Source organism: Cricetulus griseus, chromosome 2, assembly GCF_003668045.3.
Source record: "Cricetulus griseus strain 17A/GY chromosome 2, alternate assembly CriGri-PICRH-1.0, whole genome shotgun sequence".
Lineage (NCBI taxonomy): Eukaryota > Metazoa > Chordata > Mammalia > Rodentia > Cricetidae > Cricetulus > Cricetulus griseus.
Window position 1 is genome coordinate 256,642,136 of NC_048595.1, and position 288,358 is coordinate 256,930,493.

At 41.1% G+C, this 288,358-nt stretch overlaps 2 protein-coding genes and 1 pseudogene across 3 annotated transcripts; 1 reads left to right on the forward strand and 2 right to left on the reverse strand.

Annotated features, from left to right (window-relative positions):
* Window positions 1–12,698: 12,698 nt before the first annotated feature.
* Window positions 12,699–139,746, forward strand: Ros1 (ROS proto-oncogene 1, receptor tyrosine kinase). The gene is made up of 44 exons (XM_027402106.2): window positions 12,699–12,821; window positions 22,819–22,863; window positions 29,396–29,455; window positions 30,870–30,896; window positions 36,116–36,176; window positions 41,286–41,434; window positions 42,606–42,744; window positions 48,020–48,221; window positions 48,855–48,931; window positions 49,881–50,003; window positions 51,309–51,493; window positions 52,324–52,421; window positions 55,070–55,566; window positions 56,787–56,999; window positions 58,097–58,207; window positions 59,992–60,170; window positions 60,963–61,154; window positions 65,307–65,407; window positions 66,433–66,647; window positions 67,364–67,524; window positions 67,886–68,030; window positions 70,654–70,916; window positions 73,799–73,862; window positions 74,354–74,556; window positions 77,394–77,599; window positions 78,628–78,911; window positions 80,935–81,111; window positions 86,170–86,369; window positions 87,795–87,939; window positions 88,677–88,909; window positions 89,002–89,178; window positions 94,063–94,231; window positions 95,529–95,646; window positions 100,711–100,901; window positions 104,144–104,227; window positions 114,583–114,718; window positions 116,042–116,204; window positions 118,035–118,099; window positions 119,017–119,146; window positions 125,667–125,764; window positions 126,356–126,556; window positions 127,536–127,670; window positions 134,402–134,565; window positions 139,436–139,746. The coding sequence occupies exons 1-44, from the start codon at window positions 12,699–12,701 to the stop codon at window positions 139,744–139,746; spliced, it is 7,020 nt and encodes a 2,339-aa protein (XP_027257907.1).
* LOC103162858 lies at window positions 97,857–98,618 on the reverse strand (annotated as a pseudogene).
* Window positions 139,747–156,188: 16,442 nt separating the features above from the next.
* On the reverse strand, window positions 156,189–161,390 carry Vgll2 (vestigial like family member 2). Of its 2 annotated transcripts, none has more exons than XM_027402074.2 (3): window positions 161,310–161,390; window positions 158,708–159,017; window positions 156,189–156,778 (listed from the first exon to the last, which is right to left on the reverse strand). In XM_027402074.2, exons 1-3 carry the CDS (start codon window positions 161,388–161,390, stop codon window positions 156,189–156,191), a joined length of 981 nt encoding a protein of 326 aa, XP_027257875.1. The 2 variants fall into 2 exon arrangements, with proteins under 2 accessions (XP_027257875.1, XP_027257874.1); XM_027402073.2 differs by having other exon boundaries at window positions 156,189–156,781.
* Between the last annotated feature and the right edge of the window lie 126,968 nt (window positions 161,391–288,358).

Consider the following 288,358-nt stretch of genomic DNA (forward strand, 5'->3'; position numbering starts at 1 on the left):
GGTAAAGGTGCTTGCCACCAACCCTGAGGATATGAGGATCTGAGCTTGATCCTAGGAACCATCTTGGAAAGAGAGAATCTACTGAGTTTAACCTGAAAATCGTTTGGGGAAAGATCACTTCCACAATTACCCAATTGCACACGTTAATCCTAGCACCTGGTAGGCAGAGACCAAGGGGGTGGTGTAGGGGTATCTCTACACCAGTTCCAGAACAGCCAAAGCTACACAGAGAAACCCTATCTTGGAAAAAAGAAAGCTATTTTTGTTAGATATGGGGGCTCAACATAAGGAGCTTCTTAATTTGCAAGGTATGCTGCTCCTGTTTTGGTCTCACATTCCTGCGAGCTGTGTCTGACCTCCATTTGAAAAGCCCACTCAGTGTAGCACCTTCACGAACCCCGAATTATATAAGTAAATGTAATGCAAATTATTAAAAACCCAAGCCACGGGGGCAGGAGAGATGGCTCAGGTTACTCACTTGCAGAAGATCTGAGTTCAGTTCCTAGCACCCACTTCAGGCTACTCCCTCTAACTCCAGGGGATTCATCACCCTCTCTGGCCTCTGTGGGTACACACACACACACACACACACACACACACACACACACACACACACACAAACACACACACACACACACACACACACACACAGGACATGGATCCACAAGACAAAGACACACACACATAAATAAAAATAATAAAAGTGAATCTTAAAAACAAAACAAAAAGCACCTGTACATTGACACACAATGACACACACAAAGAATAAACTAGACTTCTTTCTACCTCCCTCCCCCTTCTGAGACTGAGTAGCTCAAGCTGGGATCACAGTGTGACCTACCAAACCATGACATATCTTTCTAATTCCTTTCCCTCAGGTAACTATATGGAGTGAGTTCTTCTAGTGATTCCAAAACATAGCATTGATTTTTGCTTTAGCAATGTTGCTAGCTAAGTGTAATTATTATATCATGAATGTGCTGACCATCATACAAATAAAAGTTTAAATACAGATGCACTTTGGTTTAAAATCTGTGAAGGGTATGATATGCACTTTAGGAACTATATTGTGATTAGACTTCTCAGTTCAATTCTTTTGCACAGGAAAAGCTGGTTGGGCCAGTTTTTCTTGGTTTACATAGCATTCCTGGAACAGTTTATCTTTCCCAAAATTCATTCTTTCTTTTTATTTACTTTCATTTTATATGAATTGGTGTTTTGCCTGAAGGCATGTCTGTGTTAGATATCAGACTTTGGAGTTACAGAGTTAGAGTTGCATGTGGTCTCTGGATTTGAACCCAGGTCCTCTGGAAGAGCAGTTAATGCCTTTAACCACCGAGCCATCTCTCCAGTCACCCCTCCCCCAAATTCTTATCTACCTAGTGAAAAACGTTGTTTGTACTAACTGTATATTTTTGCCCAGCAATTCTAGGGCAAATGACTTTATTATTATTTTTTTCTTTGTAGGAAAAAAGTCAACCCATGTTGGCCTCTAGTACCTCTGATGGGATGGAAACAAAGGCTGCCTCTGCCAGGCCTAGAAATACTTGACATTTTAAATGTAATTTTAGCTGTATGCCTTTAATTCCAGCACTCGGGAGGCAGAGGCAGGCAGGTCTTTGTGAGTCTGAGGCCAGCCTGGTCTACAGAGCTAGTTCTAGGACTGTTAGGGCTGTTACACAGAGAAGCCCTGTCTGGAAAAACCAGAGGGTGGGGGTGAGGGCTGTGTTTGGGAAGGCAGCGAATTAATGAAAGCTGGAGGAAGTAGTTAGGAACAGGCCTTGAGTTCTCATAGCCCAGTCTCACTTCTTGGTCCCTCAGCTCTCTGAGTGTGGTTGCGTCTTTAGCCGTCTTTTCTGCTATGATGAGATACAGCCACATTCCTGCCCCACACAAACGTAAACCCGAACAAGACCCTTTCACTTAAATTGTCCTTTATCAGGTATTTAGTAACAGCAACAAGAAAGGGATATAATGAAGTGAACTTTAGAGGAGACGCAAACTCTCCTGGCAAATAAAAAACTCCAAGCATATTTCTTCACAATAATAAAAGAAAAGAACTTGAATTTGTAAGCCAAATGGGGTGACGCACATCTTTAATCCTAGCCCTGAAGAGGCTGTGGAGAGAAGATCACAAGTTCAAGGCCTGCATTGGGCACAGAGGGAGTTCTAGGTTGTTGGTCTGGCAGAAAGTGAGACCTGCCTCACAAAACAAAATCAAATCAAACCACATCAGAAGAGCAAACCTGACAAACAAAGTGAGTATGCTCTCCTGCTTTGCTAGGTTAGGGCTTCATTGTCTTTGTGCTGGGTTTTCAGCAACATTTTCAGAATGTCTGAGCCCCTGTGGCAAACACAAGCTTCTAAGATGAATTGCAGACTTGGAGAGGAAACCATCGCCATCCACAGGGAAAAGGAAAACAGCACAAGCCTTTGATGCTTGATTCAAACCGGGTCTGCGCAGAAGGCAGGGCTGAACTGATGCTCTGTACAGAATCTACCCCAGAGTGGCAGAGCATTGACCTCAAAGGTCACCCTCCTCTCCTTTACTAATATGGACAAACTAAATCGTTCTAACTCCTAACTCTAAAGTTCGGCGAGGTGCCACAACCATCTAATAATCCCAGTATTTGGGTGGCAGAGGCTGGCAGATCTCTGTGTTTGAGGGCAGCTTGGTCTACATAGTGAGTTCCAGGATAGTCAGTGTTACGTAGAAACACCCTGTCTCCAAACAACAAACCCAAGGCAGGCAGTGGAGGCATATGCCTTTAATCATAGCACTCGGGAGGCAGAGGCAGGTGGATCTCTGTGAGTTTGAGGCCAGCCTGGTCTACAGAGTGAGTTCCAGACAGCGCTGTTACACAGAGAAACCCTCTCATAAACACACACACACACACACACACACACACACACACACACACCAAACAAAACCAAACAAGCAAAAACAAAAGTAGATTCCAATTCCAACTTTTAGCTGGAAAAAAAATCATACATTGTTTGTGGATTGTAGACTTTTTTTTTTTTTTTTTTTTTTTTTTGAGATAGTGTTTCTCTGTGTAGCTTTGGAGCCTGGAGCCTGTCCTAGAATTCGCTCTGTAGACCAGGCTGCCCTTGAACTCAGAGATCCTCCTGCCTGTGCCTTCTGAATGCTAAGATTAAAGGCATGCACCATCACTGCTCAGCACCTATTTATTTATTTATTTATTTATTTATTTATTTAATTTATTTATTTTTGAAGTCAGGGTCATGTGCTGGGACCTATAGGCATTCAGCATCTAAACATCCTATTTTGGAATGTATAGGTATGCACAACTTAAATATCCAATCTGGGAACGCACAGGCATGCATATCCATACCTGTCTTAAATGAAGGGAGAGGTAAGGTATTTACATTCCATAAAATATCATGCTCATGCCAAATATGTGAGTATTTGTGTGACAAAAGGCTGACAACATTTGATTTTGTGCTTTTTAAGATGTCTAAGATTCTATAATTCTGTCAGATAAATTTTTAACATATTTTGTGAAAGGCCTGAATCAATTGCAGTCATTGAACTGTTTGTTCAAACTTCTGTTTTTTGTTGTGAATCGAGAGTTTGGAGACATGGCAGTCAGTAGTTCCTGGTGGCTGTTACTGGAGTAAGAAGAGGTCATTGCTCTCGCTCATTGAGAATTGGCTGGTGTTGTGTCGCTTCACATAGCTGAGCAGATGGGTTTTTATTAGCTGTGCTTCACCTGCTCTTGAGTCTGTGGGATGCTACACTGCCACCCTGTGGAGCTGAGGTCTTCAGTGGCAGCAAGGCCTGCTACTGCATAGCTAGTAGAGGTAATATGGGAAATTATGTAAGAAAACATACTCTAAATCGAGTACATGTGGAAATCCCATGCATTGCTGATTACGTAAGAATTAAGATAATGATTGCTTTCTGTTAAATGAAGGTATTGTAAAGTATCACTACCGTGTTAGTAGGTTTCTTAGAAAATTTGTTTGAACAGAAACCACAAAACTCATGAAAGAAAGAAGTGGATTTTCTATGTTCTTCTGGGCTAAGTCTCAATATAAGATGACCCTGTATCTCATTTTGTCTGGAATTAATGTTTTTCCCAGGACTCCACATGTGCAAAGCAGGAAAGCTCCCAGCAAATTGAGTCCTGTCAATTTGGAGAAAAAGAAAGGAAAAAAAAAATTCAACAGTAAAATGGAATGAGGTACAGGTGTGGGCCCTCTATGAAAGAACCTTGAAGATTTTATACTAGTGGCTGGAGAGATGGTTCAGTGCCTATGAGTACTCACTGGCTGCTCTACCAGAGGACCTGGGTTTGACTCCCAGTATCCTCAGGGTGGTTCACAAACATCCATACCTCCAGTTCCAGGATCTGACACCCTCTTCTGGTCTCCTTGGGCACAGGGATACAAGTGGTACACAAACATACATGTGGTCAAAAATACCCAAACACACAGAATAAATTGAAATGAAAAATTAAAAAGACGTTATACTTAGTCAAAGAAGTCAGGCACACAAAAAGCACACATTATATAACTTATTTATGTGGAATGTCTACAGTAGATACATCCATACTGTTCACCCAGGACTGGAAGGAGAGGGAATGAAATGTTATTTGTGATGGGAATCCATTTCTGTTTGGATGATGGAAATATTCCAGAACTTGATAGTAGTGTTTGGTGAAAAACTCTGTAAATACACTAAAAGCCATAGAAAGCACACAATAATTGGAGAACTGTATGACCTGTGAATTACATCTCAATAAAACTTTCTGAAAGTGAATAGATACTGGGTGTCATGCTCTCCCTATAGACAACTGTGAGTGAGAAGGAAACAGAATATATGAATGTAACTTACATGTCAAAGCTTCCATGACTGACTTTCAGATCCGTAAACAGTAGAACCAATTAACTTGAAGATAACTGGAGAGAGAAGAGCCGTCAGCACTTGGCTTTGTGTGCCCAGATCACCGGTCTTTCTTTCTTTCTTTCTTTCTTTCTTTCTTTCTTTCTTTCTTTCTTTCTTTCTTTCTTTCTTTCTGCCTGCCTTCCTTCCTGATTTATTTATTTTGTATACATTGTTCTGCCTACATATGCACCTGCATGCCAGAAGAGGGCACCAGATCTCATTACAGATGGTTGTGAGCCACCACGAGGTTGCTGGGAATTGAACTCAGGGCCTCTGGGAGAGCAGCTAGTGCTCTTAACCACTGAGCCATCTATCCAGCTCTTACAGTTGTTTCTAAGGTCAGACTATAAACAAGATGTAATGGCCTCAAGAAGCTTTTTTTGTCTTGTTCCTTTCTTTTTATTTTTTAATTAAAAAATTGTATCTATTGAGTCTAGAGAGGCATCTCAGTGGTCAAGAGCACTCACTGGCTGCTCTTTCAGAGGAATTGGGTTCATATTCCAGCACCCATGCGGTGGCTTACAACTGTCTGTAACTCCAGTACCTCCTTTGGCCTCTGCAGGCACTGTGTGCATGGTGGTGCACAGACCATGAGTGGATTCAGGAAAACACTTATACACATAAAATAATAATACATAAAATCTCTAAAAATACATTTATTAATTTACCCAAGGTGTTCACAAGGCATGTGTTTGGAGGTTGAGGAGAACAACTTCCGGGTGGTCCTTCTCCTTCCACCACGTTCTGGGTGTTGAACTTGGGTTGACATGTTTGGCAGCAAGCACCTCTACCCACGGAGCCACCTTGCAGTCCTTTTTCTTTCTTACGCTGTTGGCTGTGTAGTCATTTTTTTTTCTCTTCTGGCCATCCACTGGGCATGATTATTGTTACCATTTTTGACTCACAGTGTTAGATTATACTCTGTATTTAAAACACAGTCATTTTTCTAATGCTCCACAGCTTGTGCCACTAGCAGGGGCTTTACGTTTCAGTGCTGTTTCCTATGGCCTGCTTCCCTGTTCCATCAAATCACCTTTTGCTTTCATGAGCTTCCTAGAGCAGGCGAGCATCACTTGGGGTTATTGCAGGGTGGCACGTGGGGCTTGTGTGCTGAACACTTGCTTCAAGTGAGCAAACTAATTCATAGCAAAGACAACATTATATTCAGTATTTGTCATGTTCCCTGACATTGCCTTTCCTCACAGTATTCGCCACACCTAAAGGCGCCACGGCAGAGAATCTATGGGGGAATAATATGGAATGCTTTCAACATGCCTCAGCAGGTCCCTAGACTTGGTGTCTCTGTACTTGAATCTGAGAGATTCAGAGGGATACATGCTAGGGGGGTTTGCTCGTTTCCAGTTACGTGCTCTTTCGGGAGAGAACCAGCCACAGTCCTAAGTGGTTAAGTCGGTTTCAGAAGGGGAAAATGAGGAGCTTCTGCTGCTACCATTCAGTCTGATGCTAAAGTCAGTTGAGGTCATGTAGGATATAATCTAGCCCTGGTCAGAAGGAAATCATGCAGAACCCACTCACAAGGCATTCTGGGAACTCAAGAGGAGGCTGAACTGGCTCACAGAAGAATGAGGAAAGAAAGCAGCACAGAGAACCTGCTGGACTTGAATTTCCCAGTAGATGCACTTAGGGAATTTGCTATTGTATTGAGCTTGGAAAACATCTATTAAACCCCATGAGTAAGAAGTAGACTGTATCCCGGGCGTGGTTGTGAACACCTGCAACTCTGGTATTTGGGACAAACAGGAGGATAAGGAGTTCAAGGTCATTCTCAGCTACACAGAGTTCAAGGTTTGCCTTCACTACATGAAACCTTGTCTCAGAAACAAACCAAACAATAGCATGTAAAGATATATATATATATATATATATATATATATATATATATAGAGAGAGAGAGAGAGAGAGAGAGAGAGAGAGGGTTTCTCTGTGTAGCTCTGGCTGTCCAGGAATTCACTCTGTAGCCCAGGCTGGCCTGGAAGTCACAGAGGTTCACCTGCCTCTGTCTTGAGTGCAAAGATTAAAGGTTTGGACTGCCACATCCGTCTGAATGTGTAAGTGCTTGCCTGTGCACATGTTTGTATGTGTTATACGGTCTCATGTAGCCCAGGCTGGTCTTAAATTTGACATGTAGCGGAGGATGACCTTTATCTCTATCCTTCTGCCTTCAGTTCCCGAAGGCTGGGATTATACTCAAATGCCTCCACATCTGGCTTATTTGTTTATTTACATATTTTAAAAGACTTACAAAAGTAAGATTTTATTATATTGTGGAATATCTGGAAAATCCACAGTAAAGCATAGAAACTTCAGCTTAATCCCTGACAAAAAGACTGACAGTTATAGGTTTATAACACGTGTTTGTTGAATGAGCCACATTTCTCTTCATTTTGATTCCAGAGACCAGCAAATCCTCACACCAAACTCTCTGGTGGTCTGTGACTTCAGTTAGATCACAAACTTGGCTCAACCAACCTACACTTTCATTTCTCAGCAGTTCTGCCTAGGGAACTGCTCTGTTCAGGCAAGGATAGAGTTTTAAAAATTACCATCTCTCAAAAGTATAAAATACGTACAGTAGAAAAAATATCTCTTTTGGGTTCATTAGGTAGAGGGCTCATGTCGCACGCACAAAGCCCCAATACAGCATAAACTGGGTGTGATGGTGCACACCCCTAATCCCCCAAGTCAGGAGGTGGGGGCAGGAGGGTCAGAAGTGCAAGGTCATCTTTAGCTACAAAGAGAACTGAGGTCAGCATGGGCTATGTGAGGTTCTATCAGAGAGAGGGGAGAGAGAGAGAGATTCTTTTCTGAATGTAAACTCAAAGCAATTTTTAATTATCTATATCACATATATTTTAAATTATTTATATTACATATATAAAGAAGTATAAAGTTGTGTGTGTGTGTGTGTGTATGTGTGTGTGTGTACACTATCACACCTAGTTTATGTGGTCTTGTATGTATAGAACTCAGGGCCCCAACGAAAACCAGACATTCTCATAACCAAGCTATATCTCTATATACATCCAAAGTTAAATTTTTACTTATACTATTTATAATAAAAGTTAGGCTATGGTAGTCTTGACTGGCTTGGAACTTGCTATGTAAACCTTGTTCGCCTGGGCTACATGAGACCCTGACTCAAAAGCAACAATCAAAGCTCTGCACCAACCCAGAACTCACAGAAGCTCTTAGAACCATGAGTTACATGGAGATTTCAAAAGAAGGGAATTAATTGTCGATATATAAAAGTTAAGAAGTTGTCTCTTTGTTTGTTTGTTTGTTTTGGGGTTTTTTAACCAGGGTTTCTCTGTGTAGCTTTGGAGCCTATCCTGGCGCTCGCTCTGGAGACCAGGCTGGCCTCGAACTCACAGAGATCCTCCTGCCTCTGCCTCCCGAGTGCTGGGATTGAAGGCATGCGCCACCAACACCCAGCAAGAAGTTGTCTCTTTAGGAAAGTTCTATTGCAGACTCCCCTCTCCCCATAACTTTAAAATTAGGAACCTTGATAGATGCCCCGAGGCAGTTTCCTTCTGGCCTCAGGGTAGGTAACAGGCTGGCTAGCCAGCTTTCTTATTTTTTGTTTTTTCAAGACAGGGTTTCTCTGTATAGCTTTGGAGCCTGTCCTGGCACTCACTTTGTAGCCTAGTTTGGCCTTGAACCCACAGAGATTTGCCTGCCTCTGCCTCCCAAGTGCCTAGTTTAGCTTTCTTTCTTTTTTTTTTTTAAAAAAAAACATTTTATTTATTATGTATACAATATTCTGCCTGCATGTATGCCTGCTAGCCTGCTTTCTTAACAACACTGACCTGAGCCCTTGCTTTGCTGTCTCTCCTGTCCTGTTGCTTGGAACTAACCTAATCTACTAGAAGAGTCTTGGACTGGAAAGTAAACAATACATTGTTCTATGCGGGAAAGGTTTTGCAACTATTTTGCCTTGTGAAATTTACTCATTCCTATGAGGACTGGAAGCTTCCTCTCAAATTACCATGGGAATGGTTGCAACTTCAGATAGAAGGACTGAAGAAAGACAGGGATTTTCAAAATTTGGTTGGATGCCTAGCTCTTCTATGAACAAACTGGACGTGTATCATCACAAAGGCATTAGGACTCTGAAATAAAGTTCTCTGCTTTCATCTGCTGGCTCAATCATATCTAAGTGGTCCAAGGGCTCTCATGAAAGCATGTGAGTACTGAGATCCTTTCATTAAATATACATGGCTAAAGAAAACAATGTCAAGTCTTTATTCAAGCAATAGAAAACGTGGAGGACCAGCATCAGGGGACAAGAGGAATAAAGTACACGACACCGCCCAACTTGATCTTCTACTGCCTGCATTTGAAGGTCAAGAATCATCTCTGGATTTATCAAGAATTGAATTTTGCTACTACAGTAATTTTTTTCAGAAACAAGAAATATAATAGGAGCACTTCTTCCTCAATTTTAACAAATGTGTTAACACATTTATATAAACATCGCATGGGTGAGCCTCACAAAAAGATGAATAGATGAATTAAGAATATTCATGACCAGGCCCATGGCACACTCCTATAACCCCAGCACTCAGTAGGCAGGGACAGTTTAGACCTCTGTCTAAAATTAAAGAATATTCTCTACAATATCTAACACTATGGTAGGTGGGCATACAAGATATTGTGTATTATGGGTTTTACAGGGATATATGTTCAAAGCATATTAGAAAAATAAACAAATAAATGTTTACACAGACAGACTGTGAACTCTTAGCATACATGGTTTCAGGTGCAACATTTTTTTGAGACAGTTTGTTAGTTTGTTTTTTCCTGAGTGCCAAAATTATAGGTGGTGCCACCAAGCATGGCTGATTTTTCTTGATGTTATTACGTGCATTAAGTGTCTATAAACATACTTTTACACTCGTGTGAATTCATGTGCTCATCAGAACCCAGAGCAAGCATACAATCTTTAAGTTACAGCCATTCTTCTCCATCCCTTATCAATAGCCAAATAAATGAACGTCCTAAGTTTTCAGGCCAGATTTGGAAGTCTGTTTTGTTAGCAAAGTAAAAGTTATAAGTGTTGCTTATACTAATAGGACAAAAGGCACTGGCAATTCAACTGAAGAAAACTGAAGATTTATGTATTTTAATTTCATGTGTAGGAATATTTTGCCCAAATATATGTATGTGTGCCACATGCATGCAGTGCCCATGGTAGCCAGAAGAAGCCATCAAAATCCCATGGAGCTAGAGTTACAGATGGTTTTGAACTGTCGTATGAGAGCTCTGAACAGAACCTAGGTCCTCTGCAAGAGCCTCAGCTACAAATGTGTTGAGAGGAGAAAAATTATTTTCTGCAGACAAACATTCAAATTCCTAGGATCAAGGCACAGAGTAGCTGTATATTCTTTAATCTTCATTTCTGAAAATGCAACAGACTAACAAAGGACCGGTGAGTGGCAGGAACGTTTATCAAGTGGTTAAGTAAGGGGGCAGGCCACTATCCATTCATGTTTTATTGTTCTCAGTGTTACCATTTACCAAAAGGATGCTGAACTGCAGGCAAAACCTCATGTCTGTGTAGCTTGAGAAGCTGGGTACCTGTAAAATGCTAAATGATATTTGCTCTTGTTGACTGAAGACAAGGTAGTTTATTTGATATTTTAGATTGTTATTAAAGGGACTGGTAAGATGGCTCAATGGCTAAAAGCACTTGCTGTCAAGTCTGATGCCCTGAGTCCAATCCCTGGAACCCACATGGTTGAAGGAGAGAATCAACTCCCACAAGTTGTCCCCTGATCACTACCTACTCATTGCAGCACATATGTACTTAACAGACAGACAGACACACATACACAAGCATAGTAAATACACTAATAATAATAATGTTGATGATAGAAAAATGACTACACACTTGGAATATGGAGGCAGGAGAAATAGCAATTCAAGGTTGGACTGGGCATGGTGGTACATGACTCTAATCCCAACATTTGAGAGGAAGAGGCAGGTGAATCTCTTTGAATCTGACTGAGGCCGGCTTGCTCTACGTGGTGAGTTCCAGATCAGTCAGGACTATGTAGTAAGACCCTGTCTTAAACAGACAAATAAACAGTAACAAGACTGTCTTGAGCCCTTACCAGGTTTTGACCTGGGAGGAATGACAAACTCAGCTAGTTGGTTTTGAGTATATAAATTTTACTTCACACTTATGTCAAAGCAACACACAAGCATAAGCAAACAATCCCAAGAAACACAGACAATAGGCTCACAGCAGGAGATACCTTTCCTGCAGTGGCCAGCAGGTTCGGGCTCAGGACTTCTATTCAGGCTGCCCAGTCTCCTGAGGGCCCGGTGTCAATGGGTTCAGAACGGGCTGCACTCAGCTTGATGGACTGGTTGTCTCAGGTTAGCTGAGGCGAGCTCCAGGGCATAGAGTCGTGGTACACTCTAAAATTCCCAGGTTTGAGCTGTCCTTAAATAGTTTGCTAAATCATGCTAATCACACTTTGCCACACTCCCCACATTCTCATTCTTATCTACAACTACTGCATAGTGGGCCTATGCTCCCTTTCCTTTAATCTCTCTCCAGCCAGGCCTTTGCCTGCCTGGTTACAAGGCTCCTTACAAAGACAAAATAATTCAAGGTTGGAACTGGGATATAAATTGGAAGAGTGTTTGCCTAGCATGTTGGAGGCCTAGAGTTTTATCCTGAGCACACCAGGAACTGGATGGGGTGTACAGAATACCTGTAATCAGAAGTTCAAAGTCATCTTCAACGGCGTAGTGAGTTGAAGGCTAACCTGGCCTACAGAAATTCTGTCTGGAGAGAGGGAGAGAGAGAGGTGGGGGGAAGTGAGGAAGGAGGGAGAAAGAGAGGAGGGAGGGAGAGGAGTGGAAGGGAGAGGAGAGAGATATGGTCTAGAGAAACCCATGGTAATCTATCCAGAAGGACTGAATTCTATAGTTTGCAGATATCATATTCTTTTTTGTAGCTTCACATGAACTTTGTCTGGATGATAGGTTCACCGAGACTGTATTGGGTATTTCCTTCCCAAAGTGCTACACTGTAAGTATCTTTGGTCTCTATAGTGGTTGCTTTCTGTCTCAATAGACCTGATAAGGCATTATTTTAGTTAATATGTAGTAAAATCCTCAGAGTTCTTGAACAAACTTCCTTGTCTTGACCTCGCCCTCAGAGAACTTGTCTATTAGTTTCAGCTTTGTTTGCTATTTCATTTAGAAAAAAAAACTACGTGTTTGGTTTCAAAGCATTCCTGTTTTCTTCTCCATGTCATCCCTCATTATCGAGGCTTCCAATTTTAAAAACATTTGTTACAAGCTATGGTTTGCCAAGCATGCACAGTCAAACCCCGGTTTCCTGTATAGCTCAGCCAACCTCAAAGAAGGACGGTGGCTGACCGACCCAGGCATTCTGCGTCAGGTTTGTGTGGCCAGCTCGCTGAAGCGCAATCTGCAGTCCCGCTGTTTACTGTGCATGTGGAGAGCTCTCCTGAGATCTGACCTTTAGCCACTCAAAGCCATTCACGATGGGCATTACACAAAACTATAAAATAGCCACGCTGTGATGTCGCGAGCCATCTGAGATCCAAAGGTCTAAGTTAACTGTTCTCACTATTCTTTTAAGAGGGAAAGATATTCCAACATTGCAAAAGAAAACAGATAACCCACTTGTCCCTCTTGCAACTGAAGTGATGAAGCCTAAAGACTTCCTATAGCGAGATGGAGACATGAGGACACCAGCCGTGTAGGAAGCCAGCCTGGATGAGGGATGAAGAGCAAAGGCTGGCTCGCCCTGAAACCTCTCAACACTGTGATCCTTGGCTGCGTATGGGTTTCTGCGGTGCAGTGCACAGTTTTGAGCAGCTGCCTAGCGTCCTGTGTAACTAACCTGGTAAGTTTCACGGACCCGATGTTTGCCTTTGCAGGATCTAGAACACAAATCCCCTTGCAACTGAGGTTCATTTTCTCCTCAACACCTTTTTTCATGAGAAGGTAGCAAGGGATTCCGCTTATGGTTTTTATTTTCCCCTGAAGGTAGGAGAATATATAATTTCCAAATAGATACAGGATATTTTATTTACTTGTTATCATGCTCTTGATTTTTTGCGGGGGGCGGGTATGAGCAGGATTCGAGGATTGGGTAAAAAGTCTTTAAATAGAATCAGGTTTTGCAAACTGTAAAATATTCCACTTAGTAATTAGTATTTGTTTGAAATATAAAATAGGCTTTTGACACACAGTAAACCTCTCAGTTCCTGATTAGCAGTGGTGGTCCTCTGCATGGGTTCCTGATTAGGAAGCAGGTGCAGAGGCTTGGTACAACATTTGTATCAAGAGACCAGATTATGTTGTCTGTTTATTTCGACCTATGCATTTGTCAGGTTTGACTAATCAGGCTGGTTGTGAAAAAAATTTTCTTTCTTATTATTGTTCCTTTTGCATGTATTATATGGTATTGTTTCAACAGTGACATAGTCGTACTTAAAATAGCCATTGACTTTCTTTTAAGTTAACTTTTATACTTATAAATTAATTTGAAACACCAAATGATGTAGCTGGGAAGAGATGCATTCTTCCTCTCTAAAGATTAAATAACACAGCCTGATGGTGGTGGTGCACAACCATAATCACAGCACTTGGGAGGCAGAGCCAGGCAGATCTCTGTGAGTTTGAGGCCAGCTTGGTCTACAGAGTAAGCACTAGGACATCCAGAGCTATACAGAGAAACCCTGTCTGCAAAACAAAACAAACAAACAAACGAAAATATTAAATAGCATGACAGCTTAGGTATGGCATTTTGTAGCTTTATTATAGAGTAGCTAAATGCCAAACACCGTACACATTCTTATGCTAAGATATTGGAGGTAGAGTTCTCTGGTAGATCAGAAAAGGGTCTGTTACACACTTACGTTTGAGTTTAAGTAAAGCAGTAAATCATTGCTTAGGCAAACTGTAGATAAAGTAGCATTTCAAAAATCGTTTACAGAAACCTTTGCCCAGGTCTTACTGCCTTTGCTGCAGAAATGTGTGCTCTGGCTTTTTGTAGTTATAATACAAACTTAAAAATGGCATGGAAGTTGGGTTTTATGAGGTAGACTGAGGAGTGAATGCCAGCCTAGGCTACAGGATATGTACAAGACTACTGTTTTCTGCCCCGAAAGAGACCTCTTTTATTCTTTCTGATAAGTCTATGGATATGTTGCAGTAAATATGCAATATTGTTTATATGATAAAGGGAAAAAAAGAATGAAGACTAGTAATACCACTGTTAACCATGGGCATTTTTTGTTTGGTATTTTTTCAAATATATTTTGGTGTGTGTGTGTGTGTGTGTGTGTGTGTGTGTGTGTGTGTGTATGTGTACATGCACACACATGTATATATAATTGAGTTGATGCTAACCTCAAACTCATGGCAATTCTCATGCCTCAGCTTGCCTAAGGTTAGAATTACAAGAGCAAGCCACTGTGGCTGGCTTAAACAAATACATAATTTTTACATACAATCATTTCACTTCCTGTTATGTTATGAATTTCTCTCTACATTATATCATGAATTTCCCTTTATATCCTGAAATTCTTTGGAAACAAGTTCTTTAACATATTTCGAGTGTTCTGTCATAAGTAAACCACTGCAAGTTGTTAATTTCCTTACTTTTTGAGACTGATTTTCATTCTTTTCAAAACTACAGTCTTCATTTTGTTTCTGGCTCTCTTTATTGTTCTCTGTGTGTGGGCTCCATGCCCTCAGGGTTTGGCAGCTCAAACAGACATTCAGTTCCTTGTTGAGCTGCCTTCCGTTCACCACCTACAGAGGAGGGCAGGGCACAGCCCCTGAGGTGGCAATTGCAAGAGACACAGTCTGCTGGTTTGACCAGTAAATGTAATAAAAGTGTTCTGAGCTGGGCCTCCCACACAGGTTTGGGACGGGCAGCAGCAGGTGGGTGGACAACTGGAGGTAGCCACTGTGAGGCATGACATACACGCCTTTTTATACCCTGCTGTCCTTTTTAATGCGGGCATTTGCTGTGATGAACATTTTTGATTTCAAGATTTTGATGGGTGGTTGACATGAAGGTATTTTCTTTTCCACCTAAACATGAAAACACATTCTTGAATAAAAGAATATTAGGAGTAAGTCAGCCCATGGTGACTCATACCTATAACTTCAGCAGATACAGAATCAGTGCAGGTTTGAAGCCAGCTTGGTCTACAGAGTGAGTTCCAGGACAGCCAAGGCTACACAGAGAAACCTTGTCTTGAAAAACAAAAGCAAAACAAAAACAAACAAACAAAAAGAATTGCTGAGGAGAGCTCAAGCTTGCGCTTGAGCAGGGGTGTTTCATGTTGACTGAGGGAGTCTGTGTGTGAGTTCAGTATGCTGATGGCCTTGTATTTGAATTCTAGATGCCATGTGCTGTAGAAAAAAAGATAGTCAATGCTCTCAATACCACTAGTATTGTGAGATGGTTTATATAACAGAAACAAGCAAACAAAACCTCCAAAGATAAGTAGCAAATAATTTGTGGAAGTGTATTTCTCTGTAGATCCTGAGGGCATAGCAGTAGATTAAAGACAGTTTCATCACACTTTTCTCAGCTTTAGCAATGTTGTGACAACTGAGTGCTAAATCCTGAAGTGCTCACTTAGCGGTGTCAGTTCTATTCGGTAGAGCCCCTGGGAACCTGTAGATCTGAAAATCTGCAGTGACTGAAGCGGGAAACTCAAGAAAATCTATTATGGGCCAGGCTTTGGTGGCGCTCGGGAGGCAAAGGCAGGTGGATCTCTGTGAGTTCGAGGCCAGCCTGGTCTCCAGAGTGAGTGTCAGGATAGGCTCCAAAGCTACACAGAGAAACCCTGTCTCGGAAAACAAAAAACAAAAACAAAAACAAAAAATAAAAAATAAAATAAAAAAAACTATTATGTGACCAGTGTCCTCATGGAAGTTGCAGTTTGCTGAAGTGTCAAAGTTTTGATCATTAGACAACAGTTTGGCCACTCAAGTATTGTATCATAGTTTCATCATTTTGACAAATTTGAGAATAATGACAATGCGATTTAAAATTTACTTATAAAGTTCTTAAGGAACCAAATAAAAGACTGTTAGAAAACCCAGGGCTCAGGAGGCTGCCCTGTTTAAAAAGTCATGTGCAAATATCAGTATCTCTTTTGTATGTCAACACATAATAACATTAACAACAACAAAAAGATAACTGGGTCAGGTAGATTCTAGAGAGCCCTTAATGGTTAAGAGTGTGTACTGCTCTTGCAGAAGTTTCAAGCTTTTTCCCTGACCCCCATACTGGATGGCTCACAACCACCTGTAACTCCAGCTTCAGGGATCTGATGTCTCTAGCCTCTGAGGCACGGTACTCAAGTGCATACTTGAATTCCCCCACCTCATAATTTAAAATAATAAAAACAAATCCTAATAAGACCATGGAGTAGAACTCCAACCCTCCAATTCTGTGCAACATCTAGAAATTTGCATAGTGTGTTTTCAGGTAGAAACAGGCTGGGCAGAGAGTGGAAAATATTCCAGATTTAAAACTATGTGCGTAGGAAGTAAGGATAAAGACAGACGTTCATTCTGTGTTGTTTTGAGACAGGGCCTTTAAGCATTTTTAAAAGACAATTGATTGGGGCTAGAGAGACAGCTCAGAGTTTAAGAGTGCTTGCTGCTCTTCCAGCGGTCCTGAGTTCAATTCCCAGAACCCACTTGGTGGCTCACAGCATCTACAATGAGATCTGATGCCCTCTTCTGGTGTATAGGCATGCATACAGATAGAACACTCATACATTAAAAAAAAAAAAGACTATTTATTTATTATTGAGACAGGGTTTCTCTGTATAGCTCTGGTTGTCCTAGAACTTGCTTTGTATATCAGGCTGGCCTTGAACTCAGAGATCTACCTGCCTCTGCTTCCCAAGTGTTGGGATTAAAGATGTGTGCCACAACCACCTGGTTATAGTTTTTAATTTTTATTTTATGTATACGAATGCTTTCATGTATGTATGTGCACAATCTATGGAGCTTAGAAGAGGGTGTTGATCCCCTGGAACTGGTGATAAGGCTGATGGTGAGCCACCATGTGGGTACTGAGATCCAAACCCAATTCATCTTCAAGGACAGCAAATGCTCTTAACTGCTGAGCCCCCTTTCCAACCCCTGAGACAGGGTCTTGTGTAGTCCTGATTGGCCTGGGACTCATATAGACCAGGTTGTCCTCAAAGTTGCAACACTCTTTCTTCCCCTTCTCCTTAGTGCTGGGATTCTGGATGGTCCAGCTTTATAGACAAAGTTTCAAACCACAAAAGCCCCAACCCCTTTTTTGAGTTGGGGACGTATAGTCTGGCTTTTGAACTCCCTATGTATCTGGATGACCTTGAATGCCCAAAGTTTTATTTCACAAGTGTTGAAATTATAGATGTACGTCATAATGCCCCATGAGGTACCATGCACTTAAAAAAATCCCCCCATTACCACCAGGTTCAAATAACTTCTACGAGCTATAAACAAAGGGTGTGATTGACATATAAGCAGCCAAATAACAAAAACCAAAGCACATTAAAAAACAAAACAAAACAAACAACAAAATCAAACAACCCATGACTTTGTCTCATTAAAATAGTAGCCAAATTTATAGGGGAATATGCCAAAAGCTTAGGAGTGGGAATGCCTTGAAAAGCCAAAAATGGGCTGGAGAGGTGGCTTGAGGTTAAGAGCACTTGTTTTAGCAGAGGACCGGGGCTTACTTCCTATACAGCTGTATGGTGGCTCACAACCATAGATCTAGGGGATCCAACAGGTGTGCACATGGTACACATACATGTATATTGGCAAAACATCCATATGCACATATAAAATAAATAAATCTTAAAAAAGAAAAGCATAGGCCAGGTAGTGGTGGCACATTTTTAATTCCAACATTCAGGAGGCAGAGACAGATGGATCACTGAGTTCAAGGCCAGCCTGGACTACAGAGTGAGTTCCAGGACATCCAGGGCTACACAGAGAAACCCAGTCTGAAAAAAAAAAACCCTATAACAAATCCAGACTCCCTAAATATTTAACTATTTAATGCTTGGATTATTGTTTATTGTAAAAATTAAGCAGAAATGGTTCAAAGAAAGTTTCAGTGTGGAAAAAGATATTACAGGCAATATATTAAATTAACCAACTTGGATATAAATAAAAGCACTTAAAATAAGAATATGAACAACCACAAAAAAGAGCTTTAGGGCTGGTGAGATGGCTAAGTAGGTAAAGATGCTTCAGCCGAGGCTAGTGACATGGGTTCAATCCCTAGGACCCATATGGTAGGAGAGGACCTACTCTGGAAATCTGTTCTTTGACCTTCACATGTGTCCCGTGACATGCCCAACCCCCTCCAATAAGTGTAATAAAATTAAAGAAAAAAAAAAACCCTACAAACTGCTAAAAAGCATGTGATAATAGTCAGCCTCAGGCTGCATGTAGCAAGCTTGCACATGTCAAGGAGAGATTCCTAAGAGCTTGCACTGAATTGAAAGTTTTTCATCCATCCCCCACCCCCCCCAGACAGGGTTTCTCTGTGTTGTCTTGGCTGTCCTGGAACTCACTCTGTAGACCAGACTGGCCTCAAACTCACAGAGATCTGCTGCCACTGCCTCTCAAGTGTTGGAATGAAGGGCATGCCCCACCACAACCAGCTTAGATATTTTATGTTTATATCTGTGTATTACAAGTGTGCTTGGTGCTCTGGGACAGCAGAAGAGGGCATCAGATCCCCTGGAACTGGAGTTACAGATGGTTGGTTGTGAGCCACCATGTGGGTGCTGGGTATTAAACCCAGGTCCTCTGCAGGAACAATAAGTGTGCTAAATCACTGACACATCTTTCCAGTCCTTTAAAATTTTTAAAAGTTTAAATTTATGTGCTTATATTTGGCAGTACTGTGAAACTAGATACTAGATACTAGAACCCTGCACATGGCAGGTTAGTGTTGAATCTCTGAGCCATGCTCTGTGTTTATCTTTTATTGATATGTAAAAACATTAAAAAACACTATACAAGTGCATTGAATCTTCTCAGAATGTTGTGAGTTGAATCTTTTTTGGTTGTTGTTTTTTTATTTTTCCTTCTTTTTTTTGTGGAGGGGTTAGTTTATTTATTTATTTTTGAGTCATGGTCTCATACTCTAGCCTGGGCTTTGAAGCAATTCCCCTGTCTTAGATACCTGAATGCTGGGATTACAGGTATGAAGCAGCATAACTGACTTCTGAATTAAGTATTATTCTTCTTATATGTGAAATACTAAGTCAAGCATTTCTCTTAAGGAGCAAATAAATGTTAAAATGAGCTAAAGTGCGGGTCATTCTTCTTGGTTCCATTTGTGAGGGAGGAAGTTAAGAATTTGATTAGTTCCAGCTCAGGTGCCAGGATAGACAAGGCTTGGGCCAAGGGGTGGGTGTTGGGTTCAGAGAGCCTGTGATGTGGGACCAGGTTTGCATGTTGGAGGTAGATAACTCACTGGAGCTTTGCAGGGACTGCTGAAAGCCCAAAGTGCAGAGAACACTTCTGTGTGTCCCAAAGATCACAACTTGCCTGCTCCTTGAAACCAGAACCCAAGCAGTTACTAAACATCTTAGGTCCTTGGCTATGAAACAGGGTTAGTGCTAGTACCTGTTTTGTAGTGTTGTTGAGACAACTTACTGAGGTATAACATAAAACGGTCATAAAAGTGCCTGGGATATAGGGATGGCTCTAGAAATGTGAGGTGTGGTGATTGTGAGGGGGCTGGCGAGTGAACGGACATAGGGAAAGTGCTAACATAGTTCACTCCATCAGAAAACCACAGACCTGACAAAGGCTGCCTTGCCCAAGGCCACTTGGCAGGCAGTCCTCGCAGCCGGTTCAACTTCATCTCTAGACATGCCAGGGATTCATGCCTGCTTCAGTATGGCTTTGTAGCTATCAAGAATCTTCTCTTGTTTCAGTGTCTAACATGGACACAAACTCAGCATCTTCTTCTTTGCCTGTGTGAGCTAACATAACCTAGAAGGGAAAATAATCAATTATGAAACAGCTTTCTTTCACTTGATTCTTTATGATTAGGATATGATCATCCTATAGCAACCAAAACTTCATTTTGAACAAGTTCATGGAAGCCAATGCCTATTAAACATTTGGAAGCTTGGTATGGTGGCCGATACCTATAGTCCCAGCTCTTTGGAGGTGGAGGCAAGAGATCAGGAGAACAAGGTTTGACTACCTAGTGAGTTCAGGACCAGCCTGACACTTTACCACAAAACAAACAAAGCAAAACAAAAAAACAAAGACAAGACAGGGCTGCTGAGTGGTTAAGAGACACTTGTTGCCAAGCCTGATAAAAGAGTTCGACCCCCAGGACCCACGAGGGGGAAGGAGAGCTCTGACTCCTTATCTTCTGAAGTCCATTCATGCCATGGCATGAACACCTCACTACTCCACCAAATAACAGACAAACATAACAGAAGAAACCAAAATGCCAGGTAGTGGTGGCATTCATAAATATAGAGTTATGACCTGATCAATTCATATGTTGCTTGTATTCATATGTTTTCAGGGTTGACCATTTGGTATTGGATAACCAATGGTGTATTCTTCCCTGGGGAAGACTATTTCTTTCCACTCTCAGCATTGCTTGTTTGCCTATAGTCATTGGTTTTGGATTGAGGCCTTGCAAGCTTTCTCCTTCAGCAAACTCTTGGGGGGGGGGGGTTCTGGGTAGATATCATGATGTAAATCTTTTTTTTTTTTTCCCGAGACAGGGTTTCTCTGTGTAGCTTTGAAGCCTATCTCGAACTCACAGAGATCCACCTGCCTCTGCCTCCTGAGTGCTAGGATTAAAGGCATGTGCCACCAACACCCGGCCTATGTTGTAAATCTTATCTCTGGACTCAGGAGATGAGGCAGTCTGATTAAAGGGTTTATCTAGGCCAGCCTAGGATACTTGGAGAAATACTGTTTCACTAGACCAGACCAAAGCAAGTCAAACCAAATCATGGAGTTTCTGATCAGGACCAGCCAGTACTAGAAACGCACATGTAGGTTGTCTTTGTCGATGGTTTTAATCAGTTAGTAGAGCAGCACATAAATGAAAAGTAACTCACATTCACGTGATACCATGACCTGAGCATTATGGGTCCAGTATTTCCATTTTTAATTATCCTTTTGTAGATGGACTTCTTTCAAACAATGACCAGAAAGATGAGCAATTTCTTTTATTTTTCTTAAAACACCACCACCATCAACAATAAAACAAACAAATAAAAAAAAACCCAATCCCTCACTTCAACCAACTAACCACAGAAAACTTTCTTAAGTGCTTGCCTAGCATACAGGAGATTCTGGATCTGATTCCCAGCACTGGAAAACAAAACAGAACAAAAGAAAAACAAAACAACTAAACCCAATCATGTTTGACCTACTATACTCTTGTGTCATTCTAGGTTACATAGCAAGTTGGAAGGTCATAGTGTGGTGCATGAGACCCTGTTTCCAAAACAGGAAGATTAAACAAAATGAAACAAAAACATTAAGAAAGTATTTGTAGCCCTGCAGTTGGATGAGCCTTTAATCTCCACATTCAGGAGGCAGAAGCAAGCAGATCGATGTGAGTTAGAGGCCAGCCTGGTGGAGTCAAGGCTACACAGAGAAAACCTGTCTTGAAAAACAAAAACAAAAAACAAAAAACAAAAAACAAAAAACAAAAAAAAAGGAAAAAGAAAAAGAAAGTATTTATTTAAAGTTATTTGTATGTGTGTGAATGTCTCTGTGTAGGTATCTGTATGTGGATGTAGGCATTTGTGGAGGCCAGATGAAGGAACGTGTTAGATCTCCCAAGGATGGAGTTTCGGGTGGTAGCGAGAAGCCTGATACGGGTGCTGGGAACTAAAATCAAGTCCCCTGCATAGGTGGCACACCTAGCCAAAAAAGTTGCCTCTCTAGCCACAGCAAAGGCCTATTTTTTTTTCAATTTTTCTTTACTTTTTAGTCTTATTTTTATGCTTGTAAGTGTTCTGCCTTCATATCTTTGCAGCATGTTTACACCCAGTGCCTGCAGAGGCCAGAAGAGGGTGTCAGATTCCCAGGAACTGGAGTCACATGGTTGTGAGTTCCCACGTGGATACTCAGAATCGAACCCCATGTTTTCTGGAAAAGCCAATGTTCTTAAATGTGGAGCCATCTCTCTAGCCTCGTGGTTCTCAATTTTCCTAATGTAGCGATCCTTTAATACAGTACCTCATGTTGCAGTGAACCCCAACTATAAAATTATTTTTGTTCCTACTTTATAACTGCAATTTTGCTACTATTATGAATTATAATGTAGATATCTGATATGCAGGATAGTCTTGTTCAATCCATGAAAGAGGTCGTAATCCACAGGTTGAGAAACCCCACTAGCTCCATAAATGCCATCTTAAAAATTTCAAATATGTGAGAACTAAACAGAGAATATATATTTTATTAAATATGGCATTCCAAATTTGTATGTTTCCCTATAGTTACTGAGTAATTGGGAAGAAAAGGAAAAAAACTGGAAATAATTCTTTTCTAATTTAGGAGACCTTTGTTTGAATTACCTGCCTAATCCATAGGTTCATTTAATCAGCCCTGAGGTTCTGTCATTCTTCCACAGGCACACTCTCACTCTGACCCTTGCAGATGCTGCAGAATTAGGCATGACATAATAATTTTCATTAGCCTTTTGTCCAGCTTCATGACAGATTAAATGACTTGGAAACACTTGGCAAGTTACTCTACAATTAACAAAGAGAAGAACTCAGTTCCAGGAACCTTAAATAAAAAGGTGTAGTGGTACACTGGTGGTATTGATGGTGTTTATTGTTCTTTCTTCATTTCAGGGCAGACCGCTTGACATTGGCACACCATACAATCTGAGTGAGGCGGTGAGTAATTACTTCCATTGTCAAGAACTTTACAGTTTGTGTTGATTTAAATAAAATGTTGGTCTGTTTTATTACAATAAGACTCATTCCGAAATAAAATTTTACTCATCTCTGGTGAAAGAAAGTCTTTTGAAGATAGTGAGAAGTCTGAATTATAGAATTCATTAAAAATGAACTTGTTAAAGTAGAAAAAGCAAAGGACTAATATAAACCCATGATTTTGTCTACACAGCTGGGTGGCTTGGGATTATGACTTAATATTTTATTGTGTGTTGTTTGAGAAGGTTGGGCTATATATGTTCGTTGTTTCATCAATTATGTTTTGTGGTTTTATTACTTTTCTGCATGTGTGTTTATTCAACACATGCTTACTGACTCAACATACATATGTGGCAGACACTGGTCAAGGCAGATGTCTTGGGGTTTCTATTGCTGTGAAGAGACCATGACCATGTCAACTCTTATAAAGGAAAATATTTAATTGAGTCTAGCTTGTATTTTCAGAGGTTTAGTCCATTATCATCATGGTGGGTGGCATGTATGCAAACATGATGCTGGAGAAGGAGCTGAGGGTTCTACATCTTGACCCACAGGCAATAGAAGCAACTTTACGTCACACTGAGCGTAGCTTGAGCAAAGGAGACCTCAAAACCTGCCCCCACAGTGACACACTTCCTCCTTCAAGGCCACCCCTCCTCCAACAAAGCCACACCTCGTAATAGTGCCACACTCCCTATGGGGGCTAGTTTGTTTCCAACCACTACAGCTGAAGAGGTTTACAGCTGGGGCCTGTGTTTGAAGGAACCACAACTTTTGAGACACATACCTAAAACTATGGACAGAAAACACAGTAGTGTTGTTATGGTGGGACATTTAAGAGGACAGACACAGGCTCAAGGATCACCTCATTTGCCTGCAAGGTCTTCAGACTGATAGAGGAAGAGTTTTCTAGAACATAGATTCTTAAACTTTTCTCCACTTGAGGCCCTTTATCCTCTGAGGAGCTTTCACACAGTCTCAGGTGTATACGAGATGATGGCATAAGTCTGATTTGGAGATGGCCAGTGGGAAAAGGTGCTAGCCACTAACTTGACCACCTGAGTTAAATTCCCAAGACTCTTATGGTAGAAGAAAAAAACTAACTCCTGTAAATGGGTGCTGGGAACTGAACCTGTGTCTTCAGCAAGAGCAACAAATGCTCTCAACCACTGAACCATTTCTCTAGCCCTTTAGCTAAATATTTGGTACTACATCCTTAACATTTTCCAGAGTTGGCAGATATTATTTTGTAATTGTTTATGCTAAAACTGTCCTTTGCATAAATATGCAATATAAAACAGTGGAAATATATTTATGAACATTTCAGAAATGGTTAGAAATTCTCTCCCAACCCCAAGTCAAAATTCAAAGACCAAATTTAGAAAAATGAGTTTGTTTTTTGACGAGTGTATGCGTGTATATGATGCATCTGATTGTTCCCGTTTCCATGTCCCTCTCATTTCTATTAAACCCCACTTCATGCTAAAAACCGCTTTTCTAGATTCATGAGTTTTCGTTTGGTTTTGTGGCCCATTTAGTGTAAATAAAACCATCTACATGACTGTTGGATTGGAACTATCCACGAGAGACTGTTGTAGTCTTGGGTGTGGAAAAAACTGAAGGCAATGACTCCCCTCCACAAATCTCATTAGCAAACGATTCAGCAGTGGGAGATAGGACCTCCTCAGCTCTCCTCCATGTCTGTTAATGGACCCATTCTTGTGTAAACTTTGTATAGGGATCTTTCAGCTTTTTTGAGTTCATGATTCCAATGGCTTTGTGTGTTACTCAGACACAGGGTGTTTTGAAGAAGTCTTCCTTATCCTCCAGCTCTTACATTCCTTCCACCAGTGTTCTACAATGTTGCCTGAGCCTTAGAGGAGATGGTATAAATGTCTTGTTCAGGGCTGAGCACTCATCTGTCAAGTCTGAGCACTCATCTGTCAAGTGTTCTTAGCCTATTACGCAGACATGAATCTCTGTATTCACTGTTCACTGGAAAAAGAGGCTTCTGTGGTTAAGGCTGAGAGTCACTTTTGCCTGCGGATATAAACACAAATATTTATAAGGCAGTTTGAAATTATGTTAATTTAGCTAACCAATATTCAGTTCCCTTGTAAGGCCTGTCATCTCTCCCACCATGGGTTTTTGACCAGGTGTACAATTGTAGACTCCTCTGGAGTGAGCCTTAAGTCCAATTAGAAAGCTGTTGGTTATCTCCACAACAGTAGTACTTACTGCACAAGTGGTTAAACATCAACTTTTAAAATCAAGAATTTTAACATAATATAATTCAAAGATATACCAATTTGCTACTTCTATGTTGGAATATTATTTTAGTTATTTTCTATTGCTGTGATAAGATACCACAACCAAAGCAACTTATAGAAGAAAGAGTTTATTTTGGTCTTAGAATTTTAGAGGGCTAGAATCTATGACCATCACACTGGGGAGCATGGCAGCAGGCAGGTATGGCACTGTATCAATAGCTGAGAGTTCACATCTGGAGGCACAATCACAAGGCAGAGAGAGCTAACCTTCTCCGGAAAGGTCACACTTTCTAATCCTTCCCAAACAGTTCCATCAACTGGGGACCAAGTATTTAAGTGTATGCACTTATAAGGGCCCTTCTCCTTTCCTTCCTTCCTTCCTTCCTTCCTTCCTTCCTTCCTTCCTTCCTTCCTTCCTTCCTTCCTTCCTTCCTTCTTTCTTTCTTTCTTTCTTTCTTTCCTCCCTCCCTCCCTCTCTTCCTCTTTCTTTCTTCTTTCCTTCTTCCTATTTTATATCCCAAAACAGTTTCCTCCTCCCCTCCTATTGTCTCCCCTCTCTTCTGCCCCCACTGCCCCCATCCACTCCTCTGTTTCTGTTCAGAGAGGGGCAGGCCTCCCATGTTTATCAACAATGCATGGCATAGCAAGTTGCAGTAAGACTAAACACCTCCCCTTGTATTAGGCCATCCAAGTTGAGGAATAGGTTTCCAAGAGTCAGCCAAAGCATTAGGGACAGCTGCTGCTCCTATTGTTAGGAGTCCCACAAGTAGATCAGGCTACACCACTGTCACATATATGTAGAGGACCTAGGTCAGTCCATGCAGGCTCCCTGGTTGTTGGTTCATATTCTGTGAGTTCTTATGAGCCAGGTTAGTTGTTTCTATAGGTTTTCTTGTGATGTCTTTGACCCCTCTGGCTCCTACAATACTTCCCCCCCTCTTTAGCAGGATTTCTTGAGCTTCTCCTAATATTTGGCTGTGGGTCACTGCATCAGTTACTGGGTGAAGGCTCTCTGATGACAATTGGGGTAGTCACCAGTCTGATCACAGGAGATGGCCAGTTCAGGCTATGTGTCTACTATTATTAGGAGTCTTAATTGGGGTCATGTTGTAGAGTTCTGGGAGTTCCCCTTGCACCAGGTTTCTACCTGATCCTGAAATGCAGAGGGGGTGCCCCCTTCATCTTTTTCAGTATCCAACTCCTCCATCCATCCTCATTCAATCCTTCATGGTCCCATTCCCACCCACATCTAGTCCACCCAGAAGATTGATTCTATTTCCCCTTCCTGGAGAGACTTTTTTTTGGCTTGTCAAGACATGATTTCTCTGTGTAATTCTTGCTATCATGGAACTCAGTCTGTAGATCAAACTGGTCTCAAACTCACAGAAATCTGCTTGCTTTTTTCTGCCTTCTGAGTTGCTGCAATTAAAGGCATGTACCACCACCACCTGACTAGCCAGCCCTTTTCTTTCAAACAGGAATGATGATAGAAAATAATAAAAGCTACTTTAAGGGGGCTGGAGAGATGGCTCAGATGTTAAGAGCATTGGTTGCTCTTCCAGAGGTCTTGAGTTCAATTCCCAGCAACCACATGGTGGTTTACAACCATTTGTAATGAGATCTGTTGTGCAGGGATATATATATATATATATATATATATATATATATATATATATAAATACTGCATATATATATATGCAGAACACTGTATACATAATAAATAAATCTTTAATAAAATTAATTACTATTTTTCTATGAGAACAGACAACGTTGCATATATAACTAAAAAAAGAACACTGCGATTCATACTATAATAGCTTCATATGTGAGGTGAATTGTGCCAGAGGCCATTCAAGATGTCATGTAATATGTCCACACACATATTATAAAGTGGACATGTACTTAGAACTAAGGCTACAATGAAATCATGTAGTGCCACATAGGTAGAAGCTTCTAGAATCACCTCAGATTCATTACACGTATGATTCTGAATTAATTTTTGAGCATTTAGAAGTCTTTTACTGGTGCCATTTTTTTTTTCATGACCATCCCACTGCCCATTTAGGGAAGATTATGGCCCACAGTTTAAGAAGCTATGCTCAATCTGAAAGGTGGTAGCACATCTCTTTAGTCCCAGTACTCGGAAGGAGAGGCAGGCAGTTCTCTGACTTTGAGGCCAGCGTGGTCTACAGAGTGAGTTTCAGGACAGCCAGAGCTACACAGAGAAATCCCATCTCGAAAAACCAACAAAACAAAACCTAAAAGGCAAAAAAATAAAAAAATAAAAAAATAAAAAAATAAATAAAAAAAATAAAAGAAGCAGCAGCAGCAGCAGCAGCAGCAGCAATGATCAGGTAGGAGAGATAGATAGATCCACAGATAAAGGCACTTGCCACTAAGCCTGATGACCTGAGTTTGGTACCCAGGACTCACAGGGAAGAAAGAAAGAATTGACTCTCACAAGCAGTCCTCTGGCTTCCACATCTGTGACACACACACACACACACACACACACACACATTAAAAATGTAATGAAAATGAAGCTGTGGTTAGAGAGATGGCTCAGTGATTAAGAGTACTGGTTGCTCTTCCAGAGGTCCTGAGTTCAATTCCCAGCAACCACGTGGTGGCTCACAACCATCTACAGTGAGATCTGGTGCCCTCTTCTGGCCTGCAGGCATAACATTGTATAATAAATAAATAAATAAATAAATAAATCTTTTTAAAAAGTTAAAAAAATGAAGCTCTATTATAGAAGAAATGGATGGTAAAAGCATAAATCAGATAGGAATGAGCTGTGTGTCAATTGTTAGAATAACTTGCCCAGGAAATGAGAGTGCTGAATGCCATACTTGGCAATTTGGTGTCAATGTACAAGACAATGGAGTGATGAGTTGAAAGTAAAAGAATGATGTAGCCAGGCAGTGATGGCATATACCTTTAATCCCAGCACCTGGGAGGCAGAGAGAGGTGAATCTTTATGAGTTTGAGGCCATCCTGGTCTACAAAGTGAGTTCCAGGATAGTCAAGGCTACACAGAGAAACCATGTCTCAAAAAATCAAAAACATAAACAAGCAAACAAGGAAAAGAATGATGTGATCAAGTGTTCTGTTTTTAAGATAGGGTCTAACTGTGTAGCCCTGGCTGGCTTGGAACTTGTTAGGTGGCCTCCAGGTCATAATGGTCTACCTGCCTCTGCCTCCTGACTGCTGGGATTAAAGACCTATGCCATCATGCCACATCTGGAAAAACTCTCCAAAGAGGCAATTGAGAGGGGTCTTCCATGAGTATTTGGCAAGTTGTGAAGGGTATATCAGAATGCTGAGACTGTGAATAGGGAGCCAGAGAGAACTTGGCTAATGACCAGGGTTTGAGGCTGCCTTGTTCATGGGATGAGGGTGAGGAGTTAGAGAAAGAAAATGTATTTGGGCTCTCAGTTTGGGCCACTCAAGTGTACAAATGGGAGAATGTGCAGGTATGAGGATTTCAGTGTGTCACATGCTCAATCTATAGTTACTCAGGTGTGGATGTCTGATTCGGTAGTGCACGTCTGGGTGGAGCTTGTTAGGCAGTCAGGTACAGTCATGGGTTTATCAGTGTGTGGTCTGGGAAGTAATGGTCAAGATAGTTACAGACAAAGATGAAGCAGAAGCTACGGACCATCAGTTCAGCAGGAGACCAGAACAGCTGTGGGAGGACATTTGAGGGCAGCTTTAGCGTAAAAGCAGCCAGAAGTTAACAGATTCAAAAACGCCATACTTGGCAATTTGGTGTCAATGTACAAGGCAATGGAAAGAGATGAGTTGAACCTACTACATTTGACATTTTGCCTGGTTATAATCCCCTGGTTGTGAGTCTTTCTGGTTGTATGAGGACAGCTGGAGACCAATGATAAGCTTGATGTCTTGCTGTCCTGGACTTTACTGGCTGACATCTACCAAGCAGAAAGGGTATCGGGTGTTCTTGGGGTGTCATCTTGCCCAGGGGTTAACTCCACTTTGCAGTCCTGCCAGCTTGCAGCGAGCCACACACAATGCCTTGGCCTGTCTGTTGATATGCAGCTCTGATTAGAAGCCCCACTCAGATCTTCCAGGGGTCTTATCTTTGTCAATAGATTTATATTTCTAAAATACAAGGTGGTACTTTTTGTTGCTATGCCTGTTCCAGTGACAAAGGAAGTCACATTTCTTTATTTACACCCATGTCTTATTATCTCTTGTAGTGCATTCAAGGATGCCAGTTTTGGAACTCCCAAGATCAAGAAAAGTGTGCTTTAAAGTGTGTAAGTACTAAATATGATTACATATTTTTTGAGACAGGGCCTACCATAGTCTACCCTGGCCTCAAACTCATATGTAGCTAAGGATGATCTTAAATTTCTCATCTTCCTGCTCTACTTGGAGTGTTGGGATTACGGTCATGTACCATCACATCAGTTTATGTGGTCTGGGGTTTGAACCCAGGATAGCAATCTGTCAACTGAACCACGGCCCACCTCCCTGATATCTTTTTCTGTTAATGAGCTAAATCATGACAATGAAATTTATTTGAGGATGTTAAAGTTGGGTTTGGCAACCTGTAACTGTGATCCAGCCACTCCAGAGCAGATGCAGGAGTGACTTAGTGTTTGAACCCAGCTTGGGATACAAAATCATTAGTCTCTATAAAAAACTAATTCTTCATATATGTACTCTCATAATTTTTCTTGTCTTGTAGACCTCAGTTATAAAAGTTATTTATGCCCATTACCATTTGTGGCTGTGTGAATTAAAGACTCAGATTTTACAAAAGGAGGAGTGTTTGTCATCCGGACTGAGTTATTCTTGCATACCATTACAATTGCAACTTAATTGTTTGTCTCGTTAAGTATTTTTTATCATTAATGCCACTATGTAAGTTCTTACAGGGCATGAAGCACTCTGGCTTTTCTAGACCATGTCTCCTCCATTGACCAGGGTGGAGCACAAAGCAGGTACTAATTCTTGCTGAGTGCATGAGTGGGAATACCATTTGTTGCCAGGCAACCATACAGGAAGGCACCAATGTGGGCAGAGGAAATTGCTGGCCTTTTCTAGCTAGAACTCCTAGTTGTTTTCATTTCAGTTTGTCTCCCTTTAGCTTCGGTGAAATTCCCTAGCCTGGTTCATTACAGGCTGCCTCCCAGTTCATTCAGATTTTCTAGTGGATAACCCGACTAACTGTTTTCCTGGTGATGCACATATCATAATTTTTTAAAAAGATTTTACTTATTTATTATGTATACAACATTCTGTTTCCGTGTATATCTGCACACCAGAAGAGGGCATCAGATCTCATAATGGATGGTTGTGAGCCACCATGTGGTTGCTGGGAATTGAACTCAGGACCTCTGGAAGAGCAGTCAGCGCTCTTAACCTCTCCAGACCCAGTTTTTAAAAGCTATTTGCACAATGCCTTACCAGGACTCAACTTTTTATTTATTTAGTTTGAGGCAGGGTCTCCATATTCTCTTGAATTTGAGACCCACCTGTATCAGCTTTTGAGGGCTGGGATTACAGGCGTGTGCTACCATGCCCACATGAACCCCTACTTGTTTGTCTTACTGTTGATTATCAGTAGTGGAAACAATTTCAGTTGGAGGAAATGCACAGTTGAATCACTGGAGTTATCTGCCATGTTCAGGATGTTAAATAACTTTCCTTTTGCTTTCTATGCAGAATGACACTTATGCCACCATTTGTGAGGTGAGTTCCTAATCACTTATAGAAAAGAGATAATCAAACCAAAGTGCGTATTCTCAGACTTCAAAAGGCTAACAAAGGAAGATGAAAAAATTCTCAGTCATAAAACAGAGTCTAATTCCATTTTGGCACAGACATTGGCTGTTTGATGTATCTATGCGTATATGTAAGTCTTTATTACAATGTATGTACATACACATAGCATCACATATATATGTAAACAATCATCTTTCAGTGTCCTAGGGGTACCAGTTTCAGGAATAACCAAAATTAACAAATTCTTGTATATTCAAATCCCTCATTGAAAATGCAGTAGTATATAATATGACCTGTGCACATCTTTACATCCTCCATACTTCATCCATATTTCACTTTTAATAGTTAATACAATGTACATGTTGTGGGACTAGCTCACTCCCCCTCCTCCCTCTCATCCTCCTTTTTGAGACAGTATCTCATGTATACTGGACTGAACTCGAACATACTCTGTAGCTAAGGATAACTTTGAACTTGTAGTCTTCCTGCCTCTACTGCCAAGTGCTGTTACAGTCCCATGCCACCATGCTCAGCTTAAATAGCCTTTAAGATACCTTGTTTATGAAAAAAAAGACAAAACAAGTATATGTACACATTCAGTTAAGAGGCAATTACAAACATTCTTGCTTCTTGGTTGTCTGAATGTGCAAAATCTACAAAAATGTATAGCCTGAATACAAGGGCAAACTGTAACTTTATTCTAGTCTAGAAGATTCTAATTTCTGTCCCAGAACAAGGGGAGGCTGAGTCTGGCAGGGAGGAAAGAAGAGAAGGGTGCATCATTCTGGGTTATCTAGAGCGTTTTCTTTCTTTCTTTCTTTCTTTCTTTCTTTCTTTCTTTCTTTCTTTCTTTCTTTCTTTCTTTCTTCCTTCCTTCCTTCCTTCCTCTCTCTCTCCCTCTTCCTCTCCCTCTCCCTCTCCCTCTCCCTCTCCTCTCTGTCTCCCCCTCCTCCCTCCCTCCCTCCCTCCCTCTCTCTTTTCCTTTCTGTTTACTTTTTTATTTTGTATTTGTGTTGAGTAGGTGAATGTCTTCATGCATATACACCTACCAAGTGGGTTTTGGGAATGGAACTCAGCTTGCCAGATTGGCCACAATCTCCATAAGTCAGTAATCTTGCTGGCCTGTGATTGTATTTTCTTTCTCCAAACACAGAGTTCTCTACCATACATATTTACATCATATTACATGAGACCTCTTAGGCCAGGTGTGGTGCAGTCCATCTGTATTGCAAACATGCAGGAGGCAGAGGCGGGGGGAATCACACGTTTGAGGCCAGCCTGGTCTACAGAGATCCAAAAATAAAATTGGAACAGAACAAAATCAAACCCCCAAAAGAAACCCTTTTATTCACCAAAATCCTTTGCCAACACTCTGAATCGCATTCCCTGATGCTTATTTGTGAACAAATGTTATTATCTTTCAGTTTTAAAGCCTGGTTATGGGATAGCAGGATGGCTCAGTGAGTAAAGGAGCTTGCTGCCAAACCTGATGACTTGAGTTTGATACCAGGCAGCCATCTGGTAAAAGGAGAGACATGACTCCTGAAGCTGTTTTCTGGTCTTCATCCTTGGGCCATGGGGTGAGCTTCCTCGCCCAGCAAACAAACAAACAAACAAACAAACAATAAAGCTTAGTTTTGCTCTATTTAGATGCCTAGAAACCAGAGCTGAAAGTATGTACTTGGCCTGGTCATCCATGAATAAAGCATAAAGATTCCCTTTAACAGGAAGCAAAACTATGAATTGAGGCATCAAATACTTAATAGTCTGTGGCTATGCTGCATTGCAGGGATCTTCCCTGCCAGTGGGTGGAAGTGGGGTTTGATGAAACAGAGTGAGATATTTGCCCTAAAGGTGAACAATTGAAGATCTCCCCTGATGATATGGAAAAACAAAATTTCCTCAGAACCATATTATATGATTAAAGCAAAAATTATTCTTAAATATAGCCTTTATGAGGACTGTGCCCATGGGGGGGGGAGAGGAGGAAGGAGTCTTGAGTGTCAATCATCATGCTGCCCGGTGGTCTGTGCTTATATATGTGATTCTTTCTCTCCATGGGAGTTTTAACTTGGTTATCCATATCTTTTTGGAATCAAGAAACTTCATCATGGATGTTTCTATCCATGGGTGCCTGGGAGCTCTGTACTATGTTGTCTTTGGAAGAAGAGCTTAGGAATGATAGCTCGTCCAATCAGAACCTAGAAAATGATGATTCCAAATGAGCTGCAACATTCCCAATCATTTCAGACATGAACCGATCTATGACAGCACCTTAGAGCTTTGATGGAGGGCAAATGCAGACTCTCTTATTTCCGGAAGCCTTTTTGTGGATTTTTACCACCGTTTGAAAACAATGCCTGCTGTATGATAATGACAGACTCATTGCTGTCTGACCTGACCCCTTTCCCCATGCTCTCTGTGCCAGACACAGTGGCTTCAACTCTTCTACAACTGCGGGTGGCCCTTCCTGCGTCTAGGTGTATATCTTCCTCATGAACATTCTCACAAGCCCTGCTCCTTCTAATTGCTCAAGTTCAGAGTCACCTCTGTACTGTTCCAGCTGATGACACTAAAGGATCTCTCCTCATCATGACTCACACTGAAGGATGTCTCCTAGTCATGACCCACAACTTTTATCCTCTTGACACCACACTCAGCCACATGCTTTTCATTATCTGGGGTGTTTGTTTGAAATTCATCACTCATTTATTTTATATCCTCTTCTAAGACAATGCCAGTTCTACCAAGGTAGGGAACTTACCTATCTTGTTTGCTGCCATGTTCTTTAAAAAATTTTAATTTAAATTAAAAAAATCTTATTTGACATGCCAATCCCAGTTCCCCTTCCCTTCTGTCCTCCTACTCCCTCCATCTTCTCCCTATTCCACCCCACCCACTCCTCAGAGAGGGTGAGGCCTCCCATGGGGGATTATAAAAGTCTGTCACATCATTTGGGGCAGGACCTAGGCCCTCCCCTGTGTGTTTAGGCTGAGAGAGTATCCCTCCATAGGGAATGGGCCCCCAAAGTCCATTTGTGCACTAGGGATAAATACTGGTTCCACTACCAGAAGCCCCATAGACTCTCCAGGCCTCCTAACTGTTACTCACATTCAGGGGGCCTGGTTCGGTCCTATGCTGGTTCCCCAGCTGTCTGTCTGGAGTCGGCAAGCTCCTACTTGCTCAGGTCAGCTGTTTCTGTGGGTTTCCCGAGCATGGTCTTGACCCCTTTCCTCATCACTCCTCCCTCTCTACAATGGTGCCTTTTTCTTATATCCCAGAACAATACTTGGGGCAGAAAAGAGATTCAATAAATATTCTTGAGTGAATGAATGGTCTTTAGGAAAGAATGTTGCAATTCATATGGATGTTTGAGGGTGTTTCTTTCTTGTGAGAAGAAAGTTAGGGAAGACACAGGTAGCCTATTCATTCGGGGAAGCCAAGAGACAATAAAGATGGTACCAGTACTGTGGGAAAATGGTAGTGAGGATAGACAGACTCAAAGGTGGCAGACAGATAAAGCCCCTGGGCAGAGAAGTGCTGGCAGCCAGGTATCTTGGAATAACTAGTATAAATGTTCCATCTAGAAGTGTTGGGTTCAGTTTGTGTGAACTGCTTTGATACAGCACCTCCATGTTCTCTCCAGGCTTGGGAAATGCAGCATGCCCCCATTTAAAGTCTGGCGTTGCCTTGCCTTCTTGAGTGGGGCAGCATAACCGATAGCGCTGTCTCTACTTGAGATAGTGTTTAAACTCTCAAAATGATAGAAAATTTATTCTGTGTTTCCCCTGGAAAAAAAAAAGAACCCAGGAAAAACAAGGCCACAATTTCCTTGTTTTCAGAATAGCCTCTATCTCCAAGTAATATACATTTCTAAACAAAGTCTTTTGCTTCTTGGAAGAAAAACCTTCATTTTATGTAATGCTTTTGTTGCCTCTTGGTTGGTATCTTCTCTGTAGTGGGTAGACAGGTTAAATGAGCTTTACTGAAACTTGCAAAGAGGATGTGACAAGTACCTGAACCTTTAAATTAAACAAACCCAAACCATGTTATTTGAATTAATCCTTAACTAAGCAAACCCCAGCTTATCGGGCTCTACTTCCTCTCTGTGCACAGCTCAAACATTTCAAAGTTAATATTTGCATGTTACAGCTCCACCCCCCTCCCCGAAGATTCTTTGTGCCATGGTTCCTACTGTCATCCTGAGATTGACCGCAGGCTGTTCTTGGTACTGCAAGAATAAACTCAAGGATAGCTTGGCTGGAGTTTTACGATGTGTACTTTCCTTCCTTGCTTTTCTTTTCTCTGTAGCTAAGGGAGATGCACCTGTTAAGAGCTGCAGGCAGTCTGGGTTTCAGTCCTCAAATATGTACTCTATTTTTTGCTTTAAAGAGATAAGGTGTCTATCACGATTAGGCTGTTATAGATCTAAGAAGTCGGCATTGGTATGAAGATATCCATTAGAATGTTTGGCTATTGTAGATGTTGTAGTCAATTTTTAATTCTAAGGAAAGTGGGGAAAACACAACAAATAGACAATCAAATGCATTTATCTTGGGCTGGAATTTTAGGTTTTCAGCTCATCAAAATTTTGATCATGATGGTTAAAATAAAATTGAACTGTTAAGCTCAGTGTTTTTTAAAATTGTGGAATGACAGGGCCATGGAATGAATTCAGTAAATCCAGAGTCACCTTCAGCAAAATGAAAGAGAAGAAGTTGGAATACGTAAGGACACCTTGTAAGGTTTCTTCATGGCATGAAGAAAATGTTCTAAAATCACATTGTGTTTTGGAAATCACTGAAACCCACCAGAACTACTATGGGCTTTAAATGCTGCACTCTTTCTTGACTTCTGGTTTTTGAGGCAGGTTCTTTACCCTCCCCCTCCTGCTCCCCTGTTTTTTCTTTTTTTGAGACACAGTTTCTCTGTGTATAGCCCTGACAGCACTGGAACTCATTCTGTAGGCTGGGCTGGGGGAGACAGGTTCAGGCTGCCCCAAACTTTTTGAGAAGCTAAGGATGGCCTTGAATTCCTGCCCAAGGAAGAATTCTGCCCATGGAGAGGGCTAGGAAGACAGGCATGTGCCACCACGCCCCACTTATGAAGATAGATAAGACTTGCAGGTTCCAGAGTGTAGTTGAAGCTTATTGGCAAAAACAGCTCATGCCACTTCTCTTCCACAGAGGGAGTCCTGTGAGATTGGCTGCAGCACTGCCGAGGGTACCTATGAAGAGGAAGTGCTGGGTAAGAGAACACTGATGATGTCATGAAGTAAGCTCTGTTACCTGGAACAAATGAAAAAAGAAGGGAGCACCTTTCACAACACCTACACTCCTGTATCTCAATAGCATTGAAAATATTTGTAAATGAGACTAGTGTGGCTCCCACTTGTAGTCCCAGGATCCTGGAGGCTGAGGTAGGAGGATTGCAGTCAGTTCAAGGTCAGCCTGAACTAGAGAGTGACATCCTGTCTCAAAAAAACACCAAAAATCTACCTCTGCAAACATTTGTATATTAAAAAACAAAAACAAAAAACCCTCTGTAATTTCAAACACTAAGGCCATGCTGATGAGGCTCTTGTAGATAAAATTCAGGAAATGTGAAACATGATTGACATTTCATCTTAGACAGGTGGATCTCTATGAGTTTGAGGCCAGTCTGGTCTACAAAGTTCCAGAATAGGTTACAAAGCTACAGAGAAATCCTGTCTGGAAAAAACAAAATAAAACAAAAAAGGCAGGCTTTCATAAGCTCAAAAGGCCTTGAATTTGATGTATAGTCAAGGAAGACCTTGAACTCTTGATCCTTGGGCTTTTTGGGAATATTGGTGTGCACAATTACTTTGAGTTTTATGTGATTCTAGGGATCAAATCCCAGGGTCTCTTTGTGCATGCTAGGCAAGCACTCTACTGAGGCTCTACACACCTGGTCCAATCCTTGTTAACCCAATGAGGGGGCATTCCACCCTGAACAGACTTGATATTGAGGAGGGCTGCTGTTTTGCTGACCTAAAGGTGTCAGAATAATTTGTTTAATGTGGAGTTTATTGTTTAACTAATAGTTATTCAATAAAGAACTCCATGTGTGAATGGCTACTCAGAAAAGACAGTAGAGATTTGTGAGGGTTTAGAAGCTATGCCTCCCAGGGATGGATGGGAATGAGTGTGAAACTCCCGAGTGTGGCAGCTCAATTTGGCCCAATTTGAAACCAGGCTGGGTGTGTTTAAGTAAGTGCTTTATCCTAGTGCACTGATTCCCAGTGATGTCTGAAGGGCAAGTCAGCCTGGATGTTAGTGGCCGTCTCCAGCAGATACCCCAGAGTCTCCTCCCACTGAGGCATTGTGGCAGAGTGTTTCCTGGCTCTTCTATAAGCTGTCATTCTTGTCTCAGAGACTGGCTCCTTAATCCCAGTGGCTGTTGGAAATCGAGAGCCAAGTGTTGTTTGCTGTCTCAATATGCTCTGCACTTTAGTGTCTCATAAACAAAAGAAAGGGAAAACAATACTCTGCATTTCTGTAAAGGGTTAGAACTGTAACTTTTTTTCAACTACATTATGAAAGCTATCTATAGATAAAAATCTGTATTTGTGGTTTCCAAGTGGTGCCCTGCAGCACCCTAAAATACCACTGAAGTACCCTAGGGCATCATTGCACCCTCAGGGGGAGTACAGGACAGTTTTAGTCCTCAGGCATATTGGGATAGCGAACAGCTATTGGATGTTGTTGGATCCGCTGCTCAGGTGTGCTTTATAGCATAACAGTAGACCCTACTACACTTTTCCCCATGACTTCATTGTTAATAAGCCTGACATTTTTGGTGATTTCTAGTGTAACAAAAAACTTTCATAAAAAACTCAATGGGAGATGGGAAGTAACTATAGCAATACTTAATCAGATACACACCTGGAAAGTTGTGAAGTGTTCAAAGGGCACATGATTGCAATTAGCATACATTAATTTTGATGTAAGATTGAAATAAATATATAATTTGGTCCTTTATGGTCTATTAAAAATTTAAAATTACATTTATTTATTTTAATTTTAAAAGATCTATTTTTCTGGGAACCCCCCCCAAAAAAAAGAAAAAGAAAAAAGGAAGATAAAAGGTTTTACTTTAGCTGAGCTGTGGTGGCACACACCTTTAATCTCAGCACATATGGGACGTGCATGATGGAGGATTGCTTACATGAACATTGTCAGAGGCTATTTATAAGGAATGTGGGCTCCTCCCTCCCTCCCTCCCTCCCTCCCTCCCTTCCCTCCCTCCTACTTTCTTCCTCCCTTTCTTCCTCCCTTTCTTCCTCCCTTTCTTTCTTTCTTTCTTTCTTTCTTTCTTTCTTTCTTTCTTTCTTTCTTTCTTTCTTTCTTTCTTTCTTGGTTTTTTGAGACAGGGTTTCTCTGTGTAACAGCTCAGGCTGTCTTGGAACTAGATCTGGCCTGGAACTCACAGAAATCTACCTGCCTCTGCCTACCAAGTGCTAGGATTAAAAGCATGCAACACCAGACCTGGTGAGTTTTGTTATTTTAATTATGTGTATATGTTGTGTCTCTGTGTGTGGGTTTGTGTATGTGAGTGAAGGTGTCCATGGAGGCCAGAGAGTCAGCTCCCCTGGAGGTGGAGTTACACCCATTGTGAGCCACTAGACATGGGTGCTGGGGACTGAACTCAGGTCCTCTGCAAGATTATCAAGTCCTCTTGATCACTAAGCCATCTCTTCAGTCTCTACATAGCGTGTGTACGTGCGTGCATGTCACACTACAGCATGCTTGTGGCGATTAGAGAAGAGCTTGTTCGTGGGAGTTGGTTCTCCCCTTTCATCGTGCGGGTCCTGTGGATTGAACTAGGGTCATCAGGCTCAATAGCAAGCTAGCTTTTCCTCTCCGCCATGTTGGCAGCTCTTTTGAGCACTTAGTTATTGTTTGTTTTGAGAGAAGGCTCAGTTCATAGCTTAGGCTGGCCTGAAGCTCACTGTGTAGCTGGGCCTCAGACTTGCAATCATTAGCCTGCCTGAGCCTCCTGAGTACTGAGATGACCATCATTAGCCACCAGGGCCTGGAAAATGGGCCATCGTCTCAAGCATCAGCTAAGTGGTCAGGTCACACACACTTCTGAAGTCACAGTGTCTAATAGAGCAAATGGTCAGATGATTCCCCTCTTCCACAGAGCCTTGGAAAATTTACTGAAACCAGGAATGTCAGAACTGAAAAAAATGCAAACTAGATTCACATCTTTTTCCTCTATTCTGTAATTATATTACCAGCTTAGGTATTTATAGTTATATAATCTGCTAGATTATGAGATAATTAATTTTTTACTTAAATTTCTCATCAGCTTTGGATCTACGCTATATGGCTTAAACAAAAGACCAGACAAGACTAGGTAAAGGCATTTTTATTGCCCACACACCTAGGTTTGTCTCTAATGCCTTACCACACTCATCTATTTCTGGCTGTGTTTTCTTATTTGAATTTAAGATGAGTCATATTCATTTCTACACGGTAGGAAGTGATCATTGCTAACAATGCATCCAAATAGCAATCTACTGACTTGTGTATGCTTGTGACGTATATATGACGCATGTATGCATGATGTGATATGAGGCTGCTCATGTGTCATAGCACATGCGTAGAGGTCAGAGGATAACCTTAGGAGTCAGTTCTCACCTTTCACCTAATTTGAGGTAGGCTTTCTTTCATTATTTTCCCCACTGTGGTACGTACTCCAGGTGGCCGGTGAACTCCTGGGGGAGTCTCCTGCTTCCACCTTCCATCTGGCTGCAAGAGTGCTAGGATTAAGACACATGGCATTTCATCCAGCATTCTTTCTTGGGTTCTGAGCTCAGGTTGCCAGACTTGCATGGAAAGTGCTCTGCCCACTGAACCATCTCCCCAATAATAGCGATTTTTATTAAGCATCTCCAGTCAGGCCCTGCTCTCCTTGACTTACTAGCTGCCTTTGTCTTCAGAGGCAGTAAAGGCGATAATGAACCCCATTTGGCAGATGGGAAAATCAGGGTACAGTGTGTAAACAGTTGCTTGGGGTCATCTAGAGAGTAGAGACACAGCTGGAGTTACTTCCCTGATGTGACTGACCAGACTTTCCTTATTCACGCTGCCACTAAAGTTTAATGGCCGTTGACTCATTCTTGCTGTGAAGTTTTAGAATGACCCTACTTCACCTATGTTGTTCCATATGCATCACTATGGCTTTGAAACTCATGTCTGTATTTAGCTATGAAATTTTCTTTTACCTGTGCTTGCACAACCCTGGTTCCTATGCCACCTTGGCCATCCTCTTCACTGTCAGCACCATTGCTGGACACCTCTTCCAGGTGTCCACAACCTACACCAACGCTGGATCCTTAAGGTTTTACCATAAAAGGAGGAAGGTGGAGCTGGGCTTTGTTTGTGCAGTTATATAAAATAGCCCCAAATGAACCATAAATAGAACAATCAACAGAGAAGGGTTGTGATTGAGTTCTGTGGCTGGAACCACAGATGACTCTAGCTTTAAGATTTCTGTATTTTGGAAAGGGATTTTAACTAGTCCATATTCATTATTTGTAGTGATAAAAATTGTTTCACTATTCACCTCCAGGAGAGAATGAGGTTCTTAGGCTTTGCATTTGATAATTTTAAACTCCTTACCAATTTATCAATCATTCTTTATCAATCAGAATGGTGCTTTTTCAATATACAAAATTTGAAGTCTTAATTCATCATTATTTTAGGAAAATAAAAAGACTAAAGTAACAATGTTATTTTAGTAGCATATATCTTGCAGAAATCTATGACTGACTTGAGGGTTTGTCAAGAAGTCCCCATGAAATGTATGCCACAGTGACTCCTATTTTGAGAAGGCATGACATGTGTTGCAATGCAGAACAGGGGAGCATGTAGTCTCTGGGGTAAAAGCCACAATGTTGTGCATGTGAGAATGGTTTTCTGGGACCGAGGATGTAGTTTGCATGAAGACTTAGGTTTGATCCCCAGCATCACATAAAGATGGCTTTATTCTGTAACCCACCCTGCCTTCTACACTAAGAAATGCATATTGTCAGGATCTGCAGTAATAGTAGAATTTGAAAAATGCTTTGGGGTTCCATGCCCTGGATGCTTCTACTGTACCACAGACATGGTTTTTGCATCTTCTCCCTTTGCCTGGAAGGAAATGGGGTCCTAAAAGAAGACTGGTTAGTCTCAGAACACCTTGTTGCCTGCCTGTGATACAAAGAGAAGACTACTTTGTATATAATTCATTGCTCATGTGTGCTATTTACCAGGCAGGGTCTAGACAAAACAGCCACACCCATCATCAGATCGAATAGTGACAGAAATGTGGTTTCCTCTCCAGAAAGCACAGAGTTTCCTACAGCACCCTTTGCGTCTTCCATTGGAAGTCACAGCGTGACATTACGATGGAACCCTGCCAACATCTCTGGGGTAAAATACATCATCCAGTGGAAATATGACCAGCTTCCAGGAAGCTGGACCTACACGGAGGTATGCAAAGCTATTTTCTTATCGAAGCAAAGATATTTTGTCCCCCAAATTATTCAAATCTCCAAGATATCCTGCCTCTCTTACCTGCAGTTTCAGTTTCCAAAGTTTCAGTCACCCATGCTCAAATATTGTTTACAATTTTCAGATAGAAAAGGATTTAAAAAATAAAAGTTTGAAGCTAGCTGTGATGGCACAGGGCTATAATCTCATTACTTGATGGGCTGAGGCAGGAGGATTCTGAGTTTGAAGCCAGTGTGGGCTATATAGAAAGTTCCAGGCTAACATGAACTACAAAATGAACCCTGCCTGAAAACCAAACCAAACCAAACCAAACCAAAGCCAACAATGCTACCACCACCGCTGAAATGGAGGTTTTAAGTCACATGATATTGAGGAGCATGATGAAACATCAGCTGATCTTGCTCTAGCTAGATGGAAAGCCATCCTTTGGTTCAGAGTATGCACACCATGTACACTAATCATCTACCAGACAGCCTCTATTAAGGTTATTGTATTGACTGTCACAGGATGGCATCATTGTGCTTATATGTAGGGTATGGTACTATCTGGAGTTTCAAGCTTCTGCTGGGGGTTTGGGGAATATCTCCTGTGGATATTGAAAATGACCTGTTGACATTAATGCATTTTATCGATGATTGAGCACAGTGGTTGAATTCAGTGAACGCAATGTAATCTCTGCTACTCTGGAAACCCTTTATGAAGAAATAGTATACATGGTACATATACAATTCTGTCAGCACAGCATCATAGAACCATTTATGCTCTTTATCTTCGTCATCCTCTAAAGTGATTCCAACTAGGGTGAAGGGCAGGAGGGAGGTTCTTAAAGGGATTTGCTCTAATTTAGAAGAATAGGTTATATAGTAGCCTTTCAGGATGATCCCTTCCAGGAAAGCATGAGCAAGTTCAGAAAAAAATAGCCTAATACACCAAGTACAGTAACACGGGAAAATTCAAGGAAATCCTTGAAGTAAGTGCAGAAGGGGAGAATGGTGTGACTGCTGCAGACCAGTTTCTGGAGACTGTGGCACATGCAGCAGGACCTGGGCTGCCCCATGTGCAAAGGTACACCCGAATTAATCTGAACTCTTCATCTCAGTGGGTCATGGTGATTGGACAAATGCTGATTCTTGCTCTCTCCTGGTTCTAGACTGTACCCAAGCTCTCATATGTGGTGGAGCCCCTGCATCCGTTCACTGAATATATTTTTCGAGTGGTATGGATCTTCACAGCCCAGCTGCATCTTTATTCCCCTCCAAGTCCAAGTTATAGGACTCATCCTTATGGAGGTAGGCGTACATTTGTCATCTGTAAAGTCAGGACGTTATTTCGAAGTTTTGGTTTAATTTGGTTTTGTTTTAAGCCATGGAAGAAATTGACTTCTTTGGTATTCCATTTAGTCTTTGAGCCCTTAACTGTGTGTCAGGTAATGTTCACAATTCCTCAGTGATGAAAACTATGACCCCCTACTCTTGTTAAACCTACATGTGGAAGAGGGGAAACATAGTCACTAGTGAACACATAAATAAGAGGTGCTGGGGAGTTATTGTTAACTTGACACAAATTAGAGTCACCAGTAACCTCAACTGAAGAACTGGTTACATTAGATTGGCCTATGGGAGCATTTTCTTGATTAACGATTGATGTGGGAGGGCCCAGCCTACCATTGGCGATGGCATTCCTTTGTGGGCTGTTCTGCGTGTGCAAGAAAGCAGTGTGAGCAAGCCAAAAGGAGCAAGCCAAAGGGAACAAGCCAGTATGCAGCACTCCTTCATGGTCCATGTTTTACTTTAATTCACACCTCAGATTTCTGCCTTGAGTCCCTGCCCTGACTCTTTTGTGATGGACTGCAATTGTAAGCCAGAATAACCTTTCTTTACCCAAATATTTTTGGTCATGGTGTCTTTTATCACTGCCATAAAAACAGCAATTAACAGTAACTAGAGAGTTGACAATTGCTTTGACAGATCTGGCCATGTTGTTGTTTTCAGAAAGATTATGGAAGGAGCTGGAACTTGGGGCTAGAGGAGCTATTGAATGTTCAGAGCCCAGTGGGCTGTTCCGTGGGAGCTTGGAACTCTGTGGGAGCTTGGAGGACAAGAATGTTGAGAATGATACAGACAAAAGAGGTCTAGCTTGGGAAATTTCAGAGGGAAGCAAAGACTCGATCACAACTATTTATGTGATATTCTGAGTTAAGAATTTGTGCCTCTGGTCAGCTGGAGCCAAAGAATTGGTTGTGATGAACAGGAGACAAAAGTGAAACTTTTGCTCCTGGCACTATTGATTCTGGTCCTCTGTAGTTGAGACGTTAGTAGTGATGAAGAAGAGATCATCATTGCTGAGGCAAAATCTTCTGGGGAATGTTTCTTCAGGGTCAACACAAAGAAGCAGCGGTACAGAGGCAGCCAAGGCTGTACCTCATCCTTGCAGCCAAATTTGGAAATGTGTAAGAGTATCCTAGGTGAGGACATGAATGAAGGTCACGGAGAGCAACCGAGGCTTGGCACTTTGTAAGGCCAGGAGATGCCGTTGGTGAAAGTCAAACCTTAGTTTTAGTAGAAGCCCTAGGTTGGAAGGGGCCAAGGAAAGAAGCTGAGGCTTGGTTTCATGTGGCACGAGCAGAGTCCCTGAAGAGAGCCCTGGATGTTAGTGAAAGTTCATCCTAGTTGCAGCAGAGCCTCTAATGTTTTGAGGACGTCAGTACCATGGAAAGACCATTGAGGACAGCAGCATCTGTGGAGTAGAGGAGGCCTGACACTAGCTGTGTGTATTGTAGAAGGCAGAGATGGGGAAGTGATACAGTATTTTTTTTTTTTTTTTTGAGCCCAGAAGATTGTGAGTGAGACCCAGACACCAAGAATTTGATGTTTTGCGGTGTTGAACTTTGGTTTTGCTTTGATTTGATTGTGACTATGTCCTGATTCTTACTTCTTGGTGTAAGAAAATATTGAATCCCCCCTCCAGGAACTCACAGTTCTGAGACACGGGGTATTTTTAGAAAGACTTTGAACTACCCCACCTCCCCTTCCCAGACAGGGTTTCTCTGTGTAGCTTTTTTTGGAGACTGTCCTGGAACTCTGTAGGCCAGACTTTGAATTTTGAAAGAGACTTTTGTTTTGTTGTTTTTATGAGTCAGAGTCTCTCTATGTATCACTTTCTTAGACCTTTCTAAGTAGATGTGGCTGGCCTTGATCTCATAGAGATCCACCTGCCTCTTCTTACCATGTTCTGGAATTGAACAATCAACTCACTTAAGGGAAAGCTTGAATTTGCAGAGCAGACATTTGTAGCTGGTCTTTGTCTTGCAAGCTCCCAAATGATAACACAGAGACTTCTTATTAATTATGAAAGCTTGGCCTTACCTTAGGCTTGTTTCTAACTAGCTCTTATAACTTAAATTAACGTATTTCTATTAATCTACATGCTGCCATGTGGCTTGTGGCTTTTACCTCTTCTCCTGCACAGCCTGCTTCCTCTGAGTCTAGCTAGTGATTCTCTTTTCTTTCTCTCCTCTGAGACCTCTCTATCCCCAGAAGTCCTCCTAACAGTTCTTCCTGCGCAGCTATTTATTAAACCAATAAACCATTCAGCTCTTTATTAAACCAATCACAGTGATACATTCTCACACAGTGTAAAGGACTACTCTGCAACAGACATTGCTGCCTCTTGTTAAGTTTGTTAGCCATGGAAAGATAGAGAGACCACACTGCTTCTTTCAGGGTCAGGATTATTACCTCTGTCTAAATGAGCACCACTGTGAAATGGCTACTGCTGAGAAACAGGCCCACATTTTTTTTTTATAGAGGAAGGAAGGGTTTGAGATAGGGTTATTTACTAATGATACGTGGGTAGTAGATATGACACCAGAAAACAGGGCAGTTGTACATAGTTGTGAATGCAAAGAAGAAAAGGTAGCATAGGCCACAAGGAATGCCTGAGGGTGGGACCCATTTGGATGGCTGGGTGGTCAGGAAAGGACTCTCTGAGAAGGCTTTGAATGACTTGAGAATCTGTGTAAATATTCAGGAGTGAGTTTTTCAGGCAGAAGGGAGAGTGGAGACAAAGGATCGATAGCAGCAGTGGGCTGAGTGTGTCTGAGAAGTGGCTGGTGTGACTGGAAGACACTGAGCATGATGAAGAGAAAGAGATTAGATATGGCAGGTATGCAGAGTCCTAGCCACACAGGAATGTACACTCTGCACTTGATTAAAAACATTGTAATCAGAGGTACTGACAAACACTTAAGGGAGGTCAGAGCAGGGAGACGCTATTTCTAGAATGAAATTCCAAATAATTTTCCCTGGAGGATCTCTCTCTCTCTCTCTCTCTCTCTCTCTCTCTCTCTCTCTCTCTCTCTCTTCCTCCGTCCCTCCTCCCTCCCTCCCCCCCTCTCAATTTGGACAAGAGATGAGGAGAGGAAAGACAGGTCCAGTATCTGCATGAACAGAGTCAGAGACAAAGCTCTAGGGCAAGGAAGGGGATGTGACTATTTTGTCTTCAGGAGGCATGTGGTACAGGAAGAGAAAGAGTGAGGACAAAAATGGCCCCAGAGTGCCAGGGATTTTGAATGACAGGCTACAGCGCTCAGACTTTTTGAAAAAGCAGTTAGGGTGATGGAAGCTTCTGAAGCAGAGGAATAATTGCTTCACATGTTCTTTAAGAAGAGAAATAGAGTATATGGACGGATTGGAAGCCTAGAGATACAGATCAGCAAGAGACTCTTCAGATACTTCAACATTTCGTCAGAAATGGGTTTTAAAAAATGGCATACTCAGCCGGGCGGTGGTGGCACATGCCTTTAATCCCAGCACTTGGGAGGCAGAAGCAGGCCTATCTCTGTGAGTTCGAGACCAGTCTGGTCTACAAGAGCTAGTTCCAGGACAGCCTCCAAAGCCACAGAGAAACCCTGTCTCGAAAAACCAAAAAAAAAAAAAAAAAAAAAAAAAAAGGCATACTCAGGGAGGGTGTCAGATGTGGGGCACACACCTGGGGAGAGTGGCAAATGTGGGGCACACTCTCAGGGAAAGTGTCAGATGATGAGCACACTCAGGGAGGGTTTCAGATGCTGGGCACACCTGGGGAGTGTCAGATGCGGGGCACACAGGAAGAGTTCATAAGGCAGATTATTACTTTCTAAAGAGGAGTGTGTGTGTGTGTGTGTGTGTGTGTGTGTGTGTGTGTGTGTGTGTGTGCATGTGCACTCATGCACTCATGCTCACATGTGTGTGTGTGTGTGTTTGTGTATGAGACATTTGGATAATGATCATGTCTTGCTTGAAGTGGAGCAGATCATATCTGGGTGTTGACTCTCATGAGTTGCTGTTGAGATCCTGATTCTAGTTCTGTGGGAGGCACTTTCTTTTTTTCCCTCTTCACACAGGTCACTGAGTACACGGAGACAAGGAGAAACACAAAGATGTTTGTGCTCATCAATGATTAGTCTGAAAGTTTGGGAGGGATTGTATCAGAGGAAGGCCAGTAGACCCATGAAAATGCCTTCTATATTCAACCCAGTCTGAGGGCTGAACTTTCTCATTTCTGTTACCTCTAGCCCACCAGTGTGAGCAGAACATTTGCCAAAATTGTACAGAAGGAGAGCAAAAATGTCAAAACACATTGTTCTTGTGGGAAGAGTAGATACAAGAGTATTTCATGTGGATAAGGTATGATAAGTAGGTGGAGACGTGTATGGAAGCTGGGCTGGCAATTCATTTGTTGGTCTTTCTGCTAATAGCATGTAGAGGCTGTGAGTAAATAATTAGTCATTGAATTCATGCTCCCCTCATCCACGGCAAGGGTGGGGTGCTGCTGAGCTTGTCAGCTGGGGCTTCTGGGGACTTTGGAGGGCTGTGAAGGAGGCATCATCTGGATTGTCAGGGCAGATAGTGGTGCAAGTGAAGTAGATCATTCTAATTCCTATTTACCCAAAGTCATGTCTTCATCCAGAACCAGTTAGGCCACAGCTCAGAGAGTAAAGAGCCCCAGGACCTGCGAGGGTGAGCTCACGTTAATCATTGACTCTCATGCAGACTCTCATCTCTTGTGCACTCTCGGCTTCTAATGTGCCTCCTCCCCACTGTTCACTTAGGTCTCCAGAGTTTTTGACAGCTCTTTGTCTATAATACACATCCGATTGACTCTTCAGTAATCAGTGTTATTTTATAAGTTAAGAAGGAGGAAGATGCAAGAGTCTTGCTAGGGCTCAGGACTTAGCTGGGATGATTTTGAGATGAAGAATTACAGCTCAAAATTTCTTCCATCCATCTCTCAGGTTTTCAGTATTAATCAGAAGATTTTATGCCTGTCAACCTTTGGAACATTTCCCCCCTATTATCCTATTCTCCCCCCCCCCAGACAAGGTTTCTCTGTATTGCTTTGGAGCCTCTTCTGGAACTCACTCTGTAGACCAGGCTGGCTTTGAACTCACAGAGATCCACCTGCCTCTGCCTCCTGAGGGCTGGGATTAGAGGCATGTGCCACCAATGTTCAGCTTATTACCCTATTTTAAGTGCACAGAAATGTGTACTTTTTATGCTCATGGTGTCATCTTTATCCCTCCAGTTCCCGAAACTGCACCTTTCATTATGAAAATTGAGAGTTCAAGCCCCGACACTGTGGAAGTCAGCTGGGCCCCACCCCACTTCCCAGGTGGACCTGTTTTGGGTTATAATTTAAGGCTGATCAGTAAAAATCAAAAGTTAGATTCGGGGACACAGAGAACAAGTTTCCAGTTTTATTCCACTCTTCCTAACACCACCTACAGGTAAGAGCTAAACGGTACAGGTAGAAATGACACCAACATTAATCCAGGCATGACAATTATTCAGCAAATCTGTCTAAAAACCAGTTAAGTGTATTTAGAGGCGTGCCACTGACTCCATTCCATTGTGTTGAAGCTGTACTTTTTCTCAAATCTGCATGTGTATTATATCACACCATCTTTAAGCAAAAATATTTTCAATGTATTAAAGGATCCTTATAGGTGTGAGGCAATAATAACATAAATATCATGGCTGTACTTTGTTTATTTAATCAAACATGAAAAATATTAAGCTGGTAAAATTCTGTTAGCAGCATTTTTTATTAACCCCAGATGATTATTTTTTTATTATGTTTAGCTTCTCTGGCATTTACTAAGTGTTCTTTAATTAAGGGGAGAAATGGTCATGTAGATAGCAGAGTTCAGCTTTTGACCTTAGTGACCCTGGACTGTTCTGTGGGGAATGCAAACAAGGATGTGATTGATGGTTGCCTTAGTGCTGAGCGGTGACACTAAGTAACTAGATCCATGCACTGCCACACCATCCTTTAAATAGAATCTCTGTTGCCCCTATATTTATCTCATGTTCACAACATGCCATATGAAACACATCTCTCCAAATTGTTTTTGGAATAGGTTTTCTATTGCAGCAGTAAATGAAGTTGGTGAAGGGCCAGAAGCAGAATCTATAATTACCACTCCATCTCCAGCAGGTATGGTCAAAGCCTTCTCCTTTTTGTTATACAGGGATAAAGGTTGACTGGAGTAAAGGTCAGAGTCCAATGGTCATCTGGTAGACCTCAAGATCACTCCTCTTTATGCATTTTTGTACCTGATAATTTTTAATTTTAAGTTATTCTACATATTTGACAAGTAGAAGGTTAGACAGACATTTGATAATAGAGTTTTTGAGGCTTAAAAATAAAATGAAAATCTTAAGCATTTTAAGAAAGATGGCTTTAGCAAATTCTTGGTTTTAGTTCAAAGCACTAGATATGGTTATTTGCATTCACAAATTTAGGAGTTATATATACATTTTCCTATCCTAGACTTTAGGAAAAAAGAGGTATTATTATCAGGCATGAAACATGCCTAAAGGGAAAGTTAAATATAGAGCAAGGTTTAGGTTGTTATGTGATTATTGCATACCATCTATTAATTGTCTTGAAAGTGTCCATCCCTCATGGACTTTACAACACTCTCAAATGAACAGGATATCAATCAGAGTTTTGTAGCCATCAGATTTTTTTTAAAAGAATTGTTCTCCTGCTTGAAAGAGAGAGAAGTCAAAGGCAACACCATCAAGCTGTCTTGTGGCATGTAATGCCCCACTTTGGTTGAGGCTGGATTACATCTGTTAAGGAAATTATTATAACCGGGGATAATGATTTAATTTCTATTGGAACAACAATGTTCCAGTGGTATAATACATCACATGACATGTTCACATAGCCCTACTTGACTGCCGTCATATTTTCTACCCCCAACCACGGATTTATGGAGATTATGCCACAGATGCAATACCTCTAAGTAACTTCGGAAAATGTAATCAGTCTTTTTTTTTTTTTAAAGTGTTATCTCTCTTGTGCTGAAGAACTAAAACTTTTTGTGTTGCTATGTGTATGGTTAGTCAGTCTGCCTATAAATTATGTTTTTTTTCAGTTCAAGAAGAAGAACAATGGCTGTTTTTATCCAGAAAAACTTCTCTAAGAAAGAGGTCCTTAAAGTACTTAGTGGATGAGGCACACTGTCTTTGGTCAGATACCATACATCATAATATTACAGGTCAGTCTAACAGAGGTGTGTCTCTTCACTCTAAAAAGAAATATTTGCAATTGCTGGATGGAAACTTCTAGAAGAGAGGAATATTAAAAATTGTTCTTGCATACTGGTGCTAGCTATGGGGATCCCATAAATCCCCCAACCATTACAGGATATTGCTAATGCTCTTGGTTACACTCCAGGACTTCATGGGAGATGCTGTTTCTGAAGGTACCTATCCATTAGTCAGAACATGGAGAAATCACTGGGTAATGATCTGGAAGCTTTATCCTTTTTGATAGCTTTCCTAGTGCTGAAATGTGCTTTGCACACTACAGGGTGACTGTAGTGAAACTATTTTCTTGATATGACTTAGCAGTTGTACATCTGAACTCACAGTGGCTTTGACCAAATGCACAAGACCTGTGCAAGATCAAACCTGACAAAGTCAGCATGGATAGGGGAGGGTACGTGAACTCTCTGAATGAGGAGCTATTGGCAACTGACAGCTGCTGGGAGATGGAGAGGCAGTTTTTTCTTTCAAAAATAATTTATTAATTTTTGTTTTATGTGCATTGGTGTTTTGCCTGATGTATGTCTATGTGAGGCTATCGGATCTTAGAGTTACAGACAGTTGTGAGCTGCCATGTGGGTACTGGGAATCAAATTTAGTCCCCTGGAAGAGCAGTCAGTGCTCTTCATCTCTGAGCCATCTCTCCAACCCCAAGATCAGTTGTTTTCAGTGACCCCTGAGAGGTTACCCATATTCTTAAAAGGCCCCATACCCATGCCTGTACTGGTATCACCATGTGGACTCAGAGGGCTTGAAAACAGAGAATACATGAAATTAGTGGTTGGAAGTGGAATTGGAGGGGAGGGAATGGGGTATGGATTTGATCAAAAACATTTATGAAACTTTCCAACAATAAAAATATTCAAAAAATGCTTTTGTGTTTGGGGATGTAGCCCAGGGCTAGGGCACATGCTTAAACATGTCTGAGGCTCTGGAGTCTTTCAGTGCTAAACAAACAACCCCACACCAAACCCACTTTATCCTAAATTTTTCCAATGTTTCTAGAATTTAGTATCTTGAATACTTGTATACTATACTATTCTAAAATCCTTCTAGTTTTTTTTGTATGTTATGAAAATACCCAACATATTTGCACATATAAGCTATGTGTACTAGAAGAATTCAGAAGAATATTTTTAAATTATAAGAACTTCTATTTGACATTAGCAAGCATTAAAGACAAAGTCACTTTAGTCAGAGTTTTTCTGTCTCTGTGGACATCTAACCACAAGTATGCCTTTGCTTGGCTCTTCTAGGGATAGCTGTCGACGTCCAGCAGCAAGTGGTTTATTTCTCAGAAGGAACTGTCATATGGATGAAGAAGGCAGCCAACATGTCTGATATGTCTGACCTGAGAGCTTTTTACGGAGGCTCAGGTGTCATCTCCTCCATCTCCATAGATTGGCTTTACCGGAGGATGTATTTCATCATAGATAAACTGGTTTGTCTGAGTGAATTTAACTAGCTACCAATATTAACATGCATGTTTGGTGGTAAACACAAATTTGTCTCACTGACTACTTACTTCGGATACTAGATTGGTAATGAAACATGGACCTAGTTTACAAGAAGGTCTAGCTTTGACCTAGTGTGTGCTAGTTCTGATCTATCATTAAGCCTCCATTATTTTTAGTTTTGTTAATGATATTTTATTTGCTTTAAGAAAGTTCTCGTGTTTGTGGCATCACTGTGTTAGACTGTCCACTGTAAGCAAAGTCCTCTGCCAGCATTTTTAATTATATAGTAACCTGGGGTTATTTTAATAGGTCTCTGGAATCCTTGAGAAGATACAGTCTTCCTGTGTTTCAAGTTTTCATTTTATAAGTGCTTTTTTTATTGCAATGAACAAAGGCTACCACCCCACCTGAAGCTTAGAAGCTTGTATATAGCACAAGTTTTAAAAATAATTAGGTACCTCCATAAACCAACCTACCAAAACGAAACAAAAAAACATACTTACATATTAATCATACTAATAGAAATATAAACATATTAGGACATAAAATATAAAGTTCCTGTTTTTCCATACTGCGTATTCCTGTATAGCTCAGGATGGCCTATAATTCATGATCTTCTTGCCTTAGTCTCCTCAGCTCTGTGGCTATAGCTATGCACCAATTAAATTGCCCATTAAGTGCTTTTCTTCTTGTGTATTTTGTAAAGTCCATAGTGGTTGTGACAATTCCAAGTCCTGAATTGTTTATCAAATACTTGGTGCCAAGACTAACGAAGACAGACATTAATCCTATTGTTATATTTTTGGTTTTCTAGGTCTATGTTTGTGACTTAGAAAACTGCTCAAATTTTGAGGAAATTACTCCATTATCTATTGTTGCACCTCAAAAAGTTGTGGTTGATTCCTACAATGGGTAAGTGTTAGCCTTGTAAATATGGGTTCTCTTCCATTGGCAAAAATCTCTGTAAAGCTTGATTGTCAGTGCAGCACTACAACACCCAATGAGTCTAACTGATCGTCTCATTTCAGGTCAATTTAATTAAAATTGCTTTAAGTTTGATTGTTTCCTTTTCTACAGTAAACTATAGTTACAAGGAAATTGCCTTTTGTTAGAGACATTGGGATCATGATTTGACACTGTTTTACAATGGGAATCAGTATGTCATTGCTCCTCCCTTATGTGGCCACTGTGAGAAGCTATTTTATCATCTGCCTCTGGCTGGACCATTCATCTCCATTTCATCTTCTGGCCTGGCTCTTATGCTATCAAGAGGCAAATTAAACAAGTAGGCTGCCACCATCCACCCTTCTGGGATAGGATTTGGTGATTAAGAAGAAGTTCACATTTCAATTGCAAGATTCCTTTTCCTGATGGGAAAAATAAAAACACACACACACAAATAAAAAGAACTGCATTTGGGCTCAGCTGGGCTATGCAGTTGCAGTGAAATCTCTAGCAAGCAAGCCTGGGTCATTGCTTACAGATGGAGAATGAAATGAATTCTGAGAATGAAATGATATTTTTGTGTATGTCAAGTGTTCATGAATGTGTTTCGGCAAAAGCATAGAAAGTTATTTTTGAGATCATTTGGTCTTAAATATGACCAAAACCCAACAAAATCTTTACTAATAAGCATGTTCAATGCGGGTAAGATGAAACATTTTTCTTTGTTGTAGGGATAAATTTGCTTTCATTTTTAATTTTATTTATTTAGTATGTATAAAGAGGTCTGCCTGCATGCCAGAAGAGGGCACCAGATCTCATTATAGATAGTTATGAGCCACCATGTGGTTGCTGGGAATTGAACTGAAGACCTCTGGAAGAGCAGCAAGTGCTTTTAACTGCTGAGCCATCTCCCGAGCCCAAATTTGCTTTAATTTTGAATGAAATAAAAAGTACAGAACATATTTTTCTCACACTGACATTCTTAGAAAAAAGATCGCTCACTATTATTTAAATTCAAACTTTCTTTTTCATATTCTTCAAAATTTTAGAATTTTTTTTGTGTGCGTGTGCACTTGTGTGTGTGTGTGTGTGTGTGAGTGCATGTGATGAATGCACATCACAACAAGCATGTAGAAGTTACAGGGAACTTGTGAGGAGGTCAGAGACAACCTCCAGTGTTAGTCTGTGCTCTCTACGGTGTGTTTAAGACATGTATCCTTTTTACTATTCCCCAGCTTAGCAGGCCCATGAGCCTCTGGCGGCCTCAAGACTCCCCCTCTCATCTTGTCTTAGAAGAACTGTTGTGCTCTTGCACCTGGTTTTACAAGGGTCCTGGTTACTCAAACAAAAGCCCTGTACAGAAGGCAGTTCACTCACTCAGTGATCTCTCTAGCCCCAGAAATTAATTTCATTTTAGGTTTGAATTCCTGAACTGTAGAATTTTTTTGAGCTTAGGCTGGTCTTAAACTCACTAAGTAGGTGAGAATGACTTTGGAACTCCTGATTCTTCTGCCTCCATCCTTCAAGTTCTAGGATTGCATATGTGTGTGATGATGCCTAGTTTTATGAGGTACTGGGAAGCCTAGGCCTTTGTGCATGCTAGGCAAGCAATTTACTAACCGAGCCACATCTCTAACCCAAATTATAGGTTTATGAGATGAAACGAAACAAAACAAACAAACAAAACTCACAAACCCTGGGATACAGGAGAAGTCCCATGGACTTTCTAGATATTTTTAAATACATTTGTTTTTGAGACAGGTTCTCTATGTAGCCCTGGCTGGGGATGGTATTCACTTGTGTAGACCAGGTTGATCTTGAACTCACCAAGTTCCACCTGTCTCGGCCTCCCAAGTGCTGGGATTAAAGGTGTGTGCCACCACCACATTCTTCTTTTGAATTATTTCTCTTGATAGTTGGGTGGTACTGCTAAGCAGCTTTGGTCACTTGTTGGGTATTCTCCATTGTTTGCTAAAAGAGACATATATAATTATAATTGCCTGACTTACTTATAGGCAGATATTGTTAAAAGTTTAGATGACTAGAGGTCAAAGATGGGTACATTTCTCTATCATACTCCATGGTTTTTGAGATAGGGCTTCTCACTGAACCCACAGTTGAGCATTTTCTAACAGCCTCGTTGCCAATGAGCCTCCAGGATTTGCTTCCCCAGTTACACAGGAGTGAATAGTGTGCACGTCTGTACTTGGCTTTTACATGGCTTCTGGGATCCACGCTCAGGTTCTCATGCTAATCTGGCAAGTACTTTCTTCACGTGGCCATCTTCCAGCCATAACTATGTGATTTGTGTACAATATGCTGACCTGTGAAATCTTTAAAGATACTTCTTAGTCTTAACTCCGATACCTCAAAAAGCCCCTTATAAGCATTAAAAGATCATGCCTCACAAAACAGGGTGGAGTTTCCAACCTTCTAGCTTCTAACTGTAATCAGCTGGGCATAGTTCCAGCGTTCACCTCTATCGTCTCTCACTTCTGGAAGTCCTGGGATACATGGTACTGATGGGTAGCAGGCTAAAGCAATTAGCCCAAAAGGTCACAAAACCACCTTCAATTGCGCTGAATTACACCAGCCTTCTTTTGTCCCCCTGCCAGGTATGTCTTTTATCTCCTGAGAGATGGCATTTACAGAGTCAGTCTCCCTTTGCCATCTGGCAGGCACACTGAAGCTGTGCACATTGTGGAGAGCAGCACGTTAAAGGACTTTGCAGTAAAGCCACAGTCCAAGCGAATCATTTACTTCAACGACACCGTGCAAGTCTTCATGTCCACATTTCTCGATGGCTCAGCTTTCCATCAAGTGCTGCCTTGGGTACCCCTTAAGGATGTGAAGAGCTTTGCTTGTGAAAACAATGACTTCCTCATCACAGACGGCAAGGCCATTTTCCAGCAGGACTCTCTGTCTTTCAATGAGTTCATTGTGGGATGTGACCTGAGTCACATAGAAGAATTTGGGTTTGGTAACTTGGTCATCTTTGGCTCATCCATCCAGTCGTACCCTCTGCCAGGCCACCCACAGGAGCTCTCAGTGCTGTTTGGTTCTCAAGAGGCCCTTGTGCAATGGAAGCCTCCTGCTCTTGCCATAGGAGCCAGTGAGTGTGCTGGGCTCAGGGTGACTACTGACCAGCTGGAAGGGAGAGAGGCTTCTACTGCTCAGCATAGAGATTCAGTTTTGGGAGCCTGCATCTAGTCTTTAGCCAGGGGCAACTACTTAGCTCAAAGAGTGTTTTTACATTTGTCTTGTATTTGTTGTTAGCTTTGCAGTAGGAGGATCCTCATATTCCATGGCAGATCCCAACGGAATACCCCAGCCAGTTTTGGACATCTGTTATGAGATATACTGACTTTCTAGTCTGAATGGCAACTAGCCAGGAGGATAACACACTTGGGCTGGGGGGCTTGAACGAATGTCAGCAATTCCTTCAGCTTTCTGGGCTTGGCTCTTCATCTCCAGACAGACAGAACACATGTGGTAGGAAGCAAGTGGACTCCAGAGCTTTTTAGTAAAAGAAGGGCAAACAATTTCAATCTCTGGGCAGATGGTCTCTGTCACAGCAGCCTAACTCTGTGTTGCTGTGGAAGCAGCCCTAAACCAGGTATAAATGGATAGTTGAAGCTGTACAGCTTTCCTAACAGAAGCAGTGGGCAGCTTCTCCCTATGGATCACTTTTTTTGCTAGTCTCCAACCCATCAGTAGGCAGTAATATTTAACAAACTTGGACAATTTTTACTTTATGACAAAATGATCATGCTTATTTGCTATATATCTAAAAAAAAAAAAACAGCTGAGAATGAGGGCCGGGGATGTAGCTTAGTTGACTGAGTGCTTGCCTAGCATACTCCAAACCCTGAGTTGGAGTCCCAGCCAGGCATACATTGGACATGGTGGTAGACACCTGTAATCTCAGTACTCAAGAGGCAGAGGTAGGAGGATTAGCAGTTCAAGGTCATCCTCATTATATAAGAAGTTGAGGCTACCCAAGGATACATGAGGACAAATCCCCCCCCCCCCACAAATTGAGAATGAATTGGCAGCCCCCCTAAGTTGATTTGGCTTCTGGTAATTATGTTGGAGAGTAATTTTTTTTTATTAAGAGCCTGGTTATACCTGGTCTACCATATAGAAAGAGTGACCGTTTACCTGACATAGTGGCACAGACTTCTGTTCATCTCAGCACTTGAGAGACCCTGTTAGTAGAGTAAGCAAGACTGCTAATTACTCATTTGAGATAGGTTACTGATGAATTTTTGAGAATTCCTTGGTCTTTCCTTGCAGTGTCACCCAGGTCAATGACATTATTTAACTCTTTAGGTCCTTCAGCCTGGCAGAACTGGACTTACGAGGTGAAAGTTTCCACTCAAGACCTTCCTCAAGTCACTCAAGTTTTCTCTAACCTAAGTGGGACCATGCTTAATGTGCCCGAGCTGCAGAGTGCTACAAAATACATGGTTTCCGTGAGAGCGAGTTCTCCTAAAGGCCCAGGGCCCTGGTCAGACCCCTCAGTGGGTACCACCCTGGTACCAGGTAAGACTATGATCTGGGTGGGGGAGTGAGTCTAACAAGGAGAGCCTTAGCCTGAGTGTCACATACAAGTTCTTGCTCCAAATGTTATAAAGAGATAAGAACAAGCTGTGTTGACCTCTTGAGGACGAATTTTAAATCTGCAATTAGGGAATTAAATAAATCACCATGGATATTTGTATTTCTTACCTTATACACTTCAAGACATGTTTGAAGAAATATAATTTTCTTCTTCACTGATTTCTTCTCAGTTTATTACGACACAATATTCCTCACCTCTGACGGTCTTGGAGAGAGAAGTTGAGGGGTCTATGAGTTATAGCGAATTTCATCATTTTGACTCAAAGAAATTGAAGGACAACAGCATCATTTATATAGTCATTATCACAACGACTTCTGAGTTTTTGGAATGGGATCATAACAAACAGTAACCGTGGGGAGTGAAAGTAGCTGTGGCGATAAATCAGCCATTTTAAACCTGTGGGTCTCAACCATTTCATGGTTGAATAACCCTTTCATAGAGGGTCAGATGTCAGGTAGCCTTCATATCAGGTATTTACATTATGATTCGTAACAGTAGCAAAATTACAGGTATGAAGTAGCAACAAAAATAGTTTTCTGGTTGGGGTTGGCACAACACAAGGAACTGTATTAAAGGGTCACAGCATTAGGAAGGTTGAGAAGCACTGTGATAGACTATGGCATGGCCGTGAGTGTCTGGCAGGGCACTATTAGACACTGTTACAGTGGCAGCATCCTTCTTCACGTTGGATTTCAAATATTTACGTAAAATTCAGAGGGACCATTAACAGGATAGATGATTCTACTACACAGACGCAATTGCTTATCTTATTCTATGATAGTTTTCAAAATGTTGATGTTTTAATTTTTAAAGAGTATGCATTAGTTGGGCATGTAGGCACTCAGTCTTTAATCCCAGCACTTGGGAAGCAGAGACAAGCAGATCTCTATGAGTTTGATGCTAGCCTGGTCTCCATAGAGAGTTCTAGGCCATTGAGTACGACATAGTGAGACATTGCCTTAAAAAAGTATGCTTTGTGTGACATTTCCTACTAATTTATTTTTCTTTTACCACATAGCTACTGAGCCACCATTCATCATGGCTGTGAAGGAAGATGGGCTTTGGAGCAAACCACTCAGTAGCTTTGGCCCAGGAGAGTTCCTGTCATCTGATGTAGGAAATGTGTCAGGTAGACACTCTCACTCACCTAGGTTTAGGTTCCTATTCAGTGTCTTGCCAGGTGACTCAGGCAAAGGAAAACACTGAGTTCTAGCTGCCAGGACTCCCAGGAAGGGAGCCAGTGCTGTTGTTAAGAAAGTGTCTGCTCATGGAGACACGACCAGGCTGGTGAAACCCACAGAAACAGCTGACCTGAACAAGGGGGAGCTCAGGGACCCCAGACTGATGGCTGAGAGGCCAGCATGGGACTGATTCAGACCCCTTGAACGTGGGTGTCAATGAGGAGGCCTCGACAATCTATGGGGCCTTGGGTAGTAGACCAGTATTTATCCCTGGCGTACAAATGGACTTTGGGAGCCCATTCCATATGGAGGGATACTCTCTCAGTCTGGCCACATGGGGAAGGGACTAGGCCCTGCCTGGGATGATATGACAGACTTTGAAGATCCCCCATGGAGGGCCTCACCCTCCCTGGGGAGCACAGGGGGGATCGGGTGAGGGTTTGGGGGGGTTGGTTGGGGTAGGAGAGGAGGGGAGGGAGAGGGAGCTGGGATTGACATGTGAATTAATTTTTATTAAAAGAGAAAAAAAGAGAAAGTGTCTGCTCTTAGGTAGGGATGTTATTTATTACACAAAATGTGTGGTTATTTATTGTGTCCACTTCAGAAGGGCTTTGATCGATGCTCATGAGCTTTAATTTATCATTTTGTCCTTCAATAGCATCCTGTCTTGTTCTGCTAAGACAGCTTTTCTATAACGATTACTGTGACTTTGATGTAAAACTGAAGCAGGGGGGCTGGAGAGATGGCTCAGTGGTTAAGAGCACTGACTGCTCTTCCAGAGGACCTGAGTTCAATTCCCAGCAACCACATGGTGGTTCACAACCATCTGTAATGAGATCTGGTGCCCTCCTCTGTACTGCAGGGATACATGCAGACAGAACACTGTACACATAATAAATAAAATCTTTAAAAAAACTGAAGCAGGAAGATTGCTGTCTATCATTTTAAACAGGGTATCAGGAAGAACTGCTGACAAGGACGACTGTGAGGTTGTGACAGGGCACTATTGCTAGAAGTGCTCTTTCTAAAGTGGTGTGACAGTCACCTTGCCTGAAGATGATCTCTTCTATATTACCTACTTATTTTATATTTCAACTTGTCTTTAAGCCTACGGCAGCATTTCCACCCAACAAGGGAGCTGGCCTGAGAAGGCCAGTGTGGCACCACACCACTTTACTCCACCACACCACTCCAGGGTGTGACCTGGTGTTGGTGGGGAACTTGGCTCCCTCTCTTTGATCTTTGAGGCCTCAGACAGAATAGACAATCTTATGGAATCTAAGAAAATGATAATTCTATTTGCTGTCACTGTTTTAGGAGTTCAGTTAGGTAGCAAAACACCTGGGACAATGTCAGACGGATGCTTTGTGGGCAGATGCTCTATGAGGATCTGTTCATCTTCCTGGTTCCAGGGCTTCAGCTTTGGGGCTTGCTTTACTGAAATATTCTTTTTGTGTGAGTGTGAATCAGAGTCTCACTATGAAGCCCTGGTTGACCTGATCTTACTATATAGATTGGGCTGGCCTCAAATGTGCAGACTGCCTCTGTCTCCTAAGTACCAGTATTAAAGGCCTGTACCACCAAGACCAGCTCTTAAATATTTTTGACAGACCCTTAACTTCTCACGAATAGCTATGTCAACACTATACAGGCATCAGTGTGATTGACTCATCCTGCTTCTTTCTATTAGCACACATGAAGATAAGTGCTGTTTGTTTGTCTTTGTTTTGAGATATGGATTGGTATAACAACAGCCTCTACTACAGTGACACAAAAGGCAATGTTTATGTGCGGCCACTGAATGGGATGGATGCCTCAGAGAATTATCACATACCCAGCATTGCCGGGGCTGGTGCTTTGGCCTTTGAATGGCTGGGTCACTTTCTCTACTGGGCTGGGAAGACATATGTGGTAAGTCAGAGCCTGGTATCTTGGGTGTTCTAAAGCAATTCCTGCCTACTTCAGTGACTTGCATGGCATAGAGCCATTTCTCCAACTATGGGAAGTAATATTTTAAGAATAAAAAAGTACAGTGTCTGGCGTGTAACAGGTATTCAATAATTATAAGAATTAAAATTCAGGAGATACGTAGTAAAGAGGAGAACAAGGGGAAGGCTCCTCTTCCGTGAAGACATGCATATCCCTTTCAGCCCGAGAAAATTCTCTCTTTTTTAGAAATCATGGGGATGAAGACAGTCTTGTGCATGCTGGACAATGCTCTCCCATTGAGCTGCATTCCTAGCTCCCAATCAAATACCAAGAATGTCACTGAGCATGGTGGTGTATGCCTTTAATCCCAGCCCAGACAAAATCCTAGAGCCAGATGGATCTCTGAGTTCAAGTGCAGTCTGGTCTGAGATCTAGGCCAGCCATGACTATCTAGAGAGGCCCTGAAAAAAAAAAAGGCATCCGTGGGTATTTTGACTGAATACATAATTAGGAATACTGAATGTTTTAACTCAGTTTACTTCTCTAGACATGAAAAGACTATGGAGATTCTATTGAGGCAGGTGCTGTATCTGTTTGCTATTTTTCAAGGTTTAGCCCATTACTCAGCAACCACAGAGTGCTGATAAATATTTGTGTTTGAATGAATAAATGAACATATAAATGAGTGCAAGAACTTGCTAATGAACTTACACCATCCAGAAATAATTATATGATTTGAAAATAATTATCTGGCAATACTGTCATGTTTTCTAGATCCAAAGGCAGTCTGTGTTGACAGGACACACTGACATTGTTGCTCATGTGAAGTTGTTGGTGAATGACATGGCTGTGGATTCAGTTGGTGGCTATCTGTACTGGACTACGCTCTACTCAGTCGAAAGCACCAGACTGAATGGAGAAAGTTCTCTCATACTGCAGGCTCAACCCTGGCTGTCTGGAAAGAAGGTAACAAAGTAAAAGTTAGGATGTCATTATTTATTGGTGCTAAATGTGCCATTCCACAGTAGTGACAATACTGCCTCTACTTACTTTTGTTAAGGTAGATTTCTAAAGGAAATGCTGTTGGAGTAAGATCACTGTATGGCCAATGTTTCTCTAATCCTTATTTGGTGATCAGAACTGATTAATTTCTTAGTTCAAACATAATAATTTCTGTAGTTTACCTTATCCTAAGTGGGCTCACATCTGGCAGGTTTTTAGTGTTAATATATGTATATAATGCATTCTGATTTCTCCCTCACTCTCATTTCCCTCCCATTCCTATTAGTCCTACTGTCCCCACCAGGCTCTTAGATTTACGACACTGGCTTTTGCTCTGTGACTGATTTAGTTTAACCAGGACCATCTGTATGATCACTGGATTGGAACTCTGCACTGGAGCCAAGTGGGGTCGCCAGTGGATGCACAACTGAAGGCAATGTTCCTCATCTTCCTGACTCTATATTTGCAAATAGTTCAGCAGTGAGGGGGGCAGGACCCCCTGAGCTTCTGCTCCATCCATACCTGACTTGATGGGACCATTCTTGTGTGGACTGAGTGTAGGCATTATTAACTGTAGGGGTTCATGAATCCAATGACTGACATCACCCAGAGGATGGCATCTGCAGCCCTTCACTCTTCTGGCTCTTGCATTCTTTCCACCTATATTCCCCAGTGTTACCTGTGGCTTAGAGGAGACCTCATATATGTCTTGTAGAAGACAGAGCACTCATCTATAACTTATTCTTAGCCCCTTGGCATCCAGGAGTCTCTCTACATTTGCCATTGCTAACCAGAAAGAGGGTTCTGTGGTTAAGGTTGAAAGCTGCCTTTGCTTATAGATAAGAACATAAATATTTAGAAGGCAATTTGATACTATCTCAATTAAGCTAAACAACAGAATTCATTTCCTCCTCTAGAGCCTATTAACTCTCCTGACGTGAGTTTTAACTAGGTTTTCAGTATTGGGCATGAATTCCCTCCTGTGGATTAGGCCTCAAATGTAGTCATAGAGTTGGTTACCCCATACCCTATAATTGTAGTGTCACTATTACACAAGTGGCTTGTCTTGTAGTTCCTAGGGTTCAAATGAGGAAAGACTGTCAATGCCCTTCCCCTAAGCAGCTTGCAAAACCCCTTCCTGGACTATGAAGCTAGTTATTAAGGAGAAAGCTTCTAGCTTACTTCCAGCAGCTTGATGTTCCTGCTCATGCAGCCACCATGTGTGTAACCTTCAGAGCAGGTTTACCCTTACCCTTGAGGTTTCTTCACCTTATGTTTTGAGACTAAGTTTCTTCAGTGAATCTAGAGTTCATTGATTCAGCTAGGCCTGCTGGCCAATGAATTCAAGGGACTGACCTGTTTCTGTTTCCCCAGCACTGATGTTATAAATGCACACTGGCACACCCTAGCTTTTGCATGGAGGCTCAGGTCATTATGAACTCAGGTCATTATGCTCATCAGCAGGCACACCATCATCTGAGTCATCTTCTTTTGCACTGGACAGATGTCTAGCTTACCATCTTTCCTTCATGCCACTTGTTCATTTATCACAGACACAAGCTGCTTCCAATCAGCAGACATAAGAAAACACCATCACCTAACTATCTTCAGAAAGACACAATTACTATATGATGAAGAAAAGAGATCCATCTAACATTAATTTTGTTTTGTATTTGACAAGTTCAACTTAGAACATTAAACTTCAGTTATAAAGGTTTCAGTTTAGGTCAGACTACATTAGATGCGATGACTGTTACAGAGATCCAGGTGACACCTTTTAGCTCCATTTAGACACAGGACTGTGGACAGACATAGAGGAATGCAATTGGCCCAATACCTGGGATTTACTTATGGTTGGATACTTTGTTGTATTTGAGCAAAAAGACTTGTGGAATGTCTTGGTAAAACAGAGATAGTTAATTTATGGTTTAGAAAGCTCTATTGTATTTTATTGTAAATAACCAAATGAAGCTGTATCAGCTTCATGCCAGGACCTGAGGAAAAGCCAGGCACGGAGGTGTGCAGCTGTAACCCAGCACTGGTGTGGGGCACAGACACGAGGACACTGGGGCTTGTTGGCCAGCCAGTGTAGACAGAGGGTGAACTCCAAGTGCAGTGAGAGGCCCAGTTTCAAAAAATAAGGTGAAGAAAGCTGGGTGGTGGTGGCACACACCTTTAATCCTAGCACTCAGAAGGCAGAAGCAGGCAGATCTCTGGGAGTTAGAGGCTAGCGTGGTCTACAGAGTGAGTTCCAGGACAGCCAGGGCTACACAGAGAAACCCTGTCTCAAAAGCCAAACCAAGCCAAACCAAACCAAACCAAACAAAAAAAGGAAAAGAGAGACTGAAGTAGGCACCAAACATTGACATCTGACCAACATACACACACACGCACAAAACATGTACCACACATACACACACTAAATAAATAGCCAAATAAAATTGACTCGATTTCATATTAACTGAAAAAAAATCAGTACAGCTTGAAGCATCAGGAAGTAAAAACAGGATTAAAATTTTCAAACCTGGAAAGGACTTTTCACCTAGAAAAGGAACCAATAGAATCTCTGGAGGATTCCATCTGTGATTACAGAACAAGTGCAAGGTCTTACAGTAAAGTACGTTATGGCGATTCTTTTGTAGTAGGGCAAACTGCCAGGAAGGATTTTGTAGTTCTTGGACTTCTTCATGAACTCTTTTACCTTTTTCAGTGACTCATGATTTCTCTTTTTCTTTTCCAGTTCTCCCTCCTCTTTCCCTCCCTCCTGTCCTTGCTACTTTCCATGCTTCCTCCCTCCTTTTTATTCCCTTTCTGAGAAGGAGGGTCTTCTCTCCTGGCCATCCCACTTCCACTTCCTGAGGCCTGGGATCCCGATGTCCCTCCACACTGGGTTCTCATCATTCTTTAGTGCTCCTATCACCTGTTAAGGATGCTGTTTAGCCCTGTTTAGCCCTGGATGCCCCTGAGCACCCAGGTGTGCTGCAGGCAACTCCATTATTCTCAGCTATTTGAGAATATATAACATCTGGAAAGCCAAAGAAAGCAACAAATAACAGAAAGGTCCCATCAACAGTTCCTTAGATTTCTTACGGTCCAGTTCCTACAACAAACAATCTTTCTTCAGGACTCACCTAGACAAACAGATATGAGGCTAAGAAATGGGCTTCAATAAGAAGACAAGGAAAGAGTCGTAATTGGTGGTTTTTACATTTTACCTAAAAATGAGATTTTATATACACTTGAATATCCAATTATAACAAATGAACACTCTGCGAATCTATCTTTATAAACTGTGCCAGAATGCTTTTGGATTCAGTCAACAGAAAATACATTATTTATTCTTTTGGGGTTGAGTAGAGTCTCACATAGCCAAGGCTAGCCTTCAGTTCCCTATGTAGCTGAGGGTGGCCTTGAACTCCTGCTCTTCTGACGAAGACCTCCACTTCCTAAATGCTGGAATTACAGTCTTGTGTAACCAGGTGGCACACTAGAATTATATGGGGAGTTTTATAGCATCCTAGAGATTCATTTTTACCCCCAGGGATCATAATAGGAGAGGATACAGCCTATCTGATCATGACAAAAACTCTATTGGCCAGTATTCTTAGAGAACAAGTGGTTTAAGCAACAGCAGAACTCATTCTCCTATGTGGATAAAGAGTTTGAAGTTACAGCTAGCAATAGACAAGGCTTGATACAAATTCCATTTTAAACTGAGCAGCTCTGGAGTAGGTCGGGAATTGTATTCTTCGAAAGTTTCGGGGTGCTGCCCAGCTGAGAATCCCACTTTGGCTATCATCAGAACTAAGTGTGTAAAACTGAATAACTGGTATTCCTGCCTTTTGAAGAATTTAAGGAAATCTATGTACATTTCCACAAATTATAATTATGTGATATTGATATTTCGTGAAGGTAAAAATCCTTGAAGAGAAATATGTAGTTGTAGTCTGACCTACTCACCAAGCTGTGTTTCAGATCTGTGGGTGATTCACTTTCTTTTTATTTTTTTTGCAGCATGGGGGAATTGAACGAGTGTTTCCAAGCTTGCTAAGCAAGGACTCCAGCTGAGCTGTTTCCTCAGGCCTGGTTCATTTTCTTTACTTCTTTTCTGTTTAGGTTATTGCCCTGACATTAGACCTCAGTGACGGGCTGCTGTATTGGCTGGTGCAGGACAATCAGTGTATTCATCTGTACACAGCTGTTCTTCGAGGACGGGGGTGAGATGATCCCTGGAAGGCTTGAAGAGAATGCTTTGCCTTTCCTAATATGTCTTTTTATTTCTTGAGAAAGCCCTGATGAAAGGGGATAGACTTCAGCTAGACACAGAATTTTTGGTATTGTTATGCTCATATTTTATAAATGGTTAAATGAGAAGTTAACTTATTTGCATGCAGACCTACCTACTGCTGAAGTATCAACCTATAGTGATAGCAAATTCATTCATCTACAGAGGGGTACGGGTATGATCAAATAGGCATGTAGGCTCTTCTTGTTGGTTTTATGTGAACTGATTTCAGTGAAGAAGGTTGAGTGAAGCTACTAGGTAGACCGGAAGGATGCCCTCCCTGGTACCTATGTTAATAACATAGCTATTGTGTGTCTCTGTGGTTTGGGGTTCTTGTGGCTGTTTTTCACATCTCCTCAAATAGGTTTTCTTTTTTAAAAAGTTACAATTGTGCTAGAACCCTAACTCATGTCTCCAGTGTTGTGTTATGGTATGTCCTTGGTGGCTCCAAGCCCGCCTGCCTCCATCTGTATGTCATCTTTGAAACTTTTGCACAGATGACAAATCGATGCCATTTTTGTGGCTTTCTTTCTGGATGGCAACTTTATTTCTAAGGCCTGGAAGAACCCGGTACTAGGTCTTACTTCTGCACTTGCAAGTGCTGTGGAAGAACCACAAGGCAAAACCAGATGTGAACTCTGTAGTGAAGTAGCAAGAATTCAGGTTGTGACATTAGTGTTACCCAAAGCACAAGGATTTGTTAAAACCTGAAACGTGTATATTCTTGCAATTGCTGTATTGCATTAATAAGAAAATTTGGTTTAAGTTTGGTAACTTAAGGAAATTTTAAAAAATCAATTTAATATGAAAGTAAAAACATTGAAAGTTGTTGATGCAAATATTTTTTCTTGTTTGTGTGTTCATATTTATTTAGGAGCACATAATTTTGTGAGTGCTTGCACCTACCAGACCTCCCTAAACTCCAGATGTGCACTCACTGGCTTTATGTTTTAGCAGGGCTGGGGATGCTACCATCACAGAATTTGCAGCCTGGAGTACTTCTGAAATTTCCCAGAATGCACTGATGTACTACAGTGGTCGACTCTTCTGGATCAATGGCTTTAGGATTATTACAGCACAGGAAATAGGTCAGAGAACCAGTGTGTCTGTTTCAGAGTCAGCGAAATTTAATCAGTTCACGATTATACAGACATCCCTCAAGCCTCTGCCAGGTACAGCATTTTATCTATACCAATTCACTTTTATGCTTCATATGTAAACATATACATGTATATAGGTATATATAGTATATATATACATACATACACAAGCGTGCGCGCACGCGCGCGCACGCACGCACACACACACACACACACACACACACACACACACACACACACACACTGGTTTTTCAAGACAGGGTTTCTCTATGTAGCACAGCTATCCTGGAACTCACTCTGTAAACCAGGCTGGTCTTGAACTCAGAGTTTCACCTGCCTCTGTCTCCTGAGTGCTGGGATTAAAGGCAAGCACCACCACTGCCCGGCCTTCAATAGATATTTTGACAGATACTCTCCCTCTTTTAACATACTTCTTAAGAAAAATATTAGTGGTTCGTTTGATTTGTTTATAGCAAATTTAATCTTAACAAATATATATCCTGCAATAGTTAAAGATAATTTTCAAGGTATTTTAAAAGGAAATGAAAAATAATTGGCATTTGTATGTTTAGAGTCAAGGTCTCATGTAGTCAAGATGGACCCAGGAATCATTTTATCGCTGAAACGGCCCTTGAACTTCTGGTCCCTCTGCCTGCAACTTCTGGTGGGATTGCAAGAATGCACCACCACATCTGGTTTTAATTCTAATTATTTGCAGTTCCTGTTGGGTTTCCATGAATCTATCCTTAGATTTCTTGCTGCTTCTTTCTTTCTTTTTCATTCCATAGGGAACTTTTCCTCTACTCCCAAGGTGATCCCAGATTCTGTTCAGGAGTCTTCATTTCGGATTGAAGGAGACACTTCAAATTTCCAAATCCTGTGGACTGAGCCCCCTGCAGTGGACTGGGGCATAGTTTTCTACAGTGTGGAATTTAGTGCTCAGTCTAAGGTATGTTGCTGGTTCAATACCATTTCCCAAAGGCTCCTCCTCACTGTGCCAGCAGGGTGTGTGCCTGTGATTTGTACACTTAGCCAAACGCATCTCTTTGGTTGTTTTTTCATAGCATTTGGTTACTAAGCAGATGCCTGAGAACACTTATGCAGATGTCTTTGCTTTGTGCTAACTGTGGTGTGGGCTACAGTTTAGCTGGTTTATCGAAAAGCCATATCAAAAACAATTATCAAAATTTGCATCTCTAAGATTTCAAGTCTTGATTTTAGAAGTAAACCATAACTCAGAAGTTTTAGTTAGTTGTGAGTGCAAAAGTCAATACTTTTTCCTCTAAAAATGTTTTGTGCTTATATTTTAGTTCCTGGCTATTGAACAACAGTCTTTACCCATGTTTACTGTGGAAGGGCTGGAGCCCTATGCCTTATTTAATCTTTCTGTCACTCCATATACTTACTGGGGAAAGGGCCAAAAAACATCTCTATCACTTCGTACACCTGAATCAGGTAAAAGAAAATCTCTTTGTAAACAATAATAAGCTGCAAATTCTTACTTTACTTGATCTGGAATGGATAGTCATTAATAGTTAAAATAACTTTCAGTTTGATTGAGGTGTATAGGTTCAACCACCTTTCAATGACTTCTTGGAGATTAGAATAGTATCACCAAAATGAGCCAGTAAATATATTCCCAAAGATTAATATTTGAAAGGCTAAGAATTATTTTTGCTCTACTGTAGTGATATTTAAGAGGCAAAAACATGTTTCAGGGGGCTGGAGAGATGGCTCAGTGGTTAAGAGCAATGGTTGCTCTTCCAGAAGTTCTGAGTTTAATTCCCAGCAACCACGTAGTGGCTCACAACCATCTGTGATGAAATCTGGTGCCCTCTTCTGGCCTGCAGGGGTACATGCAGACAGAACACTATACATAATAAATAAATAAATCTTAAAAACACACACACACACACACACACACAAAAAAAACCAAACCCATGTTTCAGGAAGCCCGTGAAACATCTCATTGGGTAAATGGGCTCTACAGAGCAGTAGGTATTAACAATATTGGTTACTCAGTGTTCTGGGTGTCTAGATTTTATGCTTCTTGGAAATATATTTGAAAAAGAACACCAGGCTTATCCTCACAGGTGTATAAAGCATCTTTGCAGACATCACACTTGTATTAAACATTTATTACCTACCTATGCTGGATCCCTACACAGATCTGAGGTACAAGACAGGTATTGTAGTCTTAGTTACAGAAGTGAGGAAGGAAGCCCAGAGTGGCTCGTGTGAAATAGTTGCTAAGTGACAAGAGCATAATCCAGTTTTTACTGGAGTTGCTGAGATCTCATTGAGTTACTGTTGCAAATATTGGTAAATGACAGCATCATATTAATTTCACTTCTATGAACTTCCAATAGAGCAGGCGGTAATAGCTCAGTAAAGACAGATCCACTCAGCAGTGCACTTTTTATGGTATGACTTAGTCAATAATATTTATACACAAGCCTCATGGCGGGAACATAGTGGAACTTGAGCATGTTCTGCTGCAGGTAGCATTTGGATCCAGGTGTACTCTAAGATTGTCTTAGGCTTCCAGCTTTGGTGGTACAGTTCTGTGGAAATGAATTTGAACTGCATCCCTCAGGGCATCCCACTGGAGCCTGTGAGATATCTGATAGACATTCAGGGCCATGGAAGAATAAGGGGATTTGGCTCATACCCCAGAATATTTGCAACATAGCAAACAGTATCCAAGCTCACCAATTTTTATTAAGCGCTTATTATATGCCACTTCAATACTAGATTTGGGGAGGTCTTAAATAAGGAATAAGAATAGTTTTTTTTTTTTAAAATGGAGTCCATAAACCATTTTGGAAATGAAACACATCTGCTTCTAATATAATAGAAACGAAGCCATGATAACTGAGTTGGGTAGCATGACCTATAGCAGTCCGATAATGCAATAAAATCTTCAGCTTTGTCAAGATACTGCAAGTATTCCTAGAAGAGGGAGATGCACATGAATTGATATGGTACAGAAGACCTTTTGGTGCAGAAACTTTGACTGGATTGTGAGAGATTGAGTAAGAACAGATAGATAGGTCTTAGTCACTGTTGGGTGATTGTTATCAGAGCAGGGAGCATGGTGGCACAGAGGAGGTATGGCCCTGAAGCTGAGAGCTTTATATCCTGATCCACAGGCAGCAGGGGGAGAGAAAGACACTGAGCCTGGCTTTTGAAGCCTCAAAGCCCACCCCCAGTGACATGCTTCCTCCCACAAGGCCACACCTTCTCCAACAAGGCCACACCTTCTCCAACAAGGCCACACCTTCTCCAACAAGGCCACACCTCCTAATTCTACTAAGTATTCAAACATATGAGCCTATGGGGGCTATTCCTATTCAAATCACCACAGGATTTTATACCATAGGAGAAGTACAGTGTAAGAAGGACTGGAAGGAGTGCATGTGTAAGGGAGGAACATTAGGAAGCAATAGTACCGGAAATGGGGAAGGTGTGAGCCCTGAGACCTTGCAGAGGACTTTCAAGACAGAAGAGACATATATGGAATAGTGACCTGATAGTGCACGGCTTGGTCCAGCTCTATCATAGCTGGAGATGCCCCTGCCATCCAGGGGATATTCGTCAGCCATCTCCACCACTTTCTGACTCCTTGAGGGTTAGCCTTAAGAGAGCCAAAGTGCCTACATGCTGTATTTTACCTCTTGAACTGAGTGAAGGCCAGTTATAGTCATTGTCCCCCTCCCCTTAGTAACTGACATCAGCTAAACCACTCTATCAGGATGAGAGTGAATGGGACACTTCCTTAGGGATAACCAGTTACCTTTCCTCTGTCTGGGGCACAGAGATGAGAAAGATGAACTTAAGTGGTGGTAAGAGGACATTGGGTGGGCTGAAAGGACATCGTGGAGACTTGCTGAAATATCAAGATGAGCTTCGGAAGAAACTGTGGATTATTCTTCTACACAGACTTAAGAATGAGAGTAATGTACTTTGACTATCTGGAATGAGAAATACTTTTTGGCAAGACGTCCACACCATGATCATGGGCAGTAAAAGTCAGCCTTCCATTATATCCCATCCTGTCTATGCATCTAATTTTCAGTGCCATCAGCTCCAGAGAACCCCAGAATATTTATATTGTCATGTGGAAGATACGTCAACAAGAATGAAGTTGTGGTAGAGTTTAGGTGGAGCAAACCTAAGCATGCAAATGGAGTGCTAACCAAGTTTGAAATCATCTATCGTATATCTGAACAAAGTGGCACAAACAAGACAACTGAAGACTGGATTTCTGTCAACGTCATACCCCCAGTGATGTCTTTTCAGCTGGAGGCCATGAGTCCTGGGTATATTGTTGCCTTCCAGGTATGAGAGAGAAACAGAGATACATATTTTTGCTTTCAGAGTTTATTTTTGTTATTCTTAAATCCTGTTCTTGCATATCTGCATGTGAATATGTACATGTATATACAGGTGCCCATGGAGGCCAGAGGTAATGGATCCCTGGAGCAGAAGTTACAGACAGTTGTGAGCCCCCCTTTTGGGCCCTGGGAACTGAATTTGGGCTCCTTAAAAGAGGAGTAAGCGCTCTTGACTGCTAAGCTGTCTGCAGTTCCTCGGTGATGAATATTGATATTTTGGTTGTGAGCCTAGAATTTAATGGCTGAGCCATCTTCCAGCCCTGGGATATGAATTTTAATAGTGTAATGGATGGTTAATTAAAAGACTGAGTTAAGATATTCCTACTCTGCTAATAATTTAATTCCACTGTGCCCAGAGGCATCAAGTGGCCAGCAGAAGCACACAGGCCAGACAGCACAGCTTGGGTAGAGGATGTTTTGAAAATAGTCTTGCATTCAGAGTATTGCTCACATTTAGAGTAACTCGTTATGAATTCATGTACTCATAAGCTACCTATCACGAGCAATTATTTTGCACTCATTTTCACAGCTGATCCCTGAATCTGCCAGCTCACTCCTGAGGCTGCATGACTAGGCAGCAATATTCCACACGCAGCTTCTGTGGTTCTTGGCAGCATGTGGCAACATCCCTGTGAATTACCCGAATGTCCAGACCAGAACTGCATGTGGGAATAGAAGTTTAGGACCTACATAGCTGATATTGCATAGTCATAGTTTGTCCACCAATAGAGGAGAAAGAGATGGGGAGTCAGGAAAATAATCAACTGCCATGCCACTCGAATGTTTTAAATTTGTGAAATAATTTTTTTACTTAAAATGGACAGCTTGATAATTTTCATTTCCCCACCAATTACTGTATACATGACAATAGCATATATTTACATTTATTTTCCACATCTTCTGGGGAGAAATGTTTTGGAGATTACTTTGGAGGTTTTAGTTTCCTATGGATCCTTTTTAAATTTTAAATTTAATAATTATATTGATAACTTATTAGATCTCTCTCAATGTATATACACATAAAAATTAAAATAAAAAATAATGCTATTTTCTAATTGTTAAGATCAATAAATATGCCAGGTAGATACATATTCTAACTGTGTCTGTAGATATTTATATGTAGCTTCAAATTTCAGTCCATATAGAATCACACAAAGTGACATGTCTGGGTACATTTAGCACAGTTTCATTCAGAAGTGAACATTGCTTGAATTGATAAATGCACACACAGACATTAATGTTTAATACAGTAAAATACGTTTAATGCTAGAAATACACAAAAAAACAATCTGTTGCACGTTTGGAGAGATGGTCCAGCAGTTAAAAGCACTTGTTGCTCTTTCAGAGGATCCAAGTTCAATTCCTACCACCTACCCACAAGGTGATTTCATAGGATCCAATGCCCTCTTCTGATCTCCAAGGGTACCATATACAGATATGGCATGTATACATACACACAACTAAAATATGTACAAAATGAAATAAATACATTAAAAAATTCTGGGCAGTGATGGCACATGTCTTTAATCCCAGCACTTGGAAGGCAGAGGTATGTAGATTTCTGAGTTTAAGGCCAGCCTGGTCTACAGATTGAGTTCCAGTACAGCCAGAAACACCACCACCACCACCACCAATAAGAACAACAAAACACAACAATATTAAAAACAAACAAACAAACCCCAAACAAAAAAAGCAAAACAAACAACAACAAAAAATGAACCAAATAAAACAAAAACCAATCTGAGCCGGGCGTTGGTGGCACACACCTTTAATCCCAGCACTCGGGAGGCAGAGGCAGGTGGATCTCTGTGAGTTTGAGACCAGCCTGCTCTACAAGAGCTAGTTCCAGGACAGCCTCCAAAGCCACAGAGAAACCCTGTCTCAAAAAACCAAAAAAGCAAAACAAAAAAACAAAAACAAAACAAAAACAAAACAAAAGCAAAAACAAAACAAAAAAAAACCCCAGAATGACACTTTCTTGATAGAGCACTTTGGGTCTTGTACTTTGAGGACATCATCATACGTGCCAGTTTTCCTTGTAGTCGATTTTACATATACAAGGTTTGGGAATGGAAATGATTTTTTACAAAATAAAATATGTTTAAAACTTAAAATAAGGAACTTTCCTGTTAGGATGTAGCATGACACAGTGAAAGAGAAAATATACAAGTCTCAGAAGGTGTGGTCTTCTGCAGTCTCCAATTGTGTGCCATAGATGAACTTATACATAACACTGATCCAGTTTCTACTCCTAAGCAGCTGTGAAGATCCAAGGAGGGTGTGTGTGAAGTGCATATTTACTTTTAAATACAAGTAGTCTTAGTTATTTTCTCCTCCCAAACCTCCTTTCAGAAAGAAGAGTAAATTTAGCTTACCACAATTTGTACAGTTTTATATCTCTTAACTATTTTATGTAACCTAATCTTTTATTTAAAAATATTTAAATGAGTAAAGATCACTTGTGTTCCAGGTGTGATGATTAGTGATTAGTTGTACACATATTGGCTAATGATTGACAAAATAAAAATAATCCGCACATCCATCGTTACCTGTGTTACACAGTAAGTCTCCAGAACTTTCCTATGTAATAGAGATATTATTTAATATTCTTCACACTTTTCTAGGTCAGAAAACCAGTTTTTGGGTACAGGTCAATATTCCCCCCTTAGTTATTACAATGTACTTAGATGTAAACAACGATTATAAATTATTTATAATTTGTATTAGGTGTATACAATGAATATTGCATAATTTATCAGTCTCTGAATTTACTGCTAACGAGGACACCTATGCATACATTTAAAAACTTTTCTTCCTATTCTTTAGGTTCGTGTCTTCACATCCAAAGGGCCAGGACCATTTTCTGATATGGTGGTGTCTAAAACATCAGGTATTTTGTTACCTAAAATTTTTTTAAAAAGATTTTATTTATTTATTATGTATACAACATTCTGCTTCCATGTATATCTGCACACCAGAAGAGGGCACCAGATCTCATAAGGGATGGTTATGAGCCACCATGTGGTTGCTAGGAATTAAACTCAGGACCTCTGGAAGAACAGCCAGTGCTCTTAACCTCTGAGCCATCTCTCCAGCCCGTTACCTAAAAATTTATAAATAATTATTTAAAGGTATACATTTGTGTTGGTATGTTTAGGAAATGAATGACAGCTCTGGATTAAAAGTTAGGGTCAGAATATATATATATGTAATCCACATCAAAGTAGTTTGAAGAAACTCAGTCTCAGAGGGCCTGAGAGTCTTCGTGGAGCCTGATGTGTTAGACACATCTGAAGTGGCCCATGGATTTCTCCATGACTGGTGATGTCTGACCAGAAGCTTGTTTCTCATGTGCATTCTCTATTTATTTTTCATTTGCAGAAATCAAACCATTTCCATATCTTATATCTCTTCTTGGCAATAAGATTGTGTTTCTAGATATGGATCAAAAAAAAGTTCTGTGGACATTTTCCACAGAGGGAGACATCAGCACAGTGGGGTACACGGCCGATGATGAAATGGGGTATTTTGTGCAAGGAGACTCACTCTTCCTTCTGAATTTGCACAATCGTTCCAGCTCCAAGGTATTTCCCTTTGAGATTCTTTTCACGTGAAGGATGTAATTAAGATGACTGGCCAGTGGGTGAGCCTTTAAGATTAGAATGACTGAAATAGTAAGTAAACGTATAGTCATTTAACCACACATAAATACAGAATGGATTTATGCATGTGTCAGTCAAGACTGGTTGCTGGGTTAAGGTACTGTATTTACTCCTGGGGCCATTGAGAGATGGTAGTGTCTCGTAGAACAAGGATCTGAGAGAATCAACCTGAAGAGAAGAGAGAAAAGGTTTGTTTTGACTCACAGTTCTGGAGGCTTTGGCTGTAGTTCTTTGGACTTGTTGCTTTTGAGTCCTTGGTGAGGATGCACCCCATGGTGGGTAGCACACTGATTAGTCAGCTGCTCAACTCTTACTCAAGAGTGGACAGACAGAAAGAGATGTGGGTTCACAGACCCACACCCCATGACCCAGACATTCCTCACACGGTACTACCTCTTGCCTCTTCGCACAGTCACAAGGTTTGGGCCATGTCTTTAACTCATGGGCTTTGGAGGAACCTTCTAGAACTGCACTCCACCAGGAGGCAAAACATTGCAGGCCTTGCTCTTCACAAAGCTGGTCTACAGTTACTCTGACACTAGGAGGTCGGTACTACACAATGAGCAAGGTGGTGAATGAACTTTAGTGTCTGATTTCAGGGGACTTACTTATGCTTCTACTGCTTGCTGGAGCCGAGACCAGAAGCCAGACACTGACTATCTAAATGGTGTCTGATCTTCGGATTCTTGTGAAGAGCAAAGGAGGTGATCGATTAACACACACAGCCCAACACCTGGTCTGTGGTAGCCATTCACTAGATAGGAATCAACATCAAGGATAGAGCAGTGTAATTGCTATTCAGGGAGCAGGGCATGTGGAATCCCAGCCCAGGCTAAGGTGGTGCTCTACAGAAAGCACAAGCAGTTCATCTTTTGCATAAAGATGAACCCAGTAAAGGTGGGGGAAGAGCAGCAGGAGAGCTCCAGGACAAAGGCAGGGAAACAAGGAAGACACAGCATGTTTGGGAGAGTAAAGAGAGTGAGTGTGGAGTAAGGGTGTAGGTGAGGGTACTGAAGCTGAGGAGGGAGGCGGGACAGTCAGGTGTCAATCTGGGAAGCTTATTAAAGAAATGTAAGTCACTTATTGGTCAAATGGTGGTGATCTTTTAATTTTAAGTCTTGTAAAATTTTATTATTATTATTTTTTCCTTTTTCAGTTTTTCTTTCTTTTTTAATTTAAATTAAACACAATCTTATTTTACATACCAGTCCCAGTTCCCTCTCCCGCTCATCTTCCCATGCCCCTCACTGACCCCCCATCCCATCCCTCTTCTGCTCCATAGAAAGGGTGAGGATCCTTAATGTCTGTCACATCATTTGGCGCAGGGCCTAGGGCCTCCCCCATGTATCTAGGCTGAGAGAGTAGCCCTCTGTGGGGAATGGGCTCCCCAAATCCGTGCACTAGGGAGAAATACTGATCCACTGCCAGAGGCCCCATAGACTGCTCAGGCCTCCTGACTGACACCCACATTTCAGGGGGCCTGGTTTGGTCCTGTGCTGGTTCCCCAGCTGTCAGACTGGGGTCTGTGAGCTCCCACTTGCTCAGGTCAGCTGTTTCTGTGGGTTTCCCGAGCATGGTCTTGACCCCTTTCCTCATCACTCCTCCCTCTCTACAACTAGATTCCCGGAGTTCAGCTCAGTGTTTCGCTGTGTATCTCTGCTTCTGCTTCCATCAGCTACTGGGTGAAGGCTCTAGGGTGGCATTTAAGGTAGTCATCAACCCCATTATAGAGGAAGGGCATTTAAGGTAGCCTCTCCACTATTGCTTAGATTCTCAGTTGGGGTTGTCTGGTGTTTTGTCTGTGTGAGGGTGTTGGGTCCCCCAGAAGTGGAATTACGACAGTCATGAGCTGCCATGTTGGGTGATGTGAATTGGACCAGGGTCCTCTGGAAGAGCAGCCAGTCGGTGCTCTTAACTGCTGAGCCATCCATCACTCCAGCCTCTTAAATTTTTATTTTATTATATTTTCTTCTTCTCTTCTTCTTCTTCTTTTCCTTCCTTCCTTCCTTCCTTCCTTCTTTCCCTCCATCCCTTCCTCCCTCCCTCCCCCACCTCTTTTTTTTTGAGATAAAGTCTTGCATGGCACAGGCTGACCTCATATTAACTATGCAGCTGAGGCTGACATTGGACTCCTGATTCCCTTCCTTCCTCCTGCTCAGTGCTGGCCTTGCAGATGTACACCATGACTTCCAGCTTTAGATTACGTTTTAGAATGCTCTCTTTTAGCGTTGGAAATCATAGAGGTGACAGTCAGTGACGTGAGAATGGAGATGCCAAGCTGCTGAGGGATTCTCACAGAGGCTAGTTTCGAATGTAGTGATAGGAGAAGAAAATGAAGGGGAGCCATATACGTGCAGAATGACTCATTGGGTTAATATCAGACATCTTTAACAATATGAAGTACAAGAGAAAAAGAGGTTTGGGAATGGGGTGATCAGTTCTTATTTTTGGAGTAACTCATATGGAAATGTTCATAAGGTGGTTTGATATTTGAGTCCCTAACTGAATGAAACATCTCCTCTGAAGACGGGGAGTTTTAGTCCTGGTTTGCAGATCGGAGCTGAAGCCAAGTGGCCAAAATAATCTAGGACGGATGTACAGTGTGATAAGAAGGCTTGAGTTACAGTTGTCATGGTACAGAAGGAGCGAGGCTGGAGGTTACAGAAGAGTTCAATGCATAGTGTCTCGAACAGTCACAGCAGTCTCCAAGTGGAAAAGAATCAACACTGTTCCTAGCTGTGCTCTCTCCCCATGTTAAGCTCCTCCAGGGTGCACTGGTTTCTGATGTTGCAGTTACTGCAGTGGACTGGATTGCAAGGCGCCTCTACTTTGCACTGAAAACATCACAAGATGGAACACAGATGTTTGATGTTGACCTTGAACACAAGGTGAAATCTCCTAGGGAGTTGAAGATTTGCAAAAGGCATTCAGCAATCATTTCTTTCTCTGTGTATCCCCTTTTAAGGTATGAGTATCTTTGACCTGAACTCCTTCCCATTATTCTTATCTCAGCTTCCAGGTGCTGGGACTACATAGTTGGGAGTTATATTAAATTACAATAAATAGTTCTGAGTCAAGTTTGGTGGTCTGTATGTATCATCCTGATTACTCAAAAGTCAGATATAGGAACATTGTGGGTTCTAAGCCAACCACAGTGATTTAGTAAGACCCTCCAACTCAACATCTAGAAAGTAAGAGTAAGAAGTAGGGCTTAGAGATAGAATTTTCATTTAGTTTCTAGGTTCATTCTACCATATAAACTTTTTTCCCACAACTAACCAACAATCAAGATTATAATCTTAATGCGTATTGAAACTTTGACTAACCTACAGATAGGCTAATTACCGGAAGGAAAGCCATAGGAAATTTTTATATCAGTGAATTTTATAACGCCTCAGGTGGTAAAAACAAGAAGTGGATGGAGACAAAGATGGGATGACAAAGCAGCACAGATGGGCAGCAGCTGTGGCCCAGAAAAACTCTTGTGGGTTCGTCCATCTTCATACAGTTCATATCTGTATAATGGAGTCTTAGGACCTCCATTCAGCAACTGAGCACCAACTTCCCAGCTTGGAAAGGATGTTTTTATTTGTACCACAAGCATGGATATAGACCATTTTGAAACTAGGTTGTTTATTGGCCTTAAGAAACAGAAAAAGGAAGAGAGTAGAGAAGGGCATACTGAAAAATATGAAAATATATTTAGAATTTATAGCTGTTGAGGGCCACTGAAGATACTCAGACTATGAGTCAAGGGTCATTAGAGTCCAGGGCTTTGGCTGCAACACATTATAAAAAAAACCAACAAAACAAAACATTGGGCAACAGTGAGTTGGACTTTTTGTAATCTCCTCCATCTCAGAAGGAAGTCATTTGATATTTGGACAAGCTTACTCTCAAGGCTATATTTGCCCTCTCATGATTATTATACAGATATTTGAAGTGACATATTTGCCTCGTTAAACTAAAGGGATTTTTCCTCCTTCCTTCTAGTCGCTTGTACTGGACAGAAGTTTCAGATCTGGGCCATCAGATGTTCTACTGCAGTATTAGCAATCACACCTTGCACCACATTGTACAACCCAAGGCCTCAAGCCCGCATGGAAGGAGGCAATGTTTTTGTAATGTGACAGAATCTGAGTTAGGTGGCGCAATGACTGCTGATACCTCTGAGCCAAAGAGACCACGGATATACTTTACAAAAGGGCAAGAGATCTGGGCCATGGATCTGGAAGGATGTCAGTGTTGGAAAGTCACCATGGCGCCTGCCATCCTTGGTAATGTGCTGATGTGTGCATATAGCTTTTCTTCTTCTTCTTCTTTTTTTATAGGTCTCATGTAACCCAGCGTGGCCACAAATTCCCTCTATAGCTGAGGATGCTGTTGAACTTCTGATATTCCTTCTTCTACCTCCCAAGTGCTTGGATTACAGATGTGCAAAGTCACCAGGTTTAGTTTTAGGAAGTACTGGCCGTCAAAGCCAGTGGTGTGTGCTAGGCAATCTTAACTGAGCTATATCCCAGCATGCACATCCTCATTTATGACACTAGTTTGTCCCGTCCATTGGAAAGAACTTGCAGGGGAAGGGGAGATGGCTCAGTTTCTAAAGAGCTTGCTGTACAAAAGTGAGGACCGGAGTTTAAGTCACTAGCATCAACATAAAAAGCAGGTGTTGATACACACCTGTAATCCAAGCAGTGGGGAGGTGGAGACAGGAAGATCCCTGGGAGTTGCTGCCAGCAAGTCTAGCAGAACTGATAAACTCTGGGTTTATAAAATTTGATTGCACAACTAGCAATTAAAATTGTACTCTTAGCTTGGCATGGTGGCACATGCTTTTAATCCCCAGTACTTGGGAGGAAAAGGCAGGTAGATCTCTGTGAGTTCAAGATCAGCCTGGTCTATACTGTGAGTTCCAGAATATCCAGGACTACATAGAAGGACCCTGTCTAAAAAATACCACCACCAACACTAAACCAAACCAAACCAAACTAAAAGAAAGAAACAATATAATTTTAATCCTCATTGAAAATTTGACTGACTTAAATATTGGCTGTTACTAGAAGGAAACCCATAGTGAATTGAGCTTGGGCCTCCACACACACACACATAAGTTCATGCATGTGTATATACAGACATATACACCATGAGACACATAGACAAAGCAAAACAAAAAAAAAAGGATTATTGAAGGTTTAGATAGATTGATCAATCAGTAAAATACTTTCTTTGAAATTGTGAGGACCTGAGTTAGGGTCGTTAGCACATGGTGACACACATCTGTAATCCATGACAGGAGGCATGGCATGACAGGATGCAGATGCTGGTGAATCACTGGAAGTTCTGTCACTAGTCAGCTGGTATAACCTATTCGGTCAGGTTACAGAGCAATGAACTCTATCTCAAAGTTGGAAGGCACTAAATACATAGGTATTTATTTAGAAGCAGTTTGGCAACATGTCTGTTTAGCAAGACCACAGAAGTAGTTTCCTCACAGAGGCCTGAGATTTCTGGACCATGGGCTTTTGACCAAGTTTACTGTACCAGGCATGAATCCCTTCCTCTGGAGCTGCCTCAGATCCAATCAGAAGGCAGGTGATTACCCCATAGACTTCGTGCCACTTGTACCAGTGGGCACACCTAGAAGTAGGTCAGTAGGTGCCCTCCTGGGCAATACCATGGAAAGATTCCCCCTACCCTCCTGCCTGCAGTGGCCTGCAAAGCACCTTCTAGTACTACGAAAGCTAACTAGCCAGCAAGGGGTGGGGAGGGAAGTTTTTAGGCCAGTTTCAGCTTGATTTCTCAGTCTTCTAACCCAAGTGTGTGATATTGTCAACAATAGGGTCTTGTTGTTTGGTTCTGGTGTACAATCAAGATCAATGGCAATCACCTGTGTTATTTTTGGGGTGTCTAGGACACCCCAGTAACTGGTAGGAAGGCATCCCATGTCATAGGCAAGTTTTTTGACTGGCTCTGCTCTTAATGAACCTCGTGACTGTGAGCAGTGCATTTAATCACCCCATCTCGCCCCCCGTACCTAGGCTTTTTATAGAATGGAGCCAGTAATGACAGTAATTACCTTGACTTCCCTGGGTCCAGAAACAAAATGAGGAAACACTATTGGACCTAATGGCATAAAATAAGGTTTTAAAAAATATTGTAATGTTTAAAATTTGGCAGCTTTCTTGCAGAAAAATAACTTTGTATACTATTTAGAGCAGAAAACTTAAGATGTCTAATTTTATGTTATTTTATTTATTTCTTTATCCTTTAGTTATTTTCTTTGTTTTGATTCAGCAGGAAAAAGAATTGCTAGCTTAACAGTAGACAGAGAGTTTGTGTATTGGATCATCACAACAAAGGACAACACACAGATTTATCAAGCAGAGAAGGGAAGCGGGGCCGTGGTCTCCCAGGTGAAGGCCCCTGGGAGTAAGCATATCTTGGCTTACAGTTCAGCTCTGCAGCCTCTTCCAGGTAACAGAGTCATCCTCACAACATGCTCACTTCCTTCTCCATGGCTGTCTGTCTGCCCCTTTAGTCTCTGGGTTAATCCCTTGCTTCTGTTCCACCCTGTCAGGCATGCCTACTGTTTCCCTGGGCTCACAAATGCACACAGCTTGGACCTCAGTAGGCAACGTTAGATGTGGGAGCCTGTGTCTTGTTCCCTCCTTTTGTCCTCCATCTCTTCCATCTGTTTGAGGCCTTTCAGTGGTGTCAAAAGCATTGCATAAAGCCTCCGCTGTCTTTCAAGGTCAAGTGCTGTGTTTGTGAAATATCCTGTATTATGTCTTCAATATGTTAAGTAGACCTGCCTTGTAAGATATAGTATCAGAAAGTATAGTATAGTATTAGAAAGAAGGCAAATGGCTTGGGTCAGAAACTCAGATCTATGTAATGAAGGAGGAGTGTCACAGGCAAGTAGTGGATAGAAAACAAGAGGGAATATTTTTCTTAGTTCACAATAATAACAACAGTGAATTTCATTATTCATGCTTTTGTGTGTGATTGTACACATGTGTATATGTTTTTGTATCTTGTCTTTGATCGTCTATAGAAAATAAACAGCACATTGATTGAGGAGGGAGTAGTAACAATGCATTCACCTACAGGCAACATGACCTCTGATACAGAGAATCTGGAAGACATGGCCAAACATCTCCCAAACCTAGCAAGTAATTTGGCAAGTCTTAAGAATGCTGCAAAATCATTTTTTTTCAGTAAGAAATAAACAAAAATTGCAATACAAATATGACTATACGTAATATCATCTCCCCAATGAAATACTGTGTATAAGTTTAACAAAATATGTACAAGACCTGTATGATAAATTCTACAAAATTCTGTTAGGAGTACTTTAAGGAAAGTGAAATAAGTGTCCAGTTAGTCCACATTCGTGGATATGAAGTTGGGATGCTACTTGCCCCCAATTTGATCCATAGATTCAGTGCAGTCTCTTCAGAATCCAGGAAACAATCTTGTGGACATTGACAAACAAACTGTAATGTTTATATGGAGATCAAAAGAGAAGGTAACATAATATCAAAGGGAAAGAATAAAATTAGTATGAGTTGACCTGAAGACTTTCCACAAAGTTACTGTAATCTAGGCTGTTTGGCATTGAAAGACAGATAAGCAGTAACACTGCTGAAGACCCTGGAAATAGACCCGCAGAAATACAGCCAAGTGTTTGACAGAGGGACAAAAGTAATACAATGGTGAAACCAGAATATTTCTAACAAATAATGTTGGGGGAAAAAACCTTATAATCATCACAAAAAATAGCTAACAATTGATTACAAACATTTGGATCAGAGAGAGAGAGAGAGAGAGAGAGAGAGAGAGAGAGAGAGAGAGGCTGTGAAGTTGTGAAAAGATGTGGAGAAAACACACATGCACAGAAGGCAAAGAAACCAAGCTGAAAAAGTCACCTGTTACACAATTCCACTTGCGTGGCATTCTGCAAATGTAGAAACCACAACCACAGTCATGTGGTTTGTTTTTGTCAACTTGACACCAACTGGAGTCACCTGGGAAGAGAGGGCCTCTACCGAGGAATTATTTCCACCAGACTGGTCATTTCTTTTTTTCTCCTTTTATTGAAAATAGTGCCACCTGCCATATACTATATCCTGGTTATGATTTCCCCTCTGTGTTCTCCTCCCACTCCTCCCCACATCATCTCCCATCTGGACCCCCTCTGTTCTGTCTGTCAGCCTTTTAACTGCTTCTTGATACTGTAGGGGGCCCAGCCCCCTGTAGAGGAGTCATCCCTAGGCAGGTGGGTTCCTGGAGAATAAAGTAAGCAGGACAGCAAGCCAGAGGAAGGAAAGCAGCAAGTAGTGTTCCTTGTCAATCATTTGCTTCAGTTCCTGCCTTGGCTTCCCCAAATAATGGACTGTAACCTTGAAGCTGAATAAACTTTTTTTTTTTTTCCCCAAGTTGGTTTTGGTTAGGGTTTTTCACCACACTTGAGAAACCATCTAGGACAGACAGTAATGAAATCAGTGGCTAGGGATGGAGGGTGGAAGGGATAAGGAGGTAGAGCACAGAGTGTGTTGAAGGTAGGGAAATGCCTCTGCAGGATAGCATAAGAGTGGACTCACACCATAAAACATTTTCTAACTCATCAAATATACAATACAGCAGAAAAGCCTGATGTAAACTATGGCCTTGAGGTAATAATATGTTCCAGTAGGCTCACTGACTGTAAAGCACACTTTGATGAGCTATTGGTAATGGGGGACTCTATGCATGTATTGGGACATATATGAAAGGTCTTTCTGATTTCATATCAGTTCTACTGTGAAACCCAAACTGCACTAGAAAATAATATTGATTAGGGGAACAAAATGAAATCTCTGTTTGATGATAAACAACAGCCCAACATGTATCTAACAGCAGAGGTACTAAGGGTACTATGAGTTTTTATTTCCAAGCTATCATCAGCTTGGAAAGAAGCATTCTCTTTACCATGCTGTAGGCCTTTTTGGGAAAGGGTACTTGACCACCATCTGCTGGAGATATTAGGAAATTACCAGCTCTTTGCTCCTGAGGTATTTAGCAGCTTCCATATGGATGGGATTTGAAAAATGAAAGAATAGAAGGGAGGAAGGGGAAGCAGGGCAGGAAAGAGGAAGAGAATCTTTCCTTCTGTACCAAATGACATTTCCAACATTTCAATATGCCTAACATATTAGTTGAGTAAAAATAAATAGTGTAAATCATTGAGTCAGTTTTTGCTCAAGTTTTCCTAATATGGGTATTCCATTTTTTGCATTTAGATCAGAGGTCAGTACAAATGAATAGCATCATGTAACTGAAGAGTGGCCCATTCTGTAGCATTGGTGAAATTTCCCTTCTCCAAATCATTCCCAGGACCCTCAAAGTTAGTTTGACAGGTTCTCTGAGGACTCCCTCTTCCCAGGAATCAAGGGTATAAGTCTAACTGAGCTTTCCTTTCTATGCTCTGGAATTCATATCTGAAATCAACACACCAGTGTTATTTTCCATAAGCATTCCCGACAGCTTACGGTAGATGATATGTAACATTTATTTGAAATGTGGAGCATGAGGAGATAAAACGGTATGTGAGTATTTGTGAACTAGATAATTGTCTCTGTAGAAGAACTGGGCTCACCTTCCCAAGGAAGTGCAGGACTTGGCTTGATCAAATATTTGGTGCTTAGACATTTCTCTCCTAAGTTTCTTAGATGCAAAGGATGCATTTATAGTTTGAAAATACCAATTAAAGAAGATCACAGCTAAAACGTGTCACTCTCCCTTCTGAAACACCGCGACAAGACCAGTTTGAATCAGAAGACACACATTCTATTGTGGATAAGAAATAAAGCATTCAACCAAAACCGAATATGTCTAATGCTATGGTGAAATAAAACAGGTGTATGGTGGGGAAACCAGATGCTCTCACTTGCATTAGGTCATAAGCAGAGCTTCCCAGGAGAAATGATGCACGAGGAAGGTCATTCAAGACTCTGGAGGGAGCCTGCACCAGGGAACAGAGAGGGGAAACCTAGCATAGCTTGCAGACAGTGCAATGTGACCAGAGTGAAGTATAGCTTTGCAGAGTCAAGAGACAAGACAGAATGGTAGATGGGAGATGTGTTGCAAACTCCAGTAGACATGACACTGGTGTAAGGTTTCAAATAAAATCACATTTGTAGTGCTTGGTGCAGCACAATGATGCTGTATTTTAGAAGACAATTTACATGCTACCTGTCAGGTGAATAGATCAGAAATTATAGTCAACTGTATCTTTTTTTTTTTTGACACATGGTAGCTTAAGTGTGTCTTGAACTCTATTAGTCCAAGCTTACCTCAAGCTCTTTTTAAATGTTTTTGTTAGCATATGTTAATTATACATAACAATGGGTTGAATCATGGCATTTTCATACATGTTCATAACATATTTTGGTCACACCCAACCATTTCCTTCTTTCAGTCTTCCACTTTTGCCTTCTTCTTCTACCTAGCCCACTTCTGCTAGTTAATATAATTTTTAAAAGCTTATTGATTTACTACTATTGTGTGTGTGTGTGTGTGTGTGTGTGTGTGTGTGTGTGTGTGTGTGCAGATGCATGCTTGCCATGGTGTGTATGTGAAGGTCAGGGGACAATTTTCAGGAGTCTTTTCTCTTCTTCTACTGTGGGTTCTGGGGATCCAACTCAGATTGTCAGGTTTGTAGCAAATGCCCTTACCCTACCATCTTGCCAGACCTTATCCCCTACTTTCTATTTTGATGTCCTTTTGGTGTTTTATTTTTTGTAACCTAATGAATTTCATTGGCATTATTTACAGTTGTGTGGGTCACAGTTTATTTACAGGAGCATTCTTATCCACCATTATTTGCATATAAACCCTTAAAGAGACCGAGACTCTCCCACTTTAGTGACAGGGTACCAACATGTCAAATTTTGTGGCAATCTTGTGCATGTGGTCACAGCTACCGTGAGGTTAAAAGTGCCGTAGCCTGTCATACACAGAAATTAGCATCAAACCCTTGACCCTCTGTGCCTCTGTCTCCTGAGTGATAACAATGCAAGCATGTGCCACCATGCCAGCCAGCCTCAAACTAACATGCTAACATGTTTTCTAATAAGTTCTTACTAGATTGCTCCTGCTCCCAATGCTGTGGTGGCTGTATCTTATGCAGGGAGAAGGTGAGGAGCAGGGATGTCTTACAGCAAATTATCAGTGAGCAAACACCACTTTGGAAGGTTCACAGAGCAGACACAATTGTGTTTCCTGATTGTCCCAGCTGTAACTGGGCTTCAGAGTTTTCCTCTGTGTGTGCTATCCTAAAGAGCATCAGATGAGTGGAAGACCCAGGATAGTTTGCCACAGCGAGGGCCAGGAGACAAGCTATTTTTTGCTTTCTCAAAAGCATTTCTTATTCATCAGTTCAAGTCAAAGTTCTGTATACTCTACCAACTTGTTTCTAATGCTTGCTATTCCCATTGTTAGATAAACCTACCATTCTATATGTACATATGTCTTCTTTTCTTATTATTTTAGATAAAGCATATCTATCTCTAGCTTCAGATATGGTAGAGGCAACTATATTGAATGCCACGAACACCAGCCTCACACTCAAATTACCTCCAGCCAAGACAAACCTCACGTGGCATGGCATTACCAGCCCCACACCAACATACCTGGTCTACTATACAGAAGCTAATAATACAAACAGCCACAACAGGAAACATAGAATTCTGGTAAGCCTGGAGCTGTCTCCTTTTGCTTTTAACAAATGTGCTTCCTTGATGTAAACCTTTCAACCACATGTTCTAATAAAGAAGCCTATTTCAAAACTTCTTCCACTCAACAACTGATCAAAGTATATTGGTATCTAGCCTTCTTGCCTGGCAGTAAGTTAAACATAGGGAAGTTTACTAACACTAGCTGTGGTTTGTCACTGTAACTGTTTGTTGCATGTCCTGAGAGATCAAAGTTTGTTCCCCTCCCTGATTGTTCCCAAGAGTGATAAAGCCTTGTTCCTATGACCTAGCTAGAAGAGCAAGGAGTGAATCAGGCAGAGAGAACAGGACTATTATGTGTCCTTTCATATCATTTATCTATCGTAAAGTATATATAATATTTTTGTCTGTTCTCTGTGTTGTGACATGTACTCCAGGGATTCTGTTTGTCATTTGTCATTGTTTTCCTAGTTGTGGAGTAGTAGGCATACACTAGATCTCTCTCACTATCCTTGTTTCTCTCTATCTCTCTGAGACATCATTTTACTGTATAGTCCCAGCTGGTGGGAAACTAGACCTATAACCCCAAGCCCAAGGTTGGCCTTGAATTTGCTGCAGAATTTCTTGCCTATGGAGTCATGGCATCACAGGCATATATCACTGTGAGTGGATCTAACTAGTTCCTGGATGAATGAATTATCACTATTCATTTAAATACTGATGTTGGTGTTTGGTTATCAGAGTAATGGACTAATCTGTGTGCAATAGTTTTCATTGTACTTGCTTCAAAGAGGGGGGAGTGATCATCAGCTTTAGACGTTAGATACTGTGTGTTGCCATAAAGCATACATTATTCTTTGGGTCATTTGGTTGGCCAGACTATGCTGTTTCTGTTATTAGACTGGACATTTCCATTATTAGACCTACTCTAGTTTCCTAAGTGTAAACTGATTAGGATGGGTGTAAGTCAGTGACTCACCACATTGGCTTTATCCAAGACAACTCAGTCAGAATTGCTATGGGTGGCATCAAAGCACAATGCATTCAGAAACCTTCTTGGATGGTTCTAAAGCACAGCCAGTGTTGAAAACCAGCACCCAGGGATGCCGTTTACTCCATTAGACTTTATTTCTGAGAGTGTTTAACTCCCTTTGTTTGATTGTTAGCTGTGTTCATGTAAGTTTACAAACTTCTGTTCCCTTATTCTGATGCAATGAGAATGAGATACTTTCCCCTTCTGGATCTCACTGCCTATGTGAAATGAATCACTTCATGTTTGCTGAGAGTGGCCTGCTAATTATTTGTCACTTATTCACGAAGATAGTAAACAAGTCAAACCTGTTATATTAAGACAGTAGCATCATGAGTGATCCAGAACAGCTGTTTTCAGTTATTTTTATGAAATATAGGAGTTAAATGCTTACTTTAGAAAACTGATTGCAGGAATCACAGGAGACTGTAGCCCATATTGAAGACCTGCGGCCCTTTTCAGCATATGTGATTCAGGTAGCGGTGAAGAATTACTATTCGGATCCTTTAGGACATTTACCTCTGGGAAAAGAGATTCAGGGGAAAACTACAAGTGGAGGTGAGTTATGGGCTGGTGTGGGTTTCTAGTTCGGCATTTCATGATATGTGTGACGTGCACATCTGTATTTTTATCTGAATACTAAGTAATAATCGTTATGGGGGTGTTTAAAGTTTAATAAGAGCAGCGAACAGGGGTGGTGGTGGTGGGGCACTTTAGTCACTTGACCCTGCCTCTAACCCTTGACAGGGCTGAGTCATATCTAAGAAAAGCAAAAAGAGACCAGGAGGTGAACCATCAAACTGCAGTTTGACCAAGAAACACATTCTTTAGTCTGGCCACACAGTGTCACTCTCTTCCCAGGCATCCATTGGTCTCTGCACATGTGGTGAGACAGGAAAAGCCAGCTGTAACGTGAAATGCACTCAGCGTCCTGAGGGCCTTAGGAACTAAAACTTCATAGTCTTAACAATAGTAGATCGAAACTCTGAAGGGGGAGATCTGTGCTTTCAGCCATTTCCGATGATTGTCACAAAGCTCTCCCGAATTTCTTTGTTCATCACTGGCTGTAGACTGGAGCTGGGGTCAGAGAATGATTTGGTCATTAGGCAAAAATAGACAACATCTTTTCAGGCAGCCTGCTTGATTCCCGTTATGTAAGAGGCCAACTTTCCTCTGGAACTCTGCAGGGCGTTCAGCTCACATGACGGCACCGTTCCTCAACTGACTCTCTCACTTCTTTTCCACCACTTGGTGCTGTTGCAATGTCCCTTATCCTTTGCTGCTGTTTACTTCAGTGCCTGGGGCAGTCTGTCATATCAACGCAACTGTGCTGTCAGACACCAGTCTCCACGTGATCTGGACAGAATCAGACAGACCAAACGGACCCCAAGAGTCAGTCCGCTATCAGCTGGTTATGTCACACCTGGCTCCAATTCCTGAGACTCCTCTAAGACAGGGTGAATTTCCAAGTGCCAGGCTTGCTCTCCTCGTCACTAAACTGTCTGGAGGACAACTCTATGTGTTGAAGGTATTGGGTGATTGAGTGTTCTGAGCACTTCTAATTGCCATATTCAAGCACATGTTCTGAGAATACTAAGGTACTTTTTTTCCCCCAAAAAGGTACTGGCCTGCCACTCAGAGGAAATGTGGTGTACTGAGAGCCATCCTGTCACTGTTAACATGTTTGACACACCAGAGAAACCTTCTGCCTTGGTTCCAGACAACTCTAGCCTGCGGTTAAATTGGAAAGCTCCGTCTAATGTTAACCTCACCAGATTTTGGTTTGAACTCCAGAAGGTAGACTTTGGATGCAAATCCTTGTTTTATGATGTGCAATAAGCTGGAAAGATTGCTTTTTTCATGCCTAGAATGTTCTCTGATGTAACTCAACAATGCTTGCCATCATTCCTTGGCTCAGACCGGCATGAGAAGCTTTACGTTATCCAGGTAGAGTTCAGTTTGCTCTTAAGGGGTGGCCAAGTGGCTCAAGGGTCAAGGCACTTATTTTCAAGTTTGAGGACTTGAGTTTGATCCATGGGACCCACAAAGTAGAAAGAGAGAACCTGTTCCCACAAATTATCCTCCGATCTTCACACCCAAGTCTTGGCACACTTGTACCTCCCCCCCCTTTCCCACATTAAATAAATGTAATAGTAAATGTCTTTAAGAAGACTCATGTATTCCAGGACAGCCAAGGCTACACAGAGAAACTCTGACTCAAAACAAAACAAAACAAAACAAAAAACATAAAAAAAACAAAAAATTAAAGACTCATCTACGGGCTGGAGAGATGGCTCATCAGTTAAGAGCACTGGTTGCTAATTTGGAGGACCCAGGTTCAATTCCCAGGGCCCACATAGCTATTTATGACTGTCCCAGGGGATCCAACTCCCTGTTCTGACCTCCAAAGAGCATCAGGCACACACATGGCACACAGACATAAATACAGGCAAAGAACTCGTACACATAAAACTATAAGAACCTATGTAAAACTATGTAAGTTCTCTTACTAATTTCATATTAAACATCAGGTAAAATGTTAATAAAGTAAACTGATTTATACATTTTCAGGCTTAATATCCACAACAATTTAGTGTTTCTCTAACGAATGAATGAACAAAGATCCAAAGCCTTGTTGAGAAATGTTCTTTCAACTTCTAAGTAGAGTGCAAAGACAGAATACTGTATAAAGCTGCTTTATTCCTAAACTCGTTTGCTGCTAATTCATAAAGTTTAAATTCTTCTTTACTCAAAATTCTTCATTCTTTGCTAAATCCACATCCAAGCTGACTTTTAAGATGTCAGTTAATTGGTCACTATTAATGAGAGCCATGCTGACTGTCACACTGTTGCACCAAGCGTATATCATTCAGATTTTTGTGATTGCCATTTGTCACTCTTAACTGTTATCTAGTGGTATGCATGCCTGCATATACATAGGCTTATGTGGACACATTTATAAAGACTGGTTTAAAATATCTTCTTTTGGAGTTACTCAAAGCAAATTAGTACTGTCACAATCTCACTATTTCTTCACAAGTGAAACTATTCCCTGGTAGTTTCTTCACATTTATGATTCTTTGACAATTTCATAATGAATGCTGTGTATTTTGATCACATTCCCCTACTGTTCTTCTCTCTTAGCCCCCGTCCCCTTCCTGACATATCCCCCCTTCTTTCATGTTCATTTTAGTAACTCACTGAGTTTAATCAGAGTTGCTTGCATGTGCAGTGTGTGAAATTATTTACTGGATCATGGTCAACTTACCGGCGCCTCTATTCTTGGAGAAAAGGGACTTCTTTCCCCCAGCAACCATTGATTAGCAATAGCTTGTCAGCCAGGGGAAGGACCTCATGTGGCCCTTTCCATTCTGTGCTGAAATGCTGACAGTAGGAACTTGCTCTTATTCATCCCCTCTACTGCCCTTCTCCTGTGACCTTCTTTTGTCCCTCTTCTGTCCCCAACAGGAACCCCTTCTACTTATGTCACATGCATTCTACTGTTTCTTTAAAGCCCCTCCCTCCCATCTTGTGGTCCCCTATCTCTTTGTAGGTTTTTGAATTTTACCATATAAAATATATTTTTGTATACGACTGAGAAAATGGAACATCGAGTATTGAGTTGGCCGAATGAAAGACTATATTTCAAAGCTTTTTTTTTTTTTAAAAAAAAAGAACATTGAAGTTGTGTTAATGATTTGTTACCTATTTAAAATGGTGACCTTATAACAACCAGGCTAAATTGGAGACACTGGAGGATGGTTTGCTTTTAGCCTTCCTTAAGGAAGGTTAATGCAGTTCACATAGAGTCAAGGGGAAGGATGTTTGTGTTGCACCCCAAATTGGGGAAGACGGGAGGGCTAATGACGTGCTGGTACCTCACTTTCCTGACAGGAGACAGAGACCGAGACAGACACTATAATCAGTCAGGTGTCGCCAGTTGGGCACAGAAGAGCCCCAGGGCTCTTCCTAGAACATCCCTAGAACTTGGGTGTTGTCTATAGAAAGGAGCATGAGTCATTAAATCAGCTGTCCCATTCTTAAAAGTCTGAGAAGGACAGCAGACAGGGCCCTCCTGGTCCAGTCCTCATGACTTCCAGGAGGAGCTTTCCCTGTCTGTAGAGTCCCTCTGTTCCCCCACTTTTTCAATACAGGTTCCTTATAGGCCACTTAGAAAACCAGGAAGCTCCTGGGTGTGTGGAAATACATACTTTTGGTTCCAGCATGTAGAAGGAGGAGGTAGGAGGTAGGAGGGTCTCTAAGATTTCAGACAATGACCCCCTAAACCCGAATTGAGACACTTGGAGGGTGAGCAGTGAGGGGAGATAGATATCCCTTCTAATTAATATTTTCCTTTATAAAGGAAAGAACAACGTGGTAAAATTTGTCTGGCACACTTTCTTTGCCTAAAAATAAAGACACCAGAGCATAAACTAAAGTTTGTATTTATTTTCTTGTTTTAAGACAAGGTCTTTCTTATATAGCTCAGGCTGGTCTTGAATTCTTCATGTAGCTGAAGGTAGCCCATGACCTTCAACTTCTAATTCTTCTGTCTCACCTTCTGCATGCTAATATTAAGGTGTGTACCACCACATCTGGGATTATGATATCTAAGGCTTTGAGTATAATAGGTAGGCACTTTACCAATTTAGCTACATTCCAGCCCTCAAGCTAACGTTTAAATTTACATCCTGAATTATGTAGATTTTTAAAATGTCTCCAAAGTGTATAGAAACAGAACATACTCAATTTAAAACAAGGGGAAAATAATTTTACTTTGGTTTGTTTTCATAGAAGACCATTGAACTGCATTTCCCCTTCATTATTTCCTCTGTTGAACTATGTATTTCTGAAATTTTGATCCAAGATTACCATAGTTTTGACATTCTCCAAAACTGCTCAAATAGCTGGACAATCTCTCTGGGGTAGCCTGCACCCCTGTGCTTGTTAAATTCTGACAAGTGAAGGTTCCAACTCTGTGTGATTTTTCTGGGATAGCCCACAATAGCTGCCAAGTTGGTGGTTTGCCCAGAACATTCAATACTGCAGTGAAGCCAGTCTGCTGCCAGTTTTCCAGCAAGTACTCTTGGTAAACATCTCCCATGCATTTTAGGAGTTCTGCTGATTTCTAGATGCTGTAGAATGTGGAGTCCCCTAATCCAGTCACTAAAGGTTAATTATATACCATATCATTAAGAAGGAAGGACCTGACAGGCTTAAGTTTATAGTTGGGAATAATCTCTCCCTTTTCCTCTCTCATCCTCTCTCCTCTCTCTTTCCCCTCCCTTTCCCTTCATTTCTCTTACACACACACACACACACACACACACACACACACACACACACACACACACCACACACACACACACGTTCAGTTTGAGTACACAATGCACATTGAATCACCGGTTTCATTAAGCCATTTCATTATGTCTCAGTGGGACTGACATATTCACGAGTTTAGCGCAAGCATCGCCTTGAATAGCAATTCTAATTCTTACTGTTTTATTTCCTCTGTCCTTCCCATCTCCCGCCCCCTCTTTTTGTAACATGGTGGTCTGCTTCCTGAAATTGCAGTAGAAGATATTCCTAACTTAATAGGAACTAATGTAAAGTACTGTCTGATGACATGATTCGACCTCATGAGGACTGAATGAAAAAGGAGATGCAGAGGAAAGTTTATTTATGGAAACTGACCTTAGGAAATGATACCAAGGAAAAGACACTATGAACTCTTGACAGAATGCTACATCCTTTGTCTTTCTTTTTGTATAAAAAACACTTGCCATTTCCAAGTAATGATTTTCAAGGACCCAAATAGAAAGATTTTTTTTAAAAAGTAACTCAACAGAGTGAAAAACTTCGCATAGCTGAATTTAAAGGCTATCAGATGCCTAAAGTAGGATGGAAACAAGATCTCCTGTGTTTAACATGCACCTCGCTGCAGAGGATATGTGCAATGGTGGGTGAGAGTTGCCCTCCTTGGAGGACTCAGGGTTCCCAGGAACGCATGTAAAGCATGGCTGGCACACATCTGAAGATGGCATTAGAAGAAAATTCCAAAATGTTTTTGGTTTGTGTGTGGAATCCAACTAAGAATTAAAACACATAACATTATGATTTTAAAATGAACAGGTCCCTGGAATTGAGGGTGTCCTCATTTTATTCCATCCTTGTTCCTCCACTGTGACTTCCATTCCTAGCCATCCTTAGTGTCTGAATTTCAGGGGAGCAGCATGTCTCGGCTCTGAATCTTCCTTGTATGCAGTCAGGGGTGCTCCACTTTGCACTTATGTTAAAGGGGGTCAGTCATCTAATTATAACCTGACATAAACAGCAGTGGTAGTATGTGTTTTGAGAGTAGTGTTTGGAACTAAACACCATAAAGAAGTTCTTACTTTTTTAAAAAAAGATTTATTTATTTATTATGTATATAGTGCATGTATTCCTGCAGGTCAGAAGAGGGCACTAGATCTCATGATAGATGGTTGTGAGCCACCATGTGGTTCCTGGGAATTGAACTCAGGTCCTCTGGAAGAGCAGCCGGTGCTCTTAACCTCTGAGCTATCTTTCCAGCTCCCCAGCTCCCTTACCTTTAACATACGTAAATTTAAGTTTTAGTCAAGTTCTGTGTCCACCATTTTCTGAAAAGAATAAAAATCTTAGTTATACTTCTTTTTCTAGTGGAAATATAATGAGTTTTACCACGTTGAAGCTTCCTGCAGCCAAGGGCCAGTCTATGTCTGTAACATTGCAGACCTACAACCTTATACTCCCTATAACGTCCGAGTGGTGGTGGTCTATACAACAGGAGAAAATAGTTCCTCGAGCCCAGAGAGCTTCAAGACAAAAGGTGGGTATTAGCATCCTCCTCAAGCAACACAGACTGCTCTGCTCCTTACTCATCTCCTAGTTTCACCAGTCCAATCCTAGAGGCACACATGGTTTCTTAAAAATATTATATCTCCCTTTAGTTTATGCATGTTAGTGTTTTTGTCTGAGTGTATATATGTACACTGCCTGTTTACCTGGTGCAGTTACCAAGTGCCAAAGTTAGACAAGGATAGTGTTGGATCTCCTGGATCTGTAACTGGAGTTACAGGTGACAATGGGTCATTATGTGGGTCCTGGGACCAGAACCTGGGGCCTTTGCATGACTAGCAAGTGTTACTAACCTCTGGGTCATCCCAGATGTTTTTCTGAAAGAGTCATTACTATGTCTAGCATATGTGAATGAACTAAAGAGTCAGGAGTTGTCACAGGAAGGACCAAGAACACATTGGTTTGGATTTGTAGGATCCTGAGATGGGCAAAACAATTTCTTATTTCATTTTTTCTGATATCCTTTCCAGATATATTGTGTTTTGCAGCAGGGACTATATAAAATGGGGTAGCCAACTGTTCCAGGAACACTGACAAATTAACTTTTATAGCCCAAATGCTAAAATGAAAAAACAAAACAAACCAAGTTCTACATATCTCTTCAGTTGGCATTCGGAATACCATAACTCCAGGTTGATTCCTAAAAGGATAGAGGACTCTAAAACTGTGATGGTTTCTAAATTTCTGCTTGTCACTTATTTGTATCAAGATGGGATCCATGATTAATCTTCCCAGTAACTAGCCAATCTATCACCAACAAAAGCTTCAGATACTTAAAAAAAATATGTGCTTCAGGGCTGGGGAGACAGCACTAGCAGCAAAGTGCTTGCCATGTAAGCACACGGACCTGAGTTCAGTTCCCAGAACCCACACCAAAAATCTGGATATGGCAGATCATTTGTGATCCCAGTGCCATGCAGGTGGAGACAGGTGAGTCTCTAGGTTCCTTGGTCAGCCAGCCTTGACCAATGAGTGAGTACCAGATCAATGAAAGACCCTCTTAAAAAAGCAATGTGGGTGGTGCCTGAAGACCAAAACTTGAGGTTGATCTATGGCATCCATATACATAAGCATACACACACACACACACACACACACACACACACACACACACACACACACACATACACACACACACACACAGACTTTGCATCAGAATATTTCTTTAAAACATTTCTCTTTCTTCAGCATATCCCAAAGAAAGATAACCAATGCCAAAAATTTATACTTCTAACACGTCAATCAATTCTCTTTTTATCCCCATGAAGCTGGAGTCCCAAGCAAACCAGGCATTCCTAAATTACTAGAAGGGAGTAAAAATTCAATCCAGTGGGAAAAAGCTGAAGATAATGGAAGTAGACTGATGTACTATATCCTTGAGATCAGGTACGTATCAAACAACGCTTAATGTACCATAAAGAGATAAGCAGTTGACTACAAAGTGGTCAGAAGTAATAATTTCGTCAAAGTACATTTAAATAGAAAATGAATCTTTAAGGACTTTTACATGTGTCACTCTGTTGTTTGCTCATTTCCTAATGTCAGCTTTGACCTTCTAGTGATAAAACACCACATCATTCTCAGAAATCTGCCACAGCTCATTCAAATTTCACAAATACCACTTCATCAAAGTTCATGCCACTGACATTTTCTTACTATCTATCTGCTTAAGAAGCTGAGCGAGCTGTAGTGATAACCACCTTCACACCTAAATCAGGATGCTTGATTAGTAAGAGGAAGTGGAGTTTATTAGGAGAAAATAACTTACACAGGGAATGAGTGACAGTCAAGGGCTCCTTCTCCAAGCATGCAGACCTTGCCACCAGAATGCTCTCCTAGAACGGAGCAGAAGAGAGTGCTCTGAGCACCAAACCTAATCCTTATCATGCCCAAAAGGGCATAGTCAGTGCTACAGATGTGGAGGTGGATATCACTACACTGAGTCAATGTTTGGTGTCAGATGACAAATAAATGTAAACTTCTGACAAACACACACATGCACACGTGCTCTCTCTCTCTCTCTCTCTCTCTCTCTCTCTCTCTCTCTCTCTCACACACACACACACACACACAGGCTCATGCACACACGCATATTAACAAACTTAAATGCTCTCAGGTGAGACTGGAAAAAAGCTATGTACTTTTTCAGAATCTGAATCTAGGGATAGGGATGACCTAATGAGAAGTATGTGGACTTCTCTATCTCTCTGAGGTTAACAGTTTGAGTGTGTTTCCTGGGGCGGAGGATGTGCTGTCCACTAAAACCAGCAGCTGAGAAGCACGTGTACACTCAGACCCAGCCAGTTTGAGGAGCTCAGTGAGGGAGCTGGCCCCAAAGGCCAGACTTTGTGCCAGTTTGAGGGGAGAATTCCAAAGTCCAAAAACACTCCCCTCACGGGACTATGAAGCCATCTTTTAACAGGCTCCAAGGACAAAAGTCACTTCCATAATTATAGTCCTGGCAACTTGAGCTGTAGATCTATTTTTGCTCCGTCTCACTCTGGCATCCCCAGAACCTCGGAAAACTTCCTGCTCACATTAGAAAATCCTCTTGGCTATATTTTCAGCTGAAACCTTCAGGAAATATTTTGTCATTGTGTTTCATGCACAGTAAAGTATGTTCTTAGTAGAACTGTCTTGGTGGCCTCTGACTATTATGGTGTGTGCCACTCAGGCCACAGTATTATTCTTACTAGGAACCTTTAGTGTGTTCCTCCGAGGAAGACCTTAATTGTGTAATTGCATCTAAATAGCTTGCATCCTCTTGCCCTGGTCTCCACTATTGGTCCTGAAATATCAACACTTTAGGACAGGAGGACGTATTGTCACTAAGTCAACTCTTGGGAAAGTTGGACTAGTTTTTCTAGTCAGTTAGTCTAATTCTAGTTAAATGCTATTCTTTTTTTTTTTTTTTTTACCTCCCACCTAGTCCTGGAGACTAAACCTAGAGCATGCTAATTAAGAACTCTACCACTGAGTCACATGTCAAGTTACCCTTTAACTTCTTGAGATCAGGGCCTTACTAGGATGTACAGACTGGCCTTGAACTTGTTTTATAGCCTTGTTATGATGTGAACTTGTCTTCTTCTTGCCTTGGCTTTAGAGTAGTGGGAAAAGTACACCAACTTGGCAACTTAAAGCCTCAGAAATTTCCTCTTATGGTTCAGCTAGCTAGATATCTGACATCAGGCAGGTCAGTGGTGGTGCACACCTTTAATCCCAGCGCTGGGAAGTCAGAGGCAGGCAGATCTCTGAGTTTGAGGCCAACCTGCTCTATAGAGTGAGTTCTAGGACAGCAGAGCTACACAGAGAAACCCTGTGTCAAAAGAAATCCAAAACACACACACACACACACACACACACACACACACACACACACACACACTTGACAGAAGGGTGTAAAAACCCTTCTAGGGAAGACTCTTTTTCTATCTTGCCTTAGCTACTTTTTTTTTCCAGGCAACCATATATTTATTGTGTTTTGGAGGCAGAGTAAGGGAAAAATCCAAGCAGGAAGAAGATTGGGTACAGTCTATAGTTCCTGGTAAAGAGCAGGAAGGTCTCTGTTGTACCTGTTACAGAACAAGAGAGAGGGCTCAATAAATCATTCCCTTTGTTTCTCCATGGGGCTTCTTGAGCTTCTCGAAATTCTTTAGGATGATGTCATATAACACAGCATAAGCATTACGGATCTCCATGACCATCAGCCAGATGTACTGGTACTCTTCCTCATCCAGCTCGTGCACCAGCTGCTGATAATCACCCGCTTGGGGCTGCTTGGCTGCTTTGGTCACCACATCATCTTTAGAGATTTGAGTGTGGAAGCCCTCCAGCTTGGTATGAAGGCTGGTCATCAGCTCAAACACCTTCTCCTGGACAGCCACTCCAAAATTATTTCTATTCTCTATCTGAGATATCTGTAGTTGCAACCAAGTAGTGACCAGATTGAATTGCTCAATGACACCCTAGATCTCAGGCTTTAAGCGCTGCAGGAGGGCCACAATCTTTTCATTGCAGTTCACTGGGCCGCAGGGAGGACCTTTGTCTTCATCTTCCCCTTTCTTCTTCTTATCCTTCTCTTCTTTCTCCTGTGGTTTCTTCCACTCCTGCTTCTCTTTCTCCTTGACTGGATCAGGTATTGGGATGTCCAATGGAGCCTTCAGATTGCTCAGGTTGGCTTCATTGAGAGCTGGCTCCTTTAGGAATGCATCCAGCTCTGAGATCTTCTTGGGAAAATAGCTCCCAAGCAGGTTCTCTGTCTTGCTACCCAGGTCTTCCCGAAACACATCCAGCTTGGCTTGGGCTTCAGGATGGACCCTCAGTGTGCCATGGTCTGAGCCAGGGGCTGAGCGCTGCATGAGGAGCCTGGAGTGGGCAGCGGGAAGGGAAAGCGAAAGCAGAGCTTGGACTGTTTTTTTTTTTTCTGGTAACCATATATTTATTGTGTTTGGGTACCTTAGCCTCTTGTACTGGGCCTGATCCCCTTGGTGTTGTTTGACTTGTATATGTATCTAAGCGACAGTACCACACACTCTCTTTTATGTATCTGGGCTCACCTTTCTCTTTTTAAAAAGGGCACTAGGCATTGGACTATGACACACCTGCATTTAGTATGTTTTCATCTTAAAGTGACATATTTCTAGTGACCTTATTTCTAATCACGGTCACATGCATAGGTTGAGTGGTATAGATTTCAAGGTAGGGGGGTGTTATTCAGTTACTGAACATATTTAGATAAACACTGGTTTGCTTTTCCTGAAACTTAAGGTGTTTTTTTTGTTTTGGTTTGTTTTGGTTCTTTTTTCCCCCTGTAAAATGGGAATAATGATGTCTCTCTTTGGGTTGTTGTGAAGACTCAGTAAAACAAAAGACATGGTAAGCTCTGCTATGTTCCATTGTAATTGGAAGCTGCTCAACTAATGTCAGGTGTTTCCATTGCCTTTGTCCTCCAGTGGCTGTGGAGAGCCACTTCACTCATCCCTAGGGGCCTTTCTGATTCAACAATCAAAGTTATTTGATTAAACAATGAAATTGCCAACACTTACCCTTAGGCTTCACAAAATATAAAATCAGAATGACATAATGATTTGAGCAGGGTGACCCTGAAGATACCTTGCTCTTGGAACAGCTGTGACTAATACTGAAGCCGCAAGGCTCTTATTGTTGTTTCCCATTTCCTGTCTTTCTGGGACTCAGCCTTGTTCCCTAGTTGTTTTTCAGTTAGTGGGAGCATAGCTAGTGTGCTCCCAAAACTGCTGTGACCTGAGAAGTTTCAGATCCACAATGTTTTTCCTTGCCAAAGAAGACACAACTGGAAGACACTGAATTTGCTTTTTGTAATGATGCTATTAAAAGCCATTCCAGTTTTATGCTTTGAACACAGCTATTGTTCTACCTTCGTGTTCCATATGAAGATCAACATGGACTGGCTTTGAGGAGAGAATAGGCCAACATAAAAGGACATGTTGAATCTCAGAATCTCATATACACTGATAATTTTGGTGGCTGAACTAACTGTCTATAATCAACTTATTGAAGTATTATAATATCATCCTTTCAAGTTTAAATTCTATATTTTATTCACATGTGGCATAAATCAATTATAAGTGACACAGGAGGCTGAAAAATTAATATGGATATAAACCAAGGATGGTATTTCTGTCTGTAAACCAAGAATTTAGGAGCAAAAGAACTGGAAGATCATATGTTCTAGGCCACCCTGACTTCATCAATAGCTCTGTTTCAGAAACCCAGCCAACCACCCAAACAAATAGAAAGGCTAGGGAGATGGATCAGTGGGAAAGAGTACTTACTGTGCAATCATGAGGACCTGAGTTTGAATCCCCAGAACCTGTATAAAAAGCCAGATGTGGCTGTGTACATGCTGGTGACAGCAGCACTGTGACAGGTGGAGACAGGAAGATCTCCGGGGCTTGCTGGCTGCCAGTGTGCCTTCAGGTTTAGCGAGAGATCCTGTTGTAAGGGAGAAGGCTGAGAGTGATAAAGCAGGATGCCCAATATTTTCTTCTTGCCTTTTCTATCCATGCAGGGCTGTGTACATCCATGTACATATATACATATATACCACACATACACGCAGGAAAGAAAAAAGATCAAAAAAAAGGGAAAGGAAAAAAAAAACCAAACTTTCTAGCTAAAAAAGTGAAGTAATTATGTGCTTGAAGCTCAGCAATTTCCTGCATCTTAAATCATAGGAAGAGGGTCATCAGCTTTCTCTTTGTCATTGTTTATTCCGTACTTTTTTGATGGATTTAGTTGGTCTGCTCATGAATCACTAAGACTTTGATAAATATACTCTGTTCTGCTCCAAATCATACAACAGAAATAAGATCAAGGAGCAAGTGTGTGATAGGCAATGAGAGACTAGAAATAACACCACGTTGTCTTGTGTACTACAGGTGTCTATTAATCTACTGTTTTCTTTTGCAGAAAGGGCATTTCAAATGATTCACAGAACCAGAGTTTAAGGTGGAAGATGGTGTTTAATGGTTCCTGCAATAGCCTTTGCACATGGAAGTCCAAAAACCTGAGAGGAACATTTCAGTTCAGAGCAGTAGCTGCAAATAATATTGGGTTTGGAGAATATAGTGGAATCAGTGAGGATATTACATTAGTGGAAGGTATGTTAACATACACATCAGATTATTACATAAACATCTAGTGCCAAAGATAGATACATTGTTTGTATGTTTGTTTTTTTTTGTTTTTTTTTTTTTGAGACAGGATTTCTCTGTGTAGCTTTGGAGGCTGTCCTGGAGCTAGCTTTGTAGACCAGGCTGGTCTCAAACTCACAAAGATCCCCCTGCCTCTGCCTCCCTAGCTGGGATTAAAGGCATGATGCACCAAGCCTGGCTATAGATACATTCTTAATATTACCTCCAGATATGGTGACTGAATAGCTTATCATACTAACTATTGAATGGTTCAGTTTATCTGATGTGTTTTTAAAGCAAAATCCTCATCTTGTTACTTTGTTTCTCAGTATTAAGCAGCCACCCCGAATGTCTACAACCCCAACTCCATGCTCTTTCATAGACCTTCAGCCATAGTAGCTACTTTCTAGTGCTCCCTCTTACATAAGAGGCTTAGAACTACTCTGGGTCTTCCATCTTATCTAGCTGGTACACTATGTATCCTATTTTAGGGTATTCATTATCTTGCCAAACACCCAGGTGTTACAATTTGCGTCTTATTGCCATGACAAAACACTGCTCAGAACCAACTTGAGGATGAAAGGGTTTATTTGACTTACAGGTTATAGCCCACTGTCACCCAAGATGAGAACCCAGAGGTAGGAACTGAAGCAGAAATCACAGAGAAAAGCAGCTTGCTGCCTTGCTTTTTGCTCACATCCATATGGTATTTCTTATGCATCCTGGGCCAACCTACCTGGGGTTGGTACCACAGTGGGCTGGGTCATTCTATCTTAATGAGAAATCAAAAGATGTCCCCACAGACATATCCATACGCATTCAGTAGAGGCAATTATCCAACTGTAGGTCCCTTTTCCCAGGGGTGTCAAGTAGACAACAAAACTAATCAGTATTCATAGGCCCAAAAACTTCAACGACACATTTGATTTGTCCCTTTATATAGTCAACAACTTCAATTGATTTTGAAGAGAAACATCAATTTCTCTTTTAAAAAATTACATTGATTTCTTTGTATATGTGTGTGCATGGGCATTTGCCTGCCATAGTAATGTGTACAGGTAGAGAATAACTTTTACAAGTTAGTTCTCTCCTACTACATGGGTCACAGGGATCAAACTTAAATTGCTAGGCTTGGTGGCAAACACCTTTACCCAGTGAGCCATCTTGCTGGCCCACCATCTTCATTTCTCACTCTTGAGTTCCCACATTTCTATTTCCACATTGGCTTTCTTGGTTTGAGGTATCTTTTCTTGTCTGTGCTCTCAGCTTAACAGCACTGCCGACAATTTAGCTAAAGACAAACTTGATCCTTCGCCCACCATTGAACCATGTGAAATGACTCCATTTACTGATTTCAGTGTGGCATGTAAGACCTCCTGGAACCTGCCCCCTGGGTTTCATTTTCCTAGCATTTGTCCCTGCATATAGCTTTTGTAATTAGGTCTTTGGCCTGTAGTTCCTTGAGCCTAAAAGACCAGCCAGCACCATTCCACATGCATCCTTTACCTGGGGGTTTCCTTTTTGCCATCGGTATTATTTAAATGATTGCTTTTTTTTTCTGAGTAGATTGCATCTTGGTCTTTATTCCTGTACAGTATCACAAGAACTTTTATGTCTTTGCTTTCTTATTGCATTTGTTCTAAGTATTACTTTTCATACATGAACTGTAGTAATTAATAGTGGGTCTGACTCTTAATTTACATCATGTATGTAGGAAGTTGAGGCTTGATTTACATTCTTCAACAAAAGCAGATTCTAATTATGTGGTCTATTCTCACCTGGATGCTGGAAGTTTTCGTTTTGTTTTTCTGATTTTCTGTCACCGAGTCACATCTTCAGCAGTGACAGGGAATTTAACTTCACTCATTTCTTTTATTTCTAGATTCTTACTAGCATATGCTAATTATAAATACTAATGGGTTCCATTGTGACATTTTCACACAAATATATAATATATTTTGATTACAATCACTCCATTACCCTCTCTCATCCCCTTCTTACTCACTAGCCTTTCATTTGAAGGCCTAAGTTAAATGAACCCATTGTCATGCATAATTGCTATACCTTAGGCAAAACTGAATTATATGAACTTTATACATACATTTCACATAAAACATCTTGATGGCACTTGCTGCCAAGTCTGATGACCTGAGTTTGTTCCCTGGAATCCCAATAAAAGAAGAAGAAAAACATTTCCCACAAGGTGTTGTTGACCTCCAAATTTGTGCCCAGGCAGGCAAGTACATGCACATACGGGCAACACACAAAACAAATACACAAATAAAAAAATGCAATAAAAAGTGTCCAGGAGAGCTTGCTCAGCAATTTAGAGCATTCACTCTTGCAGAGGACCTGGATTTGATTCCTAGCACTCATGTGGTGGCTCACAGCTGTCTGGAACTCCAGATTCCCCAGCGATTTGATGGCTTCTTCCAGCCTCTGCAGAAACTTCATGTGTATGGTGCACAGATATATATGAGGACAAACCACTCATACACATAAAATTAAAAGACAAAACTACCATCGTTCTTACTTATGTTATATTCAGTCAGCTAGCCTAGGTATTTTCTAAGAAGAGCCAAGTAGTAAATGGTTTAGGTTTTGCAAGTTACGTCTGCTCTCTGTAGCTGTGTGTTTTTCTTTGTTCCCCTCTTCCTCTTCCTTTTCACTCCCTCCTTTTTCTTCTTTCTAAAAATAACTTAGAAATGTAAAATTATTCTTAGCTCATGGGAAGTTTTAAGAAGCTGCGTCCAGGTTTGTCCCACAGGCTGGGATATGCCAAGCTGTGGCCTGAACACTTGTTTCCTCTGTAAACAACGTGCCGAAGACATTCTGTCACACTTTCATGTTGGCAGCCCTTAGATTAATGTAGTGGAATTAAATGTGTATGGAGATATAATGGGAAGTAATCTCAGTTATTTTTTTTTTAATATATGAAGCTAAAGACTCCTTTATCCTGAATTCCTTAAAAAGTTTTCTTAGTCATCTTACAACAAAGTGTGTGGGTTGCTTCAGTGAGACAAAGGTGAAATAACAAAAGGAAAGCAACTTAGTTGTTTTCCATTTGCCAACTGCCAAACAATGGGCTTGTGGTAGCCTCAGAAAAGCAGGCTCCTGCTAACAAGTGTGTTCATGCTTGGGAAGAAATGGGGCAATTTAGCTTTTTTGCGTGTGTGAGAATTAATTTCTTTTCCCATTTATATCCTTAGACGGTTTTTGGATAACAGAAACAAGTTTTGTACTTGCTGTCATAGTTGGGATATTTCTGGTTGCGACAGTCTCACTGACCTTTGGTAAGTATTATAGATTTTTTATAAGGAGGTAATAAACTGTTTATTAGATCATGCTGACTGGTGTATCTTTCTGTTTATCTCATTTCCTACATGAAACATAACCTGATTAAATAAATTGATAAAGTTCACAGCATTGCCCTTGGCTGTCTTTTCATAGCTACTAATGTCTGTGATTTTTTTAATATCAAAGATACATTAGTTTTCCTTCAAGTAAAGGTTTATTTTGGTTCATAGTTTTGAAGGTGTTGGTTCCTGTTGTTGGGTATGTGGCAGTCCTTCATGGCAGGGGTATTATGTAGTAATGTCTCATCTCACAGCTAGGGACAGAAGAGAATGACGAAGGAACTGGGTACCACTATCATATTCAAGAACATGTTCCCGAGACAGGTAGCCCTGGCTAGCCTGGAACTCACTGTACAGACCAAGCTAGCCTCCAATTCACAGAACCTGCCTCCTTTGCCTCCTGGGTGCTGGGATTAAAGGCATGTATCACACATACATTTCATGAATTTGAGGTTTTTATGACATTAATTTAATGCTTTAGTTTACTTTTCCCCACATGAAATTTGATGACTATGCAAATGCTATTGCAAATGTTTAGGAAGGCCCTTTTACTTCACAAATCTTTCTGGGTCAAAAATATAAATTCCTTTTTATGAAAAATCTTTTCATGTAATATGTTTTGAGTATATTCCCCTTATAAATTGTTTTTAAATTTTTTAAAGACGAAATTGTAATTAAATTTATTTTACAAAAAAAGAACATGTCCCTGGTGATAAGAAGACTTCCCATTAGTCCTTAATCTCTGTATTCCAAAGATTTCAAGCTGGAGGCTAAGGCTTTAACACATGCACCTTTGAAGAATAGACTAGACACAAACCATGGAATGGGGCAACTATCTCAAGGCAAATACATCAGTACATATACATTTGATAGTATACCTGAGATGCACCTATTTGTGAAGACACTATTTTATCTTTCCGTAAAATAGCACTTGTTTCTGATTGGCCATTGCAAGTGTTCTGTGACTTGTAGGCTAGAATATAAATAAAAGAGAAGTAACCAAAAATATAAAAACAGTGTAGGATTAATGGGAGGTCAGTGGCAGTCACTAGTTGGGATCCGTTTGGTCACCAGGCAGACAGCTCAGTTTGGATGAATGGGGCCTCTCATAGGAGACTCATTTCTGACCTGTGGAACTCTTTCTGTCTGACAACAGACAGGCTCATTCAAAATCCCTGTTCATTTATAAAGGATCAGAAAGCAGCAGAATTACACCAGATAGCCATTTCCCATTATTTATTTTATGTTAGTATGATATTCCTTAAAGCTCTACCTCTTTTTAATGCTTATTTTAATTATGGTTAAAAACACAGAAAACCCAAAATATATGGTAAGAAGTTGGGCCCTGAGGGTTATCACCATGATCATACATTCTAGCTCGTTCCTGTTTCATAATACATGTCAACATCACATTTGTTCAGTTTCCCACGTCTTGGTTTGGGCTATAAGATGTATGAGATTTCCATCTCCTGCTGATATCAAGACCCCCCTCCCCATAGTAAGAAGGGCAAGGTACCAGAAAAAAATTCCAGCACACATTCAGGAAGATGTTACTTATAAGTAAGAGAAAGTTCCCTGGTAAAGGCAAAGGAAGTGCTATACATAGAATACACTGCTGACTTCTCTCTGGAAAAATAAAGCTATTATTTAATTACGTTTGCCCAACATTATTCTTTTTCCATAGTGGCTGGAAGTAAAAAGTCTCAGTCAACATTATGAACTGGGGTTTCACTTTAAAAAAATTCTACTCAGATAATACATGTGACTCCTCTAGCTGACTGGGGAAGCTAAATATTTCGGTGGAGCCTACTAGGGACTTAACCTGTGATTCCAGGGAGTCTGTGTGTTGCACAGCTGATGTTTACGCCATGAAGTCAGTCTTTCCAGAGTTCCTTGTCTGCCTGTGATGTATCTGGTGGTTGGCAAATAGGCTTGACTGCTTGTCTGCTTCCTGATGGGAGGCGAGTTACACAAGGGACCCTTCTCAGGTTTACTTGCCTTCTCTCTCCATCACCACTACTTGAACCCATGGCTCTCGAGGAAGAAAATGAGAATATTTAAATGTTCTGTGTGCTTTCGAGACATCCTGTGGACATCTGCCTTTTTCCGGACTTAAAGGTCTTTATTGTGTTTGGAATTTGTGCATTTGGAGGAGTAACTAAGCTAATTTAGTTTTTGCTTCTGTTAATAGCACATGTGGTTTTACCAGTAGGAATGTTTGAGTGCGTGAGAAAAGACTAAGCTATTAAATAATGGAAAGTAGCAATTCTTTAGAAACTGCATTCTTCTGAAGGCTCTGTAAAATGGAAACAAAGGCTTAAAAATAAGTACCAACAGCCTCTTGGTTGGTGAGAGGCTATAGCTGATATGCAACATGAGCCCTGTGCCAGGGAAAGAGGGGAGAAGTTGTAAACTATCATCAGTGACTTCAGGAGACTGTCCTTTAACGATGGAGGTAAGACATGTCAATATGAGAAGCTGCAGTCGGATGTTATACGTGACATGAAATGTAGGTGACTGTAGGGGAAGCTGTAGCCACGCCTTCTTAGGGGCTGGCTACAAGAGTACCTGAGGGCTTGTGAGGGCGTGGTCAGAGTGAGTAGGGGGACTGCGTTTTCGGTTTCGGTTTCTCTTTGCTGCTTGCTGTACAGACTACCACCGGCTGGCTGGTTCGCTCTGTAAGTAAGGCTTTTCCCTATTAAATACCCTTATATTTCTACCTGACTCCGTATTGGTAATTTCTTACTATAGGTGACAGTGCCATGGAAAGAGCACTGACAGCCACACTTGGTCTTTTAGGGTCATTGGTGAAAGACAAGCAGAGTGTGCAGAAGAATGAGGTAGTGTCTGTCACTGAGAATGTCAGGATGATAGCAAGTGAGGCTTAGAATAAAGTGCTTTGGTAAAAGCGCTGGCAATGCTCCTGTATGCTTCCTTGGATGGGATGCCATTTGAAGGAAATGCTCATGACTTTGATAAGCAAGGAACTAAGAAATAAGGTACTTTTTTGTTGATTGTTTTTGTTTTGTTTTGAGACAAACCTGACTAATTGTACACCCTGATCTAGCTCCTGTTGCCTCAGCCTCCAAAGTACTCAGAGTATAGGTGTGCACCACCATGCAAGTGTTCAAATCTTTTTTTTTTTTTTTTAGCAAAGTGTTTTTTTATTTTTTTTCTCAGATTTTTTAAAATTTGAATTAGAAACAAGATTGTTTTACATAACAATCCCAGTTCACTTCTCCCTCCCCTCCTCCCCTACTCCCCCCCTAACTAAAACCCTACCTATCACATGTCCTTTCTGCTCCCCCTGGATGGTGAGGCCTTCCATAGAGTGCCATCAGAGTCTATCATATCCTTTCGGGCAGGGCCTAGGCCCACACCCATGTGTCTTGGCTCAGGGAGTATTCCTCTATGTGGAATGTGCTCCCAAAGTCCACACCTATGCTAGGGATAAGTACTGAACTACTACAGGAGGTCCTGTAGATTTCCGAGGTTGCCTCACTGAAACCCATGTTCCTGGGTCTGGTTCAGTCCCATGCTGGTATCCCAGCTATCAGTCTGGGGAGCAAGAGTTCCCCGATGTTCAGGTCAGCTGTTTCTGTGGGTTTCACCAGCCTGTACCCCTTTGCTCTTCACTCGTTCTTCTCTGCATCTGGATTCCAGTTCAGTTCCCTGATGGCTAAGGATGTTGAACACTTTAAGTGTCTTTCAGCCATTTTAGATTCCTCTGTTTAGTTCTGTACCCCACTTTTTAATTGGATTATTTAGTGTTTTGAGACTAGCTTATTGAGTTCTTTGTATATTTTGGAGATCAGCCCTCTGTCAGATGTGGGGTTGGTGAATATCTTTTCCCATTCTGTGGGCTGTTATTTTGTCATGTTGACTGTGTCCTTTGCCTTACAGAAGCTTCTCAGTTTCAGGAGTTCCCATTTATCAATTGTTGACCTCAATGTCTGTGTAACTGGTGTAATGTTCAGGAAGCGGTCTCCTATACCAATTAATTCAAGGGTATTTTCCACTTTGTCTTCTAATAGGTTCAGTGTGGCTGGGTTTAGATTGAGGTCTTTGATCCATTTTGACTTAAGTTTTGTGCATGGCGATAGGCTTGGGTCTATCTGCAGTCTTCTACATGTCTGCATCCAGTTATGCCAGCACCACTTGTTGAAGATGTTCTCTTTGTTCCATCATATAAACTTGGATTGTTTGTCAAAACTCAGGTGTTTGTAGGTGTGTGGGGTAATATCAGGGTTTTCAATTCAATTCCATTGGTCTACCTGTCTATTTTTGTGCCAATACCAGGCTGTTTTCAGGACTATAGCTCTGTAATAGAGCTTGAAATCAGGGATGGTGATGCCTCCAGAAGTTCCTTTGTTTTACAGGGTTGTTTTGGCTATCCTGGGTCTTTTGTTTCTCCATATAAAGTTGAGAATTGTTCTTTCACAGTCTGTGAAGAATTGTGTTGGAATTTTGATGAGGATTGCATTGAATCTGTAGATTGCTTTTCGAAAGATTGCCATTTTTTCTATGTTGATCCTACCTATCCAAGGGCATGGGAGATCTTTCCATTTTCTGGTATCTTCTTTAATTTCTTTCTTTAGAGAATCAAAGTTCTTACCTTACAGGTCTTTCACTTTTTTGGTTAGCATTACCCCAAGGTATTTTATGTTGTTTGTGGCAATAGCGAAGGGTGATGTTTCTCTGATTTCTTTTTCCACCAGTGTGTCATTGGTATATAATAGGGCTACAGATTTTTTTTGAGTTAATAATCTTGTATCCTGCCTTTTTGATGAAGGTGTTTATCAGCTCTAGGAGTTCCATGATAGAGTTTTTCAGGTCACTTATGTAGACTATCATATCATCTGCAAATAGTGAGAGTTTGACTTCTTCCTTTCCAATTTGTATCCCCTTGATCTCCTTTTGTTGTCTTATTGCTCTAACTAGAACTTCAAGGACAATATTGAAGAAGTATGGAGAGAGTGGACAGCCTTGTCTTGTACCTGATTTTAGAGGAATTGCATTGAGTTTCTCTCTATTTAATTTGATGTTGCCTGTTGACTTGCTGTATATTGCTTTTATTATGTTGAGATGTGTTCCTGTTATCCCTGATTTCTCCAAGACCTTTATCACAAAGAGGTGTTGGATTTTGTCAAAGGCTTTTTCATCATCTAGTGAGATGATCATGTGTTTTTTTCCCTCAGTTTGTTTATATGGTGGATTACATTGATGGATTTTCATATGTTGAATTATCCTTGCATCCCTGGATGAAGCCTACTGGATCATGGTGGATGATTTCTCTGATGTGTTCTTGGATTTGATTTGCCAGTAATTTATTGAGAATTTTTGCATCAATGTTCATGAGGGATATTGGTCTGTAGTTCTCTTTCTTAGTTGTGTGTTTGTGTGGCTTGGGTATTAAGGTTATTGAAGCCTCATAAAAAGAATTTGGTAATGATCCTTCTGCTTCTATTGTGTGGAATACTTTGAGGAGAATATGTAGAAACTCTACCTTGAATTTCTGGTAGAATTCTGCACTGAAGCCATTTGGCCCTGGGCATTTTTGATTGGGAGACTTCTGATGACTGCTTCTATTTCATTAGGGGATATAGGTCTACTTAAGTTGCTTATTTGTTCTTGATTTAATTTTGGTAAGTGAAATCTGTCTAGAAAATTGTCCATTTCATTTAGATTTTCGAATTTTGAGGAATATAGGTTTTTAAAGTATAACCTGACGATTCTCTGGATTTCCTCTGTGTCTGTTGTTATATCCCCCTTTTCACTCCTGATTTTATTAATTTTCACGTTCACTCTCTGTTGTTTGGTAAGTTTGGATAAAGGTTTGTCTATCTTGTTGATTTTCTCGAAGAAACAACTCTTCCTTATATTGATTCTTTGTATTGTTCTCCTAGTTGCCATTTTATTGATTTCAGCCCTCAATTTGATTATTTTCTGGTGTCTGCTCCTCCATGTTGTATTGGCTTCTTTGTGTTCTAAAGCTTTCAGTTGTGCTGTTAATTCTCTAGTGTGATTATTCTCCTGTTTCTTCATGTGGGTACTTAGGACTATGAACTTTCCTCTTAGCACTGCTTTCAAAGTGTCCCATAGGTTTGGGTATGTTGTGTTTTCATTTTCATTGAATTGTGGGAAATCTTTAATTTCTTTTTTATTTCTTCCTCGACCCAGGAATTGTGCAATTGGGTGTTACTTAATTTCCATAATTTTGAATGTTTCCTGTAATTTGTGTTGTTGTTGAATTCTAACTTTAAAGCATGGTGGTCTGATAAGATATAGGGGGTTGTTTCAATTTTTTTGTACCTGTTGAGGTTTGCTATGTTGCTAATTATATGGTCGATTTTAGAGACGTTTCCATGTGGCACTTAGAAGAAGGTAAATTGTTTTGTATTTGGATGGAATGTTCTATAGATATCTGTTAAGTCCAATTGCGCCATAACTTCAATTAGTTCTTTTGTTTCTTTGTTAAGTTTCTGTCTGGTGTTCCTGTCCGGTGGTGAGAGTGGGGTGATGAAGTCTCCCACTATAATTGTGTGTGGTTTTATTTGTGATTTGAGTTTTAGTAATGTTTCTTTATAATCGTGGATGCCTTTGTATTTGGGGCATAAATGTTCAGAATTGAGACTTCGTCCTGATGGATTTCTCCTGTGTTGAGTAGGAAGTGACCTCCTTCATCTCTTTTGGTTTCATTGATTTTAGTTTAAAGTCCAATTTGTAGGATATTAGGATTGCTACTCCTGCTTGTTTCTTAGGTCCATTTGATAGTAAATCTTTCCCCAACCTTTAATTCTTAGGTACCACCTGTCTTTGAAGTTGAGGTGTGTTTCTTGTATGCAGCAGAAGGAAGGATTCTGTCTTCTTATCCATTCTGTTAATCCGTGTTTTTTTTTTTATAGTTGAGCTAAGACCATTAATGTTGATGGGTATTAATGACCATTGATTGTTCATTCTTGTTAGTTTTTGATTTGGTGACGGTGGCGGGATTATGTGTGGGATTCTATCCCTTTTTCCTTTTGGCTGTTGGTAAAGTGGGGTTACTTATTGCCTATATTTTTCTAGTTGTAGTTAACTTCCTTGGTTTGCAGTTTTCCTTCCAGAACTTTCTATAGGGATGGAATGATGGATATGTATTGTTGAATCTGGTTTTGTCATGGAATATCTTGTTTTCTCCATCTATAATGCCAGTCTGGGCTGGCATCTGTGGTTTCTTAGCGTAGGTAGAATATCTATCCATGACCTTCTGGCTTTCAGAGTTTCTATGGAAAAGTCAGGTGTGATTTTGATAGGTTTGCCTTTATGTGTTACTTGGCCTTTTCCTGAGTTGCTCTTAATATTTTCTCTTTGTTCTGTATGTTTGGTGTTTTGATTATTATGTGGTGAGGAGACCTATTTTTTGGTTCAGTCTATTTGGTGTTCTGTAGCCTTCTTGTATTTTCATTGGCATGGCTTTCTTTAGGTTGGGAAAGTTTTCTTCTATGATTTTGTTGAATATGTTTTCTGGCCTTTGAGTTAGATTTCTTCACCTTCTTCTATACCTATTATTCTTAGGTTTGGTTTTTCATGGTATCCCATATTTCCTGGATATTTTGTGTTAGGGATTTATTGGACTTAAGATTTTCTTTGGTTGATGAGTCTATTTCTCCTAGTGTATCTTCAACTCCTGAGATTCTCTCTTCCATTTCCTGTATTCTGTTGGTTATGCTTACATCTGTAGTTCCTGAACATTTACCCAGCTTTTCTATTTCCAGCATTCCCTCAGATTGTGCTTTTTTTATTGTCTCTATTTCAGTTTTTAGGTCTTGAACTGTTTCCTAGAGAGATTTGTTGATACCTTGTATTTTTTGGTTTGTTCTTTTCTTCCGTTTCTTTAAGAGATGTTCTCATGTCCTCTTTGAGGTCCTCTATCATTTTCATGTAGATGTTTTTAAGGTCATTCTCTTCTGCTTCATCTGCATTGTGATGTTCAGTTCTTGCTGTTGTATGGTTCCTAGTCTCTGGTGGTGTCATATTGGGGTTTCTGTTGTTGAATGTGCTTTTAATTGACCTTTTCTCATTCTTTCTTCTGGTGGGTGTAGCAGGAGTCTCTTTCTCTCCTGGTGGGTATGGGACCAAGGTTCCTTCTGTTACTATAAATCTTTCCGCCAAAAGCCGTCGAGCCCCACCGCCACATGTGTGTTTTACCCCAGCCGCCCGCCTGAGTTAGGGCCCAAATGAATACTCAGAAACTTGTATTAGGTTCAAATGCTGCTTGGCCAATGACTAGGATTCTCATCTGCTAGCTCAGTCTTAATTATCATAAATCCATATATTTTATAAGACTTATCTTCTTATCGGAAGCCTTATTGGCGTCCCTCCTTGCTGGTGGATCACATTGCGCTGCTGGAGGAAGAGCGGAGGGGAAAAGGGACCCTTCCTGTTTCTTCTTGCTTCAATCTGAGTCTCCTTGCTATGTTACTTCCTGCTTGGAACATCACTTCTCTACTACATTTCCAAGAATCCTCTTTGATTCCTAGGCCAGTCTAAATTACTATTTAATTGGCCAAACAGAACTTTATTCAACAATCAATAAGATAAACATACACAGAAGTACTTACCCCATCAAGTTCCCTTCTGGTAGATGCAAACAGATCCCATAGTCTGATGTCTGTCCTTCTCTCATGGATGGAGGTGGCACTGTCGCCAGGGCCTTGGCAGTGGCTGGGTGTGTTGGATCCCACTGCCAATTTCGGATCCAGCGAGCAAACCCCTGGCATCAGATGCCTCCAAGCAGGGTCACTGAACCAAACAAGTGTTCAAATCTTATTCATCATTTCCACAACATCTTCTGCTAATTATGACCCCTGTATCAGTGCACAAAGAAATAGGTGATTTTACTGACGTGATTGTATTTTAATCTTTATGAAAGAATGTTTTTTAAAAGATCTATCTGTCTGTCTATCTATCTATCTATCTATCTATCTATCTATCTATCTATCATGTATACAGTGTTCTGTCTGCATGCATGCATGCCAGCTAGAAGAGGGCACCAGATCTCATTTCAGATGGTTGTGAGCCACCATGTGGTTGCTGGGGCTTGAATTTAGGACCTCTGGAAGAGCAGTCAGTGCTCTTAACCTCTGATCTATCTCGATAGACCCTAAGAATGTTTTCTTAACATTATAAAATCTGAGCATAATGTGAAAAGGGAGAATACAAATCACTCATAATTTTGCAAGTAGACAGGACCAATGATATTGTTTGTTACAGCAAATTTTCTGTTTATAAACAACAGATATCTGCTATTTTGTATATATTTGTCCCTCTGTTGCAGTGCAAAAGTATCAGAGAACACTTTGAACAGAGTTGAACTTTCATTTCAAGGAGTCCACCAGGTGGCATGTGGGACTCCTTCAACTCTGGGGAAGCTAAACATTTCAGAGGAGTTCTAAGATTTTAACCAGTGGTTCCAGAATCTAAGAATTGCACAGTTGTGTTCTCTCTCTCTCTCTCTCTCTCTCTCTCTCTCTCTCTCTCTCTCTGTGTGTGTGTGTGTGTGTGTGTGTGTGTGTGCATGAGCATGTGTATATGTGGAAGCCAGGGGTCAATGTCCCAAGTCTTTTAATATCCCTATACATATACACTTTAATTTTTTGAGACAGTCTGTTACTGAACTTGGAGCCCACTGATAGGCTAGGTTGGCTGGCTAACAGGTTCCTAAGATCTGCCTGTCATGGACCCCTACCTGCAATACTGGATTTACATGTATGTGCTACTTGCCCAACTCTTATATGGGTGCTGGGGACCTGAACCCAGATCTTCATGCTTGTGCAACAAGCACTTTGTCCACTGAGTCATCGCCCCAGCACAGACACACACATTGTGCCATATACATCACATTGAAAACATTTTTACACTTGATCTCAGAAGGTCTACTGGAGTGCGATGGGAATGTCTGGATGCAGAAGTCAGTTTGCCTCATTAATAATTATTTTGTAAGTTCTTAAACTTAGTTTGGTTCTAGCTTACAGTTAATTTTGAGAAGTGCATTTTAATAAGATACTTCAAAATTTATTTGTAGTAGTGAGAAATATAGTGAACTTTACAATTAAAAGAGTATGATTTATGTGGGTTTTATATGGAATTTTACCAAGATTTAACTTAAGAAATTTGTTATAGCAGTACTTTAAAATCAGTCTCTGTTATGCTGTCAACAGTGTCACACACATATGTATGTTTAAAACGCACCAACATTTTTAAGGGGAAAAAAGCAATAATTTACTTAGTAAATTGTCTGTTTTCTTTAGTCTGGTATAGAAGCATGAAAAATCGCAAAATCTCCAAGGAAGGGCTCTCAGTTCTCAATGAAGACGACAAGGAGTTGGCGGAGCTCCGAGGTCTGGAGGCTGGAGTGGGCCTGGCCAATGCCTGCTACGCAGTACAGTATGTGACCCCTGCCATCTTCTTGGATCACACAGGCTGAGTGTGGGCCCAGTAACAAGGGTGTCTACACACCTTACATTTCCCAGGGGTCTTAGGGTGTCACTGTCAGTAACGCTTGCTTCCAGTCTCATATGTGACTTGGGACAAATGGTGATGTATTGTAGTTATCCTATAAGCGAAGTACAAATGCCTTCCATTGTTTAATCATGTGGTTAAAAAACCAATTTAAGAAGGAGAAATGCTTCACTTTGGAAAGAATGAATGATGGAGAAGGGAGAATGCTGTAGATGTCTTGCATGTATCCTCTTCCTCTATTATGGAAGCTGCATGATGCTTGCCCATTATCATTACGGACAATTAGCATTTCTTGGCATGAGACACTATGTCATGCTCTTTGTAAAAAGAATTCTATGGTCATAGGCTTTGCTTGCTGAAATCTACAAAAAAGGATTTAAAATAGATTAAGAAATGAACCAAACCAGCTCTTCAGAGGGGAGGGTTTTTTTTTTTTTTTTTTAAGAAAACACTAGGCATCTGATATTTAACATTCTTGCTATAGCTGGAGAGATGGCTCAGTGGTTAAGAACATTGGCTGATCTTCCAGAGAACCCAGGCTCAATTCCCAGCACTCACATGGCAGCTTAGAACTGTTTGTAACTCCAGTTCCAGGAGATCTGACACCCTCGCACACAGAGAGACAGACATGCAGGCAAAACATCAATCAATACACATAAAATAAAAATAAGTAAATCATTACAAAGAAGATTCTTGTTAAAAAGCAACAAAAAACAAACAAACAAAAAACCCCCCAAACCTCAAGGTGTGCTTAATTTAGATTAAGTACCAATGCTGTAACATTCCAAGGTGAAGACTGGCTTTTTGAAGGCTAATGTGGTGATGGAGAAGTCCGATTTCTGATCTTAGTAAATGCTGTCATGAAAGTCATTCAAGCAGGCACGTGAGACAGGCGAAGTCAAAGCTCCGGGGCCCAGCTGCTTCTGTTGCTGTTTTTCTCATCTGCTGTAGTTTTCACATGGGTCTGCAACCCTAGAATTTCATAACCACTCATTTTGAAATAAGCAGCTGTACCACGAGCCTCGGGGAAGCCTCCGCCTTCATGTTCCTGTAGAAACCATGGTGTTCAGAAATAAAGTGACATACTTTGTGTAAAAACTGATAGAACAGGAGAGTGTAGGAACACAAAATTGCTCATTGCCACATTGGGATGTACAGTGATGCCCAGCTCTGAGATTGCTCAATGTCTTTCAAATGCAAATATACACACCTAAGGTGCTTAGGGAGAACCATATTGTTATTTTACAGTACTCTTCCAACCCAAGAAGAGATTGAAAATCTTCCTGCCTTCCCTCGGGAAAAACTGAGCCTGCGTCTTTTGTTGGGGAGCGGGGCTTTTGGAGAAGTGTATGAAGGCACAGCTGTGGACATTCTAGGAGTGGGAAGTGGAGAGATCAAAGTGGCAGTGAAGGTAACGTGCCTCTCTGAATTCTACCATGCCTGAGACCTCATGAAAATCCAGCACGGGTGGCCTAAAAGAGGCCTTCTAGTACAGTTAACAAAATGCGTTCCATGTCTCAAAACCGAACTTCAGTCGACTTTCTAATAAAGAAATGGTGAAAACTTAAGGTGATGAATATACTAGTATCCTGGGCTGATCACTATCCAATGGATATGTAAGTCAAACCATCACATTGTATAGGAAAATTATGTACAAATAGTATGTCAACTAAAATCAAGATAAATTTGGGGCAGAGTTGGTTCAGTGATTAAGAGTGTTTGTTGCTCTTGCAGCGGACTTGGTTTGGTTCCTAGCACCCACACGGTGGTTCATAAGCATCTATTCATAACTCCAGTACCAAGGAATCCCAGTGACCTCTTCTGACCTCCAATGGCACCAGGCATACATGCCATACACATACATACATGCATGCAAAAACTCACACACAATAAAATAAGTAAACATTTTAAAAGTAACTTAAAATTTAAGAATGGCAGAATGTAGAAGTCTGTCATAAGCTACAAAAGCCATCCATTATTTTTCCTGTTTCTACTGGGCTTTTAAAAGGTGAATGTATCCAGGGCTTATGTTACTGCTAGAGCTATTAATTACTGAGACCTGGCAGAGTTTTATTTCCCATTGAAAATATTGTAGGAGGGGGCTAGAGATAATAGCTCAATTTGTAGAGTCCTTGCTTAGTGCCTCAAAAAGCTCTGAGTTTGGTCCCCAGCACCACATAAAACAAGGTGTGATGTGCATGCCTGTATTCCCAATCCTGTGTAGGAAGAAGTAGGAAAATCAAGGTCAAGGTCATGCTTGACTACATACAGATTCAGAGGCCAGCCTGAGCTACAAGATATTTTTGTCTCAAAACAACAACACACTTTACATGAACTAGAATTGTCCAATAAATCCACCAGAAACCAGACTAGGACTCAGTGTACTTTCTCAAACCTACTGCCTCTGTGCTCTCTGTTTTAACTGTGGATTTCTACTCCTGCAGTTCACACAGCTTTAGCAAACATTTGAACAAACAAGTATTTCCACTTTACTTACAGACATTGAAGTCTGAATTTTCTATGTCATGAAATACTATTCTCTTTCTGATTTCCCCACCACTTAGGAGCAGTTTTTCTCTTATGTTGTTTTACTGGAGCTGAGAGGCATGACTTATGGCTAAGAGATTGGAGAGTTTTAGGATAGAGTTTTGTGATTAATTTACATCTATTGACTAGTAAAGGGCAGCACCCACCTCCCCAAATGAACCAGGGAGTGACTGAAAGTAAAGTGGAAGAAGAAAATCTGAAAAGATGATGACCAGGTGAATGCCCAAATTAGTGTGTCTTTAAATTTTTGTGTATTTCTATATATGGAAAGAGGGCTCAACCATTAAGAGCACTGGCTGTTCTTCTGGCTTCTACAGGCACTGTACACATGTGATGTACCAACACACATACAAAAAACCATACACATAAAATAAACAATAAATTAATTAAAAACACAAAATAAAAACATTCCATATTTCATAGGGACCTTACATATTTGTTCCTCAGTCCCTTATCTAGCAGAATGAGATATTCTTGATTGAACAGTATCAGTTATGGAAGTTTTAGACCAAACACAGCACCAACAGGGCATTTACAGATTATATGCCATGCCATATCTGTGATTTAGTTCCAGATATCAGAGTGGATATTGTAACAAAACAAACAAAATAACAAGACAAAAAAAACAACATTGTCCCCACTAATCCACCTGACTCCCAGTGTCTGATTTCTGACTTGCCTCCATTTCTCACAGACCTTGAAGAAGGGTTCCACAGACCAGGAGAAGATTGAGTTCTTGAAGGAGGCACACCTGATGAGGTATTAGCATAGTTCATACAGTAATTTTCTTTGACTAGCGTGGATAGAAAGTTTCTATTTCTCTGTGTTGGATTTTTAATACTCCAAACGACCAAGCCATTCTGAAAATAAAGGTGAACAAGACTTTAAAAGGAAATAAATCTGTCGCATTAAGTAGTCTATAGAAGCCAGTCTTCAGAGTCTGGGTAGGTAGTTCCCAGGCAAAAGATCCTCCCATCTCTTATCTTTAATTAGGAGTGTATTCTGCAAGCAAATTCTGAGACGCTTCTGCTTTTAAAATGTACCTGTTCTTAACGAGGGTTAATGGGTCAAGCAGACCCACAAGATGTCCTCTTATGAGATCTGATGTTAGCAAGAACATCTTTTAGAAAACTTGTCAGCAAGGTTTCAGTCTGCAATCATCCTGAGAACTGCTCAAGGACATCTTAAGGAGAAGTGGGAGGTAGAGGCTCATGGGAAGTCAAGCTGGGTCCTCTAACTAGTCTGGGACTTACACACTCTAATGTCTTCATGAACCAATGAGGCGCAAACCTGAAGATCTGAGTTGTTCCCCTAAAAGGGAGAGGTCATATGTCATAATTGTGATGACACAGACATGCTTCCAAACAGCTTTTGAAGAAGGCTATTCATCAAAATTGCTTTCTTTGCTAATCATAAAACCCCCATAATGAGAAACATTATTTCTTCTAAAACCCTGTCTGTTCTGCTCAGATGCTCTGGCCACTAGGGGTTGCCATGTTCCCTCCTTAAGGCAAGGACACAGATGGGGACTTAGGCCAGGGAAGCTCTCCCATGTTAGAGGCAGTCAGTGAGGGCTTCCAAAGGACACTTTGGGGTAAAATGCTTGCTCCATAAAGACCCCAGCTGGGATTGCTGTCACTGTCATGTCATTCAGCTTGTATCTTTTCACCTTTCAGCAAGTTTAATCACCCCAACATTCTGAAGCAGTTGGGAGTCTGTCTGCTGAGTGAGCCCCAGTACATTATTCTGGAATTGATGGAAGGAGGAGACCTTCTAAGCTATTTGCGGAAAGCCCGGGGGACGACGGTAGGTGGGTAGGGGTGGCATCTGCTGTACTGGCATTCTAAAGCATTGTGCTAGGCTTTCCTGTTGATTTTCTTTAAATTCAAAGTGCAGTAGCTTTGACTGGTGGGAGAAACTTTGAAGGTAGCCATGGAAAGAAAGTGTATCTTTTGTCATGTTTGATTATGGTAATTGGAACACTGAGCTAATAGTTGAGCCTGGTTTTAATACTGAATGAGAAAACAAACCTCTTGTTAAAAAAAAAAGAATAAAAAGCATACTCCCCCAGACCCCATGAACGTGGGAGTCAGTGAGGAGACCTCAGAAATCCATGGGGCCTCTTGTAGTAGATCAGTACTTATCCCTAGCACAGGAATGGACTTTGGGAGCCCATCCCACATGGAGGGATACTCCCTGAGCCTAGACACATGGGGGTGGGCTCAGGCCCTATCCCAAAGGATATGACAGACTTTGAAGACCCCCCTATAGAAGGCCTCACCCTCCCTGGGGAGCAGAAAGTGTATGGGATAGATAGGGTGGTGTTAGTTGGGGGGGGGGTTAGGGGAGAAGGGGTGGGAGAGGGAACTGAAATTAGAAACAAATAATCTTGTTTCTAATTCAAATAAAAAAATTGAGAAAAAAGCACACTCCCCAAAAGGATTGTGTGGAATTATGTATCTCTTAATTTCATCTACTCTGTCTATCCCAAATTTTATTTCCAGTCTTGACGTATACTACATTTTGCAGCTGGATGGTTCTGCTAACCTTGATTTTGGTAGGCTGAGATATTCTTCAGGATGATAGAGCTATTTGGACTTTTAAAAATTTGTTCATTTTTCTCTTTTACTGGAAGTAGATTTTTTTGTCATATAATATGTCCTGATTATGGTTTCCCTTACCTCTGTTCCTTCCAGTTTCTCCTCACCTCCCTCCCATCCAGATCCACCCTTTATCTGTCTCTCATTAGAGAACAAACAGACTTCTAAGGGATAATAATAATACAACAAAATATAATAAGATAAAACAAAAACTGACAGGTCAGAACTGGACAAAACAAACAGAAGGAAGAGTCCTCCCAGCATGCAGTCAACTCTTTGAGTAGTTTGTTTCCCTGGTGAGATGAGACTCCCTTTAAGAACAGCAAACTTTCATTTTCAAGTGGTTGTCAATTGGCAACAGCATCTCATTTAGGGGTAGGATCTTGTATCTTCTTCCCCTTGCAGCTCTTGCACCTTCATCTGGAGCAGATCCCTTGCAGGTCCCCTGACTGCTGTCTCAGTCTCTGTGAGTTCCTATGTGATGGATCTGTTAATTTAGAGGCCCTATTTTCTTGGTGTCCTCCATTGGCATCACAAACTTATTTTGGCTGAAACAAAACTCTTGACTTATGTATCCTTTCTTGTTCCACCTACTCAGTATCCTGTTTGCTGCCCCCACCCAGATATCCACCCCTAGAACCTCTGCTCTAGAGTTCAGCCTTCCCAGTGAGGTTCCAGTTTACCCATCCTTCAGTTCCCAGTGCCTGGCACAGTGCAGATCCTGGAAATGCTCTGGCCTCTTGGACAGAGCCAGGAAGTGACCTTCCTGCAGGATCATACTTCATGCCTCAGATGAGAAGACAAGAGACAAAGCACTCAGTTTAAAAACCATAGATTTAAGACCCACCCACAATCTAACTGAACACTGTATGGCTAAACAAAGCATAAAGCAAGGTGAATAGTGTAAAAACCAGGAGGTCATGCACTGTCTCAGTGCACTTCCATGTTTGTACATGTCTTTTGGTATTTACCTGTTTTTCCAAATACTCTGCTTATATACTGAGGCATCTTGAAAGGAAATCTATTCACTTCCTAAAGTGGAAGGGACTTTAACACGGACTTCCTCACATCCCTGCCCCACGGCTCCCGGCATCACACACAGGGTACCAGCATCCAGGTTTGCATTTGTGTGAATTTTCATCATTACATGCAGCTGAGTCAGCTATGTCTTGTGATCGTGATGTTCATTTTATTTTTCTGATCTTGGACTAGTTCATAAGGACTGTCTTTTGCTTTCATCTTCATCTGCTTTTTCTATTAACTCTCTGACAGAATTGTGTCACTATTCTCAGAATGGCAACTGAGCACTTCAGTTTATTTCTTGGACACTTCCTCCCAGGAGCCAATGCAGGTGCTGGTTCCAGGCTAAGCTATTCTCAGGCTTCCTTCCTGTTCATCTTGCTGTCTCCCTTTACTCTTGCCTATACTGAACCCTTTTACCATCCATTACATGACTGCCTTTTCCCTTCTTCCTTCCTTCCTTCCTTCCTTCTTCCTTCCTTCCTTCCTTCCTTCTTCCTTCCTTCCTTCCTTCCTTCCAAAAGTTTTTATTTATTAAGTGTACAGTCTTCTGCCTGCATGTGCCCTGCAGGCCAGAAGAGGGCACCAGATCTCATTCAAGGTGGCTGTGAGCCATCATGTGGTTGCCGGGAATTGAACTCAGGACCTCTGGAAGAGCAGTCAGTGCTCTTAACCTCTGAGCCATCTCTCCAGCCCCCATGACTACTCTTTTCTGATTCAGGAAAGCATGCACTTGTGGCAAAGGTTTGCTTTTTTTGTGTCTTTAACTTTTTGAGACAACATTCTGATCCCTGAATTTGTTATCTATTAATCTGCTTTTTTGCCCCTTAATTATTTATTTTTAAATGTTTCTTTTCATTTTTGAGATTATAATATAGTCCTATAATTTCCCCCTACCCATCTCTCCATGTAAACTTTCCCATATATCTTTTCTTTCTCTCCTCCAAATTCATGGCGTCTTTTTTCATTGTTGTTGTTACATACATACATGCATACATACACACATACATACACGTAAATATATATACATACATGTATATTTGTGTGTGTAATATATATTCCTAAGTACATAGGTACAACCTGCTTAATCTGTGTAAGGTTACTTACATGTTTCCAGGGTCTCCTGAAGGCTGGGATTAGGGGGGTGTGCCACCATGGTCAGCTGTAATGACTGGTTTTCAGGGGGCACTGCCATTCTTCCACTGTTTTCTTTCTGATGGATCAGAACATTTCCCAGGGCCTTATCTTATTTCCCCATTGAAGACAAGACATTGTTGGGTGCTTAGTCCACACACGGCAGACAATACTACTATTGTCATTCTCTCACTTGTGCCAGTTCCCTTGTGACCAGTCACCTCCACACAGGAGTACTAGAAAGCATTATGCTAGAAGCAACAGTCTTGAGTTAAACATGTCCTCAAATTAAGGCAAATGTGCTGCTTTCTAAATGCTATTGAATTTGTCAACTTTTCATTGGGTAGCAATGGTAGGTCAGTGGAGACTGTGGCTTTTCTCTAAAGGAACTTGCTGCATGGCATTTTACTAATAATATATGGAAAAGGACCAAGCTCCTCCCCCTGCATCAAGTCTGGGTGGGACATCCCAGCATAGGGAAAAAGTTCCAAGGAGCCAGCTCATACAACAGGCACAAGTCCTGATTCTATTGCTAGGGGGACCCAAAACAGAACAAGCTACACAGCTGTCACCCACATGCAGAGGGCCATAGGTTGGTCCTATGAAGGCTCTCAAGCTGTTGGTCTAGAGTCCATAAGGTCCCACTAGCTCAGGTCAGCTATCTCTGTGGGTTCCCTCATGTCATGGTCTTGACCCCTCCTGCTTGCTCATACAATCCATCACTCTCTTCACAACTGGACTCCAGGAGCTCAGCCCAGTACTTGGCTGTGGATCTCTTCATCTGCTTCTATCAATTACTTGATGAATGCTCTCTGATAACAATTAGGGTAGTCACCAATCTGATTACAGGAGAAGGAAAGTATAGACACTCTCTCCACTATTGCTGAGGTCATCCTTGTGGATTCCTAGGAGTTTCTCTGGCATCAGGCTTCTCCCTAATCCCAAAATGGCCCTCTCCCTCTTTCATTACTCTCTCCACCCCCAACTGGACCAACTTGATCCTTCATGTTCCCATGCTTCCATCCCCTCCTCTCCACCCCCACCCCAGGTTACCCAGTAGATCTCATCTATTTCCCCTTCCCAGAGAAACCCATGTGTCCCTCTTAGGGTCCTCCTTGTTACCTAGCTTCTCTGAGGCTGTGGATTATAGCTTGGCTATCCTTTGCTTTACACCTAATATCCACTTATGAGTATGTACATTCCATGTTTGTCTTTCTCAGTCTGGGTTACCTCATTTAGGATGATCCTTTTTATAGTTTCATCCATTTGCCTGCAGATTTCATGATGTCATTGTTTTTTCTACTGTGTAATACTCCATTGTGTAGATGTACCACATTTTATTTATCCATTCTTTGGTTGACGGGCATCTAGGTTGTTTCCAGGTTCTGGCTATTACAAATAAAGCTGCTATGAATATCGTTGAGCAAGGGTCCTTGTGATATGATTGAGCATCCTTTGGTTATATGCCCAAGAGTGGTATTACTGGGTCTTGAAGTAGATTGATTCCCAATTTTCTGAGAAACCATCATACTGATTTCCAGAGTGGTTGTAGAAGTTTGCAATCTCACCAACAGTGGAGGAGTGTTACCTTTACTCCACATCCTTTCCAACATAGGCTGTCATCAGTGTTTTTGATCTTAGCTATTCTGACAGGTGTAAGATGGTATCTTTGAGTCCTTTTCATTAGCATTTCCCTGACAGCTAAGGATGCACAACTATTTTTTTTTATTGAGTGATTAACATTTGCAGGATAGACCTTGATCAAGATTTAATATGACAAGAATTTAGCTAGATATGACAAGTGGCAGGTGATGGAAGCATCTAATGTTAAGGAGGCCAAACATGGGGTAATGGGGGTGCCCCAACTTGTTACAAGGGATAAGAGACGTGGGTGGAGATTCATGAAGGCAGGTAGGCAGACAGCATCCATGGAAATCTTATCAGAAGGGAACAGGGTGCTAGTCACCAACATGAAGTTTAAGAGTCATAAACTGCTTATGAGTAAAGTGAGGTTTGCCTATAGTAAAGTATGATTCTATTAGCACAGCAGCTAGCTAGCCAGTCAGGATGCCTGGTAAGATTCAGGTACAGGCCATGACATAGGTGAACCTGATCCAGATTTGGAAGGGATGCGATTGAGTGCTTGTTATATATAAACAATGTTATATATCTTATTTCTAACCTTGAAAGGTCAGTTGTACTATGTTCCATTTTATATATGAGAAAATTGCCTACTTGATTTAAGAAAATTCAAAGAATTAGCAGCAGAACTGTATTTCTACATATATACTATATCACTATGCATATTTGTATATTTTCTTCATGAGTTCTTGTAATCCTGATAAAGATTCCTTTAGAACAGCAGGCCAGAGCTTGGTGAATCAGCCATGTATAGTGTCACATGGTGCCCTGGTGGTATTCTGTCCCAGAGTATGAAGAGGACCTCACTTTTGTGGTATGAGCAAAGCAGAGGGGGCAGCACCTTTACATGAGTAATTGTCAGATTGTAAGGTGGTTGTATAGTTTCAGGAGTCATTTGAGCTGCTTAGTGAAGGATGTGAGAGAGATCAAGAATTAGGGTCTATTCTAATGAAGAAACATCAGGAAAAAAAGAGGAGGGCTGGAAAACAGAGTAGATCCAAGGAAGGACGGATAGTTCAGAAAAACTGAAGTGCGACTTCTGAGAGGAGAAGTGAAGGGGAAATTAATGGGCCTATACAGAGCCTGATGCAGCCTGGGGCTGCCATGACGCTGGGCCCAACATCTGATAATAGGTTCTACAGGAAGTTAGGTGCAACAAGGGAGCTAATGAAAAGACAAGAGGCTGGACACACGGCATGTCTTTGAATGCATCAGATTAGGGATGATAAAGACCTGGACCAAGGTAATTGCAGGGATATGGAAAGGCTCAGTGTATGACTGTGGCCTCCAGGCAGGAACTTTGAATTTTCTCCATATGCTACTAATAAAAATGTTGACTAGCTTTTTTCCCCCACTAGAATTCCTTTCAATGAGTATAAGCTTATCTATATTTCTGCTGGCACTTACAGATGAAAAAAATAATCTGGAAAGATATTTTGTTTGCAGTTTACAGAGTGGGGGGTCCAATGTGGGGCAAGCCCATTGTTCTGACTGATGTCATCAAAGGCCATTGAACCAATCTTTAATCTAGCTAGCATGGGTTATTTTTAGATTATTACTACTATTACGTGATCAGATGCCATTTATGTATTAAGTGCTTATTGTATGTTGGCAATACTGTATATCTTATTTTGAATCTTAAGAAGTCTGTCACAATATGCCCATTACTTGCAAGAAAATTGCTTAATTAATGAGCAAATTCACATAATGGGTAGCAGAACTAGATTTCAAATTTACAAATATAATTTGCTACCATGTATAATTGTATGTTTTCCTCTTGAGTTCTCATGGCTATAAAAATTTCTTTAGAACATCATATACAAGAGTATATACTCATAAATACATTATGTATTCATATATATTCATGCATATATGTATGTATTTTCTGCCAGGTGCGAAAATACTTATAGTAATTCCTTCATCTCTTACAGTTTCATGGCCCTTTACTCACCTTGGTTGACCTTGTAGAGGTGTGTGTGGATATTTCAAAAGGCTGTGTCTACTTAGAGCAGATGCACTTCATTCACAGGTACTATAATAATCTGGATACCAGGTTGTTGGATGGTCATATGACCACTGTGTGTAGTTTGGGTAACCCACACTAGAGAGTTACACATTTTCATTTCTTCAAAGGACCAGTATTACTCTATAGAGCCTCCATATTAGTCATTTTCTTGTTGTTATGACAAAATGCCCAACAAATGTAACTTAATGAAGATGGGAAGGGTTTATTTGCTTATAGTTTGAGGTGACAGTCCATCATGGTAGGGGGATGTCATGGCAACAGGATGTGAGGCGGCTGACCACATTGCATTCATACTCGGGAATCAAAGGGAGATGAGCATGGGTGTTAAATTGTGTTTCTCCTTTTTATTTAATCTGGGACCCTACCCCATAGATGTCCACAATTAGGGTAGATTTCTCCCACCTCAACTGACCAAATATGGAAATTCCCTTACAGACATGCCCAGAGATCTGTTTCCTAAGTGATTCTGGATCTTGCCAAATTGTCAGTCAATGTTAATCAAACAGATGCCTCATTTCTTTCCAGACCTACTAGTATTACTTGTATGATCTCTGGACTGCTGTTCAACTTTATCAAATGTAACTTTTGCTATAGGGATCTGGCAGCCCGGAATTGCCTTGTGTCTGTGAAAGACTATACCAGTCCTCGGGTAGTCAAGATTGGCGACTTTGGACTGGCAAGGGAAATCTATAAAAATGATTATTATAGAAAAAGAGGGGAAGGCTTGCTTCCAGTCCGGTGGATGGCTCCAGAAAACTTGATGGATGGAATCTTCACTTCTCAATCTGATGTATGGTGAGCTAAACAGGACACAGAAAAATGGGGGCAAAACTGTCTAATATCAGGATATATAATTTTGCTCCTTTAAAAAATTATTTATTTTCTCCCTCCCCCCTCGTGTGTGTATGATATGTGTGTACAGGTAGGTTAGTGAGTCACCTGTGGCTGGTAGTCGAGGAGAACTACTATGTGTCTCAAGTCCTTTACACCTCTCTCTCAATAACTTTTTTATCATTTATCTTAAATTTTTTCATGAAATAGACTCTTTTGTTTCAAGCATTTTGCTATACACCAAAGGTGTATATATTTGCAACTAGTAGAACTAGTACTTATCAGTAATGTTCATGAAAGTGCCCTAATTCTATGGGGGATGTTTCATCACTAATTTATAGATAGACTTGAAATCATGAAAAAATGTAGACATTGGGGAAGTTTGGTCTTTTGATTATTTGAGCTTTGCTCATTTTCCCTCAACTTTTGATTAGAGCTGCTAAAAGTTTATAGATTTGTCCAGTGAATTTTAAGTTGTTTAAGCCATAGAAAACTTGTATAGGAGATAAAACTTTGCCCTCAGCAATCCATTTTTATTTATGACTTTGTTCTCCATGTTTATTATCATTTTATCCTCTTCAAATTTGGGGTAGGGGAGGACATGGTGACAAGCCCTCCATGTGTGTCTGTATGTGCTCTTGTGTGAATATGTCTCTGTGTACATGTGTGGTTGTGCATGCTCCTGTGTCTGGGTCTTTGTATGTGTGCCCCCCCCCCCCACTAAGCCTTTCTATCATCTTTGAAATGTGGCTCATCCACAGTGTCTTGTTCTACTTTTTCTTAATATCAACCTCCTTTTAAGTCTCCTATTTGCTTTTTATAAGGCCAATAATGCCAATCACAAAGTAGGCCCTGTAGCCCCAGGAATAACGATGCCGGAGAAGCTACTGTAACCCTGATGTTTGTAATAAATATAATTAAAGAGAACCCTTTAACGTCCTAGGTCCTTTGGAATTCTGGTTTGGGAGATTTTAACTCTTGGTCATCAACCTTATCCAGCACATTCCAACCTTGATGTTTTAAACTATGTGCAAGAAGGAGGGAGGCTGGAGCCACCAAGAAATTGTCCTGATGATCTGTAAGTTAATTATGTTAACATAAGCACCCCCAAAGCAGAAACATGTGCACATGCAGTCTTAGGGCTCACTGGTATGGCCTGTTAAAAGAAAACCTGGGATTTATATATTTGTACATCCCACATAAAATATAAACTGAAGATGGGATTTGTTCTTACATATGCATATAGTATTTTGTTTCAATACAAAATTTGGGGGAGTATAATATATTTGCAGTCATAGTAAGTAAACTCAAGTAAATAAGTATAAGATTTGTGTGTGTATTTGTGTGTACTTCATTTTACTTTGAGAGTCTTTATTTGGATATGATCTGTGCCTTAAAATATTATATTAAATAGGACTATATTAGTTAAAACTTGGATTGTCTTTTTGATATAGCTTATACTGACTGATGGGATATACGATTACTAAAAATTGTACAGATTGATTTGTTTATACACTTAACACAAAATTACTGTGAGTGACTTGGTCAAATTGATTCTGGCTACTATTGAGTTCTAATAGTTACCCCAAGTGTGAGTGATTTGACCTCAATTATAATTCAAAGAAAAAATTAAGCTATGGTGAACACAAATTCACTTCCCGTGGACATTGTCAACAGAAATATTGTCACAGAACTTTTTCCAAGGGATGTTTCACTTAAAAAGGTTGTAAAACAAACAAACAAATAACAAGCAAGTATAAACATTGCCTACACTGCCAAGACAAACATCGTGTGTACAGATGCTTTTACTCCAGGCCACAGCTCTTGTACATCTTGGAATGTGCTCTGAATGAGACAGTAGAGGTGGCAGTCAGATGGCCAGCCAGCACGTAATAAAGTGCTAAACTGTGTGGTACAGACAAATGCAGAAGGAATTAGCAGTATGCGGATGCACACCATGGTTGCACTGCCTTGACGATGCCGTGTTATTTCGAGGACTATTTAGACTTGAGCCAAAGAATGATTAAGAACTGGGCACCTTGGTTGGATGTTGTACTAGTGAATGGTTCTGCATTATTTCCATCTTCTTGCTAGAAGATAGAAATTACCACACGTTTCTAATTCAGCCTTTAAAACATTCAGGTGTGTGCACACTTGGCGACATTTGACAGCAGGATCCTAAACTGATTCTTGAGTCTCTTGAGGAGAGACAGGGAAAGTCTTTAACTTAAGAAATTATATGAACCATCGAATTTAGTGCTAGAAGGGAAAACTAGTATGCACAAACAGGAAATAAAGTTTGCTCCCATAGTTGGAAAACTCATCACTATTTTCTACCTCCTACTTATTCTTCTAGAATCTTCAGTACACCAAAATTTCCCTCTGCTCTTATAACTGTGTCTTTCATGTTATTCCCTCCCACCAGGGGTAGGCAACACATACCAGCAGAATCATGCAATATTTTTGGATAGGCTTTTAAGGAATAGATGAATTATACAGTTTTACTGTGTTCAGGTATTTTGTTTTGGGATGATGGAGATAAATATAAACCAGTAAGTTGTGAAATAGAAAACGTAAGTATCTAAGATTTTGCTCTATTCAAAGGCATTAAAAACTCAAGGAGGAAGAAGTACTAGACATTCTAATTAGGAGTGTGGGGGAAAAGGATAATATTTTGTGTACTTTTAAATTAACTTCTCAGTTGAATACATTTTTGACCTAGTTGATTTCCTTTTTGTAATTGAAAGTAGATTTTTTTGTATGATATATTCTGGTTATGGTTCCTCCTCCCCCAACTCCTAGGTCATCCCCACCTCCTCACCCACTCAGATTCATTTCCTTTCTCAGTTTCTCTCATTAGAAACAAACAGCTGTCTAAAAAATGCTAATAATAAAATAAGACAAAACCAAACAAACCCCAATAGGACAAAACAAGCAAATGAACAGAAAAACAAAGATCCAGAGAAAGGCACAAGAAACACATTTAGATGCAAACACACATACACTGTAAACACAGAGTTCCCATCAAATACAAAGTCAGAAACCATAATATATAAGCAAAACAAACGAACAAAACAAATTAACAACATTAACTAATTAAAAATCCCTCCAAAAATATCATTGAGTATTGACCTACTTTTTATACAAATATACTTCCTTGAAACCAAGACTGCCCATTGATGATTTTGAAATTCATTTGAACGTCGTAAAAAAAGCAAGCAATACTTCTGGCTGCATGACTCTTCAGAACCCTGGGTAAAGTTAAGAGCCACCATGGAAACGACGTGTACCAGGAAGTGGAGCTTTCATGCCATTCAATCTGGCCATGGCCTTAAGTTGTCATGATAAAGATTAACTACTCTTCCTTGGAGTCTACAGGGAACTAAGTTTTATTTGAAGCGCTCCTCTGAGATCACAGGCCCAGCTTAGAGGCTGAAAGTCTGCACTGAGCCGGGTTGCACCTCCACCCACCAGCTAAACACTGGGCACCTGCGTGCCCTCTGGGTCAGGAGAGCTCAGGGTGCCCTGCTTTCCTTAGCTATTGCTGGAATGTGGAGTTCAGAGCATTCCTGGATTCTGTTCGAAGGCTCAGGTGTGCGGGGTGGGGGAGGGAGAGGGGGTGGGAGGGTGGGAAGAGCAGTCAATGTGTTCTCCCTAGCTTTTGCTGTGAACGACCAGCACACCACTCCTGTGAAGAAACAGGATCAAAGGGAAACCTGCTGCACACAGAGCTTTCTGGGGTCCTGTGATGGACTCATCACAGTGACAGACTTCCTGGAGAGACTCTCAGATGTAGGAGGCAACAATGGCAGGCCGAGGAGTCATACCATATCATTCTGACTTTGAAAATTGTTCGGCTCGATTCTAAGCAAGTCTCTCTGGAACTGGACATAATGAAAAGAGGGATTCTTGAAGTTTTTATTTTATGTGTCTTATTTAAATAGTTACAGACACTTGCCCCCTTAAAAGTAAAAGATGCTATGACATACATTTTCCTTTGTCGAACTTCAATGGTTTCATGAATCCAAGGACTTTAATATGCATGAAGAGGAATACTGAACACAGCTAATGAGTCTCATGCTATTTTGGAAGAAAAAAAAAACAAAGATGTAAAGAAGATCAAAGGGTCACACAGTGAGTGGAGGATTTGAAGCCCAGTTCTTAGCCGAGTGAATCACTCCAAGCAGAGTGAACACTTTTCTAGAATTAAAACAAGCATCCCCACAAATTTAAATGAACCCAAGAAATAGAAAATGCATCTAGACTTGGGTATCTGTTACTGTGACTTTAGAGGTGTGTGAAGTACAGTCCTGAACACTGACCTGTGTTGGTAAGAAGCCACCCCCTGAGCCGCAGCTGTAATCGTTAATTTACTTGAAAGACCCAACTAAAGCTTTCTTAGGATTATTAAATTCTTAAAAGCCTCTTCACTTCATCCCATTGCCAGTTTATTGCTATTTGAGGCTCTAGTCTTTACTTTTAGCTGCTGCAGCTTCTCTCGTCAGTCCGATGCTGTCTCTGCAAACAGGCTTTGAGCAGTGTTTGGCTGTCTAGAAGGTCAAGAGTGATGGCTGGATTCATTGTAAAGTTAAAGCCCTACTAGATAAAACTATTAAGCATATCTGAGTAAACAAATTACACAGATAAAACATGAGGTTGAACTTTCCGAGGAGAGCAGAGCAGGTGTGTGGGTGCTGGGCTAAGTGTCAGCTGTAGGGGTGACCTCTCTGCCTGCCTTCAATTACTCCTCTCCTCTTCCTTCTGTTCCCCCAGATAGTGTCTATTAAGTAGGTTACAGGCAAGTTAGCACTTTGCATCTGAAATGCGATGTCTTAGCATATTTTTGTCAGTATCAAGGCAATTATCTCTATTTTCAGAAATGCTGTCTTGAAGAATTATTTTATTTTCTCCTTTTAATTATTAAGAAAAACCTCTACATCAGCCATCCACATTATGTTTTAATTATTGCCTCAAGAGTCACAATGTGATGTCAATTATAATCTTATCTTTAATGATTCCATCAGTGAAATATGTGGGCCAGCTTTGTTCCTACAAGGCACACATTATAAGAAAAGGTTATAGATTAGTTATCATTCAATTCTTTCTCAGATATGACTGGAACACAATAAAAACAAAGCTGTCTGACATTCTGTAAGCACACTGTACATCCCTTGAAGGTATCAGAACAACCCATAGAAAACATCCAGTGTTGCTTCTCACAATACCTTGGTATTCAGCACTCAAAATGGACTTGAGTTACAAGTTACACATCTAGAAATGAAACAAATACAAGCGGAGTTTTTATTATAATGAATCCAAGACTTCATTATATCTTCTAAAATAGACACTTAAATACTTATGATGACGTCTAGGTAATTGTCACCTAGTAATTGAATACACTCTTGTTCTAGTTCCATTGTCCTCACCTTAGTTCAAGCCATAATGTCTCTTAATCTTTAGTCTATAGCTTTTACTTGGCTCCTATACAACCCAATGTCCATCTATCAGCTAGAATGTTCCTTTACAAATTCAAGTGTGCGTACTAAGCTTAGGCAGTTAGGTACCACTGGAGGTCCTTAGACCTCCAATAGCTCCTTACCTGGTTTGTGAGACCTGAGTGATCCTGCTTCCCCTTCTGATGCCATTTCATCCTTTCCCCTCCGTGACTGTGCTTCAGCCATTCTGGCCTTCTTTCAGATTTTAAAGTGTGCCAAGCTCTTTCCAAATTTAGGACTTTGCACATGCTTTCCCCTCTTCTAGTGCACTCCTACATGTTCATGGGCTTAAGTGGCATCACAGATAATTCTTTTTAAAATACTTCCCAGTTTATGTTTATTTATCCATTCCTTTGTTAATCCCTAATCTGCTTCATTAGCTCTGGGGAAACAAAAGCAGGTGGTTGATCATAGATAGTGTCTTCTAGACATGGCAGGGACGTTGTGCCCATGGAATCTTAACAGGATGGTTGCCTAAGCAGGACATGCATAATTTGTGAACATGGACTGGAAAATGTCTGAGGTCCTATCCCTAGATGAAGAGCTACAGGCAATCAGTGGCTACTGAGAGTCAGAGAATCTTTGTTTGGTTGGTTTAATTTTCTTGAGTCAGAGTTTCTCTGTGTAGCTTTGAAGCCTGTCCTGGAACTAGCTATTGTAGACCAGGCTGGTCTCGAACTCACAGGGATCCACTTGCCTCTGCCTCCCGAGTGGAGTGCTGGGATTAAGGTATGTGCCACCACTGCCTGGCTAGGGGAGAATTTTTTTTTTTTTTTTTGCCAGAGATGAGTTCTCCAGTCTCAAGTGGTCAGCCTTAAACACATGTACATATGAGCAATGCTAAATTAACTCAGTAGGGGCGTGTGTGTGTGTGTGTGTGTGTGTGTGTGTGTGTGTGTGTGTGTGTGTGTGTGTGTGTGTGTGTGTAATAATTTTTGTTTTGTTTTTTTCATGACAGGATATCTATGTAGCCCCTTCTGTCCTGGAACTCACAGAGATCTGCCTGCCTCTGCCTCCCAAGTGCTGGGATGCACAACTACACCTGTCTCAATAATAATTTTAAAAAGGAAAGGCTATAAAGGTGTTGACAGGGAGTGTGAAGCATGGAAGGCATTGGGGGAAGGGATGGAAATAGTGTATATATGGTACTCATATATGAAAGTCTCAAAAACATCAGAAACTTTGTAGCTTAGAAAACCAATGATGGAAGTAATAGAGCTATCTAGAGTCTTTGGCTCCTTATTAGTTGCCAGTGTATACAGGGTGAATGGGACCTGTTACTCTGGATTGAATTCATATCAGCCCTGAAGATTATCCAGGACCCCTCATGGTGCCACCACACAGCAGTGTGCCTCTTTCTTTTCTGGCAGATATGCGGATACTGTTAGGAAAAAAGAACAAAGGAGTAGAAATAGCCCAGAAATAAGACAAACTGAATTCATTATAGAGAAATGTGACCATTACCTAAGGACATGGTTTAAGATGGTGGATTGAACCAGACCTTATACTACAATTACTTAAATAAAGTAATTGTCTTCTTTTAGGTGGGAAAAGGATCTGAAAAAGATCTAATTATTGACAGTATTTATAGAGTTACCTTTTTCCTCCCTGTTCATTTGAGTTGCAGTGTGATAAAATGTCACTCTTTTTTATTTTTATACATGTCACCTATGAAGAAGGAAGTCACACTGCTGGAAACCTTAGCTCCTACCCTAAACACATGTACATATGAGCAATGTTGGTGTCTAATAGATCTGTGATGAATATACATATATTGTTATGAGTGCTGTATAGACATTTCTTGGGCAGTCATCCAGAGAAAGTCAGTCAACCTGTGCTGAATATCTGGGGAGCTGAGAGTATCTGAATTAATCCTGGCAGTGTATGAGGAACAGCTCCAGACTCAAATCTGGTTTCCGCCTGTCATTCTGCCTCTGAACATCTCTGTACACTGGAGTAAACCTTAGATTTTTTATGTCTGTCTATGAAGTTTAAAATATAATCTCTTCTTCTTCAATAGTTTTTAAAGGTGTTAGTTCCTTGATGTGCTAAATAGACTTTCCAAGCATCCATTTACTCATCTGTCAACTGGGATCGATCACTACTGAGATAATGTCAAATTTTCAAAAGGAATATCCTGTGTATTATAGGCACTAATATTGTAGCTGCTCTTAAAAACAAATCTTCACTCTGTTCATTTGTGTTAAACATGGGGAAATGGGAACAACTTGGGCTTGTTACCATGCCCTTCTCTGGATTGTTAGTCATGACACCCTGGCATCATGTACTTTCCCATCTTCACCCACATGTCCAGGTGGAATTTAATGTCCCAATGCTGGGCTCAAGAACCTGACCAAAGACCCACTTTCCGTAACATCCAAGACAAGCTTCAGTTATTCAGACATGTTTCCTTAAATAATGTTTCTCAGTGTGGAGAAGAAGCATATGCCAGTGGAGTCATCAATAAAGGCTTTGAAGGTAAGCTTGATTCTTCAGAATTTCCTCCTCAGTGGGAAAGCACAAAGTTACAATGGAATGTACACAGAAGGTGCATTAGGGTAGGCAAGGATAGTAATACACTGGTACCATAATTATCCTGTTTGTTGTATACCTCTTTGAAAATTGCCTTGTATTGTATATCAAAATTTTAAAAAGATCATGCTTATCTAAGGTAGTAAAAGGAGTCCACATGAGAGGCTGCTTCCCTACAGTCTGTTCATGGCCTCCTACCTTTCATCAGTTGTATCCCAAGTGCAGAGTGTAGCTTAGATAATTAGAGACTCTCTGTTTATGGCACATTATCATCATTGGCCTCTGCAGGGCTTCTCCGTTATTTTGTTTATTTGTTTAGTCCGTTTGTCTCCACATGCCTCTCTGGTTCTACTTCCTCTCCCTCCTGCCAATTACTAAGCATTCTAATTACTTTGATGAATATCTTTCTATTTGTATGTTTTCCTGAAAATATGTAGTTTGGTATGCATGAATATGAGAGACTGGCACAACAAGTTCGTGGACATGAATAGGAGAAGACAGAAAAGGAAGAAGAAAACCTCAAAGGAGCGTTGTCATGGAAACCCAAAGTACAGTGAGCCTCTAGTGAAGGAAGGAGTGGGTGAATGCTACAGAATTAGCCAGACTTCCGGGGGATACGTGCATCTTATGGTTAACCTGCATTTTATTAGCTATTTAGTTATTCTTTTTTATTTTTTATTCGAGACAGGGTCTTGTGTAGCCCAAGATGGACTCACATTCACTGTGTAGCTGAGGATGACTTTGAATTACCCATGATCCTCTTGCCTTATCTTGAGAGTGCTAAGATTACAAGAGTAATTTAGTCACAATCTTATTCATGGTTTTGCTCATGGAGTCTTTCCTTTCCAGTGTATTAAGAGTATTTTATAAAAGTCATAGAGGCTGTCCCGATCGACCAGAGAGGTTAGCTCTTCCTGAGGTTCTACCTGAGGTTTCTATAGACCTGTGAATGGTTGGTTCACTGTGAGACTAAGAGAGGTTGTCATCAAGGCATCTTCACATGCTCTTTTGGATTGTTGCTACAATAATGGGCTGTACAATCAGACAGGACAAAAGAACTTAGCCTTGACTGCTTGCCAGAAATGATGCAACATTTTGGTCTGGTCATACCAAACAGATTTGGATGCTAAGTGTTGACAGAGAGAATTGAAGTTCTAAATATTAGCAATAGAGTCCAATGTAGTTACGTATGTCTACCATCCCAGCACTTAGTAGGCAGAGGCAGAGATTATCACAAATTCAAGGCCAGCTGGGTCTACTTACATAGGGAGTTCCAGGAAAGTCAAGGATACACAGTGAGACATTGTCTCAAACAACAAAAAGAAACAAATATCATTGACAAAATTAGGGAAGTAGACATAACCATTCAGAATACTTTAATGGAAAAGAATTAAACTATATGATTTAGAGATTAATCTGGGATAATAAAAGTCTAACTGCTGTAAAAGAGAAATCATTATTCTGCTTTTTGAATAAATAGAAAGAAACCACTAAAGCTTTGGCATCCAATATTATAGTTGAAGAAGAAAGGCAGGGAAGAGAGAAGAAACAAAGTAGGAGTGAGGTTTGCATGTTTGCAAAAATGTAAACCTTGGAGCAGTTTCTGTAAGGCAAACCTGAATGCAATTTTTTAACACAAGAGGATTGTATTAAATGATAGTATTCCGCTTTGCAGACTGATGAGCATATTTAAAACAACATTGATGTGGCCATTTTTGTTGTCAGTGTGGGAGATATAAGAAGCCAAGAAAGTCATTGGAAGGACTTCTTCCATTTTTAAATGAAGCAATGCAGGAGTACAGCAACAATAGCAATAACACTATGCCTATCCTCTGGTCATACTGATCTAATGGGGGAGGAGTCAGGAGGGGAGGAAAAGAGGGAGGGAGGGTGGGGAAGAGAGACAGAGAGAGAGAGAGAGAGAGAGAGAGAGAGAGAGAGAGAGAGAGAGAGAGAGAGAGGGAGGGAGATTAGTAACATATCTGGGCACCTAGTAAAAATATCCCAGTGACTTCATCCCAACATTTGTGTAAACATCACCTCACCAGCCCAGAGAGTTCTACAGGAAAGAAATCTCAATGCTCTTGTGCTGTTCTAAACATAGCCAGTCAGCAGTTATGTCTCGCCTCTAAATGCCCTGTCTTACTCGGAAGTCTTCCTTTTAATGTTTCCCCTTTAAAGAGGTTGCTGAGTGCCTGCCACCTTGGCTCTGATCTGTAGGATTTATAGAGAGTACTTTTTAAACAAAAGTATCAAAACAAACTCTCCCATCACCACATTTCTCCTGAGCTCTCTTTATGCAACACGGTGTATTAATTGCTAAAAGCTTGCCAGGGTCAAGTTACTAAATATTGCTGCCAGCACTCTGAACCAATTAAGTTAGTTGGTTAATGGTTTTTCTTAGGCACACAGAAGTATAATTTGCAAAGGGAAATGTATCTCTTTCATATAAATGATCATTTTCCCCTCACATCCAACAAAGCAAAAATAATTAAACTTATACTTGGTGGGAGTGTTCCAATACACTATTGAATAAATTAAATGGATGGACGTCAGTGAAGCAGTAACAGGGATGGGAAGGTGTGAACTGTAGATGTAGCTCTGTGATTTCGCCAAGCCTCCTAAAACCATCTTAGTGAAGAGCAGTTGCTCTTCATTCTGTGGGAGCTGCTGAACGACTTCATGTTAAATACATTATTTCTTTTATTTGTTGATATTTCCTATTGCTATTATTATAGACAGTGAGTTTTCATTGTCTGTAGTACATATTGGTAAGAGCCAGAGTCACTAGAAATTGGGTTGTCTCTCAGTATTCAGCATGTAGGTACTAGCCAAACTTGACATCCCACAAAGGGCACACACTATCCTCACTACTTCTCATACAGCATGGGAATTTAACCCACCTCTTAGAGAGACATCAGGATGCAAACTCATTCTCGTTGTGTGGCCTTGAGCACATTACTAAGCTCCTCCATGCCTCATCTTCCTGGCCTGTTTAGTGCAAACAATAGCAGTACCTATTAATTGGAAAAAATGAGTTAATGCATGACTATCGATTAGTGCATTGCTCAGTGCACAATAAGGGCTCTATAAGGGTTAACTTGAACAATAATCATAATCATTAATATACTTCATGTCATCCTCCTTCAACCTTGTCACCCAGCTTGCACCCAGGTGTGCATCCTTCCCCTTGTGTGCACTACTGAACATGGCCAGCTGCTTTGGCTTCCTGCTGTTACTTCATCTAGCATATTCCTGTCAGGAAGCCTTGTTCTCTCTCCTTTCACTGCTCTTAGTGTAGCCACACAGCCGAGCCTACAGAGGGCTAAAAGAGGAGGCAGGCCTAGTGGCAAGTTCTGTTACCCCCACACTTGGGGAGCCAAGGCAGAAGGGCTGTGAGTTCAAGTCTTGCCTGGAAAACTCAGGGTAACCTTGTCCCAAAAGCTTACAGAAGGCCAGGCATGTAGTTCAGTGGAAGATGACTTGGGTACCATAATTGAGGCCCTAGGTTCAACCTCCTGTACTGTATTGAACAGGAACTAAAAATGAAAGAGCTACATGGAAAGTTCATTATTTAATCTGTATTTCTACTAGCATTTTACCTCTTTCCTGGATACTTTGTGACTGCTGTTTAAACTCCCAATTCCTTTGCATACTGTTATTCTCTAGGCCAACTGTTCTCAACCTGTGGGTTGTGACTCCTTTGTGGGTCTAACATCCTTTCACAGGGATCACCTAAGACCATCTGCATACCATATTTACATTGTAATTTATAACAGTAGCAAAATTACAGTTATGAAGTAGCAATAAAAATAATTTTATGGTTGGGGCTCACCACAGCATGAGGAACTGTGTTAAAGGTCGCAGCATTAGGAAGGTTGAGAACCACTGCTCTTGGTCTTTACTCTGCGCATTGCTTTCCACAGTAACTAGTGTCACCTGATGTAGGATCTGTCAGTTTACTGCCATCTCTTTCCATCAGAATGTAAACTCTGAAGAGCAATGATTCTGCATTATAGATAAGCAGTACGTGCCTCACTTCCAGTAGACTGTATATCTTTTATCTCCACAAGCAAACCAGTAACCTGGCATGGCAGTATATACCTGGGAATCCCAGAACCTGTGAGGCTGATGCAGGAGGATCACTTCCAGTTCATGGCTGTTGTGGTCTACATAGCAGGACCACGTCTTTAAAAAAGAGAAAAGAAAAATATATTTTGAAACCAAGTAGTTAAATTACCAAATACAAGACCCCCTACGGAAGGCCTCACCCTCCCTGGGGAGCAGAAAGGGTATGGGATAAGTAGGGTATTGGTGGGGGTGGGGCAGGGAAGGAGGGGTAAGAGGGACCTGGGATTAACATGTAAAATAATCTTCTTTCTAATTAAAATTTTAAAAAGAAATAAACTTTTAAAGGCAGGTAGCTAATTGTATGATAAAGTATGATGGACAGTCAAAAGCTATTCTAGACAAGGAGAGCTTCCTGGGGTTCATAACCTTTATCATAAAGGCAATGACCTGTTCTACATGTTTAAGTGAGAACTTCTGGGGTATCATGGTATTTTATACAGTCCTTTCTTTAAGTAATTGCACATTACCACCTATGGTGACATCCACTTTTCTAGAGTGTCATAGACTAAAGGACAGGAAGCAAGCCCCATTTACTTTTGTCTTCCTAGCATTTAGCTGTCCTCATCAAAGTCTGCTGAGCAACAACAGAAAGTGGAAGTTGTCCAAGTTCTTATACAGCCTGTGCATTAATTACCAGCAAAAGATGTGAGATGGATATTGAGGTAACTTCCATATTCATTCACAGGTGAAGAAGATAAAACGGTTGTTTTGAATTCAGACGATGTGGTGCCGGTTGCATTGATGGAAACCAAGAACCAAGAAGGATTAAGCTATATGGTACTTGCCACAAAATGTAGCCAAGGTGAGGAAAATCCTGAGGGTCCTCTAGGCCCTAAAGAATCTTTGTCCCATGGTCTGAAGAAAGATGAGAAGCAATCGCATGCAGACAAAGATTTCTGCCAAGAACCACAGGTGGCCTTCTGCTCTCCTAGCAGGTCTGAAGGCTTGAATTATGTCTGTCTCACTCACAGTGGACATGGAGATGTATCTGATTGACAGCGTCTCATAGGAAATACAGCCCTGAGATAAACACCGTGTTACGTTACTTGCAGAAAAGAACAAAAGGTGTGGTGTGGTGGTGGTCTACGGCTCTGAACAGTGAAGTTCCCGAGTTCTGATCTTGGTTCCAAGAGCCATTTGGGTTCAGTCATAGCATTCTCTTTACCAGTGGCCCAACCTTCAGTGGATTATGAGAGAAACCTTCCTGAGTTTGGAAATCCCACGACAGTTCCCAAGTCTTGGAAGGAAACAACCGTTTACTTTAGAGCACTGCCTGGCTTGCTGTCTGGGATGCAGCAAAAACATCTTTGCCAAATGGTTATCGACAGGAATAGGTCCATTCAAGGACCTGGATGGGGTGGGGATGGGTGGGGTGGGTGGGAGTCTGCTAATGACTACCTGTCCTGCAGATTACCTTTAAGGGGATGCAGGAAACAATTAGAAGCACATACAGGAGGGGGCCGCCCTGTGCCATGAGAAATCTCATTGGGCACGCTATTATCCCACTAAAATATTCTCTTTAATCAACACTGTAAAATAGTCTGTATTTTTGGAAACTCAGATGAACACCTTTAGGCATAGTGAAAACAGGACTGTGGAAACCTCCGAATCTGAAATCTGAACGTTGTGTGGGCCTTGGGTGACATTATTTCATATATAGTTTTATTTTGTGTGTATGAGTGTTTTCCTGAGTGTATGTATGTGAACCACATGTGTGCTTGGTGCCCACAGAGGCCATAAGGGAGTGTTAGATCTCCTGGAACTGGAGTCACAGAAGGCTGTGAGCTGCCATGGTGGGTGAGGGGAATGAACGAGCAGTCAGCTCTCCTAATTGCTGACCCTACTTTATTTAGCCCCTGTCTTGTGATTTTTATGCTACAATGAAAACTAATGTAAATGTAAAGATTGTTTGGGGAAAGTAACAGATATAGCTCAGCAGAGGGCATTTAACTAGCATGAATGATGCTCTTGGTTCTATTCCCAGCATCACATACACACACACACACACACACACACACACACACAGACACACACACACAACACAGACACAATCACACACACACACACAAACCCACACAGCACACAGCACACAACCAGGAACTACAGTAAGGCACAGACATCCATCAACGACATACCCACATACACCCGACAACACGCAGACCACACAACACCACACACCAGCACACACACAGGTACAGTTGCACAGACATAAACAGAACACATACACACACATACACCCAGCACAGCACACACACACACACACACACACACACACACAGACACACACATACACACCCACACACACACAAAACACACACACACACAACAAACACAGGTACAACACATACATATACAGACACAGCACACACATACACCAGACATATCCACACAGAGAGAGAGAGAGAGAGAGAGAGAGAGAGAGACACAGAGAGACACACACACATACACACACAGAGAGACACACACACAGAAACACACATACATACACACACACACACACACACACACACACACACACACACACACACACACTCACTATTATTGTTTGTCAGGCGTGGTTTATATGCAAAATTTAGAATAAATTATTCTAAATAAATGTGATTATACCCTTTTAGTTCCATCATTGTAATTTGTATCAGCTACATGTAACGATAAACATCTACATGAGAACAGTGGAAACGATGTTCAGAAAGACACTTTGCTTTTGAAGTTATACATTTACATCTTATGCCTTGAACGCTCCCATAGCTACATCCATGTTGCTGGTCTGTATGTTTAGGGACTATTAATTGTAACATTTGCTAAAACCCACTGTGGAAGTTCATAAATCTACCTCTGTGTTTGACAATATTTGATTTTCCTGGTGCCTGAGAACCTTCATAGGTGACTGGCAGAAGGTGAACACAGAGAAGTGAATGGCCTAGTTTGGGGGTGGACAGCCTTGGAGTTCAGGTACAGAATTCATGGTCATTTTGCTACACACCCAATTCTCCTGTGACCAAGGCAGAATGTTTCCTCTGTGTACATGGAAACGTCTAGTGTGCAACTGCCATTCCTTTGATTAGTCCGGGACATGAGACCCTTCCTTCTCTATACTGAAGAATTCTACACTACTCTCAAAGTAGGGCTGGCTCATACTCGTTCCCTTGGGGTCTTCTGCAGCAAGAAAGGCAAACACGCAACCTCCTTTCTTCTTACCAACCCATGCACCCAGGCTGCTCACTCAGAGTTCATGGTCCCAGAGGACGCAGCAGAGGGAGTCTGCCTTGGCAGTCAGGATAGCCAGACTGGACCGGTCCTGCAGGCTTCCCCTCAATGCTCTATGGCCTCCCTTTCTTCCTGTCTGCCACCTCCAAACACTGTCAGTAAATGCTTCTAAATCAGAGTTATTTCTGTTACCTGTAATTTGGGCTTCATTCTGCCAGCTCCACAGACCTCTATGCAAATGGATCTGAGATGCTAAAAAGAAGTAGATTTGCAGTATATTTTTTTTGCTACAATGTAGACATTGGTGAACCCACAGAGATCTGTGGGAACAGGCAGTATAACTTCTCATGTTCCAGTTAAGGTGTATGTTAGCATTCTTAAAACAATTCATAGTGGACAATACTGGCAGGAACATTTAATAAAACATAAAATAGTGGTTGAAAATCTTGTATGTAAACTGTGCTATAGAGAAAAATAATTGTTGAAATATAACTGATTTGTTTATTACATAATTGTAATTCTACAAGTGAAAATCAATTCTGGAAAATTTACAAAGATAGGCAATGGATAAAAATTGCATGTGTTAAAATGTATTATTTACTAATGTTTAACAGAAAAATAAAACCTTTGTAAGAATTTTCATTTTCAAGGTATGACTTGGGAATGTTAGAGATGGGGAAAACAATGCCTGCAAATGCAAAAGCTGTGAGTGGTGAAGTTTTATATGAAATAGCTGGCTTGGTAAATTCAATTTTCACTTAAAATTGTTTAAGGGAGCTGGGCGGTAGTGGCACATGCCTTTAATCCCAGAACTAGGGAAACAAAGGCAGGTGAATCTCTGTGAGTTCGAGGCCAGCCTGGTCTACACTGATAGTTACAGGACAACTAGGGCTGTTACACAGAGAAATCCTATCTCATTTAACAAAACGGAACAAAAAAACCCAATAAATTGTTTAAGGGAAAGAAATAATCTTTAAGAAAAACCTAAGTATGTTGAAAATGAGAAGTATAATTTATAGGGCTGGAGCGATGACTCCCTAGAAGAAAGGCTTGCTAAGCAATCATGAGGATTTGTGTGGATCCCAGCACCCATGTAAAAAGCTTAGCATGGCACTGTGCCCCTATGACCCTGGCACTGTGCCCCTGTGACCCCGGCACTAGAGTGAAGACAGGAGGACACTCAGAGCTTTGTAGCTAGCCAGACAAACTGATACAGTGAATTACAGGTTCAGTGGGACACTGTGTTTCAAAACAAAGAAATGGGAAACTAAAAACAACCAAAAGAGATCAGGGAGTAATTGAAGAAGACATTGGGGTGGCTCGTTACATACCTGTGTGTGTGAGCATGTGCACATTGAATACACACACCCCACAGTGTAGTTTAGCCTTGTCAACTGAACAAAAGTTTACCTAAACAAAGCATATATATATATATATATATATATATATATATATATATATATATATATTTCAGTAAATGGCTTCAACAAAGCCAAAAAGACTCCTTAGTTGCCTTTCAAGCTTTATCTTTGGAGACTGAAATCGATGGGTTAAGTTAGTTGGCATAGACTGCTTTGATAGTCACATTAGATGTACATGAGGCACTCTAGAAACCCTTGAAATGATGGTAAACATATAAAGCAGGATGGCTCATATTTTCATTCTCAACTTTCCCACAGTCTCAAGTCCTCAGAACGACCCTTTTGGTCTAGGATAAGGCCCTGGCTTCTCTCTGACACTCCCCGTGTTAGCTTTCTTTTTGAAGTTGGTCAGGAACACACGGTGCCTGAATCCAGTGATCTGTGCCACTCTTCCCAGGTGTTACTGTATTGAATGAGAAGAATTAAGAAGCTAAAACATACACTCTAAGCCTTATTATAAATATGTATTTTGGGGTATGTCTGTTAAGGTTATTTTTAGCACATATAATATTTAATATTAATTAGGTACTCTGTAATGTTTCAATACATGTGCACATGTACACTGTCCCATAGATTTGTTCTCTCCAGTGAACTTATTTTTATATCTAGAGTAATTGTGGTGCAATAAGTAAAGAAAAACACAAACAGCTGAGGAGCAAACACAGCATTCCACAGTGTTACAGGCTCCAGATGTCAGAAACTCAGGGAAGGGAGGACTGCTGGGTAAAATCCTAAAACAAAGGACAGGGATGTTTGGAGGACACCCCCTCCGAATTTAGCTTATCAGACCTTTCAGGTCCCTAGAATGTGTAAGAGTGTCCCACCTCTCCCTAAAGTAATAGCACAGTCCTTTTAGGGGAAGATATGAAAAGAGGCCAGTTCTTTCCCAGCTACCCGCTCACCAGATTACCAGGTGAAACACTGTTCCCTACGTCCAGTCTCCAGGAAGTGCTGGTAAGACAGGTACCTCCACAAGATCACCAAGTAGCTCCGGTAGTCAGCCACATCTGCAGACCGCAACTGATGGCAGGAGACAAGGTCCTAGAGTTGGGGTTGCTAATACCCATGGGTGTGATGTAGGCTTGTAGTGAGAGCAACTTGACCATCAGGAGCCACGGGACCCCTATGAGCATGATTTTGGAGAAACAACGTGATTTGCTCATAAAAGACTATTAAGTGATTTAAAAAGTACATTGGCCCTATGGCAGTATTTAACATCTCTAATTTGTGAAAGTCTGTTGAACAGGGTTCTTCAGAGAAATACGTTTTTTAAAAAAGATTTATTTTTATTTTATGTACGTGAGTATTTGCTCACATGTATGCATGTGTGCATGTATGTGTGACTGTTGCACTTGGAAGTCTGAAAAGGGCATTGTATCTCCTGGAACTAGAGTTACAGGTGGTTGTGAATTACCACGTAGGTGCTGGGAATTGAACTCTGGTCCTCTGGAAGAGCAGTCAAGGACTCTTAACCATGAAGCCATCTCTCCAGCCTGAGATATACAACTTAACAGGATATACAGATTGATAAATGTGAGAGGATTTATTTCTAAAATGCTTTTTATTATTTGACAATTTCATGTGTAGTGTTCTTATTAAATTATCTCTATCATCTATCTATCTATTTATCTATCTATCTATCTATCTATCTATCTATCTATCTATCTATCTATCTATCTATCTTCTATCTGCATGTGTACATGTGTGGGCAGGCAAATGCCACATAGCCATGTGTGGAGGTCAGAGGCCAACTTGTGGGAGTTGGTTCTCTACTTCTCTCTTACCATGTGGGTTCAGGAATCAGTCTCAGCTTATCAGGCTCATCGTCAAGTGCTTTTACCTGCTAAGCCATGTCACCTGCCCTATAGTGTGTTTTGGTCACAGCCACCCCACCCCCCAACATACTCCCTCCCACTCTCTGTGGACTCCTCCTTCTTTCAAGCATAATCCCAAATCTATACTGTGATAATTTCTTGTCTCCTCACCTATTTCCCCTTAGACACCATGATGGTTAATCTTGGTTGACAACTTCACTGGATTGGAGTTCAACTAGGAGACATGCCTGTGGGCAGACCTAGTATGACAGTCTTACTGTCAGTATGACAGTATTACTTGGAGGGATTAACCTTAGAGGGAAGATTAGTGAGCACCTTCTGGTGGCGGCACAGATAAAAAGTGTGAGGGAAAAGCCTGCTGGCCTTTGTTCCCTTCTGGTGAGTGCATCTAGCCCTCTGCTCCTGCTATCTTTCAATGGCACCAGAATCCAGCTTCTTTGGCTTTCCAATGTGGTCTTAAAATTAGCAGGTCTCCAGGAATCCCCAGGCCTGCAATACCAGCATGAGGCTGCTGAGGTATCTGTCCTTGCAGAATGGGCACCATAGAGGTTCTCAACCCTTCCAGCATGCAGACAGCCACTGCTGGACTACCCAGTGAATCCTGTGTCAACCCTATGCAGATGTTTCCTTCTGCCTTGTAGTTCCATCTATCTATACTTTGATTTCTCTCTCTCTAGAAATGAGAGGATTTATTTGATTTTATTATTTGACAATTCCATATCTGTAATATTTTTATTACATATTATTTATTTATTGAGAGGGGAAGCCTATATATGAGGGGAAAGAGAATATGTCTTTCTGTATCTTTCATTTAACATGATGATTTCCATCCAGCTCCATTCTCTTTCCTGTAAATGGCATTATTTCATATCCTTACAGCCTAATGAAACTCTAATGAGTATACATACCATATTTTCTTTTCTTGCTAGTGAGCATTGAGGCTGACTCCATATGTTGGCCATCTTGAGTAATGTGGTATGAATGTGTCTCTGGGGCGTTGTGCTCAGCTTTATTCATATATTATATATATATATATATATATTATATTATATATATATATATATGAATATATATATCCTGAAAGTTGCAACTGTAGCATTTGCTTGTTCTACTTGTAAGTTTAGGTAGGCCCTCCATTCTGATTTCCATACTGGCTACATAAGTTTGTAAGTTTACTTTCTCAGTGTGTAATGGTTTCTTTTTCTGCATATCCCAACTACCATTTGTTGTTTGCGTTCTTGAAGACAGTCATTCTGCCTGTGGCGAGATGGAGCAGCTATATAGTTGGTTTTTTGTTTGTTTGTTTGTTGTTGTTAAGGTGGGAGTTTGGGTCTGGCAAGAAGGCTGGTCTTAACTCAGAGGTTAAGAGCACTTGTTGCTCCTGTAGAGGACCTGGATCGGTTCCTCACGACCATCTGTAACTTTGGCTCCTGGAGATCTGATGCTCTCTTCTGACCTCCCTGCAAAACAGGCATGCAGGCAGAATGCACACACAAAATAAAATAACCTTTTAAAAAATGGAAGGTCTCACAGAGCTGCAGACAGGCCTTGAATTCCTGGCCCTCTTTCCTCCACCTCTCAACTTCTGGGGATATAGGTGTGTATTTCCATGCCTATCTTGAAGCTGCTTTAATGTACATTTCCCTGATGGATAAAGATGAATATTTTTTCAATTATTTATTAGACATTTCTTCTTCTGAGGACTCAATGTCCAATTTGTTTGCCTATTTATTGATTAGGTAATTTGGGTTTTATTGCTCAATGTTTGGCAGTCTATATAAATTCTAGATATTCGTCCCTGTCAGATGGTAGATGGGAAGATTTTCTCTCATTTTGCAGCCTCTCTTCTCCCTCCGGTGATGGTTTCTCTAGCTGGGCAGGAGCCTTTTAATCTCCTGCACTCTCCTCTGTCAATCCTCCGTATTATTTCCGGAACCATTAGAGTCCTTTTCAGAAGTGGTTTCCCTATGTTTCCTCTGGCAGTTTCGAGTCTTCTATTAGGGGGCTTTGATCCATTTGGAAATGATTTTGGTACAGGGTGAGAGATAATAAAGTTTTCTTGTGTGTGTTATTTTGGCTTTTTAAAGACAGGAAATATTGTAGCCTGTGTTATATAAACGGGAGTGGTCCCCGAGAGAAGGAAGAACAAAGATGCAAGAAGGGGAGGTACTGCTGAAGCGACATCTTTGAGTAGGAGACACAGACTGAGGGTCTGCGTACATGTGTGACAAAATGACATTTGACACTGTTTGGCTCCTCCTGAGTATGACAGGCTCTCCCAGCTCCTTTTAATAAGAGCGTTCTCTTTCCTGAAGCATACTTCCAGACAAACTTGTCCTCCAAATTTCAGGTCAATTGAGATTTTAAAATTTGCTCATACATAATTAAATGAAATGCTTTAATTGCAATGATTTTTCTGCAATACTTGGTGGTAACTGCACAAGGTGGTAACATCAACTTTAGGGTTTAAAAAAAAAGTCAGGAGTGAATGAGAAGATTGTAGCCTGTGGCAGCCTCCTCAATCCTGAATTAGAGATGATGTCATTATTTAAGTGCCAAATAGACAGACAGATGATTGACAGGAATTCCCACAAAGGGAATTCCTGCAAAGGTGTGGTTGCTCACTGTGGTCTAGGATGGAGACAAGCTTTGTGGGGGAGGAAAAACATTAAACCTTTGGAACAGGCTTTGGATAAGTGAGCAATGAGGCTCCTTAATACGGTGGCAAGTAGGAGCCTACAGAACCCTTCTGAGGAATTTTAGGAAAGGCTCCTCTCATCCAGGGCAGCCGACAGCCATAACAGCTATGTTCTGGTAGTGTGGCTGTTGCTGGACTATGGATTATGACCTGTGATAACATCTGATGGTGAATTAATTTTCTGCCAAATACAAGAAGATGGTAGCATCTCAGAGCTTCTGCAGCATTACTATAGACCCAAGGGACCAGACAGCACCAGAAAAACAGAAGATCATGTGTAAAGCATTTTCTGTCTTCATGTGCTCACTTTGAATCCTCTTGTCTCCATCTTCCAAGTGTGCGCCACCATGCCCTTACATAGTGCTGAGAATGGAACCCAGAGCTTTGTGTATGTCAGGCAGCAAACACTCTACCAACTGAGTCACATCTTCAGCCCTATGGGGGTTTTCCACTGTTACCTTTAGAGTTTATTCTAGTTAGAATAGGAATAATTTGTATGTAATTGAGTTAAAGTTAGAAATTCTTTTGATTATGGGGGTGACAAAAGTTACATGGTCATCCAAAAATGTTTTTGGAGGTATCAAATGACCTGAAAAATGTAAATACCATGAAGTTGATTATTAAAAAGCATGTTCTGAGTTGGCCTGAACAAGGGAGAGCACATCGAGCCCAGATGCTGTCGGGGAGGCCAGTACAAGACTGATCCAGACCCCTGAACATGGATGTCAATAAGGAGTCCTCTGTACTCCAGGGAGCCTCTGGTGGTGGATTAGTATTTTTCCCTGGTGCAAGAAGGGACTTTGAGAGCCCATCCCACGTGAAGGGTTACACTCTGGCCCTGGACACATGGGGAAGGGCCCAGGACCAGCACAGGAAGATTTGGTGGACTTTGCAGAGCCCCCGTTGAGGGCCCTACCCTGCCTGGGGAGTGGTGGGTGGATGGGGTGGGAGGTAGGCTGGGGGTGGGGGAGGAGAGATGGGGGTGGAGGGATGGAGAGGGAGAAGGGACTTACATGTGAAACAAGCTTGTTCCCTAACTGGAACTAATAAATAAATAAAAAAAAGAAGTTAAATATGTAATCCAAAAAAAAAAAGCATGTTCTGTCCTCCTTGTGCTGCAGTCCTTCAGAACAGCAGGGTTGGTAGTGCTTGTGTGTTCTGCGTCACTCTCCTAAGACCGAACATCTACCGTAATTGGTGGCACAGGGGTATGTCACCACTGTGGAATGTTGTTCCTTTTTTTCCTTTTTGTTACATTTCGTATCTCATGAAAAACAAGAGAGATGTCAATATTCACTAGTGAATTTTACAATTTTTCGTGATTCTTTAAATATTCAATGATCAACCTCACATTTTCAATACATTGCAAAAAAGGGTTACCACTTTTGCTTAACTGCTAAATAAATTAATATTGTTAAGTATAAAATTGTGAATGATTTTTCTGAATAGTTCAAATTTCAATTATTAGATGGTGAGTTTATACCCTTCTGAAAACTAGAAGATAGCTTATAGCTACTCCCGCCCCCACCCCAGGGTGTGGACTCATTTTCCTGATCTTGTCAACATTAAAAAGGTCTGAGTGAAGAATAAAAGATACCCTTGAACAAATCATATGCTCTGTCCCCTATTTCTTACCCAAATTTGTCTATCAATATCATTCTGAGTGCAGGGAAGAAAATGCCTGAGGTAAAACAGGATTTCAACAAGAAAACCAGGAAGACTCACCCTAACAACAGAGAACCTCTTAGGCAGTGCTTACAAAGACACCAAGGAATTCCACAAAATAGCTGGCACTGTAGGGGAAATAGGTCATGTGATCCTGGAGTAAAAATATTTGAGTTAGTTTTTCCTAAGTGAAAAATTTCAAATGCATAGTAATATGCTTTACCAAAGTAATTGATAGTCTAGTCAATTATGCATGTGTGCACATATGCGTATGTAACTCTAAGGATTAAATACAAGTTTATCAGAAAAAAAATGACTATTTTCCCAAACGGGAAGTGTGTCTATGGGAAAATGAAATTGGCTGAAGAGTCGTCTTTGCTGTCAGTGTGCTCTGCCTGAATGTAGGGCTGGAAACAACTGAGAGTCCTTTTGGGAGTCTGCCTTGCCTTTTTAGGCTGTGAGGGTCTCTCTGTGTTTAGGGTAAGATGATTGACAGCTCCGCTCCAGCTCCAATTAGCACTCTATAATTTATTAGCTTCTGCTTTCAGATTATGTGCTAACTTCACAAATATTTCAACCATGGAAACAGCAGCTATCAAGTGTCTGTTTCCCGATCCAGCCCTTTGGGCTGGAGTGAAATACAAGGAAATAACCGTACAGTTGGTCTGTCAAGTGGGAATAATCATTTGTATCTGTGCCTGTCTGAGGGCATGATGTCTCTGGTTTCTCTTGAGGCATGTGTGTGTGTGTGTGTGTGTGTGTGTGTGTGTGTGTGTGTGTGTGTGTGTCCCCATGTGCATGTGATTTGTGGATAAATAGGTTCTTCTGTGAAGATCCAGGGATACAGTTTTTTTGTATTACCAGACTTTATTCATGTATGATGAGGAAGAGCCAGTTTCAGAACATATGAAAATAGTTTTTTTCAACCCTTTTGCTCTTGTAACATAACTTCTATTACACACAAATGGCAACTGTGATAATGAAACTCATTATAATTCCAGATTTTAGGAATATATTATTGTAAAAGAAAAAGCAGCACTTGAGAGAAAGATGCCATGTGACAGGGTTCAAGCAGAGGGTATTTTGTTTTAATTAGGGAAAGAGATCATAAAAAAGAGGAAAGGGGAGGGGAGATACTAGCTTCTGGGGACAGGAGTAGCAAGAGAGAGAAATGAGGGGCAGAGAGAGAGAGAGAGAGAGAGAGAGAGAGAGAGAGAGAGAGAGAGATAGACACACACAGAGAGACAGAGAGGAACAGAGAGAGGGAGAGAATGAGAGAGAGAAGGATGAGAGATGGGCAGGGCCCTTTTGAAAGGGAACACAGTGAATATGCACAGGTGGTGCTCTTAGTGGCAGGAGCTTAGGGCATATTCTGTCAGAACCCCAAGGACAGGCCAGTACAGTTGCCTGAATACTAACATATATAATATTTTATAAAACTCTAGTTCGGAGAAATGGAATATGGGGGCAAAGAGTATGAGAATCAAATATGAACTACTTTTATGTAATAGCAAACTTACTAAAATGATTTTATAAATTAATCTCATTTCCAGTTTTGTTTAAAGTCTTTCAAATATCTTTCCACTTTTCTCTCATGCTGTGACCTCATTCTATGAATTGTATTGAAAATGGATTCTATGGAAATGGCATTGGTATTGAAAGCCATTTTTCTTCTTCCTCTAAAACACTGAGTGTTTAATAAAAACAGCTTGTTTGTTTACTATGATCGAATTTACATAAACACCACTTCCAACTCTAAGCAAAATGGAAATTAAAATAACATTGAGTCCCTTCCTCCAATGCAAAATGGCACAGAAATTACAGCATCCACCACCCAGAGTGAGCGGCTAGAGCAGCCTTTAGTCTGGGAGCCTGTAAGTCCTTTCACCCACCAATTCTAGCCTACCTCCCATCCAAGCAGGGAATCAATCATGTTCAGAGTTTGCCACACATTGAAATAGAACTTCAAAGGGGAAATGAGATAGGATAGCAACCCCTTTTCAACTGAAGGAACAGAGCAGATAGAGTTCCTCTTGATGGCTGAATCCGTTCTCAGCCAGAGGGCAATGGGCAGGAGGATTACTTGGTGGTGGACAGGAGTCTCTCCCCTTTTCATCACCTCTTCCTCTGCCCAGGCCAAGTGCAGACGGGAGGCTGTGGGTGAGCGGGACATAGTGCCAAAGATGTGACTGCGGCGAATCTAAATTTTCCCAGACCCTCAGCCAGGTGTGACAAGACATAAAAATACCATACTTGCCTTTTACCGTGTCATTCTTCATTTTCTTGTACTTCTTCCTCCAACTACTAGGACTTTGGGGGCCTTTATGAATATTAATGAGTCAAGCATGGATGTTACTTCACATTGAGACATGGTGACCTTACAGCATGCCTGCTAGGCTTATCAATTCCAAAGTTCTTGTCAATGCTCTCATTACACAGTAGTTCTAGTTCACCTCACACTTCTACTTTGGGAAGGTATAAAGCAGAATGAAACACTGTCCCTGCCAGGTCGCTGGAGCCTGGGCTGGCTCAGCAGTCTGGACGGGCTGTTCAAGACTGTCTCAAAGGCCAGTTCCAGTGAATGAGTCTCTCCACAAGGAACCTAATATTCAGGTCAGATGCAGCCTAGGCAGTTTCAGCGATCAGAACCTCGTGGCTGGGGGAATGCTCCTGTAGGTTGTGGTCACAGCCCTTAGGAGTGCCAGTGCAGGTGGAACACAGGTAAAGAGCCTGTTGCAGTGAGGCATAAACAGAGAAGAGGTGCCTTGCCAGGGACAGACTGTGACACCTTCCTCTTCTATGGCATAGTTAATGGCAGATACTGAGAAACACACTGGGACTTCATGCATCAATCATATTTATGCTTGCATATACCAGTGATTTGTGCCAGTGGAACATGGATTAAAAAATCCACAGAGAAGTCCAAAGTTAATTTTAGTTATTGCTTCAGTGTCCAACCCTCAGTCTCTTGCATGTCTTAGTTAGGTTGGGTGTGAAGAACTTGAGCGCAACGAAGGCTGTTAAATACTGAAATGAATTAAAAAGCAGCTGCTCTTTCCTGGAGAAGAATAGACCCGCACCCGTCTGGATAATCTACAGGCAGTGTCTTTTGATGGAGCCCTGGGAGCCTGTGTGCTCTTCAAAGTCTCCACCTTTACTTCTCTATTTCCTTCCCTTCCTTCACCATCTGCGGTCTAGGATAAAGTGGCTTGCCGCTGAACAGCAAAGAGAGTAAGAGTTTGAGAATAAGTTTCAAGACACAGTGACCACAGCATGCGACAGTTCAGCTTCCATGCTTGCCCGTTTTATTCAGATTTTATCCTGAATCTGCTACTTAGACACTTTATGATTGAGTAACGAGCCACAGCCTCCTCACAGTGAGAAGGAGATCATTATAAGAGATGGTATATAAGATGCTGGGCTCTTAACTGAGCTAATCCATCCACAAGCCTCTAGATCAGTCCCTGGTATCCAATAATGAACATTACTCATGTGTTATCACAACTGAACGAACACACAGTACTTTCCACTTGCAGAAAAACAAAGGTATCATTTTTGTGCTGATCCAGTCTACTTCACAGTTTTCCAAGAGGAAGTAGGTGGGTAGCTGGCAGGCTTGCACTATGAGTAGGGTCCTTTCACTGTTCCTCAGACTGCTATCCAAGATGCATCGTATTTGCCTCTCACATTACAATGAAGGCCAAGATACATGCTAAAATAGTTATGATTTATTCATGTACAAAGGACAATTTGAGCATAATACAGAATTATGTCCTAGGCACCTTAATGCAAGAGTGCAAATAGTTCTGGCACCAACAATAGTAAAAAAAGTTCTATCAATTAAGAAATCTCCTTCTATCTTTTCATTTGGTTCCATAGCCTATCTTTTTAAGATATAAAATAACCAATATCTCAAAAACCACCGTAAGGCCGGGCAGTGGTGGTGCATGCCTTTAATCCCAGCAGAGGCAGGCAGATCTCTGAGTTTGAGGTCAGCCTGGTCTACAGAGTAAGTTCCAGGGCCACACAGCTAAACCCTGTCTCACAAAACAAAAAACAAATAAAAAAAACACAAAACACCACCTTCAACCAAAGGCTGTGTTGTCTAGAGTCTAGGATTTAAGAACTAACAGTCAGTCTTTCCTGCAAAGGGATGGATCTGTAGCTGACTAAATGGTCTACAGTGTGGCATCTCTGCTCCTAGTTTCCTGAATGTCAACAGGTGAACTCTTAGCTTCTACCAGGCATGGTTTCCTCACCCATAAAACAGGGATGTGTGGGGTGATGGTGGAGTCATACCTAACTTCTCATCCCTAGGTGATCTGAGAGATGGAAAGGTATTAACAAGAGTTCATAACTCAGTAGTCATTCAGAAAAACAACAACAACAACACACACACACACACACACCCTGCACAAGATTTCAGACATCAGATCATAATACTATCAATTACAGTATTCTATTAAAACAGAGACATTTATTTTTTATAGAACAATTCAGTAATCTCATAATACATAGACATCAATAATGTTCATTTCTTCTTCAGCATCTCCAGCTCTGCCCCATGTAGAGAACCTTTCTTTATCCCAACACAAACATTAGCAACCACAACCATAGAGATTAAGACAAAAATTGTTTGTTTTGCTGATTCAGTGGACACCTCTTCCCCTTGTGATTCCTAGTTCCTTCCTATAGAGACAGGTGTGTGTGTGTGTGTGTGTGTGTGTGTGTGTGTGTGTGTGTGTGTGTCCTGTTTGCATTTTCACAGAGAGGGGTTTGTGGGAGAGAAGGTGGAACAAAGTTTTATTTTTTTTTTTGTGACAAAACATGTCCTGTAAAAGTGATGCTATATATACATGTTTATATATAATCTATCCAGTGCAATTATAACTGTCTTGCCAGACACTATGAAGTTCCACCTTGGTCAATGTATTTCTGGAGTTTTAAACAGCTGTCTTATAACAGCTGCATTTCAGTGAGACTTGAGCAGGTGGCTCCAGATCAGCCTCTTGCCACTCATATGCAGGCTGAGGCGTCTGTGTTCACAGTTCATGGGAAAGAGTGTGTCTTCAGGCTGCGGTGGGTGTTGTGGTGAGATGATGGCTGAGGCTGGGTCCTGAGGAGGAAGTCTGGCTTCTTTGTACCTCTCTAACACGGATTTTTTGTTGTTGTTGTTGTTGCAAATCCATGTCAGTGTAAAAAATGTTCACTCCAAAAGATCTCATTTTCTTCCTTTCATTCCAAGAGTGCTTATAGTACATCAGCCAGCTAAGCAGTCTCACCACAGACATTTCCAGTGCCTTAGCCAAGTCATTAAATGTAACTTAGAAGAGATTAATTGGAGACAATATTTCTGTAAATGCGGTTTTTGGTTTTCCCACCAGACAGTGACATCTGAAGACTGCCTTCCTGCACTCTCACTAAGTGGGAGGCAGTAGCAGAGTCCCCACTGCTGGTCTAAAGACAGAAGGGGGAGGGGAAACTGTGGCCCAGCAGGTCAGCCCAGAAGATGCTCACTGAGAATAGCAAGGACCTGCAAACCAATACCACAAGCCATTACAAACCTACTCCATGTTAGCTCTGGCTGTCACCAATGGAACTACGCAGAGACCTACAGGAAAGTTGGTGGTCTGTCTAAACCCATACAGATCCTTGTCTTGGTCCTGAGTCTGCAAACCTGAAAATAAATAAATAAAAGATGGGGTGGCAGGAGGGGGCAGGATGCTTGAAGGAAAAAAAAAAAGAGAAATGCACCATTTTCTTGTGAAAGCTACACACTTCATCTACAGGCGGTGAATGGTGAGTGTGAAAGTTACACACTTCATCTCCAGGAGGTGAAACACAAGAAGTAGACCTTTCATCAGATGAAAGGGGGGAAGGTCAAAGGACTAGTCAATAATTGGACTTATTTTAAACGTTTGTCATTTGCTCTAAAAATCAAAAAGAAGGCAAATCCCTCAGATCTCTTCAATTCTCATCTGAATGAATTTGCGCAGTTGAAGTTAAACTCTAAGCCAGCCATCCAGGTTTTTAGCAGTACCATCAAAACCAGTCGGAATTCTGCATGTGTAGAAGTCCTACTTAATTTAGCAGTTAAGCTGATGCAAGAGACCCCAGGAGTCACAGGTACTCTGGATCAAAGCTCTCGCGCCACAGGCATCACCGGAAGAAGAAACAATGGAGCCTTTTAATGGTATATTTTATTTAATCCAATATCACCAATAGGCAACTGCTGGACATATTAGAACATGCAAACTCAGTATAAAATGTTAACGAGGTGAGGTTTTACATCATTTTTCTTTTGCAGTTTTGGAAATCCAGTGTTTTATGTCTGACAGCACATCATGGTTCATCCTAGCCACAGGGCAAAGGCTTAGTAGTCACGTGTGGTTAGTGGCTACAGTTCTGACCAGCGCAGGCTAGAATCTTTCCACTGAACTTTATTCAAAGAACAAACCGAGTCCTCTGTACCACCGAGCAGCCAGGCCGAGGGCAGGGTGCTACTTTCTAGAGACATCTACCCTAGAAACAAATGATGGCATGCAATCTCTCAGCCACATGGTCCTGGAGGGGGTGGGGGGGTCTCCCAAGGGAAGTCGGGGCGCCTGGGGCTCAGCCCAGAGTCGGGTACAGTGCTGGAGGGGCTGCGGGGAGACTGCATTCCCTCCTCCGCTTACCTGAGTCCACGCTGAGGCCCAGGCTCTGGGCCACGTCCCCCGTGGGGCTCACGAAGGGTCCCCCTGGCGCGGCCCACGCGCCGCCCGCCGGCTCGCCCTTGGCTGCGAGCTCGCAGGGCGGGCTGCCGGGAGCGGGCGCCGAGGCAGGAGCCAGGCGGCTGGGGCGGCCCGAGGCTGCGGGCATGAGCAGCGGCCCATAGCGCGGATCGAAGTGGGGCGCGTAAACCTCATGCACGGCTGGCCGCGGGTAGGCTGAGGCTTGCGCTCCCAAGGCGCCGCCCAGCGCGTAGGGATGGTGCGGATGCGGGTGCGGGTGTGCGTGGTGTGGGTGTGCGTGGTGCCAGTCGGCCGCGCCCTGGTGCAGGTGGCCGTGAAGCGTTCCTGGAGAGTAGGGGTCTGCGGCGAAGGGCAGCTCCGAGTGCGCTGCGGCCAGAGGACTGCCCAGCGGTGCGGGCACCGGCGCCTGGTACGCGCTGTTCCAGAAGGAGGCGGGGAAGCTGCGCTGGCTCATCGGGAAGGTGCCTTCTGCTGGCCCGGGGTGGGAGGAAAGCGAAAAAGGAGTGTGTCACCTAGGCCGCGCCAGCCAACCCGACCGGGGGCCTAGGGATCTAGGGCTGGAAGGCCGCGGAGGGGCAGAACCCGCGGCCTTCACCTCTGGGCTGTCTTCTAAGAGGCCTGCTGTGGATCACAATGAAGCCAGAGCACTGAGGCGGGGTCCCGGAAAGCCCCCCCAGAGGACATCTGAATCACCCAGCTGTCTAGATGGGCTAGCAACAGAATTTCTGATGGAGGAGGAAGTTGGAGATTTTGGGAGAAGAGAGCTTGCCCTCTTCCTTCTGGTCCAGGGCAGACTCGACCTCTCTTTTCCAGGTGCAGCTGAAGACCCCTGTCCCTCTTTCTGAGATCTAGCTACCCCACTACCCTCTCCCCGTCTCAGTCTCAACCCTCCCCGCTCCAGAAACTGTTCTGCTTCAAGGTTAAGTGTCTGTTAGACTGAGAGACCACGGATAGACTTCCAAGGCTTATTATTAGTGGTGTTTTCTAGAGGTCTCCTTTCAAATATTCCTCCTCTTAGGAGAATTCAAGGAGATGAGCGAAGTAGGTATATTAAAAGAGCAGCCGTGTTATTTGCATAGACAACTATAAAAAAAATCCCAAGTTTTCATGAACAAACTTTCTGATCAAATCGAAGATGCCAGGAATAATGTATGGTAATAATAATAATGATAATAATACAGTCATCAGTATCGCTGTCGACTCCCTAGAGTGTGGTAGCATAAGAGAAGAGCTTCTAGGTCACGTTTGTTGCCTTTGGTAGAGAAGGAGAGAAAGACATCTGACTCAAAGCCCTTTTGTGGCACATCTCTTCTGGGGAAAGCATGGGTACCACACACTAGAAAATCTAAAACAATTTGGAAATCACCTTCTGAATGAAGAACAAACATCCTGTTGAAAACGAATTTAGGCAGCAAGAGAAAAAAAAAAAAGAGACGAAGTTTTGTATCTAAACCGAATGCTTTGAAATCTTGTCTAAGGGCAAGGTTTGTGCAAAATTCCAGATAATGCTATGGAAACTATGAGGAGGTAATAATGGTTGTGATTCCTGCATAAATAACAAATGAAAATTCTTTTTCTTTCTTTTTTTTATTAACAAAGTCTTCACTTCTCAACTTAGTTACACATCAAAGACTAAGATGCCTGAGAGTGTTTATGAATGATTTTCTAAACTTTCTTATTGTCGGTAATAGAGGGGAATTGCAGTTAAGGTTGATTCAGGTGACGGGTTGTCAGTGGGGAGTATAGAAAAAGATTTCTGTTTCGCGAAACTTTTAAAGGTGTTTTGTTTCTTTGCTTCATCACTGCCTTGAATTATAAAGAATTTCTGCTTTAAGGTTTCTCAAGTATTTGAAACCTGGCAAGTTTTAGGAACTTTGCTTGCAGGGAGGTCAGTGGTCATATTTGCAGAAATTGGGAAGGGGCCTTGTAGATTGTTGGTGAAGGTTCTGCTCGGTTGTGTGTGGAAACCTCAGGTTTCCACAGGACATCAACAGACATTTCAAGTTTTGACTCTTTTAGACTTCTCTGGGGATGGTTAGGAGGGCAAGTGTTATTCTAATTTTAGAGACCAGTAAATACTGACCTCCAAGAGGTTAAAAGACATGCCCAAGGTCATATTGCTAGGAATTGGTAGAGCCAATGCACACATCTAAGGCCTCCACTTCCAAGGCCGGTCTCCCCTTCACTGCCTCCAGGCCACCACCTTCCTCTGTAGAGAAGAGCTCACATCCATGCCCTTTCCCTCCTAAATGCACATACCTCCCCCCAATCAAATGCCCTTCACCCCCTTCTTAAGCTTACTGCTCTTTTGGCTGTACTTTGGGACCCTGGAGGTAGGCTGCAGGCAGATAAACTTCCCCCTACCCTTCTCAAGGGTAGAGGTGAGGTCCTACTCACCTCTCCAGGGCCCGGAGCTCCTGTGGGCTTTGCTGTTGGTACAGCTGGGGGTATAGCTGCTAGGCTGGCTCAGGGCCCTACTGAAATGTTCATCCACCACAGAGCTGATGTCACCCTGGAAGTAGGTGAAGAGTACACATCTGGAATTGATGTACTCAGCTTCGGGTGGGCGCTCTTTCTCAGGGCTGCCATCCTCTTCTTTTACACTGGCTGGGGTTTGGTTGGAAAACGAGGAGCTCCCACTGGCGCTGCTGCTGGGGCTGGCGTTGCACTCTTGGGCTTCCTGCATTTTTGAGTAGTAGGCTAGTTTCTGTCCAGAGAGAGAAAGAGTTAAAAATCAATCTCTGAAGAGATGGTTAATGTGGGTTCATCGCTAAGGTATCCATTGAGTAACAGCCATCTCTGCCTAAGCCTTGTGCCTGCTGCAAAAACCCAGCAATAGATGACAACACAGTTGCCTGTCTGCCTGCAACAGTTCATAAAGAAAAACTCTCTCCCTAGAATTGCAGCTAGACTGCAGGAAAACACTCTTAAAATGTTGGGGTGAAAATCTCAGAAGACAGTAAATCGACCAATCAATCAAAGAGAACAAAATGAAACAAAGTAAGAAAAACCAAACCGGAGTGTGAGGACTGTAAGCTGAGTTCGTTTTTTCAGAGCTGCGCTCAGGGCAAACAGAATTTTTAAAGTCAGACGGTAAGGATAACGGGCACCCAAGTTAATTAACTTGGCGGCTCTTCTCTACATGAGAACTCAGGGCAGATGCACAAGCCACAAAATTAGGCATCCTCATGGTGAAAAACAACACTGAAAAAAGGATTCCACATGACACAATCAGGAATGAATTGCCACAGAAAATAAGAAAGAGTTCCAGAATCATGACTTGGGAAAATTGTGCATCTTTTTAAAAATAAATTGAAGTTGATTTTTGTATGCGCACCTACAAAAATCTCCAAAGTCGGTGTCAGTTGTTTGCATTCGTTTGATTGGTTTTGCTACAAGGTTTCATACAGGCTGGGCTATCCTGAAACTTGCCTTGTAGCTGAGAGTGGCCTTGAACTAAGATTTTCCTGTCTCAGCCTCCCGAGTGCTGGGGCCGCAGGCGTATTCTCTGTATTTGTTTTAAAACAGATCATTTAAGTAAGGAAAAGTCGGCAGACATCAGCACACTAGCATTCCCAAACAGAAAAGTCATCAGCCGATTAGCATCTCCAAACAGAAGTTATAAAAAGGACCACGAAGAAGGTTGGGTCCTGAGCTAATCACTGTATCAGTGCAACTTTAAGACCAGATACAGCTACTGAGAACATTGTCTTAGAAATGAGCCATCGATTGGATATAGAGCTAAATAATTCTGAAGGCAGAGGTGGCCTTGAAGGGAAGGGCAGAGTCATACAAAGTAGATTTTATGTAGTAGACAGGTCTGGGGTCCAGGAGAGAGGGCCAGCTAGATCTAACTATAGCCTTTGCAGTCCGTAGTCCCACACTGGGAATGGGCCCCTGATCTCTGAAGCCGGGATTCCAGTTTTTAACAACATCACCACACCCTGAATGCCACGTTTCCACTTCGGTTACAATGAGAAGCTGTGATGATTCCTAAATGTAACACAAATTAGGACTACAAACTCTAGGTTGGAAAGTTTTCCCGGGCGTGTGTGATTGTGTGTGTGTGTGGGGGGGGGAGGCTAAAGCAAAATATACTCATTTCATTATAAAACTGTTTGAAGTATTGACTCAAAAACTACAATTGGTTTCACTGTTCCCCAAAGAGATGACCAGGTCTTGTTTTCCAGCCTGGTCCAGAATTCTGCTGCCCCAGGTGTGTGTGTTTTTGCTCTTTCCCTGGAATACTGTGTTGCTACCTTCTCTGTGGACACGGAAAGCAACAGTACTTGTCTATACACACAGCCCGAGGTAAAGAGAAATCAGAAATCGGCAGAATCAAACGAAACTTGAACAGTTTGCAGGAGCGGGGTTAAATGATCTTAAAAGAGACTTTAGGTTGTCTCATTCTGTCACTTGGGTGACAGAAAGGCGAGCTCCCGGCGGGTCTATCACACCGGAATAATGCTTCCTAGAACTCGGCAAAGCACAGATCACAAGGCCCGTGCCTTCTGCGCGTTTCTCCTGAAGAACAAATCCACCAGTTCCAGAGCTAGTTGACCCAGCCGCCCGAGAACTGAAATGGAGATTATTCCCGGGATGATCTCGGGGCTCTCCATCTTAGAACGACACAGGCAGGCTTTTGATGTTCTTTTTTTGGTTTTATTCCTATGGTCAATACCAAAGTTCGGATTTCCCCATGTGAGCTTTGCAGGCAGCCCTGTCCACTCGCACCAGACTAGGAAGAAAATTCAGTGGGACCATTTCATTTAACTCTTCTGGGGAAGGCCTGGCTGCACATTAGCACGGCTTACGTGCCCTCTCAAGAGAGTTGGACCAGCTAAAGAGAATTAGCTGCGGTCCCGGCATCCCGGCGTCTTGGGCTGCCTGCCTGCCTGTCGCCCCTGGCGGGAGGAGGCTCAGGCGACCTTTGGTGTAAAGGTTCTTTCATAGTCTGGGGTGTTCCACGGGTCCCCGCCCCACCCGAACAGACTCATACCTGGTGGTAGGGAGTGTAGGCGGCTGCGAAATAAGGTTGCGGAGGACCGTAGACCTGGTACATAACATCCAGACAGCTCATGGCTCCCCGCCGCGGAGGCAGCTGAGTGGTTTCTCATCAACGCTGTTTTGGGGGAGCTCAAGGATGCTGCAGCGGCGACAGTGGCGCCGGAGCCCCAGAGTCATGGGCCGCGGGGCAGTGCTGGGCTGGGGATGCGGCAAGCTCGCTCCCCTCCCACTCCGCGGTTCCAGCCGGGCGGCGCTCCTGGGCAGAGGCACCCAGACTCCCGCTTGTGCGCATTTAAACCCCGCAGCCCCTGGCTCGCTGACGCTGCTAGGGGGCGGGGACCAAAGACAGCTACGCTGTCGGAGAGTTTCCCGGGACTCCCTCGCGGGAAGCTTGTGGCCTGGGTGTCAGAGATTGTGGATCCTGAAAGTGGGGCCCCAAGCTTCCCTCCCAGAGCAGCGATTTCCCCTCCCCTTGTTTCCACGAGGGACAAAGAGGCAGAAACAGGAACAGTGACAAAGCTAGGGTGCGGGTCCGGGCAGAGTGCGGGGAAGTCGCGGGCAGGTTTTGAGTCAGAACCTCTCCCCGCAGTTCCCAGAAGATGTTTGGGGAGGCGCAGAGCTATCTTTTGGAATCTTCGCTGGATCTAGGTTGTTACAGATGGGCTAAGAAAGGAGTCGTAGGACTCCGCGGGGAAGTGATCGGCAGTGGATAAGACTTGCAACCTCTCCCCAGTTCCATCTCCTGTGCGCTTTCACCAACTGTCATTTCGGTCCCCAGCAGCCCCCCCCACCCCCTTCAAATTTAATTCTTTTTTCTTGGGTCGTTCCGTTCTGGCCTTCTAAAGTTCGATCCCATCCTATTCTCATTGATTCCCTTAATGAACTAACTCGATCAGGGCGTCGGTTTTGTGTGAACTAATTTCCAAGATTCCAAAAACTCCTACCCAGCCCCCTTTTCCCTGGTCTCGACCTGGTCCTTTAAAGTCCCTTAACATTTGGGACTCCTTAGTTCTAAGTCGCACGTAGGCATTGCAGTCAGAGTATTTAGGTTGTCTCCTTTGTTGGTTATAAAAGCTGTGAAGGTCCGTTTCGTTTAAGACGAGACAGTGTGAAACAAGCCCCTTGGTGGTTCCTTTTCTTGACCAGCTATGCCAGCGGGTGAGCTCTTATTGCGGGGTGGAGGGCAGGTTTCCCGGTGTCTGCTTCAAGCTCCATCAGAAACCCTTGGGGGAGGGGATGTGGTGTAGAGTGAATTGACCCAAGGTTCCCTCGTGGAAAGGTCAAGCAGACGTCCTTTAGATGGGAAGAGCCTGAAGGAAACGTTGAGAACTAGTTTTGGAGGCTGGGGCCCAGGTGTGGCTTTTGAGAACCCAGATCGGAGGAATGGGCATCATGGATGGATGAAAGTGAACAGAAGCCTGCTATCTGCCGGTTTAAGCCCCAGAATTTTTCACAATTCTCATTCAATTGTGAAAAATTAACTTTTGAAGTGGAGCATTTGAAATGAAATTGCTTCTGTACTGGATTTTCAGTTTGTGGTTTTCAACAAAGGGGCTCTAATTCAGCTTATAAATGTGAAGCCATCCTGGGGGAATCCTCAACTGACTATTACAAGTTAGAATGTTTGGACCATGTACAAACTATAATCTAACACTTCACAGGCTGAGGAAGGAGGGTCACCAGTTTACCAGCCAGTCTAGTCTACACAACAAGTCACCATCTCAGAAAACCAAAATAAATACGAACACATACAAATAACCTCCCAGCACAGGTTTTAGGGGCTAGGCCAAGGGTGGCTTAAACGGGGGCGGGGCGGGGCGGCGGGGCGGGGCAGGGCGGACACTGTAGTTTTCCACTGTGGATGTGCACAGGTGAAAGAACATTCCTGCTCAGCTATGTGCTACTCTTGAGTTTCGGAAGACGTGCATTGTGCCTTACCCCTACCTCCATCCCCGTACCTGGACCACAATCCACTGGATGCAGGAGGCCTTGCTCCTAGATGCCACACACACTTGCTTCCAGTGGCCACTGGCCCAGTAAGGCAGGCGGAAAGCTAGAGTTGGCTCAGGCCACAGGTCTAAGGACACCTTAGTAGGCCAGGTACCAAACAGTAGCATCTGTGAAACCCACCCAGCCTTTACTGTTTTAAGACCAGCTTCATATGTTCAAGTCTCCAAATTCATCCTTGAACAGAGAGGCTCAACTTTCAAAGAGTGCTTCTTCAGGAGGCTGTACTGCACAGAGTTGAGAAGAGTGCTTCTTCAGGAGGCTGTACTGCACAGAGTTGAGTGTGTGTGTGTGTGTGTGTGTGTGTGTGTGTGTGTGTGTGTATGGGGGGAGCATGTTGGGTAGGAAACAGAGGAAACAAAGACAGGAAAAAAAGACAGCAAAGATGGGGTTCTCCGGTTTTGTCCTCCCTATCTACCCCCTTTAGAGTAAGGGCTTAGCCACAGGATGTTTTAGCTGGATCTCTCTCTCTCTCTCTCTCTCTCTCTCTCTCTCTCTCTCTCTCTCTCTCTCTGTGTGTGTGTCTCTCGCTCTGTTTCTCTCTGTCTGTCTCTCTGTGTGTGTCTTTCTCTGTGTGTGTCTCTCTGTCTCTCTGTCTCTGTCTCTGTCTCTGTCTCTGTGTGTGTGTGTGTGTGTGTGTGTGTGTGCTGTGTGTGGTGTGTGTTGTGTGTGTGTGTGTGTGTGTGTGTGTTGCATGTATCCTGTCCCTGTAGAAGTCAGAAAAGGGCACAAGACCCCCTAAACTTTATGGGTGCTGGGATCTGAAACTGAGTTCTCCGGAAGAACACTGAAAAAAACTTTCTAGACACCCAGATGTTCTTTCAATTCACTAGTTCATTAAGGTATGGTGAATCATGCTTGGAATTCCACTTCTCTGGTAAGCTGATGCAGAAGAATTGCCATGAATTCAAAGACAGCCTGGACTGCAGAATGAGAGCTTATGCCAAAGACAAACTAAACAAAGAAAATGCTCCCCACTTATAGTATGCAATTTTAACACCATCTAAAACTGTAAAAATAAGTTACCACCAATGCCAAAGTGAGTAAACTAAGTCTTTTTGAGCCCACAGAGGTCAGAAGAGGAAGTCAGATGTCCTGGAACTAGAGTTATCAATGGTTTTGAGCCATGGTGTGTGTACTTTGAGTCAAATGCAGACTCTCTACAAGAGCAATAAGTCTTCTAACTGCTGAGCTAACTCTCCAGCCCAAAAAAATGCCTTTTTTTTTTAAAGGACATATGAATAAAACTAGACGAGCAAACCACGTCAAGCCAGGCCCTCAATTGCCTGTGGTTTGTTGGGAATCACAAGAGCTGGCATCGCTTGCTGCCTTATTCTGCCAAGCAGACGGTTGAACACAATGGTAATCTCAGAGATTTCCCTCCCTAAAGCCGTCTTGCCACTTTAACTGAAGAGAGATATGTTTGGACTTAGGAGAGCAGCTGACAAGATTTTGTGGATTCAAGCTGTTAATAATATTAAGTGGAAACATTTCTGCAGAGCTGGGTTTTCAGGTGTGGCATGCTACCTACAAATGATAGCCTACTAGTGGGACGTCTGGGTGGTGATTTTATTTTAGAGAAATAAAATGAAGGAAAAAAGAGACTTACAAAGTTTGAAGCCTTATTAAAAATCTTTAGTGCAAAAACAAGAAAAATTGTTTTCATTAAAATTTGGAATGCATCCTAACAATGTTCAGAAAAAGTTACGCATGGTTCAGATCAAATGAATGATTGAGACTGCTTGATAAATAAGTGAAAATTTGGGAATGGACACACACACACACACACACACACACACACACACACACACACTTATTATAAGAGTGTCAAATTTACATGCCTCATATTTTTGAGATTATTTTTCATATAATTTACAAATCAATGTTATCTTTGGTGGAAGAGTTACAGTTTTTTTTTTTGTTTGTTTTGTTTTTCGAGACAGGGTTTCTCTGTGTAGCTTTGGAGCCTATCCTGGCACTCACTCGGGAGACCAGGCTGGCCTCGAACTCACAGAGATCCCGAGTGCTGGCATTAAAGTCGTGCGCCACCAACGCCTGGCTTAGTTACAGTTTTCTGAAATTCATTTTCCCTTGAGTTTGTGTATCCATTAAGAATGGTTAAAAGTATATTTATCTTTTATGAATGAATTTTTATTAAATCTTCATGAAATGTTTCATAAAAGGTATGATTATGTAAATTTACCACATACGACTCAAGGCTTCAAAATCATGAGTTACAGGTACTAAAATGTACAATTGAGGTAGATGTATATTAAATATTTTGGATTTTCATATTTTTAAGAGAGGAAAAACTGAAAGGAATTTACACTCTGTAATATTTATTTGGATGCAAATAGTTAAATCAGAGAACATGCGCCAATCATTTGCTGATAGGAAGAAGTTGTTATTATATTTGGTTTTGCTTACAGTCTAATCACCTTTGATTTCTAACTATTCATTTCACTCCTCATCTAAAGATGTAGGGTCTAGAGATCATCTAGAAACTACCGTATTGTGAAAGTTTTCACACTATATAGGGGTGCAGCATGATTTTCAGATTGGGAAGTGGAAGCTGGCTGAAGGATTCAGACTGGTGGCTTATATGCTTGACGGTATTGTTGATCTGTTTCCAAACTTGTGTTTATAAACTTCACTTCAGCAAGATGCTGAAGGGATTAAAAGGAAACCACAGGACCAACAGACAGAAGGTGAGGATATCCTGGAGTACGATGTCCTGTCGCACATTCCAAGAGGTCTCGAAACAGCTTCTTAGGAGCTCATAGGAACTTTTTCTTGGCGTGCATGGAAGAATTTTCAAGCAACAAATGGCATACTTGTCTGTTTTTAGTTACTTGTTATTATGACTGGTTTTAAAATAAATTTAATTGTGGCATCAATACAACAAGTTTGCCTGTGTCTGAAATATATAAATATGAATTTTTTCCAGGACTCTTGGCATACAGTCTAGGCCCAGCAAAGCAGATTACACTTACATTTTTGTTCTTAACTCATTACTAATGCTCAGCATCCTGTCTTAAAACGAAAGTGTAGTTGTTGACTATGAAATCCAGACTTCACCCAGTGGCTCTGTGTTTTTATTTTTCTTCAAGAGCACCATGAGCCAAACAAGTATAGAGTAAATAATCCCACCACAACTTTATCTGAATTTAACCAAATTAAACGTAAATTTTAGAGGCTAGAATACCATTTTAAAAGCCTCATGTAAGTCTTTCCAGAACAAGAATCAAAATGGACACTAGTTATGCAAAAGGATGGCAAGCTAGGTGGTTTTCTAGTTCTAATTCTGTCATACAGTTTTTGTTTTGGTGGTGGAAAATGCATAAAATATATTTTATACCAAAAGTATAAAACTTAACGTGAGGCTTCACAGCTTCCATTTTGATGCCAATTCGGTTTAGACATTTATTAAGTTGAATATATTTTGAGTCTGTTTATTTTGGTGTGTGATTTTTTTCTTAAGGCAGCGTTTCTCTGTGTAACAGCCCTAGTTGTCCTGGAGTTGATTTTGTAGACCAAGCTGGCCTCGAACTCACAGAGATCCACCTTCCTCTGCCTCCAGAGTTTTGGGATAAATGGTGTGCACCACCACTGCCTGGCTAGTGTGTGATGTTTTTGTTATTTTACAAGTTTCTTTAAATAATGAAGTGTATAAAAACCACAAAAAACCCCGGGAAATTGCTAGTTGTCCATATAATTAGGAATGAAACTCAGCTAACCAAGACTGTGTTAAAGTATCAAACTAAAAGTACAGGTCTCAAATTAGGCTTTCACTAAGGATCCTCTTTCCTTCTGAGATAGCTACTGTCTATCTTCTAGACATAGCTAATTCTTTTTCCAAGCATGTGCACTCTGAATATGGCCATGACCTTGGTAATGTCTGTGAGCACTTGGAAGTATTTAAAGGCAGAGATTCTGCAGGGCTTCAGAGTAACCACATGTCCTTAACCTTTACTTACCCCATGGGTACTTAGTGGCAAAATGAATCTGAAGCCCTGCTCTACATTCATGTATCTGGCTTTGCCCTTGGGTGAGAGCTGTTGCAAGGCAGTGTCCTTTGTTATTTTTGGTAATGGAGGTAGCAAAACATCCCCACAGTAACATAATATAATAATCCCATTCTTAAACAACCACTGTTGGGCAAATAGGTTGTTTATGTGCACTCCAATGATTAGCTACAGGATTGGGAGATTAGTGAGATGTGGGCCAATGGATACAACGGTTCAGCTGAGCAGGAGGAACAACTTGCAGAGATCATTGTGGAGTGTTTACAGTTAACAATGAGGAATCAATACTTAAAAAAGTTCCAAGGGAAACTAGGATGTGGCAGAGTGTTCTTGTGTAGTATGCACAAGGTTCTGGGTTTGCACCCCAGCTCCTTCAAAATTTGCAAAGTGGATTTTAAGATTTTTTTTATCAGAAAATCCCAAGTGTATGAAGTAATTTTTTAAACTAGGTGTATTTAGCTACTTAAACATATGTATGTTACATATACTTTACAAATCACTATGTTTGAATTTATGCCAAAACACTTATTTGCCAATTGAAAGTAATAATGAAGTACTAAATTGAGGCACCAAACAGAACAGGTTAAGGAGAAGTAGAGGTTGATTTTCCTTGGTGGCAGACACGAAGACTAGAGAGTTAACCTCAGCAAAAAGAAAATCCCAATAGTAGGTGACAGAAAGAAGACATGTCGAAGTACTTGTTGTCAACTAGCTATGTAGGCGAGTAGCCAGACACTGAACAGAACCCCCAGGGCATGGAAGGGAGGGGGAGAGGAGAACTTGCTGCTGGTTGCCACCTTAAAACACATGAAGTGTCAGATCTGATCCCTGGGTGTCCATAGCTCTAAAGGTCACATATTTTTGAAACACAGCCCACTAGTTTCATTTCAAGGGATATTGTTCTGCCTCCTCTGAGAAAGCAAGACAGACTCAACCCTATGAAATGAGCGTAGCACCTCTTAGAGGAGGCTGAGAGTATTGTGGAGTGAGTGATCAAACCAGGACCCAGACCCCAACCTTGGTATGGAATGGGGCTCCTTCAGTCTTCATTTATTTTTATGTATAATGAAGACCTTGGCATGGAATGGGGAATCCTTCAGTCCTCTGTTTATTTTTATGTACAATGAAGAAACTGCACTAGCTGCTGTCTAAAGACATTTATTGGCACCAGTGTCTGAAATTGTAGTAAGTTCGCATTTCATTTGAAAGTAGTGTTTACGAACATTTCCAATGTGAATAAGAATAGTACATTGTAAACTTGACTTTCAAATGAATGATTCAGTGTTGTTCAAGGAATTGCATATTGTTTCAAAGGTTTGGCTATATTAGCCAGAAAGCATGTAGAGTTCCAAGGAAGAACAATTTTAGAAAGGCTTTCATCTTCTGAGCATGTGATAGGTGAAGCTGCCATAGCGGGTACCCAGTGATTGGAAGCTAAATTGCTTACTGAATTTCCTTTCTGCAAGCATCAGATAACATGTTGTCAGTGGTCTGTTTTGAAAGAAAGCACCAAGATTTCTGAACTCTCACAAACCAAACAGATTTCCAGTTGCTTAGGGCCTTAGTGTTTATCTCAGCTCCTTCTTCTGTCATGAAATCTTAGGTTTGGTTTTCTTGATTGTGTAACATAGTATCTGGACATTGTAGTAAGTATCATTTTTCATTCCTTAGTTACAGTTGAAGTATTTGCTCAACCTTGTTCTCCATCCTTGATATTCTTCCTTCTGTTAGGTTGAGACTATTGCTGATACACTGCATTGCATATTTTATCTTGTTCATTGATGTTTTTATTTCTAACATTTAAATTTTTAATCTCAATTTCCTTGCATATATCTTTTCCATCCATGTTGCTACTTTTTATTCAATTATAATGTTGATTTCCTCATCCATTTTGACAATCTGTTCCTCCATATTGCCAACCTTTTTCTTCAGGGTCTGAAATGAGTTGGTCTGTTTGCTTGTATTCTCTTTCAGGTCACTGACAACTTTTACTGGAAAACTTTTGAAAACTTCATCTGATAATTTACCTATTTCAGTGTCTTTCAGTTAAGTAGTTAAGGAGTTATGATCTTTTGGAGGAGTCCTGTTTGTCTGGCATTTTCCTTTGCTATGTTTCTAGTCTTGTGATTTGTGCATCTGTTAGTGTGGATGTCTCTTCTGAATTTGGGGGTGCATTTTCTTATGGAGCAGGCTATTCCAGAAGTCCCAGTTCTGAGTACCCTTTGTTGAGGAGCAAACTCTATAGCAGCAGTAAGATCAAACTTTACAAGATCAGTACTCTACAAACTTAAATAAATCATAGCCCATGAATATATTACCAGTCACCAGACTGCAAAACTGAAAATGGCAAAACTCTTGTAGAATATGTTGCAGAGTTAAAATGATTTATAGTAAATGTGTTTAGTAGACAAATATAATAAAGGAAAGAGACGAAGACAGGGAAAGTGGAATAAAGAAGCGGGGTTAAATAAACTAAAGGACAAAAAAGAGAGAAGAGAAGAAAGCAATTAAGGGAAGGAGAAAAGAGCAAGTGAAAAAACAAATACACTTCCTCAAAGAATTCCCAATAGAACAAACAAACAAACAAAACACCCCACAAAATTCAATAAAGATAAGAAGGGGATACTACTGCTGATGAGACTGGAATCTCACTATGGAGGTTTCTCAAGAAACTGAGAATAGAAGTAACATATAACCCAGTTACATTACTCTTGAACACATCCCTGAAGGCGTCCAGTAAAGCATGCCACAGAGATATTTGCACATCCATGCCTACTTCTGTACTATTAGCAATGAACTAGGAGATGAACAAGTCTAGATGCCCATCCACAAATGAACAGATTAAGAAACCTTAGTACATACACACAGTAGTATTTATGCAGCCACAAGGAGAAATCAGGACATTTGCAGGAAAATGGGTACAACTGTGACTCAATACACGAAATAATCGAGACCCAGAGAGATGAATGACTTAGGTTTCCCCTATATGTGGAAACCTAGGTGTTTATTATTTTTTATCATTTTTTATTTGAATTAGAAACAAGATTGGTTTACATGACAATCCCAGTTCCCTTCTCCTTCCCGTCCTCCCCTACCACCTTGCAACTAAAACCCTACCTATCACATACCCTTTTCTTCTATTCTTCACCTGACTCAACCTTTCTGCTCCCTCATGACCTAGGTGTTTATTTTTTTAAGTATAACAGGTTTACTTGAATAAACCAACTCCTAGGCGAGTTCTCCAGTCCCAGAGATGGAGACCGGAGAAGCCACATACCTGAACTACAGCAGGGAGACTATAGGTTGTAGGTGAGAGGTGATGATGTGTCCTCCACAAGCTGGGTTTGTGCCCAAGGATAGTCAAAAGCTGAGCACTTGGGCTGCTGGGGGCAACAGGGAAGGAAGTTGCTGTAGTTGCCAGGAACATGGAACAGGGTTTTTTGGTACCTTTTCTTTGTTTGGAGACTCTCTGAGCAAGCGGGGTTTGGAGAGATTAGATAGATAGATAGAAAGATAGATAGATCGATCGATCGATCGATAGATAGATAGATATAATGAGAGAGACAGAGACACAGAGGCAGACAGAGAGAGAAAAGAGACAGAGAGACAGAGAGGGGAGAGAGAATGAGAGAGACACAGAGACACAGAGAAAAGAGAGAAAGGGAGAGGGAGAGGAAGAGAAAGAGAGGGAGAGGAGAGGGAGAGAGAGAGAGAGAGAGAGAGAAGAGAGAGAGAGAGAGAGAGAGAGAGAGAGAGGCCTTTCCAGGTCATGCAGGGACAAGTTGGAAGATCCAACTGACCAGCAATCACCCTGAAAAGCTCAGTGTAGTCCAGACACAGTGGTGTTCTGGCTCTCCCATTGGACATGTGGTTCAAACCCTGCAACTTTTACATAGGAGACAGCTGTGGGCCTTTCTGCCTGCTGTTACCTCGGGGGATGGCTAGTTTTGATTGCCAACTTGACATGACTTGGAATCACCTAGGAAGCACTGCTCTGGGTGTGACTGTGAGGGCATTTCTAGAGGATCAACTGAGCAGATGAAGCCTGTCTTCAACATGAGCAAACTCATTGAGCCACTTTCGACGAGCAGTGTAGATGGAAAGAGGAAAAGGCAGTGTGGGGTGCCTGCCTATGCTTCCTCTTGCTGAGCCAGCACATCTATGGTTGCTGTTGCTGTGAAATATAGATTTAAAAATCTCTCTCTCTCTCTCTCTCTCTCTCTCTCTCTCTCTCTTTCTGTTACACACATGTGTATTTGCAGGTTATGAAACTACCAAGGAATTGTGAGAGGGGAGGAAGAGATCCTGCAGGAGGTGAGAGGTAGAGGGTGATGGAGTACAGGTAACAGGAAGTCAGCAGGGGAGACTAACTGAGTGGAGAAGGGGAACTAGATACAGGTGGTTAAAGAGGCACAGGGGGAGGGCAGCTGGGGAGGGGAATGAACGAGAAAGTGTAAAAACAGATATGCATGAGGATGCCAGGATGAAGTCTTTGTATGATAACCTACAAAATTAATTAAAAATAATGAAAACAAAGAGGAATAAAAAGACATAAAAGCATTTTTTAAAAAGCCAATATGTTCATGAGGTGGAACCCATGCCAGACACTGCTTGGGTGGCCAAGACCCTGAGACTAGACAGGCTATGGACCTAGAGGAAACCCAGATATTATTGTTCTGTTAAAGGGACATAGTAATAAAATGACTCCTAATGCCATTCTGCCAAACCCACAAATCAGTGTCTTGTTCAGCCACCATTAAAGAAGTTTCCTCTTGCAGGAGATGAGACCCACACCGGGCAATGTGTAGAGAATGAGAGACCTTGTAATACTCAGTTCTAAATGGGATTTCTCCATCAAATACTTCACTTTAGGATCCAGGGAGCTCTGTAGAAGAGGAGGCAGAAAGATTGTAAGAGCCATTGGGGTTTGGAGGACACCAAGGAAACAAGGCCTTCCAGACACAACGGGACTGACATGTATATGAACTCAAAGAAATTGTGACAGCATGCATGGAGCCCGCACAGTTCCATGACAGGTGGGGTCTCAGCATTGAGAGGGAACATTAACATGTTCCCATCTCTAACCCAGAAGCTAGTTCCAGTTAACAACCTCTCACAAATATTAGTTTTCTCCTGTAGATGGAGTTTCTGTTCCACCTGGTCCCATAGCCAGTTAGTCCCAAACAAATACACTGAGGCATATATTAATCGTAAACTATTTGGCTGATGGCTCAGGCTTCTTACTGGCTACCTCTCTCCTAATTGTTAACCCATAACTATGTGTCTATATATTTCTACATGACCTTATCTTACCCAAGAATGCCTGGAGTCCTATCTTCCGGTAGCCTCATGGCATCTGCCTGGAGACTCACTCACTGCCTTCCTCTTCCCAGAATTCTCCTAGTCTGGTAGCCCGCCTATACTTCCTGCCTGACTACTGGCCAGTCATGGTTCTATTAAACCAATAAAAGAGAAACATAGGACATTCCCCCATCATTCTCCAATGGAGCTTTACTGGGTATAGAAACCACACTTTAAGGACAGACCCCATGCCCAGCACTAGGTGGCCAACACAAAATGACATTTTTGGAGATGTTTTGTCTCACAATGCTTTTTTTAGACTTTTTTTTCCCATTTTGTTTTATTCATATGTTATAGATTCCAATTATATGTTTTTATGGGTTTTGGGTGCATGTGTATCTGTTTTTCTTTTTCTTTTTCTTTTTCTTTTTTTTCGAGACAGGGTTTCTCTGTGTAGCTTTGGAGCCTATCTGGAGACCAGGCTGGCCTTGAACTCACAGAGATCCGCCTGCCTCTGCCTCCCGAGTGCTGGGATTAAAGGTGTGCACCACCTGGCTTTTTCTTTGTTTTTTTTTCTTTTTTCTTCTCGTTTTCTTCTTTTACTATTATTTTTAATTGACCTCTTTATTTTATAATGAAAGAGAGAAAGAAGGCGTGGGATTGGATGGATGGGGAGGATCTGGGAAGACACCAGGAAGATGTGATTAGGATATACCATTTGGGGCCAGGCTGTGTGACATGGGATGTTCTGTGCTCTCAAGTAGGTGTGATGTGGCATGTTATGTTCTTACAGGCCACAGGGTAGCTCAGTTTTTATCAATAGCTTCTTTTTCAAGGTGGTACACAGTCGCTGTCCTCTGAGTCATATAGCATGAGAAATTGGGAAGTCACTCTGCTGACCTATCTGCTGGAGGTAGCACTGCCTCACCAAACCTGTGACTGCCTGAGGGACTTGTAAGGGCTGTAAGATGTTTCCCTTTCGGAAATGAGTTCTGAGTTCTGATTTTCTGTCAGGGATCTGTAACGACTGAGACTATTCCTCTATGTTTGGCTCACTTCTTTGTTTCTGAACTTTTCCAGTATTCTTTCATTTCCTTGGTGGGTATCTGAAAATTTTATTGTTTCTTTTGTTAAGATAACATTTACTTTTAAAATATATGTCTAAATTTAATTACATTTCTTCATTGACAGTTATTCTCTCTCTCTCTCTCTCTCTCTCTCTCTCTCTCTCACACACACACACACACACACACACACACACAGTGTTCTGATTTCTCCTAGACTGAACCCCCTCTTATCTCCCTTCCCCACTAATCCCCACTTTTTAACAAATCTCTTTCCCACCATCAAGGCTTTTTGTTTGCTTGGTTTCGATTTTCTTTTGTGACCAACTGAGTTTAGCCAGCACTATCTGTGTGTCTCTGGGTTTGGAGCTGTCCACTGGAGCCTGATGGGCTCACCAGTGGACACACAACTGAAGACAATGATTCTCCTCTCCTCTCTGTCAGCAGCCAGGAGTTCAGTACTCATGGGGCAGGGCCCAGTGTGCTTCTCCTTCATCCATGACTGACTTCCTCCTCCTCCTTCATCCATGACAGGACTAGACCCAGAGAGGGTGACAGCAGTTGTTAGGAGTTTGTGATTGCAATGGCTGTGTTATGCCTAGAAGATGGCATTTTGCAGCCCTCGAGCTCATTCTGAAAGGTTCCTCTAACCTTAGGTTGGGCAGTATACATGCCTTGTTCAAGGCTGACCCTCCAATTGTCACTCATTCTCAGCACCTTGAGAAGAGATGAGCTTCTCGTGCACTACAAAGGGAGACTCCCTGGGTGTAGACATTCAGAGGGCAGTTTGATCCTGTTAATTTAAGTAAAGGATAGCAGTAGTGAGTCCTTCCCCCACCCTGCTTGTAGGACCTACAACTTCCACAGACATCGCATTTTGACTGGGTTACAGTACCAGGCATGGTGTTTTGGCTTTCTGCTTTCTGAATCACGTAAGAGACATCGTCTAGTCCACCATCGGTTCTGGAGATACTTTTGCTTCTTAAAGTTTTGGTTGGTTTTGTTATCAAGACTATGATAGACTCAAAAAAAGAACTGGTGATTTTTTTTATTTCCTAAAAATACTTGTTTGTGGTCAATATTCTACCTCTACTGCTTTCAGAGGTTGACACAAAAGTTGCTGAACCCATTCTTGAAGTCTTTTGAAAATGCGTCGCATCCATCTCTTCAAATGAAATTTAAATCTTTCTATCTTGAAAGATTAGCATTTTAGTAAACTATAGCAGTGGAGTACATGGAGTTGATTCAATGTTCTTTCCTGGTTCTGCCATTAGTCTTGTCTTTGGGAGGGAAATGATGTTCTTTTTTATCACAAGTGCTTATATTTGTGAATGAAATTCCATAAAAATTAGAGTTGGAGAAAAAGTAAATTGCTAATTTACTATCTCTTAATTGGTTTACAGTTCTAGAATTCAGCATCTTGTGGGGGAAAGTCTTGTTTAAATTTCTGTATTTTTTTTACAAGGTATTGGAGAAGTGGTTTGGTAAGCAACAGTAATTATACCTTGATCCTCAGCTGATGGAAAATCAAGGAAATCTAATTTAGAGTAGGCAATAAAATATAGCCTAATAAGAAATTCCAGGGACACAGAGCATATCCCATTCAAGAACATGATCCTTTTAAAGGTCTTCTATGGCTGAAAATTAGAGTTGTTAAACTGGATCACCATACCAACTTGATCCAGTGGATTATCATGCCAACTAATTCACGGAATTTTCCCATAAAACCTTTGTTGTAAAAGTTCAGTCCCCATTCACCTGCCAGAGGATTAGGTTTCCGCTTGTAGTAACTGCTCATTTATTTTCTTCATCATCTAATGAGGACTCTAAAACATTTTACTCCATACATTCCACTCCTGCATAAACAAGACAGACTTCAAGTGAGACGCTTTTCTTGTCAGGGTTAAATATGAGACACAAGTGCTCTTCAGAATTTAAATGCAGTAGAATATGTATTTGAACATTGCAAGAGTAACCTAACTCACATCTTTAATTCTAGCCTACCTGCTAAGTTTTCCAGGAGAGCTTGAAGATTTATCACTTACTCACACCTCCTCATTTCTAACTTGCAGTTGGTACCCAACTAAGTATCACAGCGTATGAGTGGGGTGTCAAGAATTGAAGATGCTGAAACTCAGAGAAAACTTTCCCACCAAACTACAGCACTGCAAAATTTCTTTGTATGCTTTTCTCTTCCTTCCTTTTAAAAATTAAGACAACTTTTATTAAGGTATAATCTGCATACAGAGATGCTTACTTTTTGCTGTGTATAGTCATACATTTTGACAAATACATACAGGATACAGGACTCCAGTACTCATCACAGTCAAGATGCAGAGCAGCTTGATCACACTCAGACCCCAACCAAAAATAAACCAAACCCCAAACTCTTCTCTTCAAACTCATTTACCGCCAACCCTTGCACTCTATTATCATCAGCAGCTCTTCCTAATAGCAGCTGGTGAGACCAGTTCTGTCCTTCCCTGTTGGTTTGATCTTTCTATCAAGAGAATGCCTCTCTAGCAGAACCATAACTACACAGCTTTACTTATGTGGCTTCTCGCATTTAGCGGTATATGTTTGAGAATCAGCCAACTTCCAAGATTACACTTGTTCCTTTTCAATGCGGAGGCATATTCCATTGTAACAAATGTTTCACTGTTTGCTTGTCCACTCACTAGCTGAAGAGTATTTGGATTCATGCCTGTGTTTTTAATTTCCCTTACAAAAAATCTCCACTAGACTCTGGTGTTGTCATATTAGTCTTTATGTTGTTCAATGTATTCTTACACTGTTGTCTTCCCATCCCTTCTTCTGGTGGGTGCAGGTGGGGTCTCTCCCTCCCCTTGTAGGTGCCAAGGCTCTGATGGCAGCAGATTCTAGATGGTTTGGTCTGCCCCCAGTCTCCTTCCCAGTGGGTGCAGGTGTGTCCCAAACTCCAATGGCAGCAGATGCTGGATGGTTTAATCTGCCTCCAGGTCTCTGGGGGATTTGGTGGGCAGGACAGGACTATATGCCTGGGTCAGGGGACTCCAATAAGGTGTGTCAGAGGAGGTGGACAGGAGAAGGCCCGCATTCACGTCTCCCGGTGGGTGTGGGTCCAATTTGTGTTCTCTTCTTGGAGGATTGCTATTTCTTCTACTCTCAGCATTCCTTAGTGGCCCATAGTTAACTCTGAGGCCTCGTTAACTTTCCCAACTTCCCCATCAGCAAGCCCATTGGTGTCATCCTTGTTCAGGTCATGTTTAAGCCTGAAGGTTGGTGAGACTTTATGGATATAGTTTCTGATATTTCTAGGAGACATAATATCATAGCAAATTACCTGTACCTCTGGCTTTTATGCCTGGATCCAGCCTCAGCTGGAGAATGGGCATAGGCACAAGGAAAATTCCTGACCACCAGGTGTGTTGCACTAAAGTGACCCAAATAGCTTAAGCGATCTTTATTTATACTTTAATAGGCTTCCAAGAAATACATCATATTTTAAGAAATACATCATAATCATTATAAAAGCCCCCATTGTCCTCTCTATGCTTCCCCAAATACACTTTCCCACCCACTACATAATCTTTTCTAGACATAGAATTCAGCATTTTTGCAGGCTTAACTAAATATTGAGTCAGACACACCCTGCTCTCTCACTTATGTCAGCTGGCAGCTATTGGTGGTTACAAAGTTAAAAGTTATAGACATGGATACAATGCTTTAAGGACAACAATATCCAAACCCAGACAATTCTTTCACGTCTGCAAGATAGGGTTTTATACAGTTCCCTTTTCTATGAGAGGGTCCCATGTCTCTGTAGAAGGTGACTTTGATAAGGCACTCTTTTCCCATCCCACTGTACCGTGTTTCTTCCACCAATATAAGCTCCTATGCATGGTAAAGATGGATCTATCCAGCCCATATTTTACATTGTATTTCCCCCATTGGATCATACTAGATCCCATCATTGATTCTATATACTTGGTGTTCAGGGAACTTACACTAAATAGCTGGTACTATGTGTATTCGTGAGGCTTTCTCCCTATTCTGTATACGCATGCCTTACTCTCCTTTCCATAACTGTGAGACATGGTTATTTTTCCAAGTGTTGTATTCTTGTATGTACCTGTTTCTATTGAGTCAGAAAAGTTCCCAGGCTTAGGTGTTATACTTAGTAATTCCAGATAAGAGATCTGAGAAACATTAGCTCCCTGCTGAATTTTAGGGGAAAATATTCAGGAAAGAACAGAATTTCCAGGGTGAATTACAGTTGTTGCATGTGTGACTGACAAAGTAATACTAAAAACACCCAAATAATCAACAGTATAAAGAGAGAGATAAAAATTTTGCAAATTCATACACTGTCCTGTGGTCTTCTGGTCCTTGCCAAGTGAGAATCTGTTTCCATGGGTGCCTTGCCCAGAGGAAACCTATTGGACAGGTAGTCATATGCTGATCTGAGACTAGGTTGCATGGCTCCCGCAACACTTTTGTAACCTTTCTATCACCTATTCTGAAATGATCTCCAAGCTTTAGGTAGGAGTTGTGTCATACATGTATTGATTGGTACTGGGCTCCACAAATCTCCATTTTGATCAGTGTGGTTTTCTGAAATGATCTTTGTCCATGCATTTCCTGAATGTTAGGTGAGAACCTAACTTATTTGTGGGTATAAGGATAGATATTTAGAGTGTTAAAGATTGTGCTGGTTTAGGAAAGTGGTGGTTGCAGGCTCTCCTTCAAGATTCAGGACTTCACTTGCCCTGAGTGCTTGACCAGGTTTCTATCACTACGCATGATTCCCTCTTGTCAAGTGTGCCTTAAGTTCAATTAGAGAGTGGTTGGTTACTGCTAGGGTATGTGTGACACTCTTAGGGTTAAGGTGCTATGCTGGTTATTGTTGTGGTTCATAAGGATCATAGCTGGGTAGGGACTCCTGGTTACTTCCCTTCTTTGGAAGTGTGCATGGTACCTTCTGTTATTGTGAAAGTTAATCCTTTATACAACATCTTTAAAACTTGTGTGTGTGTGTATGTGTGAAAATGTGTGTGTATATGTGAGTGTGTATATGAGTGTGTATGTGTGTAAATGTGTGTGCATGTGTGAGTATGTGTGAGTATGTGTATGAGTGTGTGTATGTGTATATGTGAGTGTGTTTATGTGTGTAAATGTGTGCATGTGTGAGTGTGTATATGGGTGTGTGTGCATGTGTGTGTATGCATGTGTGAGTGTGTGAATGTGTGTATGTGTGTATGTGTGAGTGTGTGCATGTGGGTATGTGTGAATGTGTGTGTGTGAGTGTGTGAGTGTGTGTGTGTGTGTGTGTGTGTGTGTGTGTGTGTGTGTGCTTGTGCAAGCCAGAAGAGTGTGTTGGATATCCTGGTGCTGGAATTACTGGTGGTTGTGAGCTGCAGGATAAAAATCCTGGCAACTGAAGTTCCTTTGCAAGGACCCTTAGCCATTGAGCAAACATTCTTGTCCTTATAGTTTTTATTTTAAAAATTATCTCTACATCTAAAACATTTAAAAAATATTTTTGGTTATGTGTATTAAACCCAGGACCTTGTGGATGCTAGGCAATTTTTCCACCAATGAGCCCCACCCTTGGCTTTCAATCTTTATAAAATGAAACTGAAGTTATATCTTTTCTGAAAAATTTTGCCAGTAGTATTTGTAGTAAGCTACAACCCATACCAATAAACTGTCTAGCAGAAGTTCAGTATTATTTTGTATTCTGGTAATGTACATGCTTTTTCTTCAGGGACTTCTGTGGTCTGCCTTGAGTTTTCTTACATCAGATCTTGCCTGAATTAAATTTAATTGCTTTAACCACTTCATCCAGAGTTCCTGTTACTTGTTTGAGAATTCTTTAAACTCGCATTTGGCATATTTCATCAGATGTCCTACCTTTGAACAAATCCAGAAAATGTTTTATGCAATTGTTAGCTGGCTCTCTATAGCCATTACTCTCTGTATGGTTGAGGCCGTGTCTCCTAGTAACACATTCAAAGCATACATTGTATTAGGGAGAAAGACAGCTTCTATTTCCCAGCTAAATTCTGCCTTGTTCACTCTTTTCTTCAACATTATTTTTATTGTCTCAATTCTAAAACCTTTTTTTAAAAAGAAAAATGTCTAAGTTAAGAATTACCTTTCCATGCTACACATAAGTCAAAATTATAGAAATTATATCTGTGATATTCTGGCTTCCTCCCCAAGCAGTTTTTTCTTTCTCTATTAATCTTTTTATTTTTCCCCTTTGTGACAGGGTCTCATTTATCTTGTCCTTGTAGCCAAGGATGAACTTGAACTTCTAATCCTCATGTCTCTAACACCAGAGTACAAGGATTACAGGCATACACCACCATGCCAGGCTTATTCAGTGCTGAGGATTGAGACCAGAATCTCATGCATGCTAGGCAAGCACTTAACTGGGCCACATACTCAGCTCTTCTCTAGGAGTTTAATTCACAAAATCAATGCAAAATTTTCAACATACTTTTTGTCACTGGTGTAGTCAAGTTGAACTAACTTATTGGCATTTTTGTTTTGTTTTTTGAGACAGGTTTCTCTTCTGTATTGCTTTGGAGCCTATTCTGGAACTCACTCTATAGACCAGGCTGACCTTGAACTTACAGCGATCCACCTGCCTCTGCCTCCCGAGTGCTGGGATTAAAAGCATGAGCCACCAACACCAAGCTCTTATTGGCAATTTAAAAAAATTCTTTTTTCTTTTTGTGGTTCTACTGGGCATTGAGCCCAGGGACTGACAAGCATTAACAAAGTTCTTTACTACTGAGTGACACCTCTCACCTCAATTCTTGCTACTAAAAGTCATATCTATAATAAGCTTCCCATTAAATACCCATTAAATTGATAATCACTGCCAGTCATTAGCCTTGGCATTATTTCCCATTTATTTAAATGTCGGTATTCTGGGATTGTACTTTGAAGGCCTTGCTTTTAAATCCAGATCCATCTTTGGGTTGTCCTTTGTGTGCAGAATGCCACTGCTATAACATTTGCTTAAATAATGCTCACATATTTTAAATTACATTATATTATACCATATCAGTCATCTAATTTCTTTGTTATCTCCATTGTTTGGCTGTTTATTTTATTCCACTATTTTTTTTTTTTTTTTAGTAAACATCAGCAACATTCTGGACTCTCAGTTGAGTATCTGTTTTCCAGTCAAAGACTAGTTGCACTGGAAAATTCCAAGCTTGTAGGCTGATGGGAAACACAACGGTAATAGCAACACTTCGAGTGTTGTTTTTGTTCAGGCTGGAGGGCTTCTTCAGTCTCCTTCAGCACAACTCATGTCCTCATGGTGATCCAGGCCTCTGTCCAAATGTCTCCTCACAGAGGAGCTGACTAAATGCCATCTCTACCAGCTCCTCACTGTTATTTCTAGTCTTTTATTCTACTTTCTTCATAGCACACAGCTTGTGTCTCTCCCAACCCAACAGAAGCTGCAGAAGGACAGAGATCTGCCCGTTTCCCCCTACCTCAATCCCCACACACAAATCCAGGAATTACTCAAACAGGACAGCATCTTGTGTTTATGCATCCAAGAACCAATTAGATTTCAGCCTCCTACTTGAAGGAGTAGATAAGCAATGGTTCAATGCATATTGCAGTTTGTGCTCATAGCAGTTGATTGCCTTTCAGGACTAGTTTGTATCCTCCCACTGCCCTTTCTTCTTTCTTTCCTTCTGATTCTATTTCTGCAACTTGAGAAGAAAACAGACCTGAAGTAGGGGGAACATTGTGTGCTGGGATCAAGTTAGAAGAAGAGTCAAAGTCTGTTGCTCGTCTCCTAAACAGAATAATTAATATGTTAAGGAAAATTTCATTTTCATGCTTTTTTGTGAGATAGGGTTTCTCTGTACAACAGCTCTGGCTGTCCTGAACTTGCTTTGTAGACCAGGCTGACCTCAGACTCATGGAGATGCACCTGCCTCTGTCTCCTGAGTGATGGGATTAAAGGCGTGCGCCACCATCACCTGGATCATTTTCATGCATTCTTAACGGCCTCCTAGTCAAAATCTTTCAGATTGTTAACTAAAGAAAAGATCAATAATCATTAGTCTGTTTTCTTAACTGAAGTGGTTTGTGGTTGTTTCTTTAGTGCATCACATATCCTGGGGTTTATGAATCAGTTTGGTGGAAGTACTTAGTGAAAGTCTGTTCCATCTTTGTTTCAAGTCTCTTAATTCAAGTTGAAAGTCAAAACAGAAAATGTCCTCAAAATAGTGCAATATTGGTTGGTCAAGCTGCTTGACTATATCTGATTCATGTCAACAGTGGGCTCATTTCTTACATATTTTTGAGGGTGTGGAGAAATGTTTTATTCTCATATTTCATATTTTGTGAAAAGAAAAGGGTAAGATGAATATTTAGAAGTATAGATCCCAGGTGAATGAGACACTAACTGTGGTGTTCATTGGAAGTTGGCAGTGACTTTAGGACACCTAACTTCTCTGCACAAATGTCAAGAATATTTTATGCTCTAGCCAAGTAAGTCACACTGCTGCCTAAACCTCTCAGCACCAGTGCACTGAGTTGCCTATTTTCAGGCTGAAGGGTTTGCAAAATTGATACAGATTCTTAACTAAGAAGAGAGATTCTCCTTGGAGAGATAGTTATGGTTAGTGGAAAGATTTCAATTTTATTCTGCAGGTGGCATGGATGTGGCTTCTGTCATGGAAGTGACACCATGATGGGGAGCACCCCAGACAAACTTCCCAGGCACTATGTGTTTCACCTTGTCCCTACTTCTGCATCACGCTGGCTAGCGGCGTGTGAGCTGTGGACAGAGCTATAAGGCGTGAATCATGTGTATGGAAAGGCTCCTGGACATGGACACATGACATCTTAGGTCAAGGGCATGTTGACTGCTTTGCTTATATACCTGAGATGACATGTTTTCTCACTTCTCAGATTTTCCTCTCTGAAAAAAGAGACAGTGTTTTTTTAAAATTCTTATTTCCCAAGACTTTTCAGACGCAGCTGTGAATGTTGAAAACCTCTAGATGTATAAAGTGCTTTACATGGTTCTCAAGGGAGATGTCCATTAGTAGTATATAAGCTTTAAAAATAAAAAAGGGTTTTGAAATGGATATGGATAATGGACATGGATAATGGTGAAGCACAGTACTGAACGATCACGCAGTTTAAGCAAAGGAAAAAATGAGCTCATGTTGACAGTGTCTGAAGAAGCATGCAATGACTGCTTGTCTGATCACTTGTAAGTTTCCCTATGTGACATTTCATGGCTCTCATGGACCCATCACTACCCCAAGAATTTCAAATTAACCCCAAGACGGTGAATGAGCTTCAGATCTTTTCATGGGCTGCCACATCACCTCTTTGTTACTTTCCCAAAAACTGTGTTGTGTAAGAATGCTGAAACCCTGAACTCCGCCAGTGAAGGGATAGGGGAAGTGGCTGCACATGGAAAAATGCAAGGCATTTGGAAACAGTGCCCAGAGGATGTAATGTGCCTCGGTGACCAACTGGTTGACTGTATCCTATTCTCTCATTCTTTTATTCCCTCCAGACACCAATGGTGGTTTTTTTTCAGCCCAAGTAGTAATGACTTCTTCATCTGGCACCACCACTGGAGGAAGAGTGAGGGCCTTCCCGGGCCACATTGGTCATGGCCCATTTCTATTGGTTGGGTGGGATGATGGACGAGCAGCAGATGCTGTTGTCAGCCTGGCTCCATGGTTCAGTCCCCAGAGATTATTGATACTCATTAGTGGCAGTCAGCTGCTCAGCAGAGGGACCCCGAGATCAATATAGTGGTTCTCAGAAGGCTGTAGCCCCTAAGTTCTGCACCATAATATGAGTATCCGCTTAGCTATTACATTGAAACTTGAAGTCAAATATACCCTCTAAAACCTGCCCTCTCAGAAACGCAGATATGTAAAACTCTCTGTATCTCCCTATTGTGGAGTTTCTGATTGGGTCAATTCCTCCTTTCTAGTCACTTTCTCCCCATCAACTGACCTCTGTCTCATGGATTTAACCATTGCATGCCTGGCAAGTGTTGTAAGGGCCAGCTTGGGCAACACTGCTCACAGAGGTCCCAGGGCTGCAGGATGTCTAGTTAAACAAAACCTTTTGATTTTGTTTAATTTATCCAGTCCAGAAAGGTTCAGTAACTAAGGCTGTTCTACTAACTGCCAGTTTGCTTAGAGATCTGTGAAGATATGGTCCTGCAAGCACCCTGGGTTCAGGTAGTGATGAGTATGAACCCAGGCTCAGTTTCTTCCACGAATCAGATACCATTAGATCCAGTTCGTGTGTAAATGCACAAGCCAGAGCCGGATGTGGTTCTTTACTGAACAGCTGAGTAGTGTCTGGTGCATTTCAGTGAAAATCTTATTAGGCAGAAGGTAGAGTTTGGGACTGACTAAAGGCAGCAGCTGTTGTCATCCATCATTCTTTCCCTGACCAATGAGAAGAGCATTAGACCTGCCTGTGGGGGAGATGGGCTGACTGCTAACTAAAAATGAGGAAATCATTACTCAGGCGCGCAAGTAAAACCTCTGCAATGTCATGATGGAACACATGAACAAGTCAGTCTTTTGTTAGATTGGATGCTTTTCAGATTCAGAAATACTTTGCTTGCTTACAGCACGGCGCTGCACAGTAATGTCTTAATTTATTATATGATGGCACAGTTTACAGTTAATGTGTTATTTTGGATGAGCTGACACAGATCACAGGGCTGACTAAATGTATCTTTACATTTAGTCTGAACTAAACCTGATTGCTACCAGTTGGAATGAATGAATTTATCCATTATTAGAGTATAAGGAGGCTGAGCAAATGTTTTAAAATAGCATGATAAGAAAACATTTTCTTTTTAGCAGTGACTTCTCTGAAATGCAAAGGTGACTAGAACGAATTGCACAGGTTTCTGTGGAGAAAAATGTCAGATGCTCAATCCTGATGACCCTAGTTCAATCCCTGGAAAGCTATTAAAAAAAGAAAGACACAGTAGAGTGCATCTGTAGCACAATCCTGTCGTTCCTACATCAAGATGAGAGACAAGAGGAGACTCTCTTGGACGTTCATGTACCAGCTAGCACAAAGTATACAATGGCAGATACAACAGAGTCCCTGGGACCCATATAGTTGGAGGAGAGATCCAACCTCTGTAGCTGTCATCCGACTTCCTTACCCATGCCATGTCATGTTGAAGCCCACAAAATACTTCCCCCAACAAATAAGTATAATAAAAATGTCAGTTTGTAAGTAGATGAGCTAGACATTTTATGCAAAATAAATCGCAATGTAGCATTTTTACTCACCAAACCAGCAAAAATTAATTTCTATTTAAACATCTTCACACAATATATTTGATCATATTCTATCCCCTCCCCCAACTTTTTCCTCTCTCTCTCTCTCTCTCTCTCTCAAAACAAAACCAAAATGAAAACCAAAGTCAAGACAAACAAGCAAACAAACAAAAACCCCATGGATTCCATTTTGTGTTAGTTAAATACTTCTGGGCATGAGGACTGCCTTGGAGTGTGGCTGATAGACCTAGTGATACTCCAAAGGGAAAACTGTGTGGCAACTGTGTCTTCTTTCTGGCAACATGGGCCATAGACATCAAGATAGACTCCAGCTGTGGTTGTACCACGAACCCAGACATGGTCCTAGGCAGCATCCCGGGTCTGAATGTCACCATGGTCCCAGGTGGCAGTGCAGGCCATCTGGATTGGCATGTCCCCTGTGACAGCATGTCCCGCAGACACCAACATGGCCCCTTTGCACAGCCCACAGTGGTGACAGGAACCACAGACTTTAACACAGGCTGCTTCAGGGTCTCAGACCTAGAACTGGCCTTTGGCAATAGCCCAAGCTTGGAGATCACCTTAGACTTGGGTAGTGTCATAGTTAGGGTTTTTATGTCTGTGAAGAGACACCATGACCCCAGCAACTCTTGTAAAGGAAAACATTTAAGTGTCACAAAATGAAGTTTTCAAAATTGGGAATGAGTTACATCTAACCAAGCTGTCCAACAACAACCAAGTTGTTGGGGTCCTCATTGGAACCCCAAACAACCCTGATATCTAAAATCTGACGGTAAGGGCCTAGTGCTAAAGACAACACCTACATAACTCATTGAACATGGAGAGGTCAAACTGGTGCCTACCTAGAATTTCACCCCCCCTACTGTCTAGTGCTCCTAGCCAGTGGCCTGGAAGTGTACACTACCAGTGGAGAAAAGTGATTACCAGCCAAGCTACAAACATTAGGGTTTCTATGGCAGTGAAGAGATGCCATGACTACAGCAAACTCTTACAAAGGAAAACATTTAATTGGGATGGCTCGCTTATAGTACTGAGGTTCAGTCCATTATCATCATAGTGGGACATGCCAATGTGCAGGTGATATGGTGCTGGAGAAGTAGCTGAGAGTCTTATATCTTATGTAAGCAACAGGAAGTAGACTCAGACACAGGGTGGTATCGAGCATCTATGAGACCTCAGAATCTGCCTCTACAGTGATACACTTGCTCCAACAAGAATAAATCTACTCCAACAAGGGCACACATCCTAACAGTGCCACTCCCTTTCAGGGTTATTTTCTTTTAAACAACCACTTTCCACTCTCTGGCCCCCCAAAGCTGGTAGCCATATCATAAGGCAAAAATGCATTCAGTCCAACTTCAAAAGTCCCCGTAGTCTATTACAGTCCCAAACATATTTAGAAGTCTCTTCTGAGATTCATGTACTCTCTTAACTATAATTACTTGACAAACAAAAATAGAAAAATCAGATAACGCATTGCCAACATATAATGGCACAGGAAATACATTACCATTCCCAAGCAAGGGAAGGGAGCATAGTGAAGAAATACAGGACCAAAGCGAGACTGAAAACCTGCTGGACAAACTCTAAACTTTGCATCTCCATGTCTGATGTCAAAGTGCCCCTCAGATCTCCAGGTCCATTCAGTTTTGTTGACTGCAGCATACTTCCTTCTCTTGGGCTGGTTCCACCTCGTTAGCAGCTTTTCTGGGCAGCTGTCCTACAATTCTGACGTCTCTAAAATCTTGGGATCTCTGAGGTGATCCAGTTTCATGAAATGTTCTCTTTAGGCCTCCATTCAGGTACACCCCTGACACATGCCTGGCCTTAGTGACTTTCCTTCTGTGGGGAGGCAAATTCTATAGCCTATTTCTTCTATCCGTAACTCTAAAGCCAGAACCACATGGCTGAAGTTGCCAAGTTCTTGCTGGGGCTGGAACATGGCCCCCTAGTTCAATTACATTTCACCAGCTTTCTGTTTTTGATTGTTACCTTTAATGCCTAAGTTTGGCCGTCCTTGAGCTTGTTCTGTAGACCAGGCTGCCTTCAAACTCAGAGATCCACCTGTCTCAGCCTTCCAAGTGCTGGGATTAAAGGCGTGCACCACCACACCAGGCTTTAAGCTTTTCTTTAATTACTTTTTACAAGTTGGAAATTTAGTTGTGTGGAATCTTGCCCAGAGGTCACCACTCCATTTATTCAATTTCTTAATCTATTTATCTTCTTAAATATGGTATTTAGCTATATTCCACTTCCTGGAGCCCCTTTCCTCAATCTGTACATTTTGCATTTTTATTTGTTCAGCTTGCTCCTTGTCATTATAAATCTCCATTAGACTTACCACTAATAACCATGCAACAGAATCTGTACTAGGCTGTTTTGAGATTTCCTCTGCCAACAGAATTAGTCCAAAATTCTTCATTTTAGCCTCAATCAGATTCTTTTGACAAGGGCAAAAAGCGGCCATATACTTCACCAAAATATCACAAGAGCTATCTCTAGGCACAAACTAAAATTGTCCTCAGAAATCATTTGAGCCAGCCTCCACAGTTCAAATAACTCTTAGCACCACTATCTTCTATGCTTCTACTAACTAGTATGGCTTATTAAGCAGAGTTTAAAGCATTACATTGCTTTCCCCCAAAGTACCAAAGTCCAAATTTCTCCAAACCCAAACATGGTGAGGCCTATCACAGCAACACCCGACTCTTGGTACTAACTTCTTTCTTAGTTAGTGTTTCTACTGTGTGAAGAGACACCATGACATGGCAACTTTTCTTTTGGGGGGGTCTATTTATTTCTTTTTCATTTTTTAATTTGAATTAGAAACAAGATTGTTTTACATGACAATCCCAGTTCCCTTCTCCCTCCTGTCCTCCCTACCACCCCCCAACTAAAACCCTACCTATCACATATCCTTTCTTCTATTCTTCCCCTGACTCAACCTTTCTGCTCCCTCATGACCTCTGTATCCTTCCTCTTCTTCCCTTCTCATTCTTGTAGCTCCCTCCCCCCTCTTCCTCTCAATTTCCAAGGCAACTTTTATAAAGAAAAGCATTTAGTTGGGGTGGCTCACTTAAAGTTCAGAGGTGTTGTAGAATATTAGTTGCAGACATGTTATATTCATTTATGCTGTGGAATATTTGTTTAATGATGTAAGCATGCATTGCTTTCTTTTATGTTACAGCTGTTTAACTCTGTAAATCTGTGTTATTTTGCCTGCCTCAAATACCTGATTGGTCTAATAAAGAGCTGAATGGCAAATAGTGAGGCAGGAGAGGGATAGGTGGGGGCTGCCAGGCAGAGAGAATAAATAAAATGAGAAAAATGAGAAAAGGAGAAGGAGAGGAGTAGGCCAGGGACTTGCCACCCAGTCATATAGCCAGCTATGGAGTAAGAGGGAAAGAAAGGTATATCAAATAGAGAAAGGTAAAAGCCCAGAATCAAAAGGTAGATGGGATAATTTAAGTTAAGAAAAAGTTGACTAGAAACAAGCCAAGGTAAGACTGGACATTTATAAGTAAGACTAAGTCTCTATATATTTATTTGGGACCTGGGTGGCAGACCCCCAAAGAGCAAAGAGAAAAAAACAACTGCACAGAGGTTCAACCCAGTATCATCATGATGGAACATGGCAGCATGCAGGCAGACATGGTGCAGGAGAAGGAGCTAAAATGCAGGCAACAGGAAGTGGACTCAGACAATGGCTGGTATCTGGAGCATATATGAGACCTCAAAACCTGACTCCACAGTGACGCACTTCCTCCAACAAGACCACATCTACTCCAACAAGGCCACACCTCTTCATAGTGTCACTCTCTTTGGGATCATTTTCTTTCAAACCACCACAGGTGGCCAGCAAGATATTCACACCAGCCCATTCCTTCCTACCCTCGCCTCTCCAGAACTGCCTCTCCTCCCAGCCCACAAACCATTCCTTCTCTCTCACTTCCATTTCCCCACCCTGTACTCATTCACTACCATAGTGCCTGATCACAAGGCGCCAGGTTGAGTCCTGCCCACCCCAGCTGCAGGCATGGTACAGATCACCACTCTTCTTTGTTTGCATGCCCTGGTTCAGAAACAATGGTCTGCACTTGGTAAGATATTGCCTGGCTTCCTGGAGCTGGGAAAGTTCGTGGTTGGTTGTGCCTGGCTCCCTATTGCCCCCCCCCCATAACTTGTGGGGCGGAGCCATTTGTGTCCTCCACTTAGGCCTGGCTCTATATATCTTTCAAACTGTTGTTTAGGCTTACCTTTGAGATTTTTGTTTGTTTGACATCCTGAATGTTTTAACTTACAGTTTTATTATAGTTTGGATTTTCTTTAGTAATTATATTTATTTGCCAAATTTTACTTTCATGTTTTGAGTTGTTTTCATTGTTTTACTCAACTGTGCATATGTTTTCACAGTCTTCATTAAGGCATTTATTCAGATAGTTTTTAGAGTCCCTGAACAGATTCATAATTACTATTTGAAGTTCTTGTCTTTGCTTCTGCTAAGTTGTTTTTCTTAGAGCCCATTTTAATGGATTTGCTGTCTTCAGATGGAGGCATATTGTCTTGGTTGTTCATGTTTGTGTTTTATGCTGGGATCTAGGCATTTGAAGTTATGATTTTTTTGTTTGTTTTTTGAGACAGGGTTTCTCTGTAGCTTTGGAAGCTGTCCTGGAACTCACTCTGTAGACCAGGCTGACCTTGAACTCACAGAGATATGCCTGCCCCTGCCTCCTGAGTGTTGGAATTAAAGGCGTGTACCACCAATGCCTAGCCCTGGAGTTATGATGTTTGAAGCATTTCTTCTTGTCTGTATCTTGTCTTGTCTTTGTTGGGTGGGTTTTCTGTTCCTCAGTTGCTGTTGCCCACTCTAGGTCCTACCCAACATGGTGGCTATGGGGTCTGTGGTACACCTTGTAGAGAGTGGTTCTGTAGGTTGGTACAAGTCACAAAGTGACAAATATGGGCTAGTAGAGAAGGTAAAAGGGGTAGTGGAAAGAAACGAGGGAGACTCCAGGTCTACAGCAAGTAGCCACTTGCTAGAGGATGGAGATATGTTGGGCTTTTACAGGCAGGCTGTAGCAGGACTAAGAGTAAGTCTGGAAAGACCATTATGGAGGACAGGGAGGAACAAAAGGTTGGCTACCTGAGTCCCAGCCTAGTGCAGCAGCTGTGGGGCCCTGGTAGAGATTGTCTGTGTGGGTTTTTTGTCACAAGGGAGTGGAGATGAGTTGGAAGGACAGGTGCAGTGGTTGGAAATCCCAGGAAACAGTGTCAAGCAATAATAATTTGTTCTTTCAAGAGTGTGATAAAATAGTGGGAAAAGTTCACAAAGCAGCAAGTATCAAACTCTTAAAAATATTCATTATTCCCCAACACTTGCCTATTTCCCCACACTTTTCTTTAAAGAAAACTTCATGAAAATAGTGTTTTCAGTAGAAATTAGTGGTTCAGAGTAAACTGACCCTTGTTTTGATGTTTAGAATGACGTGGGTAGACCATTTGCATGGACACACACATTAGCTCACTGTGATATCTGCCATGTTGTTTGAGGTTGAATACTTCCATTGATGGAGCAGAATTCTGGGGAAACAACCTATGGAATAGCAACAGACTTCCACACTAATCAACACACTTTTTGTCTTAACCAAGGAGTTTGGTGTTCAAGAAAGCCAGAAATATAACTCCTGAATCACAAATACATATGGTGTTATACGCACTGACTTTAAAGAGACCAATTTAAGGAACAACAACATGTATACATACATACATACATACATACATACATACATACATGTATTCATGTGTGTATATTTATACACATATGTTCATCAATAACCTATGAGAAGTCAGCATATCTATAAAACTAGAATAACTATTATGGAGGAAGAATAATCAGAGAATAACAGATCATACTGGTGTACTGCATGGATTCCTACTTCTAGGAATGAAGCAGTAATTGATTTAGCTTTTGTGAACATTTGCAGCTTGTAGCTATCAGATGAGATATGATGGGGACGCCCTTCTGTATATGTTTATCTTATTGATTGTTGAATAAAGCACTGTTTGGCCAATGAGGCAGCAAATTAGGCGGGGCTAGGAGTCAAGAAGGATTCTGGGAAATGTAGTAAAAAGAAGTCTTGTGATAAAGGCAGGAAATGACATGGCAGGCAGACTCATATATAAACAAGGACAAGAAGGAAGTCGCCCCTTTTTCTCTTCCTCTTGCTCTCTGCTCTGGAGCTGCCATGTGATCCCGGCAAGAGAAGATAAGTCTTTATGGTTGATACTTAAGACTGAGCTAGCAAGTAAAAAATCCTAGTCAGTTGGCCAAGCAGCATTTGTACCTAATATAAATCTCTGTGTGTTACTTGGGACCTTAATGTGGCAGTGGGCAGAACTCAGGCAGCTGATGGAAAGCACCCACTTGGCAGGGCTCTGGTGGCTTTGGAGTAAAGACTTATTGTAGCAGAGATCTTCTTCAAGCCTTGTCTAATCATAAAAGAATTGGATAATGATGGAGTCATCTTTGCTGTTCAGTCACTTAGGAACCCAGCTCCAATATTTGTTTTTTCCAGTTACTAGGAAGATTCCTCCGCCTTGAATTCAGGATGTTGCTAGGGTGTGGTTTGGAGGCTCAGTGCCTTCAGAGGAGTGGAGAAAGCAGGAGTACAGTGAAGGGACAGGTATGGAGGGATGATGCAGTTGTCATGAAGACCTCACTGAACCCAAGAGGAGATCTGGAACAAAGATATCCCTTCACAGTTACAGAAGGTTTGGACAATGAGCTGCATCTTATATTTTCCTTTATCAATCATCTTTAGTGGCAGGATGCTCCTAAAACTGCCTGGCACACAGCTGTTGTGAGGTTTGCCAGCCAATGATGGCTGCCCTTTGTAGGTAAAGTCGATGGTGTAAGGTGCTGCATTAGATTTATACTCACCAACAGAGATAGGGATGATGGGATACTGTTATGGTATAAAACTGGAAGGACCTTCTCAGGCTCATGTTTTGAACATCTGATCCCCAGGTAGTGGCACTATTTTGTGGAGTCATTGGCAGTTAGGACCTAGATGCCAGAGGCCAGTTGCTGGGGTGTGATGTGATGGTTCAATCCCAGTTCTAGTTTAACTGTCTCTGTGTCTTGATTCCACACAATGTGAGCAGGAGGTACCATTGCACACTTAAAATATTTTTAGATTTACTTATTTATCAGAATCCCAGTTCTGAAGTGATGGTTCAATCCCAGCTCTAGTTTAACTGTCTCTGTGTCTTGATCCAACACAATGTGAGCAGGAGGTAACATTGCACACTTAAAATATTTTTAGATTTACTTATTTTATGTACATCAATGTTTTGCTTTCATGCATGTACGTACGCCACAGGTATGTCTGGTGCTCACAGAGGTCAGAAGAGGGTGTCAGATCACCTGGCACTGGGGTTCCAGATGGTTGTGAGCTGCCAAATGGAGTGCTGGGAACTGAACCCAGATCCTCTGGGAGATCAACCAGTGCCCTTGACTGCGATCCATCTCTTCAGCCTCCCCCAAGACCAGTAAATAGAAAGCCACTCTAGCTGCTTGCCTCCCTACCACAATGGACTGTACCCTCTACTTCTGAACCTGCTATTTTCACAAGCCAATATAAGTCTATGCTCTCAAGATGGTTCCATCAGATATTTTGTCCTGGCAATGAGAAAAGTAATTATCACAGATATTAAAATAATAAAAGCCCAGGTGGGAGTCCTTAGCCACGAGAAACAAGGAGGGTTCATTCATTTCAATGAAAAGATTGAGATTGACCTCTGGTGGGGCTGCCTGGCAGAAAGGTATGAAGATAATTAATAAAACACAATGTTCCTAAGAACAAGATATTTGGGCAGCCACCAAAGATAGCACTCAATTTATGCAAAGAAAACAAATCAACAGAAGGTAGATGAACTGCTGTAATAAAAAACCAAAACAATGTATTTTGCTCATTATCTGGCTATGAGTCAGTTTTCAGACTGGGATTCAGTAGATTAAAAGAAAGGTCAGTTCTCCAAGAGGAAAAGACTACAGCATTGGAACAAGCAATTTCTCAGTCTGTTTTCAAAGAGACCTATGTCTGTTTACATATGTAACCACACACCAAAGAAGGAGAGCTATGCAGTGTGGACAGAGGGTCCAAGGTGAACCTGATACAAGTAGAGCAAAACCATGAAGATGAACCACCCACCCCCATCGTAGTGGAGGACAAGCAACAACCTCAGTTCCATAATATGTAACTGGACTGTATGAAAAATTGTGAAACTTCTGGCTATCATGGTTCATTAAAACCAGTATTTGTGTGGTATTGTAAAAACAATAGATTATTTCCACTTTTAAATATCCAAGCAATCAAGGAGTAGCTCTGCAACATCATCATTTAATTAATTAGTTGTTATTGGTGGTTAGGTTACAGGTGGTTTTTCCAGTCTTATTCACTGGGCTCTTTCCCAAGTATGGGAGGGGGTCATTTTTCAGGCTCCCGATGAATGAAATCAGGCACTGATGAAAAGCATCACACCCGGCCACTCACAAGCACCTCTATGCCTTCCAGAGTTATACTGGGCAACAGAGGGAAACAGATGAGAGATGGGGAGAAAGGAGTAAGGACGGAGGGCTCATGGCTGGTGTTCTTCAAGGTGTAGTGCATCAGCAGCAATGATTGTGGCACAATAAGATGTAGGATACAGAATGCCAGAACACCATCTCTGCAGAGGTTTCACCGGGTTTGCTGAGAAAAGAGAAGCTACAAAAGGGGAATAAAAAGCATGCATGTAGCGACATAGTCTAGAAGACTGAATATCTTCTACAACTTCTAGTTGTCCTTCCAAATATCAGCCAGGTACCCTTGGCCTCCTCTTTGTCCTTCAGGGTCCTCCATGTGGCCCAGCTTTCTTCCCTTCACAGGCCCATAAACATCTTTCAGTGCTATTGAGCCTGTCCAGCACATGCTTGCCAGCCCTCCTTTAATCCCTGCCTCCCTCCCAGAGCTCTGCACACCCAGCACTCCACACATTCCACGGGGTCAGTACCCAGCTCCCAGTGCTCTTTCATCATTAGGACAGCAGACAGTTGTTGCTAAGCAGAGTATACAGGGCACAACTGTAGCCAACTGTCTAACTCAAGATCATGCCTGGTATTTCTCAGTTTGCATGGATTATGAGTGGGGAAAGCAATGATTTCCCTGTTTGTCGCAGAAGGTGATACATCTTCATGACTTGTTAAGAACATGGTAGCCATGTTCTATGACTTTAATTCTACTCAAATCTGAAGAGGCAAACCTTTATTCTGTCTTTTATTTATTTGTTTGTTTTGCAGAAGAGGCATTCAGTTTTCTGGGTTAGAGAAGTCACAATAGACATAGCATTGACACAATCTTCATATGGCCACGTGTTTGGATTGGGGCAGGGGTGTCCTTATGTATCAAGTTTTGTTCTATTTAATTAAATGACCCCCAATCAAATGTGTATGCCTATAGAAGCTCTGAATTTTGAATTACAGAGGTTATTTGAAATGGAATAGAGAAATGTCAGATTCTGGCTTTGCCTTGCACTGGTGTCGGGCATGGCTTCATTTGCTTTACCCCTGAGTTTGAAAGTCTGCCTCTGTGGGATGAAGGTGAGGCAGTTATTGTGAATGTAATGAGAACACACATGTAAAGGGGCTTCTGGGTGCGTGGACAAAACTCATCCATTGCTCAGTAAGTGCAGTGGCTCTCTCCTTACAATTTCCATGACATAGGATTGAATTGCTGGACTATTTAAAATCTGAAAATGGCTGTTGTTAATGTTTCTGAAAGAGTATCTTAAGGATCTGTGTCGTGGGAAACACACAGCAGTAGCTTGGAACTTTCCTCAAATAGTTTTTGACTTTCTCAAACTGATCGCAACTAAATGTTGCTGGCTTTGGAGAGCTTGTCTAAGACCTAATAGAAGAATTCAAAAAGTCTCATTCTTCTAAATTTTTGTATGTATGATCAAATATAAGAGTCAGTTTCCAAAATCTCAATGGTAAAATGAAAGAAAGAGCCAAGTTTTAAAATGCCAAGCACAATGTTCGCCAGAGTGGGTGGTGTTGTAGACATTCAATATATTCGGTTGAATGATGAATGCATAGTGAGTTTTAGAAGGGACACTGAAACTCTGCAGCAGGAGGATGTGCACCCTAGAAATATTCTCAGCTTCCCGTGGAAGGTAACAGAAGAGCCCTCTGACTCCATCTCTTGCGGTTGATGGCCTGCTGACATTTTTTGGATGCTGCCTGAGTGCTAATCACCTCACTCATTTGCATCCTTCTCTTTCATTTCTCTCAATCTTGCCTCCCAAACAGGCTATTTCTGAACTGAATGAGGGCAATGTCTCTACAGCCTGAAAACATACAGTCCTCCCATGGACTTTTGGGAAATTTTACACAATTGCAATTGGTGGTGATAAGTAGATAGGGAGCTCTGGAGGCAACAAAGAAAAGAAAACTGAATAAAATCATTTTGAACACTGTGAGACCAGGACTTGATCCCTACCTTGTCCGTGTGACATGCAAGAATCTCTGCAGTGCTCTCCCAGAGTCTGGCCTTCTTTGAGTCACACTGAATCTTTACCCCAAGCTTTACTGAGCTATAAGTGGAGAACTGCTTATATTTAACATGTATAATTCATTTTGATATTAATATTATTGTGAAAATATTAAAAGCAATAACATATTTATCACCTTACCCAGGTTGCCATTTCTCTCTTTCCTCTCTCCTTCCATCCTTTCTTCTCTCCCCCCAAGCTCCTTTTCTCCCCCTTAAAGCTTTTCATAGGTCACTCATCATGTTCTGTTTCCTGTGAATTGGGAAGGAATGGTATGCATTGTAAGGAGGGTGACCCAGCTCTAGTTATACCTCCTGTATATATCCCAAGGCTTCCAGCTGCTTCCATTGTAAAATAAATGTATTATACTCACCTTAGAGTGTTGTTTTGAATTTATGGTTTTGAAACTATTACATCATTGCAAATCAAACCTCTATAATACTTCTGTTCTCAAAAGGGATCCTAGATTTGGGGTAATGCTCTGCCATGGTTTCTTAAAATTCCTAATGATGTTCTTTTTGAAGTTGTGTTTCATAGATGCTGGTGCGTACCAACATGAGTGGCCAAGGCAAGCCAGGTAGTCAATTTCATATGTACAGACTCAGGTCTAAGCTGGCTCCAGGTCTGCTGGGCTGGATATCTGACCTCCTAGCATATGTACACCTAGTGTTGTCTGGGGTTCATGGGTCCTCAACAATGTGGCAAGGACTGGACCCCAGGCAAATAGCCAAAATGTCAGCTGTGGCTATTTGAGTGAGAAATGTTCTCATAGTTTTGGGTGTTTGAACACTTGATCACTGGTGGGTGGTGCTGTTTGGGAAGGCTTAGGGGGTGTGGCCTTGCTTGAGGAAGTATGTCTCTGGAGGGCAAGCTTTCAGAGCTAAAAGCATCCCACCACTTCTCGTTTGTTTGTTGTCTTTCATGCTTGTGGCTGAGATGTGGGTTCCTAGTTCTCTCTGTCCAGCTCTAGCCACCATGCTATGCCTCCCTACCATGATGTCTTCTTACCCTTCTGGAATCATAAGCCCAAATCAGCTATACATTTTTAAATAAGTTTCCTTGTCATGGTGTTTTATCACAGCATTAGAAAGCAAAGTAAGACATCAGAGATGCATGAATGTGTCATTGTATAAATTTGCATTTAAGGATAAATTTAGAATTACATGAGATTCTTTTGTATGCATAGTCAAATACTAAATATATATTCTGTAAGAATCATCAGCTCTACATGTCCTAAAATCTATGTATTATAGTTTGTTGGAAATGAGCCCAAATGTTATAACCCTCTAGAAACACCCTCAACAATGCTTGCAAGTTTGTATTGTAGGAGAGATTATTCTGAAAATTATGATAAAAATTATTTGTGATTTTGAATTTACTAAGGATAGCTGATGTTTCTTTTAATTATGTTGTTGAAAAAATTAATTCCAGGGCCGAGAGATGGTTCAGTAGATAAGAATGCGTGCTATTCTTGTAAAGGATGCCATGGAGGGAGACCCACAGGCTCCTGTGAACTCCAGCTCCGGAGAACCAATGCCCTCTTTTAGACCCCTCTGCTACCTGCACTCACATGTGTACTAAATATAGTGTAAGTTTTAAAAAAAGTCTTTAAAAAGTCTTTAAAGATGAAATTCCTAAATGAGTCACTTATTTATTTATTTATTTATTTATTTATTTATTTATTTGTTCTAGTTAGGGAACAAGCTTGTTTCAAATGTAAGTCCCTTCTCCCTCTCCCTCCCCTCACCCATCCTTCCCCACCCCCAGCCTACCCCCCCACCCCATTCACCCACTCCCCAGGCAGGGGAGGGCCCTCAACGGGGGCTCTGCAAAGTCTACTAAATCTTCCTGTGCTGGTCCTGGGCCCTTCCCCATGTGTCCAGGGCCAGAGTGTAACCCTTCTGGTGGGATGGGCTCTCAAAGTCCCTTCTTGTGCCAGGGAAAAATACTAATCCACCAGAGGCTCCCTGGAGTGCAGAGGCCTCCTTATTGACATCCATGTTCAGGGGTCTGGATCAGTCTTGTACTGGCCTCCCAGACAGCATCTGGGGTCGATGTGCTCTCCCTTGTTCAGGCCAACTGTTCCTGTTGGTTTCTCCAACCTGGTACAGACCCCTTCGCTCTTCATTCCTCCCTCTCTTCAACTAAATTCCAGATTTCAGCTCAGTGTTTATCTGTTGATGTCTGTCTCTGCTTCCATCAGCCACTGGATGAGGGCTCTAGGATGGCATAAAGAGAAGTCATCAATCTCATTTTAGGGGAAAGGCTTTTAGGTTATCCTCTCCACTATTGCCTGGATTGTCAGATTGTGTCATCCTTGTAGGTCTCTGGAGATCTCCCTGGTTTCAGATCTCTTCTCGGACCTATAGTGGCTCCTTCTGATATGGTATCTCTCATCCTGCTCTCTCTCCTCTATTCTTCCCCCAACTCAATATTTCTGCTCCTCCATTTCCTCTTCTCTACTCCTCTTCTCTTGCTCTTATTGTAGCAGCTCCCTCCCCCCTACCCTCATGCTCCCAATTAGTTCAGGAGTTCATGCCACTTCCCATACCTGGGGACCATTTATCCCTTAGAGTCCTTCATGTTTCCTAGTTCCTTTGGTGAAGAGGAATCTAGGCTGGTATGCTTTGCTCTATGTCTAAAATTCATATATAAGTGAGTACATACCATGTTTTTCTTTTTGTGACTGGGTTACCTCACTCAGGATGGTTTCTTCTAGTTCCATCCATTTGCCTGAGAATTTCAAGATTCCATTGCTTTTTTCTGCTGAGTAGTACTCCATTGTATACATGTACCACATTTTCTCAATCCATTCTTCAGTTGAGGGGCATCTAGGTTGCTTCCAGGTTCTGGCTATTACAAACAATGCTGCTATGAACATGGTTGAACATATGTCCTTGTTGTATGAACATGCACTATTTGGGTATATACCCAAGAGAGGAATGGCTGGATCTTGAGGTAGACTGATTCCCATTTTTCTGAGCAACCGCCATACTGATTTCCAGAGTGGTCTTACAAGTTCGCACTCCCACCAGCAATGGAGGAGTGTTCCTTTTTCTCCGCATCCTCTCCAGCATAGATTGTTATTGGTATTTTTGATTTTAGCCATTCTGACAGGTGTGAGATGGTATCTCAGAATTGTTTTGAGTTGCCTTTCTCTGATGGCCAAGGATTTTGAGCACTTTCTTAAGTGTCTTTCAGCCATTTCAGATTTCTCTGTTGAGAATTCTCTATTTAGTTCTGCACCTCACTTTTTAATTTCATTGTTTGGTGTTTTGGTAGCTAGCTTCTTGAGCTCCTTATATGTTTTGGAAATCAGTCCTCTATCAGAATTGGAATCGGTGAAGATCTTTTCCCATTCTGTGGGTGGTTGTTTTGTCCTACTGACTGTTTCCTTTGCCTTGCAGAAGCTTCTCAGTTTCAGGAGGTCCCATTAATTGCAGACCTCAGTGGCTGTGCTACTGGCATAATGTTCAGGAAGCGGTCTCCTGTGCCAATTTGTTCAAGGTTATCTTCCACTTTCTGTTCTAGAAGATTGAGTGTGTCTGGGTTTATGGTGAGATCTTTGATCCATTTGCACTTAAGTTTTGTGCATGGTGACAGGTATGGATCTATTTGCAATTTTCTGCATGTCCGAATCCAATTGTACCAGCACCATTTGTTGAAGATGCTATCTTTTTTTTTCCATTGTATAGATTTAGCACCTTTGTCAAAAATAAGGTGCGTGGGTTAAATGAGTCACTTTTTAACCATTTAAATGAATTTGCAGAAAAATGATCTAGGTAAATTTTATAATCAATCAAGAGATCACATTTATAAAACGTTATTCAATGTTACCAAATTATGATAACCAAACTATGTATGTGAGATTTTATTTATTTAGTTGCTTTGTGTGCATGTGCACATGCATGTATGTACTCATATGAGTGTGCGTGTGTGTGTGTGTGTGTGTGTGTGTGTGTGTGTGTGTGTGTGTATGTGTACCACAAGCCACAGCATATATGGGTTCTCTCCTCTTACAGTTTGGGTCGAAGGGATTGAACTATGGTTGTCAGCCTTGCTGGCAAATGCCTTACTCACTGAGCCATCTCACTGGCCCTCTCAAAATATATTTTTTCCAGCTTAGTAGTTCATATTTGTAGTCATATATAACTATAAGAACTTTTAAAGAAAGTGCTTAATATATCAGTATCCTTAACTGTCTATTGTGCTTTAAAAATGCCTCAAATTTCCCTTTTCTATTGGATCCATCAAGCAATAGCATACTTGTGTTTCTTGTTTACAATCTCGCATCTTACCAAGAGTCTCTCTCTCTCTCTCTCTCTCTCTCTCTCTCTCTCTCTCTCACACACACACACACACACAGGTACACACATGTGCACACACACGTGCACACTCACACACATGGACACATTTCTAGCACCAATGGTGTACGTGTCCACTTTCTGCTGGTTGCTCTTGTTTTCTACTTAGGTCATCCTTCCTATAAAGATCCTCTGTTCACCTTCACACTCAGCTTCACCTGTAAAAATGCTTCTCTACAGAACTTTGCCAGACACTGATCATAGCTGATTTTGTGTTATAATTGGTTATTCTATTCTTCCTTTTGCTGGAATTTGACCCTACTGAGGACAAGGACTCCATGTCTTTAATGCCTACTAGTTCTTAGTACCTAGGACCATATTTTCCATGGATGAATGGAATTTCATGAATATATATTCAGGCTAAATGCTAAGCATTGAGAAGAAAATAAGTCTACAATGCAGATAATTTAGCTGAGATATTGATCGGTATATCTCTGGATGGTGTAGTTACTTTGGCAAGCATCCCTGTTATTGCTTTACTCCTAGAAACCTGACACAACACCTAACACCTGAAGAATAAGTAAGTCATCCAGACAAAGAGGTAACAAGGGGGAAGAGTACAGCAAGGAGAGCAGAGGGGATGACAGGGAAAATGACCCAGAGGCAGGAGAGAGCATATGCACCCAGAGGATTCCTGAGCTTTGGGGAACTCTAGTTTCTACCTTCTATCTCTCTGTAGGCGCAGGAGGATTACAAGTATGTGTTATGGTGCTGGGTTTTCCTGTGGGTTCTGGGGATTTGAACTAAGGCCTTCATGATTGTGAGAAAAGTGCTTTTACTCAGGACCCATCTCTCTAGATGCATGATTTAAAATATTAAAAATAGTTTGTATCTTTTTCTTTTAAATAACCATAGCTAGTGAATAATGATTTTATGCTGATGTGCTTGTAGGCCTTCCCTATCATTTAGTTAACACTTCTGAAAGAGTATTGTGACTGTTTCCTTCTTTTTAAAAATATTTTTTAGTTGAAAATATGTTTTTTTTTCCGGGTGTTGGTGGTGCATGCCTTTAATTCCAGCACTAGGGAGGCAGAGGCAGGCAGATCTCTGTGAGTTCAAGGTCAGCCTGGTCTCCAGAGCAAGTGCCAGGATAGGCTCCAAAGCTACACAGAGAAGCCCTGTCTTGAAAAACAAAATTAAAAAAGAAAACAAGTTTTTTTTTTTTTATACAATGTATTATGATTATGGTTCCCCCTTTTCCCAGCTCCTTCCCACTTCCCCATCCACCACAACCTCATGGCATTTCTTTCTGTCTTTAGAAAACAAACAGGTGAACAAACAAACAAACAAGCTAGGGTAAAAAACAGTGTCTGGAGGACACTGTTTCCTTAGTGCTTCCTTCCCCTCTGGCTCTTAAGATCTTCCTGCGTCCTCTTCTACATAGATCCTGAGACCTGGGGGAAGGGGTTTGATGGAGACGTTACATTTAGGACTGAGCGTTCCAAAGTCTCACTCTCTGCACAATGGTCAGCTGTGGAACTCTGTATTTGTTCCCATCTACTGAAGGAGGAAGCTTCTCTGACGACGGCTTAGCAAGACACTGATCTACGAGTATAGGAGAATGTTGTTAGGAGTCATTTAATTGCTAAATTCCTTTCTCAGAACAATAGTGTTTTGCTTTGGGCCTAGGACTTTTTCCTTTTTACCAATTCTTTCTTGAGTTTCCTAAGAAGTTAGCCATGGAAGTAAAATAGTAAAGTATGAATATACTTTTTTTTTTTTTAATTTTTGAGCTCTGCAGCCTAACTTAACATGTAATCAAGTTCCCGTGAAGGAGAAGATGCCAGTGAGTTGGGGAGACATGGACATGTATTCAAATTCAGATATCTACAAAATCCACTGTCATAGATAAGTTTCTGGGTAAAAATGTTTCTCTTATTAATGACAAGAAGGAAGAAAGGGTGGTGACGGGTGCTCACATTTCACAGGAAAAGTCCAGATGAGGTGGTGAGAAGGTGATAGGACAAGGAGTGATTTTCTGCAGTCAGAAAGTACTATATGGCGTATGCTGAGCACGTTGAAGATGCAGCCTGTGGATTTTTACAGGTTCTTAATGAAATAGTATAGCAAGATGAACTGCAGTAAAATATTTCCCCAACCATTCCAGAAATCACGGACCAAGTTGGCATGCCAGGCTGGTAGGTGATGCACTTTTGACTCTAGCTCAGATTGCCTGGAGACACATCCTCCTCGTTAGTCTCAAGTGACAGCTCCCTGTGCAGGAGAGATGCACTTGTAGAGAAAGAGAGAAGAAGGAGAGGAAGATTTAGCACTGCATATTCATGGAGCAAGAAATTCCACCCAGCTCCAGTGTGTGTTGGCCTGTTGCCTGGGATCTTGTTAAACACATGACCATCACTCTTCTGCCTATTTCTGGCCTGGATTTGGAACTTGGTGGTTAAGCAAACCCCAGCTGGAGCTAAAATTAGGGAGCCAAATTGTGACAAGACATGTTTATCATAAAAAAGAGATGTCTATTTAAGAAAAATCGGACTTGCCCATGGATCATCAGGAGTCACAGGAATCTTCAGGACTGTTTCTTTTACATGTAAACAGAATTAAACTGGAAAACTAGACTACAGTCTTTGCTATTCTCATACCATTTGACTCAGTTTCCTTGTAAATGGTTGCATCTAGATGCAGGAAAGTTTAAGAAGTAGATGGATTCAATGAACTGTGGACATGGACAGAGAACACGGACAATGAGCTAACAGACAGAACTAGATCTTTTACATCAGTGTAACTTCATATTACAGAGATTTCAAAGTTTAGTGAGTTTTGATGTCATGACATGAAGTAGTGGTCCCAGAATCATGTGACAGATATGATATAAGGGATGGTCACACACACTAAAGCTGCAGAGTAGCAACATCAATTCCCTATATCTATACCATAGGAATTTTACCTTTATAAAAATGTTGCGGGTTCTTTTTAGAATTTCTCACTAAATAGTTTCTGACTGCTCACAATGGCCACATTATGAGGGAATCAGAGAGTGATTTTTCCCCTCTACCTAAAGAACATAGGCTTTTAAAAAACTACGAGAATGAGAAGGGAAGAAAAGGAAGAATGCAGAGGTCATGAGGGAGCAGAAAGGTTGAGTCAGGTGTAGATTAGAAGAAAGGATATGTGATAGGTAGGGTTTTAGTTGGGGGGGTGATAGAGGAGGAATGGAGGAAGAAGAGAACTGGGGTTTTCATGTAATTCAATCTTGTTTCTAATTCAAATAAAAATATAACATTTAACTATTTGAGAAATGCATACAATGTATTTTGTCATATTTACCCCTATTCCATCCCTTAACTCTTCTGAGAGATCCAGTCCCTACCTCCATAAGCCCTCTCAACTTCGCATGATCTGAAAAAAGCATTGAGTTGACTTTATTATGCCTGTATACTCTTGGGTATGGGATCATTTACTGGAGCATGGTTGACCAACAAGGGGCCATACCATTCAAGAGAGCAGACTCAGCTTCATCCAAAAACCATAAGTTGTGAGCCAGTCCTCCTTCCAAGGATACAGACTTTACTGGAAAAGGCAAGAAGTAAATGCAGAAAACTTACAACAAAGAGAATTTATTGGTAGTTTGAGCTAATTTAGAAAAGGTATTTATAAAGTAAGGAACTATTGACTGATTAACTATCCCATGCTTTATTTTTTTAAAAAACATGTGAAATGAAGTGTGCGTGTGTGTGTGTGTGTGTGTGTGTGTGTGTGTGTGTGTGTGTGTGTGCACATGAGTACAGGTGCTTGTAGAGGCCAAAGGCACTGGATCTCCTGGAAGTGGAGTTACATATGGTTGTGAACCGCCTTGTAGGTAGGTCCTGAGAATTGAACCTGGGCCTTCTCCAAGAGTAGCAGTGTTGTTAACCACTGAACCATTTCTTCTACACCTCATGCTTTGTTTAGAGAAATGCAGATGACAATACCTTTAGTGATTATTGAGAAAGAATTTTCCAAAGTGAAGAGAGTAATGTAAGGAAAATAGAGCCAAACAAGGATGACACCAATGGACATGCCAAATGGATGGGGGAAAGCCCACAAGACTTCAACACTACTCAAAGTATTACAGGCAACTACAGAGAGCTGGGTGTGGGAGAGGTGGTCTTCCTCAGGCAAGAGCACACCAGTTGGTTGTCCAGTTCCAAATGGTCAGCCCTGAAAACAAACTAACATTATATAAACCAAGCCTGTTATATTTAGGAATATATATGTATATACACAGAGTATGTATGTGATTACATTAATGAAGAGGCCATGAATTTGAAGATTAGGGAGAACTAGGCGGGAAGAAAGGGAAAGGGGAATTATGTAATTATATTACAATCTCAAAAAATTCCATGTGAATGTTTGTAAAAAATATTCAATTATCGTTAGATGTCTGGCAGACTATTCTACTATTAAATCCACGCTGATTGCACGTTCCCTGTATACTGAATAATCTTGTTGATTTTCCTTGTAAGAAAAAGGTGTTAGGAAGTCTGGAGGAGTTAGTGAATACTATCTCTGGTGTAAGTTCATGCATGTGAGTAGTTGTCAGTGGGACTTGTCTGTAGGAGGTCCACAGATATGTTCTTCTTTGAGCAGCAAAGCCATTCTGTCTTAATTCCTACTCTATTGCTGTGCTGAGACACCATGACCAAGTCAACTTATGAAAGGAAGCATTTGATTGGGCACTTGCTTACAGTTTTAGAGGGTTAGTCCATGATCGTTATGGTGGGAAGCAGACAAGCGTGGTGCAAGAGCAGTAGCTGAGCTGTTTACATCCTGATCGTCAAGCCCCAGGCAGAGGGAGAAACCTGGACTTTGGCATGGCCTTTTGAAACCGCCAAACCCACACTCAATAACACATCTGCCCCAAAAGGTCACATTTTCCTAACCCTTCTCAAATAGTTCATTTCCTTGTGACTAAGCATTCAAACATATGAGACTATGGGGGGCATTCTCACCCAAACCACCACACAACCAAAATGCTGAAAAAGCCAGAAATACAGAACTCATCAGTAGCTGCCCAAAAACCCAAGCCTTGAAACCAGATTCAGGCTCCTTTTCATACTCAATTCAGGTACTTTCTGAACTTTTCAAGTATTCTGACTTTCTTCCTCTTCCTCTTCATCTCCTCCTTCTCCTCCTCCTCCTTTTCTTCTTCCTCCTCTTCCTCCGCCTCCGTCTTTCTCCTTCTTCTTCTTCTTCTTCTTCTTCTTCTTCTTCTTCTTCTTCTTCTTCTTCTTCTTCTTCTTCTTCTTCTTCTTCTTCTTCTTCTTCTTCATTTTATTCATTTTTGTATGAGTGCTGTGTCTGCATGTATACCTGCATGCCAGAAGAGACATCAGGTTCCATAATAGATGGTGGGTGCTGGAAATTGAACTCAGGATCTCTGGAAGAGCAGTCAGTACTCTTAACTGCTGAGCCATCTCTCCAGCCCAGGCTTTGACTTCTTAAGATCATTAAGCATTTTGCTATCCTAGAAGACAACTCCGAGTTCTTCATTAAACTCAACTCAGCTGTCACTTTCTTTTTTGCAGCTGTCACTTTCTGTGAGTCTATTTCTGAATACTCCCCTACCTCACATTATGCTTGATGTCCTGTTTCCACTTGGTAATCCCCTATAGCATCCATGCTTATTTTTAAATTAGCTTTTGAAAATAGTCTTTTCCACTTGTCTATAAACTCTATGAGATTAGAGAACATGTTATCTTGGTTACTTTGGTTTATTAATGCTAGGCAGCACACTTCTTGATTTGTATTCAATGAAAGAACTTCTGTTCTACTAAATCTGTGGGAGACCTAATCATGTTCTCACAAATATAAATTATTTTATATACACTTTGAGGTAAATATCTAATGATTTATGTAATGTATTCTATACAACAATTAATGTAATTATAGTATCCAAGTGGCTTAAACTCTCCTGAGGTTGAACATTTGGTGTCAGTGTGGACAACCACATCCATTTATTCCAAGCATTTGTAAAGACTATTTAATGAGCACCTGCATGTAATGGGTTTAATTCTAGGCACTTGAAAAATAGAAGTAAACCTGCCAGGATTGTTCAATAGCTATGATAGGGAATTTCATGGAGTACCCATTGTAGAGGAGACAGACAGATGGAAATCAAATATGTACTAATAAGACAATTGTATCAAATCAGTGCTATAAAAACACAATAGACAGCTGGGCGTTGGTGGTGCATGCCTTTAATCCCAGCACTTGGGAGGCAGAGGCAGGCAGATCTCTGTGAGTTTGAGGCCAGCCTGGTCTCCAGAGTGAGTGCCAGGATAGGCTCCAAAGCTACACAGAGAAACCCTGTCTCAAAAAACCACACACACACACACACACACACACACACACACACACACAGAGAGAGAGAGAGAGAGAGAGAGAGAGAGAGAGAGAGAGAGAGAGAGACAGACAGACAGACAGACAGACACGAGAAACTATTAATAGAGATCAGTCAGTAGAGAATGCTATGATCTGAGCTGATGGCTAACAGTTGAGACCTGAAAGAAAATAGAGGGTACAGAAAGGCCCAGCTGAGGTAAAACCAAGTCTCCTTTACAAAAGAGTAAGTACTATTTTTTCCCTCAAATCTCCATTTCAAAGAAGAAAAGAATAAGGATTTGTAGAATGTCAAGTTGTCTGTTCAAGATCCTGTTGTAGGCAAGTGTCAGAGCCAGGAGTTCCGCTGTATGTGGTATTTGGCTTCTTCCACACCCTTGGGACCGGGGCCCTTGAATGACCTTTGGCTGCTCTCTATGCCACTGATCTGTTCTATGCCCTTAGTTGCCCCGGTATCCTTTTATTATTTCATCCTTTTCTGACCTCAGTGTTTCTATTCCTTTGACATGTAAGTACTCAGCTAGAAATTGCATTGAAAAAGAATTTGATTGATTGAATTTCTGTAAGGTTGTGAATGAGGATATTTTTGTTTGAAAAAGAGAACCTTATTTGAGACATTCACATTTCAGAGTTTTTCAAAAATGTTTTTAAAAAATATTTTTAATTTTTATTTAAAGTATTTGGGCATTTCCCCTTAATGTATGTATGCATGCCATTTATGTGCCAGGTGCCCAGGAAGCCCAGAAGAGGGTTTCAGATACCCATGGGACTGGAACTATAGATGGTTGTGAATAGCCTCGTGGGTGCTGGGAACCAAACCTGGGTCTCTGTAAGAGTGGTAAACTTTCTTAATTGCTGAGCTGTCTCTCTAGCCTCCTTCTTAAAAACAGTATTTGTTATTTGTTTTCCTTTTGTCTTTGAGAATTGTATACTGTGTCATTTCCATCACCCTCCTCCTAGTTATTCCCTACCCACCAGATTTATATCCTTTCCTCACCCCTGGTGGTGTCCAGTTTGTGTTGCATGATTGCTACTGGGTATGGGGCTTGCCATGGAGTATGGTCAGTATACCAGGTGTTACTCACTTCATTGAAGAAAACTGACTTTCTCTCTCTCTCACCAATCAAATGCCAATAACTTCTCAGTTAGGAGTGGGACTTAGTACGCACCTCCTTTCTTCTATGCTTGCTTTTGGTTTTTGAGACAGGATCTCACTCTGTAGCCCTGGCTGGCATTGAACACTATGTAGATCGGGCTGATCTCAATCTTATAGCAATTTTCCTGCCCCAGTCTCTCATGGGACAGGATTACAGATGTTAGCCACCAAGTCCAGTTCCCATTTGCTTTTTTCAACACTATTGAGAACTCCAAAGAGTTTCTGTTGATGTAGTCATATCCATTGATGTCTATCATGTTAGATATAAAAACTGATACAATTCAAATACTCATTACCAACTTATTAAACATAATGAATCTGTCATATGCTACCATATCACATATTTTATAAAAATATTGCTACACTTTCCAAAAGTAAGTTATTTCATTGAAAAAAGTGGCATTGTTCTACATTTCCCCAAGTCTTTTTAATACCTGTCTTAACAAAACAGCTTGATTCTCATACTGACTTCTGCATTCAATTCATCTCAAAGTCCATGTTGTTACTGTAGAAAACTCACTGTTTAATTGTAAAACATTAAAAGTGAAAAAGGCAAATAGCATTTGAGCAAAGTTGGGGTTTGTGGTCTCCTCAAATTGTTCTAGGAGTCACAGAAGCAAATTTTAACAGCCTTGTTTGTGTATGTACTTTCCTTGTTTCTCCTATATTTCTGGTGCCACATCAAATGTCCCATAGTCATTTAGTTCACGGAAAGTAGTTTGACATTTTCTGATTATGATTTTGCTTACTTTGTCATTCTTCTCCAAGAAGCATACAGACACTCATTAGTTTCCAGTCAACCTGGAATTATAATGGCGTACTTTGTGATGCCATCACTGTGTGTGGAAAGGTGGGAAGAATCTGGAGTATACATGTTAACATCATACAAGGATGCTAGTGATACTGAAATGGGAGAAAACTGAGCTGAGGAAACTTCAACAGCTGGCCAGGAGTGCCAAGAGTATCGATTCGAGCAAAACAAAAGGTGTTTTCTCAATGTGGGCTCAAGACTCAAGAGCGTGGCGTGGTAGTTGGTAATGTCTTTGGAGACATGGAAGGCTAGGATGAAAATTTGGAGAGCACACTTTTCCTTCTAATGAGTGAGAAATCTTGCTTGTCATCAAGACTTTTCAACTTCATAGAATGGGTGTAGTACTTTAGCAAAGGGCGTGGAGATGCTAAGTAGCCGTGGGCGCACTGCCTGTGCAGAACAACTTGGGAAGCAGTGGGAGAGAACCACACTGCGAGCTGTGTCCATGAGAAAGCTCCTCAGCAGGTCATCGGCCTGGACCTTGCTCACTCGGCAGGAAACTCCTCTCCAGAGGAATGAAAAGCTTTTAATATTTTATGTCGTGCCTGACAACTTTGTCATGGATTCAGTCTGTTGGGAAGGCATACAATCCTAACAATTCATAAAGCTTGTGGAAGTACCAATGGGCTCTTCAGACCCCCAGCATTATTGTTTAGAAAAACACCAACGAGAAGAAAATGGATGCACCAATGATTATTGGTGAAATTGGTGGTCAGCTCTCATTCAGTTTTTTAGGAGTGACTGCTCTTCCAGAGGACCTGACTTTGATTCCTGAGCTACACGGTAGCTCACAATGGTCTCTAACCCCAGGTCCAGAGGGCATGATACTATCTTCTGGCTTCCTTGGGTGCCAGATATGTACACAGTGCACAGACATACATGTAGGGAAACAACCATATGCATAAAATACTAAAATAATAATTTTTTAAAATTAAAAAGAGGGAAGGGGTGAAAGGGGGATGAATGAGGGGAATGGGGGTATATATATCTAACATATTTTATATATTTATGAAAATTTCACAATGAAATCCATTCTAGCACACAATTAGCATATGATAAAATATTTAAAAAGTGAAAGCAACCAAAAAACATCAGACATTGGCAATGAGAAGGAGAAGCATGGTGGGAATTCCTGGAGATTTTCCTGGTAAGCACGCATATTAAACTTATATAAAGAAGCCAGAGTGCCCTGGGCATACACCTGAAGGATGATCACTGAGAGCCTTGGGCATGTACCCAAAGGATGCTCGATCATACCACAAGGACATTTGCTATACCACTCTTGGGCACACACCCAAAGGATGCACATTCATACTACATTTGCTCAGCTGTGTTCATAGCAGCACTGTTTACAACATCTAGAACCTGGAAATTACCTAGATGCTCCTCACCCAAAGAATGATTAAAGAAAATGTGGTGCATTTATACAATTACTCAGCAGTAAAAAACAATTACATCTTGAAATTCTTAAGCAAATGGATGGAACTAGAAAAAGAAAATCACCCAGAGCAAGGTAACTCAGACCCAGAAAGACAAAGAGAGCATGCACTCACTCATAAGTAGATATTAGACATAAAGAAAAGGGTAACCAGGCTATAATCCATAATCCCCGAGAAGCTAGGTAACAAGTGAGACCCTAAGTCAGACATGCATGCAAGAGGAAATAGATAAGACTGATGGGGGATGTCCTTCTGTGTATATGTTTGTCTTATTGGTTGATAAATAAAACATTGTTGGCCAATAGGGAAGCAAGATAGGCAGGACTAGGAGAGAAGGAGGATTCTGGGAAATGTAGTAAGGAGAGTCGCCATGTGTTCCCAGGAAGGCCGGCACATAAGGTCAGTGTCCCTGGTAAGATAAGTCCTTATAAAAATATATAGATTAGTAGTTATGGTTGATAATTAAGACTGAGCTAGCAAATAAGAAATCCTAACCATTGGCCAGCAGCATTGTAACTAATATTAATCTCTGTGTGTTACTTGGGGGCCCTAATGTGTCGGTGGCTGGCAGAAAGAGTTATCGTTACATGTTACATAAGATCTTCTTAGTAAATTGGGAGTGGGGAGACAGAGAGGTGAAGGGGCAGGGGAGGAGAACATAAGGGAACATGATGGTTGAGTTGGGGGAGGGGCAGAGGGGGAGAGCAAGGAAAGAGAAATCTTGATAGAGGGAACCATTATGGGGTTAGGGAGGAATCTGGTGCTAGGGAAATTCCCAGGAATCCACAAGGATGACCCCAGCTAAGACACCTAGCAACGATGGAGAGGCTGCCTGAACTGGCCTTCTCCTGTAATCAGATTGGTGACTACCCCAATTGTCATCAGAGACCCTTCATCAAGTAACTGATGGAAGCAGATGCAGAGATCCACAGCTAAGCACTGGGCCAAGCTCCTGGAGTCCTGTTGAAGAGAGGGAGGAGTGGTAATATGAGCAAAGGGGTCAAGGTCATGATGGAGACACCCATAGAGACAGCTGACCTGAGCTAGTGGGAGCTCACTGACTCTGGACTGGCAGCTGAGGAACCTGCACAGGAACAAACTAGGTCCTCTGATTGTGGGTGACAGTTCCGTGGCTTGGGTAGTCTGTGGGGCCACTAGCAGTGGAACCAGAATTTAACCTCAGTGCATGAACTGAATTTTAGGAGCCCATTCCCTTTTGAGGGATACCTTGCTCAGCCTAGATACAGGGGTGAGGGGCTTGGTTTCGCTTTAACTTGATATGCCAGAATTTGTTGACTCCCCATGGGAGGCCTTACCCTTACTGAGGAATGGATGGAGGGTTGGGTGAGGGGAAGGTGTGGGGGGAGCAGGAGGAGGGGAGGGAGGGAGAATTGTAGTTGCTATGTAAAATAAAAAATAGACTTTCAAATAAACAAAAACTTAAAAAAGAAAAAAGCAGAGTGCAGGTGAGCCTTCTCCTGATTTGATACTTGCATTACTCAGTGGGGGCGTGACCTTGACACTTGAGAATCTAAACCGCTGCTTCTCTTCAGCAGCCAGCTGTTAACTCCAGAGATAGTCTGACAAAGAACAATGAGATTTATGGCCAGCCAAGAAGATGGAGGAAGAGGAAGAAGATGATATGAAAATCATACAGCGTTGTTTTCATTGTCTTCCTCCACCCTGCTTGGGTTGCAAGTTCCACTTTGTGTGTGAGTGCATGTGTGAATATGTGAGTGAGTGTGTGTGTGTGTGTGTGTGTGTGTGTGTGTGTGTGTGTGTGATAGTTGCCTCAAGACTGTTGAAAACTGTATGAATCATTCATTTCTGGTAATACAAGTGATTTTTAGTATATTTTCTCTCTTTTAGTGTAGCCTATTATGTGTTGGTATTAGCTGGATGTAAATCTCAGCTATTCAATGCTTTAGCTGGTGATTTTTGCAGAATTTAAATCAACTATCCCATGACAATATTTCCTTTGCATTGTTTAAAAATAGAAATTTTACCGTTCTTTACGCAAACCACTAACAGGATCCCTTTCTGATTTGATATCTTAAGGAATTTCTAAAATATGTTCTTTGAGTCATTAACAAATTGGAACAAATAGAAAATGTGTGTGGAAAATGAAACAGCTCCTCCCCCAAGCCAAACAATGAAGGACAGCTGCTCACAGGGAGGCTAGCTTCACAAAGAGACAAGTGTACAGAGCAGGCAGTGGTATTTGCCCAGACCCCGAGGCTCTTGCAGCCTTTCCGCCTGGCTGTGGTGACAGAGCCATCTGTCCTATCATTCTGCCCTCTTCAGTCAGCCATTAATTTCCCTCAAGGGCTCTAAGTGACAGCTATCTCATACTGACCATACTTGGACACAGGACAGAGGTGCTTCCAGGATTCAAGGCTTATGACACTGAGTCCTCAGTGAAAAACTTCTACCTAGTCAAGTCAAAGATAGATGAAAAGCAGACTTGTTGAAGAAACCACAGAAGTTTGCATTTGTCTTAAAGTATTTCTCTATGTGGGCAACATAACACTTGGTTTAAATATAGTGGGTTGACAACAAAATAGTTCTCTGAGAATATAGAGAAGGGATACAAACAAGTTGTTCTTTTTGAAAGGTCAAACAACCCTCCTGCACTCCTGCACCTTAATTTGTGGCAATTCTGTCTCTCTCTCTCTCTCTCTCTCTCTCTCTCTCTCTCTCTCTCTCTCTCTCTGCAGCTGTTCTACTCTTAGTAGAAATAATATGCATAAAACAGCATATTACAAGCAGTCACGCAGTTTCCCTCCAGCTCCCATTGCTTCCGGGCGTCTTCAGCTTGGGTCCTAGAGCTCTAGGTTTTATGAGGCAAGGTTTCAAGGGTACATGTGAAATAATCATGAAATAGCATTTTGATAAAAGAGCATGACATCATTGTGACTATTCCTGGAAAACCATTTGCATCTTAGGGAAAAGTAATAATGTGTCTAAAATGCTTTCCCAATGTTTCACATCATCAGGAAACTGTTTTTTTTTCTCTATCTTTTGTTGTGTTTGTATTCAATAGGTATAAATGTGACCCAGGAGCTCTGTGCTTCCACTGTATGCTCAAGAACAGAAAATGTTAAATGCCTGCGATCATCTACAAATATCTTCTATGTTTGTCTAGAAATTTGGCTGCTTCATACTAACAGGGGAAGGAATTTAATATTTCTGATTCCAGTTGATGAAATAATAATTTAAGTTTTTGAGGAAACTTTTTAATGTGTTAGTAGAATTCAGAGTGCATAGAGGAGGAGATTGACAGACACATGAAGCTAAATGTTACAAAAACCAAAGTTACGAAAACAAATAAAAAACCCACAACACAACACAACACAACACACCAATGTTGCCTGACAGGAGTGAGGGACAATGAATGCATCAGAAAACACTGGAACTATTGAACATATGATTAGGCAGTTCTGAAAAGACACTAAAATTAAGTATGTGAATACGGTGAACCTCAGCAGTAATGGAGGGATTCCAGTAGAAAGGTTTTTCTGCACTCTGTTAAGTATTAAATTTATATCCTTGGTGCTGGAGAAATGGCTAGCAGTTAAGATCAGCTATTGCTCTCACAGAGACCTGAGTTCTGTCCCTAGCACCCACGCAACTCCAGCTTTAGGGGATCTGACATCCTCTCCTGAATATTTTGGGCATTTGCACTTATGTACACACATCTACAGATAGACATACATATCCATAAAGATAAATCTAAATAGATATACACCCGCTGTTGCAGAAGGCCTGAAGAAACAATTGTTTTAAAACAGAGTTTCTTGGATCTAATTATATAGAAACATACTGATGTAAAACAAAATCTTTGATTCATTTAGGAAAATTTAAAATATGGACTTAGTGCTACATGATATTGGGGGGTTGCTATGAACTATTTATAGTATTTAGACTATGAGATGTATTAGTTAAAGCTGCAAAATGTAATGGACATGTGGAGTAATAGTTTACCTAAGATTGGTTTCTTAAACATTTTCTACTCATGACCCTTTTCACCAGAGAGACCTGTTTGTTTGTTTTTCGAGACAGGGTTTCTCTATGTAACAACCCTGGCTGTCCTGGAACTCACTTTGTAAACCAGGCTGACCTAGAACTCTCAGAGGTCTGCCTGCTCTGCTTCCCAAGTGCTGGGATTAAAGGCGTGTGTCACCACCACCGGGCTGAGGCTTTTTTTTTTAAATATACTAAAGATCCTACTTGTGGCTATGAATTTAAGTGAAATAAATGCATTTATTAATATATGTTTTGATTGGGCGTGGTGGCTTATACTTGCCTTTCTTCTTCTTTTTTTAATTGAAAAACAACTTTTTATACAATATATTTTGGTCATGTTTTTTTTCCCTTCCATAATTCCTCCCACATCCTCCCACCCCCCTACCCACCCAACTTTATGTTTTCTTTCTCTTTCTCACTTAGAGAACAAACAAAACTAAATACCCTCCTGAAGAAACACACACACACACACACACACACACACACACATAAATCCCCACACAGAAACACAAAAGCAAAAAGCAAAATATACAAGCAAGGACCCAAAACTAGAGATATTCATGTGACTCTGGGCATATAGGTATACAAAATATTTACGGAAGTCAAACCCTCATAATTAATAATTTTTATACATAATTTTACTTTTTACTCTAGATAAGAGAACTAATCACGCTTATGACATGCCCACTTAGTTAACATAAATAATTCAATCTTGGCTACCTATTTGCTAATGCAGGACAGAGAGTGCCTTCACCACTTTAGAGTTGATTGAAAATCTGATTTTATTAGATGAACATTTCTGTAGTAGTTTTAAAAGTACATTTGATTGAGCTCTAAAGAAACAAGGAAATGAGTACAGGCATCGAATCCTTTCATCCTAACAAGTCAGACTGATCTGCATAGCAAATTCCAGGTCAGCTGGGGCTGTATAGCCAGACTTTGTCTAAAGAACAGCAACAAAAAAGGTTGGGTTATGAGATACTAGGCTTCCTCATGGCTTTTCGTATTGTTTTCCTTGGGTAAGCTCTTTTTTTCACCCTATGGTTTTCCCCAGTCCCCTGTGGCTGAAGCCTCTTTGCCCCCAGTATTTTACCTTACTCTTTGTTTTCCCATAATGTATTCTCCACCTACCCTTAATATGTCCCTTCCCCAAAAATCTCTTTCTAGTTTCTTGCTTCCACTTGTGCTCCAAGTTACACACACAAACACAGTTTTCAGCTAATATCCATTTAAGAGAAAAAACATCCAGTGATTGTCCTCTTGGGCCTGACTTACCTACTCAATATACATTTCCAGTTCTTGTTTTTAATAGCTGCATAATATTCCACTGTGTGTAAGTGTATAATCACTTATCTTTTGATGGGCATCTAGGTTGATCCCATTTCCTAGCTATTATGCATGGAACAGCAATGACCATGAATGTTCAAGCAGCTCTCTAGTAGGTTACAAAGTCCATAGGGTATTTGCTCAGCAGTGGTATAATAGAGGATGATAAAACACATGTGAAGTGATAAAAGAGGAGGAATACTAAGGGTTAAAGGAGATGGGGTGGGGGGTGGAGGAAGGGAGAAGGCACTGGGTGGGTTAACAAAAACAAAAGATTTATGTGAAAGCTATATAGAAAATCATTTGTTAGTAAGCTAATTTCAAAAATGCAGTGTAAACAGCAGCAACAAGGAGAATTCCTATGCATAGGTGGACCAGGATGTCTCCTGTCCTACCTTTTCTGTCACCATGACAAAACACTATGACCAAGGCAATTTATAAAAGAAATCATTTAATTTAGAGTTCATGGTTCCAGTAGGTTAGAGTCCAGTAGGTTAGGTCATGTCAGGGAGCATGGTAGTGGGTAGGCAACCATCACAGTGGAGCAGGACCTGAGACCTTGTATCTGATCTACAAAGTATGAGGGAGAGAGAGAGAGAGAGAGAGAGAGAGAGAGAGAGAGAGAGAGAGAGAGAGAGAGAGAGAGAGAGAGGAGAGACAGATGGAGAAGAGAGAGGAGACAGAGACAGAGAGGAGACCAGAGATGGGAGATGGGAGAGGAGAGAGGGTTAACTGGAAACCTCAAGGGCTTTTGAAATCTCAAAGCCCACTCCCAGTGACACAATTCTTCCATCAAGGCCATACCTCCTAATTCTTGAACAGTTCCACCAACAGGACACCAAGCATTCAAATACATGAGCCTATAGCAATTATTCTCATTCAAACCACCACATTCCCAGAAGACATGGGTAATCAAATTAAAACCACAACGAAAGGCACAGGATGCCTCCTTAAGAGTTCCTGGTCAGGGAGGCCCTAGAGGAGTACAAAATAATACAGACGATGGCCACTGCTCCTGGTTACCAATCATAACTATATGACAAGAGTGTATACACTTTGGCTGAAGGGCATAGAGAAACTGGCCACAAACAACTTGTTGGCTAGCTTTCACTGTGCCAGAAAGTACCAAATAGGCTTATGAGGGAGCAAAGACATTAACAGGCTTATCCAACACTGTATTCTGCAATATTGACTCGCCTGGAAAGTTGTAAAAGCCGAGCCAGAGGATAGGAGGAGTGCTGTGAAATATTGTCTTCTAGACTTGACACAGCTATCACACTTATCCAGAGGACCCAGTGCCCTTTTCTGGTCTCCACTGGCACTTGCACACAAAGAGCATACACAGACACATATTCATTATTATTTTTTTTAGAAAAAAAAGGGAGATAGAAATTGGAGAATATGTATAACCATTTCTATCATGAGATTCAGTTCTAACACTGTTTGCTAGAATGGATTATTAACATTGGGCTGGAGTTCTAGTCCCCACCCTCACGTTAGCCCCCAGCCAGGGCTCACTTGGGAGGACATAAGAAACCAGAGATCCCTGTGGCATTCCTGGCCAGAGGACCAAGAGAGTTTCTGGAACTGTTGCTTTGGGTCCCTGCCCTGAGCAGCCTGGTCCAGTTGCTACCTCCTGTTTCTAGTCATTCCACAGTCTGAAGAGTTCACCCTAACTGACATTTAGGGAACTGGGCTTGTTTAATTTGAGTGGGGTCACTGGATATGGCAGGGAAATACCCCTCCAGTGGGACTATCTAAGACAGTGGGTTCTCAACCTGTGGGTCATGACCCCTTTGGGAATTGAATTGACCCTTTCACAGGGGTTGTCTAAGACCATCAGAAATACCAGATATTTACATTATGACTCATAGAAGTAGAAAGATTACAAGTATGAAGCAGCAACAAAATAATTTTGCGCATGGGTGGGGGCATCACCACAAGAAGAAGAACTATATTAAAGGGGGTCAGTATTAGAAAGGTTGAGAACCATTGATTTAAGGGAAAGTGCACTGATCCATTTGTTTATATAACATCCAGATATAGGGAGGGAATGAAACCCTGACTGGCTTCTGGATAGAGATGTGAGGGAGAAGTAAAGATAAGAGAAGAATCAAGGAAAAGAGCAATTGGAGCCCTAGAGCAAAGGAAATGATTCTGTCTTTCCAGGACGAGGCAGATGTTAACACAACAGCCAGACATCATAAGATCTAGGTAGAGAACCAGAAGGCAGCATGAAGGGCGTTTTGAAATGTCTGAACTGTAGTCTATTAGACTCTCTAGGTAGCCTCAAAGGGGCATCTGGTCATTGGGCTTTTCTTGTGGGTTTTATTTTTTGGGGGGTGGAGGAGAATCTCCAGTGCTGGACTCAAGAGTAACAAACCCAGGGTTTGCTTTCAATCATACTGACAGCTGTTGGAGTGGTCAGAATTGCAGCGTGAGGCTCCCTCTCAGGTGGCTTCTAGAGAGGGCGAGAGAAAAGAGATTTACCTATTATTAGATTCTTGGGTTGAAAACACAGTGAGCCCATCCCATCTCTTTTGGCTTTCCACAATGTTGAAATTGAGCTCAGGTCATGTTGTCTGACATGTGGGTAGCATTTTTTCTCTTCAAGATGAAAATTATTGGTGAGATATAGTTGTCTAAATAACATATGATAGGGATTTAAGCCTAATGTTGGGAGTGTGATCCACTGGACTATTGAAAATGCAGTTACAATTTTTCTCCTTGGTTATAGCTTCTTTGCGGATACTTAAGATCATGCTGGTGGCTAGAACTTTGCCCCCCTTTTCACTGTCAATTCCGATTTGATGATCTGGTCCTAAGGCATCACTTGTTCTTGGGAGGAGTCCCTAGATACGTTATCTGCTTGGGGATGAATCAAAGGCTTTGCTTGACCATGGCTTCACCAGGAAGTATTGAGGGCATCTCCTTCTGGGCTGCACCTCCTCTTCACAGGAGGTACACTAGTTAGAGCCCACCAGGTGTGATCTGCATGGCTTCCATGAACAAGAGGATAAGAGACTTGTTAGAGCTACCAGATCTTTTGAGAGATGCCCTTATGGTCTTATGGGACTTGGCCCATCTCATAATGATTTTAGGATCACCTCTTTGGAGAAAGGAGGGTTTTATAGCAGCCTTGAGCACTCATTAAAGGAAAGCCATCCCTTCTGACAAAGAGAATGACATCGTTTCTTTGTGATCTTTGCCTGTGTCTGTCCTTAACATTCTAGTTGGGATGGTCAGTGAGGAGGCTTAATGGACCACTTCCCAGGAAGACTGAGTCACTGTAAAGCATGCTAAAGGAGGAATAATTTTTCCTTTAATGAAATAATGTACTTTTCCTTCCCAGAAAGCCCGTCTCTAGTGCAGTCACTCAGCAGCTGCCATGGGGTTATGTTAGGTCTGCTTGCCTTTAGTGTATAACTTTCCCCTTTTCCTCTCTTCTGTTGCTTTCATTTACACAGTAGTCAGAACCTATTTATGCTTTCCCTGTTACTTTATGCATTTTTTTCTCTGAAGTTATCCCCATCCCACACGCTTTGCAACATGAGGCTGTGTACAAACAGCATGCCTTTCTCTGTCGGGGAATATTATTTTAAGATGTGTTATTTTTTTTTATGCTGTGGAACATTTGTTTAATGATGCAAAGGTGTGTTGCATTTGTTTAACTCTGTGAAGCTGTGTTACTTTGCCTGTCTAAATCACCTGACTGGTCTAATGAAGAACTTAACGGCCAATAGCAAGGCAGGAGAAAGGATAAGCAGGGATAGCAGGCAGAGAGAATAAATAGGAGGAGAGATCTGGGAAGGAGGATCAAGGAAGCAAGAAAAGAAGGAGATGGGGACACCAGGGGCCAGGCACCCAGCTACACAGCAAGCCATGGATAATAAATCAAGAAAGGTATACAGAAATCAAGAAAGGTAAAAGCCCAGAGGCAAAAGGTAGACGGGATAATTTAAGAAAATCTGGCTAGAAACAAGTCAAGCTAAGTCCAGGCATTCATAAGAAAGAATAAACCTCCTTGTAATTTATTTGGAAGCTGGCGGGAGGGAGAGTCCCAAAGATCCAAAGAGTAAAACAAAAACAAATAACAATGTTTCTCTCTTCCTCTTTTCATCTCCCTTTTTCAGGCAGATGCCAACCAAGACAGACTGCTTGCTCTGGGTTTTTTCTTTCAAGCTAGAATTCTCCTTGACTTCTTTCATTCATTCTTTCTTTCCTTCTTTCCTTCCTCCCCCTCCCTCCCTCCCCCTCTCTCTCTTCCTCCCTCTCTTTCTTTTTTAAATGGGGCAGAACAAGTTTCTGTGCTTGCTTTCTATTTATGTATTTTTACTCTCTCTCCCTCTCTTTCCTCTCCTGTCTGGGTCCATCTGCCCCTCTTTACTCTTCTGTAAGCTTTGTTGCTACGTTTTCTTCAATGTGTTGGATCTAACCAGCTCAGATTTTGTGTCTCATTTTTTCCTCAGTATTTTAACAGATATTTAAAGTTTGATATCTGATTAATCTTTGTATTGTCTGTAGAATGAGAGACATATAAGCACCCTTCTTCGTGTGTCTTTGCACCCCATTCTCGCCCCTTGTTTCACAGCCATCTGGTATTTTTTAATGATTTTGTTAAGCAGTGTTCATTAAACATGGCTTAGACTTAGAAGAGTAATTTGTGTCTTCGTTACTTTTGGCTGTCTTGCACTAAATCAATCTCCATTTTATCCAAAGATTCTTTTTTTGATAGATACATGTGATTTCTCAAATTCTTGCTGGATTGAAATGTACTTAATGTTGATTCTGCTAGGTGTGGTGTATTTAGTTTAAAATTAGTTTTTCCTAAAGTCAGGCATGTCATTTCTTTCCCACATAAACCCTGTGATGGATGCCTACTTCTTTCTATGTGGCTTATGTGATGGTAGTTTTAAACACAGGAAGTCAAGAACCGAAGGTAAATGTCATTTGCTGTGAGTAGGTTTTCCTTAATGCCAACTGCTCTGCGTATTGGAAGAAGACCTCAAATACATCACCCCTGACTTATTTAAAAGAAAACTTTTAAAGAAGGCATGGTCAAGATTACATATAGCTCAGCTGACCTGGGCTCATGGGAGCTCACAGACTGGCCCCACAGCTAGGGAGCTGCATGGGACCCACCTAGGGCCTCTGCAGGTGTGTGTAGCTTGGTCTGTTTGTGGGGCTCCTAGCAGTGTGATCACAACCTGTTCTTGGCGTATGAGCTGTCTTTTGGGAACCTATTCCCCATTCTGGGTTGCCTTGTCCAGCCTTGATGCACTGGGAAGGAGCTTGGTCCTACCTCAACTTGTTATGCCATCCTTTTGTTGACTCCCATGGGAGGCCTGCCCCTTTCTGAACAGAGCCTAAGGAAGAGTGGATGGGGATGGGGGTGTAGAGGGAAGGCTGGGGGGCAGGAATATGAGGAGAGAAGGGAGGGGAAACTGTAGTCACTATATAAAGTAAATGAAAGAAAATAATTAATAATAATAAAAAGATCACATAGTAGCTACAGGGGAGACTTTGGCTGAAACAACATAGTAAAGCCAAATGCTGTCTGAACAGCAATGTTAGGTTCCACCTGTCATTCTCCATTGCAATTAATACATTGTTTTGTTCACTTAACCACAATCCCGTCAGATGACCCATTAAATCTGAAGCTTTATTTCAGTGTACCTGAGAATGAGAAGGAAATGCTTCCACAACTTTCTTTTAAAAAGAACTTTTGATCCAGGTGTGGTGGCAGGCGCCTTTAAACTTAGCACTTGGGAGGCAGAGGCAGGTGGATCGCTGTGAGTTTCTGGACAGCCAGAGATATGTATAGAGGTCCTGCCTCAAAAAAACCAATAAATCAATAAAAAATTAAGAAGAATTCTTAAGTGCATTAAATAGATTTTTAACGATCGGACTTTCCTAGCCTTTACTACAGGGGCTTCCACCAATGATGCCCTGGTTTGGATGGTGTGCTGAACTCCTATAATTTACTTCATTGGGAAATATATTTCCTCACTCCAAGATATATTTTGTATACTGTAGAACATACATTCGTGGTTTACTTGAGAACTATTTACTGACCTGTAGAGCCTACTTTTAATTTTACTCCTTGGGCACATTTACTATTCATATATGTGGAACATTGATTTTTATAGTCTATGTTCCAACTTATTGAATAAACATGACACTGACTTGTGGGAATCTTAGCATAAACCTCTAAAGAGGAAGAAGGTATCATAATGCATTAGGCAACAATGCCCTTTTCTATAGTGACCACATGGGGGCGCTAAAATGGGACAATGGTTTCTTTTCAATAGGATATTTTATCTTTAAAAAAATCTGTATGCGTGACTTCATGGCTGCTATTACTTTTTTTCCAGCTCATTAAAAATCTATTACCAAAAACAAAACAAAACAAAACAAAAACAAATAAAATCTGTTACCAATATTAGTAAACAGATGAAAAGCATTGCAAGAGTATTACTTTACCCTGGTACAAAACTCAGGTGTTTGTGTAAAACAGAGGAGGACCTTGCAGTGGTTCTCAACCTCTGGGTCGGGACCTCCTGGACAGACTTCTATCTCCAAAACTATTTACATTATTATTTATAACAGTAGCAAAATTACAGTTATGACGTAGCATTAAGAATAATATTATGAGAGGGAGAAGGGATTGACATCTGAAGCAAGCTTGTTTCTAATTTGAACTAATAAAATAAAAAAAATAAAAAAGAATAATATTATGGTTGGAGGTCACCACAACACGAAGAACTGAATTAAGGGATTGTATCCTCAGGGCAGTTGAAAACCACTTCTCGAGGGATGACTTCTGCACTTGCATTTACTGGCAATTGCTGGAAATTGTATTTCAACATGTTAGGAAAAACAGGAAATACTTAAACATCTTATGTAGTACTTTATGTATATTAAGGAATGTAACATCTTCAGGCCTTTAAAATAGCAATTCCCTTCCTTCCTTCCTTCCTTCCTTCCTTCCTCCCTTCCTCTCTTCCTCCCTTCCTTTTTTTTTTTTTTTTTTTTTTTTGAGAAGTGTTTCTCTGTGTGATTTTGCCTGTTCTGGAACTCTCTATATAGACCAGGTTAGTCTTGAACTCACGGAGATCTTCCTGCTTCTGCCTCCTGAGTGTGGTACTGTGATTAAGGGCATCTGTCGCCACACACCTGGCATTTAAAACTGCTTTCTTAACATAAGCACTATGGCATTCTCTTTTCCCCTGAGGTACAAGTACATTTTTCCTAAATTGACCCCCCCCCCAGTCTCTTTGCCCACAACCAGAGAAAAATCTATGGATTTGTGTTTTCTATCCTTAGTCTCAAAACCATAACAATTTAACCAAATATGCCTTCATTAAAAATGTTATTCAGCTGTATAAAATTGCTTTTAATTAGTCTTCCAGATCCTTCCCCTGTAATATTGTCTCTAAAACAATTTTGTGCCAACTTTCACCCAGATCATCCATGAAGCTGATGCACATTTATTTCTTCTACTCTACAATATTCCATTTAATAATTTGTGCCATAAGTTATTCATTTTTCTTTCATTTATACTTGTATCTTTTCTCCTTAAAGTTCTTTATTTCTTGCTCTTACTTTTCTTTGAGCATTGTGGACACTTTCATACATATCTATGTCAAAAATTCAAAGTAGTTTTTATATGTGTGAATCCCTTGGAATGAAGAGCATACGCAATGCTTCTGTTTAAACAAGAAACATGCACTTGTGCCAAAAACATAAAAAGGCTGTGGGCTGGCTAAATGGCTCATTGGGTAAAGGTGTTTGCCACCAAACCTGACAATCTGAGTTTGGTCCCTGGGACCAATATGGTTGAAGGAGAGAGCTGACTTTTTGCAAGTTGTCCTCTGACCTCCACAAGAGTGATGTCATAGTTGTGCCCAAACATACATACACTTACACACTATAAATATGTAAAATTATCTTTAGTGATATTTCAAACTTTGAACTGCAAGTGAATGTGTTTCTGTTGCTTTATGCCCTTGACACTTTTTATATTCTGAATTTCATCAATTGCATTCATTTAAAAATTTATACTACTGTAGTATAAATGTAGAACATTTGTTTACATTTCTTAGTATCTATTAAAATTGAGCATATTTTATGGACATATTAGACGTGCTAAAAAAACCATTGTTCATTTTCTCTTGGAGTGATTTCATTCTGTCCAGACAGAACTCTGATTAATCATACGGATGTCTTTTTGATCTCTTGTGTTATGTTTTGATAAAATGATATTAATTTAAGTTTTTGAATGTTCCATTTTCCTGAATGGGCTCTACCAGTTTATCTATGGTCAGATAATAGCTAATAATGTGAACTTTTGCTTGGGAAGAATCAATGCTAATGCTTTTTTGTTTCTTTTTTGCTTGTTTCATTGGTTTTATAACAGGCTCGAAAGACAGGAAAAGTAACATCCTAATTCAAGCAATCAGGTAGGAACCTATCTCTCCTGCTCAGGTCTATTCAGGACTTCACAAACATCACCTGCTATGAGGGTAGTCTGCTGTTCATATGCAGTGACTAATTCATCATCTTGGTCACACATGCTCTCATAGACACACTCAGAATAAAATTTGATCAAGTACCTGGACACTCCATGGTCCAGTCAAATCAATGCATGAAATTAACTACCATACCCATGCATAGCTCTTTTGATGTAAGTATGTTCTGACTAACATCATTGCATTATGTTACTTTGCATGTAACTTCTTCAGTATATAATAAGATTTTTTAAAAAAACTTAATTTTTAGGTCAGTTTTAGCATTAGCTAACTTAGGCCCTTAGGTTATTTGTATATTAAAATCTGGTTTCCTTTACTGTAACTATTTTATACTAGTATGGTGCATTTTTATAGTTAATGTACCAACATTGGTGCATTTCTGTTAATCAAAGCTCACATATTCTACTTTTCTTGTACTTTTTTGTTTCAATATGCATGCTATCTCAGTGCACTTATTAGTTATATTGTCTTAGGTGTTTCTTGGCTTAAACAGTTTTTTCTTTTCTTTTTTTTAAAGATTTCCTCTGTTATTACCTCCTTGGGTTCGTCATGTAAGTGTTGGCTGTCCCATATTGGAAGTTTTCTTGTTAGAATGAAGTTACGTATTTTGAAAGACAACAGAGGTAAAGCATTATTCTTATATTACAAAAACCATCCACACTTCCAACACAATTAATGGCATAGATTCCAGGCATCTGGCTGATTCTGGTCTTCAGTTTCCTTCACAGTGGAGTTATTCAATTCATCCCTTTCCATGCTGTGCTACTTGGAAGAAAGTCACTCTGTGGAACTTGTGTTTAGGGTGTGGGGAGTTGTCCTCCATGCTTTGACTGCAAGTTTCTATAAGAAGTTAGTGGGAATTCTTCAGGGGCAATTTTATCTCTTCGGTATTCATTTATTTATTCAAATCAGCATCAATCCATGGGAACTTATTTTATACTTTAGCCTCAAATCCAGCACTGTTGTATTTTACTGTTCAAAATGTGACCATCTTTGTGTGTCTCTGTGTGTGGTATGTGTGCATATGGAGGCCAGAGGACAAAACTGGCTCAATACTATTGGATGTTATTACAACTAAGCACTTTGACTGACCATTAAATATGTGTGTGTGTGGATACAACCGCAAGTGTAAACACTTAACCTTAACCATTTCTGTATGAAAATGTATTTCTGTTCAGTTAACTGTGAGTCCAATTAAAATCTATTACAAAGTGCATCACTCTATCTACATGGCACCACACTTGGTGTAAGAGATCTGACTTTGACCATCCACCAAACTTTATGTGTCTAATAACTGTATACAAACCTAGTGGTGTCGAATTATCAACACTTTTGCCCCGAGGAAGCCATACCATGAACTAGAGCCTGGGTAAAGTGGCGGTCCTCTTGCCTATAGTTTTATAGACTCCCCTCTTTTGTGAAACCACTGGGAGCTGAACTTCTCCCTCTTTACCCCTCAAGTTCAATAAGGTTGCTTCATATGTGTATAATTACAATGTAATTTGTTCATCCTCTTCTCAACCTGAGATTGCTGTTAGTTTCCTAGACGTTTTTCTAAAATTGATACATACTGAGATTCATTCTGTGTTGTAAAGTTCAATCGGTTTTGAACACTGTATTGTGTTCTGCATCCATAACTATAGTCTCCTATGAAGTATGCTCACTGCCTTACAATTCATCTGTGCTTTACATAGTCAACTCCTCCTCTCTACTCTAAGTCACTGTTCCTTTTATTTTAGGGTCTTGCTGCACACTGTAGACTGGCCTTTACCTCTCAGATGCTGGGATTGTAGGTGTGTACCACCACAGCCAGCTTCAAATCATTAATTAGTTTTTATTTTATCTTTGCCAGACTATTGTATAGCTAGACTCATCCATTGTATAGGCTTTTCAGACACATGTTTGCATTTAAGTGTGTGCATGAATCATTTGTGTGCATTTGTGGGCTGATCATTTCTTTTTATCACTGAGTAAAGTATGCCATTTTATGCATGTACTACAATTTGTTGATTCATTTGTCTATAGAAAGACATCTTGGCTGTTTTCAGTTTCTTTGAGACTATGAAGGGAGCTATTATACAATTTATACACAAGATTTTGTGTGACATTATTTTCAAATAAAGTGAGTAATATTCAGAAACACAATTGCTGGATCATATTAAGGGTATGTCTATTTGTGTTACTATGAAACTCAAACTGTCTTAAACACACACACACACACACACACACACACACACACACACACACACACACAGTTCTTAAAAGCACGTAGAGTTCCCGTGGATTTTTATCCTCGATAACATTTGGCATACTGTTTTCTAGCTATTGGAAATTCCAACAGGTATCAGGTGTCACTAACATTTCATGTTTCTGTAAACAGTGTTTTAGATAGTGAGAAAAAACAAACATTTATTTATTTAACAAACTAACTTTTGTTAGTTGATCTATATGGCATTGTTTTTAAAGTAATTTAAGTTGACTTATAAACATTTTATTTGAAGACATACACGCATTTCTTCCTACATTTAATAGAATTCAAACACTCATGTTAGCTATAGTAGGGAAAAGAGGTACTTTTTTCCTGTAGAGATGTATTTAGATCATTTACCCTCTGAAAATAAATTATTAATGTAAACACTGGTTTTTCATTTTCTCCTAAGATCTTCTGACAAAGAGGCTTTTATTAGAGGCTTTTTATTAGTATGCTTTCTTATTTAAGTTAATTTTTTTTTTTGCCAAAGACTAAATGCATAAGAGATGAAATCAAGATATTTACATGTCACTTCAAGTGGGGGAGGTCAAATAGAGGAGAAATTGTGCAATTATCAGGGGCAAAGGGTAGGTTAAAAGAAGACCCTGCACTCATTATTATTTGATTATTAAGTCCTTGCTGGAAGGTTAATGGACTCACTCACTCAACTCAGCAAATACTTTTTGAGTCATCCCTACTATATAGTGTAGACAGCAGCTGAGATACCAGCGACAGCAGGCAAAAAGAAAGATCCTAGCTCTTTGGGCCCGTAAATGAATTTGGATGGTGAATGAATGAGTAAATACTAAAGCATTCTTGGATGGTCATGCCATAAGCTCTGTGGTCTTGAATTATCTGAATGAAATACTTGAAATTTTATGTCACCATATGCTGTTTTGGCTTTATCTGCCACTTTTTGGGAATGGTTCTGCCTTAGATAGCTCCAGGCTTGGGGAAATGTGTGGCGGCTGTTTGCAAGCCTGCATCGGAAAGCTGATTCTGGGATGGGTGAATGATTTTCACTCCTGTCAGGGAGATAAAATCATCACTAGAGCTGCCGATCTGACAAGCTGCAAAGATACCCAGAAATATGAATGAATGTAAGCACAGAAAGGGGCTCTCACAGTTTGCATAGTTCTTTGCACATCCATCAGTCACCCTAAGTGCCTGTAAGCTGTTCAGCCGGATGCGAACGTGTCCCAGCCGGGGTGATTGCTATCTTGTTTTCCTAAGAGATGGTTTATTATCACTATTAGTTGATTAAATATTTTCAACACTCGGAGTAAATCAGTCATGTTATCTGTTTGTATCTTGGGCTTCTGTTTATGGGTGGAGTGTGCCAAACATCCAGACTAAATGAAAATATACCCTCCAGGAACCACGCATGGCATCTCTCACAACAAGCTGAAGCACCTCTCTAAAGCACGGCTGCTATGCCGTGGGGAATCCAGGGAATCTGTGCTCGGTGCACTGCACTGGGCACCTCGAGTTGGGGTGGAGAGTGAGTGGTGGGAGAGGAATCCTGGGTGCAGATGGCTGTCATACTGCCTTGACCTTCAGGGAGAGGGAGTGGTAGGCAGTTCAAGGAACAGATGGGTGTCCCTGGATTTCTGAAGTTTGTGAAGCCATCTTGGCAGTGTGAGTTATAACAAGCTTTCCCAGCATTGGACTTCAGTTCTGTGAGTCAGAGGAGGGTAGTGGCTCTCCTTCATTTGATGTTCTCCATCAAATCTAAAACAGTTGAAAAACAATTCTGCTCCATTTCAAAGATAGTTCTAAACCCCGTGAAGGACAGCATTGGGGGTGGGGAGGGTAAGGTTTGGCTGAGAGGAGAGTGTTGAGATGATTCAGAAGGCTCCTGCTGATCGAGCAGGGGTGGCTTGACCTTCTTTAGGCCCACGTAGGCAGCCTCCTACTGGATGTTATTTCGGGTGTTGGAAAGCCTGCCTGCCTGCCTCAAAATATCTCTCTGCTGTCTTGCCAGGTTCTGTAATTCCCACCATGAGAATCATCGTCTAGTTAAAGCATTGTGTCTCCTGGTTCAGGGTATAATCAGCCACCCATCAGCATTGCGGCATGTTTAACCCATCATTGCCCGTTAGCCTGCAGCCTGGCTGCAGAGAATAGCTACCAGCTGTTGTAACCCAACCCCACTTTTCTAAGAGAAGACTTTTCACAGCCTCTTCACATAAGTGAGGGGAAATGGGTGCTGCAAAGCTCTGGGTTGGGAGTGTCAGGTCTTCTGTGGGAGAAGCCATCATTGCAGGGATGCTGTCTCCATTCCCTCCTATGAGAATACCAGAAATGATACTACAGATTCTAAGAGGAATGTGGGCTCCAAATGGAATCAAATAAGTATACCCAAGTCCATGGGTCATGGATAAAATAACCTTTGGTTTTTTTGTATGCTTATTTATTATGCAGATGTATGTGGGGGGAGGTGTGTCCTGAACACACGTGGAGGTCAGTGGATAGTTTGGAGTCTGTCTGCCTTTCATCATTCGATTCCAGGAATTGAACCCAGGTCATCAGGCTTGGCAGCAATTACCTTTACGTGTGAGCTATCTTGCCAGCCCCATCCTTGCCTATTTTTAAGGATGCCTGTCTACCACACATGATTTGATGTTTGCTCAAAATATCCTGTCACCAGTCAGGAGAGATGCCTGATGTTGTCACTGTAACTGCTCCTTTAGACATGGGAAGGACATGCTAAAAGGTAAGCCTGTTAGGAGAAATAACCAGGAATTCTTCAAAAACTGAGAGCATTCATGAGAATTAGCCCACATCATAGGATAGCCTGAGAGGAAGTGTGGAACAACATTTCTTTACATGGAGCGGGAACTGCTGTTGTAATCACCAGGCTGTTGTAGAAGGTGGGCCAGCTTCCTGGGAGGTGTGGTCAGAGATCACACACTGTCTTTACAACATGAAATTCTCAGGTGGCCTTCCTGTCATCGGCATCCCTTCTTGGCCTTGTTTTCTCTTTGTATTCCTTATAGGATGAGAAGGGAAGATCCACAGATTCACCTCTGCTTTGCTTCCTTCTCTCTGGTGACTCACTGCATAGACCAGTGCTGGACACCAGTCCCAGTGCTGGGCACACATCAGACTGTTGTCCTGCCTTCAGGGCATGCTTCCATGGGATGGCCATACCTCATTCCCCTGTACTGCCCAGGTAGTGTGCCCAAATCCAGCATGGTTGTTTCACAGTATAAGTCTGGGACTGTTTTGTGGGCTAATGTGCCCATAGGGGATGACTATGAGCCACTGACATAAGATAAACTCCAGGCTCCCACAGGGACTAAACAAGACCCCACAGAATAGAAAAGAAGCAGACCCAAAGTCGGGTGTGTGAGGAAGTACCGTGGAGAGAACAAGTAGAGCAGGTGAGAGGAGTGCGACTGTGCCATCTGAAAGAGATTATCCAATCTGAGCCTTCCTTTCTATCACAATGGTGGCGTCAACTGATCATAGCTAATTCATATCATATAATAAACCTGATGAAAAGGTTCATATGCCATAGTTAGCACTGTGATTCTGACCCATCATAGACATTTTATTTATTTATTTGTTTTAGTTTTTAAGTGTATAAAAACCAGCATTTTGAAACACAACTAGCAGGTGGTTGTTGCATCCAAATGGGAGTAAAGCCTGGTCGAAAAGGGGCATAATTATGGAGTTAATTCATGTTTCTAGAGAGGTTGAAGTAAAGGGGCTTTAGGATGAAGGAAACTTGAGTGTGGATGTATAATCAGCTAAAATAAGAGAAAACATTATAAACATGATATACAAAAGAGGGAATAGGTCTTAAATTAGGTTGTCAAAAGACTTCCTAGAAGTAGATGTGAGCTTAACAGCAAGGCTCACTAGGAAGCAGATTTCAAAGAAAGGGAGAAGAGATGAGGAAGAGTTGATAGGTTATCCATTTAAATAATAGAATCAGGAGAAGGGAACACAGCTGGAAGGCAGGGAGGAGGATGAGAGGGAGGGAGAGAGGGAAGGAGAGACAGAGACAGAGACAGAGAGATTCAAAAGGAATTGCTCTTGTAGAGACTTCCTACTCTAAAATCTGCTGTCGATCAGTGGGGCACTGGTGCTCAGTGGTGGAAGTCAGTCTTGTTGTATTAGTCGGGCCTCCAGCATAAGATGTGGCCCGCCTACATGATGGTGGGTACCTACTTCACTTAAAGTCTACTGATTAACAGGCAGATCTAAGAATAACTTCATAGAAGCATATTTGAATAAATACAGGAACCTTAGCCTAGCAAAGCTGACACACAAATTTCACTGTCACGACTGATAATACCGTTCAGCTGATTTCCACCATTGTTCTATCGTGAGAATGGCCATTCTCTCTGTGTCATAGAATGACCAATTTAAAGCTTATTTTCTCCTTTAAAATATTGACTCCCCTGGTCTTAGACAACCTTATGGCACCCAGCTCTTGGCCCTCTAGTTATTTATGAACACTTAACACTTGGTCTTCACAGTTCTGGCCATATGGATTCTTACCTAGCCAGTTCTGAGAATGAGCCATGGCACTGGGCTCTGAAGGGTCTTGTGTAGCAGTGTACACTGTGGTGGTCTCTACTCCACTGGGCGTGGCCGAGGTCAAAAGCTTCTCATCTTGCTGTCAGCCCACTGTGTCACCGATTCACTGTCTGACTCTGTAAATGTGACAGTGTCACTAACAGCTCGGACCCAGTTTATCAGTGAAACTACAGTCTATCCTTCCAGAATGACATCAGTGCTTCCTGGGATTTAATGCAAAGCAGGACAGAAGGGAACAAAACAAAACAGGGCACAGCAGCAACTGCAAGCTTACCCAGCTAATCCATAAGTTGTCCTTGGACAGTTGCTCTCTCCCAGTCATGAGACCACCAGGTCCTTTCTTCTTCTTGGGACCTAAAATGAAGCCTTTTGGGGATTTTCCAGTGTAGTCAAGCCATTAAAATAAAATATGAAATCAAATTAAAAACCTCAAGTACCTTTGGGGAATTTCTGAGGATCTTTGATGAGGTTATAAAGAAAGCCAGTTTGGCCATTCATGGCATACAATGAGACTTTGAAATAAGAAAAGTGTATAAGGTACCATTAGTTACTACTGGACCTGAGCTGTCACAGTTGATCGATCTACTTAGTAATATGGGGATGACACTGTATTAGCAACGTGAAGATAAATATCTCCTGGTAGCTTCTCCTCACCAAGGAAAATCATTTCCACTGTTCTGGAATTGAGGAGAACACAGCTTCTTTTCTCTTTTAGGGAAAGCCAGCTGTGAAAAAGCTACTATGCAGTTAAATAAAATGACATTTCTATAATCCCAGCATTCCTCTGAACAATACTGACGGGGCCCCAGGGGAAGGGCTTGGTTCCACTTTATGAATGACACAGCCTACCCGCCCAAATGTGGAACTAATGAGGAAAGACAGGACTGTGAAACTTGAGCACCCAGGGTCTCCAGAAAACTTATGTTTCTGCTCATAAAAGTAAAATAGGTCTTACAATAAGCAAACCTTCCTGTAGATCTGATATTTCTTCATATATTTCTAGAGTGTGACTGATACTTAGTGTCGTTTTTTAAAATTATTGTTAGATTTATTTATTTTACTTTATGCATTAATGTTTTGCCTGCATATATGCCTGTGTACCATGCATGTGCCTGGTACCTTTGGAGGCCAGAAGAGGGCACTGGATTGACTGTATCTGAAGTTATGGATAGTTGTGAGCCACCATGTGGGTATTGGGAATCGAACCCAGGTCCTCTGAAAGAGCAACAAGTGCTATAAACTGCTAAGCCTTTTCTCCAGTCCCTCTATCATTATTTTTTTTTAAATAAAATGGAACAGTCTGTTTGGATCAAGGTCCTATGGGAAGCATTGTGACATTGAAATCATTTTACTTCTGCCTAATACAGGTGATACAGATATGCTCTCAATAACACAAATGAATTTTGCATTAAATTTCCAGTGGACTGTGGGCATGAAGTAAAGATGAATAATTTCAATTAGTCCTGTGTTTCTATGGCCTGACTGAGTCTCTGAAGAACAACCTTAGCTACCCGTCACTCATCCTCTGAGACATGGGAAGTCACTTCAGCCCAGCAGTGGCTGGATTGGGAAGCAGTCATGAATCTCAGTCATTTCAAACATGTTCCGGGGAACTGTAATTATAAAGTGGTTTAAGTGTGCCTGTTCCCAGGAAATACAATGGGAATAGGGTAAACATGAGAGGGCAGAGAAATGGGGCAGCAGCTGAGTCCACTGCCAGTGGAATGGGTAGGAATTGGACTGTGGTTGTATTTGTCTGAGGAGATCTCCATCCTGTGTGGATAGTCTGACTCAGAGTCCTTCACTGTCTTTCACTGAACCTGGCTGTCAAAAGAGCAATTTTTCTGACAGGCCACAGACATTTTAATGTTTGTTTTATATTATTTTACCTGGAGAGAAAGTTGTTTTCAAAATAACCATTATATCAGTTAGGTGTTTACTCAGCACTTGATCATAAGCCATTTTTATCATATGGTATTGTTGAACAGGGAGTTAAAATTGGAAATTCAATATTTCATGAGTAAATTTAGTATGATGTAGCACACAGTCTAGAAGCAGGAATAATGAGGCCACATCACTCACTAAATCTCTGTTCTTTATAAGCTATCAAGCCTCAGGTATTCTAGTATAGCAACACAAATGGATTCCAGTAATTTGAGCTCATATTGAATCAGGGTGAGCCCCATTCCCTCTAGCGTGCTGTTTAAACAGTGGGTTGCTTAAGAAAGTCTGCATATTGGACATTTACATTGCAATTCATAACAGTAGCAAAATTACAGTTATGAAAATAATTTATGGTTAGGGGTCATCACAACATGAGCAACTGCATTAAAGGTTGGCAGCATTAGGAAGGTTGAGAACCACTGTGTTGAAAGGACAGTCAGAACAGGGCAGAGCTTGCTGTGCTGGTACTATAAGCCACAGTATGCCCAGGATTGTCCGGCAAACATCAAAGACAAGGAGATAAGCACATCCTCCAGAAGGGACAAATGCACCAACACTTTGGTTTCAGGCTTCTGGACTCCTGAAATGAAAAAAAAAATCTTTTGATTCTTTGTAAGCTATCTAGTTGCTAGAGAATTCTTACGCCAGACTTAGCCAAATTTTGGCTATTTGAATAAAACTTGTCTGAACTTTCACGTACCCTGCCTGACAAGCAACTTGAAGGGAGAAAGTTTGTTTCACAAACGCAGGTTACAGTCTGTCACTGAGAACTTGAAGAAGCTAGTAACATTATATCATACTCAGGAATAGAGAAATGAGCATTATTCCTAAGTCTTATCAAGTCCAGGACCCAAACCTAGGGGATGGCACTGCCCACTTCTGGGTGGATCTGCCCACATCACGTAGGGCAGTCAAGAAAATTCCCCGAAGTTAATGATCACAGGCCACCTGAATTGGACACCCCCCCCCCCCGCTGGCACTTCCTGGGAGATTCTAAGTTGTGTTAAATTGACAATTAAAACTGATCATCACAATGAATTACCATTTCTTAGAGTGAAAAATATAGGGGTGGAATGACTGGGTTATAGGGACCCAGAAGAGATTTCCACCATTTTACATTCTAACCAGAAACTATAGGTGCTCTTGTTTCTCCATCACTGCTGACAAGCAGTTTTTCTGGTATTTTAAAATTATATCCATCATAATGTATTTAATGGCACCTTTGTGGTTTTGATTTCTATTTCTTTAGTGTCTTCTAGAATTTTGTACATCTCAATTTCTTTTCTCTAACTTTATGAGTGGTTAATCTTAGTAGATTACATCATCTATGAGAATATATATGATACTTCATTCTATCTATTGCCTTTTTATATTTATTTTTACTTCTTTTCTTTGAGACAGGATCTTACGTAGCCACAAACTTGCTATGTAGTTGAGGATGACTCTGAATGACTATTTCTTCTGTTTCTACCTCCCAACTGCTGGGATTGTATGTCTGCATCTTTTAATTTTTAATGGTGTCTTTTAAAGATGAAGTTTTAAATTTAATGTGGCTCAATAATCACTTTTTTCTTTGTCTTTTATAATTCTTATGGATTTTGTAAGAGAAAACCTATTCCCCCAGTGATGAGCATTTATTACCCTTGTCTTAAATCAATGTTCTACAACCGTGGTTTGTACTTTGACATCCACAATAATTCTCACTCACATGCTGTAAATCAAAGCCATTTCAAACAAACTCAAGATAGACAAGTCAGATTCAATAACAGCCATAGTGACAACTGACTCTATTATTACTTGGTAATTCACTGCTGAGATCCTATGGGCCCTGCACCCTCCGCTTGGTGTGTGGCACCTCAAGAATGCATGTTTGTTCAGCCTCATCCATCCATTTCTGTTTTATCCTGGCATTGTGACCATAGCCATGGGAGGAGATGAGTAGGGACAAATTTCTGCCCAAACCACAGCCACAGTGAACTGACATTCTAATTAAATATATATTCTGACTATCACAAAGTGCTTTCCTCTTAAAAAATCCCTGTGGCAACAGCACCTGTTCTGTTAGGTGACAGGGAAATATTTGCATTTTTCTAGGTGGAGGCCTAAGGACATAGCGCTATTGGTAGGGGTTTGGATAGCAGACTCTGGGATCCATCCGGAGCACAGCATGAATTGAGTGTGGTGGTCTATGCCTGTAATCACAGTGGTAGGTAGGTAGAGACAGGGCAATCAAAAGTTCAGGGTGGGGCTAGAGAGATGGCTCAGTAGTTCAGAGCATTGCTGTTCCTACAGAGGATCTGTGTTGTGTTCCCAGCACCCACATGGTGATTACAACTGCCTGAAACTCCAGTTCCAGAGGATCTTATGTCCTCCTTTGGTCTCCCCCAGTACCAGGTGTGCACATGGTACAATGCATTGATGCAGATAAAACACTCATACAGTTGAAATAAAAATAAATAAATCATAAAAATTTAGGGTTATCCTTAGCTACATGGCAAGTTTAAGGCCAGCCTAAGTTATATGACACCCTGTCTCAGAAAATAAAACAAAACAAACAAAACAAAACAAAAACCAAGTCACAGGAAACCAAGGCAAACACAAGTGTTTATGTTTGTGTGAAGTTAAAAGAAGAGATTATAGATTATTGGAAAGGAGCAAATACATTGTAAAGCTGCAGATGTCCCCAAATCTGAGTGTTCATTCACCTTCTACTGATGCACAGCTAAATTCTGTTTTATTGTCTTTGAAAAAGGGTCTCAGTATATAGCTGAGGGTCAGCTAAGTTTTTCTTTATTATTATTTTCTGAACTAGGGTTCAGTCTATATAGCTCAGGCTGGCCTCAAACTCACAGCACTTCTGCCTCAGCCTTTGTATAGTTTGATTCTAGTTAAAATATTCTAATTATGTAAAGTGGAAACCCTATAAAAATGACAAAATCTCAAGTGGTCTTAAAGCTTAATTAATGGCATGTGGTATAAGGATGATGTAATGGGTAGTGTTAATTCTACTACAAAAGGGACAAAATGTGGAGTCACTGGGGAAGAAAGTCTCTTTGAGGAATTTTTTTCACATATGGTTGGTCTGTGGGTGTGTATGTGGGGGCTTGTTCTGGTTGAGTTGATTGAGGTGAAAACCCTGCCAACTATGGGTGGCACCATTCCTTGGCTCTGGGTCCTGGACTGTGGAAACATGGAGAAAGTGGGCCACGCTGTAGGCATGTGTGTCTTTACTCCCCTTCTGCTCTCGACTGTGGATGCGATGTAATGTATCTAGCTGCTTTTAATTATTGTTCCGTTGACTTTTTCACAATAATGAACTATGATCTGGAATTGTGGGAGAAAACAAATCTTTCCTCTCCCCCAAGTTGATTTTTGTCAGGGTAATTTTTTTTCACAGAAATGAAAATGAAACTAGGGAGCATACATAGCCCAGATATGGATTGAAATACTTATATCACAAGTAAAAAATGACAACAGGTTTTTTTTCACCAATTAGTTTCCATGTTGCCCAGCTGATGTTGTCTCCTTTGCAAACCTCCTGGCAATTCTTGGAGCAGAACTGAAGGGCTGAGTGACAAGGTGAGAAGGGATGTTAAGGAGTTTATAGTTTCAGCTGTGAAAAGCACCAAGTATGCTGGAGATGAGTGTTAGGGCAATCACTGCTTTGTGGAATTCCAGGAGGAGTTAGTCCATTTTGTTTGGTGTTTGACTCCCAGGAATGGGAAACATTTCAAGCCCACTGCCATTTTTTTACAGATAGAATGTGCTGTGTGCTGGCCACCCAGCTGGATGTTGGGATTTGGGTGAAGTGAAATTGGCTTTTAAAGCTCTGAGTGCCTGGAGGGAGGCTCATTGCTCCCGCTCCAGTCCAGGTCATCCAGGTGCTGGAGAAAGACGTCCGAGGAAAGCAAGCATGCCTGTTCTATGCTCCAGGAAGACTGTTACGGTTCAAGGAAGATGAGGCTATCTGTGATGCAGCATGCGGAAGACCAAGACCCAGTCACTGAAATGGGATTCATGTTGGACATATGAAGGCTGCCTCCATGCCACCCTCAGTCATACTCTGCAGCAGCTGAGCTTTCGGTATAGGCAGTTTTCCACATGGCTTTTCTGTAACTAAACACTGTTTTGGGACCTGAGGGTTCAGCTAGCAGGCTCACAGTAGGTCTTTCTTTGAGACAATAATACACTAAGAGACAGATGGGTAAGCAAAAGCAGTTTGTACCAAGTAGTGATAGGAAACAATGCAAAATAAAAGGACTATTGATGGAGTCAGGAGGGACACCTTTCAGGACACAAGTAATCTTTTGTTTTCGGCTTGCACTGCTTTAAGAGGAACCCTGATGCCAATCAAGACTGACACATCTGTTCAACTATGTTTATAGCAGCATTATTTGTAATAGCCAGAACCTAGATGCCCCTCAACTGAAGAATGGATAGAGAAAATGTGGTACATTTACATGATAGAGTACGACTCATCGGAAAACAAAACAAAACAACGAAATCTTGAAATTTGCAGGCAAATGGATGGGACCAGAAGAAACCATCCCAAGTGAGGTAACCCAGACTCAGAAAGGCAAACATGTACTCACTCATATATGGATTTTAGACATAGAGCAAAGGATTACCAGCCTACAATCCTCACCACCAGAAAAACTAGGAAACAAGGAGGGCCCCGAGAGAGATATACAGGGGCCCCCAGAGAAGGGGAAAGGGATAAGAGCTCCTGAACAAATTGGGAGCATGGGGGAGGGTGGAGGGCGGAGATGGGAGGTAGGAGAAAGAGGAGGGGAGAAAAGGAGGGTGGAGGAGAACATGAAGGATCAGGAAGATTGATTCAGGGGAAGAATAGAAGAGAGCAAGAAAAGAGACACCTTAATAGAGGGAACCATTATAGGTTTAAAGAGAAATCTGGCAGTAGGGAAATGTCCAGAGATCCACATGGATGACCCCAACTAAGAATCTAAGCAATAGTGGAGAGGCTACCTTAAATGCCCTTCCCCTATAATGAAATTGATGACCACCTTAAAAGGCATCCTAGAGCCTTCACCCAGTAGCTGATGGAAGCAGAAGCAGACACCCACAGCTAAACACTGAGCCGAACTTATGGAATCCAGTTGTTGAGAGAGAGAGAGTGATGAGCAAATGGGTCAAGACCATGCTCGGGAAACTCACAGAAACAGCTGACCTGAGCAAATGGGAGTGCACGGACCCCAGACCTACAGCTGGGGAACAAGCATAGGTCCCAACCAGGCCCCCTGAATGTGGGTGTCATTTGGGAGACCAGGGCAGTCTATGAGGCCTCTGGCAGTGGAACCAGTATTTATCCCTAGTGCATGAACTTTGGGAGCCCATTCCCTATGGAGGGCTACTCTGTCAGACTAGATACAAGGGGAAGCACCTAGGCCCTGCCCCAAATGATGTGACAGACTTTGATGATCCTTCATGGAAGGGCTCACCCTCCCTGGGGAGTGGATGGGGGCCTGGTGGGGGGCATGGGAGAATGGGAGGGAGAGGGAACTGGGATCAGCAAGTAAAATAAGATTGCTTTTAATTTAAATAAGAAGAAAGTAACATTATTGATGACAGACAGCTCTAGGATGCTAAGATTGCCTAAAAGCCACATCCAATATTTGTGCTCACTTAGAGCTAGAGTCACCATAACTGTCCAAATTTGCAACTTAGCTACTTAGCATCTAGAAGAGACTGTCTCGCAAATGTCACTTGGAGTTGATTCATTGGAAATGAACCACGAGCAATTAGACCTCAGTCTTGAAAACTGAGTTTATTCTAGCTGATGTTATTACTATGGAAGACTGTAATCTTGGCCATAAATATTCTGCTAGTCACAATGAGAGGTGCTGCTCTCGCCATAAAAACCTCACAAAGTACTTGCAGCTGTTCCTCTGGTTCTCACCTTGCATTACAAAATGACTAAGAAAAGGATAGAAGGATTTTGGTGTTCTGGAAGGGCTAAGTGCTGCTGTTTCACATCTGTTGGAATCTTACCATGCTAAATTTTATTATGGGTTCCAGTTTTGTACCCTGCTAAGGTCCCACATACTTCACTGTGTATTTGTCAGTGTTCTCTTCCTATGGGAAGAGATTCTTTGCACTGCAACTTGGGGTTGACTGGTGACTTGTTTAAGGCTAGAGAATAAGGTAGATATGAGAACAAGGCATGCAATCTTAGTGTTAATTGTCAACTTGAAAGAATCTAGAATTATGTGGGAGACAGGCCTCTGGTCATGTCAGTGAAGGATTATTTTGACTGTGTTTATTATGGTGTGAAGACCTGTCTACTGTGAGTGGATCATTCCCTAGCCAGGGGACCCTGGACTATATGAGGGTGGAGAAATGAGCTGAGCACTAGCATGTGTGCACACGTTTATTGGTCTCTTCTCTCTTCAGACATAGGGGTCTGGAAGGACTTGGGGGAGGGGAAGAATATGATAAAAATATATTTAAAGTTAAAAACTGTCTTAAATAATAAAAATGAAATTTTCATATATAGGTAGAATATATCTTGATCAAATTCACCCCAGCTCTCCTAAGCCTCTGCCAACACATTTCCTTCACAACTTCATGTCTTTTATTTTCCTCACTCATTTTATTGTTTGACATTTCTTATGTACATACAATACGCTTCAATCAAATTCCCCACCCAATTCTTCCTCTGCAATCCCCCTTATAGCTCCAACCACTTCTCCTCCTCAACTTTATGTGCTATTTTTTATTTTAAAACACTCTTGAGTCCACTTAGTGTTGACTGTATGTTCATGGTGTAGGGTCATGTACTGAAGCATGGGTAGACTCTCAGAGTATACTCCTGAAAAAAAACAAAACAAAACAAAACAAAAACAGTCCTTCCCTGAACAGCCATCAATTACCAGTAGTGCCTCAGCTAGGTGTAGGATTTCTAGAAAGACTGTAAGAACCAGATGTGGTGAACACCTGCAGCAAAGGAGTATTTGTTGGGCATGACAGGGCTAGTGCAAACATGACCTCACCTTGATTGTGACTGTACCCATAAGACCCACACATGATTAAGCCAGCCACAGTCACCAAAGGGCAGGGGAGTTGCTTTGGTTGTCCCACCCCTAGCTGAGGAGCTTTGTCCCTTTTTACATATGTGTTGGAGGTGAGGAAAAACTTGACAGTCTTTCAATTTGAATTAAGTTAATATCCAAATAAAATGAGCAGGGATTTCATAAGCCTTGAAATAACATACACTAGAGTAGTTTATGTTTTTAGGAACATCCTTAGTATATATATATATATATATATATATATATATATATATATATATTGGTCTGAGAGCAGTAAAAGTTTGTCATTTAGAATGCTATGGTTTGAATAAAGCTCCCACATTGAAATCTGTGTTGTTCACTTTTGTTGCTTAGTTCATACATGCCTCCTCAATGTGTCTTACAGACTCACTTGACCATTATGCTACTGTTTTATTCTTCAACCATAGTGTCTAAACATAGAGATGTTGAACCAAAGACTCTTCGATTCTTTTTTACTAAAGTTAACTTTCTTTTTTTATGAGGAGAATACATTCCTACAAATAAAGGAATGACTGGCCAGGTATATCACCTGATTTCCACTAAGATTTTATTCCTAACTTGAAGAAATAGCCAAACAAGATGGAAGCTTGTTGAAAAGGCTCTAAGCAAGAATTAGTGTGGAATCAAATATTCCTGTTTAATACTTGCAATCTAGTCACCCAAAATGTGATTAACATTTCCCGTAGTGCTTGCAGCATGTATCCTTCTTGATGTCATGATGGGGACTTTGGCATTTTACTAGATCTTGTGGGACTCTGCCAAGGGCACCAGGCAGGCTTTCTGTCAGGAGTTTTTCCAGGCTAAGGGCCAGAAAAATGGCTTGGAGTTGTCCAGAGCCTCCTTAACTGTTCTTTTCAGCTCTGATCTCTTATGATAGCAGCAGGAGGATGCAGGACACAATGGCTTATGTCATGGGCAACTAGCTGGCTGTTTATTTGTAGGTTACATATATAGAAATCTGTAAGAATGTGGGCCTTCAATGCCAGGGTACAGGCTACGAGGAAGGAAGGTTGAAGAAAGGAAGATTGTAGGAATGTCTTGATGAGAAGTCCCTGCCAAAGTGCTCTGTCTTCACCAAAGGAAGGAAAAATGCTTGTAATATTGTCAGCGTGGAAGTGCCTATGGCAGCCAGCAAGCAGCTATTTGAGTCTCTAGGCTCATTGTGGCTTTCCCATGGTGTGAACTTGGCTGGATTTGCTTTGTAACACAGATACCCCGCTGGGACTCTCCGACCCAAGACAGAAAACTGAGCTGCCTATTGGTAAGCAATGTTTCTGAAGTCTTGGAGCCTTTTCATCATGATGTCATCTGGTTTCAAGGCTCAGGTTGCATCTGAGCTGATACTCTTTCCATCCCAGGCAGCAACCTGACTGTGCCTGAGGGCGCTCTGCAAATGCCTGAGACTTTTCATTCTACTTCTACCTGCAAATAGATGCCCTCTCTTTTTAAATCAATTAGATTAATTTTTCTTAGTCTCTGAAACACAAGCATAGGCTGAGATGAGACCCAGTTTGGTCGACACTTTTCTCCTACAGATTTAATCCAGGGCCTTGGACGTGCAAAGCATGAGCTCAACACTTAGCCATATCCTAGGCTCTGTCACAAAACTATTGCACAGCTAACATAGACCCACAAGACACTCAATTTAGGAGTATTGATTAGCTGGGTAAGCAAGTCTTGTTCTCAGTTCCTTTTCTCTCACTTGAACTGACTTCTGATTTCCATTTTATATAATGTCTTATAGGGAGATCATGACCCATGGCATTGTGGGTATAATTTGGCTTCAACTTTGATTTGTTCTCACAAGACACCCGGAATTGGTAGTTTAGGTTGCAAAGTGCAGCCAAAAACTATACCAGTGGCTCTAGAACAAAGGCTACCTCAGTTTCCCTCAGATCACTTGAGTTCTGTGGTGTACAGTTGTAGAGACAGTGCCTTCAGCAAGACCAGCCATTGCTTTATTTTTAAAGCTCGCTTATGTCAACGCTTTCTTCCGTGACTAGGTTGGCCACCATTATTCAAGGGTGAGGTCACAGTCCTTTTCTTTCCTAGAGCTGCTTGCCATTTTCTCAACACCTGCCTTGCAAGTGACAGCTCTGTGGGTGTCCTCATAAATTACAGATCATGTGCCCTGGTCCTGATGCCTTGGGACAAGCACAAAGTTAGAAACTGTCCTGTAACTTTAGAACAGTAGCTACAAGGATGGGACAGCTGAGTAGAGAACAGAGACACACACCAGCAGGGGTCCTGTTAAGACCATCAGGCTGCCTGCCGGATGCCGGCGGACAATTTGTACTCCCGGGTGTTGTAAAATGAAACCCAACAGTCAGACAGCAAGGGGATGGGCAGGTGCCCCCAAGGAGGAGGCTTTCATTTGCTTGCTTTAAGGTATTCTCCAGGACTGTCATCACGTGAGAAACTTAAGTTGGCATGTGCAAACTTGCACTGGATTTAGTAAGAGACAATCACTTGCTGCTATCTGAATGGACAAGGATTTCAATTCCTTCCTTCAAACCTTTTCATTTTTAGACTCAGTTAGCAGAGTTTATATATATAAGGACTGCAATGAACAGCTTTATTATCATAGGATCTCCACTAAATGTGGAGTGTTGTATCTAGCACTGGGTTATCTTAACCGATAACCTACTGAGGACGCAGGGTACAATAGTTAGTTGGGGCTGTATAGCAAGTCATACCCAAAATGATTATTATCTCTCATGGCTCTATAGGCCTAATGAGAAGTTCTGCTAGTATGAGTGGCAGCCAGCCAGACTGACTTTAGTCTACAGTTAGACACAGGGCTGCAAAGAACAACTGGGATCTGGGTTGAGCTCTTTCTCTTACCTGGGGGACAGATGAGCTAACAGGGCAGGTTTCAGTCTGTTCCATATGGCTCATTCTCTATCAAAGGGTTTTAAACAGGAGCTTTTGAAGAAAGTATAACCAATCAGAACCCGAACTTAGAGGGCTGCTTCAAGTCTCTGCTTAAGTCAAATTCACTGCCACACCATCTCCCGGTGTGACTCATGCGGCAAATTCTAGAGTCAGTATGGGAAGCTATGAACAAGTGTGGATGTTCAAATGGGTCGTATACTCAAGTTTTCCACAAGAGGCAAGAAGCAAACATTTTTCCATCTGGAAATAAATACTTTGCTAAAGGTAAATTACTTTGTTCTTCAGACAAGTGAGAAAACTTCCTGTAAGTAAACTTCAGGATTAAATAAAGTGCTTGGTTATTGTCTGAGGGAGTTATTCCTACTCTCTATGCCCCTCCAAGCTGGTAGGAAGTTGTTCCTTACTTGGAAGTGGTTTATTAAACATCAGGATTGAGATACGTGGGTCATATATTTGAAATTCCCTGCATGTATTATACTAGCAAGTCCTGACATTCCAAGTTTTAAATGGGGAGGATGTAGAAAGATCAGGAGTCTCTGTGTTCTTTCCTATACATAAAATATGTGTGTCCTAGGGCACCAGGCTTCAGTTGACCTGGACTGAGATTTTATTGCACATTTGAAGGATGAACGAGGAGCTTCACTAATGCTATGCACATTAAGGGAAATATTAGTCAAGTTTCCTGACATAGGGGTTTTGCCAGGTGTCTAGGAGTCATGATAATCCAGGATTTTCTCTTTTGCCTCCCACTGGACTGGAACTAAAACTCAGGGCCACCCAAGAAGGCAGGCGCTGTGCTCTTATTCAAAAGCAAAACTCATTTCCTGAACAGCACCAACTTATTGATGGCCATGATGAGCTCGATCTGTCTGCTCTTTCAATGCAGTAGGGACAATATGGGGATTGATTCCAGGCCCTTCCTTCCTTCCTTCCTTCCTTCCTTCCTTCCTTCCTTCCTTCCTTCCTTCCTTCCTTCCTTCCTCCCTTCTTTCCTTTTCTCCCTTCCTTCCCTTTCTCCCTCCCTCCTTCCTCCTCCCTTCTTTTCCTTTCATCAGCTGTTACTTCTACCCCTCCCAAGGCCACACTCTGTCTTAGAAACCTGAAAATTGATGCATCTAGGGTCCCGTTTCACTAGCAAGCACTATCAAAACCCACCTTGTTGTAAGTCCCTTGCTCAGAACCCAAGGCCTGCATGGCATGCCCGCAGAATCAGAAGTGTGTGGAGGTGGCAGCTAGTGGTCTGCTTTAACAAGTGCTGTAGGTGATGCTGAGGCCTGGCACACTTTGACAGCTACTGGTTGGAGCATCTATAGCCACAGAGTCATAACATATGTACAGCTATAGTGTTTGAAGTTAAACACTTCAAATGAGATGTAAGACCCACATGAGCTTTATTCCAAGTGCTTTATAGCCATGTATGGTTAGTGGTTACTATATTGATTACCATAAACACGGCGAGTTCCCTTCTTCACTGTAGAAATTCCTTTCCGACAGTTAGGGAATGTCCATGTCTCCAGCTGACTTTCTGGGACTCCGAGTATTTCTCTTTAGCGTGCTCCCCTTTAGAATGAGGCAGGACTGTAGCTTTCCTAAACTCTCAGGTGTAACGATAACTCTTTCCACCAGCTGCCCGAGCCCTGCTGCCCTGTGGGCACCCAAAATAACACACAGAGACTTATATTAGGTACAATGCTTCTGGCCAATGACTAGGATTTCTTACTTGCTAGCTCAATCTTAAATTATCAACCATAATTACTAATCTATATATTTTATAAGGACTTATCGAGGATGCCAGCCATATGCATCCTCTCTTGCTGGTGATCACATGGTGAGTCCACAGAGAAGAGAGGAGGAGGAAGAGAGTGATTTCCTGCTTGTCCCTGCTTATATTCTGAGTCTGCCTGCTATGTCACTTCCTGCCTGGATCACAAGATTTCTCTTTACTACATTTCCCAGAATCCTCCTCGACTCCTAGTCTCGCCTATCTTGCTTCCCTATTGACCAACAGTGCTTTATTCAACAACCAATAAGATAAACATATACAGAAGGACTTCCCCCATCATTTCCTCTTTTCTGTCTAAATAAAAAGAGGGGGTTTAATATTAACATAGTAAAATATATAGCAAAACAGTTATCATGTAAGAACTATAGTTATGATATTTAGTTCATTAACAATTAGCAAGATTTAAAGACAATATTTATCATCTATCCTATCTTTGTGAGTCTGAGGTATTATATATAACTTATCTTTTATAATAACTAAAGAAAACTATAACCATAACTATCTGTCTTCAACTCCATCAAAGACCACAGAAGGATAATATATAAACTCTAGATCTGACAGAGAAGTCTCACTACCTGGACAGTCACCCAAAGTTTCTCTGTAATGTTGTGGCATCCATCTTCAGTACATAGGCCACAGTGTGTCTGACAGACTTCTCCATGAAGCAGGAACCCTTCAGGATTGTCTTGCTTTGCAACTTCAGCAGTCACTTTCCTGTGGGTCCTGCATGTCCAGTTTATCAAACAATCCAGGCAAGAGCAGTTTCTTGCCCAAATGACTAATCTTGCCATGTTGAAGGCAAACTCCATAACAAGTTTCTTCGATGACCATCTTCCTTTCTGACGTAATTGGTGTGCCAGGAGCAGTTGTGTCTCTCTGTCATTAAAAACCCTAAACCATTTAAATGCCATATTTCTATAGGTCTTTGAAAGATTTGAAGAATATCTATTCATCTCAAATACATCTCTGTATATCTAGAAAACCTAACCTAACTGTAAGTTTTACTACTATACCTGACTACATACAATCTGTATTTAATTGTGCATTACATTTTAAAAGATCAGTATAAACACAATACCTAAACAAGAGGAGACATATACATATCACAAAATTGACCTTGAATTTGTATCAATAAATGAAAATCCATACCAATGCAAAGTATTTACTTCTATATCCTATTCCCCTTTATTCCTTTAAAAGAGATTGACTGTCATCATTACCATTTATAACCAACCCCATTTAAATGGAAACAAATATTTATAAACAATATTTGGTAATTTGGGTGTTGTTCATTCCAAACTGCTTCCTGCTGGATGGGGACAAAGTCCATACCATGGGGATCATGATAAAACACAGAAACCTGGCTGTAGTCATCTATGACTGCATCATCTCAGCTGTCTTGGAGGTAGGATCAGTTGGGCCACTGCTTCAGGGGGTCTTGATTGATCAAACCATATTAGTCTGGAAGGAATGCACAGCTTTTCATTTTATGTATAAACAAAAGCAGAAATTCTTTTCCCAAGTAGCCTGTCCTTAGACTTGAATTTTGAAGTCAAAGCATTTTTAAAATGTATGTTGGATTAGTTCAGCAGCATTTATAATCAAATGTCTTTTAGCAGTTGTTGCTCCTTCCCCAGCAATTAAACAATTCAAAGACAACACAATAGCATAGAGTATCCAGACTCTCTGTGCATTTTCCATCTTTACATGCCTTTTTATTTTTCTATTTCTTTTACTTCCTTTTTTTTCTAAGACAGGATTTCTCTGTGGAAATCTGCCTGCCTCTACTTCTGGAGTGCTGGGATTAAAGGCGTGGGCCACCTTTAAAAGTTCTACTCTTTCTTTCTTTCAATTACTTTATCCTGTTTCTTTTCTCTCACAAGCCTATGTACATTTTTAAACACACTGTAAGCCTTTAGAGGTTTTTCTTCATCTGAATCTGTCTTTGTTGTAAATCTTTATCTTTTTCTGGCCATTCGGTCTTTAATCTGTTAAGCAACATTTCAGCCACTATCTTTCAAAGATGTCAGGGGCACATTTACCACCAGGACTGAGAGCTGTGCTTACTGCCTTGGTCTATGCTGCCATCATCAAGGAGCATGCTGCTGGCTTGGAGATGTGTTCACTGCCACTGACAGTGGCTAGTACACACCATTCAGTTGTTAGCAGGGTCTTTTTTTTAAAAGAGTCCTGTGTTTTTTTTCCACTTATGCCGAGTCAGAAAACCTCCCTTAAAGGAGCATCTCGAGTTTCTGCTTCTCTGTAGCAAAACAGAGCCCATCCAAGAAAATGCTGCTACCAAGAAGTCATGCTTGTCTCTGTTCTTTTGCTTCTAAAATCCCTTCTTAAGCTTTTGTGAAGTTTTCATGTGGAAGTTTGTAAAACCACGTCCTGACACCATTTAGATTATTATAACTTCTTATAATCCTTTAGGTTGTTAATTATAGATAATTTACATTGTTAAGTTTTAATTCTCTTTTAGACTAAAAGGGGAATTGTAGGGGGAAATGCTAACCACGCCTGCTTGGAGGCTGGCACAGGTGCCACTGACCACGCCCACTTTGGGCATGGTCAGAGAGACAAAGCAAGGCTTTAAATATCAGGGACACATGCATGCGGCCCTCTTTTCCCTCTTCCGCCTGGCTGAACAGACCATTGCGTGAGTACTTTCTTAATAAACTATCTATGATCAAACTAGTTCTGACTCCATTTCGATCCACTTTACTCAGGTCTTTTTTTGTAAGAAAAAAAGATTTTTTTGTTTATTTTATATCCCAGCCACAGTTTCCCCATCCTCCTCTCCTTCTGGTCCCTCCCTCCCCTTCCTCTACTCCTACCCCCTAATCCATTCCTCCCCCATTTCTGTTTTGGAAAGGGCAGGTCTCACGTGAGTATCAACAAAACATGGCACATTAAGGTGCAGGAAGACCGAGCACACCCCCCCCCCGCCCCCCCGCCACACACACACATATTAAGGTTGAGCAAGGTGACTCAGTGTGAGCAGTAGGGTCACAAAAACCAATAAAAGAGTCAGAGACAGCCTCTGTTCCTGCTGTTAGGAGTTCCACAAGAGGACCAAGCTTCACAAATGTAGCGTATATGCAGAGTGCCGAGGTCAGTCCCATTCAGGCTCTTTGTTGGTCAGTTCAGTCTCTGTGAGCCCTTATGAGCCCAGGTTAGTTGACTCTGTGAGTTTTCTTGTGATGTTCTTGACCCCTCTGGCTTCTACAATCCTTTCTCCTCCTATTCTGCAGGATTCCCTGAACTCTGTCAAATATTTGGCTGTGGGTCTGCATCTATTTCCATCAGTTTCTGGATAAATCCTCTCTGATGACAACTAGACTAGGCACCAGTCTGGTTACAAGAGATGACCAATTCAGACTACATAACTGCTATTGCTAGGAGTCTTAGCTGGAGTCATCCTTGTAGATTCCCATGCACCAGGTTTTTACCTGACCCAAAAATGCATCCCCATTTCCAGTAGTCTCTTTTATTAATCTTCCCCCATAACCCCTCACAACCTGATCACTTAAATGTTCCCATCCCTATGCACCCTCAGTCATGAAATCTCTTATTTCCTCTTCCCCGGGATATCCTGTTGTCCCCTTATGAACCCTCCTTGTTACCTAGTCTCTCTGTGTCTGTATATTGTAGCATAGTTATCCTTTGTTTTATAGCTAATGTCTACTTACAAGTGAGTGCATAGCATGTTTTTCTTTTTGAGTCTGGGTTACCTCACTCAGGGTGATTTTTTTTTTCTAGTTCCATCCATTTGCCTTCAAATTTCCTGGTGCCCTTGTTTTTAACAGCTGAGAAATGCTCCATTGTGTAAATGCACCACATATTCTTTATACATTCCTTAATTGAGGGATATCTAGGTGGTTTCCAGGTTCTGGCTATTACAAATAAGACTGCTATGAACATAGTTGATTAAGTGTCCTTGTGGTATTATTGAGCTTCCTTCGGGTATATGCCCAGAGCAGTGTAGTTGGGTCTTGTGGTAGATTAATGCCCAGTTTTTGGAGGAAACACTATATTGATTTCCAAAGTGGCTGTACAAGTTTGAACTCCTACCAGCAATGGAGAAGTGTTCCCTTTGCTAAACATCCTCTCCAGCATACGCTGTCACTTGTGTTTTTGATCATAGCCATTCCGACAGGTCTTAGGTGGAATCTCAGTCGTTTTGATTTGCATTTTCCTGATGGTTAATATGTTGAACATCTTCTTAAGTGTTTCTCAGCCATTTGAGATTCTTCTGTTGAAAATTCTGTTTAGATCTGTACCCCATTTTTTAATTGGATTATTTGTTGATATCTAATTTCTTGAGTTCTTTATATATTTTGCACACCAGCCCGCTGTCAGATGTGGGGTTGGTGAAGATCTTTACCCATTCTGTAGACTGCTGTTTTATCCTATTTATGTTGTCCTTTGCCTTACAGGAACTTTAAAATTTCATGAAGTCCCATTTATTAAAAGTTCATATTAGTACCTGTGCTATTGGTGTTCTCTTCAGGAAGTTGTCTCCTGTGTTAATGCATTTGAGATTATTTCCCACTTTCTCTTCTATCAGGTTCAGTGTATGTGGATATAAGTTGAGGTCTTTCATCCACTTGGACTTGAGTTTTCTGCATGGTGATAAATATGGGTCTATTTGCATTCTTCTGCATGTTGACAGCCAGTTAGTTATATCAGCACCATTTGTTGAAGATGCTTTCTTTTTTTTTTTTCTGTTGTATAATTTTGGCTTCTTTGTCTAAAGTCAGGTGTCCATAGATGTATGGATTTTGAGTCCTTGTTTCGATTCCATTGATCCACCTGTCTGTTTCTATGTCAATACCATGTTTTTTTTTTATTACTATAGCTCTGAAGTAGAGCTTGAAATCAGGAATGGTGATGCCCCCAGAGGTTCTTTTATTGTACAGGATTGTTTTAGCTATCCTGGGTATTTTGATTTTCCCTATGAAGGGAAGTACTGTTCTTTCAAGGTCTGTAAAGAAATGTGTTGGGATTTTAATAGAAATTGCATCAAATCTGTAAATTGCTTTTGGTAAGATGACCATTTTTACTATGCTAATCCTACCAATCCATGAACATGGGAGATATTTCAATCTTTTGATATCTTCTTCAATTTCTTTATTCAAAGACTTGAAGTTCTTGTCATACAGGTCTTTCACTTGCTTGGTTAGAGTTCCCCAAGATATTTTATATTATATTATATTATTCGAGACTATTGTAAAGGGGTGTTGGTTCTCTGATTTCCTTCTCAGCCTATTTGTAATTTCTATATAGGAGGGCTATTGATTTTTTTTAGTTAATCTTGTATCCTGCCATGTCACTAAAGGTGTTTATCAGCTGTAGGAGTTCCCTGGTAGAGTTCTTTTGGTTGTTTATGTATATTATCATATCATCTTCAAACAATAATACTTTGACCTCTTCCTAGAATTTGTAGGCCCTTGATCTCCTTTAGTTGTCTTATTGCCCTAGCTAGAACTTCAAGTACTATATTCAATAAGTATGGAGAGAGTGGACAACCTTGTCTTCTTCCTGATTTTAGTGGAATTGCTTTGAGTTTCTCTCCATTTAATTAGAAGTTATCAATTGGCTTGCTGTATATTGCTTTTTATTATGTTTAGGTATATCCTTTGTACACCTGATCTTTCCAAGAGTTTTATCATGAAGGGGTGTTGGATTTTTGTCAAAGGCTTTTTCAGCATTTATTGAGATAATCATGTAGTTTTTTCAGGTGTTTATATGCTGGATTATACTGACATATTTTCATAAGTTGAACAATCCCTGCATCTCTGGGTTGAAGCCTACCTACTTGGTCATGGTGGATGATCTTTTTGATGTGTTCTTGGATTTGGTTTGCTAGAATTTATTTTTGAGTATTTTTGCATCAATGTTCACGAGTGAAATTGGTCTGAAATTTTCTTTGTTCAGTCTTTGTCGTTTGGGAATCAGGGTGAATGCAGCCCCATAGAAAAACAATGGCAATGTTCCTTCTGTTATTATTTTGTTGAATAATTTGAAGAGAATTGGTATTAGCTCTTCTTTGAAAGTCTGGTAGAATTCTGCAGCAAAACAGTCTAGCCCTGGGCTTTCATTTCTTGGGAGACTTTTAGTGACTGTTTCTATTTCCTTAGGGGTTATTGATCTATTTAAATTGTTTTTCTGATCATTATTTAACTTTGATAAGTAGTATGTATCAAGAAATTTGTCCATTTCTTTTAGATTTTCCAATTTTGTGGAGTACAGGGTTTTGAAGTATGACCTAATTATTCTCTGGACTTCCTCAGAGTCTGTTGTTATGTCCCCCATTTCATTTCTGATTTTGTTGATTTGGATAGTCTTTCTATGCCTTTAGAAAGGCATAGAAAGTATGTATAAGTTATGTATACAAAGTTAGTTTGTATAAGGGTTTATCTATTTTTGTTGATTTTCTCCAAGAACCAACTCTTTGTTTCATTCATTCTTTGCATTGTTCTCTTTGTTCCCAATTTATTGATTTTAGCCCTCAATTTGATTATTTCCTACTCCTCTTAGATGTGCCTGCTTCTTTTTGTTCTAGAGCTTTAAGTGTGCTGTTAAGCCACTAGAATGAGACCTCTCCAAATCCTTCATGAAGGCATTTGGTGCTATGAACTTTCCTCCTATCACTACTTTCATTGTGCCCTGTAAGTTTGAGTATGTTGTGCATTCATGTTCATTGAATTCTAGGAAGTCTTTAAGCCATTTCTTTATTTCTTTTCTGGCCCAGTGGTAACTCAGTAAAGAGTTGTTCAGTTTCCATGAGTTTGTAGGCTTTTTGTTGTTTCTGTTGTTGTTGAAGTCCAGCTTCAATCTATTAAGATCTGGTAGGATACAGGGGGTTATTTCATTTTTAAAAAATATCTGTTACGACTTGCTTTGTGATAGAGTGTGTTGTCAGTTTTGGAGAAGGTTCCATGCTGTGCTGAGAAGAAGCTATATTCTTTTTGTCTGTGTGAAATGTTCTATAGATATCTGTTAAGTCCATTTGAATCATAATGTCTTTTGGTTCCATTATTTCTCTGTTTAGTTTCTGACTTGTCCATTGGCAAGAGTAGGATGTGAAAGTCTCCCACTATTGTTGTGTGGGGTTCTATGTGTGATTTAAACTTTAGTGGTGTTTCTTTTAAAAACGTGTCTGCCCTTACATTTAGGGCATAAATGTTCAGAATTAAGACATCATCTTAATGGATTTTTCCTTTGATGAATATGAAATTCCCTTCTCCATATCTTTCAATTAATTTTGTTTGGAATTCTATTTTGTTAGAAATTAGGATTGCTATACCAGTTTGCTTCTTAGGTCCATTTAATTGGGAAATCTTTTTCCAACCCTTTACTCTGAAATAATGTCTATCTTTGATATTGAGGCATGTTTCTTGTATACAGTAGAATGATGGATCCTGTTTTCATATCCATTCCATTAGCCTATGTCTTTTTATTGCCTAATTGAGTTTCATTGGTAGAGTGATATTAATGACCATTGATTGTTAATTCCAGTTATTTTGTTGTTGTTAGTAGTGTGTCTGTCTGTCTGTCTATCTCTGTCTCTCTGTCTCTCTCTGTCTCTGTCTCTGTCTCTCTCTTTCTCTCTCTCTCTCTCTCTCTCTCTCTCTCTCTCTCTCTCTCTGTGTGTGTGTGTGTGTGTGTGTGTGTGTGTGTGTGTGTGTGTTCCTCCTTTGGGTTTTGCTGATGCGAGATTATCTATTGCCTGTGTTTTTTGTGTGTAGTTAAATTACTGGGGTTGGAGTATTCCTTCTATTATCTTCTGTAGGGCTGGGTTTTGGATAGATATTGTTTAAATTTGACTTTGTTGAGATATATCTTGTTTTCTCCTTCTATGGTGATTGGCAGTTTTGCTGAGTATTGTAGTCTGGGCTGGCATCTGTGGTCTCTTAGAGTCTTCAAGACTAAGTCCAGGCTCTTCTGGCTTTTAGGGTCTCCATTGAGAATTCAATTGTAATTAAAATAGGTCTGCTTTATAGGTTACTTGGCTTTTCCTCTTGTCACATTTAATATTCTTTCTTTGTTCTGTATATTTAGTGTTTTGATTATGATGTGGCAAGGGGATTTTATTTTCTGATCCGGTCTATTTGGTGTTCTGTAAGCTTCTTGTACCTTTATGGGCATGTCCTTATTTAAGTTGGGAAAAATTTCTTGTATTGGTAAGTACATTCTCTGGATTTTTTGAGCTGGGTTTCTTCTCCTTCTATTACTATCATTCTTATGTTTGGGTTTTTCATAGTGTCTCAGTTTTCCACTCACAGGTCTTTTATTATCTCCTGATGTAAAGATACCTTGGACACATCAGAGGCTTCCATTCTTCCTTGCATTTCTCTTATCTGACATTTGTTCTTTGAGGATTGAAATGCAAATAAAGGAGGCCATTGGTTATATCCTACTTACATGTGTTTTAATTGGCATATGATATTTAACTCAGAAAAAATATCAACAAAAGAAGTAATCTGACATAATGGGATCTCCGACATCTTCAAAGAGAAAATGGGTGGAGCAGCAGGGTGGAGGTCACACACACCTTTAACACCACCACTTGGGAGGCAGAAGCAGACAGATCTCAGTGATTATGAGTGAGACTGGTCTACAAAGTGAGTTTTAAGACAGCCAGAACTGTTAACACAGAGAAAACCTGTCTCAAAAAAACAAAACAAAACAAAGAAACAGAGGAGGAAGAAGAAGGATGATGATGATGAGGAGGAGGAGGAGAGAAGAAAGAAAGAAAGAAAGAAAGAAAGAAAGAAAGAAGAAAGAAAGAAAGAAAGAAAGAAAGAAAGAAAGAAAGAAAGGACCCAAAAGATGACAATTTCACCAGGACTATGATAACACCATTAAGCTGAACAATACCAATTAAAGCTCAACTTTGGACTACAAACTGATCAGAACAATTTTGAAGTGGCCAGTGGAAATGATCCAGCCTCACAGACTCTATTCACAACAATTTCAATGATGCTAGCTGAGATGATCCAGCCTCACAGATTACTCTAGCCAGGACTTGAGACAAGCCCTGCTCTTTACCATTGTGCAGAGACTGAACAAAGATAATACAGTTTGACAGTTAACAAAAATTTTTCTTTTCAGGGTCCCCTAAAGATGCTATCTCACCCAGACAGCAGGAAGTAAATTTAAGAACATAATGGCCACATTCCCAAGAGGTGGGGTGGGTGGTTTTTGGTCATTAAAAGTTATGGATATTTATCATTGTTTAAGAATATTGGTTACAAAATGTTGTTGATTGCAGTCAGGAAGAAAGTTGAGAAAAAGAGAGTTTACTTTCTTTGTGGCAAAGGTAAGCCACTGGGCAGAAAAGTGCCCTTGCCTTTACTGCTGACAGTATGCTGTCCAAAATGGACAAACAGGACACAAAAGACTGCAAAACCAAGCCAAGACAAGATGGGACAGACCTTCAGAAAACCATGTTTCACAGAAAAGTCTGTCAGAGATACTAGGTCTGTAGGCCAAAGATAGATGCCCCAACATTGCAGAGGAACCTTGGGTGACTGTCCAGGCAGATAGCTGTTTATATAATTTCTCACATGTTTTAGAAGTGGCTTGCTTGTACTTCCTGTTTACTCAGTTAATGTTATTTCCTACTTGGGTCTCTGAGTGAGTTGAAGACTAGACTGTATAGTTTTCATTGTTTACCAGATTCAGAAAAGAAACTCACTAAAGAGATGTAAAGTGTAAAAGTCTGAGAGACATTGAAAGTTAATTTGATAGTGGAAATTAGAATAGAAAATAAATTAGGTATAAGACTTTGGACTCACTAAGAAGGGTAGATAATGAAGTGTTTTCTCTGAATTTGTCAAATGCCAATGGGCTAGACATTTTCTCCGAATTTGTCAAATGCAAATGCACTAGACATTGTGTTGATATATTATTTATGATTTATTAAAGCTTGCCCGAGGATTCAGAAAGCAAAGTCAACCACAAGCTATAGAGGTCAGTAGGTTGAGGCATATACCTCCAATCCCAGGATTCAGGAGATAAGGGCAGATGGATCTCTCTATGTTCAAGGCCACCCAGGGATATATTAGAATCAATCAGTCTAAAAAAGAATCAGAGTTCACACCTTTATTCCTAGGACTCATGAGAGGAGTACAAGACAGGAACAAGGTCTCAGTAGAGACTAATCATTCTCCAGTCATGCTGAGGAGAGGCAGCAGAATCAGTCTATTCAGCCTGAGATAAAGGTAAAAGCTAGGACTAGCTACTTTGCTTTTTTGATATTTTTCTTGAAATCTGAACCCCAATATCAGTCTCTGGGTCATTTATTTTCGTGTTACAAGACATTGTTGATGAACTTATTGTCTGTATATATTTATATACTTATTATATTTATTGTGCATAGTTTTTGTTATGTTAGTTGTAGCCTTATTCTTTTGTATTAGACAAAAAGGGGAATTGTAGTAATATATTATTTATCATTTATTAAAGCTTGCCTGAGGATTCAGAAAGCAAAGTCAGCCACAAGTCATAGAAGGCAGGCACACAACTTTAATCCCAGCAGCCAAAAGCTAGGAGGTGGTGGTTCACACCTTTAATCCTTGGACTCAGAGGTAGTTGGATCTCTGTGAGTCCAAGGCCACCCAGATCTACACAAGATTGATCCAGTCCGGAAGAGAAACAGTTCTCACAAAGATGATCTCAGCATCTGGGATAACATGCCTTTAATCCAAGTACTAGAGGGGTATAAAAGACAGGAGTAGGGTCTTCAGTAGTTAGTGTCAGGCATTCATTCTCCATCCACATTGAAGATGGAAAGAGATTGAAGTCTCAAGCCATGCCGAGGAGAGGCTTCCGTCTGAGGTTTGGTGGAGCCAGGATTGCATTTCAGTCTGAGGTAGAGTAAGAGCTAGTACCCAGCTGCTTTGCTTTTCTGATCTTCAGCTTGAAGCTTGAACACCAATATCTGTCTCTGGTCATTTATTTACATGTTACAGACCAGGGTTAGGGTTCTGCCAACTTTGTCAGGCAGCTCACAACCACCTGTAACTCCAGCTCCAGGGGTCCCAATGCTGTCTTATGGCCTCTGTAAGCACTACACCCATGTGTACATGGTCTCTTCTATGATTAAAAATAAATATTTAAAAAATAAATATTTTCACTCCTCTAAAAGTCTTGCAATATCTAGAAATCTACTTTCCTACTGGTCATAGTCTGCTGGGCTTGGAAGCAACTTTTGTTTACAACACACTGTCTCTTCAGTTGGCAAATGCACTGAATTTGCCAACAGCCTCACCAGCTCAGTTTTCCCATTAGTGTTCATTTGTCTTGCTCTCCATTTGAGTTTGGCTCAGATGCTGCAAGCTTCTCATGCTGTGTTCCTCATTCCGGGAGACATTGGAATTCCTAGCATCACTGCAGTTGCAATGGAGAGCCTGTAAATATATTTTTTTAGATCCTGCTTGAGAAATTAAGATGCCATCACAAAAATGCCAGAAGATGCTTCTTAGGTCCCTGTGGAGAGTAGAAAAACATGACAGACATGTATTTGATCATATAGGGCAGATACCCCCTACAAGAATGACTGTTGTTTATACCCCGCTAACATGTTTCCTCGAATAACACTGTATCTACATGAGCATCATGTTCATTTTGCTGGAGTTTTACTCTCTAATGTGAGGCTATTGAGAGCATCTCATACAGGTAGAGATCATCTAATGCAGATAGAGATCATCTTATGCAGATAGAGCATCTTATGCAGGCAGAGAGCATCTCATGAAGGTAGAGAGCATCTCAGGCAGATAGAGCATCTTTTAGAGGTGGTATTTGCCCCATTTGCAAGCCATGGCTGACTACCTTTATTTTGTTAGTCTTAGGCTAACTAAGTCTTGAAATATTTCCTCAATTATTGAAAAGTTCATGATAAAGAGAATGCCAAAATGATACTGGAGAGGACAATCCTAAAACGGTAAAGTTATTCTAGAATGTATTCCTCGATAGCTGAGTTAGCAAGCTAGTCCTCAACAATATAGTTTCAGAGAAGAGAACTGAGGAAAACAATTACTTTCCCTCTTCCTAAAAATCCAGATTTGATTAGATTCACATTGTTTCATAGGATAATAAATAAAAACACAAAACCTCATAAACATTCAAGCATATGTGTATTTCTATGTACATAAATATGTACACATGTATGTTAATATTGGTTCTTGTAGTTTTAAATATTGTATTGGGAAATTATGGTCCAAGTTTTTAAATATAAAGTCAAGAAAGTTAATATTATATTTGATTTTCATTGTATGCCAGTTGGATAGAGTGTTAGATAGCATGGGTGCTTATTCAGTTAGGTGCTGTTCTACAATAAAACACCCAGAGTTTAGTAATTTATAACCTCAATTTATATAACTGTTATTTAACCCATTTTCCCTTCATGCATAAATCAAATAATAATAATAATATGTTGTATTTCTGTGAGAATATATAGCCCTAGGCACAGAGTTGTTTTTTTAAACATGTTTTTGTTTGTTGTTGTCTATACTTTATTATATTTTGGTATATTTTAGTTTCTCACTGTCTAACCATGGTACATTCTATTGAGAAATCTTTTTGTAGTAGAACAGATATATTTTAGAGACAAGTCAACTAATACAGATATTCAGAGGTAATGTCACCTTGACACATCTTGGAAAAAAATTCACATTGTGTAACATCAGTGAGAAGCACGATTCATCATTATTATATGTTGTAGTCTTTGCCAGGGATTATGGGCACTGTCTGATCTCACGTACTTTGTTTTATGTGAAGATGTTGCTCGGTAACCTTTGTTAAGGGAAAATGGACAAGAAAGCTATTCCAGGCATTCCTAACTCAGCTCAATGCCATTATGTGCTTAGTGGAAAATTGGGAAATTTTACTTATGGTTTGTGGATTCAACATTTTTTTTCTTGGTTCTGAACTTTTTCTCTGCAACCCAAGATTTAAACTTGAGGCATTAAACCATAGGGCAAGACTAAATCATTTTAAGTTTAATTTGGCAAACATTGTTGTCTTGTAAATTACTTGGTTTAGTAGGCACTCAAAATGTGTAAGTATTGGTTTTTCAAAGTTTAAAACCTTTTATAGAAACAGTTGGCCTGAAAAAGGGAAAGCATATCGACCCCAGATGCTCTTTGGGAGGACAGTACAGGACTAATCCAGCCCCCTGATCATGGATGCCAATGGGGAGGCCCCTGCACTCCTGGGATTTTTAGACATAGAGCAAAGGTTTACCAGCCTATAATCCTCTACCCCAAGGAAACTAGAAATCATGAATGACTCCAGAGGGAGGTGGACTGGCGTTTTGCCCTGGTGGGTGGGAGGGACTTCGAGAGCCCATCCCACTTGAAGGGATTCGCTCTGTCTCTGAACACATGGGGAGGGGCCTAGGCCCAGCACAGGAAGATTTGGTGGACTTGGTGGAACCCTGGTTGGGGGCCCTACCCTGCCTGGGGAGTGGCGGGTGGATGGGGTGGGGGGTAGGTTGGAGGTGGGGGAGAAGGAATGGGGGTGGGGGGAGGGAGAGGGAGAGGGAAAGTATATGTGAAAATATTAATAATTTAATAAAAAAAAGATAGAGTAAAACAAACAAACAAACAAACAAAAAAACAAAAAAAACCTTTTATAGAAAGTCCAGTTAGTAAAAGATTGCATTTAACAGTTTATAGTATAATGGTGTCTATGCAACTATGAAAGGATATTTATAATCCATTTATTGGATGCTTCTAAGTGTCATGTACTGTTCTTGATACTGAGTACACCAAAACACATATAAAGGTCTTTTATTGTTCATGTCAACAACGAACACTGATGGTGTCATTAAGGTAATAAGCCAAAAACCAATTTCTACTTCATGATGACCTTCTCAGGTGTCTTAATGTTTCCTGCTCTTTGTCCATATAGTTGGTCTTTACCATGTTCCTTGAGTCAGCTAGCGATTATTTTGCCAAAGAATGAATGATAAAGGACACATGGCTTTACTCCCAACCTCTTATGGCCATAATTATCTATTGACTGGCCAAAGTTAAACTTAAGATTCATTCCTGTACTTATGTTGTTGTTTTTTTTTTTTTTAACTGTAAAAGTTAAGAGCTGGCAAAGAGAGAATCTGAGACTCCTTTGAATTTTGTTTTATAATGTCACACAGCTGGATGCACCATTCCACTGTGATCATAGAAGGGTATGGGCAAATTCTCAAATGGAAAAATGTAAATGGGAGGATGTGAGATGCTGGCTGGATAGAACACGCACACGCCTAGAATCCCCATCATGTGATGTCTGTCACCTCAGAGATTTTGTGCTTTTTATAAGTCTTAGAATATGTCTACTTCCAGCAGTGTCAATAAAAAATTTACTTGCATTTTCAAGACTTCTCCAATTTACCCTTTCCCTTCATAACACTGGAGCTTTTCCGCAGCAGGTGAGGAATTAATCATAAACTGCCTAATGGACTCTCTGGCAGGCACTAAGTTCCAGAGAACACACATGTTCTTTAGATACATTCCCCACACATTTCTCCAGCCACTCTCAAAGGCCTGCAGTCTTGGCTTGTAGCAATTAGAACTGTGCTTAAGTTAATGAGGAAGGAGGCCATCTAGACATCAGTTTCAGGAAATTGGACCAGTGCAAGAGCATACCTTTCTTACCTTTCCTCTGTAAATGGTCTTCTTTCCTATTTTCTTTTCTATCTCTTTTGAAGGCTGTATGTTGGGAGGCCCTGCCGTCAGAGGTTGCAGCCTACCATAGCCTGGTAGCTTTCTCTAAGCTTAGCAACATGGAGGACTCCCCTCACTGCCCGGCAAGACTTCCTGCTCTCTACCTGCTCTTATCTGGAGAATGTCCCTAGGCCCAGAGGACTGACCGTATCTGAAAACTGTCTTTCAGCCTGGTGCATGATTTACCTCTAGTATGACTCGTGACACAGTTTCCTGCTAGAAGTCTTTCCCTACTGCACATATGGTATGGTAGTCTTGTGCTAGGAGCTCTGCTATAGGACCCTGCTGCCACATACAAAGCCTTAGGATAGGAGTGTGCCACTCAGTGCAAATTAGGGTTTGTTCCCAGGTTGCCCAACCCTATATATTTCCTATACTCTGGAATAAAGTTGAGCTGATTCACTGAAGTCATCTCCTGGAGGACTATCTCTGTTGTGTCCACAGCCATTGGAACCCTATTCCCCACTTCAACTCCCTCCCTTTGTGGACCAGGGCATCAAAGATCCTGAGGAAGAAGCAGAGCCACAACTCTAGACCAGGCTGGTCTTGAGCTTTTCATGGTCTCCTGCTTCTGCTTCCCGAGTACTGGAATTAATGGCATGTTCCATCATGCCCAACTTTCCCCGTTTTCATGATCATTTATACTCTTTAATGCATTTGCACATATGTGAGTTTGATTGCTGCTTCCAACTTCCCTTTTAATCTCATTACTTTCATGTGTAAACTTTATATGTGTAAGAGTCACTGTGAGAGACAGACATAAAATTGACAATAGAAGAGATACTTTCCTTAAAAGGGTAAAGGTGCTTGTAAAAGTCAGATGCTGAGACAAGGACGTGGATGAAAGGAGCTTATTGCAGAATCGTTTTCAAAAGGTGCTGGCTGAGGAGTGGGGAAGTGAGGTAGGGAAGGGGAAGACCAGAGAAGGTGCATTACAGGAGCAAATACACAACAAGGCTCAGTCGTCATGGGGAGGTTAGGGGAAAGGACTACATTTCTTTAACAGACATCTTTCCTAACAACAAGATTATTGGGGCCTGGTGCATCTCCAACTGGCAGCCAGACTTGGCAGTGTTGTCCATGAGGTACAGCTTTGGAGGCATGAAAGAAGCAAGAGTGAAGGGTCATGAATCCTTCCCGTGCAGTTTCAGAGGACTGGTGAGACCAGGTGGTGTGGGACAGGCCTGGTGTTCCTGCAATAAGGCCCTGAGGAGCCACTGTGTGAAGTTGTGAAAGTGAAGCCTCTGCTGCAGTAGAGATGCCCAAGATGCTGGAGATTCCAGAATGGGGGAGCTGCAAGCAGGTTGTGGAACTACCTCAAGAGACAGATGTATGTTGCAGCAGCAAAGCTGGAGAGGTGGAGCTATGCTGTGTTTCAGTTTCAATTTGGTCCAGTATTTCCCCCACTATGCTCAAATTCCTCCCTTTTGGAATGAAAATGTATGTATTGTACTATTGTCTGTTAGAAGTATATAATTTGTTTGTGATTTTGCATGAGGTCACAATTGAGATTTGAATTGCCAAAGAGACTTTGGGTTTTAAACAGTGTTGAAATCATTAAAAAGCTATTGGGACTTAAGCTGGACTAAAATGCATTTTACATCCTGAGGTGGCCATGAGCCAATGGGGGCCCAGGCAGTGGGATGCTACTGGTTGGATGGGAAATGTTTCCTATAGGCTCAGATATATACACACTTGTCCCTCAGCTGATGGTTTGGGGAGGTTATGAGACTTTTAGTATGGGAACCTCTCGAGCAGAAATACATCTCAGGGGTGGGGTGGGGTGGGGTGGAGTCGTCTACTATAGCCTTGCCTCCATTTCCTTTGCATAGATGAGGGGTGATCTCTCAGCCTTCTGTCCTGGCTGTGATGTTTAACCTGGAACTGTAAGCCAAAACAATAGATGTTTCTGGTCATGGTATTGTATCACAGCAACAAAAAGTAACTAAGATAGGCCGTCAGAGCCATGGCAAAGCCCAGAGAGGCCACCAGAACTCCAGCAGAATATGAGACTGGGAAAGAGAATGCAAAGGTGAGGAAAGACCTGGCTCTATAGGGGTACGACTCAAGGAGTATTGAGGATGTTACAAACAAACAAACAAACAAAAACACAAACAAACAAAAAAAGGTCGTTAGGAAATGTATCCTCCAATTCTCACCAAACATTGGCTGAAAGATGCTAAGGGTGGCTGCATCCTCCCACATCAACCATCTGTCAAAGGCAACCCTACAGACTTGCCTATAGGCCAGTCTTACAGAGATGTTTTCTTGATCAATTTTTCTTCTCCGATGACCCTGATGTGTCAAGTTGACCTAAAGCTGCCAGCACACTGTTCAAACTTGTGACTGTCTTGATTCTTCAGTATCTATATCTCTGCATGTTTTCTATAGGAGCGTGCATCTGCCTTGGGGCTACATTTCCCTTTTGTTTTTCTTTATGTGTATGTGTGTGCCGGTACATATGTGTGCATGAAGCTGCCCATGAATGTACGTGCTTGTGTATGTGGAGGTCAGAGGACAACCTTAAGTGCCAGCCTTCAGGTACGTGACTTCATTTATTTTTTAAAGATAGGATGTTTCTTTTTTTAAAAAAAATTATTTTTTAAAAATAATTAGAATAAAAAATTAAATAAAAATAGAATAAAATTATTCTAATAAACACACACGTATGTGTGTATGAGTGCATACATGTGTTCATGGGGGCGTGGTATGTGTATGTGAGTGCAGCATCTGTGCTTTAAATACGCCTGGAGATGGAATTACAGGTGGCCATGAACCTGTAGGTGCTGGGAATGAAACTTTGGTCCTCTGTGAGAGCAGTGAATTCCTTTAACTGCTGAGACATCCCTCCAGCCCTCCGGTGTGTTTAAAATGTGACTGCTGGGTATTGAACTCATGTTCTCACATTTATAAGGTGAGCATTTTACTATCTCCCCAGCCTTTGAGATTACTCTTCCTACGTGGCTTAGGGATAAGAGTCTCTTACTTTCTTAGTAGGTGAAGAAGCCAACATAATTAGTTAAAATGTAAAGAAAGGTCCATTGCTACTTTCACTTTGCATGACATATAAGCAAATAATAACACAGTTTAGCTATAATTGTGTAAGACCAAAGGTACACACACACACACACACACACACACACACACACCTGCTGTAGGCATTGTAACTTACATATGGAAATGTGGTTTACAAAAGAAATCTAATTTCTAGAAGGAATAATTTTGATTCTGTTGATAGCACCATAAGGTAAAGAATAGAAACACTATGAACATATGAACATTTTGCCAGAGGAGAAGCAGAGGGCTTGAGCCAGTATACACACCCTCACACTGAGCCAGCTGCTCAGGAAACATCAGTTGAGATGTGTACAGATCCATCAGTTTGTTCTCTAATTCTGAGCTTAAATTTACTCAGCACTGACTGTTTAATGTCACCGAAGTTTCCAGAGACTAAAGAGGTATCGACCTCTCAGTGTAGTCCATAGCTTCCCTACAGGGAAGCCATTATTCTTCACTCAATTAACTGCTAAGGAGACAGAAAACTATGAGCTCAGAAGTGAATCCTTCCTTTGTGAGCTAATCAAAATCCAATGGCTTTTGAAAGGAGCTTGAAAAAAAAACATTAATTAGGAAGGATGCCTAAATTTGGCATTCAAGCAAATTGTGTTCAAGGCTAACAATGAAGTCACAGAGAATGGGGTCTGTGGATCTCAGGGATGTCCAGACTCTGCCAGACTTACTGACCAAGCAGCCAAGTGCCATTTGCACCTCTAATCACTAGTTTACCATTCTGATTTGACTGTGGCTTCCTAAAGATCTGTTTATGTGTTTGTCTCTCTGATGTTTTCAAGTGCTTCAAAAGAACAATGTACCAATCTATGGATGAATGTATTAAATTGCAAGTGCAAACTGTAGAGAGATAAAGGAAGTATGGAATTCACATCATCTCAGCAAACTTTGGAGATGACTTTTACTATCTGTTTGTGTAACTCATCAGAATATTATTATTTTTTCTCGGTCAGAACCACTCTAGTTAGACAGAGGTGAGTCAGAGTCTGGATCTTATGGGGTAGAATGGAAAGAACGCAAAGGTTGAACATGAAAACATTGAAGCTGATGAGGTAGTGTGCTTTTAATGCCTTAGCAATGCCTCCTTGGGATTCTGGTTTGCCTGTATTTACCAAGTCTGAAAGAGACAAGTTATGCTTCTGATCTGTGAGATGTAAAGCTTGCTTACAACTTTGTTTTCCATTCTATAAACTATTTCCTAAAGGTAGAATAGGAGACTACTCAAATACTCTACTTGGAGCATGAAAATATTGAATTATGTGGACATTCTTTACTTCATTCTTACTACTAATGTTATACTCCATTTACAAGAAAAGCAGATTTAAAAACTCATATTTTTTATTATTTTATAATGTTAACTTCTTTTCCCTCCATACAGTGTTCAGGGGTCAGTGTTCTTAGAGAATTGTTTTGGTGTCAGGCTATTAATAAGTTGCCGTTACATTGGCTTGCAGCTGTTAAAAGCAGGTTCACATTTTTTCAGAAGTCAGGCTTAGGTGGCATTCTGTTTCTGCTCTTGGATCCTGTATCAGGGTTAACTACAAAGAAGTCTTGGGAAATCATGACCTAGAACAGAGGTCAACAAAATTTTCCTGTTAAGGGCCAGACAGTAAATATTTTCCATTTTGTAGATTAAATGCAACACTACCATAGTAAAATGAAAACAGGCGTAAGCAATAGAAAAGTATAGCTGTTTTAACTTACAAAGTAGGCATCCAGCCTGCAAGCCTGTGACTTACACCACCCTATGTACAGCCCCTAAACTGTTACTATGGAAAGAATGGAAACCAATCTTTGCCCTAAGCCAGCAGTCTCCTCCATTGCAGCGATAGGGTTTTATTTTTATTTTTTAAAAATGATATATGGGTGTTTATTGGGGACAATTACACAGAAAAATAAAAAGAACTCCTAGAGTGTTTCCGTGATGTTCCTACCAGATCCGCTGACCCTATAGAAAGAATGTGCAAAGGAAAGTCACACCTCAAGTTCCTCTCTTTTCATTTCCATCTGCTTGAAGCCACACGCAAAGGGGTGTGGCCACCATTATAGGTCCACAAACCAGACACCTACAGTGGCCCATCTCTCAGGTGATTCCAAATTCTGTCGAGTGTTTAGGTAATATTAATTGCCACAAGGCAGCATTATTACATCTTTGTTATAAAACACAAAAGGGGTGGGCGAGTCCAAAAATGTGTAGTCTTTGATGCTGTATTCAAGGAGCTAGCAACAGGGTTTTAAAATAACCTTCATGTTTCTTAGATCAATAGAGTCTTGGATAATTCTATATAAGAAGACATATCAGGCTATTATCTTATTTGTAATTCATTGTTCTAGACTAGAGAATGAAATAGGAACAAAAACCTAGTATGAGATTCCTTGTATTTAATATAGTGCAAAACCCTCACTTTTTGTTCATTAAAACTGAACCAAGTTTGGAATTTGGAGGGCAGTTTTTCAATGTGTACGGAGGACAACTTCAGCAGCCATCCTAAGGAGTGTCATCTTCCTCCTTTGACACAGAGTCTTTCAATGGCTTAGGGCTCAGCAAAGACATTGAGCTTTGGGGATTCTTTTGTTTCCAAGTGCTTCATGCCACCAAACTGCCTGGCATGTTCACCCTTGTTCTGGGGATTGAAGTTAGGTCCTTACACTTGCAAGGCTTTAGTGACTGCTGTGACATCACCCAAACCCTGGAGAAGATTTCTATCATCATGAAGTTTTCTAGATTTCCATATAAGTAATAATTTACCAATGCTTGTTTTCATTTTCAAATTTCCCTTGTCTTGCTTCATTAAACATTCTAATAACTTTTGTCATAAGGCTAAGCCTCCAATTTTCATGATCTAAAATGGGTGAGCTTAAATTTTGTGCTACATGAAAGTCTTCCAAAATAATATTTTTTTGGTTTTTCCAGATTATGATTTGCATGTGACCCCTACCCCTGCTACATTTAGTCCCAGTTGCTGATGCTCTCTGGCTTGATTATGGAACCGTCGGGGCAGAAGGCATGGTTGACAGAGCTGGACCACTTGGCAGGAGGTGCTTTGAGGGTTACAATTCTACTCTCCTTCTGGTACTATTTTCGTGCTTCTTGGCTGGTGTTACTGCAATCGCCTGACACTATGAATTGACTGAGTTTTTGCCACACCTTTCCCACGGTGATGTATGGAGCACTCTGGACCACAGACAACTCCCACCCCCTCCAGTTACTTCCATCAAGTATTTCATCACAGCAATGAGAAAGTAGCCAACACACCATCTTGTCCATAAATGAAGTGTAATCCCTCCCTATAGAACCATAGAACACAGTGGAAATAGCACTAAGCCAGTTTTTATGGCAGTGACTCCTATTTCTCCACTTGGGGTGTTTTCTCCAGGACTAAGAGTCTGACAACAGTTAGACCACCTTATACAAGAGTTAGTGTCACATCAGATGGCAAGCCTAGGTGAATCTAGTTTTCCAAGCATCCAGAGACCTAGACCTGGGGGCAGCTACCCTGGACTCCCAAGGTTGGCCAGTTAGCCAGCTGTATACCTGACTTCAGTTAAAATCCACACCGAGCAGGAAAACTGGCCAGCTAAGCCATGCTCAAACTCCTGACCCACAAAAATTATGACATACAATAAAAAGGCTATTTTTTTAACATTTAAATTTTTTATTTTATTTTATTAGCTCAAATTAGGAACAAGCTTGCTTCAGATGTCAATCCCTTCTCCCTCTCCCTACCCTTCCTCCCAACATCCCACCTGCCCCTAGCCATCCCCCCTCCACTCCCCAGGCAGGGTAAGGCCCTCAAAAGGGGCTCCCCAAAGTCTACCATATCATCCTGGGCCAGGCCTAGGCCCTTCCCCATGTGTCCAGGTCAAGAGAGCATCCCTTCACAAGGGATGGGCTCTCAAAATCCCTTCTTTGTTTTTTTAAGACCTTACATATTTAATACAGTGTGTTACCCCTGTACAAATGGAAAAAAATTAAGTTCAACATTTCTAGACCAATATGGCTGTTAATCTTTGTACAATGCCAACTCAACACTGTAAACTGTGATACGTTTTTCCAAAGTTGACAGCACAGCTAAAGTTTCCAAAAATTCAAATTATATATATATATATATATATATATATATATATATAATGGCAGTATGTTATGCATCAATAGCAGCAACAGCTTTTCCAGGTTCTGCAGTCATTTGAACAAAATTGTAGAGACATTCAGCACTCTCCATTTAAAAAAAAAAAGGTAAATCCCAGAAAAACAGCACTGTTCTGTTACTCTTGTGTTACCTGGCACCATTTTTTTAAAATTAGCTTCTCAATCATCATCTGGAAGGAAACCATTCTGAGCAACATCATTAAAAACAGCTCTGATAAAGCACAGTCACTACTATGTATCATAAAGCAGGTCCACATATGAGTGAGTACATATCATGTTTGTCTTTTTGTGATTGTGTTACCTCGCTCAGAATGGTTTCTTCGAGTTCCATCCATTTTCCTGCAAATTTCAAGATTCCATTGTTTTTTTTTTTTCTGCTGAATAACACTCCATTGTGTAAATGTACCACATTTTCTGTATCCATTCTTCAGTTGAGGGACATCTAGGCTGCTTCCAGTTTCTGCCTATTACAAATAATGCTTCTATGAACATGGTTGAACAGATGTCCTTGTTATATGAATGTGCTTCTTTTGGGTATATGCCTAGGAGTGGAATTGCTGGATCTTGGAGTAGACTCATTCCCATTTTCTTGAGGAGTCACCAAACTGATTTCCAAAGTGGCTGTACAAGTTGGCACTCCCACCAGCAGTGGAGGAGTGTTCCTCTTTCTCCACATCCTCTCCAGCATAAACTGTCATTGGTAGTTTTGATTTAGCCATAAAATGGCTATTGTTTTATGCATCTAAGTTTTAAACAAATTTGCTATGCATCCATAGAGACCTAGAAAAGGATTGAAGGAAGGCTGCTCTTGGTTAGGTTTTGCTATGCTGTTTAAAGATGTTAATGATACTCTTAATTAAAGTTGTTTAATTAGGTCATCAATGCCCTAGAAATATACTTTAAAACAATGTAAAATGTTCTATAATGAAAGAAAACTGTCTCCTCCATGATAATAATGCCTTAAAATAAAATTTCAAAAGTAAAATTAAAAAAGAGGCCTCTAGTTGAAGATTTACTTAACTCCAAAATCTGTAAGCAAGGTTAAAATACTAGAGAAGCAAGACTATTTTTGCAAGGTGTTCACAAGGCAGAGTTTGAAGAGTTTTAGTTGAGGGACCAAGTGCTTTGCAAGCAGACAGATCCGAGGTCATAATCCACCCAAGGCTTGATGACCAGGGTGGGTTACTGATCCTCTCTGGGCTGTGAAAAGGGGATAAAGTTGCTTTCCTCATTGGGTTACCTGAGGATTAGGAGGGAGAATGTATACAAAGCACTTGGCAAAACACCTGCCTTGTGGTAGGTGCTTAATGAATAGCTCTTTCCTTCTCTTTTTCAGCAAGAAGGTGAAAAGAAAAAACCTACCCTGAAAGCACTGGCATTTTGTATCCAAAGGGTTTCTCTGCACAGCAGACTCAGCTTCTGAGGCTGCTGACCCTGACGTCTTGCTGAGTGACTGGCCTGGATGTGAGGAATGGAAGACATGAGAGGTGAATGAATTTCTATGTTGCTGGAATCGAAGGGAAAGAGATTCTATTTCACTCTAGAGACTGCTGTCTTCTTCCAAATTTGTGAAACTTACATTTTCAATTCTTTTCAATTTTCAACATTAAATGGTCGCCTGGACTTGACGAAACAGCATGACATGAATATAATTGTACAATACTGGTTCCCCACAAGAGGCTTTCTCTTTTCTTTTTAAAGACAGACTCTTGCTAGGTTGGCCTGTGACTAGTGGCAATCTGCAGTCTTCCTGAGTGTGTGCTGCCATACTGCCCTACTTGGCTTCCCAGAGACAGTTTCTATGCAGTAAAATAACCAAATCAAAAAAAAGAGGGGGTTTATTATTGTTTATTCATACACTCGGCTAGATTATCAAACCTTCTTTTGCTAATTAACTGAATATCTAATATAACCTATATGTGTGGCAATAAAATGGAAAGTAAACTTTTAGCCTCAAATTTCAGTTTTACTTATATCAGAAAAATGAAAAAATAACAAAAATATTGTGGTGCTTTAAAAAAATAATTTCTCAGTAGGTAGGCTTAAACAAATACCCATATCTTTGTTTTTTTTCTGGGAATTATAATAATGGAATTTAGTAATTTTCAATAAATATGATTTATTAAGCTCACATACTTTTAATTCATTCATACTTCAGATACTCAAATCCCTAGCACACAATTTGTCAACAACCAAGGCACACCCTTCAGCACACTTTAAATCATTTTATACCATTTGTAGAAACTAACAAGATGCAAAGGTTATGTGAAGAGTGGGCATACCTACAATCCACACCACCAGAGAAGCTAGGAAACAAGGAGGACCCTAAAAGAGACATACATGATTCTCTGGAGAAGGGGAAAGGGACAAGATCTCCTGAGCAAACTGGGAGCATTGGGGGAGGGGAGAGGGAGCTAGGAGAAAGAGAAGGGGAGAAGAAGAGGACAGAGGAGGACATGAGGGAGCAGGAAGATTGAGTTGGGGGTGTGTGGGGTGGGGTGGGGGTAGAATAGAGGAGAGCAAGAAAAGAGATAACATAATAGAGGAAGCCATTATAGGTTTAAAGAGAAATCTGGCACTAAGGAAATGTCCAGAGATTTACAAATTTGACCCCAACTAACAATCTAAGAATAGTTGAGAGGCTGCCTTAAATGCCCTTCTCCGATAATGAGATTGATGACTACCTTATATGCCACCCTAGAGCCTTCATCCAGCAGCTGATGGAAGCAGAAGCAGCTAAAAACTTAGCTGAACTCTGGAATCCAATTGCAGAGAGGGAGGAGTGATGAGCAAAGGAGTCAAGACCAAACTGGAGAAACCCACAGAAACAGATGACCTGAACAAGGGGGAGCTCATGGACCCTGGAATGACAGCTGGGAAACCAGCATAGGACCGATCCAGATCCCCTGAACCTGGGTGTCAGTTAGGAGACCTGGGCAATCTATGGGGCATCTGGTAGTATTTATCCCTAGTGTATAAATGGACTTTGGAAGCCCATTCCACATAGAGGGATATTCTCTCAGCCTAGACACAAGGGGGAGGGCCTACACCCTGCTCCAAATGATATGATAGACTTTGAAGATTCCCCTGAAAGGCCTCACCCTCCTTGAGGAGCAGAACGGGGATGGGACAGGGAGTTGGTGGAGGGCAGGGGAGGAGGGGAGGGAAAAGGAACTGGGATTGACATGTAAAACAATCTTGTTTCTAATTTAAATAAAAAAGGAACAAAACCAAATGCTAATTCTAACTTAAAAAAAAAAAGAGTGGGCAAACCCTCTCCATACTTAGAGAATAATGACAAGGAAGATATCTGTACATGGTTGGTAGTAATGATTGTGGGGACATTTCAGTCATAGTTGGATGGACTGTGGCGATGTGGAATCCAGGGACATGGAAAGCAGACAGTGTGGGAATAGATCTGGTGCACCCTTTCCTAATGACACAAGGTTAATGTTAAACTTGGAAGAAGGCAAGGGGAAAATGTAAGTCGGTGTCCAAATGCTCAGGGGAAGCACCAGCATGGCTAACAAGATCAGGAAGAAATTCCTAGTCCAGGTGTCAGAAAGCATCAGCTGCATATAGAGAGCAGGCTGATGTCCTCCCATGAAACAATAGCAGACAGCAGCCAACAGACATTTGCCCAGATGGCAGGGCCAATGGCTAGCAAGCAGGGCACTACCATGACCATCATGTGCAAACCACAAGGAAACAATGGTCTGGCTTCTGCCTTCCACATCTACTCTAAGCTCTTCCCCTGCTTCTGAACTGAACCTCCTTTGTGCAAGTTTAACATTGTTTCCTCCCTTTTGTTAGGTTTGCTCTTACCCCATCAGTTTTTTTCCTTCCCTTTCCAGTAAAATCAATGCAGCTATTCCCATGGTTCAAATAGACCCACTGTTCCCCTAGACCCACCACAGCAAGAGACGATTTTAGGCAAGCTGTACATCTCTACTCCTGTCCTCTCCGGTGATTATAACTCCCCTGGGATGCTGAGTTTCTTCTATCTTGCTTCACTCTCATAGGTTGTCTGATGTAGTCTGGGTGGTTTGCCTTCTGGGTTGTCCACATTGTGCAGTTCAACCCCTCAGTCCTATCCACGGAGATGCTGACATGAGAGAAGCCCAGAGCAATGGCAGATTTTGTACACTGAGAACCCAATGCCTCCCATATTGGAGAATTCTGGTTTAGAATTGGAGCTTGGCTGTGTTTGCAGTAGAGTTTGGATCAATCTTTGTCGTTTGTGGAAGGAAGCCCCAGGGTTCCTTTTCTGTGTCCTCATTCCAATTTAGGTTAATTTCGGCTAGCATGGAAGACTGTGTTTTCAACAAGAAAGAAAAAAAGAAAGAAAGAAAGAAAGAAAGAAAGAAAGAAAGAAAGAAAGAAAGAAAGAGGGAGGGAGGGAGGGAGGGAGGGAGGAAGATAGAAAGGAAGGAAGGAAGGAAGGAAGAAGGAAAGAAAGAAAGGGAAAACAACTTCATGACTTGGTTAGCACACTGCAGATAGCAGTTAAAACAATCAAAGGCCCGGGGAAGCTCTGCTAATCTACCCCGCTCAGCTGGCAGGTGTATGGAGGCTTCTTGTGTGCAGGGAAGCTGCAGGCACAGCGGATGTTTCCTTTCAATGCAGGGAGAATGTTGAGCTTTAGTCTTGCCTGTTGAAAGGAGATGAAAAGAAGCCTAAAAATGCTTATGGAAAGGCAGTGGGCTGACAGAATAGCTGAGAAGTCACAAAAGGAAGATGTCAGCAAGGAGCACCCCTGACTATTCACTGAGCAGTTCCTAAGCAACTTTTAATGGAAGGTCAGACATAAGCAAGATAAAGGGAGGAAGAAACAACATTATTTTACACAATGCAGTGACTGTGAATGCTGTCAGTTAAGGGGAAATAGACTGGTCAGTCTCCGCACTTACTGATGTGTGAAGTATTGTTTTTTTGTGAGTATAATGAAAATCTTTTATAAAAGAACCTATAAATTTGAGCAAGTGTAATCATCCTGACAATGAGAATGAATATATTATGATTAAAAGGCTTTCTGCAAGACACACTGGGATTTGCCAATGAGTTTTGATGCCTTTATTTTCCTCCAATCCAATCCATAGGCATTTCATTTACTCTTTATTCCACGCAGTCTTAATGTGCATCTTCTCTGGGTGGCAAATGATGTTAGATGCACATAGAGAAAAGAGCTCTGACTCCAAGACGCTTATCCTGATCCATGGAGTGCAATTACAAAATAAACTCAAATGTTCCTCAGACCAGAGCTCTCCAAAGCAAGGGAGGAATTGATGACTAAAAGATAAATACCACTGATGAATATTTGTCAAATTTTTATAAGAACATCAGAAAAATCCTAATGAACATGAGCCTTCCTACAGCATCAAGCAACAGTTTGTCCTGTGCTGTGGTCCTGCCACAGCTCAGATTCAGGTCCTGAGATGGGGAAGGGGTGTTGGCATGAAGAAATGAAATATCTGGCCACCAGATGAGTTTCACACAAGTGGCCAGCCTGAATAGCTCCAGCCATTTTTATTTACACTTCAGAAACAAGTGTGTTTTTCCACACTAGCATAGATGTTTTTCCCACCCTCCAACATTAACTGCTGGCAAAAGTAAGTATGTCAAATATTGTTTTTCCCCAACTTTAATATCAAAACATCTTTTAAACCAAAATAACGACACATTATTTTGCTTGCTTGTCTGAATGTCGAGCCAGGTACGTCCTTTAGTTTTTACAAAACTAAAAGGTGATAAACACAGGTACACATCTTCAAGAACAACAATATCATTCAAAACTAAACAAAGCATATTTACAGAAACAGAGGTGAACTGCCTCCCATCCTGTCAGCACTGAATCAGAACAGCTCCCTGGGGTCTGAAGTGACAGCTGGCACCCCCAGACAAGAAACCTGAGAAGCATTAGCTCCCAAGGAATTTGAAAGGAAAATGTTAGAGAAAAAAATGGGGTTTCCAGGAATGATCACATCTGTCCCATGTATGATTGACAAAGTGACACTAAAAACTGCCAAGAGAACCATCAATATTACGAGAAGAGCAGTATTCCACTGGTCCTTGCCAAGTGACCCTGACCCCATGGGCTTTGCCTCATCTGGAGACCTGTTGGAGGAGTGCTCACACCCTGGCACGAAACTAGGCTGCACAGCTCCCAACAGTCTTGGTGATGAGAAGAGAACTCCAAGGGACATCTTCCTTAAAAGATGAGTTCTGTGCTATGCCAAAGTAACAGTGTGTCATATTTGCGAATTTCAGCAAAAACTGTTCTCTGTTTAGAAACCACATGGTTTTGTGATTCCATGCATTACAGAAGAAAGATATTTCTTTATCCTAACGTAATCCTGTATTGATTCTTGGGAATTTCCCATCATGCACCCCAATCCAACCCTCCTCCAGTCCCTCCATATCTATCCCTCACCCACCAAATTAATTAAAAACAAATCAAAATAATCAATCAAACAAGCAAATCCCACCTCGCACTCCTGTCTTTTCTGCCTCTCCCACACCTCTTCATTCATCCTAGTGGCACTGGGAGCTGCAATGTAACACAGTATACCTTTTTGTCCAAGCAGCCCTACCCACAAATGTTCCTTGCAGTGAGTCATTTGTCTGGTTTAAGGTCTGTGGCCTCTGACACACCATCATCACTGGATCCTCACTGAAACTCCTCTCGGGTATCCTGCTCTTGCTCTGAGTCCTGGAGACCCTGCTGGTAGGCTTCCACATGGCCACGCCCTTCATGAACTCCAGCAGGTCATAGATGGGGTAGGTGCTGGATGTGGGCCTGGGGGTAGTCGAGCTGGGCAGTCTGGGTCACTGGGATCACCCCTTTCAGGCAAAGGGCAGGGCCAGCTCTCCTATGCCCTGTGGTGAGGGGTGAGGGAGGGTGTTGGGATGGGGGACACAGATCTCCCATGAGGGGTTGGTCTAGCTCTCCTGTTGCAGTGTTCAGTAAGAGGCAGGACCAGCTATCCCAGGGCCAGTGAAGGGGAGGCCTTGGAAGCATGATTCCTATGGCCCCCCTGTGTAGCATAGGCCATGAACATCAACACAGACCCCAGCTGCAACAGGACTAAAGACCCAGACATGGCTGGGATATCACAATGGCCCCTGCACAAGCCACCCAAAAAAGTATGGCCCCAGTGGCAGCATAATCTCAGTTGGCTAACCAGGTCCCAGCATCCACACAGCCCTTGGTGACAACAGGGGTCACTACCATCAACTCAGACCCTGGCTACTGGAGGACAATCAACCCAGACATGGCCCTCAGCAGCAGCCTGGCCCTGATGACACTATGCCCCTGGGTGGCAGCACAGGCTGCTCAGATCATCATGATCCTGGCATGGGCAGGGTCCTCAGGCACCAACATGGCCTTAGGTTGAGGCCTAGATCCTGGATATCCATGCAGCCTTTGATAGTAACAGTAGCCATGGACATCAACACAAATGAAGGCTGTGGTAGGTCCATGGACCTGAACATGCCCCTAAGTCCCAGTCTGGGACCTGGATGTCACCATGGCCCCAGGTGACAGCACAGGGCACTCAGATCAGCATGGCCCTGGTGGCGGCACAATCCTCTGACACCAACATGGCCACAGGTGGCAGCCCAAACCCAGGCATCCTTTGGCCTTTGGTGACAACATGGGTCATAGATATCAACATAGATCCAGGTTGCAATAGGACCACATACCCAGATTTGGCCCTTGGCAGCAGCCCAGGCCCAGACAGTCACCCTGACCCCAGGTGTCAGAAGCCATCCACATCAGCCTATTCCTCACTGCCTTCACTTTTTCAGTTCTGCCTCTTTCCATAGCACATGAACCATTCTGCTTCTCCTTCTCTCCCATTTCTCCACCACATATGTGCTCATCATAAGGGCTCCCGCCTGCCTGGTGTCACAAGGCCTGAAGACGTCTTCAGCCAGCCCAGATAGTGAGGACCCAGGCTCCAGAAGACATTTCTTATGTCTAAATAGTAAATTAGCACCATAGTCCATAATGTCTGCCCTGAAAGGACAGCAACAAAAGAAGCTGAGTACCCTTCTACTGTGGGAGAATCACCGGAATTCCCTCCCAGAGATCAGATGTGTGCTACACACATTTCCTTTCATTTCCGTTGCCAGAAAGCAGGGTCATGGGGGATGCAAACTTAGAGCTAGAAACTACTCTAAGTAGTGAACATTAAGCCTTAAGAGAACATTTGACTGTTGATTGATTGATTTTTAAAGAAAATAGTGTCATAAAGTTCTTTTGATGCCTTGAAACTTCCATTTTGTTGCAATCGACAAAATCAAATTCAGACTTAGCCTACTTTAAAATGTTATGGTGTGCAGGGCGTTGGGGTGCACGCCTTTAATCCCAGCACTTGGGAGGTAGAGGCAGGCGGATGTCTGTGAGTTCGAGGCCAGCCTGATCTCCAGAGTGAGTGCCAGGATAGGTTCCAAAGCTACACAGAGAAATCTTGTCTCGAAAAAAAAAAAAACCCAAAACAAAAATGTTATGGTGTACCTTAGTGAGAACAGTGCATAACCAGTATCTAATGAAATACAACCTAGCTTCTTTTTTAATCTTTTATTTTGTTTTACTTATTTATTTGTTTATTTATTTTTGAGACAGGGTTTCTCTAAGTACCACTGATTGTCCTGGAACTCAGTCTGTAGACCAGACTGGTCTTGAACTTGGAGATCTGTCTGCCTCTGCCTTCCAAGTGCTGGATTAAGGGTGTGTACCACCACTGCCTGGCAAGAACTAGCCTCTTGAATGGCATTTCAGAATTCTTATTATGAGAAATGGTATAAGCAGTTTTGTTTGGTGGGGGAGTTGTTTCTAGAATAAAGAGAAAGATAAGCAATTGTGTTCATAATGACAGAAAATCCTAGATCAATTGTAGTCACTGTGGTACAAAGCACCTATATCCCTTGGGAGTTTGAAATGGACATTCTTTGATCTCTTTCAGGTATTTTGAGTCAAGATTATGTGTGACTCTGCATGCGTGTATGTGTGTGAATGTGTGTGTGTGTGTGTGTGTGTGTGTGTGTGTGTGTGTGTGTGTCTACGTGCAAACATAGGATACAGCAATCTCTTTTTAAAAACTTTACTTTTGGAGAACTTGATATATAAATACTGTTTTTACTTCACTACCCTGCCCCCTCTAATTCCTTCCATGGAACTTCCACTCCTTCTCAAATTCATGAATTCATGGCCTTTTTCTGTGTGTAATTATTATGTTTGTTACAGTTTATAAACCCGTCCCACACTTAGTCTAAATACTCAAAGTCAAAGAAAGAGCCTATTAGAAAATTGTTGAATGTTAATGTAATGATTGTTGCTAGAAATAGTATCATAGATGAAGTAATAGAAACTTTACAAAGAAATTCAGAATTATGTATAAATTATAAAATGAGATAGATAAAATAAAGTTTAACAGAAAAATGGGAATAATACATTTGTTTAGTATGCTTCAGATATGTCATGTTCACGTGATGGGACTGCATTACTATCATTTGGTGGGAGTTTATTTTTGTTATCAAAGTAAACACAGGTTGAAAGAGAGATGCCTAGTATTAGAAGTAAGATTTTATTTTTAAAAGGTATAATAAACAGTTTTTATTAAAATGTGTAAAATAAATAAATAGTAGCTCCCAGACAAATGGTATTTTAGCTAATTAAAATGGTGTTGTTTCTCTGCATCTCTCTGACTTTAGGTTAAAACAGACAGCTGAGAGAGGCAGAGCTCTCCTTGCCAGGACACATGCTTTCTGTATACTATCATCAACTACTTCACATGCCTTCAGCTGGAGACTCTCTTTATCTGGGGTGTTACACATGAACCATTCCAGTTAAAATATTGCTTGGTATTCAAAGCTTACAATTCCCTCCCCTCCTTTTCCAACCCCATCTCTTGACTTTCCAAAGGGAGGAACTTTATATGTTATAATTTCATGGGAATAATGTTAGAATAGAACCAAGTGTCCTACATTTGACTAACTGTAATCAATATATATGCCTGACAGAAGAGGTAACAGATCATGATGCCTACAGATGTGATTTTCCAAGAGTTTCGCTCAAACAGGGCCTTTCAGCTCAAAACCACCATTTAGAATTTAGACATGAACAATAAAAAAAACGCAATAAACTCCTGACCCCTAAAATTTGTTCCAGTTCTAAATACTCCGTAATTCTATGAGTCTGTTGTTTCATGGTTTGGAAACTGGTACAGATGTAATGTAGTTTGTGGAAGAGAATGTGTATGCCATATAGGAAGACAGAATAGTCCAAAAGTGAGGTCATACTTTCCCCTACTGTGGGAGTGATGCTATATGAACCTATAACATGTGTACATACATACTGAGATGGCCATGGAAAAAACATTTAAAGGAATTCCATTATGACCTCAAATAGACGAAAACCCTTCTTCTTTAAATCATTTGAACTAACTAATGTTCTAGTGTATTTGGAGGTGCCAATTTTCCAGGTGAATGTTCCTGGATGTTTTAGAGAATCTGCTGAGGTGAAGAAAAAAATTATCACATTTAGATTAACACTATGTCTGCAGATAAAAAAACTACAGTTTGCTAATATTTAACCCAGTAAGTCTAGCACATATTCTGACACAATCCACATTTAAGTATGCAGAGAATTCTAAGGGAAGGACACAATTCCATCAATGGGAAGGTTGACTGTAGACATTCCTTCCTTAAATTATTCACTTGCAGAGAATTTCTCTCTAGTCAGGTTAAGTGGATCTAGGGACTATGGTGTTATGGCTAAATAAAGTGGATGCACACTTTAAAAAAGGGCATAGTCCTCAGTGAGGGAGGAGGAAGAGAGGAAAGGGTTAGGGGTGGGGAAGGAGGATGAGGATGCGGATGAGGGAGAAGAAGCAGCAGCAGCTGAGATCAAGCTTAGCAGCGAGTCCCTGCTTAGCTCTCAGGAAGCTTTTGTTTCAATCCTCAGCACTTGCAAGCACACATGCACACATGCATGCACACACACACACACACACACACAAAGAGAGAGGGAGAGAGGGAGAGAGACAGGCAGAGAGAGAGAGAGAGAGAGAGAGAGAGAGAGAGAGAGAGAGAGAGAGAGAGAGAGAGAGAGTTTTGCAAGGACAGAAACCAAGATGTGGAGTGAAGACAACACAGAGAAAACCAGCAACAGTGCCAAGTGATTTGGGCTGACAACTGTTCAGTTGTTAATCACAGTGGACAATCACGAGTATTCAGAATGCTGACACAGAGCAGTGAAGACTGTGTTTCATCTCCACTGGTCACTCTTATAGCCCTCGAGTAACTGCTCACTTCCCCTAAGCATTTAACTACAAGTAAACCCGTGGCAATCCATAGAATGTCCTACAGCTTTATAACACTGTCACTTTAAGATTATTGTGTAAATGGCATCATATGATATCAGGAACTGGATTATGACTTTTTCCCCACTTCACATAGTTCTCTGGAGACATATCCAGACAGCCGTTGTGTCTCGGTAGATGATTCCTTTCTACTGTATTGCATGGTATAGATGCACTACCCTTTTCTTACTTACCTTTCACCCACCAAATCTCATCAGGTTGTTTTCTTGTTTGAGCTATTATAAGGAAATGTGCTAAAACATTTGTGTACAGGCTCTTCTGTGACCACACGTTTGCACTTACCTGGGATAAATGCCTAATAAAATGAACTGGATCGTGCAGTGGTTGTATACGTGCTCATTAAAAAAAGCCAAACTCAATTTGGGCACGGTTGTACCATTCTCCATTTCTAACACTGATGTGTTCATCTCCTGTACCCTCAATAGCGCTCACACTGTTTTAAAATTTCAGTCATTCTAAAAGATTTACAGCGATAGTTTATTTGCCTTTAATTTGCATTTTCCTAATTAAAGTATTTCTTTGGTGTCTGTGTATTATCATTTTTGAAATGCCTCTACAAAAGCCATTGTATTTTCAGCACTTTCAAATACGATTTGTAGACAGTGATTCCTTATTAGATAAGTGAAAATATTTTCCTCCCACTCTTTGGATAACAAGTATTTTCATCTTCTTAATAGCATCTCTCATGGAACAAACATTTCCATTATGATGAGGTCTAATTTGTCATTTTTTTCTCTCATGATTTATGCTCTTGGTGTTAATTCTAAGAACAAAGGGGCCTAATACCCAGTCATGAAGATTTTCTCTTATATTTTCCAGAAATTTATAACTCATGGGTCATATAAAAATCATAGTGTTTAGAAGATGTAGGACTAAAGTAGTATTTTGCTTCTGGTGTCCAAAGCTCTAGTTTTGTTGAAAAAAAAAAAACCAACAATCTTTCCTCACCAGAGTTGCTTTTGGACTTTTTGTCACAAATTTAACAGGGCATATATTGGTGTGCATCTATTTCTAGGCTCTCCATTGTATTTCACTGATATGTCTCTCTGCTTTCTCACCAGCGTCACATGGATTTGATCTTTGTAGCTATGAATTAAATCTCCAGATTAGCTAGTGACTCCCTACTCTTTATTTTTCTCTTTAAAAATTCCTTAAGCTCATAGTTTCTTTGCTTTTTAAAATACTAACTTTCAAGCAATTTTGTATCTAGCCACAAGAAGTCTTACTGAGATTTTGTTACGAATTGCACTCAATTTGTATATTGATTCAGGGAAAATTGACAGCTACACTTTGTTGAGTCTTCCAATCCATGAACATGATCTGTCTCTATTTAGATCAGCAACCTCTTTCATCCTTCATTGAGAAATTTCAGCATGTAAATTCTCAGATGTTTTATTAGATTTATTCCTAAGTACTTCATACTTCGAGTGGTTGTATTTGGTATTGCATGCTTACTTCAGTACATGTTCGTTGCCAATTTTTAGAAAAACAATTGGTTTTTTTCCCCATGTTTGTTTTGTGGCCCTCCTGAGCTCATATGTTAGTTCAAGGAGGATTTGGAATTCCCTGAGATAATCATGCCACTTGCAAATAGGCACAGTTTTATTTCTAATATTCTAATATACATATGCCTTTTGTGTTACAAAACTGACCAGTGTCGTTAAGTTAACACTGTGCCTCACCATATGATATGCACGTGCCTAGAAATTTAAAAACCTACTAAACTGCTTTATAAGATATAAATGCTCATCAGACATTTATAAGGTCTAGTTGCCCCATGGCAGCCTTTAATGTTATTTCATTAGCCCCTGGCATCATCATTTTAGTCGTTTTTACAGTTCTAGTGATACTGTGTTTTAATTATATTTCTCATAGTATAACTAAAGACAAAAACTTTAAATGTACACTTGCAGGGTGTCTTTAATCCCAGAACTCGTGAGGCAGAGGCAGGAGGATTTCTGTAGGTTTAACGCCAGAGCCTGCTCTACAAGTGAGTTCCAGGACAGCCAAGAATACATACAGAGACTCTGTCTTAAACAGAACAAAACAAAACAAAAAAAACCCAAATTGTTTCTCTTTCTCGTGAAATGTTTTTGTTTGTATATTTTTGGTGCCATTGTTTGAATTAGTTTGTTTACTTATTTTGTTGTGAAAGTTTTTTTAAAAAGTCTAGATGAAAAAATCTCTACCTGGTTTATATTCTGCAAAATATTTCATCTTTGTTTATTATTTAGTTTTATGGTTTTATTTTTGCATGGACATTCCATGAAATATATGATGCATGTTAATATAATACAAAGAGTATGCTCTCTCTGTCTTTTCATCCCTCTGATCCTTCTATTCATTCCAACTAGTCTGTCCAACCACCAAGTACTCTCTGGGTTTTTAGTTTCCACTTGTAGTGGGTAGGTTAGGCTCTCTGAATGTAATGAAGGTACAGGTGTAGGTTGGACACCATGCATCTTATTTTATCTGATTATTTGTAACAAAATATAGCGCCTTATATCTTTAGATAATTAAAATTATTTTATATCTTACCGATTTATTACCATTTACAATATTTTGACCATTTATGATTAAATGGTTCTGAGCATCTGAAAGTAGGAACATGGTGTGTATAGAGATTTGGGAGATCTTATCAATGTGTTTTCTCAAATTCGATTCCTCCTGTTGGCTGAGAACTGACCAACCTTTCCTTGTCTTAGTAAGTGGTACCACAGGGTAGCCGTATCAGCAGCTATCAAACTTGAGAATTATCCCGGGATTTTATTCTCATACAATTGACGAGTCATTACCTCTGGACAGCCCTGTCTCTTACTGTTTTGGCATTGTCCCCAGCTCTCTACCATGGCCCTTTATTTTCTGGTTTAGTGTATCTCAGACTTTGTCATGATTAGGTACACTTCAGTGGTTCCACACCCAGTTTCTGATGCTGTAGGTCTGAGTGAATCTATTGAGTTTGTATTTCTGTCAAGTTTTTAGATGATGCTTGTGTTCCTGGCTTAGAGACCATGTTTACAACCTCTGACTTAGACTGCTACAGACTTTCATAACTCATTACTGTCCACCACCTAACAAATAAAATCCAAGTTTCTTGCAAATATTTATAGCATTTAAAGAGAATGCAACTGATGCAGAAGCTGCATAGCACTGAGGCTTCCAGGATGAACAAATAAGTCCTACCCATTGACTCAATACACATAAAATCTACTGGATATACTATGTGATGGTAAGAGTGGTGCTGACCTCATGGAAATAGGACCCGTGCAGACACATAGGGCTTTGTTTAAAGCAGCCTCATGCCTGGTTGAATGTTCTCCTGTGACTATACATGTGAGGGTGCCTCGTGTGTGTGTGTGTGTGTGTGTGTGTGTGTGTGTGTGTGTGTGTGTGTGTGTGTGTGTGTGTTATATGAACTTGTGTGTGCAGGTGTATGAGCGCATGTACAAATGGAGGATGCAGAGTGTCCTACTCTGTCCTTCTGTCTTATTCCTTTGAGACGGTCTCTTGTTGAACCTGGAGCTAAGCTGGTGTCCAGCAAGTATTCTGTCTCCATCCAACAGTGCTGTGGTTATACACAAGAATTGCCATGTCCAGATTTTTATATGGGTGCTAGGGATTAAAACTCAGACACAAATACTTGCAAAACAAACACTCTTACCTCCTGCAATGTCATCATTTTTTAAATATCTTTGAACAAGTACATATTTATTTTGTACTGGGTCTCACTGTTATGTACCAATCTTCAAAGCTAGAAATCAACCCTAAAGATATTTACTTCTCCAGGTTTTATTGCCTGTACACAAATGCTGGCCAGAGCTTTCATTTTTGTGCCTCATCCAAACTTTTGTTCATGATGGAGCCTCATCAAATATAACTGAACTGACATATTAGGAACAATGCTCTTTCCCGGATGGTGGTGGTGATGATAACTCTAGTGTGTGTATTTGACTTCTGAAAGTAAAGTAGTTTTGCCACCAAAGAGTAGGTTTTCTGTAGTTCTTCAAGCTGATAGAAAAACAGGAATCACTGTGATACTCTTATTTTCCTCTGGAGAACTGGCCAGCAATTCAGCCACCATAGCCATGAAATTGGAAATTCACCTATGTTTAGGACTGGGAGGACTTATAAATGTCAGTGGTTTATCATGCTCAGCCCCTATCAGGATTGGAGTCTAAATGGGATGGGTTCCATCAGGCATCCTCAGCTTCATCTTTCTATTCTTGAGTCACATATAATTTGTTTTGACTCATAAAACTATTAAAATCTGAGAGTCAGTGAACCTAGGGAAATGCTTCCCGCAAAGAGTTATCTTTAGGCTTTTATGAGAGCAACAGTGCCAGTACCTACTGAGACCCAGAGAGAAAGGGGTTGCAAAAGAGCTAGATCCTCATGTAGCCTTGGCTTTTATTTGCAAGAGCTCTTATTTTATAAAGAAACTAATGTTACATTAACATCTACCAAGGCTGTGTGTCTATCTGTATATACAGGATGCTCTCTCTCTCTCTCTCTCTCTCTCTCTCTCTCTCTCTCTCTCTCTCTGTGTGTGTGTGTGTGTGTGTGTGTGTGTGTGTGTGTGTGGAGAGAGAGAGAGAGAGAGAGAGAGAGAGAGAGAGAGAGAGAGAGAGAGAGAGAGCAGGCACATTGAATGTATGTATTTAAGTGAATATTAAAGCTTAATTGCGTGACCTTAACATTTGAAGACTTCACATTTCCCCTATGACTTGAGGGAGTAAAAAGAGCCTATTATCACTTGTAGCCAGATGTTTTGCTTAACGGAGCTGCTCTGATCCCTGCACCTGTCTGGACCAGCAGTTGTAGGATTAACGTAAGAGGCTGAATTTAAAAATCTGGACAACTGCTAGGGAACAAGCGAATGGTGTGAAAATGAACAGGCTTCCAACATAAAGGATTTACTGTTTGTGACATCAGGCAGCACACATTATTGGCAGGAGAACATGAACATGCCCTGTTCCCTCTCTGTCCATGAATGCTCATATACATTACAAGTGACAATTATAGGGACTTTGAGTGAGTAGAGAAACAGAAGTAGGGGATTGGAGTTGGCTTGGAGGAAGCAGAGATACATTACACCATCCATGTGCAAGACAGCCGTAGAGTCACATGGCATTAGATACCATTTCTGGTGGATTATGACAATTACAAATTGAAGAAAACAGGACCCATCCCCATGAAGAGTTTTTCAACCACACACCCTCAAGAAAGCAACGGCTTGCTATACAAAAGTAACTCCCTTAAATGATAATTTAATTGTTTTCATAATGCAGATGGCAAAGCATTCTGGCTTATACAAAAACAAAATAACAAAATTCTCACCCTTTTTCTTGGGGCAAGATGTGATGGCAAATCCTGACTAAGCTTGATAAGTAAGTGGAATTTTTCCTAAGTTAGGGGTAAAACACAGACAGGCACCACCAACACATGCACAAATGACAACCTGCAATCCCCATGCTTGAGGACATATTTGCTTTGCACATCAAACTCAAACCAAATAGGATGAAGTCTTCTAAGCCAATTAAATTTCAGTGTGTTCCCACGTTTCCATGTATATGCAAACATGGAATATATTAAATATTTACATATTAAAATGACTACTACCTTGCGCAAGTAACAAAGTATATGACATTTTAAATGTCAGTGTGTTCATTTTCTTTAAGAGGTTGGAACTACATTTACAGTCTAGCAGCAGGATCCGTGTCCAGACTGCACTCCACTAGGCACACCAGCTCCCTCGAGCCTTGGGTCCTCCTCAGGCAGGGGATTGTTGTAAGGATTTTGGAAGCTAGTGTGTGTGAAAAGCTCTTTGCCATTTGCTTAAACATGGCTTACACACGTTAGCTCTTAACTTCCAATGAAATCTGTAGAAGATAATCAAAGCTGATTTGTGTGAGATTATGCTAAGAATCGTGATGAAGCAGAATCACTTCCACTAAAACCAAGTGTTGTATTTCATATGCAAAGATATGTGGATTTTCTCACATAGGTTTTAGAGTGGTTGCTTTTCATTTATGAACTCAAGTTGCAGTGGTGCTCTCATTCATTCAGCCAGCAACACACTGGGAGGATCTCATGTGTCGGTTGAAGGGATAGGATGATAAGAAAGTCTTGTTAGTCCTTGTTTCCACAGAGGTTCAGATTACCCAAGGAAGGTATTCATCAGATAGGCAATTGCATGAGGAAATCTTTCATTATTGATGTGTTGTGGAGAGAATATCTAAAAGTCAAGAAAGCACAAGACAGCTGGCATTGACCCAATGGGAAGGTTCAATCTTGCTGTCTCTGGGACAGGACAACTAAATAATATAGTCTCCCATGTAAAGAAGTAATATAGTCTCCCATGTAAAGAAGTCACATACGTATCCTTAGTATTCAACTTTAGTTTATATTTCTCATAGACAAAGTCATCTTGCAATTATCAGATGAGACCGGGCATGATCAAGGTAGTGTGGCTGTAGATGTAATATTTCAATTATCCCAAGTTCCTATGCGTTGCTCCTTCCAGGCCTCTTTTGTTTACAAGTGGTATCTCAAAATGGATGAGCAAAATGGAACATGTATTAACTCATGCAAGAAAACAGTGGTAGGAAAACTCACCATCAAGAGGCTCTCCATCTTAGGCTCCTGAAGCAGCCCAGCATCCTGGGGCTTTCTCTTTTGACCATATTCATTTTCCAAGTACTTGTGAAGGAAGTTCACACCCAGACCCCTTTCAGTTGGGGTTGGGTTATTTGCTCACTTCTGAAAATGCAAAATCAGATTCAACCCTGACCTTTAATCCGTGAACACAGAGGGAAGGGAGGATATTGAAGAATAACTGCAAAAAGGAGAAATAGATGGAAGGGAAAACAAAAACACTTGCTGATGACATGCTGGAAATAATATCTCTCACTGAGTATTATGACTTGCAAACTTGAAAGTCTTTATTAGGTTTCTTTTACAAATGTAGCTTCTCAAAGCAATTGCATTCATTTGCCCACAGTTCCAACAAGCCAGATGTCTGGTGGGAATGTCTTAGCTCACAGTATTACAGGACAAAGTGAAAGTCCCATGTGGGACCAAGTTCCTACATGGATGCTGTGGTGAAGAGTATGTTTGCAAGAGCTTCTGGGTCCCTGATTTCTTGCTGACTGATTGGGACTATTCTCCATCTGTAAACAGTCTGTGTTCCTTGGTACACCATGTGACTGACTCTCTGAATCAATAGTGATCTTTCTCGATTCACCTTAAATTGCTGGCTTATATTTTCTTTCATCATTAGACCCCCCTGCCCACCCCTTATTCCCCACATATATACATAAAGACATATCTTTTATATATGCTGAGTGAGTAGCCCTTATCTGAAATGCTTGGGATCAAAAAATATATCAGACATTTCTTACTTTTTTCAAGTGTTTTGAGATACTTGAGTTATCAGGGAATGGATTAATTCCAAACATGAAATCAGTTTTTATTTTATTTACACTGTATTGATGTAACTTGAACTTAATTTGCATATTATTTTGCTCACAGTGGTTTCATGGTGTGTAAATTTTCCACTTGTGACATTGTATCAGTGCTTACAGAACTTTGAATTAGGGCAGATCAGGTTTCAGACTTTTGTATAAGGAATCTTCAACCTATATAAAAAATAAATATTATAAATAACTATATATGTTATCTCTCTATATATGTATAAGTATAGTGTGTGTGTGTGTTGCCTAGGGAAGACAGAAGAGGGTGCCAGATCTTTTAGAGTTAAGAGTTACAGGAATTTGTGAGCAGCCAATGTGAGTGTTGGGAACCAAACTCTAGTCTTCTGGAAGGGTAGCAAGTGTTTTAAACAGATGAGTTATCTTTCCAGTTCATCTATCCCTTATTTGCTCCAATGGATTAGCTTTTATAACTGTGAAAGCTAGGTAAACAAGTCTGAAATCTGGTGAAGGCAGACAAAAGATCTCAGGCAGGACAGAAAGCGGAGAAACAGTTCAAAACTGATGTTTACATTGAATGGTGAAGCTAGAACTGTCACTCAAGGAGAGACCCAGACTTTGTAGACCCAGTTGTTATTTGGACTCCGAGTCAAGGAATGACTAACCCTTCTACAGGGCTTGTGTGGGCTGCATTAGACCTACCTAGGGTAATTGCTCTGTCTGATGGTCAGCTGACCTGGAGCCTTAGCAATACCTCTAAACATTCCTTCACAGAAACATCCAAGTTAGTGCCCACCATACATATCAATATGATCTTCTAACTGCGTTATCATTTTATTCAAGCTTCTAGAAATATTAGCTGAATATGCTACTCACATAGAATTAGAATTAGAATAGATTTTGCTGTTATTGATGGAGGAATATAAAGACAGTCTTCAAAAATGGGGAACACAGTGAAAGTCTACTTTGGATATACAATGGCTAGTGTCTGTGAGGGTCAACTTGAAAGTTATTGAAAGATAAATGGTAAAACTTTAGTAATAGTGTGTGGGAGATTGTGAAGTATTAGGATAAATGGGTTATAACTCATCATACCATTTTCAATAGATGTAGAACATATTATTTGATACTCTAAAAAAATAAAGGTACCAACTGAGAACTCAAAAAGTGTGTGTGTGTGTGTGTGTGTGTATGTGTGTGTGTGTGTGTGTGTGTGTATGGGTGAGTTGTATGCATATTATGTGTGCAGGGTGTGTACCCATGGGTTCACGCAAGATGTTGGACAGCTTCCTCTATACCCTCTTTACTTTCCCTTGGGACAGGATCTCTCACTGAACTTGGAGTTCATTGCATTTTTGGTTAGTCTCATGGCCAGAAAGCACCTCCAATCTTCTTGTCTTGCTCTTGACTCAGCTCTGTTGCTATAGGCACATGTGACCACACTCAGCTTTTTGCATGGGTGCTGGGTATCTGGGTCTTAGCACTTGAATAGTATTGCTGAGACATTTCTTTAGCCCTAATGGTTTTTTAGTTTTAAGTTTCTTATATTTTATTTTATTTTTTATCCATTTTACATACCAACCACAGTTCTGCCTCGCTCCCCTGACTTAAAGGTTTTTTTTAAATAGCTGGTGAATGGATGAATATAATTATTTTACCTAAAAGCTGTACATATAACCAGAGGAAGAAAGACTGAGATCAGGGCATATGTATCTCACATACCATTTTATGTGATGCATGTATTACTTTTGCCTGTCTCATCTAACTCAAATTCTTAAAAATAACATTTTAAAAGTACTTGTTTTTCTTTATTGTGGGGTGTGTGTGTGTGTGTGTGTGTGTGTGTGTGTGTGTGTGTGTGTGTGTCCCAACATGCATGTTGAGGCCAGAGGACAACTCTCAGGAGTCCATTCTCTCTTTCTTCTTGTGTTGTCAGACTTGGCAGGAAGCACCTTTACCCACTAAGCCATCTTCCCAGCCCAGTAATTCTCCTAACAGTGAGAATAAAGAAGTAGTTTATTTTACTGTGTCAAATGTGACATCTGTGAAATGGCTACCTCAAGGTAGTTAACATAAGCATCATCTTACATGCTTATTTCTGTGGTGAGAACACTTACATGCACTCACAGTTTGTAAAGTATGCAATGCATTGTTCATAACTATAGTTGTCATGCTACACAATAAGCCTCTTGAACTCATTTCTGCCTGTTTAACTGTAATTGGACCACCACCTCCAATTTCCTAATTCCACAGACCCCTGATAGCTGCCTCTTACTCCCTGGTTCTATGAGTTCACCTTAATTTTGTTTTTTAGAATACACACAGTGAGATAACAGTATTTTCTTTCTGTGCCTGAATTATTTTACTCAACACAAGGTCAGGTTCATTCACATTGCTGCAGATGATAAGAGCTGAAGAGTATTCTATGGTGTATATATCCCACATTTTCTTTATTCTTTAGATTTCAGATATGCCACACTTTCAGCATAGTATTATCTAGACATAGGGTCAACAAGAAAGCAACAGACTTACACTTCATTGTACACCCAATGGACTCAACACACACACATAAAACACTCATGAGGAGCAGAAAGGTTGAGTCAGGGGAAGAATAGAAGATAATAAGAATGAAGATACCATAATAGAGGGAGACATTTTAGGTTTACAGAGAAATCAGGCACTAGGGAAATGTCTGGAGATCTACACAGATGACACCAGCTAACAATCTAAGCAACAGAGGAGATGCCCTCCGCTGATAATGAGATTGATGACTGACTTATATGCCACCCGATAGCTCTCATCCAGCAGCTGGTGGAAGTAGAAGCAGACACCCACAACTAATCACTGAACTGAACTGGAATCCAGATGCAGAGAAGGACGAGTGAAGGGCAAAGGGGTTCAGACCAGGCGGGTGAAACCCACAGAAACAGCTGACCTGGACATCGGGGAACTCTTGCTCCCCAGACTGATAGCTGGGACACCAGCATGGGACTGATCCAGACCCCAGGAACATGAGTTTCAGTGAAGAAACCTTGGAAATCTAAGGGACCTCCTGTAGTAGTTCAGTATTTATCCCTAGCATAGGTGTGGACTTTGGGAACCCATTCCACATAGAGGGATACTCCCTGAGCCAAGACACATGGGGGTGGGCCTAGACCCTATCCCAAAGGATATGATAGACTCTGATGACACCCTATGGAAGGCCTCACCATCCAGGGGATGTAGAAAGGATATGTGATAGGTAGGGTTTTAGTTGAGGGGGGAGTGGTAGGGGAGGATGGGAGAGAGAAGGGAACTGGGATTGACATGTAAAACAATCTTGTTTCTAATTCAAATAAAAAAATCTGCAAAAAACCCCACTCCATCTCATAGCAGCAAAATGCACATCATCTTAAATGTATGGCATGTGTTCTGTAGGTTAGGTCAGATATTAGACTACAAATCACATCTTAGCAAACCCAGTAAGATCAAAGTCA

Excerpts from the sequence above, each read along its gene's own strand:
- Ros1 (XM_027402106.2), top strand. The coding sequence starts at position 12,699 with ATGAAGAGCAAAGGCTGGCTCGCCCTGAAACCTCTCAACACTGTGATC. Across the intron at positions 86,370-87,794 it reads ACAGGAAACATAGAATTCTG|GAATCACAGGAGACTGTAGC; the intron begins GTAAGCCTGGAG and ends AACTGATTGCAG. Across the intron at positions 100,902-104,143 it reads GGATATTACATTAGTGGAAG|ACGGTTTTTGGATAACAGAA; the intron begins GTATGTTAACAT and ends TTATATCCTTAG.
- Vgll2 (XM_027402073.2), bottom strand. The coding sequence starts at position 161,390 with ATGAGCTGTCTGGATGTTATGTACCAGGTCTACGGTCCTCCGCAACCT. Across the intron at positions 159,018-161,309 it reads CCTACACTCCCTACCACCAG|AAACTAGCCTACTACTCAAA; the intron begins GTATGAGTCTGT and ends CTCTCTGGACAG. Across the intron at positions 156,782-158,707 it reads GAGCTCCGGGCCCTGGAGAG|CAGAAGGCACCTTCCCGATG; the intron begins GTGAGTAGGACC and ends ACCCCGGGCCAG.